Below are 288,358 nucleotides of genomic sequence, written 5' to 3' on the forward strand. Positions count from 1 at the left end.
CCAGGCCTTTGCGGCCTGGTTGCGGTATACTTTATAAGACTGATTTTTCTACACATTTCACCCTGACAAAGTGAGCCGTCTCAGTCCAGCCTCTGTCATACATTTCTCCAACAAATATTGAGTACCTGCTACATATCAGGTGCAGCTGGGAATGTAGCAGCGAGCGTGGCAGACGAGCCTTCTCGCCCTCTGGAGTTTATACTCCAGTAGGCCAGTGGGTCTTTCTCATTAGACACTCAGAGTCCTTACTCTGGAGCTAGAGCCCTATGGCATTGTGTTGGGAAATCTGTCACAGCCTCCGCCATCGCCTCTGGGTATGGGGAGAATGAGGATGAAACTATGGATTAGGAACACTTTTTAAAGGAATATTTTCACTGTAGAATAAAAAGAACAGAAAAATAAGTCAAACGAATGTATAATTTAGGGAGTTATAATAACACCCACCAGATCAAGGAATAGAATGTCACCAATGGCCCCAGAAGTCCCCCATGTGCTTCCTCTCCATCTCAGTGGCCTTCCTCCCTGCAGAACAGACCCTCCTCCTGGCTTTGATACTCATCTATTCTTGTTACAGAAACAGAGGAGTCCAAAAATCCCTGGAGTTTGAGGCTGGGGGATGGGGAGAAGGAAGCAGCTTTCAGAATGCCTCCACATGCCTGAGGCTGATGGCTGGTGTCTTTCATTATGTAAAATTGCTTGGATGCTTCCAAGGCCTCAGGTGGATGGGAGGAGTCTTGAACCAGGTGATGGTATGGAAAGCACACAGAGCCTACGTGGGGTTCTGTGAATGGTCAGAACTATTGGCAACACCCACTGCGTCAGAGGACGCAGTCAGGGATATATAGGCAGCTGAGAACACTTTAGTGGGGGCACGCTCTGGGGCTGTCTCCCTCGCTGGTGGGTGTTCGCAGAAGTGCTCTGAAAAAGGAGAGGAGATCCACGCGGTTTACAAAAAGAAGACAGTTTGCAAGGAGGCTGAGAATCCAGGCGGTCCTGCATTGAGAGCTGGAGGGCACCACAGCACAGAAAGGACCTCCCGAATCAGATTGAGTGATTGGCAGCTCCTGGTAAAGCTGAACTGTGCCTAGGAAGTAGGGAAATGGTGTTTCTGACCTCCCTAAAACTGGCTAGGTTTGGTAGGGGGGAGGCAAGGATATGTGTAACTGTTAAATAAACAATTTTCTTTTCACTCAACTATAATATTCAGAGTTGTAATTCTGGCGGCGGGCAATCGGACCCCTAACTAAAGAGCCTGTGGGTTTGTTTTCAAGTGGAACAGCCCAGGGATTCTGTAACAATTTGGCGACTCCGCCAGGACTCCGTAACATTCTCTTTCTTTGTATTTTTATCATCTGCATGTGCCTTCCTAGACATTTGTTGTAGTCTTACCATTTTAAAAAATCTTAATTATTTTTTGAATCTCTTTTAATCTATAGATTTTTCCCCTCCATCCCTTTCTTTTCTTCACAACATATCTGTTAAAGGAGCGAAGCCTTTGGCCTATGATTTCCCACTGTCTGGATTCTGCTGATTGATACTCTTGGTGCAGTTCAAGATGTTTCTCTGAATTTCCTGTAAATTGGCAGCTGGATCCAGAGGCTGGATCAGACTCAGGTTCAGTTCTTTTGGCAAGACTCTAGGCAGTGTTGTGTTCTTTCCCCAGGAGGCACATGATGTCTGTTTGCCTCCCATTTTGTGAGGTTAACAGCTGTTGCTGCTCAATACCTAACTGTTCATTCACTGGTGGTTTCAAAATGGTGATATTCTAATTCTATCCTTTCTTTTTCATATATTAACCTGAGTATTTCTACAAAGAGGTGCTTCCACTCATCTGCCACTTGGCTACCCAGTGGTGCAGTTCACATATTAAAGGCAGGGTGAATGTTGGATTCTCTCCCTTTACTTACCAGTTTTTGAGAGAATGAATTTGTTTCTTATCCTCTGAAGGTGGCAATATTTTAAGTAGTTTTATGAATTAAAGTTTTAAATGTATTTGATGAGTTTTAATCCATTGTAATTATAATCTTTATTGAAGCTCAAATGGTTCCATATTTGGCCACCGGGAGCCTGTGCAGATCGTTCAGATGTCCTATTGACACAATCTTTTAGTCTCTGCTGGCCTCCTTGCTATCTACGGATAGATAGGGGAATCTATGTATCTCTCTATCTACCTATCTTTATAAAAAATATAATACATCAAGGAAATGAGAAAACAAACCATACTGGTTGAAAATATTATAAAATACATATCTGATACAGGACTGTTATCCAAAATATTCAAAGAAATAAAAAGAATGAACTTTTAAGCCACAAAAAAGGCATGAAAGGAACTTAAATACATACTGCTAAGTGAAGGAAGCCAACTTAAAAAGCCTACGTACTGTATAATTCTGACTATAGGACATTCTGAACAAGGCAGAACTATGGAGATAGTGAAGAAGATCAGTGGTTGCTAAGGGTTGGGGAAGAGGGAGAGGAAGGGAGGGATGAATAGGTAGAGTACAGGGCATTTTTAGGGCAGCAGAACTATTCTGTATGGTACTATGATAGTAGTACATGTTATTATACATTTGTCACATCCATAGACTTTATAAGGAAAAGACTGAACTCTAATGCAAACAATGAACTTTGATTAATTTTAGTCAATGTTGGTACATTGATTGTTACTGATGCAGCATACTGACGCTGGATGTTGATGGTAGAGAAGGTTGTGTGTTTGTGGCTGGGGAAGGGAGTATAGAGGAACTCTCTGCTTCCCACTCATTTATGCTATGAACCTAAAACAGCTCTAAACATTAATTGCCAATTTAAAAAGATAAAATGCCTCAAGAATCTATACTGATTTTTCTAATTCAGAATTATTAGGCATTTACTTAAACTCTTGTTTCTTATACCTGAATTTCTTTTTCTCATCTGAGAATCCTGAGGCAGAGGAGACGATAGCGTTAGAATACCCAACAATTGCTCATTTACTGTATCCCATATTTCACACACAATGGTCTCAGTGGACACCTGAGAGGTTACCTTAGTTAACCTCTTTACTGAAAACAGTTTAAATTTTTCCATATGCTTTCCTCATTCTCTTATCCTTCCCATTTATAAATAGCTGTACTATATCTATATTGTCAGAGCACATAGCCATTATGTACTATACTCTTTCATTTTAATCCCCATTTATTCTTAATTCTATAAACAACCAAATAGTTAATGTTAACCTCCTCAAATTGATGTCCCTCTAATCACTTTGGTTCTCTGAAGCATGTTCTCTAGTAGATTCCTCAGGAAGGACTCATGGGAACAATATTTTCTGAATTTCTGCATGTTGGTAAGAGTTTGTACCCTTTATCCTTGAAGTCCAGTTTCCCTAGATCCTTGGTTCTTATTTCATTTTCTTGAGCACCTGAAGTATGGTATTCTATTTTCTTGTGGCACAAGTGTTGCAGTCAAAAAGTTGACAATGATCCAATTTTCTATTCCTTACAAATCATGAGCTATCTTTGCTTACTCAAAGGATTTTTCTTTTTCTTTAAAGTCTCACTGCTTTCCAAAAATTAAGCCCCGATGTTGGCTGTTCTGGGTCAATAGTCTCGGGAATGTGGTGTGACCTTTAATATGTAGTTTCAACCTTTTCTTTTATCTGAAAGGCTTTCTTGAATTATTAATATCTGTTCTGTTTCCTGCTTTCATTTTTTTTCCCTTGGGGATGCCTATTCTCTGTATGTTGGATCTCTCTACCTAGCTTCAAGATTTGTCACTTTCCTTTGGATCTTTGGATCGTGTTCATTTCTCTCTGATTTCTAAAAATGTCTATTTTTTCCATCTTCTGTTTCTTCTAAAGCATTATCTTTTGTACTCTTTTTAGTTTAGTTTTAATTTCTAATTTTTTTCTTTTAAACCCAATTATTTTCTGAGTTTGCCATTTCATTTCTGAACGTTTCTACTTCTGACTTATAATGTTTGTACATATCAGGTATATTCTTCATTTCTTTTAGTTTAGTTTTGTTTTTTAGAAATAGGTTATAGCTTTTTTCTTTTTCTTCTTTTTTTTGGTGGACATGTCTCTCTGGTGTGCTTTTCATTGTCGAGATGGTATTCTACTCATTTCCTTTTTCTTACTTTGTGTGGGTTATGACTTGATCCTTTTCTGTTGCACATTTTTGTAAAAACAGAATTCATTTTTCTTAACTTTTAGAAAGAGGTTGACTTCAAGATTGCTTTTCTAACTTCATAAAGCTCCCAGCTTCACTTCATATACTTAAAAGATATGGCAGTTTGTTTTCCAATATTTTGGGTCTTATAAACATTTCCTATTTGTATCTAGATCTTCTGTTTACTTCTCCTCTAATGTTCCTGCTCTGTCCAATTTTGATTCTTCTCTCAGCAGCATCTCCTCAGGGTGGGGCCCTATCCTGGAAGAAAAATCTGGCTGGTCAGTTTCAAGTGTTCACCGGGGCCAGGCAGCTCCAGTCCCTTTAAATCTCCTCACTGGATGCCCTTTGCACTTCTACACTACTGGAGTGAAGCTAATGCCTCCCAGCTTGAGATACTCTTCTAAACCGGATCTCTGTGCTTTCCAGTAAATAGCTATTGGCTATTTTGGGGTGCTCCTGTTCACAGTCATGACAAGCACTTCGTTTCTTCCATTTGTTAGTATTTTGATGTCAGGGGGATACATTGCCCACTAGTTTAATTGTGAATATTTCCCGTAAGTTTTCAGTCTTGCTATCCAGTTGGTCTGTTTTTATTAGGGGATTCGAAGACATTCAAAAATTATACCTCTACCACTGCTGCCATCATCTCAAAAACACCCCAGGGAGAACTTCTAACATTGAAACTTTAACTCCACCAGAGAATGCTTTATCACAACTAAATCAGAGGAGAGAAACTATGTAAACAGTCATTTGTGTAGAGTGTCTTATGCTGATTATGACATGGTGGCAGACCCTATGGATCCCCTCATCCCATCTGAGTTCAATCCAAAGACATTTCATGCATCTCTCTCCTCTCTCTAGAGCTTTCTCTGGTAGCATCCGAGCATGTTGGCTTGCCTTGTGCTTCCTGAGATCACTCTCAAATAAAGCACCCAAACCCAGAGGGCTGTCTTGAGTTAAGTTTAATATTTTTAATAGCTTTTGGTGAGATATTTTTTGATTATACACAAATAAAATGCTTGGCTTTCTTCGTCTATACCCTCCTTATTCCTCAAAAGACCCTGGTTGATTACCTGTTTTCCCTAGACACTGTTTTTCCCAAAGCTAGGCCTGTTTATCAGAATTCAACAAGCCTGCCTTATAATTACAGAGTCGATCCTTTTCCTGGTCATGGAAATGAGTCCTTTATCTGTACATGTCAGTGTAACAAAATATGTATTGAATTATTGTCCCCTTGGTTCTTTGTGACTGCGAGTCTTATGAGTAAGAACAGGCCAGGTGAGATTAGGTAAAATCAAATGCCACCTCCTCCATTAAGCCCTCCCTCATCTCTTGGGAAGATACCTTAGTCATCTCTCTTATGGCTGCATTATAACATGACTTGCATTCTAGTCTGTCTGTCTGTCTGTCTTCCTCTTTGACTGAGAGCTGCTTTCCCCTTTGCCTACCCCCATCCTGTCTCTAGCAGTCCCTCAACAAAGGTTTGCCTGAGTCGTCTGTGTAAAGGCAGGTGACTCAGACACTTGTAAAAGGGCCTGGGCTTTACACCCTTGAGCCCGCACCAGCCTGTGCATCATGTCAGCACCCCTCTAACGGGGACTAAGCAGCGCATCTTCTCCACACTCCTGAATCTTGGACAAGGTACTGAGGCTGGAACAGGCACAAAGGGTGGACTCATTTGAGCTCAAGACATCATTGCTGAGAGCAAGCAGACCAGAAGCTCTGTTTGAGGGTAGGGATGGGAGACAGAGTGTGACAGGCTCCTTGCTGGGAACTGCAGGGCTGCCTTAATACCACAGAGCCCTCTGCATAGTGTCAAAAGAGGAGATTTGGGTTGTCTTGTTTTTTTTGTTGTTGTTGTTGTTTTTTTTAAGCTAACTTTAAACACTACTGACAGCAAGATGTCTCTGGCATGAAAGCTGAAAGCCAACAGGGAGGCAAGGACTCACTGTTTCCATAGCTACCGACAGGACGCCACTGGGCAGTGCTGTGAACTCCAGAGCATCTCAGACTCTGCCTGCAGGATCAAGTTCCTGGGCTCTGGGAGAACTCAGCAACGAAGTGACAGTCGCTTATCTTAGTTTCTGCCAAAACTGCCTTCTATCTTCAGAGACTGTGTTAGATTTCTCTCGGTGTTCAAGGGTTTCCCTGTAGAATGCTCCTGCACCAAGGAATCAGTCCTGTGAAGCTGAAGATGTCCCTGCTCCCTAACTTCTGCAGATCGTGACATCTCCTTCCAAAGACTATGACTTTGGTGCCTTCTCAGCACTGAAGGATGGTTTAGCAAGGCCGTGGAGTGGGAGGGATTTCCTGGGCAGCCGGTTGGCTCTCAGGACATCCTGGCTGTGGATGGGAGGGGCTGACAGTAAACTTGAACATTATCTACTTCCAACTTGGGAAACCTTTGGAAGGTCTGAGAAAGCAAACCCTCTCAGGCATTTCCAGTTTCTCCTTCACAGGGAATCTGTGGGACAAGGTTTCTCTCTAAGGCTAACCTGGGTGTGTCCTGTGAGTGGGCCTCCTCACTCCCACTGAGGTCGTGGGTCAGGGAGGGGCCTGGTGTGGGTGCTGGACTGGGGCAGGCCTTCTTCATCTGCTCCTTGGATGTTCCCTCTGACCGGAAAGCCACTGGATGGATGGGCTCCTCGTGATCTTGGCTTCCTTGTTTTCAGTGCTGGTAGAGAGAGATTCAGACTGCCAGGGTTGTGTGGGCTCCCAGCACAATGTGAAAATACCACTTGCTCAGGACCGCTTGAGAAGTGCAGTACCCGCCACTGTTTTTCCACCTCCCCTATGGCCACCCACGTGGTTCATGGCCCAACTTGCCTTGCTAAAAGGGTCTGAGAAAACTTTGGGACTAACCAGCCACATTTGGTGGACTTTTAGTCTGTCCTTGGCAAGCAACAATTGCCACTGAGCTCAGTGACCCCTGGCTATGAAATTGCCACATGTGTGTCCTCTATGTCATGTTTCTAAGCCCATCTGATTATAAACCTCCCAATTCAGGGACATCTCAGGGTGCACATCCTTACCCAATGGCATATTTCATTGTTACCTGATACATGTTTCTGGAGTGTTCCTGTAGAAATATTTTATTCAGTTTAAAGCAACACTTTACTTCCTTTCAAAATCTCCAAAACTGATTCTTACTACTAAGCATTAAATTTAGAATAGCATTCAACTTTGCATTTAAAAAATGCTTTTAGCTATCTCAGGAAGTCGGAAGATACTTACGCCCCACTTTTCTACCACATGATGGAAAGCAATGAACTGATTTAGAACCCTTGGGAAAGGTGGAGGCGTTCTGAAAATGCACTCTGGGCTGATGGTGCCAGAGAAATTCCTCTCTCAGGGAGTCCACTGTTTGTCTCAGGCTCCACAGAGTCCTTGCTGACGCTGACAAACCTATGGTCATTGCTCTGGGGAGCCACCAACCGACTGTCAGGCATAGGAAAGGAAGCTAAGTCATGTTAATCGGGGCTAAGCCAGAGAATCAGCAAGCTCTCCCAGTTATGGAAGATTTTTAACAAGAAGTGCCATTTATTTGTGTCATACAGTAATTTCCTCATCTTAATAGTCACCTCAGTTAATGACTAACAACATATAGTCAAAAAAGACGGTCAGCCAAGCAAATCTGATGAACTAGAGAGAACCATTATTAATGAGCTCCCTTGTATCTGGTTGCAGATAGATGCCCCCAAACAGCACAGTGGCAAGAGGAGTCAACATCCACTTACTCTCCCAGGCAGGGAGACAGAACCCTACAACCTGTTTCCCACTACCTTTGCCTGACAGTGAAAGAATAAACTTTAGTCTGGCCTGGCAGTACATGAATGCTGAGTTAGCTTGGTCCAGATTAAACAACCTTCATTCAACTGTGACATATAAATATTCTAGAATTTGAAACTCTTTAGTCCAAAGTTAAAAGTAAAATGTCTATTGTTTCTGCTCAGGGTCCCCTGTGTGGGAGGATGATCAGGCTTGAGAATTTGTGGAAACTGACTGAAGGAATGGGCAGCAGCCAACCAGCCTAGAGTGATTTTTTTTTTTTTTTTTTTTTTTTTTCAATTAAGAAGCACCAAAATGGCCCCGGCTGGTGTGGCTGAGTAGATTGAGTGCTGGCCTGAAGACCAAAGGGTTGCAGGTTTGATCCCACTCAGGGCACATGCCTGGGTTGCAGGCCAGGTCCCCAGTTGGGGGCGCATGAGAGGCAACCACACATTGAGGTTTCTCTCCCTCTCTTTCTCTCTCCCTTCCCTTCTCTCTAAAAATAAATAAAATATTTTAAGTATATTTTATTGATTATGTTGTTACAGTAGTTCCATTTTTTCTCTTTGTGCCCCTCTGCCCAGTACCCCACTTCCCTCCAGCAATTCCACCCCCCTTAGTTCATGTCCATGAGTCATACATATAAGTTCTTTGGTTTCACCCTTTCCCATATTATTTTGAACTTCCCCCTGTCTATTTTGTACCAACCGATTATGCTTCTTAATCCCCACACCATTACCCCATTTCTCCCCCTTCCCCCTCCCAGGTGATAACCCTCCGAATGATCCCCATATCTGTGATTCTGTTCTTATTCTGATTTGCTTAGTTGGACTTTGTTTTTATTTTTTAGAGTCAGTTGTTGATAGCTGTGAGATTGTTGTCATTTTAATGTTCATAATTTTGACCTTTTTCTTAAGTAAGTCCCTTTGACATTTCATATAATAATGGCTTGGTGATGATGAACTCCTTTAGTTTTACCTTGTCTGGGAAGCATTTTATCTGCCCTTCCATTTTAAATGATAGCTTTGCTGGATAGAGTAATCTTGGCTATAAGTCCTTACTTTCATCATCTTGAATACTTCTTCCCAGTTCTTTCTTGCCTGCAAAGTTACTTTTGAGAAATCAGTTGACAGTCTTATAGGCACCCCTTTATAGGTAACTCTCTGCTTTTCTCTTGCTGCTTTTAAGATCCTCTCCCTATCTTGAACCTTTGGCATTTTAATTATGATGGGTCTTGGTGTGATCCTTTTTGGGTCTAGCTTTTTTTGGAATCTCTGTGCTTCCTGAACTTGTATGTCTCTTTCCTTTGCCAAATTTGGAGAGTTTTCCTTCATTATTTTCTCACATAAGTTTTCAACTTCTTGCTCATCCTCTTCTCCTTCTGGCACCCCTATGGTTCGGATGTTGGCACGTTTAAAGTTGTCCCAGAGGTTCGTAAGCCTCTCCTCATTTTTTTTCAATTCTTGTTTCTTCATTCTGTACTGGCTGACTGTTTTTTTCTTCCTTGTGTTCCAAATCATTGATTTGAACCTTGGTTTCCTTCCCTTTACCATTAGTTTTGTGTGGATTTTCCTTTGTTTCATTTAGCATTACCTTCACTTCTTCCCTATGCATTTGCTGTACTTAAGCATATCTGTCAAACCTGTGAGAATCTTTATCACCAGTGTTTTGAACTCGGCATCTGTTAGGTTGGCTACCTCTTTGTTTGTTAGGTTGGCTATCTCCTCATTGCTTAGTTCTCCCACCGGAACCTTGATCTGTTACCTCTTTTGGGCCATACTTTTTTGTCTCATCTTGACAGGTTCCTGTGTTTGTTTGCCTCTGTGTCTTAGGTAGAGCTGTCACGCCTGTTACATTGTAAGGGACGGAATCTTAGGTATTCGTCAGTAGAGGGAGCCCCTTTTCACTATGTTGTGGTGCTGTATGTGGGGAAGGGGTCTGAGAGGGAACAATGCCACGTGTTCAGGACTTGCCCCTTTTCCAGGCACCTCTCCCACTTTTGTATGGGACTGGTGCCCCTCTAGCTGTTGCCCTGGCTGCCGTTCCCAGAGTGGGTGGGTCTGCAGACCTTCTAGGACCATGGGGGCCCTTTAAACAAGCGGACTCTGCTGAAACACTGGCAGTTTTTTCCTCTGTCCCAACCCCCACTGGTTTGCCCAGTCAAGAGCAATGGGGCTCTATTTTCCCCGGTGCTGGGACCATGAGCTGCGCGGTCTGGTCTGGTGCTGGGAGTGCTCCCCAGGTGTCCCTCCTGACTTTTAAAAATGTGTGACTCTGCTTTCCATCGGCCTGCCACTGCCACTGCTGCTGCCATACCACGTCCTCTCTGTCCTGGCTCCACCCCTCCTACCTGTCTGGATGAGTATTCTTTATATCTTTCTTTGTTGGACTTCCATGCAGTTTGATTTTCTGGAATTTCTGGTTGTCTCTAGTTTTGAGGTAGTTGTATTCCTTCTTAGTTTTGGAGGGAGACGCACTGTGTCTAGGTCTCCATCTTGGCCAGATCTTAAAAATAAATAAATAAAAAAGCACCAAAATGAACTTGAGCTTGGCAAGACCTCAACAGAGAAACCAGGCTGGCTCTGAGCCTAATTTACATGGATGGGCTGGACTGGGACTTGGGCCTGGCTCCTTCTTGGACTCTCAGATCAACAAAGGCCCCTTTGCAGACCTGCTCATCTTAAGTTAGGGGAGAAGGTGTCCCTCCTGGAGATCCCAAGGGTCCTCTGTCCTCCTGAATGCTCAGCTCTCCCTCTGCTCTGAGAGATCCCCCAGTGTCTTTTCAAGAAGTCTTTCCCTTTTTGCTCAAGTTAGCCACTGTCAGTTTCTATTGTATGTTACCCAGAAAACCGAATATGTTCCTCAGCCCTCGTCTGTGCTGAGGATGGACCCTGGCGTCACCTTAGCCTGCCTTGAGACCTGCTTTTTAAAGAGGAGCTCTTCTCATGCCCTGAGGGATGATGATGGAATTTCAGAAATTACAACAAGTGTATGTGATGTGGAGGTGCCTGGACCCTTCCAGCAGCATGGCTAATATAGGGGACTCTCACATGGGCATGCTGACATCAGGAAATTTCAGGCAACTCAACACAGAAAAAAAATAAAGCGACCCATTTTCTACAGCTTCTTGGAAACCCAAGTGGTGAGAAAAAGGGAGAAGGGTCATGAGGAGAGTAGGCAAAGGACAGGGAAGGGATATTCATTCAATAAGTTCCCAGTGACCAAGGGAAGCCTTAGGGCCTCCTTCCCAGGTGAGGAATTTTTAGGAATCATGGAATCACAGTCCAGGCCTGGAGGGAGCCTAAGAGCCTGGGCTGCACTTCCCTCACTGTTCAAATGGGGGGAGGGTGTCTCAGCCACCCTCCCACACTTGGGCCTCAGCAGAGGCAGCTGGATAAGGCAGCTTTATCCCCAAGGAAGAGTCTCCCATCTGGACAGGGCTCTGTCAGCATGTCACAGTGTGTTGAACTGACTTGGAAAACCTTGGGGTCATAATAGTTTAGAGCCAGTGCAGGGCCAGGTGTTTGATGTCCATGCTCTTAGGTGGCTGATCTATAACTCAGGAGGTGGGGACCTCACTTTCCAAACTCCTTTCACAACCTTCACATTATCTGAGTGTCCCTACTGTCATAAGCAGGCAGGGTCTATTGTCCTCATTTTACAAATAAGAAAATAGTTGGGAAGGGCAAGGAGACGTATTCCAGACCACCCATCTAGCACCTTGAAGAGCTGAAATACACCCTCTGGTCCATCCCATTATTCTCTTCTTTTTCCCATGGAATACAGGAAGACAGATGTTTCCAGATCTGCCATTCCAGGAAGCTCCCGTTTCCTCCCAAGAACAGTGCTCTGGTTCTTCTCTTGGCAACAGAATAGAAGGTTTGGGACGCAGGCCTCAGTCCTGCTCCTGGTTTACCTCACCATCAAACAGAAGGTGCTTCCCCACTGGGCTGCCATCAGCTCCCTGCTCAACAATGGGTGAAAGTCTTTGCTCCAAGAAATGCCCAGGGCTCAGGGCCAGAGGAGGAGGTGGTTTGTCTGCTGCCCACCTCCAAACCTAGTCAAACCCCCTTTTCCTAGCCCACCCCTTTGGCAGCAGAGTGCCTTCTGAGCATCTCTGTTACCTCTTCTGGGGCTTAGGCTATGGACTGAAGGGATCATCCAATGAAAATATCTTTTCACTTTAGTTGGGATGCAAAGGGACAAGTTTGCCACATATCAAAAACTGCAAGCGGGCACAGGGGCTTCTTGACCGAGATTTGCAGCATTTCTCCACCTCCCTTGCTGCAGAGGCTGAGCCCAATTTTCAAAAAAAGTGTGTGGAACCATGGGCAGATCCCCAGTTGGAAAATTTGGTGCACAGTGGTGTCACCGGCTTTAGGCCCTGTTTGGGGGATGCCCCAAGGACCTATCAAAACAAGAAGCAGTCTGAGTGAAAAATGAAAAATATAGCAGATGTTGAAGGAATGTAGCATTGTTAATTCCTTGAGGCATCTGCCTGAATATTAGATGCAAATAAGTGCTAATAAGTACAGTTGGAAAAGCTAATGGAATAACCATCCTTCCCAGGAGTATCACTGCATGCAGATGCGAGGGGCAGCTGAGACGGCCTGAGCAGCCCCACTCGCTGCTAGGTGGTCTAGGTGAAGCCTGTGTAGACTCATCCTGTGGAAGCAATTATGGGGAAGAGTCTCCTCCAGGATGCAGGGTTGGTTCCAGGGAATGGCACCTCTTCTCATTCTCTCCCCACACACTGCCTAGTGAGAGAGTGTGTGCATGTGTGTATGGGCCCAAGGGAGTGTGCATGGTACTGAAGAGCTTCCCAGATAACCAGTGGTCCTGACCCCAGGTGCTGAGAAGGCTGCAGGTGTGGGGACAAAAGGGCACAGTGGCAGGCACAGTGTCAATGCACTCAGCGAATAGCTTTCTGTTCACTCTACTGCCACCCCACCATTGTTCACCTTCTTCTTTCCTCCCACTCTGTTTTAACAGATTTTGGATGCAAGTTGGATAAGGATTCTACTGTCTTGTCCTTCCTGACACTTGAGTCCTTGTACCTTACGTTCCTTACAATCTGCACCTGACTGAGATGGAATAGAATGATTTCAGCCATATACATGCCCCCCCCCCCCCACACACACACACAAGTAATACTCAGCCAGTGGAGTGTGGCTGGGGCAGTGCCCTGGGGCAGCAATAGCCTCTGAGCTCAGGGTCTGGGATAGCAAACCCCAGCACTGAACTTATGCCAGTTTGGAATCAGCAGCCCAAACCTCACTCTGCATTTCATACCCGGCTTTCCTCATCTGTAAACCAGTAATGTTACAGTAATGTCTACTTCCTTGCTGCAGAAATTAAGGAAGATCCATGATAACATTGGAGGCCATCTCACCTTTCCTGCTCTGTCTACGAGTGCTCTGAGCTTACCTGGGCATGCATATGGTCTCAGGGCTGCCAGGGGCAGAGTCTGGGTGCCACCCAGGCCTACCTGAGCCCTCCATTCTGGGGGTGCCCAAGTCTTCCTCAGGAGAGGCTCTACTCTCTGAGCTAGGGCTGCCCCAGTCCTACCTTCTCTGGTCCTTCAAGGGCCATGAATCCACCCCAGTCTCCAACTTCATCCTGCACTCCAGGTCAGCTGGATGGAGTCATCAGGCCAATCAAGCAGCAGATAAAATAAGAGGAATATCCTTTGTCTTATTTTATTAAAGGTTTCTCTGCAGGTAAAAAGAAAACAAAAACTGGATGGCCCTTCAAGGTGTTCCTGTGAGAAGCCTCCTCAGCCTCCTTCCTAGCACCTGCGCTTGTCCCCTGCATGGGGGTGGGGGGCTGGTGGGGCTACCTTTTCTCAAGGAGAACAAGAACTGGAATCAGAGACCCACACCCGCTTCACATCCCTGTTCTGCGCTGATGCTGTGTGCCTGTGGATCTGGCACATCCCTACTCTGTGGTGGGTGTGGGTGTGTGGGAGGGGTCGTTTGCCCCAGGTTGACCTCCCTCACGACCCTTCCCAGCTCTCAGGCCCGTGACCAAACAAGGACTTCAAGGAGGTAGCCCTCAAGGGTGAGCCTGGGTCATGAGGCACTTCATGAACAGCGGGCGAGGCCGGCCAATACCTTGACTGGGTTTCTCACAATCTTCCTCGGGATCAATCCTCTGTGTTTCGCCACCATCGCGCTCCCAAAGCGTGGGGTCCTGGGCGCGCACCCCTGCCCAGCTGTGGTCATGGCCCACTCTGATGACGCCCTGTTCTTTTCCCGAGCCGGTGTGTCGTGCGACCCACCGAGGCAGTGGCAGCACTCTGGCAGCCGTCCGGAGATAAGTGAGTGACAGCCGGGAGTCCAGCTCTCAGGGAACCCCGGAGACTTGCAAGGCCCGTGACACGACTTCCCCCACCCCCGCCCGGCCGCGCCCAGAGGCAGCTCCTTCCCATCGCTCAGCCAGTGGGCCCGCGGGAGCCGCAGAGTGTGCGTGGGTGCGGCGCTGGTGAGCTCCCGGGAGCAGCCAGCAGATAGATCCCAGGAGCGATCCCCTCCGTGCTGGGCCACCACTGTAACCTGCACCGCCGCTGGGCGGGGCCCAGGCCGGGGGCGGGGCGCCGGGCGGGCGCGGTGCTATTTCCAGCCTTGCGGAAGGGTTCGCTAACAGTTCGCTGGGAGCCTACCGGGCGTGCGAGCAGGATCCCTCAGCGCTGTTGGGAGGAGAGCAGAAGGTGGCAGCGGGAGACGGGAGGTGGGGGACTGACCGGGACCCAGGCCAGAGGAGGAGCACGCCACCGCGTCCTCTCCCTCTCCTGTGCGCTTCGGCCGCCCGCCCCACGCCGCTCGCTTCACCCATTGCTGGGAGCTGGAGCAGGCACCCGGCCCTAACGTAGCTGGGGCGGAGGTCCTCCTTGCTTCCCCGGAGCCCCAGAGCCGAGGATTCACCGTGGAGGACCCCGCCGGGGCTGGAGGCGCCCACGGCCCTGCGAGTGTCGGCTGCTCCAGGTAAGTGCGCTGAGCTCCCCGCGCCACCCCTGTCCCCGCCCTGTGCAGGTTCCTGGCCAGAAGGGGCGCCCTGAAGCGTCCTGAGAGGGCCCAGACCTGCACTGCGCCCCATCCCTGCGAATCAACGCCAACAGGAGTCCGAAGCAGCGGATGGAGATGGGGTGCGCAGAGTTCTAGTCTGGCAGCACTTTGGGAACCCGCTCCTGTAGTGGGAACCCGCTCCTGTAGCGGGAACTTTAATTAGACTTTTGCTCCTAGGATTTCACTTGCTGCGTGTTGGTGAGCTGCCGCCCCTCGGGCTCCCAAGTCCCTACGGATCCTCTATTCCTCTTCCCAGCTCTGGGTGCTGGGCGCCGGTAGGCAGCATCGGACTTGGAGAGGACCGGGCTAGAGACCCCAGCACTTTCCGGAGCGCACTCGGGACTGGGACTCAGGGGCGAGTTGTGGCGAGCAGGGACAAGGGAGGATTTAGAGTCTGCCTCGGCTTCCTACCAAGAGGCAGAAGGTGCCCCTGCGCTCCGTCGCGCGTCCCCACCCCGCGACCCTCCAGGACACCGACCTGTTTTGTACTCGAGGCCAGTGTGTGCGCGCGACAGTGATTGGTGAAGGTGTGTTCGTGCGTGTGTGCAGGAGTGCAGGAGTCGGAGTCTCGGGCGGCTGGTGTGGGCGGTGAAAAAATCCGCTTTGCTGCAGGACTCAGTGGAGCTCTGACGGGGCTGCAACCCCAGCTGCTGGCTTCTAGCTGTGCACACTAGCTCCGGCCACACTGGAGGCCGGCCCAGCCCGCCCGGCGAAGGCGCCTCTGCGAGTTTTGGCAGTGCCAGTGCTGGCGCTTGGTTCGGGGGTGAGCCTTCTCCCTTCTCCGGCGCTGTACTGCCCTCGCCCCAACTTTCAGAGTGCAGCTGGTATCCAGGCCCAGCGACCCCCACGCGGAGCTGATGCGGCAGCCGCACAGCGTTCTCCGCTGTGGACACTGGTTGTCTGACATAACCGAGAAGTGGAGGCCCATCCTGCGATTGACTGTCCCGCAGCAAGTCTCTGGTTTCAAGGTGGGCCCCCGCTCCTTGGGTTGCCTCCCTGAGCCGTGACTGCTTATACTAAGGAGAACGGGCGCCGGGGCCAAGCAGAGCGGGAGGGAGATGCGGTGGAATAAAAGGGACCACAGTCCCTCTAGAGCGAACAGTGGGAGGGGCAGTGGTAGAGGGGTACGGAGAAGACTAGCCCCTTCTGAATCTCGGGGGTGCTTACAAGCTGCACTCCCAAGTCCCCTTTCTTTCGGTAACCTGTCACCTCGACCCTTGCCCATGGGGTGGGAAACTTTTCCTAAGTACTGCCCTCCAACAGCAGGGGTGCCAGAGTCCTTTTAAAATATCCCAACAGTCATGGCCTCTCCTGCTCGCCCTCAATCCCTGTCCCAAAGGCAAGGTAGACAGGCTGCAGGAAGGGGTGACACTCTGGTCCCTGCAGGTACCCTCTTTTAATCCACACAGCCCACTATATACGGCAGGGACAGGGTCTGGGAAGCCCTGGCTAAGGGGAGTGGAAGCACATTCTAGAGCCTTCAACAGACTTGCCTCTGAGAAATGACCCACAGGAGAGATAAAATTCAGACCTGAAGGGATGGAGCCTCATAGGATGATCAATGATTCAGTATCATTTGAACACAGAAAACCTCAAAGTCTAACCCCATCCCATCTCCTGGCCCGCTCATCCTGGGACATACGGATGGCACAGCTTATTGATTTTATTTACCTGAATTCAGAGTCCACAAGAGTGAATTATGTTCCCCAGATATTGATTTCTAAAAAGACCCCAAATTAAAAAGTCAAGGCTTTCTTAAAGCAAGGTCAAGGATTAATTATTTATAGAGAGACATCAATCAGCCAGTGTTGTGGGCTCATTTATAAATTGCCTGCATGGGCAAAAGGAGCATCTTCTGACTCTGGCTCCAGCTGGGAGAGGGGCAGGCCTGTCTGACCTCCTGGGTTTGGCAGAGCTCCCCTGGACTGTGACCGGAGGAGGTTGCTTTGTAACTCAGCCCGCTGTCAGAGATGCCTTTTTAATCTTGTAGCCAGAATACCACTTGGGAAATTTCAGGCATATTTGCTGTGTTTCCGTAATGAACATTTACTGATTACAGAGTATCAAGGGAATTTCATTTTTTAAACATTTATTCAAAGCTCTGTTTATGTAAGCTAATAAGTCTGGGAAAGTTCGGCAAATGCTTTTTTTTTTTTTTTTTTTTTTTTTTTTTTTTTTTTTTTTTTTGCCGGATGGCTTTTGGGAAAGTATGCCTGGTGGGCTCATCTCAGAATTTACTTTCAATTTGAAAGGAGGAAAGTCAGCTTCTCCTGATTGAAAACGTCATGCTCTTTATGCCAAGTCTGTGCCAGCGCAGGACTGATAGGCTTTTTGTGGTTTTTCAGATTTGCAGAAATGGTCACTTAGAGCTTTTATCATTGTTTGCTGATGCATCTGTGTGAAGGCGCCTGAGGTGAGCTCTGGAGTCTCCGGGGACTGGCAGGGGAAGGGATGGTGCCCCATCTCCTGCCTGGCCTGGCGTCTGAGACACCCCACTTCACTGCCCCCGCTGCACTTCCCAGATTTACCAGTGTGTGGCAGCCCCATTGGAGACATGTGGAGCAAGGAAGGAACCGATGCACAGGAAAGTGGACTCAAGTTTATGGCATCTCTTTATTGAACGGCCTTGGCAATTAGAGTCAGTATAGATGCACTGTGGGAAACAAGTGCCTAGCCTTTAGGCTTATCAGAAGATAATGAATTATAAACAGGAGATTTATGAAGTGTTGTCCCAAGGAGATCCCTATGGCCCTGCCATGGGACAGCAAGAAATTAAAAAAAACAAAACAAAAACTGAGGATGGTTCTCTGGGTGTGGTGTCCTGGAGCCCCAGGAGTTCACTGGGGGATGGCAGCCTGCATGGTGACAGTGTGGTCATGATAGGCTCCCTGGCATTGTGCTTGGAGTGATAGCCAGGATTGCCTGACTCCAGAGCAGCTGTGTTCCCTCCCTCCTGGGAAAAGGCTGCCCAAAGGCCAAGGAAACCCCTGGGCTCAGACAGGCAAGGGCCAGAGCTGCATTAGCTCAGGTGGCAGAGGACACAGGAGACGCCATCTTGTTCCCTCCTGGTTGGAGGCTGTGTGACCCCGCCCTCAGTAAATCACAGTGGCAGAAGATGAGACTTCCAAATTAGTCGTGGGCAATGTTGTGACTTTCACCTCATACAAAACTACCTGTCATTTGTGATCTGGAGCTCTAGCCTGCACCTGCTGGCCATAAATGCAGCCTTAGTCACTGACAGCATGGGGAGGCCTGTGTTCAGGTAAGTTCACACCTACAGGCAACCCTGATGCCATCTCAGAAGCCACCTTTCAGGAAGTCAGTGTCTGTATGTAGGCAAGGTGCTGGGGATGGCAGAAACAGCTGCCCTCCCAGACCAGCGACCTGAGTCTCAGCATTCCCACTTCCCACCTTGAATGCCATGCATTGTTGGGAGCTCAGTGCTTCTTGCTGCCTATGACTGAGGGCAAGGCATCCTGTCTCTGCCAAGCTATGGCCAGAGCTGGCCCTGGTGAGTGACATTTATTTGCACTAAATGAGAGTTGTCAACATTGAAACCTGAAACCAAATGACCCTACATCCCATGCTGTCAGTGTCAGGCCTGCTGTCTGTCTTCTTTATTCTGCCATCAGTGGACATTTACTGAGCATGTATTAGGTGTCTGTTATTGTGCCAGGCTCTGGGGACACAAGATGAGAGAAACTAAGAGTGGTCCTTGCCCTTATGGGTTTTGTAGTTCTGTGGGGCAGAAAGTTCCTCATCATTCATTCATCATTCACTAATTCAGGCTCTGCCAGCAACAGTACATGGGTGATTCTAGGCTATGACAAACATATGAAGGACATGGCTGGGCAAGAGTATGAGACATAATAGTGATCTGGCCTATGCTGAAGGGTCAGGAGGACCTCCCTGAGGAGGGGACTCTCAGCTGAGATCTGAAGGAGCTGGAACTAAGCAGGAAGGGGTGGGAAGAAGGGACAGAGAGAGCTTGCCTGGCACAGAGTGTGACTGAACAAGAGGGAGCATGGAGCACCGTTGAGGAGCTGTGGGAAGGCCTATGTGGCTGGCAGAATGAAGGAGGGCAGATGTGGTTGGAGATAGGTGGACCTCTGGCCCTACGGGGCTTTGAAGGTTGGCTGGGGGGTAGGGTTGGGGACGACAACATGGAACTTGACTTTACCAGCTCCTGAGGAGGGAGCTGTAGTAATCCCCGAGGAAGGTGACCATGGTCCTAAAGGAGAGTGGGTGGACATGAATCCACCAGGGCTCGATGCTGGATTAGGTGGGGGAGGAGATGGTAAGGGCAGTTGGGACTGTGGCTTCTAGATCAAGACTGGGAGCTGCTAGTGCTCTAGGCAGGGTCCCCTGGACCAAGCGCCCATCCACTCTTGTTGAGTTATGTCCTTCAGGCCTGGAGGGGGTCTGGCAGCTGCTTGTGTGACCCTGCCTCTGTGCCCCTGGCCACCTGTTCCACCTTCCAGCTTTCCTCTAAGCCCTTGAGCCTTCTGCTGCCTTCCCCCATGTGGCTACCACTTAGCCCTGGCTCATTGTGGGTCCTCAGTAGGTGACAGCCCCATGCCCTGTGCCCAGTGATCTCTCATGAGGACAAGCTGCTCTGATGCCCCCCTTTCTCTTGGCCTGTGTGCCATCCACTTAGCTCCCTGGTACCCTGGTAACTCCTTTACCTGCCACCCACTTGTATCTGACCTGGCAGCTTGCTGGCAGCTTGCTGGCATGCTGGCACCTGCCCAAAAAGAACTTTCCTGTGCCCTTCCCTCGTTGCCAGCCCTCTCCCTTTTCCTCCAACCTGTGGGAGTCAGTCTGCACCTGCTCCCACCTTCTTCAAGGGGCTCTGCCTGAGGCTCAGAGCTCCCAAACACCCTCCAATGTTAGTGTGCCCCTCTGTGGCTGTCTGTTGCTCGGCTCAGGCCCCAGCATTCCTGCAGACATCACAGGGTCCACGCAGCTCTGTTTTTCTTACCTGGGATGGGACATCAGGCCTGTGAGTCACCCCACTTCCTGTTGGGCCCATGCTGCTGGCTGCAGGCCCTGATCTTAGTGGCTGCTGAACTGCAGGCAACAACCCAGGTCACTGTCACCTTGTCCTCACTATGCGTGGGCCTGAGCCAGCTCCTCCCTGGCTGGGTCAGACTTGGGGACAAGAGGGATGAGAGCCAAAAAGAGGATTCTAGGAGGTACAGGTCTACTCCTTGGACCCCTGGCCTCTCTGGGGTTCATTCCTCCTACCCTTGGGATCTTCACCTGGAGAATGGACTCATCAGACTGGTCTTCCTTCCTCTCCTGGCCCCTGCTATCACCACCGTACTTGTGGACGTACCCAGGTGCTCATCGGTGGGAAGGCGACACAGGAGAGCCCCACGGCCAGCAGCCCCTAGCCCAGCACAGGTTGACTCATCCTTGGCAGCCAAGCCCTCCCCACCTTCAAAGCTGCCTCTTTGTGGGGGCTGACTCATCTCCTGGGACAAGACCCATCTGCCTGAGCCTGTGAACACTGAGACTGTCCTTCATCCCTGAGATGCGGGGACTTGGCTTCCTGTGCTCCTGAGGGGAGCACCCAGGCACCCAGCAAATACTGACAGGGGTCCTTCTGTGTGCAGAGCCTCCGGCCAGGCCCAGAGGAGGCCGAGCAAACACAGGCATATCACCATGCTGGTGCAAACAGTACTCTCTCCGGCTGTCTTTGCCTTGATAAACTCGGCACAGAGAAGGTTCTTGGTGATTGCTGCTGGCAGGCAGAGTGAGCTAAACTGTGCAGTCTGTCTACCCTGGGCGAGCCAGTGTGTAATGCAGTGTAATGTCCACACTAGTTGAGCCTAGGGTGTGAGCACCTTCCATTTAGTCAGTGCCTGCCCCATTCCCTGCTGGAGTCTTTGCACAAGGTTTAGAGCGCTCAAGCTCTCTGGCTTGGTGAATTTCCCCATGTCTGAGCTTAGCCTAGACCCTGGCCTCTGGTCAGTCAGTGGCCCTCGCCATCCATTGGGTTCTGTCTCTCAGAGCTGAGGGTGCAGTCCGTCTACACTGGTCGAGCCACTGCACAAAGCAGGCACTTTCTACACTGCTTGAGCCCAGTTCTTGCTGTGGGCTGTCTACACTGGCTGAGCTCAGCACATGATTCAGGCAGTCTGTGTACATTGGTCAAGTCATGCATTATACAAGCCATCTGTCTAACCTGTTTGAGCTAGTGGTCAAAGCAGGCACTCTGTCTACTGGTTGAGCCAGTGGGTGATGCATCCAGCCTGTGGCTGGCTGGGGCCCGTGTTCTGGGCTCCTTCTTCTACCCTCACCAAGAATACTTTTTTCTACCCTTCCATGTACACATCTGAGTTCAATTTAAGTCTTACTTCCAAGGAGTTTTTCTTGGTGTCACCTCAGCTTTCCCATGTCTCACCCCAGTCTCTTCGGCAGAGGGTGGCTCAGAGCCGGGAGTGGTGTGGATGTGGGGCATGATGGGGCATTATGATCTCACCTGGGTGCCCCTCCCCCACTGTGCTCGGAGGGCTGAGTCTGCTGCCCCCAAGGGGTACAGAGAATGCCTGCTGTTGATGGTCATGGCACCTCGCCATCCTTCATCACAACCACTCACATGCCTTTTTCTCAAGAAACTCATCTAGGCATGGTTCTCTGCCTCCGTGCACATGGTCAGCTGCACTGGTCTCCAGACCGCATCCATATTGCCGTCTCCTGCTTAGCTTTTGGGCCTCCAGCTCCATTGCTGTTATTTCACCTTCTGAGGGTTGACCTTATCTGCAAATTCAGTTTCGTGACCATTCATCCCTGTGAAAGCATAATCTATGCCTATTATTAAATTTTTCTCAGTTCCCTCTACCATGAGTTGAAGTGTCAACCAACAATCATGGCAACTAGATCCACCTCATGCAGCCACCTAGGGGTTGTGAGTGAAGCCAGTCCCTGGAGTCAGACTGCCTGAGTTCAAATCTCAGCTTCACCACTTGCTCACTATGTGGTCTAGGGACTCAGTTTCCTCCTCTATAAAATGAGGGTGACAAAAGAAGCCACCGAAGAACTGTTGTGCCTAGTAGCCAGTCAGCCTACAATCAAAGGCCGCTGCTGGTATTATTATTATTATTATTATTATTATCATTATTGTTATTTTTATTATTTTCTGTATTTGGTCTCTCAGTTGAAGCTCAGTACCTTTTCATCTCAGGTGCAAGGAAGCATGTTGATCAGTGGCCTTACCTGGTGATGTGGTTTTAGGGGTCATGTGAATTCCACTGGCTAGTGTCCCCTCAAGCCCCACCCTTTCTAAGCAGTTTCCTATCAATGCCTTTTGCCTGCTCTGCATTTAGTACATTAAAAATTTTTTTATTCCAAATATGCACACTAAAAAATGCATGGGTTGTATGTACAATGCAGTGAACATCTGCAAACAAAACAGGCCTGTGTGCCAGCACCAGAGCAAGAATCAGAACATGTCCAGAATCCCAGAGGCCCTCATGACTCCTTCCAGGCCCCTTCTCTCCCCCACAGTAATTGTTCTCCTTACCGGTAATGGCATTGCTTGGTTTTCCTTGTTTTTATTTCTTATCTCTTTTTTAAGTATATTTTATTGATTATGCTATTACAGTTGTCCCAGTTTTTTCCCCTTTGCCCCCCTCTGCCTGGTACCTTCCTTCCTTCCAACAATCCCTGCCCTCCCTTAGTTCATGTCCATGGGTCATACATATAGGTTCTTTGGCTTCTCCACTTACTTTACTATTCTTAACGTCTCTCTGTCTATTTTGCACCTACCAGTTATGCTTCTTGATTCCTGTACCTTTCCCCCCATTCTCCCCTTTACCCCTCCCCATCGATGAACCTTCATATGATCTCCATATCTATGGTTCTGTTCCTATTCTATTTGTTTTCTTAGTTTGTTTTTGCTTTTCTTTTTTTAAGATTCATTTGTCGATAGTCGTGAGTTTTGTTGTCATTTTACTGTTCATAGTTTTGATCTTCTTTTTCTTAAATGTGTCCCTTTAACATTTCATATAAGGGCTCGGTGATGATGAACTCCTTTAGCTTTACCTTGTCTGGGAAGCACTTTACCTTCCCTTCCATTCTAAATGATAGCTTTGCTGGATAGAGTAATCTTGGTTGTAGATCCTTGCTTTTCATCACATTGAATACTTCTTGCCTGCAAAGTTTCTTTTGAGAAATCAGAGACAGTCTTATGGGAACTCCTTTGTAAGTAACTCTGTTCTTTTCTCTTGCTGCTTTTAAGGTTCTCTCTTTATCTTTAACCTTTGACATTTTAATTATGATGTGTCTTGGTGTTGTCCTCTTTGGGTCTAGCTTGTTTGGGACTCCCTGTGCTTCTTAGATTTGTATTTCTATTTCCTTCACCAAATTTGGGAAGATTTCATTCATTATTTTTTCAACTAAGTTTTCAATTTCTTGGTCTTCATCTTCTCCTTCTGGCACCCCTATGATTAAGATATTCATACATTTAAGTTGTCCTAGAGGTTCCTGATCCTTTCCTCGTTTTTTTCAATTCTTGTTTCTTCATTCTGTACTGGTTGACTGTTTATTTCTTTCTTATGTTCCAAATCATTGATTTGAACTCTAGTTTCCTTCTATTCACCATTGGTTTCATGTAGATTTTTCTTCATTTCACTTAGTATAGTCTTCACTTCTTCTCTTATGCCTTTGCTGTACTCAGTCATTTATGTGAGCATCATTATCACCAATGTTTTGAACTCTGTGTCTGTTAAGTTGGCTATCTCCTCATTGCTTAATTCTCCCTCTGGAGTCTTGACCTCGTCCCTCTTTTGGGCCATACTTCTCTGTCTCCTCAACTTGACAGCCTCCTGTGTTTGGCTCTGTGTATTAGGTAGAGCTGTTACACCCATTACGTTGTAAGGGGCGGAGCCTTAGGTATTTGTTAGTGCTGGGCAACCTGTTTCACCACCTTGTGGCGCTATATGTGGGGGAGGGATCAGAGAGGGAACAATACTGCTTGCTCGGTACTCACCCCTTTTCCAGTCAGTTCACCCACTTCCCATATGTGATTGGTGCCCCTCTAGCTGTTGCCCTGGTGATGGTTACCAGAGTGGGTGGGTTTGCGTACTCTCTAAGACTGGGCACTCTAAGTCCTCTAAACAGACTCTCCTGAGAGACTGGCAGTTTCTTCTGCTGTCCCAACCCTCACTGGTTTTCACAGCCAGAAGCAATGAGGCTTTATTTTCCTGGTGCTTGAACCATGAGCTGTGCGGTCTGGCTTCAGGGTGGGATCACTCCCCAGGTGTCCCTCCTGGCATTTAAAATGTGCAACTGCTCTTTTTACTGGTGGGCCACAGCCACTGCCTTGCTGCCACCACAACGGGTCCTCTCCACCCTGGTTTCCTGCCTTTGCCCCTCCTATCCATCTGGATGAATATTACTTCTTTATATCTTTGTTTGTTAGACTTCCATGTGGTTCAGTTTTCTGGTAGTTCTGATTGTTTTTTCTTTTCAGGTAGACGTAATCCTTCTTATGGTTGTGGAAGGAGGCAAAGCATCTTATTTTTAAACTTGATATAAGTGGGATCATAAATTGTACACTTTTGTATCTGGCTTACCATCATTTGTAAGATTCATCCACATTGCTGTGAATAGTTGTAGTTGTTCATTCTTATTACTGTCTAAAATTCCATTGTGTGAATATACCCAATTTATTTATCCATTCTCCTCTTGATTGACATTTGGATTGTTCAGAGTTTTGGGCTATTATGAACAGTGCTGCTGTGGAAATTCTTGCATGTGTCCCGTGGGCACATACACACATTTTAATAAGTAAGCACCTAGAAGGGAGGTGCTGGGTCTCAGATGCACATGTTCATCTTTTGCTGGTGTTGTCAAACAGTTTCCGCTAAAGTGATTGTACTAATCCCCACCTCCCAATATATGAGAGTTCAAGTTGCATCCTTTCCAAGACTTTGTGCTGTCAGTCTTTTACATTTTAACCATCCTGTGAATATGTAGAGATATCTCACTGTGGTTTTAATTTTATTTTTAAAATGACTAATACAGTTTATTTTTCTGCCGAGGATGTGTTGAACTTGAAAACATAATTCAACAAATTTCAAAATTCACTTCTATCTCCAAATTGTAGGTGTCTTAGATGTTGGAGGTGCTGGTGATTTCCTCTGCTGGGCAGGTTTGAATGTGGAAGGCAGTGGGTGAAGGAGGCAGTGTTTCTCTGGATGAGGTTGGAAACCCCACTTCCTGCCCCAGAATCACCTGGGGAGCTTGTCAGAGCTGCTGACACCTGGCCCTACCCCAGCCCCCAGTCACCACATAGACCCCCATGATGTACCAGTCTCTCTGGGGCTTGTCTTTTCTTTCCCTTCACAGATTCTGTGAGCATTGAGACCACCTTGTCTGTTCTGCTCACTGTGTTGTCCCAGTGCCTAGAACAGTGCCAGCACAGAGTGGGGTGCCATAAGTAGCCACTGAATGAAGGATGAAAGGACAAATTGCTACCTGTGGGCATCTGCTCTCTCCCACCCCAACTGACTTGACCGGCATTTGTTGGTGACCTGGGCTGCTATGAGGAGGGTTCTGGCAGTTGAGCTCTTGTACCCTAGAAGGGTGTCCTGTCCTGGGGCTCTGTTCCTGTAAATGACCTCTCCCTTCTCCAAAGCCAGCTTCTGACTGAGGCCTGCCGTTTCAGGCCCCAGGCTCTGTGCTGGCACCCCCAGAGCCATGCTCACCTCCTGAGCTCTGGGCACTGGCTGTTGAAGAGCATCCCCTGCGTGACCTTTTTCCTGAAGGGCTTATCTGTTATTGGGTCCCTCTGGAGAAGCCCGAAAGCCCACCCCCAGCGAAAGCAGCATTCCATCCCTGGTCCATTTAGCCTTCTCGGCTTTTCCTTCTTTCTTTCTTTCTTTCTTTCTTTCTTTCTTTCTTTCTTTCTTTCTTTCTAGATTTTATTTATTTTCAAAGAGAGAGGGAGGGAGGGAGAGAGAGATGGGGAGGGAGGGAGAAAGAGAGAGAGAGACATATTGCTTGCCTCTTGCGCGCCTGCAACTGGGGGCCTGGCCCACAACCCAGGCACGTGCCCTGACCAGGAATTGAACAGGGGGCCTTTAGGTTCCCAGGCCAGTGCTCAACCCACTGAGACCTCCTCATCTTTTCAACACAACCTTTCCATGGCTGGCATTCCCTCTGGTCAAGTGAAGGCCGAAGGGCTGTGTGTGTGACCACCTCATCACTCCTGCTGTGTCACATTTTGATGTGGACCATGATGCAGACTCCTTTCTTTGGTTTTTGGTTTTGGCTTGTTCCCTTTCTCCTCAAGTCTGACATAGTTATTTGGAAAGCAGTATGGCCTGGGGGATGAGAGTTCTGGGTCAGAACCCTCAGGTTCAAATCGAGGTCCTATTCTTGTTTTGTTTCGAGACCAAGTCATTGCCCCTAGGGGAGAGAGGCAGATTCACAGTCAATTCTGATGCAACTAGTGGGGGTGACTGGGGTGGCTGAGACCTCTGAGACTGGGCAGTGAGGGCAAAGGATTATGGCCAGGGCATCTGCTGGGGGCTTCACAGGGGAGGGAGGCCTGGGCTGGTCCTTAGAGATGGGGAGGGGGGAGAAGACATCTCGTGGACCACTCAGTGTGGGCCTCCTTCCCCACAGCATCAGCAGCGTGAAGTCCTCATGGAACGAGGTGCACTGAGCCCCCAGGAGACTGTGGTCTAGTGACCCGACATATGAGGGCATAGGGCAATGATCAGGGTTCATCAGTGAGTTTGGAAGGTTTCCGGGAGGAGACAAGCTTGGGACTCCGTGTCCAGGGCTGGGGGTGAGAGCTTTATCCTGGTGCCACTAGAAACTCTCCAGACTGCCAGATCACGGAGCACCGACAATGTGAGCCAAATACCAGTCACTCTAAAATAGGGCAACAAAGAACGCACGGCACACATTGTTTATGCGATGTGGAGGCGGGGTGCAAAGATGGAAGAGCTAAAAGCAGATGAGGAAAAACAACACCTTTTTTTGTGGAAAGACAGATTAGAAAGGTTTATGCTCTTCTGTGATAACTAATATGAAAGGTTTATCAAAGTTTTTTTAAAAACCTTGACACTTTCTCCAAAATTGATTTGAAGACTTGGCAGATTTGAGGAATCATTCAGTAACGTTTTACGGGTCGATGCTAATTTGATGCAGCAGACCCGTGCGTCGCGCCAATTTACTGCCAAAGCAACATTAAGCACCGACCTTTCGTGCAAGGTTTATAGGCGGATAGCTCATAAAGATGCATGCTTGACAAGTATTCTGCTTCTCTTAGGATGTGCAATATGAAGTGTTTATGAAAAAGTGACTAAATTGCCCCTGCCTTTTACTGGTAAACAGCCTCTGGGGACGTCAGGTTTGGACCCCATGCAATATTTCACCCCTCTGGGTCCTGGTACGTGGGGACCCTTTGTCTTCAAAGTCTCAGTAGAGAGAGTAAAAGGAACCCTTTGGAAATAACTTGTAACCCAGGGCATGGGAAGGCCAGTGACACCCTTCCTAAAAGAAATCAAAGGTTGTACCTAAACCAGAACCGTTTCTCCAAGCAAATCCATTTCCTGGTCTCAGTACCGCCCCCCCTCACCAACCCCCCCGCCCCCCGCTGTGTGATGGATCAACACAGCTTGTCTCTTTTTTTCCAAATCCGAGCTGTCAGAGCCCCTTCAGTGAGCAGATCATCAAGCTTTGTTTTGCATGTCAGAAAGGGGTTAACAATAAAAATTGTCAGAACTCCTGTCTTTCACCACTGAAAGCCACTGCTCATATTTTCCACCAAGGACAAGTGGACTTCCATGGTATTCGCCACCTCTGCACCGCTCCAGCCCCACCCCGGTGTTAATTGCTGGGCTTAATGAAGAAGGTGGCTGGAGGGGCAGAGTGTGCAGACCGCTGTCAGCACAGAGCCTCCTGGGTTTTCACTAGGGGAAATTTGATCTTGGGCAAATGTCAGGGCGTTTTTGAAATCTGTGTTATGATAGCAGCTCTTTGCCAGTGTAGGGCTTCATCTGGATTTCATAAATATTGTATGGGGCTCTCTTATAGCCATGTCGGCCAGCTGGAGAACACAACAGCCATACACACACACACACACACACACACACACACACACACACACACACAGAGGCACCCCACTGCAATTGCAATCTATTGCAGAGTTGTCATGAAAAGCCAATTGGTGATATTTCAATCACAATGTTCTTGTAACAAATTCCATTCAAATTCCCTTGGAAAGGGAGTTAAGGTTTCCTCCTGCTGCTTGGAGAATAATATGCTAAATGTAGCTTCCTGGGGCCCTGGCAGCCATCCAGGGCTTTGTAATTTATAGTTCTCCTTTGTGGTTTTCCCAGTGACCTTGGAACCTCCAACCTGGTGGATTCCTTAGGTTCACACATTGCCCTTGAAGTCTTGTGAGAATCGTCCCCCAGAGTGGGCTCCAAGCACCCATCAGGCCGGAGCTTGAGAGAAAGGATGTGAGCAGGGGTCTCCAGGGAGCATGTGGCAGGTGACTAGAAGACTGCTTTCTGCTGCTGACCTGTCCTCTGAAGTGTGTCAGCCGCCAAACAGACCACTATTGTATCTAAGGTGGCCCACAGGTGACGGGGGCCTCCCCAGCCCCAGCACACATCCGGTAATCCTGGAAAAGAAGGGGAGGGACAATCTGCAATTACATCCATCCGCTATTTTGGGTTAGGGAATAAACAAAATGGCCCAAACTGCTGCTGTTACAGATTCTAGCAGAGGAGTGGCATGTAGGAAAGATTAATGTACACTTAAAACCTGTGTATGGCTAAATTACAGGATGACAGCTATCTAATGCAAACACCGCAGCCATGTAATTAAGAGGAGTTACGGGCTCTTGAGAATGGATTCGCTGAGGAAAGTGCTAGGAGCTGTCTGAGGAGCGGGAAGGACTGGGGCAGGTGATGGGACAGTGTAGGGGCATGCAGGTGGCGAGGAGGAGCTGCCAGTGGTGCCTGGGGCGGCCTGGGGTGTGATGGGAGCCCCAGCTCCGTCAGGTGGCACAACCTGCCTCTCCAGCTTGCAGCCCGTTCTGCAGCCACCCTGCTCTCCCCTCTCACCTTGGGCTCTGTGGCCATGCACGCCCATGGACGTCTTCTTTTACGTTCTTAATTTCTCCTGCTTTGTCAGCTTTTTAAGGAATATGTTACATTATGTGGAAATTGGATGCTAACAAGATTTGTATGAATAAATTAGACTCTTAACTTTTTATGTTATTACAAAATTGAAATGGACTCTAATGACAGTCAGAATTAATGTTCTGTTTCAAATAAATGCGGGGATGTGACTGAATTTTCAGTGCATTCTCCTCGGTTAGCCTTTCCTATGGGCCTTGCCCGAGAGGGGCGTCTCTCTCACAGATGGTGGGACCTTCCAGTGAGGCAGCCCTCTGTCACTTGCCTGGCACCATCCCCAGGACGCTTCCCTGATGGCCTTGGGGTGCTCTACCTGCACCTTCCATGAGGGCTGTTGAGAAAATCAGCTGCTGATGCTCCCAGCAGCACCCCCAATAAGAACTGTCCTCAGCTTCAGGGGGAGGGTGCTCCTTGCCTAAGGCTACACCCCATCCTGCTTCCAGTGACTGATGGGACTCTCCCAGACCCAGAGCTCCCTGTCCTCAGTTGCAAGGCATTGTCACTTCTCCCTCAGCTCATCCCTGCCCTTGGCCAAAGCTCTCCCCAATGAGCCCAACTTGCAGGGAACTCAGCCCACGGCAGCAACTTCTGGGGATTTGGATTTTCCTAAACCAACTGCCAGGCGAGTGTCACCTGCTGGAATCAGAGGTCCCAAGGACCAGGATTATTTTTTCTGCTCTGTCCCCTTTCTGAGCCCAGAGCCGGGGTGAGGCGCTGACCAGGTCTTGGCCTTGGTCCAGATCCCCTGAGCAGGGTGGGAACAGCAGCAGAGCCAAAGGGAAGCTCTGGATCCCAGGGGCCACACCATGGGCTCTGGGTGGGAATGGACTTGGAGCGATTTTCTGCAACAAAAACCCTAATGTCCCAAAGGGGAGGAAAGAACAGGGACAGGGGCACTGGGGTGTGGGCACTTGTTTTTACAGCTGACAGTGGGAGGGAAGAGGGGCCTGGTAAAGTGGGGAGAGAGCATGAGGCAGCCCAGGTGGAAAATTCAGTCCCCGGTGCTGCTGGGCAAGGAATCGATGCGGTCCAGGGGTGCCTGGGGACACTAACCTCTTTGAAGGGGGCAGTGGAACTCAGCCAGCTGTCATCGCAGGAAGGGTGGGAGTTCAGCATGACTGGATGGTTGATTTTATATGAAATATCTTCCCTTCTAAAGTCTGGAGACAAATTCAAAATTTAAAATCAAAGACCTGCACTGACCAAACAATATGCCTGTGAACTGCATTTGGCTTCTGGCCTGGAGGAATTTGGAACCCAGGGCTTCACTGGCAAAGTGGACACTTCCCCACCTGCAAAGTGAGGGCCAGAGCCCTGGGAAGGGACAGAGAGTGCTGAGACTGCAGGCCGTGGCTGCAGCACTGCTTGGCTGTAGGCAACTGAGGCTGACCAGTTGTGGCCTCTGTCTTGGAACCGCCCCCCTACCATCTGCTGAAAGGGGGTTTTCACCCCTGGGACTGGGAATCTGAGCAGCTGGTTGGGCCCCGAGTGTGGCTGGGTCCTGACAAGCCCATCTCTGGTCACTTGGGCCACTTGGTTTGGGGCTCAGTGGATGAGTGGGTAGCAGAGGGGCCTATGCAGACCCCACCCCACATCTGAGGGACTTCACCTCAGGATTCCGGCCTCCACCTTCAGGAAAGCAGCAACAAGAGCAAAATGAGGAAAACTGAAGTCTCACCACCCAGCCCCTCTCTGGACCTGGGGTTCCCACTTCTTGTCACAGAGAATAAGTGTCTTATGTTTAAGTCACTTTACTAAACTCAGAAGTCATATTCATTTTATAGAAATGCAGTAATTTTTCTACCTAATTCACATAACCTGTTTAATCACCGTGTACCACGGATACCTCTCCATGGTCATGGACCTATTTCCATCCTACATTTGACACCTGCATGGCATTCCTTTGGATGAACTTATCATCATTTATGTAAACAGTCCCTTCCTTGGACATTTTGTTGGTTCATTTTTGTTTTTCAATTTTAAAGAATATCAGAGAGAACATTCTTGCTGTATTCCTTTATGTCATTTTAGAATAAATTCCTAGCAATGGAATTGTTGGCTCAAAGGATATGCACAGTCTTAAGACTTTGAATACTTCCCAACAAATCACCTTCCAATAAGACCCAGCGGTGCATGAGTGCACCTTTTTGCATACCAGCAAATCTTTGTTCTTTAGATCTTTGTCAATGTGGTAGGTTAAAGAGGGGTATGCTTAATGCTTTAAAAAAATAACTATACTTATATGTAGTTTAAAAAGCATAGCTAATAAAAGGTTTATAGTAAACCCAGCAGTCCTCTGCCCCATTCCTCACTGCCTCTCCCAGGCCAGCTCCCCCAGAGGCAACCACCTAAAACCCTATGAGCTGTTTCCCGGGCATGGATTACTATTTCTACATAACAAGCGTACACTGCAGGCATAAAATAGCCAGCTATGGTCTCAGCATCATCTATTGAGCACTTGTTCTTTGCTTACTTGTTTAAAATTCCAGCTTCGTCATTTGCTTAACTCTTACATTTATGGGGGCTGCTTGGGGACTCTTTGGATTCATTCTGTTTATTCTCATACCAGAACCCACTATTTTAATGATTATAGCTTACAAACACATTTTTCCTATCTTAGAGGGTAAGTCTCCTCTCGTTATTCTTGTGTGACGTCACATTTTTATTCTTTTATGTACACTCTAGAAATATGGGGTCAAGTTTCAAATAATATTCAATAGAAAAATGTATTGGGATTGTGTTTTATTTTATCGATAAATTTAAGATTAATTTTTAGATAAATTGGTATTTTTATTATGTTTTACTGCATTGCATCTTCTGATTTATTTATTCAACAAACATTTATTGAGAACTAGCTAAGTGGCAGGCACTGGGGGATATAGCAAGAAACAAAGCAGAGGACTATCCCAGCCCCCATGAAGCCAACATGATAGTTGCTTTGAAAAGCCAAACAGGGTAAGGGGGGATTAAAATTGTGCGCTGTTGAGAGGGTGGCCCTCATTGAGGAGACATGAGAAAGGATGATACCTCAGGGGAATGAGGGCATGGGTCACACAGATGATCTAAATCAGTGGTTATCAACCTGGGCAGTTGTGCCCCCAGGGGAATCTGGCAGCATCTGGGGGTGCTACAGGCCTAGGATGCTGCTAAACATCCTACAATGCATAGGACAGTCCTCGCAACAAAGAATTATCTGGCCCCAAACGTTGATAGTGCTGAGGCTGAGAAACCCTGAACTAGGCAAAGATTTTTCAGGCAGAGGGGACTCTTAGTGAAAAGTCCTCAGGCAGGAGTGAGACATGGCAGAGGTGGAGAGCTGTGTGTGGGGGGCGGCAGCTGGAAGGAAGCCAGGGAGCTGAGGGTGGCAGGAGAGGGCACGAGAGTTTGGCCCTGTCAGGCAGGATAAGAAATCTGACTTGACCCCCGTGACGGAGGGAGTGACTGCAGGGTTTTGAACAAAAGAGTGCATGATTGAATTATGTGTTGAGAGAATCCCTCTTGCTGCCCTGATGAGGAACAAAGAGAGCTGGCAGGCCGTCGCTGGAAGAGATGATGGTCTGGGCCAAATTGGTGGCATTGATGTGGAGAGAATGGGTCCGATTTTAGATGTTTTGAAGGCGGAGCCAACAGGATTTCCTTATGGATTAGATGGGGTGTGAGGATGGAGTTACCCACAACTGTGATGGGAAAGGCAGTGAGTGGGAAAAACTGGTATTGGAACAGGTTCAGTTAACCACATGCTGCATTTAAGCTGTCCAACACAACCAGCCACAGATGTTGAAAATTGGTTGGATGCACCAGTACCTCATTACAGAGAGAGGTTAGAGCTGGAGATAGAAATTTGGGAGTTGTCAACACATGATTGACAACTCCCAAATTTGATTGAGGTCAGTAAAGAAGTGAGTGCAGCTGTGTCAAATTCTGGTGGCAGGCCAGGTAAGATAAGGACCAAGGATTGCCCTAGCAAGAGCAGCCTCGGCGGAGTGGGAGGAAACACCATTTTGATTTCAGTGGGTCTGTGGGAGGATGGGGAGAGATGAGATTGTGAATCTGAGTAAGTCACATTTTGCTGCAAAGGAGAGCAAAGAAAAGGAAAGGCAGCTGCTGAGGGAAGAGGGGTTGAGGGTTTTTATTTTTGTTTTTGTTTATAAGATGGGGGAAATAACAGCATGTTTTTTATTTGATGGAAATGATTCAATAGAATGTGCAAAACCCCATAGGTAGGACAGGAGGGAACTGCTGGAGCCACGTTGCTAAGAAGGTAAAAGAGCATTGGAGCCGGTAGCAAGGCAGGGTTGGCTCTAGGAGCACAGACGTTTACCTGCTGGTCAGACCGCAGAGGCAGAAGAGTAGGTGCAGATATGGTCACTGAAGTCTGAAACCTCTTTTTCTCTCTCTCTCTCTCTCACACACACATCCCTTTCTTGAGATATAATCACATGCAATTTTATTCACCCATTTAAAGTGTACAGTTCAATGGTTTTCGATGTATTCACAGAGTTGTGAACCATCAAACAGTCAATTTCAGAACATTTTCATCACCTCCCCAAAACCCCTGCACGTGCAGCAGTCCCTTCCCGTGAACACCTTCCTAGTCCTAGGCAACCACTAATCTACTTTCTGTCTAGAAAATTGCTTATTCTTGACACCATATCAATGGAATCATACAATATATGGTCTTTTTTGGCTTTTTTCACTTAGCATAATGGTTTCTCTGTTGAGCTATATCGTGGTACTTCATTCCTTTTTGTGTCTAAATAATATTCCATCATAATGTATTTACCCCATTTGTTATTTTATTCTTTGATCAGTTGACAGGCATTTCCATCTTCTGGTTATTATTAATGAAGCTGCTGTGTACACATTCATGTACAAGTTTTGTTGTGAACATGTTTTTCTTCCTTTTGGGAGTAGAAATCCTGGATCATATGGTAACTCTAGGCTTATTCTTTTGAGGAACCACCATACTGTTTTCCGGAACGGCTGCACCACTTCACATTCCCACCCCCAGGCCATGAGGGTTCTGATTTCTCCACCTCCTTGCCAGTACTTACTATTGTCTGACCTTTTGATTATAGCCGTCCTAGAGGGTGTACAGTAGTGTTTGATTTGTATTTAATATTTGATCTCATTGTGGTTTTGAATTGCATTTCCCTAATGATTAAAGATGTTCAGCATCTTTTCATGTGCTTATGGGTCATTTGTACATCTTTGGAAAATGTCTATTCAGATCCTTTGCCCATAAATTAATTTTTTAAATAATCAAGTCATAAGAGTTCTCTTTTTTGTATTTATATTTTAAGTATATTTCATTGATTATGCTATTACAGTTGTCCCAATTTTTCTCCCTTTGCCCCCTCTGCCCGGTACCCCTCTTCCCTCCAGCAATCCCATGCCCTTAGTTCCTGTCCATGGGTTGTGCATGTAAGTTCCTAGGCTTCTCCATTTCCTATAGTATTCTTAACTTCCACCTGTCTATTTTGTTCCTATCAATTGTGCTTCTTAATCCCTGCACCCCATTTTCCTCCTTTGCCCTCCCAGCTGATATCCCTCCAAATAATCTTTATATCTATGATTCTATTTCTGTTCTGCTGGTTTGCTTTTTTTTTTTTTTTTTTTGATAGTTGTGAATTTGTTGCCTTTTTAATGTTCATAGTTTTGATCTTCTTTTTCTTAAGTAAGTCCCTTTAACATTTCCTGTAATAATGGCTTGGTGATGATGAACTCTTTTAGCTTTACCTTGTGTGAGAAGCACTTCGTCTGCCCTTACATTCTAAATGATAGCTTTGCTGGATAGAGTAATCTTGGTTTTAGGTAGGTCCTTGCTTTTCATTATTTTGAATACTTTTTGCCAGTCTCTTGTTGCCTGCAGTTTCTTTTGAGAAATCTGCTGATAGTCTTATGAGATCTCTTTTGTAGGTAACTCTGCTTTTCTCTTGCTGCTTTTGAGGTTCTCTCTTTATCTTTAACCTTTGGCATTTTAATTGATGTGTCTTGACTTGTATGTCTTTTTCCTTTGTCATAATTAGGGAAGTTTTTTTGTTTTTTCATTGTTTTTTCAAGTAAGTTTTCAATTTTTTGCTCTTCCTCTTCTTCTGGCATCCTTATGATTCAGATGTTGGCATATTTGAAGATGTCCCAGAGGCTCCTTATTCTATTCTCGCTTTTTAAAAATTCTTGTTTCTTCTTTTTGTTCTGGTTGAATGTTTATCTCTTCCTTATGCTTCAAATCATTAGTTTGAATCCCGGCTTCTTTCCCTTCTCTATTGGTTTCCTGTGGATTATTCTTTATTTCACTTAGTTAACCTTCATTTCTTTCTTTATCTTTTTGCCATACTCAAGGAGTTCTCTGAGCATCCTTATAACCAGTGTTTTGAACTCTGCATCTGATAAGTTGACTACCTTTTTCTGTGGTTTTGTTCTGTTCCTTGATTTGGGCCATATTTCTTTGTCTCCTCAATTTAGCAGTTTCCCTGTGTTTGTTTCTGTGTATTAAGTAGAGCTGCCTTCACTCCCTGTCTTAGTAGGCTGGCCTATGTAGAAAAGGCCACTGTAAATTGTGTGGGGCGGAGCCATAGGTAATTGCCAGGGTGGGACAACCTACTTCACCTCTTTGTGGCTTTGTGGCAAGGGCTTGGAGAGAGGACAGTGCTGCTGCTTGGCTTCTGGCAGTTTGCCCAGCACTTGCCCCATTTCTAGTCACTTCACCCCGTTTCCGTGTGTGTTGGTGTCCTTCCAGCTCTCTCCTGGTAGTAAATCTCAGAGTGGGTGGGTTTGCGTATGTTCTAAGACTGTGCTGGCCCTTTAAGTGGTGAAAATCCAGCAGTTTCTTCCACTGCCCCAACCCCCACTGGTTTTTATAGCTAGAGGTAACAAGGGGTCTATGTTCCTGGTGCTGGAACCCTGGGCTGTGCAGTCTGGCCTGGGGCTGGGATTGCTCACTCCTAAGGTGTCCTTCCTGTCCATTCCACCAATGCTGCTGCCGACACCTTTCTGCGCCATGCTGCCTCTCCACCCATCTCTGCGGCTCCGCCCCTCCTACCTGTCTGGATGAATGTGTCTTCTTTAAATCCTTGGTTATCAGACTTCCAAACAGCTTGATTTTCTGATGGTTCTGGGTGTTAATAGTTTTGAGATCTGGTTGTGTGGTTCTTTCTCTAGTTGCATGAGGAGGTAAAGCATGTCTGCCTACGCCTCCATCTTGACCAGAAGTCTGTAAGAGTTCTTTGTATATTCTGGATACAAGTTTCTTATCAGATATATGATTTGCAAGTATTTTATCCAATTCTGTGGTTGTTACTTTTTTAATAGTGTCCTTTGCAGCACAAGTTTTTAATTTTTATGAAGTCCAGTTTCCTGCTTTTTTCTTTTGTTGCTTGTGCTTTGGTGTTGTGTCTAAAAATGTCTTACCTACCCAAGTTATGAAGATTTACTCCTGTCTGCTTTTATTTATTTGTGCTATTCATTTAATTTTTCTTTTTTTTCTCTTAAATTTATTGGGGTGACATTGGTTAATAAGATCATATAGGTTTCAGGTGTACATTTCTGTGACACATGATCTGTATATTGCACTGTGTGCCCACCACCCGACGTCAAATCGTCTTCTGTCACCACAGAAGTGACCCCTTTAACCCTTTACTACTTCCCACCCCCTTCCCTCCATACTATTGTCTGTCTGTGTCTGTGAGTTTCAGTTTTATATCCTACATATGAGTGAAATCATATGGTTCTTAGCTTTTTCTGACTGAGTTATTTCGCTTAGCATGATATTCTCAATATCCATCCATGTTGTTGCAGTTGGCAGTATTTCATCTTTTCTTATGGCTGAGTAGTGTGTGTATATATATGTACCACATATTCTTTATTCACTCTTCTATCAAAGGACACTTTGGTTGTCTCCATGCCTTGGCTACTGTGAATAGGGCTGCAATGAACATAGGGTGCATATATCTTTGTGAATAAATGTTTTCGAGTTTTCTTGGTAGTTACCCAGAAAAGGTATCGCTGAGTCCTATGGTAATTCTATTCTTAATTTTTGAGGAACCACCATACAGTTTTTCACAGTGGCTGTACCAGTCTACATTCCCACCAGCAGTGAATGAAGGTTCCTTTTTCTGTATAACCTCTCCAACACTTGTTTTTACTGGTCTTGTTGATAGTAGCCATCCTAACAGGTGTAAGGTGGTACCTCATTGTAGTTTTGATTGCATTTATCCTAATAGTGAAGTTGAATGTCTTTTCTTGTATCTGTTGGCCATTTGTATGTCTTCTTGGGAGAAGTGCCTGTGCAGGTCCATTGCCCATTTTTAAATTGGATTGTTTGTTCATGTTGAGTTGTATGAGTTCTTTGTATATTTTTGAATGTTAACCCCTTGTTGGAGCTGTGGGTTGCAAATAACATCTCCCATTTGGTTGGTTGCCTTTTTATTTGTCAGTTTCTTTAGGGGCACAGAGCTTTTTTAGTTTGACTCTGCATCGTGTTTTAGAAGTGTCTCATGGTTATTGGTATATTTATATTTTTTCTGTTTTATTTTGTGTTTTCTACTTTCCTTGTTTTTTATTATTTTTTTTTTAAAGTCTTCCATTTTCTAAAGGGTTGATTGTATTTTCTGTTTAACTTCTTAGCTCCCTCTACCAATTTGGAAGTTATATATTCTATTTTTTATTCTTTCAGTGATGACCTTTACATTTTTAATGTGTATGCTTGGCTTAACACAGTCAGAATTAAATAAAAATGTCTACCTTCATCCAAAACAACTAATTGATGGTAGAACACTTTAATTCTGATCATATTCCCATCTCATGTATTTTGTCTAATTTTAGTACCATATTGTTAAGAAACTGCCCCATTTAAAAAAATCATTCTAATTATTATTTACAATTAATGATTATTTAGATTTACAGCTGCTTACCAACATATTTGCTCACTTTTGCTGATTGTCTGATTGTCACTCCTTGTCTCTGGGTTCCATTTCCAGCTGCCTCACACAGCCTTCCAGTAGTTCTTTTGGGGAGGACCTGTGTGAACCCTCATTTAAATGCAATTTTGCCCTTAATGGTTGAGCTGGGTTTAGAATTCCAGTATAATAGTCATTTTCCTGTAGCCCTTTGAAGACCTCTTCCATTGTGTTCCTGTCTCCTCTGTTCCTCAGAGAAGCCTGGAGTTAGTCAGTCCTCTGTGGATGTCTTTTCCTTCAGTTTTTCTTTCTCTTTGTTTTGATGTTCCTCAGCTTCACTCACATGCATCTGGCATATTAATTTTATTTTTCTTGCTTGGATGTTGAAGCACTTATTTATTCAATCTTATGGCTTTCTTCAGTTCTGAAAAGCTTTCAGACATTGTCTCTTCAAATAGTTCCTTTCCTTTATTCTCAACATTAGCCTTTAAATTGCCAGGCACACGTGTGAGGGACAGTGTACACGGTGGTTAAGAATAGGAACTCTGCAGATAGCTACATGGATTTGACTTTACCTCCATGCTTAAATTAATAGCTGAGGAAAATTACTTAAACTCTCTGTTTCTCAGTTTTCTCACTCATACATTGGGCATAATAATATTACCATACACTTAGGTTGTTGTGATAATTAAATGAATTAATATATGTGAAGTGCTTAAAATAGTTCCTGGCACACGGTCATCTCTATGTGAGTCCTAGTTATTAGCGTTCCCTAGAATGCTCCAGAGACCTACACTGACACTGACGTGTTTGCCTCAAGATCATTATTACAGTTTACTAGAAGGATCTGACTTTGTTTTAGTCCCTAGGGGTGCATTTCTGCCAGTGTCTCCATGATTGTTAGTACTATTTCAGACCTTTTCATTCTATTCTCTTCCTTGTAACCTCCATCTCCTATTTTTCATGTATATATTCTGAGTGATAGGTTAGATTTATCTCCTGGATCCCTACATCTCCTGGTTTACTAATTAACCTGTTATTAAACTCTTGAGTTTCTTATTTCAATCATTATGCTTTTTATTTGTAGAAATTCTATGGCCATCTTTCAAGTCTGCATACTTGTTTTTGTAGTTTCCTATTCTTTCATTAATTGTAGTCTTTCTTAACTCACTTAATAATCCAAAACACAATTATATTGTCTTTTCAGGTTTTTTCCTTATTGCAGGTTCATGGAGTACTGGTTCTTCTGTTTGCTTATGGGCTGATTTTCCCTCACTGTGAACCATTTCCTTGAGTGGATTGTAATTTCTATATGATATTCTAGGGCAGCAAAAATGATCCAAACTAATTTAAGATCAGCAATAAAAAAAAAAAAAAAAATAAGTAGCCCTGTGCTTCCTGGGTTGTAAAAGTATTGGGATTTTCATACCACCACATAGGTAGTGTAAATTTGGGCTCCACAGCCGTGGTGCAGGCTTGGGATTTCTGTTCTTTCTGGAAACCCTCCCTCCCACCGCCCAAGATTAATTTGTATTTCCCCAGACGGGTTGAGTTTCCCAGCCCCCACTTCCAACGAGGAGGGGTCCCTGGTAGAGCCTGAGCTTTGTGCAGGAGCTTAGTCCACTCCTTGTCTTAGGGGGAGCCCAGGCTGCATCTCCTGCCCCTCGTGGGCACCAGCACCCGGTACTGGCCTCTGCAGTCCGCCAGCTGTTGTTTAGCGTCTCTGGGGCACAAACTGACAGTTTATCGCTATAGCACTCACACCTCTTCACTTTTGGCAGCTAAGGATTTCCTTTTCTTTCTTTCTAGATCAATTATGTATTTAATTATTTTATATTGTATTTTATCCAGCACTTCCATGCATTCGGAGCTAGGGGTGGTGGCAGCAGGGGCTGTGTGTGCCTGCCTCAATCTTTTATTTAGGATTTTTACATCTGAAGTGACAAGCAAGATTAGTCTGTGATTTTATTTTTGTTTTATCTTTGGCAGATTTGGTACCAGGGTTATGTGTTATTCATAAAATTAATTAGAAAGTTTTTCTCCTTTCTTTGTCCTCTGGAACATTTTAAGTAGCATAGAAATTTTCTGTACCTTGAAGGTTTGAAATTTCCCAGGGAAATGTGCCTGAGGACAATGCCTCTGGGGGAGAATGATTGTTTTACTCTTTTCTCTATTCAGGTTTTCTACTTCTTAAATCAGTTTGTATAACTTCTGCTTCCCTAGGCTATCATGTTTCAATCAAGATTTTTAAATTTATTGGCATAGAATTCCACGCAGTAGTCTTATATTTTAATAATTTGCATCTCTGGTTCTTCTCTTTCTCAATGTTGCTTCTGTCTCTCTCTCCCTTTTTTCATTGTTAGACTTTACGAGACAGTTGTATATTTTATTGGCTTTTTCTAAGATACTGCTGTTGAATTAATTTATTCATCCTACTATTAAACTCTTAAAAATCTGTACTTCTTCCTTCCATCTTTAATCCCTTTTTAAGGTTTATTGTCTTGCTCTTTTTCTAATGTTTAAGTTGAATGTGCAAGTCATTTATTATCTTTTTTTTTTCTTAAGAACAAAACACTTAAAGCAATAAAATTTCCTCTGAGTACAGTTCTGGCCACATTCCATAAGTTTTGGTGTGCATAAGTTGTCATTATCATAATTTTTCATACTGTAAAATTGCTATTTTTATTTCCTTTTTGATATAAGAGAGGTGTTCAGGGGAGTATTTTAAAGCTTTTTATTTTTTTTCTTTTGTTATTAATTTCTAGTCAGATAGTATTTTATCCCATACATTTTTTAAAGCTCCCATATTTTCATGAAACCTAAAATGATGCTGATTGTAATGCACACTTTTTTTTATACCACTAAGAAAAGGGGAAAAAAACACTACTAGTTAAATTCTAACATTCCTTCAATTACAAGATGTATCTTGGTTTCAGAGATGATGAGGAAAAGTGCATCTTAGAATGTATGAAATATGGAATTTATCATTCATTTAAAATTTAAGTACATTCTTGGGAGAGGATGTGACCTGTATTATGTTAGTTCCCTGCAATAGATTATAACCTGGTGCGTGGTCAGTCTTTGTAAGCGTTTTACAAGTACTTGAACATAATGTATCTTCTCTATTTGCTGGTTATGGAAATATACATTCACACCCACACATAGTTCTGCATATTCTATATATGCACACACTTACATGCATATATAAAACTAGTTTTGAAACTGCCTTTCAAATTTTCTATATGCTTGTTAATTTTTTATCAGCTTGATCTTTCCATTTCTCAGTGAGCCCTGTTAAAAATCTTCCACTTTAACGGTGGATTGGTGAATTATTCTTGTGATTGCCCCTTTTTGCTTTATACTCTGAGGTTTTGTTGTTAGGAGTGTACCAGTTCCTAATTGTTATAAATTTTTTTGTATTGTTCTTTTTCTCATCATGTTGTACCACCCCTTACCCTTGTTAATTTCTTAATCCTTTGAATTCAATATTATCATGCCAGCTTTCCTTTGGTTAATACTTACTGGCAGTCTACTTTCCATTCCCTTATTTCCAGCCTTTCTGTGTTGCTTTTAAAATAATTTTTTTTCCTCTGAGTTTGATAGTCTTCATCTGGCAAGCACTAGGCTCTCTATGTGTGTAAGTACCTGCTTGTGAAGGTGGCAGAGAATGGGCTGGAGAACCTGCATGCTTGGTCTGAAACCCAGCTCTCCTCTCTACCAACTGTTTTCACTGCACACATTTCTTAACCTTCTCGGTCCTCAGCTTCCCATCTATAAAATGGGATAGTAACCGTACCTACTTTGTGTCCCTGTTGTGAGGATTAAATAAGCCAATACATGTAAAATGCTTAAACCATGGCCTGGCACATAGCCAACATCACTACATGTTAGGTGAGCTCAATCCCTTATTATCTATTGTCCCCACTAATATTTTAGATTTATGTCTATCACCTTACTTATGGCTTCTGTTTACTTGTCTTTATTGTGCTCAATCTAATCAATACATTTTTTCCTCTACTGATTTGAAAACTACATATTTTTCCCTATCATTTAATTGAGTATCCTTAAAATGTTAACATACATATTTAACTATAAGATTTTTAGCAAGTCTAAAGTTATCTCTGTCATCCTTCGAAATAATCAAGGAATCTTTGCACATGGTTCTTCACGCCACACACCCTCTCCCTCCATCTTCCCGCTTGTTATACTGTTAGTCAAGGATTTTTTTCTATCTTAACACAAAAAATGCATTATTAATTTGTAGAGTCAGTAGTTAATTGAATTTGCTAACAAATTTCACCATTGTTCATGTTTTTAAAACCCTGCTGTTCTCTGTGTTCATTTTTCTTGCAGAACTGTATCCTTTAGTAATTCTTTCATTTTAGGTGGCAAATGCCTTTGTTTTGCTCACATTCTTGAATAGCCGAATAGCAGGCCCTTTATTTTCCTGCACTACGTATCAAAAAATGATGTTCCTCCATTGCCTTCTGGGCACCTCTTAAAGCTAAGATGTCTGCTGTTGGTCTCACTGTTAGTAGGTAATATCTTTTCTTTCTGGTAAAATTTAAGGTTATTTTCTTTTTCTTTTTCTTTTGGTATTCTAGAGTTTTACCAAGATGGGTGAATTAAAAAATTTTTTTACCCTGCTTAGCACTGTGTGTACGTTTTCAGTGGAAGAAATCATATGTTTCTTCAATTCTAGAGCATTCTTAGCCATAGCCCCTCAATGTATTGCTTTTTCTACCAGTGCCTCATTATTTTTCTTCTGAAACTCTGTATTAGATGATTGAGATGATTCCTTTTAACAATTGCATAAGATCCTAGAGTTTTCATGGACCAAAAATTAATTAAACATTCTAATAAAGGGAATTTATGTTTTTCCATCTTTCTTTTATTAAAAGCAATGCTTTAGCCAACATTTTAATCTCTCTCTCTCTTTTTTTTGTTGTTAGATTCTATTTTTATAGCATTATGGTTAGGTAATGACTTCTACTGAGATTTTTTTTCTATAGTCTAATATAAGCGTATTTTTCTGAATGGTCTATGAGAGATTGAGAGAACTGTATTCTCTTTGCTGGCACAAAGGTGTGAGAGGGAGTGTCAGATTTTTATTACTGAAATCTTAGCTTATTTTCTTTGTATAATTTGTTCACTTAAAATGTATTAACACCTTTATGACTAGGGGTTTGTCCAGTCTCCTTTTTGCCCTAATTGTTTGCTACGTTGAGACATATTAGTGCCTGTCTTAGAGGTCCCTCCGGAGGGCTGACCCCTGGCATCCCCTCGAAGCCTTCGTGGACCTCCTTTGCAGGCCCTTGGGCTCTACCCAGTGCCCTGATCTTTGAGTGGCTGCCCAGTCACCTACCCTGTGCCCTCTGCACTGGGCTTGCAGGAATCCTGCCAGTGCCTGGTTTGCTGCCACACCCTGAGCAGTTTTCCTCCATGGATACAAGCTCCACCCCACTCCATTTTTACATTTGTTCAATTCTTTTGATGGAAATGGGAAGGGAGAGAAATTAGACAAATGGTGCTTATTGCCATTCTTAACACAGAAGTCCCTTTCCTTCTGACAAATGCTTTTCCAAGCATGGAAGTTCTTTCTCTTACTGAGCTTGACCCCATTACTTAGCTCCAGCCTCCCCATGTGCATGAGTCCATGGCAGGAAGAACCGTTTCTAGCACCTCTTCCCCTTCCTGGGGACACAGAAGCCTTGTGGGCTAGTGGCCTGGGCTCAAGTCCAGGATGGGGGCTCCTCTGCTTCCTGCTGGTCAGCAAGGCCCAGGAACTCCCTCTGCTGACAGTGCATGTCTGCCAAACACCTGCAATGAGCCCAGCACCAGATCGGGTGCATTACTCTGTGATCTCATCAAGTTCTCACAATTAAGCCCTACTAATGAGGAGAAACCTGAGGTTAAGCACCATGTGCCTGGCCCAATGGGATTTTTAACCAGGTCCTCTATTCCTGGCCAACTCATGAATTTCAGCTGGAGCAGAGCTCAGCAACCCTGGAGCCCCTCTCTCTTTCCCCAAGGGAGGGTCTGTGGGGCTCTTTGCACCATGGACAGTCTGACTTTGCAGGAGAAAGGCAATGCCCACTGCCCAGCCACATTCTTCCCTGCAGCCTGCCCCAGCCCTGCCCCAGCCCTGCCCCAGCCCTAGCCTCCTGTGGGATCCCTGCGCCTTGGGCCAGATGCTTATCCAGCACTACTTTGGCTGCCTCTGGGTGGGCGGAACAGCTGCTTCCCACAGATCTGTACTCCACCAGGAGCCCGAATTGGTCTTTTTTTTTTTTTTTTTTTTTTTTTTTTTTTTTTTTTTTATCCTCACCCGAGGGCTTTTTTTTTCATTGCTTTTAGAGAGAGGAAGGGAGAGAGAGAAGCCTCAATCGATTGCTTCCTGTATGCCCCTAGACTGGGGATCAGGGATTCAGGATCAAACCTGCAACCTTTTGATTATGAGACAATGCTCCAATCAACTGAGCCACACTGACCAGGGCCAGAAAGGGTCATCTTACTTTTTATTGTATTTTTAAAAATATTTTATTGTTTATGCTGTTACAGTTGTCCCAATTTTCCTCCACTTTGTCCCTCACGGACTAGGTGGAGAGGGGGCAGAATGGGTCACTTTAAACAGAAAATTGCCCTGGCTAGAGAGGCTCAGTGGATGGAGTGCTGGCCTGCGAACTGAAACGTTGCCGGTTTGATTCTGAGTCAGGGCACATGCCTGGGTTTCAAGCCAGGTCCCCAGGTGGGGGCGTGCAAGAGGCAACCAATCAATGTTTCTCTCACACATTGATGTTTCTCTCCCTTTCTTTTTCCCTCCCTTTCCCTCTCTCTAAAAAGAAATAAGAATAAAATCTTTAAAAAATAACAAAACAAACAAACAAACAGAAAATTGCCTAGCTCTTGGAGGGAGAGGTTCATGCCTGTCCCACCAGATCTTTGCCTGGAGTGTGCTCCGCCTCTCCCGTCCCTTACCTGTCCCGCCCCACCTTCTGCCCCTGTCTCCTCTCCCAGGCACAGGGCCTTCCTTTGTTCAGACCAGGCCACATACCACAGCCCATTGCTGAGGGGCTGTCTGCCTCACTGGGAACTCTGTGAGGGTGGTATATACGAGCTGGCACATAGTAGGTGCAGTGCTCAGCGAGGCTTTGTGGAACGAAGGGATGGGGTGAAGGTGGGAGGAGGAGGTGGAGGCCAGGAAAAAGGAGGCGATGAAGAGGCAGGGGTGCTCCTGAGCCCAGCTCCAGGCTCTGCGGTTCTAATGCCGCCTTTGCTGCACTGTTCCCAGCGGGTGCCAGCCCTGAATGCCTGTTTAAGTCACTCCACGAAGCTCAGCTTCTCAATCTGTTTTGTATTTGCAAGGGCCAGATTCATCTTCCTTTTTTAAAAGTCAGGCTTCTGAGACAGTCATTTAAATTCACAATGATTCTTCTCTCAAATAGCTTCTCTGAATGGGGTGTTTGGAGCTGTGGATCTTAGGGACTCTGCCAGGAGACCCTGAGGGTCATGCAAAGACTCCTGGACAGGGTGCTTGTTGTCAAGGACAAGGGGCTCCCGGGGGCGGGGGGCTAGCTTCAAATAAATGGGGTGTGTGTCGGCAGTCTGCAGTCCATCTGCTGGAAGGTCACTTCCTGAGGTGACCAGTGGATATTGGATCCTCTTTCCTGGGAAGGAGAGTGGGCTCAGCGGCCATTCCAGATGTTTGTCTGCACTGAGATTAGACATTGCAACATCCACACCTTGGAATATTCTGGACAGTTAAAAAGCATAAGGTAGATCCGTATGTACTGCCTGGGAAACAAGCCAAAACCTACTGTTGAGTGAAAAAGCAAACTGCAAACGATATGTACATATATACCATTTGTGGCTAAAAATCACATACATACAAAAAAAAAAAAAAAAAAGCCACAGCTATATATATTCATTATTTACATAGTTGTAAATACATATCTAGAAAGAGGTCTGGACTGGATTGGGGTGGCTTTCAAAGGGATCTGTGATTGTATTGTTTGAAGTTTTTCCCTGTGAGACTGTATTCCTATGTACGTGTGTAATTTAAAGAGACATATGAATTTAGGGCTGGGAATCTACATGACTTACTCTGAGCTTCTGGGATTTTCATTTTTCTTTCTTTGAGTTGTAAGGTTGAATGGCTTACCCAGCATTTATTGGACATGTCAAAAGTTTTGATTGGTATTTCATAAGTAAATTATATTTGTAGTTTAGGTCAGAGGTAGCAAACTTCTCTTTAAAAAACCAGATGGTAAATATTTTAGGTTCTGTGGCCCAAAAGGTCTCTGCTGAAACTGCCTATCTCTGGCATTATAATGTGAAGCAGCTATAGATAATATGAAAATAAACCAGTAGGCTTTGGCCTGTGGGCTGTAGTTGGCTGACCCTTAGGGGTTTAATTGACCCTTAAGGCACAGACAGATATAAAATGGAGAGAAATAGCAAATGGAACTATCTCAGGAATTTAATCAGAACTGTCATGTTGAAAGGATTGTTTGAGGACCTGCAAAATTGGGGGGAGGGGGCAGAAGCATTGCTTTTCTCAAGCACTGTTCCATAGCCTCTTCCATCTGGACCCAGGGAGGCTGAGGCTGTCAGACCTGGGGGAGAGACTCCATGAGGGCCAGGTGGGTCCTCTGCAGCTCTTGGGAGCAGGCCCTCCAGAAGGTGCTCTGGTGGCTCCCTGCTCCTGCAGAAGTCTGTGAGCAGCCTGAGCCTGTACAAGATTGGCTGTGTGGCCAGCCCAGCCCTGGGAGACAGTGGACAGGGTCAGACTTAGGGCAGATGAGCAACATGCTTGGGTTTGGGGAGAGACTAGGGGCATCCTTGTAGCTGATGCTGAGAGCCAGGCTTCTCCCAGGGCCAGCCTCAGCCCTCCTGGGGGTAGTGTCAGAACCACCCTGCCTGACCCCCGTGTCTCAGGGCCCGGGACTGAGGTTAAACACTGTGGGCTGCAGGACGAGCAGGACCCATAGCACGAGCTGTATGATCCATGTTAGTTAGACACGTGGTTGCAGATGGAACACTTACGTCTGGGACTGGGCACCTCCTGCGCCACGTTACCAGGAGGGTCAGGGAGCCCTAGGGTGTGTGCGTTTTCTCTCCTCCACGCCCCTGACAGCAGCTGCGCTCCAGGCTGACCGAGCAAGGGCTGTGTGTTGCAGGGAAACAGTCACTAACAAAGGAGGACACGAGTCCTTCCTCCTGGCCTCCGGGGGAAGATTCTGTCTGCCCAGTGATTTCCGATTCCCCGCCTCTGTGTGGTCAGGGCAGTGAGACAAGAAAGGCAGCTCCAGTTCTGGAGGGAGGAGGGGACCTGGCTACCCAGCAAAGAGCAAAGTTATCACAGCTGAAGAAAGAACTGAGTGGAAGCTGAGAGAGGCCTGTAGGCCAAGCCCTGAGGCTGGCTGCGAGGGGAGAAGAGACTGGGGGAGGGTGGAGGGGGTTCTAACGGGCAGCTGGGTGTGACTGGTGGGATTCTGTTGTCCTAGTGAGTTTCAAGAATAGATCTAAGTGGGTATTTTTCTGAAAGGAACTTCAGGGATACCAAAGCCACCTTGGGCTGGGCCCTGTGCGCTCACAGGTGTGTGTGTGTGTGTGTGTGTGTGTGTGTGTGTGTGTGTGTGTGTGTGTACGTGTGTACATTGCACGCATCTAGGTTTGGACATACCAAGGCTAGCCCCAGTGGGTGTCGCCAGCATCATTTCACCTTGAAGAATGGGTTCATAGGAGGGTGAAGGGTGTATTCATTTTTTCTATGTCCTGGCAGACAATGGCCAACCCCATGTGGATGTCACCCAGAGACCCTTTTCCTGGGTCTGGGCCTGGCTGTGGGCAGGGCAGTGGGAGAAACAACGTAAGAGAAAGCTTCAATGCGGCGCCCACAAGGAATGTGCTCCCTGGCTGGCAGTCAGCGCCAATTCGCACCTTGGCGCAGCCCGGAGGCTGGCACTGCCTGTTTGGTAACATCCCAGCAATCGGCTGCCTTGTCTGTATTTTGGTTCTGGCCACTGCCGCTGCTTTCTGCACCTTTCAAGAAGTGCTCCTTCCTTCTGGAAGGCTGGGGTGCCAGCTCCCCCAGCTCCTTCCTATTTTGGTAAATTAAGGAACAAATGGTGCCAAATTGTTCTCATCTCTTTCATGAGATTATTCGTCACCAGCTTATTTTCTTTTCCTCTATTGAATGAGTGCATTAAAACTGAAATTCAATCATCGCCCAAAGCACAGACGATGCTCCCCTTCATAATTACATCCTCTTAATTGGCAACTGAGGGCCCAGCTCATTTTAATGCTTGTTGGAAAATGTCTCAGGCACATTTGATATATTTTTTTTTAGGTTGAAAGGTCAACAAGAATACCTTACCTTAATTTGACAAGTGTGCAAGAAATAATGCAAGATGGGTTTATGTTCAGGTAATGCACAAAGAAATCTATAAATCAAGCTAGGGGAATATGAGATGATGTCATATCGGAACCATCTGCCTTCATTCTCAGAAGAATCGATACCGCAAAGAAAGTGCCGAAGATGTAGTGATTTATGCTCTTGTGTCAGTGGAGAAATATTGGCCATTTTTAGAGTCACTTCATATCATCCTAAAACAACAGGGCCTGAGGGAGAGAATGAGAGTGGCCATAACCCTGCATGTGTCAGAGCAAATTTGACACTTGGTTTTTTACTGTCTCTGCTCAGAATCGAGGATTTTGAGGTCCCTTCCTGCCCACGCTGCTGCCCCTCCTGCTATTGTATACAGAGCATTGAATGCTGAGATGGTGTGGAAGGGAGTTAGCTGGACTGCCTCTGAGTGGTTGTTGCTGGGGTGGAGGCTTACAGCTCAGGGACCCTGGGTTTTCCATGCCAAGCCTGCTGCTTAAAATCCTGCCTTCCTTTCAAGAGCCTTCACTGGCCTTCTTCACCTCTGGGCTGGGAAAACACCAGGCCCGGGGGAACTCCATCCTCCGCCATACTGGGTGGCGGGGCTTTCAGACGGAGAAGTCTGAAGTGGGAGGAGATGCTGCGGCCTTGTGAGGAGGGAAGGAAAGTGTCTGGGCAATTAGGTTTTGGAAAAACAAGTGGCATCATTTTACTTCCTTTCCCAGAGGTGGTGGCTGACAGCTGTGCTTCTCCAGGGAGCTGGGAGGAGGCACAACCAGAGGAACCTCAAGCAGGTGTGCTAATCTCTGGGGAGGGAGAGAAAGCTTTATAAGTCTTGAGAAAGGATATTTTGTAATTGGAGAGGCTTATTGGGAGGGCGGTTCAAAGTATAAAATTATATTTTCATAAGCTGTAGAGAGTAAAGCTTTTTACAATTTTCCTGGTCAGGAAATTTGAATACAAGATATTCTGAGATTTCGCTTTGTGACATTTGTATTAGGTACACTGTGGACTGTCATGTGTCTGTGTTGTCATGTGTACTGCAGTTCCCATTATGTGCCATACATATAAGTGTTTTCTGTTTTTAGGTGAGGATGTGCTTTGAGGAAAAATTTGATTTTTGTATTTACTACAGACTAGAACAAAAAAGGGACTGGGAGCCTTTTACAGCTTCAGTTTTATCATTTCTGAGAGCTGAAGTTGGTCCTCACACTACAAGCTGGAAATCAAAACAGGATCATTTCCATCACCACTGGCGCAGTATATTGGGCTCATGACTTTTTATGCTAAGCAGACCCACCGTCACATTCCTGCTTCCTAGAGCGTGGGCATGGATGGATGCCTGGCATGCCAACCATTCTGGCTGCCGGCCATGGGGGTCACACTGCCACCGGCAAGCCAAATTGGAGCCTTGGGACTTTTGGTTTTGCTTCCTTTGATCCTTTTAGGGGAGCTGATGATGATGCACGTGGTTCCTATCAAAGGTTGATGTATGTCTTTTGCAATGATCGGGTGCACCTTTCTTGAGGTGCCGGCAAAGTCTGCACAGTGATGCCCAGCCACCTTTATACCTTACATCGTGTTAGATCCAGATCACATGAAATTCGTTCTAAAACTGGTTCTTGCAAATCGTCTTTCTCTGCCTTGCATGAAAGAAACTAGCAGCGGCACACATCATCAGGATTGTCACCCATCTGTACAAAACCTTGTGGTCCTAAAGGATACAGAGCCTTCCTTGCCTATTGGAAACTCCCATGAAACTGGTGTTGAGGGCATCAGACCTTGCCTTGGTGAAGAAACTGAGAACAGAGCCTAGGGGAATATATTGTGAAGGCCAAACTAACGACTTATCGAGGTTGGCAAGCTAAAGTTTGCCAAAGGTCAAATCTATTATTTAGCTGTTAGTTGTGATGAACGGATGATAAAGGAAACCATGCACAACTAGCTCGGTATGTGTGGCACACGGCTGACGAGATGATTAGAAAGGAAAGACTTTTCCTGAGCTTTGGAGGCCACCAGTAGAATTGATTATATCCTTGAACTGGAGTCAAATTTCTTTGAAATAAATGAACTGAATTGGAAAATAATATTAGATTTGCATTATGGGTGTTCTTGCAATGCCAAATTCAAGACAAGGGCTGTGTACGTCTGTGTCTGTGTGTGTGAATACAGGGAAAAACCTCACAAATATTTTCAGAATATGCTCCATCATTCCCTGCCAGGCTTTAGCTTCTAACACTTTGCCAATTTTTTAGGAGACTTCAACCTTGCTAACAACGTAATTAATTGTGTAAAAATAAAAAATAAAAATAAAAATCCAACCAACCCCAAACACCCCAAAGCCAATGCATTGTATGCTGTGCTGTTTTCCTAGCTCAATGAAGAACTGAATGCCAGTGAAATTAAATTTCATGCAGGGTTCTTTTGATCAAAACTGAAATTGTCAAAGGGGCTTGGTGGGTAAATGGGCAGAAGGTAGATGTTACCATATTTTTAATCATCAGGGAAAAAACCAACTGCATTAAATTTTCAAAATCTATCATTCTGATGTGTTTGGCATACTCAGCAGGCATGATGGAAATAGTTTTGCAAACACAGAACTTGAGAATAAATGCCAACCCCATTGCTCGATGCGCCAGCCCAAGCAGCCCAAGTCCCGAGCTGGCTGCAGGGGCATAGTGCCCAGGACAGCTGGTAGCTTTCCCTTCTCGATGAAGGAAGTGCTTGAGGGCCAGTTTCACGGGAGCCCTTTCCAGAGGTGTCACATCTCTCTGTGGGTCTGCCTGTATCCTGAGCTCCTGAGACATTTCCTGGAGATCCCGTAGGAAGCTTTACAGCTCCTATTTCTTGCTGGCATTCAGGTTTTGCTAGATGATAGATAGTCAGCAGAAGGGTGTTTCTCCAGCTCCAGGCTGATGGACTGACCTGAGAGAGAAGCACTTTGGGGAGCTCTGTTCATCCAAAGCAGCTGTTGGCATGACCGAGCACTCCCTGTGTACCAGGTATTCCTCCAAAAGGTGCACCCTCGTTGCCCGTTAGTCCTTATTACAGTCCTGTGAGGCAGCCGTTGTTATACCCATTTTGCAGGTGAGAAAACTAAGGCATAGGGAGCTGAGGTGGCTTACCCAGGGTGACATAGTTGGTAAACGATGGAGCCAGAACATGACCCCAGGCAGCCTGGCAGTGCTAGGGTCCTCCTCCCAGCCATCACTGCATCTCGTCCCGCTTGTATTGCATTCACATCCACTAAGCAGCTGAGTTTCCTGCACTTCTCCAGATGAAAACAAACAGGGAGGGCCAGACTTAACATGAAGAGTAACATAGTTGGTTTTTTTTTTTTTTTAAGATTTTATTTATTTATTTTTAGAGAGGGAAAGAAAGAGAGAAAGAGAGGGAGAGGGTGAGGAACATCCATGTAAGATAGAAGCATCAATCGGTTGCCTGTGTAATGTGCCCACACCTGCAACCCAGGCATGTGCCCTGCCCAGGAATTGAACCAGTAACCTTTTGCTTTGTGGGATGACACCCAACCATCTGAGCTACACCAGTTAGGGTGAGAGTAATATAGTTTTTCAAGATCCAGAATATTCACACCAGAAAAGCTTATGGCCAACAAGTGACCTAAGAAATAATGTTATCAGAGCATAAACACAAAAGCATACAATTTTTTAACATCAAAGTAGAGTGTCCTCTAAAAGTGTCAATTCTCATGCAAATGGAAGACATGAATTTTCATGTCATGGCTGAAATTTCTCATCGGGACTATTAAGGTATCCTCTCCCTTGGTCTCCCTGCTTCTGCCCTTGCCTACCTATGTGGCCAGAGGGATCCTGCTGAAATCCAGGTCACCTATTGTCCTTCCCCTGCCCCATCCCACTCAAAGTAAAGCCAGCATCCTTCGAATGGCCCACGTGACTGGTCCCCTTGTTGCTTCTCTGACCTTAACTCCTTTCACTCTTCTTTATGTTTGTTTCTCTCCAGACACACAGGGTGTCAGGGATGCCTCCACCCCAAGTCTGTGCCCAGGTGGTTTCCTAGACACCCACGCGGTTCAGAGGTCACCTTCTCAGTCAGGCCCTGTCCCACATGCTTAGGTCTGGAGACCTGCCTCCAGCCTCCTGCCCTCCCAATCCCCCTTCCTCTGCTCTGTTTTTCTTTTCTCCATGGCATTTATCGCCCTCTAATGTTATTTATGTTTTTCTAATTTATTACGTTTCTAGAACTGTCTGTCTTCTCCTGGTTGCAATGTAATTTGATAAGGGCAGGATCTTCATTTTGTTCACCAATGGATCCCCGTTGCCTAGAACAGTGCTAGGCACATAGTAGGTACTCATGAAATATTTACTACATGTGTGGTTTCCTCTAGAGGGGAGGGAGAGGGGAGCAGGAGGGAGGAGTACAAAGAAAGACTCCAAATATTGGCCATTGTTTTATCCTTTAAGCTGAGGGTAAATGCATGAAATATTTTATAATGAGCCTTTAAGAATCAAACAGGGTCCCAACGTAAAATGTATAGATGGTTTGTATCAGCAGGGTAGTCCCCGCTCTCCCCACCCAAGTGCCTTGCCTCGTCTTTGTGTATCATCCTACATCAGTGGCTGCAAGGGCAGGTCCTTGGGCAGCTGTGTTTGTAACAGGCGAGATGTGGACAGATAGAAAAGAAATGCTAGGCCAGGGGCTCAGGGCAGCTGGGCTTGGAGGGGCAACAGAAGGAAGGGAGCCGAGCTGACGTGCAGGCTGACTGTCAACGCATGTTGGGGACAGCTGAGCTGAGAAACAAGACGGAGAGTCAGCCAGACGCACGATGGCCCAGGGTTGGCTCCTGAGAGCAGGATGCCTGGGGGTGGGTGTCTGATGACCTTGCCAGGAGGGCTTGTGTCCCTTCTCTTTGTCAGAGGAGAGGTGGAAAGAAACGTTTTCTGCGCCACCTGAAAGAGCTGAGTCAGGGACCCGGGCCAATACATTAGAGGGTTGACCTGAGCAGGTCTGTGACTTCCTGCACCGTGTAAGATCCCCAAGTGCTTGAAAGAAGAGCCATTTTCTGGATTTGTTTTAGTTACGATCAGTTTATGTCCATGACCCTGACAGAGTGAGTCCTGGCAGTGTGGAAACTCTGGCCCAGCCAGGGCAGTGGTGTGCGGGCAAGGTGAGCTGGTCAGTGTCCCAGCCTCGTGGCTGGGAGGACAGTCTTCCCTGCATGCACCAGGCAGCTTCCGGAATGTCGATCAATGCCCCTGGTGAGCACGAGTCCTTCAGAGGAGCACCATTGATCAGGCTAGATGAAAAACAAGTGGCAGTGATTGGGTCGAGTGAATATTCATTTGGAAATGTCAGTGAGCAAGTGGGATTGTGCCTCCGGGGACTTGCCTGGCAGGATCGATTCTGGATGTGAGGTGACCCCATGTTTACAGAGGCTGAGGGCTCAGGCCAGGGACCCTGGATAGAGAATGTCTGGAACAGTGAGAGCTGACATTTCCCCACCATCCCACCCCTCCTTGAGGTGCTGATTAAAGCTGGGGCTGACAGTGTGCTTGCAGGGTGTAGGTGGGCATCCTGGCTGGGGCCTTTGTGTTCAGGTGGGTCACTCTGCACAGTGGCTGCCAGGCCTGGGGACATCTATGTGCCTGAAAGAGACGGAAGGATCTCAGGACGCACAGTTTCTGGTCTCCTGAGCCTGCTTTGCTCTGAGGTTCCCATCTCCCTCCTGCACACTGGGGGAGGGTCTTCAAGGTTGTCCAGCTGCAGTAGTCTTTAGTCTTTAGCTGAGACCCTTCTTCCCACTTTCATCCCAGCTCTGCTCAGATGGGGCTGGGGCTGGGGCTAGTGGAGGCCCTGAGCTTTGGGACCAGGGTCCTGTATTGTGGTGTGTGCCTCCTCACCCTGGGAGGGAGAAAGGGAGGGAGGGAGGGATGGTTGGATAGGTGGGTGGGTGGGTAGCTGGATGGGTGGATGTTGGGTTTACCTACTTCACCCTGGGAGCCCTGTTCCCTGACTAGAAGCTTCCTAGATGGGGGTGAGAGGTCATCACTGCTGGCCCAGGAGGCCAGGGACCCTGCCAGCTCATTGCCAGGTGCACAGTCACCAAGGTGCAGCCAACCTCTCCCCCCAGGCCCAATTAACCATCTGCAAGAGCCGCCATTGGCATGGGGAGGGACTTGTTCCGCTTCTCCATGCAGACTGCTCAGCTAACAAGGGGGTTTGTGAAATTTTTAATTATGGCTTCCATGCCTGGCTTAATTATTTGCATATGGCTTTTGCAAGTGAGAAGAGGACGCCTGCACACAACGCTTCTCCTCAGCCCCACATTTGACTTTAATTAAAGGCAGAACCTGAGGTCTTTCCATCACTAATGATCATGGAAAATTAGCTTCCAATTCCCAGGGGTTTGCCAGAGCGATGCACCCTGAGGCGGAGAGAGGATGGAGCGGAAAGTGGAGCGGAGGCACAGATGGCAGATGGCCCCCCTGGTGGCCACTCCTGAGCCCCCTCCACCCCATCCAACCCCTGTCTTCCCTCCAGGCCGTGGTGGAAAGGGAGGCCTTGCTCGCCTCTGCCAGGAAGGAGGCCTGACCCCGGGCAGTGGCTGTGGGGGAGCACCATCAAGCTGGGGGTGAGGCTGCTTATGATCATTCTCTGGGCTGTGGCTGGACTCCTTTCACTGGGCAGAGGAATGAGAAGTTCTGAAACAGCCACACTTGGGTGCATACATGTCCACTCACACAGGTGCTCACCCAGGCACAGAATACACGGACCTCCACCACTCATCCCCAGGACAGAGTCATAGAGACACGTCTGCATGTTCACACATGTGTGTGCACACACAAAGTCACAGAAACATTTACACATGAGCTGAAGGTTGTCTCGGGGTCTCCCTCGCTCTCACTGCCCCTCAAGCTCTCACTGAGACCCAGGTTTGCTTGGGAGTCAGTGGGCTGGTGCAGCAGGCAGGATGTGGTTCAGCTGGGAGGGCTGCTGAGAGCGGCAGAGTGGCCCTGACCCCCTCCCTGCTGACTGACACAGGTTCTGGTAACCCAGGGCTGCTCCCCTCAGAGCACGGTACTCCCCCAACCCCTGGCATGGGGGCAGGGAGGTGCCTTTGGCTCTGGGTCCAGGAGTTCTGTTCCGTGGTTGCAGACGGGGCTCCCTCTCCCCTGCTGGATGTAACAAGGATGCCTGTAGGCTGGACTGCAGCTACAAGCATCATGCAGTCCCAAAGGAGCCATATGAGGACAAGAGCTGCCCCAAGGGCCAAAGAGCAGAGCCCCAGGAAGGGCTTGGGTCTCCGGTGACACCATGGTGCTGTGAGACTCCTATCTGGTTGTCACAGGGTTCATGTCAAATGCTCAGGCTGACCCTGTCTGCACACAGTTGATGGCAGCCACAGAACGAGGCGAGCACTCGTCTCCTGGCAACACCCCAGTCCCCTTCTGAGGTCACTGCCCTGCAGGCCAGGGCTGAGCCTTCTGCCACAGGGGCTGTATTAGGTACTGGGGCTGCTGTGACAAAGATCGCAGGCTGGGGGCTTCAACAACCATTATTTATTATCCCACAGCTCTGGATACTGGAGGTCTGAGACTGAGGCGTGAGCAGGGCTGGTTCCTTCAGAGGCTGGTGAGGGAGCATCTGCCCAGGCCTCGCCCCTAGCTTCTGGGGGTCTGCTGGCCCTCTTTGTGTCCCTTGGCTGGTAGACCTCTGCTGTTATCCTCACGTAGCAGTCTTTCTGTGTACATGTCTGTGTCCCGATTTCCCCTTTTTATGAGAACATTGGTCGTATTAAGTTAGGGGACCACTCTATTTCAGCATGACATCTTAACTAATTACCTCTTTGATGACCCCATCTTCAAGTAAGGTCATATTCTGAAGTACTGGGGTTAGGGCTTCAACATATGAAGGTTTTTTTGTGAGAGCAGGGGGACATATAACAGGTGCATATGAATGTGAGAGTGTGTGTGTACACGTGTGTTCCACTGCTGGATGGGGCTCCCGTGCCGCTCTTCCCTTGTCCCGCCACAGTGACTGTTCTCCAAGCAGAGGCAGGTGCCCTGTGCTGGACCCCCACATGTCTGCATGGGGGCCACACAGCTCTGGAGCTGTAGGGAGCGGCTTCTGCCTGGGAAGGCCTCTGCAGCCTCTCTCCACACCTGCTGGCCCACAGGCCTTTTCTCTCCTCAGATGATTTTGCACAAAATTCCTTGAACTGTTAGCATCATTTTAATCCAGAGGTCAGGTGCCTTTCCCCAAGCCAGACTATGCTATTTGTGGCAGGGGTAGTGGCAGGTGGACTCCAGGCCAAATTGAGCTTGGACTTGAGTTTTGATTCACTCAGGTAGGTTTTTAAAATGACCATTGCTTGCCAATTGAAGAATCAGGAAATTTCAAGTTAAAATCCAGGTTTCCAAATTGGAAGTTCTGACTAAAAGTCTGGTCATTAGATATGTCATTTTAAAAACAATTTTCATTATGAAAGTGTCATATGGTTATTATAGGAAATGGGCTGCTTCAAACAAGTGTTCCCTGAAGACCAATAATTGGCCACTCTGGGTCTCATCATAAAAACGTGTGTTTCCACCTCTGTCGTTCTCTTTTCATCAACCATGTAAGAAGTCAGGGCTCAAGTGACCCTTTGGATGACAGAGTGGCACAAGGGCACAGCAGTGGGCCCAGGTGGATGCCAGCTGCTTTCAGGTGCTCCTAGTCAGCTTCATCCTGCCTGCATCCTTGGCCCATCAGTCCAGCCCAGCAGACATGCCACTGAGTGCCATGTCCAGGGATCATAAAGTTTTAGCACCTTTTCTGTGTCCTTGAAGAGAGAGATGAGGACATCTGGGACTCAGGACAGCAGAAAGAGCTGCAGGCTCAGAGATGGAAAAACCAGACCCCTTCTCAATTGTTCAAGATAAGCAAAGAAGTCGGCAGAGCCGTTTGGCAAGACGGGCAAGACTGACCATATAGGAGCACGTGCCCTGCCAGGAGAGGACTGGGACCCAGCATCCCACCCCCTGTCCTGAGCCTATTCCCCTCCACGCTGGAACAGCATTTCACCACACTAAGAATCTCCACAAACAGTCCTGTGGTATCAGTTTACCAGGGACTGACTTACTGGTTGGAAACACTGAAGCTCAGAGATGTAAAATGATGATACCCAGAGTCTCCCAGTGAGAAAATTTAGTGCTGAGAAGCAGGTGCTCTAAGCCCAGTGCTCTTTTCTCTGCATGAGCCTGTTAGCTGTGTAGGAGGAAAGCCCAGGGTCTGTGGGGACACACACAGGGCACCTCACCTGGCCTGAGGGTTGTCAGGGTGTGGTGAGACATGAGACTGGAGGTGGGAGGTCGGAGAGACTGGGCCTTGTGGGACACTCTGAGACTTTAAACTTGGACCATTGGGCAACTGGAGGCCCTCAGACAGTTTTGAACAAGAGAGTGACAGACTACTGTGGATGCAGGGAGCTGTCCAGGCCCCCGGTGCTGAATCAGCCTCACTGGGGCTGGAGAAGGGAGACAAGACAAATATGCAGGAGGTGGAGTCTACAGTTGGATGTGGGTGAACAGGAGAGGGTGGATTAGGGTGGGCCTACATTTATGGCTTTTAAGCACCCTGTGGTGGAAGGAAGGGAAGGCATTGGGGTCAGAGTGGCGGAGGAGACCTGAAGCACAGGATGTCAGCTGGAGACATGAGGCAGAGACTCACAGAAGACTGGCTGCTGTCTCATGCATAACTACTCATTAGAACTTCCAGGTCATGCCATCACCATAGCCCCATCCTGGTAGCCTTCAAGCGACCCAATTATCCACAGAGCAACCAGGATAAGGCCAACAGACTTGATTGTTCTGCCACATTCTTAGTCTTTGAGCCCCCAGAGTGGAAGAAATGAACTTGTTTTGAGGAGCACTACAGGGAGAATCATGCCGAACTATTAGGGATCAAGTGTATGATGGTCAGTCTTAGAGCGAGCTTAGAGAGGCCAGCCTGCTCCCAAAGAGGACGGCTGTGCATGTGCATTGTGCAGACACGCAGGGCACACCTGCTGGACTCCACGTGACCTCAGTTCAGAGGACCCAGCTGGCCCTAGTGTGCATGCATCCCTTACCTTCCTCTCTTCTCTTACTAGCTCTCTTTGCTCCCCCCACATTGCCCAAGTACCTACTCTGTGTCAGGCGCTATTGGAAGCAGGGTGCACAAAGGCAAGTCCTCTGGGGCATCCTGTGCCAGCCATAGGGAGAGGGATTCCCTGGAAGAAAGCCAAGCCTCCTTGCCATTCTCTCCTCCTCCTCTGGTGTCTTTGGATTGCTGTTAGCAGCTTGAAGGCAATTGCACCCTTTCAGGGGCCAGGACATTCTGGGTTTACTCATACACTCCTTTCTGTTCATATTATACTCCAACTTTCAATTTTGAGAAGTAAATATACAATTTTTTTCCTTTCCTGTAATTTTCCCTGCTATGGCGGTGAATGTCAGAGCAGCTGGAAAATGTGAATAGCTCAGTGCTTTCTAAAAGTGAGAGGAGGCTGCACGGCATTGCACCGTGTCTGCTGCTCTTGGCCAGGTCCGGAGGCTCTGCTGGGGGACACCCGCTTCGGGCTGAACTGTCAGGGGAACTTTAACCCAAACAATGCGTGTCTCTGCCTTCCACCGGCAATGAGGTAATTGCCAAGGAGTCAACGCGTGTGTGCACTTGCATGTTAGAAGAGGTGAAGTGAGGCCATCTGTGTACACAGTCAAACTTTCTGCATTTTCCTCTGGAGACTTTCGAAGGTCAGGACACTCTGGTATATGCTTTTGTCTGGGAGAAATGAGTCAGACAGATCTGGGTGGCTTAGTTACTGTGTAACCTTGGCCATGTTTAGAGTCTCTGGGTCTTAATCCCGTCATCTGTAAAACAGAGCAACAAGCTTGGACATATGCCGCCCAGGTCCCCTTTCTGGAAGGACTCACTGATCACCCACAGGATATGTGGTCAGCAACCAGCCCCCAGCTGTCAGCTCATTCAGGGTCTGCCTCAGCAACAGACAGCCTCATCCAAGGTCATGCCCTTCCCTGAGCAGCTCACATCCAGCCACTGAGTCAGGGGAGGCTGGAAGGTGCAGCCGTTTCTGCCCCCTAAAGGACCTGCGACAGGCTACACCTGCTCCAGAGCTCCCTGTCCAGGCTTAGCCGGACCTGAGTCCCTGCTCAACTTCTGCCCACTTCAGCATCCTCCCTTTTCCCTGCACAGGTGTGGATCCTTAATAAACACCTTGCACCCTGAGCCGTGTCTCAGCATCTCCTTAAAGAGAACCAAACCTATGAAAAATAAGGATAATGATTTTCACTTCAAGAGATCACTGTGTGAAAGCTACATGGGATGTTTATATGTGTCTAGTGTAGTGCCTGGAATGTTAACAAAGCATGATAAATATCTATCTTTTTCCCTTTTTTTCCATAAGAATAGTGTCACTAAATCCCTTTCCAGGCCTTGAGCAGGTGTTCATTATCTGTGCCCTGTCATACAAAACCCAGAGAGGAGAGTGGCCCTGAAGGCCTAGCCAAGGACTCTGGAGCAAGTCTCGTGCCTGTGAAGTTCATTATTCCTGGATCATATCGGCCTTCTTCAGGGTTCCTCACTGAAAAGAAATAGAGCATGCAAATGCTCTTTTATCATAATCACCATGTATCCACAAAGTAATTCATAAAAGTGCTGGAAATATATTGGAATTCAATATTGTTTTAGTCCAAATCAATATTAATAATTGTTTGCATTTTTAAAGTGCGCTTCACAATTGAAGAATGCACAAAGATCAACCAGTAGTTGCTAACACATCAAATTTTCCTATTAAAGGCATAGTCCCTAAACTTTAAAATGTTTCTTGTACAACAGCGGATGGCACTGATCCATGAAAATGGTTATTTATTATTTACGTGCACAACATTAGAATTTGCTTCTGCTGTGCATGAGTTGAAAGGCCAGTAACTTTTATTTTAAGTTCTTGATTTTTTAAAAATTAAACATTTTATTTTGAGATAATTTTAGATTCCCATACAGTTGTAAGAAATAATACAGATAAATCCTGTGTACCCTTGATCCACCCTCCCCCCCCGCGCCCCCGCATAGTAACATGTTACACGACTATAGTACTGTACCACAGTGAGGATATTGGCATTGATATAGTCAGGATAGAGGCCATTTTCATCATCATAGGGATTCCTCATGTTGCCCTTTTTAATTCTTTAAAAATTAATGCTTTTTAAATGACAAAGGTAACTATAAACACAGTGGGATCCTCCTCATTAGCCCTTGTTAGATTTTTGCCTGGAAATGGTTTCTTTCCTAAGTGAGGCACCACCCCAGTGGGGCTCCGTGTATGGGCTCAAACAGAGCAGTGGTCACCTCAGTAGGGGACAGGACTCCCCTCAGCCAGGCAGGCCTCAGGAGTACATGGTTTTGTGGATCAGAAAGAACCTGAGAATGCAATTTCCAGTTTGACACTTGCGTCAGGGGCCTTTGCTCCCTCCACAAGGACAGAATTGTCTCAAAGGGAGGCAGCTTGGCAGCTCTGGTGCACAGGGCCCAGCAGTGACCCAGATTTGTGGCTAGGGTGTGGCTAGGGGATGTTGTCATCAGAGGGCCCCCAGCTCTGCCTGCAAGTGGCCTCATGCCAATGAAATTGACAAGGTGCCTTTCTGTTCTCCAAGATATTTGTCTCACACCAGGGTTATAAGGAACTTGGGAACTCATCTACAATGGATATTTTGGATGCAGCTGATTCTAAGATTAGGAAAATCAAATCTTGAGGGTCACCCAGGTGATGGGAGGGGCAGCCTGAGCTCCCCACTCTTAGCCTGTATCCATCCCATGACACCGTGCTGCTTGATTGGACTTCCTGGGCCCACAAACTCAGCTCCCCGTGTCCTGGTCATGTTTCACCCAGTCATGACCTTTACTGCTCTGGTCCTCCTTAGCTCCTGGGCCTACACCCAGTCGCCTGTGGAATGAGTGAAACTAGCAGGTAGAGAGTGATTTCTGCTCAGTATCAGCCTTCTGTTTGCTTTCATTAATGTTTTTCTTATTGTGGTAAATATATATATGTAAAATTTTTCACTTTAACCATTTTTAAGTCCAGAGGCATTAAATAATTCTTATTTTTGTTATGCATGCAGCCATCAGCGCCATCTATCTCCAGATCTTTTTTTGTCTTCGCCAGCTGAACCTCTATACGCATTAATTAATAATTCCCCTCCCCCAGCCTTTGGTAACCACTGTTCTACTTGCTGTCTCTGAATTTGACTACATGGAATCACACAGTATTTGTCCCACTGAGTGGCTTGCATGTGCTACTCTCATTGACTTTTGATTGACATATTCAGACTGTAAATTTGTTTGGGGATTTCCTAACATAATACTACATATTTGGGGATAATCCATTTTATGACATTTAAATGTCTTGTATATTCACACATATATTACATGTGTTAATGTACATGTATATAGAGAGGGTCGACATTTACCTCTACAAGAATATTAATTAGACTTCAAGCCCCATGAGTTGACATCTGTCCTACCCACGAGGGTTTGAAAGTGCTGCCCTCGCAGGAAGTGTGCTGTCTGTCAGTCCGTGGGAGCTTCCTTGCATCTTCTTCTCTCAGAAGTTTGGGCTACAGTTTGGGTCTGATTCTAATGTAGACCTGATCAAAACAAACCCACTGCTCCCCAAAATATAAATGACCTTTTTAAACTTCCAGGTCCATGGAGTACCGCTCTCCACATGGCCCCAACACCTCCATCCATTAACTCATGCTCGTTCAACATGCAGCAGAGGTCACCGATCGACATCCTGTGCCAGGCGCGGTGCAACAGCACTGGGAATCCGAAAGTGAGGGAGGCCCCGACACTGCTCCCAAGGCTCCCTGAATGCTCTTCACGCTATGGGGGAAGGGCTATAATTGAGGGACACACACTTACAAGATTTGGGGCACTGAATCCCCATTCCAGACTCTGCCAGAGTGGGATTGGAGAGTGGCTTGATCTCTCTACTTGCCGCATCAGCATAAAATGCCCTGAAAATGGAAGAAGTCCCAGAAGAGGTGTTATTTATAGTGTGGTTCTACCCCTCACAGCTGTCGAGGGCCTTGCAACCTGTGGCACCTGGGGCAGGCTCTCAGGACCTTCTCACCACAGCTGTGTGTCTGCAGGCTTCCCCTCAGTCTCTTATATAAGCAACTGTGGAAGCTGGGCCATGGCGTTCCTAGTGGAGCCATGGGGACAAGGCTTTGGGGCTGTCTGGGCCTGATTTACACCTCAGCCTCTGCCTTAGTGCTCCTCTCCCCTCTCAGGGAGCGTGGGGGATTAAAGGGAACCCTGCTTTGGAACAGGGAGTGGATGGCAGAGAATTTTCTGCCCCAAGAGTGTGGTGCAGCCTTGAGGGCCTGGGCACGCCGGGGCTGGGCCCTGGGCATTTCAGGACCCAGGTCAGTGCTCCCGGGTGTCAGCGTGGGGCAGGCGGTGTTCCAAGCCTGCAGCCCCGCCCTACAGTCCCAACCCTGGTGGCAGCTGTCTGTCGTCCGTCTTCTTCGCAGAGCATTGCAACCTTATGCCTGGGCATAAAAACTGGAGGGACTCATCCAAGAGTTCGCTGCTGCCACTGCCGCCATTAGTGAGGTTTTAATTAGCTGCAGGATTTTAATGATCTGAAATCAAGAAGATCCCCATCTCAGAAGGAAAGCAGGAGACACACACACACAGAACTTGTCTGACAAAACAGATGGAGGTGGTGTTCTCAGGGGACTGGGCTGTGTGCTCCGTCTTAGTGAGGAGCAAATGAGTTTCTGAGGCCAGGAGGCTGAGGAGGGAAGCGGAGGTCAGCCCATGCATTGTCCCAGAGGGGACAGAGCCCAGGTTGGCCCCTCTGCCGCCAGGGCTGATGCTCGGTGCCGGATTCAAGGTGACGGCAGTGCCTGGCTCCATGCTCCTCAAGTTGCCATAGCAGCCTCTCTCTCTCAATGAGCGGCTTCTCCTGGAGCCCTCAGCCAGGGAGGGAGGGGCGTCATTGTTTGCTCCTGCCCGTGTGAGGGGAGACTGACTGGACAGAGAACTTTCCCAGCCCGGGGTCCACGCACCAAGTGGGTGCCCCTGTGAGCATGTGCCCGGAAGCCTCCTGCTGCCTCCACGGGGCTGTGGGTGGGTCCCCACAGCCAGAGGGGGCCCTCTGGGTGACTGGGGGGAGCGTCCAGGCCTCGGAGCAGCCGCAGCCAAGCGCGTCCTTGGAGCCGTCCGCTCACCCGCCTGCCGGCCCGTCGCCACTGCAGGTGCGTGTCATTTGGCTGAATTCCCAAGTCCTTGCTTGTGCCCTGAAGTGAATTTTCCGAAGAGACAAATTTTAAAATCAGATCAATAAGGAAATGTGAGGAATCCTTGGCCCTGCCCTGTGTCCCAGGAGGTGTTTACAAGATTAATTGGATTTTTTTTTTCTTACAGTAAAAATTGGTGACGCCATTCAGCTCTCAGGGGGAGAAGCCACTGGGAGGGCTAGGAATTGCGACGAGGGCAGGATCTTCTAGAAACTCAGTGGGCTGTTTGTTTTTCTTGCCGTGTCCCTCCCCACTCCACCTCAGTTATTTGTGTTTTCTTGTCTGTCGGTCTTGGAAGGGAGGCAGGGAGGCAGAGAAGGCTGTTCCCTTTGTCACTGGAATCGAGGGTGCTGCAGTGTGCGAGGACGGTGCAACGGTTACAGGTGGGAGCAGGGGCCTGTGAATGTGTTTATGGGGACCTGGGTGGCCTGGCCGTGCCTGTGACCGTTCCCAGTGTCCACAACCCAGGCTGCAGCTCAACTCCCAGGAGGAGACAAACAGCCGTTGGACCAGCATCTCCCTATTGCCTTGAAAATAACTTGTGACTTTGAAGACAAAGACCCTCATGGAAACAGTTGATCGGTTGTGCACTCTCTGGAGTGTCTGCTGGTGTGTTGGTGACCTCCCATCTACCCCCCTCCTCTCCTTTAAAGAAAGGAGATTCTTACAGATGCTATGCTGTTGGCCCCCTCCTGGGGCATTGAGACCCAGCCAGGCTGTGAACCAGTTAACCAGAAGGGGAGGCATGCTAACCTTTTGATTCCTGTTTGCACAGAGCAGGGAGTTAGCTGGGTAGGTGGCCTCCAGTGAGAGCAAACACTGACAGGAGGGTCCGATGCTTCGGGGCTGGGCAGGGGAAGCCACGCATGGCTCTAGCTCCCACTTCCCGGGCACACAGAAGGTGCTTGTATTCTCTCGGGGACCAACAAAGGAAAAGGCCTCTGAAAAGGGAACTTGAATGGTTGATGCTCTTGCCACAGTGAAGGTGCAGGTCCTGAGGCGGCGTCCTCTTCTGCCCCAGGTTTGAGGGCTGAACATGGTCCTCATCCTTGCACCCAGGCACATAGGCTGCCAGAGCCTATGTGGTGGGTTGGTTTGGGCAAGTTCAGAAATGCGCGAAGGCGGGTTATGACTGCCAGACAGGGGAAGTTGAATGGTGATAATGTGACAGACTGAGGAGAAGAGGGGATTGACCAGCTCTTCTGTAGTCATTTCTGCAGTGCCAGCTGCTACATGAGAGTAATGATCACATGAGCATCTGCCTTTTTTCATCAAACAGGGTTTGGACTGAGGCTGGGAGATGCTTTATCAGCTGTTTAACCAGGCTCTTTTAGCCGTAAAACTTGCCATCCTTTTTCCCCTTTTCTCTCTCTTTCCCTCTCTCCTTCCTTATGAAATGTCCTGATGTCAGAGGTCATCCTAGGTTAGATTGGCTCTTGACTGCGTGTCAGACTCAGGAGGCCTGTGTAGCTGCGGACTGTGAGCCAACACCATGGCCAGCGTGACTGGGGTTCCGTGGCAGTTCCCTTATAGCTGGGGTCTTGCTGGGGACCGGCAGTGGTGTAGTGTGCAGGTGCTTGCCAGTGTGCACCCAGGCATATGTGTGTGTATATACATGTCAGTGCATGTGTCCTGTCCCCACTGCATCAGTGTATGTAATGTCATTCCCCTCCTTCAACTCTGGGAATCCCAAGGGGTTAAACCAACTGCTGGTGGGGGGTGGGGTGGGGTGGGGGGTGCAGAGTGAGGGTGGGAGGGAATAGCTCCACCTCTCCCATCAGCGGCTTACACTTCCCTTGGAATCTGGGGCTGGCCCTGGCAGGCCCTGCATGCAGCTCCTGGGAGACCGCACAGCATTGAGCTTGCTGTGGGCAGCACTGAGGGTGACCTTGTCCTTCAGCACAGCCTGGGGCCTGCACTGGCCCCCAGGAAAGTCCCATCTAGGGCAGCCATGGAAGGGGAGGCCATGGCCCCACATGAAGGGCTTCAGGGTCTGAGCCACTGGGGACGGGGACATGTGGCTGCCCATTTTCACCCACTGCACACCCGGTGACGGCAGGAAGCAGCAGTTTTTCTCAGAGGTGGGAGCCATTGCAGTGAGGTTGGGGCCAGCCTGAAACCCCAGAGCGAGCTCCAGAACAAAGCTGAGCCTGGCTCAGCACTGCCCCCCAAACATAAAAGCTGGGAGGTCGTGGGAACCACCTGCTTGGCACAGCCCAGAGAGCCTGGCGTTCAGGCGTGTTCCTCATGCGTAGAGGCCTGGGGCAGGTTAATTAAAGTTAACTGAGTGAAAAAATAATTACAGAGACTGCAGAGGGGAGAAACCCAAACCTGCAATTTAGTGCTCTTCAGTGCAGAGCTTTCCTGGAACCATGGAGTCCTTGGGATTTTGGGCTGGGCAGGGGAGGGGGGCTTCTCTTAAGATCACTTCCTGCCTCGTGCCTCACAGGCTGGACTCAGAAGTACAATAGCTGGCCTTCCTGCCCCAGTGCCTGGGTGCCAGGTCAGGAACTGGTTTTCTGCACTTGAGACTCCAAGCAGAGACGCATCCTTGTGATGAGCAGCACATCTGGTCTGGGGCCCAACCAGTCACCCACCTGTGGTCCACTTGCCTCAGCCTCCCTCGGGCACTGCCCTGTTCCAGGATGGGTGAAGCCAGGGCTCCTTGGGTGGAAAGAGGGTGGGGTGTGCCCTGACTGGTGTGGCTCAGTGTGTTGGGTGTCATACTATAAATCAAAGTGTCACTGGTTTGATTCCTGTTCGGGACACATGCCTGAGTTTCAGGCCGGGTTCCTGGTTGGGGGTGTGTGGGAGCAACTGATCAATGTTTCTCTCACACATCGATGTTTCTGTCCTTTTCTTTCCCCCTCCCTTCCCCTCTTTCTAAAACTAAATGAATAAAATCTTAAAAAAATAAAATAAAATAGAGAGTGTGGTGTCCCTGGACCCGGGCTGGTAAGAACTGGAGAAAATCAAGGGACAGAGTAACTTTTTTAAAGGGGTGGGAGGCCCCAGCCCACCTGGCGTAGCCTCCTGTGAGGATTCGTCCTCAGCACCCATGCCTCCCCACTGTAGGAGCTGACATCCTTTCTTCAGGCAAATGGCCTTTGGGTTGCCCCAATTTTGACCTACAGCCTGGCTCAGCTGGGGTCACAGGTTGATACTGGGGTATTTTGGATTCCTTCCCCTCCAGGAGGAACCAAGGTAAGGGGCAGGTTGCCTGCAAGCTCTTGGTCTGCCGTGGCCCATCTGTAGAAAGATGAGGACTGTTGGTGCCAGCCTCTGAGCCTGGGATCAGACTCAGGTCTGGCTACACTGCCCTAGCCCCAGCATGAGGAACTCAAGATCGGGGACAACCATGATCTGACCAGAGCTTCAGTTTCTGCTAGTGTGGCTATCCATAATCCCACCAGCCCATCCATCCATCTGTCAGGCAGGGACAGCTCTGCTGGTGTCGGGGAATGGCTGGGCAGGGGAGTCAGTCTTTCCCTGACATCCTCTGGGCCTGGGAGGCTCCATCTCAAAGCCTCCTACTCTGTGGACACCCTCGTCCCAAGCATCTCATAGGGTCGGGCCAGGGCAGAGGAAGATCCGAGGACTTCTCTGTCTGCTGGGCCAGCCGTAAGGGACAAGAACACGGATTTCTGCCCATACCTAGACCCCCACCTGGGGTGCATGCATGTTTGTTTAGAGCAGTGGTTCTCAACCTGTGGGTCGCGACCCCTTTGGGGGTCGAACGACCCTTTCACAGGGGTCACCTAAGACCATTGGAAAACACATATATAATTACATATTGTTTTTGTGATTAATCACTATGCTTTAGTTATGGTTGGGGGTCACCCCAACATGAGGAACTGTATTAAAGGGTCATGGCATTAGGAAGGTTGAGAACCACTGGTTTAGAATCTCAGAGTCTGGTCAGTGCAGGATGGTGGCCACTGTCCCTGGCTCTGGGCTTCCTCAGGCAGAGGCTGGGGCTGCAGATACAGGAGACCCTGAAGGAAAGCTGGTGTCCTGGCCACAGGTGTGGCTGGACTTCCCTCAGCCTCCTTGAGCTTGAAAAGGTGGGAGGGACAGACCTGAGTGAGTTCCAAAGGGCTGAGGGCTCCAGGGATTACACCTGGTCACATGCAGTAACTGGGTCCTCCGCCTGCCCGGGAGACTCTGTGCCTCGGTGATGGACCATCTCTCTCCCTCTGCCCTATAGACCGTGGCCTGATGGACACCTGGTGTAGACAATGAGGGACAGACTCGCTTCCCACACCCAGGAGGTGACCCCGGAGCACGGCTCAGACGACGCTGCGTGCTGGAACCATGCAGCTGGCCTGCCTGTTTTCATCCATCCTGCTATTTGGAGCAGCAGGCCTCCTGCTCTTCATCAGCCTGCAGGACCCCACGGAGCTCACCCCTCGGCTGGTGCCAGGTGAGTCCTTGCATTCGGCCCTGCCACCCTGTTGCCCTCCAAGTCTGCCCTGGTGCCAATCTGTGCCGAGACCCATGGCAGGCAAAGGAGGGGTTCTGGCCTCCTCCTGGCAGGCATCAGCCTGAATGTGGGAATACTGTGTCTGATGTCAGATTATAGCCTTAGGGCTATGGCCTCTGACCTCTGATCTCTGGCCTCCTGGCCTCTAGCCTGTGCACTCCCTTTGGGAATGATGGCCAGGCTGCCCATCTCTCAGCTGGTTGTTGCCTTTGGTGAAACTGAGATTTAAAGAGGATTCTGCCACCTCTTGGGGCCTGTTCTACATGATCTGGGACATCAGAAGGTGAAGGATTTCTCCTTGAACCCATATGCCCAGCCATGGAGACCCCTTAAATCCAGCCCCTTAGACCTGTGCAGAGGGGTCAGGGGTACCTCCTGGCTTTTTGAGGATGAGACTGCTCCTGCTGGTGCCCCACCTGCTGTCCCCTGTCCCACCTGTCCCTGGTGACCTCCTGGAGGGGCAAACCCTCCCTGACTGGCAAGGTCTGCTGGGGACAGGGGGATGGCAGTGAGGGGAGAGCAGGACAGATGGCTCTGGATCCTTTGATGTGGGGAGGTAGCTCCGGCAAGGTGCCTGCAGGCGGGAGACACCTCTTGCCTCAGGGAACACAGCAGTGTTGGAGGGCAGCAGGCACAGGGCTGAGGCCAGGGGTTGCTCTGCTTTGGAGTGAGAGGAAAGTGCCATTGTCAGGCCCAGAGCACCCACATCTCTCAGCAGTGGTCCCTGGGGCCTTGTTAGGAGAGGATCCATGAAGACACCCATGTGCTCTGTACTCTAGACATGAACAATATGAAGGAGGAGTGGAGACTGGGGGCTCCAGCAGAGGGTTTCTGCACAATCTTGGCCAGAAGCTCATAGCACAGGAGGGCAGAGCATGGCCTGGGGGCACCTGGCCCTCAGGGGCGGGGGACACAGGGTCCTCAGGCTGGCAGCCTCCCCCCAGCTCCCCTCCATGCTGTCTGGTGCTCACTCTCAGGGCAGAGTGTGGGCCTGTAGTTAGTTAATACGTGGAAAGGCAGGAGCATGAGACCAGAGTTAGGCCTCCAGCTTGGCAGCTGCTACCAGAGGCCCAGGCAGGGGAGGCCTCTGATTTGATCCTTTCATCATAGAGAGTCAGTGACAGGCAGCCAAGGCCATGTGTCCCAGGAGACAGCCGCGAGTCATTGGTGCTGACTCACCTGGGCTGGACCCTCACAGATGGTGGCTGTCACAAGTGGGTCTGGCTGCTCCCCAGCAAAGACATGTGACCAAGCTGGCTCCTCTGTGGGGACTTTGCAGTCTCCTGTGAGGCTAACAACTCTGTGCCAGCAGAATCACGCCCCACAAGGCAGCACCGTCAGGACCGACGAAGGGTTGGCCCTGCAGTTGTGTATTATCTGTGAGGAATCCAGCTCCTGAAAAGGGGACCTCACACATGACTTGGGGTGAATGGCACCACACACCTTTGGTGCATGTCTTTGTGTGTGTGTGTGTGTGTGTGTGTGTGTGTGTGGCTGGTGCACACATGGGCAGAGGGTCCTCATGGCGAATGTCCATGCTCTGTGGGACGAGCCTGGGAGAGAAGGCATGAGTGTCTGTAGTGTCCAGCTGAGACAGGGGATGCGCACCCATGCACCCATTCATGGTACACTCCAGGGGCAGAGGCTCTATTTCTGAGTGGGGTTGGATCTGGTGGCTGGGATTTCCAGGGTGAAGTGGTGAGCAGGCGTGGGGGCAGGATGGATCTCAGAGGCTTGGGCTGGCAGAGTTTGAAGGATGGGAGGAAGCTGAAGCCAGTGTCCCCTGAAGCCATGGACTGCGTGGGCCTGGCAGATGCAGGCAAGGAGCACACTGGGGGCCTGAGCCGTGTTCTTCAGGCTGCATAGGGAGCTCAGCCACCCTCGCCACGTGCCGGGTGATGGGCAACCTTGACACTCTACGTAAATCACATCAAACACAGCCATAAAACTTTAAATAATGCTTACATTACTTTCCCTGAGCAAAGTGTTCCTGACACAGGCTGTTTGTGTTGATTTGTTACTATTCATTTATTCTTTCCCTGTACTTCTCACAGCAGCCTAATTGTGATTCGGTACCAAGAAAGCAATATCAAAGTAATTTTCCACAACATTAGTTACAATTTTCTTCTGATCTTTCAAGTGAAACAATCCCATCCTGTTGGCTTCTCTGAGCATATAAACCTTGATTACATTTATCTGTTGGAAACCAGTGCTTACAAAGTGTATGTATCCAGTTGCAGAGGTGGGTGGCCCCAAGGGCCCTGGACCAGCTTCTGGGTGAATTTCTACTCGTGGGAAATGCAGATGCAGGAGGCTGCCAGCGCCATCCGGCTCAGGCAAGGTGTGTGGAGGGTGGGGGTCGGTGAGTGGGCATCTACAGAGGAAACTCCACACAAGCTGCTCTGTCTGTCTTTCACAGTGGCAGACAATTCCCTGGGGAACCAAGTCACTGGGATCTGCTGTTGGTGGTACTGACCAAGGTGGGAGGGAGAGGGTGAACAGGTGCAGATATGGAAACAAGCTTGAGAAGGTGGCTGGGAGCTCTTAGCTACCTGTGGTCCCTTGGGGCTGGAGCGTCATAGGAATTTTTCCCTTGCTGCTACCAGGTGTTAACAGCAGCTGAATTTCTCAGGCACCAGTCAGCAAACCTCACCTAGGTCATGCATTAGACACAGTCTCATAGGGTTGCCAACTCTTATAAATCTAGCTATATTTTCAAAACATTTGCTGTATCTAAATCAAGTCTTTTGAAATGTGAGTCATTGCCGGTTAACCTACCTTTGTTCTAAGATTAGATTTTCTTGTGTATCAGAGAACTCACCCATCCAGCTTTTTATTCTTCAATACTGCCAGGCCCTGAGGCTGCAGGAACCTCACTTCTTGACCCAAGAAACCAAACTTGCCCCTTCCCTAAGTGGAAGACTTGTAGAGCATTCCAGAGCCGGGACTAACACATCCTGGCACGAGGGGCCTGGGAGGCAGAAGACAGGCTCCACACTTGTGGCTGGGCAGCCTAAATCTTCATGAGCTGGCTTTCTTTAGGAATGTTCATTCTGGAGAGCTGGGAGAATACAGAAGTAGATTAGAACAGGGCAGTGAACCCCGTGCACCTAGCGCTCCCCATGTCGTCAGGCGGGTCCCACCCATGCCCCTGTCCGCTTCCCACCTTCCATATGATAGTGAGGCATATACCAGATGGAATATCAATTCAGCCATAAATGTTTCAAAATATTTCTCCATTTAAAAGATAAGAACTCTTTTTTTAATATTCAGCCATCTCTTGATATCATCAAATATCCAGCCAGCATTCACATATCTTTTTGCCTCACCAATATTATGAATACCTTTATTTCCAGTTTGTTGTATTCAGCACCCAGATCCGGCCCACATATTGCAGTTGGTGGGTGAGTCTTTAAATTTCTTCCATCTGTAAGATTCCATCTTTATTTCTCTCTTGCTGTTTATTGGAGGAAACTAACTGGGTCACAAGCCCTGCAGTTTCCCACAGTTGGAATTTTTGCTGATTGTGTCCACTTAGTATATAGTTCAATATTGTCTTCTGTTCTTTGTATTCACTATAAGTTAAGTAAATTAGCAGTTGGATCGGATACAGGCTTAGTTTTTCCCTCTTTCTTTGGCCAGAAATCACATGGAATTCTGGAAGCTCACATCTGCCCATCTCTCTTTTGGGATGTCAGTTGCCTAAATCTATCCTTCCTTGGGGCTGCACAATGCGCTGTTTAGTTTTATCATTCCTTTTTCATTCTTTTAAGTGGGATGGATTTTGTTTTAATGGGGTCAAGCAAGTCATTGTTAGTGATCCATGAAGCTGAAGTGACTGGTGGATCGATTGGTTTATTCATTGACACATTTTTAAAAATTGACTTTATGATACCAATTCTGTTGCTAGCACACTATAAATAGTGTGTTTGTTTTTTAAATTAAATGTTTGGTTTTGGCAGAGTGAGTTTTCTGAAAGCTTGCCTGAAACCGTGGATAGTGGTGCTGGGGACGGGCTGGTGCTGGGGTGCGGAGGCGGGAAGGCAGCCATGGGGACAGCAGAGGTCCCCACTCAGGGGCCCGGAGGGCAGACCAAGAGGCTGGACAGCTCAAATGATGTCTTGGTCCACAGCCTGCCCCAGGGCATTCCTTCCAGGGTGCAAGGGCATCCAAGGATAATAATAATAACAAACAACCATCAGGCATGTACTGCATGCCAGGTCTTGTGCTAAGCACTTTACATGTTTTAATGCATATAATTCTTATGAGCAATGGTGATTCTTCTTTTCAGACAAGGAGCCAAGCACTCCTGGAGTGGACACACCAGCCACAACACTGATCTTAGAGATTCTTCTTGTGACAGGCACTGTCACAAGCACTCTACATGTATCTGGCATTCATTTAATGCTTTCAAAACCCCACGAGTTCAGTACCGTTATACCATTTGACAGATGATTCTGTTGGGGGAAGAGAGGTTAAGAGCTGCATCCAAGGCCATGCACTTTGGGCTTCAGAGCCACCTTCAGAGCTGGTTGCTGCCCACTACACCTGCTGCCTTCCCAACACCTGTGATGCTTGTACTGCCGGGTCTGGGCCCAGCGCAGAGCCTGGGCAGAGAGAAGAGTGCGGATCAAGGTTTGGAGGCATGAGAGAACGTGGCATGGCAAGAACTCCCAGTGGGTTTGGGGCTCGGAGTGTGACCTGTGGATCTAGACGCGTGGCTGAAGACACAGCCAGGCTGGGGCCCAGGGAGCCCTGGAGCATTTCAGGAGAGCCAGCCTTGACTGCAGGCCATGGGAGCTCGGGGGTTCTGAGGCGGGAAGTGGCTGCGTGTTGTGGTGCTATAGGCAGAAGCAGGGGACTGGCCTGGAGGAGCTGAGTGAGGCTGGAAGAGATGGCAAGGCCATGGCAAGGCTCGGCAGAGGGCGGGCAGGTGGTGTATTTAGGGGTTAAGTTCATGGTTGGCCCACATGGGTGGAAGAATGAGAAGGGTAAGGAAGCAACCATCTCAGTTCAGGGTGACTTCAGCTCAGGGTTTCTGGCTCTGGCAGATGGGGTCAGGGTGCCTCTAACTGAGGCAGACACAGGATGGGGAGTGGTCTAGGGGAGGGGCTGGAGACCGTGCATTGTGCTTTAAGCAGATGGCATCTGAGATACTTGGCAGGGTGTGTGGAGCTGCCCTCCAACCCCTCCACCTGGGGCTCCGGCCCCACGGACCTCAGAACCAGGTGGGAGAAGCAGGAAGTGCCCACCTGCCCCACCTTGCCTCCACCTGCATCTTCATTCTCAGGTCAGAGTCCTGACTGGAGGGGTCAGGAGGGCGTCTTGGAACAGGGGAGGTGTGAGTTTCTTGCTTGCCTTCTCTACCTCACAAGAGCTGACCAGGTGCTGACCTCCAGCAGAAGCACAGAAGTGGGCTTGGACGAGATGCTGGTCTGCGGTGTCTCCGCCAGCACACACTGCGAGTGTCTTGCCCAGCAGCTCACAGCTAGAAACCAACAGAGCCATAGTGGCAGCACCCACAGGCCTGACCTCCCCTGGGGTCCTGCTCTGGGCCCCCGGAGGAAGTGTGGCCCTCACTCTCAGTGCCATGGTTACCAGAGACACAGCCCTGACTGTGATGAGAACTACAATGAATGCCATGTCAGAGGGTTTGTCTTGCTCCTACAACAGCCTTTTTTTCCAGGGGTACCCCTAGGTGCTCTGAGAGCACACCACCAGCCCAAAAGCCCTGGGGGTGGGAGGGCGGGCGCAGGGCCACAGGCGTAACTGCTGCGAGGCTGTAACAGCTCTAACATCCCCTGTGTGAGGGTGATGGAGAAAATGGAAGTGTGATGGCCATCCCTCCTTGGCCCTGTCCAGGGAGGGGCGGGCTGCTGGGCCACGGGGTCCAAGCCCATGCTCCTCCGGGCCAGGGGAGCCAATCCCTCCAGTGTCCGTGGGGCCGTCTGCTTTCCCTGGACAGGTAGGTTTTATTGGAATCCTCTCGAGTCTGTTTCCTGAAACCATTCTCTAACGGCATGTGGAACATCATATATATTTCCTACAAACCTTGTGAGGCTGACACATCCTTGTTGTGACTGTGAATATCAGATGTGACATGTAATTGCAGTGATCCATCCTGTTAAGTAGCTGGCAATCTATCATTGCAAAATCAGCAGGGCTGGGATTCTCGGAACCCAGTGTTTCTGAACAATGCACCTGCAGCCTGTCCAAGCTCTTACCAGGTGCCGCAGGGCTCACGAGGGCCGCTCTGCCTTCCCTCCACTCACCTGTCTGCGGCCACTGCAAAGGAAAGTGTCCCTTAGGAAAAACCACCCACTGACTTGCATTCCCTAGAGTGCCCTGTCCTTGTCACAGCGTGCGCCAGGCTCTCAAAATCATGTTATGATGCTTGTAACAGTGGCCCTTTGGCCTCCTGCCCCACCCCCTCTTCCTTGTAAACGCCATAATAGCTTCATGGGGATTCTTTCTGGGGCCAGGGAGTGGTCAGTGTACTGGACCCCTGGTGGGCTCTGTGTGGACAATGTGGTGGCTGGAGGTGGAGAGGGTACTGGGGCTGGCCCGAGCCCAGGAGCACAGATGGCTGAGCCAGCCTCCACGGGGTGGGTGCGCTGAGGCAGGGCCTGCACATTTGGGGGCACCACTCGCACTGTGTTCTGTGCTGATTCCAAGGGGTTGCTGACTTACACTGCACTGTGAAGGGTGCCCCCTGGAGTTGTGCAGAGGGCAATACTGATGCAGGGGCTGACATGGGGCCCCCACATGTCAATTGGCCAGTGAATACCAAAAAGGGGGGGTGATGTCAGATATACAACCTCACATACGGGCCCCCGGAGCTCAGTGAGTTTGGGGAGCCCTGGGGATGCTGGCTTTGGGGCTTTCTCTGATTGTGATTTTGGGGACAGGGCTTCATGAAGGATCCTCCCTACTGCCCTCCCTGGGAGGCCCTGACCTCAGGGCAGCTACCGTGGGCCCTGTCTCTGCAGTGGGAGTTGATCCGCCACAACCCTCTCTCACCCAACACTGGGTTGTTCCAAGTGGCAGCGCCTACTCTCAGCTCCCAGCATCTGCTTTCCGGATGTTGTCTCAATTTCCTGGGTCCCTCCACCCTCCTGCAGGTGGGGGGGGGCACTTCCCTTCTGCCTGCAGAAGACACCCTGGGGTCTCCAGCCAGAGCCTCTCTTTCCTTTGGTGCATTAAAATACGCTAAATGAAAAATAATAAGCATGTAGGAACTAATAACAGGAATCACCTAATTAAATTAGGAAACAGACATCATATTGCTGTAATCTGAAAATTCATATTAATAGAAAATGGTCCCAAAATTGTTATGCTAAAGGTTCCTAGGGGTGGGGAAATTAAAAAAGGGAGCAGAACGGAATATTGGGACAATCATATGCAATAAGAGCAAGACTTATGTTTTAAAGGAACTAAAGTAAAATGCTAAAAATAGAAGACAGGATCATTGTGTAGTTCTAATGAAGTCATGGACAAAAACGGCTTTGAAAGCCACTGAGCTCCCTACACATGCGTGATGATAATTTTGAAAATGAGAAATATAATTAACTTCAGTGTGCTTGAGACATAGTACCAGTTGTTGTTTGCCTGGCACTGTCCCCGTGCCTGCATTTCCTCGGCCTTCGCCCTGTGAGGGAGGCATCGTTGCTCTCAACTTAGACTCTGAGAGGTAAGTCTGATGCCCAAGGTCCTGCAGCCAGAGTGGCCCAACACAGAATTCGAACCCAGATCTGCCTGATTGCAAAGCCTTTGCTTGGCTCACCCTGCCCTCGCCTGTTGCTGCTAGTTAATGTCAAGATCTGCATTTCTTGTATTTTTTGTTTTTCTGCCCTTTCCTCAAAGGACATTTCTTGCCGACACCCAGCAGATTTTGGCAGCAGCCCACCTCCCTGACCCCACCTCAAGACTCCTCTGGTGTCTTGGTTAATAAAGGCCACACAAAGACACCTTCTGAAATTACAGTCCAACTGGAAAACTGGGTCTCCCATTGTGTCTGGGCCTGAGCGGAGGCCAAGGAGAGCTGGCGGTTCCGATGCTTGCACCAGCCCCCGGAAGACCCGGTTTCAGGTGGTGTCTCCACAGCAGTTAATGATTCCCCCAGGCCCTCTATTCAAGGGGTGAATTGGGCTCTGTTCATCTGCGGCATGAGTCATGACTGAGAGCCCAGAGCAGGGCTCATGTGTAGGCTGACCCCTTTCCCACTCACCAGGCCCAGAATAAATTGGAGGGACCCAGAGAGGAGGAGGAGGGGGTCAAGATCTCTGTGGGAGATGCCCCAGAATTACACCTGGCCTGGGATGCTGTGGCTGCAGCTATGCTGGCATTGAGCCCAGTGCTGGGGTGCTGCTGGGGAGGCATTCCAGACAGGGCTGAACTTTCTCTTCCTCCACTTGTGCCCCGCGCCTCCCCCACCTCTCTCCCCATTCACCGCAGAGGCATCTTCAGTGGGAGTCACCTGCCATCGGAACCAAGCCCCCACTCAGCCCAGGAGACCTGCCAGGAAGAGCAGGAGGGCAGGACAAATGGCCGTCCCAGAGTGGCACAGAGTTCGGAGGATTGGCCCCTTCTGCCTGACTTGCCTCCCTGCTCAGTCCTACTTGGCCTGTAGTCTCAGGGCTGCGGGAGGGGGAGCGGGAGGGGTGAGCTCAGGACACACAGTGAATCAGAAGACTGCGCTCACTGCCAGTGTGGGGAAGGGTCTAGGGGAGCCCTAACACACTTCTAGGCCCCACCGACCTTCCTGACGTCCTAAGTTGCTAACATGGGCGGTGGAGAAATGGTTCTATGTCAGAACAGGGTCCGAGGACAGGGCTGCTGCTATAGTTGCTGTCCTACTCCATGGCCACTGTTTTTTAAACCATGACAGGGTCAAGGTTGGTCATTATGAGAATGGAGGCACTGAAGGGCTGGCTCTGGAGGCTCATATGGGTGTGGGCTGAGAGCTACAGGCCTCAACTGCCAGCCTCTCCTGTTTGTGGTGACACCTTTCCTGTGGCTTTAGGGTCAGTGTGGATATTCTCCTTCCCAAAATATTTGCAGGAAGTTGGGAGCTCAGGCAGATCTCACCTAAGCCAGATGCTCACAGTTACGTATCTGCTGATGTTTTCATTATAAATCTTTTTTTAAATTATTTATTTATTTGTTTGTTTGTTTACTTATTTATTTTCAGAGAGAGGGGAAAGGAGAAAGGGAGGGAAACATCACTGTGTGGTTGCCTTTCACTCGTGCCCCCAACTGGGGACCTGATGTGCAACCTAGTCATGTGCCCTGACTGGGAATTGAACCAGTGACACTTGGTTCTCAGGCCGACGCCCAATCCACTGAGCCACAGCAGCCAGGGCCTCATTATAAATCTTATTTCCCCAGATTCGTGGCTCTGAAGAATTAATTTGAATCATGGTGGAACTCAGTGGACAATCCTTTCATTCACAATTTTTACTTATGTGGGAAAAATAGCAGAACTTAAATGGGTCCCATTGCACCCAACAGCTGCTGCTTGGGGGGCCCTACACAGCTAGCTGGCTTCTGAAGGTAGGGAGCAGCTGGGGGTCTTCCCATTCTCCTAGTCTGTGATCCAGGCAAGAAGTTGTGGTATGCCTCTCACTGAGCCCTGAGGCCTGGCCCCCAGAAGTCCCGAAGAGCACCTATAGAGTAGACTTGTCCCCATCCAATCTCCCCCTTCTCCCCAGCTTGGCTTGTCCCCAAAGCAGGTCAAGGGTCTAGTCTCTGGCCAGTGGACTCAGGGGGTCCAGTTCCTGTCCAGTGGTCCTCAGCCCATTTGGTTCATACCATTTTGGTTGTGTATTTCAATATGCTTTATCCTGTGAAAGGCAGCCAGAAAGGAGTCTGGGACTCCCACCCCCCCCATCCCCAAAAGCTACCATTTGTGAATGCTTTCAACCTGCACCCTAAGAGTCTGGACCAGCCCTGGAGGGAGGATGCTAGGGAAAAGGAAGGGATGATGGTGGGATATGTCAGTGAAAACAGTGTGGGGTCTCCAGTCCATCAGAAAATGTATGCTAGGAGAGTGGGAGAGAGGAAGTGGAGAGACAGCTCCCACCAAGAGTTCTGCGTGGGTTGCAGGCCCAAGGTGGCCAGATCCTCCTTTTTATTTTTTTCAAAGAAGGTAGGAATCTATAGCATATGTCTATGTGAATTCTTTAGATTTTTAAGTGTCAGTTCAAACTTTAGAAGGCATTTTCAGAATCCAACAATAAATCATCTTGGCACCTGGTGTTGGTCGGCTGGAAGGAGAGAGTCTGTCCAGTATCCCAACTTCCCTCAGGCTGAGACCTGCCCCTCCTGCTTGCCCTGTGCATTTCTCCCCTTCATCCCAGAGAGGTGGTGGGTCCCCATGTTGGGGAGGGGACTCACATCAAGCCAGACCCTAAGGGGTCATGGACAGAGCTTCTCCAGTTGCCTGCTGACCAACATGGCCTCCTGGGGCCCCCGGGGGCCTCTGCAAGGCTAGAGGGTCAGGAGCCCTGCCAGGCTCCTGTTCACCATTTAGGCATGGGACCTGGGGCGTAGAAGGTGACTGGTCAGCAGAGGTGTGGGGTGGGCCAGGGCCAGGTGGGGGCCTGGGTCGGGCATAGTAATGGAAACTTCCTTTCATTGCACACAGTTTCTAGTATGCAAATATTTGCACCCATGAGCAAGCTTTTGTTTCTGTGAATAAAGGACAAATCATTTCTGGACAAACCTTCCTACAAAGGTGGGCCCTTCATCGGAGTGGGCTGTGGAGTGTGCTTGGGTTTAAGTGGAAGATGACTTCCTGTTTCCCACAGTGATGGAATATGGCAGGGACAGCTACACTGGCCTTCTCTCTTCCCCACCCAGGATACTGTCTGTGGCAGCCAGACCATCAAGGCTCTCCTGGGGGGGGGGGGGCTGGCCTGGCAAGGGACACTTGGCAGATCATTCCTTCCCTGCTGCCTCTGCTCAGCCAGGGCTCAGACCACGGGGATGGGAGTGAAACCAGAGTCCCAACAGCATCTGGGAGGTGGTCCCTGGGGGTGCAGTCTGACTCTGATGATGCAGTGAGTGCTGAGTGCCTACTGTGTACCAGGCACTGCACTTTACATGCCTCACACATGTTCTCCCACTCAAGCCTCACAGTACCCTGTCTCCATTTCACTGATGGGGAAACTGAGGCACAGAGATGTGCAGTCACTTGCCAAAGATTACACAGCCAGGAAGTGTCAGTGCCTACTAGAACCCCAGTCTTCAGATCCCAGACACACAGGGTCTTACCAGTGACTCTGACAGTCACTCAGAGCTGTAAAGGCCACACTGTGAGACACATGGTATTGCAGGGCCAGCCTGGGGCCTGCACGGCACCGCCACACCCATGTCTGGCCTGTGCTTCATTCCTGTGCATTGCAGAAGTGTTCTTATCTGTGCACACATGTGTGCTGGTGGAGGGATGGGGATCTCGGCATGTGTGTGCATATCTGGCTCTTATGCACAATCGTGTACAAGAGTGTATGTGCACAACCATGAGGTATGTGCATGCCCCAGGCTCACAGCTCACATGGAAACACTTGCCACCATTGTTTGGGGCTGGCTGCTCTGGGTGCAAACTGACGTTTTAACCTGCCACAGGTAGGCATGGAACACAGTCGTGGCCCAGGCTGGCTCTGGTAACTTTGACACCACAGGGGCACAGGAGTGCGTGAGGAATCACCGTGAAGTTGGCAAAGCCAGTTATTGTAAGCCCCTGCCTGAGACCTGAGCAGACCAAATAACAAGACAATATTCATAATATTTCAGGTCAAGTGATTGCTGCTCAAATTAGTTCCTTCCCAGAACCCAGCCAGAAGTGGCAGCAGTAATTAAAGGATTTTCTGGGCTTAAACCAAGTCTGCTTGCCAAGCAGGTACAATATACAAGGGCTTGCAAAATGTGTGTGGGCCTTGTCCCTTCCTGGGGAATGGGAGGGACAGTCAGTGAGGGCTGGAAGGCCAAGCCGGGAGGAGATAGGAAACCTGTGGCACTTTCCTACTTGCACTCATTTATTGCAGAGAATAGGACCACAAGGCCCCCGTTCAAACAGCGCTCACAGTGACCAGGGGCATGGGGGATTCCTGATGTCTGCCCTCACTCCTGTCCAAGCAGGCATTTCAGCCCTGTTCCCAGCTCTTGATGTCTGGAGCTGCCTCTTCCTTCCATTCGGTGGCTGCAAATCAGGGTCTGAGGTTGAGGACATGCTGGGACTTCCCACTGATCAGAGAACAAGAAAGGAAGGGCATCGACATGGCCAAACCATTCCTGTGTCCTAGAGAGAGTGAGGCAGCCAGGCCGAAGAGCAGGAGTCACAGCCAAGCGGGGCCCTCCCTCCACCAAGCCTGGTCGTCCTTTCTTCCTCTCTTCTTAGAGAACAGAAAATACCAGAATCTCATGAAAGCAAATACCAACAGTGGGACCAGCCACAGCAGTGTGGGCTGACTGAGCTGATGTGCCCACCTGCCCTGGGTAAAATGGAACCTAAGACTTTTTATTTTTTTATTATTATTATACACACACACACACATATAGTTTTTTTATTACACTTGTCCCACTTTTTTCCCCATTGCTTCCCCCCACCCTGCCCACCCTTCTCCCACAGTCAGTCCCCACCCTGTTGTCCATGTCCATGGGTCATTTATATATGTTCCTTAACTAGAGCCGTCCCCTTCTTACCCCCTTCTCCTCTCCCACCCACCTGCCTCCTCGTCACTGTTAGTCTACTCCTTGTTTACATGCCTCTGGTTCAGTTTTGCTCATTTGTTTGTGTTGTTTATTAGTTTCCTGTAATAGGTGATATATGGTATTTGTCTTTCATTGCCTGGCTTATTTCACTAAGCATAATTCTCTCTTGTTCCATCCATGTTGCAAATGGTAGAAGTTCCTTCTTTCTTTCTGCTGCATAGTATTCCACTGTGCAAATGTACCACAGTTTTTTGATCCACTCATCTACAGATGGGCACTTAGGTTGTTCCCAGCACTTGGCTATTGTAAGTAGTGCTGCTATGAACATAAGGGTGCATAGGTTCTTCTGAATTGGTGTTTCAGGATTCTTCAGGGATAAATCTAGCAATGGAATCGCTGGATCAAAAGACAGTTCCATTTTTAGTTATTTGAGGAAATTCCATACTGTTCTCCATAGTGGCTGCACCAGTCTGCATTCCATTCCCACCAACAGGGCAGTAGGGTTCCCGTTTCTCCACATCCTCGCCAGCACTTGTTGTTTGTTGATTTGTTGATTATGGCCATTCTGACAGGTGTAAAGTGCTATCTCATTGTGGTTTTTATTTTCATCTCTCTGATGGCTAGTGTTGTTGAACATTCTTTCGTGTGTCTATAGACCCTCTGTAGGTCACCTTTGGAGAAGTGTTTGTTTGGGTTCTTTGCCCACTTTTTAATTGGGTTTGTCTGTCTTCTTGGTGTTGAGTCATATAAGTTCTTTATATATTTTGGAGATCAATCCCCTGTCTGAGGTATCACTGGCAAATATGTTTTCCCATACAGTTGGTTCCCTTTTCATCCTGCTGATGTTTTCTTTTGCTGAGCAGAAACTCTTTCGTTTGAGGTATTACCATTAGTTTATTCTTTCCTTTACTTCCCTTGCCTTACGAGATATATTGGTGAAAATATTGCTATGTGGGATATCTAACATTTTCCTGCCTATTTTTTCCTCTAGGGCTTTTATGATGTCAGGGCTTACATTTAAGTCTTTGATCCATCTTGAGTTTATTCTGGTGTGTGGTGTATGTTGGTGGTCTAGTTTCATTTTTTTGCACATCCCTGTCCAGTTCTCCCAGCACCATTTGTTGAAGAGGCTCTTCTCATTCCATTTTATGTTCCTTCCCCCTTTGTCTAATATTAATTGACCATATAGACCTGGGTTTGTTTCTGGGCTCTCTATTCTGTTCCATTGATCTATATGTCTGTTCTTATGCCAGTACCAGACTGTTTTGATTACAATGGCCTTGTAGTATAGTTTGATGTCAGGTATGGTGATTCCTCCTACTGTATTCTTTCTCAAGATTGCTTTGGCTATTCGGGGTCTTTTCTGGTTCCACATAAAATTCTGAAGTTTTTGTTCTAGGTCTGTGAAATATGTCATTGGTATTTTAATAGGGATTGCATTGAATCTATAAATTGCTTTGGGTAGTATGGACATTTTAATGATGTTGATTATTCCCATCTATAAGCGTGGTATATGCTTCCATTTATTTGTATTTTCCTTAATTTCTTTCTTCAGTGTTATGTAGTTTTCTGAGTACAGGTCTTTTACCTCCTTGGTTAAGTTTATTCCTAGGTACTTTATTTTTCTTGTTGCTATAGTAAATGGGATTTTTTTCTAGTTTCTATCTCTGATATTTTATTGTTGGTGTACAGAAATGCCTTTGACTTCTGAATATTGACTTTGTACCCTGCTGTTTTGCCAAATTCACTTATTAGTTTGGGTAGTATTTTCATGGAGTCTATAGGGTTTTCTATGTACACTATCATGTCATCTGCAAATAATGACAGTTTTACTCCATCTTTTCCAATTTGGATGCCTTTTATTTCTTTTTCTTGTCTGATTGCTCTGGTTAGAACTTCACAAGACTATGTTGAATAGAAGTGGAGAGAGTGGACATCCTTGTCTTGTTCCTGACCTCAGGCAGAATGCTCTCAGTTTTTGCTCATTGAGAATAATGTTGGCTGCAGGTTTCTTGTATATGGCCTTTATTATGTTGAGGTGTGCTCCCTCTATTCCCATTTTGCTGAGTGTTTTCATTATAAATGGGTGTTGTACTTTATCAAATGCTTTTTCAGCATCTACTGATATGATCATGTGATCTTTGTCTTTCATTTTGTTTATGTGGTGTATTGATTTGCAAATATTAAACCATCCTTGCATCCCTGGGATGAATCCCACTTGATTGTGGTGTATGGTCTCTTTAATGTGTTGCTGGATCCAATTCACCAATATTTTGTTGAGGATTTTAGTATCTATGTTCATCAGCAATATTGGGCTGCCATTTTCTTTCTTTGTTGTGTCTTCACCTGGTTTTGGAATTAGGATAATACTCGCTTCACAGAAAGAGTTTGGGAGTCTTCCCTCTTCTTGGATTTTTTGGAATAGTTTGAGAAGGATAGGAGTTAGTTCTTTCCTAGATGTTTTGTAAGATTTGCTTGTGAATGCATCCAGTCTGGGGCTTTTGTGTGCTGAGAGTTTTTTGATTACTAATTCAGTTTCACTAGTTGTTATTGGTCTATTCAGGCTTTCTGCTTCTCCTTGATTTCGTTTTGGAAGATTATATGTTTCCAGAAATTTTTCCATTTCATCTAGGTTGTCAAATTTCTTGTGGTATAGTTGTTTGTAGTAATTTCTCACAATCTTTTGTATTTCTGTGGTATCGGCTGTGATTTCTCCTCTTTCATTTCTGATTTTGTTTATTTGGGTTCTCTCTCTTTTTTCTTGATGAGCCTGGTTAAAGGCTTGTTGATTTTGTTTATCTTTTCAAAGAACCACCTCCTGGTTTTATTGACCTTTTGAATTGTTTGTTTAGTCTCTAAGTCATTTAATTCTGCTCAGATCTTGATGCTTCCCTTCCCTCTACTTGCTCTGGGCTTTGTTTGTTGTTGTTCCTCTAGTTCTTGTAGCTGTAGGGTTAGATTTTTTATTTCAGATTATTTTTAGGTAGGCCTGTATTGCTATGAACTTTCCTCTCAAGACTGCTTTCACTGTATCCCATAGGTTTTGGGTCATTGTATGTTCATTATCATTTGTTTCCAGAAACTTTTTGATTTCTTCCTTGATGTCATTGTTAACTCATTCATTACTTAATAGCATGTTATTCATTCTCCATGAGTTTGAATGTTTTTGAGTTTTTTCCTTGAAGTTGATTTTTACTTTCAAGCCATTGTGGATCTGAGAAGATGCTTGATATAATTTCAATTTTCTTGAATTTGTTGAGGCTTGTTTTGTGTCTTTTGTATCTTTGAAAATGTTCCATGTGCACTTGAAAAGTATGTTTATTTTGCTTCTTTGGGGTGAAGAGTTCTATACATGTCAACTAAGTCCATTTGATCTAGAGTGTAGTTCAGTGCCTCAATATCTTTGGTGTTTCTTTGCTTCGAAAATCTGTCCATTGTTGACAATGGGGTGTTAAAGTCCGCTACTATGAGTGTGTTGCTGTCAACATCCTTCTTAAAGTTCTTCAAGACTTTCCTTATGTATTTGGGTACGCATCTGTTGGGTGCATATATGTTTACAAGGGTTATGTCTTCTTTTTTTTTTTTTTTCAGATTTAATGTGTTTTATTGATTAAAATATTACATTTGTGCCAATTTCCCTTCCCTCTACTCCCCTCCACCCGGTGGCCCCCCTCCCTCCAGTTGTCCCCCCCTTTTAGATTATGTCCATTAGTTGTGCATACAGTTCCTCCCAACCTCTCTCCGTCTATTCCATTCCCTCCTACCTTGATCCCCAATTCCTATATCATCTCCCTCCCTTTCCCCATTCCCCCTCCCTGTTGACCTCCCCCCAATATGCTTCCCGTACCCACAGTTCCTTTTCCACTCTCGTTGCCTATTTAGTTTGCCTTTGTTTCATCTCCCTAGCTTCTGTTTTTTTAAACCAGTCCCTTTAACATCTCATATAACAGTGGTTTGGATCTAATGAACTCTTTCAGTTTTATTTTGTCCTGGAAACACTTTCTCTGTCCTTCTATTCTGAATGACAATTTCGCTGGATAGAGTATTCGTGGTTGTAGGTTTTGGATTTTCATTACTTTGAATATTTCTTGCCAGTCCCTTCTTGCCTGTAGGGTCTCCCTTGAGAAGTCAGCTGATAGTCTAATTGGGACCCCTTTGTACATAATTCTTTTCTTCTCTCTTGCTGCTTTTAAGATTCTCTCTTTATCTTTAATTTTTGACATTTTGATTATAATGTGTCTTGGAGTGGTTCTCCCTGGGTCCAGTCTCTTGGGAACTCTCCTTGCTTCCTGGACCTGCAAGTCTATTCCCTTCCCCAAGTCTGGGAAGTTCTCCTTTATTATATTTTCACTCAATTTTTCAAGTTCTAGTTCATCTTCCTCATTCTCTGGCAAACCAATGATTCTTATGTTGGGCCTTTTATAGCTGTCCCAGAGGTTTCTGATCCTCTCATTGTTGCTTCCCATTTCCTCTCGCTGCATTGGTTGACTGCTTGTTCCTTCTCCATATTCCAGTTTGTTGAAATGAACTCTGGATTTTTTCTCACCTTCTATCTCGTATGCGGTTTTGTTCCTTTCGTTATGAAATTTTTTCGCTTCTTTCTTATCTTTTTCCTGCTCTTTTGTGAATTCTGTAAGCCACCTGATAACAATGGCCCAGAACTGAGCCTCTGACAGGTTTCTTATCTGTTCATCTGTCAGGTTCTCTATCTGCTGTCTGGTGAGTTGTGTCACCGGTATTTCTATAGTTGTCTGCCTCATTTTGACAGATGCGTTTTGTTTTCTTGGGCCGGCTGTCGGGGGCAGTGCCTGTGTACTCGTAATGACCCAGCAACCGGCGGGCGCCGTTTGGCGTCACAAATCAGCGACCGGCGTCTGCCTGTCCGCGACCTATTTCGCAGCCCTGTGATGCTTTCTTTGGGGGCAGGGGTCCAAGATGGATTCACACAGTTATTCAGCTAGGAGACCAGGATCCGTCCTCCCGTCCCCCTGGGCCTCACTGTTCAAGGCGATGCGGCGGCCGCTCTCCCCAGCGCCGGAGTCGCGCACCGCCAGGGGCTTGCGTAGCCGGGACTCCTCGCCAGGGTCGCGCACCACCAGGGGCTTGCGCAGCCGGGATTCCTTACTGCCCGCCGCTCCGGGTGCAACCGCAAACAGCACTGCCCTCTTTAACTCTTACCTGCCCAAATGGCACCGCTGGTTTATAACTTCATATGTTGGACTTCCGTGTAGTTTTATTTTCTGGAATTTCTAGTTATCCTTTGTTTTGAAGTAGTTGTATTCCTCTCTAGTTGTAGAGGGAGACCTAGCGTGTCCGTCTAAGCCTCCATCTTGGCCGGAAGTCCCCTAGGGTTATGTCTTCTTGATGGATTTTTCCCTTAAGTATTATGAAATGTCCTTCTTTGTCTCTTTTTATGGCCTTTGCTGTGAAATCTGTTTTGTCTGATATAAGTATTGCTACTCCAGCTTTTTTTCATGTCCATTTGCTTGAAATATTTTTTTTCCACCTCTTCACTTTCAGTCTGTATAGATCTTTTGTTCCGAGGTGTGTCTCTTGTAGATAGCATACATGTGGATCATGCTTTCTAATCCATTCAGCTACCCTATGCTTTTGATTGGTGCATTTAATCCATTTACATTTATGATTATTATTGATAGGTACTTATTCATTGTCATTTTCCCCTTTGTACTTGTGTTTCTCTCTGTCTCTCCCTGTTTCTTCATCTTCTTAAAACAGACCCTTTAGCATCTTTTGCAGTGATGGTTTGTTGGAGATGTATTCTTTTAGCCTTCTTTTGTCTGGAAAACTCCTTATTTCACCTTCTATTTTGAATGAGAGCTTTGCTGGGTAGAGTAGTCTTGGTTGTAGGCCTTTGTTTTTTTATTGCTTAGAATATATTTTGCCATTCTCTTCTGGCTTGTAGTGTTTCTGTTGAGAAATCTGATGATAGCCTTATCGGAGCTCCCTTGTATGTTATTAGTTGTTTCTCTCTTGCTGCTTTTAGGATTCTCTCTTGTCTTTGAGTTTTTCCATGTTAGTTATGATGTGTCTTGGAATGGGCCTGTTGGGGTTCATCTTCATTGGGACCCTCTGTGCATCCTGAACTTGCATGACTTTTTCTCTCATCAAGTTAGGAACATTTTCTGTCATTACTTTTTCAAACAGGTTTTCTATCCCTTACTCCTCTTCTTCTCCTTCTGGTATCCCTATGATATGAATGTTACTATGTTTCATGTTGTTCTGCAGCTCTCTTAAAACTTCTTCATTGTTTTTCAGTCTTTTTTTGTTTTGTTGCCCTATCTGGGAATATTTTTCTACATTGTCCTCCAGCTCGTTAATCTGATCTTCTGCTTCCTCTAGCCTGCTTTTAATTCCTTCTACTGTGTTCTTCAATTCAAAAATTGTATTCTTCATTTCCTCCTGACTCTTATTGATAGCTTCTATGTCCTTTTTAGTACTGATGTAATTCTCAGAAGTTCCTTGTACTTTCCCTGAAGTTCTTTGTAGTTTTCTTTGAGCTCACTGAGCCCATTGAGCTTCCCTATAATCCATGTTTTGAATTCCATGTCTGATAGTTTGTTTTCCTCTATTTCATTTAGCACTCTTTCTGAGGATTCATCCTTTCCTTTCGATGGGGGGGTTGTTTCTCTGTCTCCCCATTTTTTAGTGACTCTTATTGTTTGTTTCTTCTTCTTAGATTGATCTGCACTTCCTGGATCTGCCGCTGGTGGTGTCAGATCATGTACCAGTCTGGGCCTAGGCAGCTTGTTGGAGACTACCAGAGATCTATTGTAACCTAAAACTTTTTTAAAACTCAGAAAGGAGAAATCTCAGGAGCCAAGAAAAAGAGAGGGGAGAATAGAGGGAAGCAGTGAACTCCAGGGAATAACTGCCATGGGGTTCGTGGCTAGGGCCTTTTTAAAAAGGCTTTATTTAGGCAAAACTTACATGCCATACATTCATCTATTTTATGTGTACACTTCAATGATTTTTAATAAGTTTACAGGGGTGTGCAGCTATCACCACCATCCAATATTAGGATATTTCCATGCCCTCCCCATCTCCCATGCCCATTTTAGTCTCTCTTAGGCAGCCACTACCTACTTTCTGTCTCTATTGATTTGTTTTTTTCTGAAAATTTCACATAAATGTAACCATATAATATGTAGTCTTTTACAACTGGCTTCTTTAGCTTAGCCTAATGCTTTGAAATTTGTCATGTTGTAGCTTTTATTAGTAGTTTACTCCTCCTTATTGCTGAGTAGTATTCCATTATGTGGAATTTTGGTTTATTCATTCATTAGTTGATGGTCATGTGGATTGTTTGTACTTTTTTGGCTGTTATGCTAATACTGCTATAAACACTCACATGCAAGCCCCTGTGTGAACATATGTTCTATTTCTCTTGGGTAGACATTTATGTTGTATAGTAAATTTATGTTGAATTTTTAAAGAAACTGCTAAATTGTTGCCAAAATGACTGCACCATCAACAATCCCACCAATAATGTATGAGGTTTCCAATGTCTCCATATTCTCATCAACACTTGTTATTATCTGTCTTTTTAATTATAGCCATTCTAGTGGGTGTGAAATGGTATCTCATTGTGGCTTTAATTTGCATTTCTCTAATGACTGATGATATTGAACATATTTTCATGTGCTTATTAGCCATTCAAATATCTTCTTTAATGAAATATTCTATTCAACTCTTTTGTTCATCTTTTAAATTGTTACTTGTCTTTTTATTGAGTTGTTATTCTTTATTTTCTAGATACAAGTACTTATTACATTTGCAAATAATTTCTCCCATCTGTGGGTTTTTTTTTTTTTCATTTTATTATTGGTGTCCTCAAAGTGCAAAACTTTTTAAATTTGGAGAAGTACAGTTCATTAATTGTTTTTTTCTTTTATGGATCATGCTCTTGGTGTTGTATTTAAGAAATTTTTGCCTAACTTAAGGTATAAAGATTTTCTCCTATGTTCTCCTCAAAGTTTTTATAGTTTTAGCTCTTACATCTATGTCTGTGATCTATTTTGAGTTAATGTTTGTGCTTTGTATAAGATAATGGTCCACATTAATCTTTTTGAGTGTGGATATCCAATTGTCCTGGCACCACGTATTGAAGACCATCTTTCCCCCCATTGAATTGCTTTGGCACTTTGGTCAAAAATAAATTGATCATAAATATAAGGATTTTACTTTGGTGTCTCAATTCTGTTCCATTGATCTATATGTCGATCCTTACTCCAATAGTACAATGTCTTAATTACTATAAGTTTGTAAAAAGGATCATACACCATGAGATCAGAAATTATAAGTTCTCCAGCTTTTTCCTTCTTTTTCAAGATCATTTGGCTATCTAGACCTTTGTAAAACTGTGTAAATTTCCATGTGAATTTTAGGATTATTTGATTTTTGCCAACAAAAAGCCTGCTTGGACTTTGATAGGCATTGCACTGAATCCAGCAATCAATTTGGGAAGAATTATTCTCTTAACAATATTGAGTCTTCCAATCCATGATCATGGAATGCTTCTTGATTTATTTAGATCTCCTTTAGTTTCTCTTAGCAATGTTTTGTAGCTGTCAGTATACAACTCTTACCCTTCTTTTGTTAAACTTATTCCTAAGTATTTTATTCTTTTTGATGCTTGTAAACTTTATTTCTTTATTTCTGCATTGTTCATTGGTAATATAGAGAAATGCAATTGATTTTTCTTTATTTTAAAAAAGATTTTATGTATCTATAGAGAGAGGGGAAGAGAGGGAGAATGAGCAGAAGAGAAACACCAATGTGAGAGAGACATCGATTGGTTGCCTCTCCTACCAAACCCACAGCCCCAGCATGTACCCTGACTGGAATCAAGCCAGCAACGTTTTGCATGATGCCCAACCAAGAGAGCCACACCATTCAGGTTGCAATTGATTTTTCTTTATTGATTTGGTACCCTTCAACTTACTGGTTAATTCTAGTAGTTCTTTTGTGAATTCCCTAGAATTTTTTTTAATACAGGGTCATGTTGTCTGCAAGGTAAGAAAGTTTTATGCCCTGACTGCTGTTGCTCATGTTGTCCCACAAAGCAAAGATCACCAGTTCGATTCCTGGTCGGGGCACGTGCCTGCATTGCAGGCCAGGTCCCAGTTGGGGCACATGGGAGAGGCAGCCAATCAATGTTTTTCTTCACACATCATTTCTCTCCCTCTTTTTCTCCCTCCCCTCCCCTCTGTCTAAAATTAAATAAATACAATCTTTTAAAAGGGAAAGGGATTTTTACTTCCTTTCCAATCTCCAATGCCTTTTTTCCTTACCTGATTGCACTTTTTTTCTTTCCTGATTGCATTGGCTAGTACAATATGAAATACATGTGGTGAATTTTGACCTTAGTAGGGAGAGCATTCACTCTCTCGGCAGTAACGGTAGCTGTGGGAAGGCAAAGGAGGACCTGTATTAGTCTGAGGGAATTTCCTTCTAGTGCTACTTTGTTGAAAAAAAAATTTTTTTAACCATGTATGGGTGGTGGATTTTGTCAAATGCTTGTTCTACATATACTGAGATATGTAGGTGATTTCATCCTTTGTTCTGTAAATATGGTATATAACATTAATACATCAATCTTGCATACTTGAGATAAACCCTGCTTGGTCTTGGTGTATGATCCTTTTTATATGTTGTGGATTCAGTTTGCTAGGATTGCACTATGGGGTATTTTGAGAGATAGCTGTCTGTAGTTTTCTATTCTTGAGATGTGTTTGTCTGGCTTTGGTATCTTAGAATGAGTTGGAAAGTGTTTCCTCCTCCTCCTATCTATTTCTGGAATGGCTTGTGAAGGACTGGCGTGATTTCTTCTTTAACTGTTTGGTAGAATTCTCCAGTGAAGATATCTGGAGCTGGATTCTTAAATTTTTTATTATTTATTTATTTATCTGTGGAAAGATTTTTTAAATCACTAATTCAATTTCTTTATGATTCAGATTTTCTATTTCTTCTTCAGTCAGCTTCAGTAATTTATGTCTTAGTAGGGCTTTGTTCATTTCATTTAAATTGTCTCATTTGTTAGTGTAAAAATGTTGATAATATTCTCTTATACTACTTAGTGATTTTCCCTTTTTCATTCCTGCTTCTAGTAATTGTGTATTTTATTTCTTTGTTAAGTCTAGCTAAAAGTTTGTCAAATTTGTTGATCTTTTTAAATAATTAACTTTTTGTTTTCATTGCTTTTGTCTTTTATTTTTTCTAGTCCATTGATTTCTACTCTAATATTTACTATTTCCTTCTTTTTGCTTGCTTTGAGTTTATTCTTTTTTTTTAAGTTTCTTAAAGTAGAAGCTTAGGTTATTAATTTGAGGCCCTTCTTTTCTAATAAAGACATTACAACTATGAATTTCCCTTCCAAACACTGCTGTATCTGTTGTCCACTTTAGTTATCTCATTTCCCAGATGTTCTCCCTTTAAATTTCTGTCTGATCTGTTGGTCTATTGCTTCCCCTAATCAGTATCACAAACTTGGGCTAGCTGAGATTTCAGAATTATGATTTTCAACAACACTCCTGGGTGTGGCCTGCTCTACCTTATTAGAACATCACCCATCATAGACCTCGATGGGAATCATGGGATCAGCCCCAGGCTGAAATGCTACAGGCATATATGGTTCTTTCTAAGGTTCAGTAGATTTCCTTGAAAAAAGTTGCTTCTTTTTTTATTTTTATTTTTGAATAATTTATTTGTTTGTTCACTTATTTTATTTTATTTTATTTAGAGAGAGGGGAAAGGAGAAAGAGAGGGAGAGAAACATCACTGTGTGGTTGCCTTTCACTCACGCCCCCAACTGGGGACCTGACGTGCAACCTAGTCATGTGCCCTGACTGGGAATCGAACCAGTGACACTTGGCTCACAGGCCAACGCTCAATCCACTGAGCCACAGCAGCCAGGGGAAAAAAAGTTGCTTCTTAATATGTTCTATACCATCGGTCAATTTCCAGAGCTCTTCAGTTGCTTGTTTTTTATTTTTTATTTTTCCTGTTCTGTCATTTCTTTGGGGGAAGGAATTTGCCAGGTCCTCACCCAGCCATTCCAGAGGCCCTCCCTGTAGGACGGGAGTCCTGTGTCTACACAAACAGGACATGAGGTCTCTGGCCTGACCCAGGTGCTGTGAATATTGCCCTCAGAAGCCATCAAACCTCTGCCCATTGGCCCAGTTTGCCTGGGACAGTCCCAGTTTACCCTGTGGCCTGGTGTAAGTGTTATCAGTAGTCCCCTCACTCTCAGAAGTGGCTTTATTTTTATGACAAATCATTGTATAGATGGACTTCTGTAAGAAGAAAAATTCAACCAGAAAGAACAGAGTGGATGTGGAGACGGTCCATCAGTATGGGCCCTCGCCCCGTGGGTAACAGCCAGGCTTCAGTGACGAGGTCCTGAGCTCACACTGGGGCTGCTGGCACTTGTACCCCGGCCTGCACAAGAAGCCGCAGCCTCACCTGGCACATGCCAACAACTGATGTAGTTCAGGGGGTGGGTGAAGTGAGGCTCCCTTGCCACTTGAGGCTTCTTCTGGCTCACAGGAGTCTCTTTGAGGTGCTCCATCTCCCAGCATCCGCTCTCCCAGCAGGGGAAAGAGGACTGGTCACCCCTGGGCACTGTTGCTTGGCCCACTAGGTCCACAGCCGCAGTGTGGCAGGCTCCCTCCCCGGTGGAATTTGATGCACAGGCAGTGTGTTGGTGAGGCAGCTGCGCCCCTCTCTTCCCTCCATGGGGTCTCTATTCCTCAAGGCCTGTAGCGACCAGGCAAAGCCAGGCATTCTGAGTTGTTGCTGGAGAGGCTGGGACTAGGGTTTTGAACATACAGCCTGGCTGAGGAGTGCAGGGCTGGGCGAAAGCAGCCAGAGAAGCACAAGTGCAATGCCAGGGCTTCCATCTGCGTGGCACCAGGAGGAGCAGCTGCTACTTAGAACAATAGTTCTCTGTGGGCTGCTGTTAGAATCACCTGCATAGGTATGAAAAACCTGATATCCCAGCTGCATCCCAGACCAATCAAATCAACATCTTTAGGGGAGCAGTTTTCAAAGCTCCCCAGGGGACTCCACTGTGTGAACAATGTTGAAAGCCATTGGTTCAGAATAGCGCTTCTCAGACTTGAACATAACCAGTCCTTGGACCAGCAGTTAAATGCAGATAATGATCCAGTAGGCCTGGGTGTGGCCCAAAGTTCTGCATTTCTAACAGCAAGGGTGTATATTTAGAATCATGCTACTTAAGAGTGTGACTGTGGACCACTAGCACCAGCAACATGTGGGAGCTCCCTAAAAATACAGGCTCAGGGCAGACCCCAGATCGAGAATCTGCATTTAACACAATTCCCAGGTGGTGTGAATGTGATGAAAGGTTGGGAAGTGCTGGTTTAGGAGACTTCAGTGGCCCAGCATGACTGAGAGATGGAGGGTGCTTTCAGGCCTCATCTGGGGTCCCAGGCAGATATTTCTTTGTCATCAGAATGGCAGAGCGCAGGCTTGGGTTCTTCCAGCTCCATAGCTCTTCTACCCTCTCTCCCCTCCTGGCCAGTGTCTACTCTGGGAGGTGACTCAGCTGGGCGTCACTCTCTCTTTGCCCTCCCCAAGCCCCTGCTTCAGCTCCCTCCTTCCCCATTCTCTCCTGGCTAGGGATCCTGACTCCAGGCCCGCCCTACCAGGCCCCAAGCCTCTGAAGTCAGCTCAGGCTACGGCCTGCTGACAACAGTGCTCTCTCCACCGCAGCATCTGTACTCCACCCCTTGCTGACTGACTTAGCCAGCTCTTGCCCTCACTGGCCCCACCCTAGTACCAAGGTGTGTCACCTCCGACCAACTCACGGCTCCCCAGCAGACCCTTCCGGGGCGCTTGCCCTGCTCTGCTTTCATGTTTCCCCTCTGGCCCTCCGAGCTGCCCTACTTCTCCAGCCAGTGAAGAGGGCCAGCCCTGCCCTTGCACAGGTCACTCCCTCACACCTGCACCTGCCCTCCCCTTCCCCACTCACCAGGGGCTGTGTTTGGTCAAGGCCATGGGTATGCTGTGACTGGCCTGAAGCTCCCAATCTATTGTCTGGCTGTGTCACCTCCTGCCTTGTCTCTGGTGTGATCTGAGCCTTGCAGGAGCTCGGACCCAGGCCGCCAGGCCCAGGGGTGGGTACTATGGGCGTCTTGGCTGGGCTGCGCGGCTTCTCCTGGCAGCAGGGGTCAGGGAGGGAAAGGAGACATAGAGGAACAGTTTCTCAACCAACAGTGACAGGCCTTGAGGGAGCACTGATAGGACTGTGACTCAGGAAATGGAAGGCAGGACTTCCCTGGGACTGTCGGCTCTGCATCCCATCACACTTCTGGTTGCCTTGGCAACTCAACAGGTTCAGCTTCTTTTCTGGGCATCTGTGTCTGTTCGGGCAGGAAGCGACAGGGCCCATGGAAGTGTTCAGATCTTCAGGGGACAGACACTCAGTGGCCTCCGGATGACTTTTACCTTCTTGCTGGGTTAGCTGCCCTTGGTTGTCATCTAGCTCCCTGCATGATCATGTAATCATGTGCAGCCACCCCCCCCCATCCTCCGTTCATCGGTCCATCTGTCCATCCGTCCATCCATTTATCTTTTTATCCAATAGGCAGTCATTGAACACCCGCTGTGTGCCTCACCTCAGGCTAGCTTCCTCAGACAGGTATGAGTTGCTGGCCTTCCACATCAAACAGGAATGCCTCTGTGGGTCTTAAGGTATCTTAAGGCATCTTAAGGCAAGCAGAGAGGTCAGAAAGTCCATGGCAATTTTTTTGTTTTACCCAGCACATGTGTGGGCCCCTTTAGAAGATATTCTCAACACATCCTCACTGCAAGCCTGCCTACCACCTTCCACCAAACCCTTTTTATCTACCTGAAATTTGCATAAACGCAATCATCCGCCTCATACCATCATCTGTTTTCTTTTACCTAATGCTCCATGGTAGACTTCTTTTCACATAGATACACGCAGAGTATAAAAGGGGTGAGCTCCTTTTAGCAGCTGTATGGTATTCATGTAAAGATGTACCATTGGATCATTTAAATGGCTTCCAACTGATTTTATGTTTAAGCTGTTTGCAGTTTTTGTCTAGTTCATAGATTATTTTTGTTTCTCCTGGATCACCTTTTTCTACTTTGTTTGGTCTTTCTCGTATTGAAGGCTGTCCCCACATCCCTGGTTACCTTTAGTTATCCATTCATAGTTGAGAGTGGGACAGCAAACACCTGACTGATGATATAAATGGGAGACGACAGGACTTCACTCACAGTGTGTGACGAGGAGTCAGTGTCTTGCTGGAGCGGTCCAAGGAAGAGTGTATTGGTTTGCTAGGGCTGCCACACACCAGCACAGACTCGGGGCTTAAACAATGCAAAGACAGTCTCTCGAAGTCCTGGAAGCTGGAAGTCCAAGACTGAGGCATTAGCAGGACTGGTGTCTTCCGAGGCCTCTCTCCCTGACGTAGAGATGGCCTTCACTCTGTGACTCCCCGTGGCCTCCTTCGGTGTCTGTCTGACCTTCCTCTCTGTGTCAGTACACTAGTCATGTTAAATTACGGCCCACCGTAACGGCCCACTTTTACTTAATTACCTCTTTAAAGGCTCTATCTTAAGTCACATTCTGAAGTCCTAGGGGTTAGAACTTCAACATAGAAACCTAGGGAGGATACAACTCAGCCCATAACTGAGACTTTCAATCTCCGGCCTGGCAGGGTGAGGGGAAGGGGGACCCCTGGTATGTGCAGGTGGGCAGGAAGCCTGGGGTGCTGGCATCTGCCCCTCTGAAGTCTGCCAGTTAATCCTCTTATTTCGGTGCCACCCTGCTCTCTTTCCAGCCTGAGTGCCTTGTCCTTGCTGTTCCAGCGGAGGGTCATCTCCCACCTCCTGGGGCAGGTGGCGGGGAGGGCACTTCAACCTCCAGATTCTGTGAGGTGGGTCGGCCCCCCACGCACACCCCTTCACCCGGGGGATCTGTTACCCCTGTTCAACTACTTCCTGACATCCAAAAACTTGGAATCTATCACCTGCTGCTGTCCCCACTCCAGGTTTCTTTGTTCGTGTGGGACTCAGTTTTGTTCCCTGCTGTCATTACATTGGGATGTTGAGAAGAAGATGAGATCAGCGTACATGTTCAGTCCACTGTGCCCTGTAAGGAAGGAACTAGTACGCAGCAAGAGCACTCAGGCCCGGTGGGTCGGTGCGAGGGGCTACAGCCACCTGGGCTTGGGAGGGCTGAGACTGAGGCTGCCGCTGGGGCCTTTGGGTCTGCCCTTTGAATCTCAAATCCCTGTTGCTACTCAGAGAGGAAGGGAGGCTCCCTGGGGTGGGTGGGGCTGGCTCTGGACCTCAGGCTCCCGTTTCCAGGGCCTGAAACCTGCCTTGCCTGCCAGCCCCCTCTCCCCTTGGTGATGCCATCGATGTGACTCTCTAGAGCCAGAGACAAGGTGGGTGTCTGACACCTCCAAAATAATACGTGTTTTCCAAACTGTTGCTGAAGCTGCTAAAGTTTCTCTTTTAACCATTTGCACCGCCCTTGATACAAGGCAAACGCCTTCTGGCGCTGGGTGCCGGGCATGGATCAGGTGGAGGAAGCTGGGGTTGAAGAAGCAGGGTCACAGCATCTCTGGGTTTTGGTTCCCCACCACCAACGTCCCCCCCGCCAGCCCCGGTCCCAGGCCTGTAGGGAGACTGGGCCTAGAAGGAGGCCTTGTGTCTCTACACATTCACTACACCCACACACGGACCACACACCTGCACCATACTCTACACACACACACTCTACCCATACCACACACACATTGCACTTACCACATATACATAAACCACACTCACCACACATACCACACACTCACCCCATACACATACACACACCATACTCCATCCTATTGGCTGCTGTTCACCAGCCAAAGTCACGGTCGGCTGAAGCTCCTCTGCCAACCTGAGATCTACTCACTGCAGAGGGGGCAGCACTTTTCCCTGCTTTGACTCTCTGGGACTCCCACAGTGACGTTGGCACCTCATGGTGATGAGAAGTAGGTGACTTCACTCCAAAGCCATAAGGACACAGGCGGCAGGGAGCTGGTGTACAGTGCAGGAGCTTCCAGAAGCAGGACTCTGCTTGCCTATCCTAAATGCTGCCCCTTGGCTTCTTTCTTCCTGCGGGGGTGAGCTTTGCCTGGGAGCTGGGGCCAGGAGTTGGGGAGTCCCCATCAAGGATGGCCGTGCCCATCTTGCTGAAAGCAGCAGCAGCCAGCACTGTGCTCTGGCCCAACCTAGACTCAGAGTGGAATGGTGGTCAGACATGGCCTGAGCCAGGGTGGCCAACGCTTGGTCTGACCAAAGATGCTCTGGCTGTCCTTGGCCTGCCCCCATCACCATGCCCAGGCTCAAGGCCCTTTGTCCCAGATATGCCTGGTAGCAACAGGAAACCCAGAGTCCACATATCCATGAATGAAGCCTTTGTAGGAGGTGATAGGGCCCAACAGGAAGGCTGATGGTCTCTGGGGACCCTTTCTTGGAGCCCCATGGCCACCTGCGGAAGCCCAATTCCAAGGTCTCTGAGCCGGTGTTGGCTTTAGAGGTGTGCATTTGCTTTGCTAGCAGCAGAGGGCGCCCTGAGCCAGCTCATGGGGTACTAATCTGCCCTCAGTCATCTGTCCGGGTCTTCTGAGACTGGGCACCCCCCAGTACAGGGCCCAGATCTGTTCCTGTCTCTGTTTACCTCCAGCCACCTTCCCACTTCCCATAAGCACAAATGGATGCCAGGATCAAGTGCTGCTAGGTGCTTAATAAATGTCTGTTGAGTGGAAGGGAGGGAGGGAGGGAAGGATGGGTAGATGGATGGATGGGATAGATAGACAGATGGGTGGGTGGGTAGACCAATGGGTGGGTGGGTGGATGGATGGGTGGGTGGATGGATGACAGATGAATGGATGGATGGACGGACAGACAACAGATGGATAGGCAGATATACTATACGAAGGAAGTGAGAGGGAGATCAGTAAAGGTTTATTGGTAGACTAAAACTGTAGCCCCTGCTGTGGACTAAATTCTCTCAGGCAACAGAGAGAAAGCTTAACAACATCTCCAAGAAAAGAGCCCAAATGCTCTTTTCCCTTTTTAGCGCTCATAAACGGCGTTTCTGTGGTCTTGGCCTTAGTTTACCCTCTGTCCTCCCTGTTCCCTGGCCATACCCCTCCCCCTTTCCAGCCTGGCCTGGGCATTGATGACTAGGAACAAAACCTGGAAGGGGCGTGGCTGCACAGGTGACGTTTCTGAGCAGAAACAGCTGTTTCTCCGCAGTACCCACCCCTCACCCTGACATGGCCCTTCCCTGCGCTGCTTCTTATGTTCTTTGGCTAGTCCTGGCTCGGGCTCTGGGGTGGCTGGTATGAGTGCACTAAGTGGATCAATGACGTGTCAGCCCTTTGCTGAGAGCGAACCACATCCATCAAGTGCTGAGTGACAGCTAATCATTTTCAGCTGGTGTTCAACCTTCCAAAGATCCTCAGGCTGTGCTCCAAGGCCTGCGGGACACCAGGAGGGAGTATCAGACTCTGCCCCCTCCCCTGCAGGCTGGGGGTACTCTCCCGGGCCATGTTTCCACTGCAGACACACGAGTATGTGGTTTGGTGGCAATGCCCTGGGCTCAGGAGAACATGTGTGCCTGTGAGCGTGAGGAGACCCGCACATGTGAGCATAGCTGGAGGATGAACGCTGCACCTCTGGGGCATGCCAGAGGGCTCATCAGCAGGTGTGTGTGTGTGACTGTATTTGTCTGAGAACGTGCATGTCTATCTGTGTGTGTGTGACTGCATGCATGTCTGTGCATATCTCTGAGCACCCATGTGAGTGTGAACACACAGGTGTATAGGAGTACATGTCTGTGAACGTGTGCTTGTGTGTGTCTACATGAAGGTGTGTGCTGGGTGCCTGTGTTTGTCATCAGGGTGTTGCCATACAAGCCAGAGGCCACAGGCCCCTCAGATACCCCTGAGTTCTCCCCAGGGCAGGGGTGCCTACAGGATGCCCTGTCCTGGACCGTCTCACTGTCTGTCACTCCCCTTGGCTAGTGCCTGGAAGGGAGGAGTGGTGGCTGGAGCCCTGTCTTTACCCATTGTCCCCTTTCTGACAGAGAGAGGGTCCTGGGTTGACAGGAACATTTCAATTGAAAGGGACAGCATCAGATGGGCTGCTCCCAGGAGCTGGCTCAGTGTTGTCATGACTCAGCTTCTCCGTCCCTCACCCTGCTTTCCCCGCCGGGCTTCACTCCCAGGCAGCCTTTCCTCTAGGAGTGGCCCTGGCATCTCCAGGCCTCCCTTATCAGCCTGGCTTTGTCACCTGACCCTCCATGAGCCCATTCCTATGGCTGAGCAATGGACCAGCTGAATCCTGTGCCTCTCCTGGTGCTTGTGGCATCATCTCGACCAAAGCATAGGGGCTGAGAGTGGGAGGGGAAAGCAGGCGCTGGTGGGAGGGGAATGGGGAGATAGCTGGGCAAAAGTAGTCTATTGCCGTTTGCTCTGTGGCATAGTCTCCTGTCCCAGGCACTAACAAGTACATCCTGAAGGGTGCTGGGCCTGCCTCCTCGGCGTCGTTAGCCTCACATGGGGCTCCCAGCAGTCACTATGCAGGCCCTGGGGCAGGCCAGCTGCTCTTGCTTGCTTCAGGCTTTCAATGACCCTGGCCATGTGCCCTTGACCAGATTCTACTAGTCACTAGCCAGCCAGGCCCCGAGCTGGTTCCTGCTTCTCAAACCCAAACTTGACCCCAGATTTCCTGGCCAGGTCTCATGGTCTCCTCCACTGCCAGATCTGACTGTACCCTGGCCGTGGGGCCCCCGGCCCTGTGAAGCCTCTCAGAAGGGGAAGATGTTGAGCCAGGCCCCACCCATGGCGTCAGGTACAATGGGGGCAGCTCGCCTTCCCCCATGGTCCTCCCGTCCTAGATGAGGACACAGGTGCCCCCTCTGGGGCCCAGCCAGAGGAGCCCTAAGCAGTTTTCTGCCAAGTGTGGCTGCAGGGTTGCTCTGGGCAGGCACTTGGCTCTTCCAAGTCCCCATGAATAATTGAAGACACCTTAAAATGTGTGCCTGCAGCTGGGAGGATGCCCCTCCCCCGCCGTGTGCAGGAGCAAGTCCAGACAATACCCCTGAGTAGGCCCCACCTGCCAGGGATGGCTCTGGAGGGGAGTGGGGGCCAGGCCCAGGCCTGCCCATCCTGAGCTTGTCCCCCTCCCTTCTCCTTGCCCCCGACTTGACCCTGTCTCTTTTCCCACCACCCTCGGAGCCCCCAGATGGCAGGCGCAGCAAGCTTTCCCGAGGGCTCCTGAGCCCCTCTGCAGAGTGGCTAGCTTTGGGTGAGGACAGTGGTTGAGGCTGGGGAGGACGGACTGAGGCCATCCCCAGCAGCTCTTCCTCTCTGCAGCCATTCCAGGAGGCCCAGGGGGGCAGATCACACCTCGTTAGACCCCAGCAAGGATCCAGGCTGGACCAGAGCCAGCCTGTAGCTGCTTTAAGACAGACTACTGGAGGAGGAACCCGGCAAGTATTGGGGAGACAGAGCAGGGAGTGATTGCCCAGAGTTGCAGGGAGACATTGAACTCAGCTGTGTGTGTACGCATGTGTGTTGGGGGGGGGGGCAGGTGTTGTCATGGGGGGCACAAGTGTGGGCGTGCAGGTATGTCACACTGTGGGTGCATTGTGGCCATGTATATGATTGAAGGAGCCCACTGGGTCCCCATGTCTGTGGCTGTGCATGCCACAGAGACCTGATTGAGGCAAGGAGGCTCTGGGCCTGGAAGGGCATCTCCTTTGGTTCCAGGCTGACCCCCACCCTGCACACAGCCCCCGGGTACCCCCAAGATGTCCTGTACCTGAGCTTGTCTGCCTGCTGCCATCCGGGCCCCTTCCAGACCCTCACTCTGAGAGCTGAGCCTCAAGTCCTAATCCTGCAAACCTGAAATTCCTGGTAATGAAATTTGCAAAAGGTGAAAATTAAAAACCAGCTGCCCCATTCTTTTGTCATGGTGCCAGGCTGGGCTCCCTGCTGGGCCCTGCAGGAGATCTTGGAGGCTGAACCAGCTCTTCTGATAATTCCACTCTCTCAGTCCCCTGAAGGAGCCTCGGTCTCCTCATTGGCACAAAAGGGTGATTCTTCCTCATCCATTCCAAAGGCCACAGGAGTGGGAGATAGGATTTCTCACTCTGCTCTCCTGCCCACCTGGGACTTGAGGGTCCTCAAGGGAGAGGCGTGAGGGGTGAAGGGGTTGGTGTGTGAGGGGAGCCGGGAGAGTCAGCCTGGAGCATTCAGCTCTGGCCTGGCATTCCCTGTCCCTTTGTGTCCCCTCATTCCGTCATGGTCTATGCTTTGGGAGGCGCAGGTCAGGGGGCTAGGCTCAGCTGTACTTGCTGACTTGGAACTCTGAGAATGGGGCCATTTATGGCAGGCCTGGGTTTGCTTCTTTCTCCAACTACCATGAAGGAGGGCGCTCAAAGGGGCGAGGGAGACGTGGGCCGAGGGCTGTGAGCAAAGAGAGCGGGAGGGAAATGCGGCAGCAGGCTTGGCGTTCAGGGCCCTCCCCTCTGCCTGGCCTCAGGGCTGCTGCTCCCACTGCCCACCAACACACACACACACACACACACACACACACACACACACACACACCCGCTGCCCCACCACAGTCCCTGACTGCTCCTGACCTGACAGGTCACCTCCCAACATAGGCAGGTGCCAGGACAATGTGCTTCATCCAGACTCACTCAGGAGTCATTGACAGCCCTGTGCCCAGCTCCCCGGATGGCCCCACCAGTCACCATTCCCTCACACTACCTCCCTTTCTTCAGAACCCTGTGTTTTCTTGCTCTAAGGCTGAGCCTGTGTTCCTGCTGGGAACAACCTGGTTCATGGGCATCCCCTCCTGGAAGTCCTCTGCCTGTAGAGCTAGGGATGGAAAGGCAGGGTTGAACCACAACCTCATGCTAACCCAGGAGGCTAGACCAGGCCCCATGGCAGTTGTCAGCACCGCCCAGGAGTCCCTGCCCAGTGGGGCTCAGGACAGGGGCATAGGCCTGAGCTTATGGATGCAGTGTGTGTGCCCAGGCTCCTGCAAACCTGTGGACATGTCCCTCCACACATATGAGTGTTTGTGCTCATGCGTGTTCCACGTAGTCCTGAGTGGGCCTTGGGGGAGCTGGGCGTCTGTGGCTGGCGGGCCCTCTGCTCCCAGCAGAGGAGCGGCGCCGGCAGTGCCAGGCTGGGGCTGCTCCTGGCTGTGCTGGCTTCTTTATTAATCCATTTTGTGAGCCGACTCGGGAGTTCATGTTGTGAATCTGGCCATTTGCTCCCATTTCCTCTGTGGCCCCCCAGAGGAGGAACACATGTTAAATATTTGTGGTTTTGCTGCGTTAGGTTTTAAAGTTCAGCAGTAATTACCGTGACCAGGTGCCAAGTGCAGCTGCTCCCAGGGGAAGCCTCCCTGCACAGCGGGCTGGTGGTGGCATTCCAGACCAGCGGGCGTGCGCTGTTTGCACAAACCCGTGTGCCTTCCCTTCCAGAGGGCCTCTGTCCTGGGCCCCCACTGCCTGGCTGAGCCAGGAACCCAGCCCAGCTGTGCCACCTGTGGAAGGGACATCAGGAAGACCCTGCAGGGAGCACTCTGCCCAGAGAGCCACAGGCAGGGCCGTCGTGGCAGCCAAGTGCCCACATGGGACTGCTGTAAGCAGAGACTGGGGGGCTCCAGCAGGCACCTTAGCCCCATGGCAGGTTCATAGCCCCACCTGTGGCAGTGCATGCAGATTCTGGCCTAACAGGCAGAACTATCTTTATTTCCAGGATAGATATTAATTGTTTCTTAGACCTCTGGCCTGCCTTGTGTCAGAATACTTCACTACTCTTTCAGGTAAATTCAGTCCAACACAGGATTTTCTGGACCAATTCAGGATCACCGACACATTCCCATGCAGTTCAGCATCCTCGGCATGCTCAGGCCTGGCCGAGGGCTGGCCCCTGTGTCCTCGACCCGCTTGCTCAGAGATGCTGCTTTGGGGGCACTCCTGTGGAAGGGTGGGTCCCTTTGGCTTTCTACAAAACAGCTGCTTCTCCCTTGGTCTTTCCCAGGACTGGCCGTCATATCCCTCAGCAAGGGATGTCCTTCAGAGTAGCTGCCAGGTCCAAAGAAGGGGCAGGGGAATGGCACCAGTCAAAGAAGGGGCACATTTGGGCTGAACCTAACATCACCACACCCCACGCCTCAGGCAGTCCTGGGAGAGAGCTTCTAGCATGTCCCCTGATACTTGGGTTTGGTTTGATGAGCATCCCGGCCTCTCCACTGACATCCCTGAGCTGGCTGTGGGCACCCAGATGTGCTCTGGGGCTCACAGCTCACCAGGAAGAGGGGCGTAGGGGAGCCCAGAGGGACCGAGGCAGACATCACCCCTTCCAGCTTTCTGGGAAACTGTGAATGAGGGTCAGGAAGACCTGGGCACCCTAGGAGAGAATGCACCATAAGTCCGTCTTGCCCGCTGAGGGAGCCTTGAGCCTCAGGATGGAGGCAAGCTCACACACCCATGGCATGACCTGCTCTAGTCCTGCCTCTGGCCCCACCCTCTGTGGACCACATCCGAGTCCTGCGGGAGGGGCTGGAGGCAGAGAAGAAGAGCATCTAACCAAACGTTGACAAAGCATTCTGGCGCAGGGAGGGGCTCGGCGGGCATCTAGCAGGGGCGGGATGGAGGGAAGGTGGGCCCACCCTTATGCTTTACCAGAAGGCCCTGCCCTTTGGGCATGCCAAGAGCTCCAGGCCTGCTTGCCAGTGGGACCGGAGGGAGCCCCAGCGGAGGCTCAGAGGCCACAGTCATCTGAGGAGGACAGAATGTTTCCAAGCTCAGCCAGGTGGCTGTTGGCAGGATTCATTCCTCTCAGGCTGTTGGCCAGAGAACTCCCTCTGTTCCTACTGCGTGGTCCTTTCCATAGCATGGCTCACACCTGGGAGCTGGCTTCCTTCAGAGCAAGTAAATGGGAGAGGGTGGACAAAACTGGAATCTCGGTGTCTTTGTGACTTACTCTCAGAAGTGACATCCCATCATGTTAGCTGTGTTCCTTGCGTGTAAAACAAGTCTCCAGTTTCAGTTCACACTCTGGGAGAGGGAATTAGAAGGGAAGGTTACCAGGCCATGGAGCCATTGGTGGACACACCTTGGGGGCTGCCTACCATGGGTGAGCTGTGTGTGAGGTGCTTTCATGGGGAAACTTACTATGTAAAAGCAACCCTCTGGCTGCTGTGGAGAAACAATGGGGGTAAGGCAAGGAGGGAGCAGGGAGACATTTTGGGAGAAACTTCACCGAGACTCATTAGGTGGGTGTAAAATTAAAGACAGAGGCTTCCTCAGAGGGCATCATGACATGAGCGTGACATGTGGACTGGGAAGGCATGTGGTCTTTTTCCTTTCAACACACCATTGCCCACCACACCCCACCTGACTCCCCAGGGTCTGGCATTTGCTGCCACCCCCTTTAGTTTATTGGATGTGTCTTTGTGTGTCCACACGTATGTGAACAATGGTTGGAGACAAAGTTCAAATTCTTCCTGTGGAGCTCGGGGCTGTGACGGGAGCGAGCAGCCCGATTCTCCGGTTTGCCCAAGAAGAGCCCAGGCAGAGGATGGGTGTGAGGGCGCGCTGCTCTCCTGTGGGCTGCCTGAGAGCCCGTTTCTACCCAAAGCAGCTCACAGCCTCAGGCAAACAGGAGAGCCATCTCAGCCCCTGGATCACATGGCAGAGATTGGGGTGCAGGGGTAGGGGCCTCTTATCCACACGCTGGGACAACTGGGCCTCCACTTCAACCCCACGAGGTGCCACCGCACTGAGCGCGGCTCTGAGTTCAGCTGAGAGCTGGATGTGCTCCATGGTGATGCTGCCTCTTTCTTTTGAGGGCCTGAAAAACAGGCCCCTGAGGCTCATGATTGCCCTTTAAGGATGAAGTCAAGCACAGGTCCTCTTGTCTAATCCTCAGGCCAAGATTCCTTGTTCTGCAGCGGCTGTTGGGAAGCTCACGCCTGATGTATGAGCCCACGTGCTGTTTCTGCCCAGGCTGGGCTGGAATATAATGCAGTTCTGACGCCAGTCCCCAGAGTTAGCAGTGGCGCCCACAGTGAAGGGCAGAGTCCTTCACAAGGCAGCTTACGGCAGACACCAGCTGCAAATGGGGTCCCACGGCCAGGCACATTGGGGACCGGCGCGCTACAAATGCAGGGGATTCCATAACCCCCTTAAGTTTGATACTTCACTAGAAAGACTCACAAAACCCAGGAAAGTGCTATATTTACAATTATGGTTTTATTACAAAGAAACACAGAGGTCAAGATCAGGAAGGGTTCTGAAAACAGAGCTTCCATGTCCTTCCCCATGGAGTCAGGGCATGTCACCCTACTGGCACGTCAGTGTGCTCAACCAGGAGCTCTGGTGTCCAGAGTTCCAATGGAGGTTTCCGTTTGGAGGCATGTTCAATTCATCATTGATAGAACTTAATCGCCAGCCCCTCTCCCCTCCTCTGTCACCTCCTGAAAGTTTCAACGCTCTGATCAGGTGGTTGGCTTTCTGGTGGCCAGCCCCAATCCTGAAGCTATCTTGGGGCCAACCACCAAGAGCCACCTCATTAGCATAACAAAGACACCAATCACTCAGGAGATTGCAAGGGTTTTGAAACTCTGTCCCAGGAACCTGAGGTCCAAGACCATATACACTTTATTATACCCCTGGCTGCCAGTTCCCACGTGAATCTGTCACTGTGAAGTTCACTTTCAGCCTTACTTCTGGATCCATCCGCATCTCCTTCCTTGTTTTCCCTTCTTCTGTCACTTAATCTATGCCATTACTTCCTGTACACCATCCTAAAGCCTCTGCATTAGATGGAATAGGATAGACAAATTATTGCTGGCTCTAGCTTCAGTGTCAAAAGAACATATAACTTAGGAGTGGAAACTTCCTATGTGTGTCACACCAACATCTAGGGGCCCTGTTTTCAAGGGACCCCGCTCCACATCTGCGGCAGAGGCCTCAGTGGCTGACCTTGTGGATTCTCCTAGTCAAGGTGTGTTTCTCTATGAGCAAACCGGGAGCCCCGTGCTGTGGCGCAGGTGGGTGGAGATGAAGGAATGCGGTGATGGCTAGTCAGGCCAGACCCCACATTTAACTTCCAGTAGTGCATCCTTCCATTGTCACTCCAATTGCAAGAGCTCAGCAAGGGGAGAGGAAGGAGGGGAGCACTCAGTGCCCAGGCAAAGAGGGACACCAGCAGCAGAGTCTGCTGGGACCCACCTTCCTGCTCCCGCTCCCAGAGCTGTCCCAAGCTTGGCCTCGCCTGCCCCTGCCACCATGCCCAGCACACCAAGCTGGGAGCTGTACTTACCGTCAGTACCTTCCCTGCCAGGACTTGGGGGGGGGGGGGTGGCCATGGTGGAGTGGACCAAGACCCTGCAGAGTGAGGTCCCATTGACAACCATGAATCCTTCGCAGGTGGTCCCCGAAACATCCCTGCCCCCCCATCAAGCTGAGCAGAGGGTGGGCGGGCTCTGTCTGAGGGTCCTCCATGCCATGGCCAAAGCAAGGTCAGAGGCTGTAGAAAATGTCAGGCAGGGAAGTCCCCAGCCCAGGGGAGGAGGAGGCAGCCTTTACAGACACATGCTTGCTGGCAGGCAGCAGTGCCAGGCCTGGCTTTTGATCAGAAAATTCCAGCTATGGGCAGAGACTGAGACAATTCCCAAAGCAGCCTGGCTGAGCAAAGATGGAAGAAAGGGTGGGGACAGCTCTGGCCCCTCCCAAACTGGCCTGCAGCCTCCCACCACTGTGGCCAGCCTTGCTTCTCAGCATGGAGCAGAGAGGCACATCCAGACTGGGTTCAGATGCCTCACACACTGAGCTGGAGAAGAGAAGTCACAAGTCACAGACTGATAGGGAGAAGCGGCAAATGTGTCCCTGACAGCATGAAGACCAGATGTGTGAGGGGACATGTCTGCCTCCGGCCAGGTGCTTCCCTCCTCCTGACTGACTACCCAGCCCATGGGCAGCAGCCAGAGGGTTTGTTCTAGTGCATTCTCTCTCTCTCTGCCTCTCTCTCTCTCTCTCTCTCTCTCTCTCTCTCTCTCTCTCTCTCTCTCTCTCTCTCCCCCCCATCCACCTCTCTCCCTCCCTCTCCTTTCCTCTCCCTCTCTCTCTCTCACACACATAGCTCTCTACAGCATTCATAGAAAATCATACTCTCTGCCTTCTTCTGAAAGGATTGCTCACACCTGTGAATGGAATAGCATGTCCCCATCACCTGTTCCTAGTTAAGAATATGTGTTTTCAAAGGTATCATCCTACCACCTATAAAGAGGACTATTCCCTGTTGAAGAGCCACAGTGACCTCAGCCCAATGAAGCCAAGAATTTGGTGACCAACATGGACACCAGGGGTGTCTGGGATTCCAGCCCCAGACCTCTCTGGCAAGGGTCTGCCTCTTGCCTCACTCCCGTCATGGACCCTCGGCGGAGGGACAGTCTCAGAGGTCCTCTGGGTGGAGGCAGCCTGTGGAATTCCTGCCAGAGCCTGTGTTCCGCTGTGTTTAGGGAGCTTATTAGCACCCTGCCTTGCTTTCTTGCCCCAATCAACGGTGCCCACTGACCTGGGAATTGGGCCCCAGGAGGGAAAGGCGGGAGGCTGGAGGGGCAACAAGAGAGCAAGCACTCCAAGTCCTGGTGCGCGTGGAAGTCAGGAGTGAAGAGCTGGCCGGGAGCTCTGTGCTGGCTTGGGCCCTGCCTGCCTTCCCCGTGCCTCCTGGATGCCATTCCCGGCCTTCCCTACTGCCCCCAGCGCCTGGGCCCCTGCCTTTCTTTGTCAGCTGTGAGCATGCTGGGGTGGGGTTGCTTCACCTAACCAGGTGCTCTCAGCCTTGGACACAGGTTAGAATCACACCGGGCTCTCCAGACCCTCCTAATCAGAATGGGGGCTTCCCAAGGTCATTAAGAAAGGCTCCACAGAAAGTTCTGATCTAGCACAGCCTGCTGCACCCCCACCCCAGCTACGATTTGTACCTGGCTCATGAGCCTTTAACCTGGCACCGCCTTCTGCAGAGAGCAGGACCTCACTTTTACACAGTAGGGATCCCTCTGTGGGCCCTTCCGCAGCACTCCGGGGAGTTTGCTTGCACAGTCCAGTGCCCACTGAGCCAGCCGGGGTGAACACTTGCCTGCAGATGAGTGGGGGGCAGCTTTGGGGGCCTGGGGCACTGCAGCGGGGTCACATGTCCTAGTGTCTGTGGAAAATGTCCCGCCCAGACTCCCTTCCTGTTCTAGAAGAGCCACACACTGGCCACCACCCTCAGCCCCCTGCCTCACACCGAAGAGGTCAGGGGACTGCAGCCATGTAGGCCAGAGCCCACAGCCCAGGCCCCAACATACACGGAAGAAAGGATGTAAGGTGTGTCATTGTCATTCCACACCCGAGTGCAGGGCCAGGGGGATGTGCACTCCGAGCTGCCCCCAGCCATGGCCGCAGGCTGCCTGGTGACCAGAAATAAGGGCTCACTGTGACTATGATTAGAGCTAGGACAAATGGGGAGATGGCTCACTCCCCAGGCTGTAATGTTCTAACAGCTAGCTTTTCAACATCCAGAAAAAGGCCCCAGGACAGAACTCCAAGAGGGAGATACCCCCAGGGAGCTCCTGGGCTTGCCACACTCCCCTCTGAAGGACAAGTGCGTCAGCCAGCTCTTCTCTTGGGCTCCCCCGGGCTTTCTCCAGCTTGTTCTCTGCCCAGCTAAGTCCTCTTGCCTAATCCTGGGCTTCTCGCTGGTCCCAATCACCTGGTATGTGGCCTCTGCATTTGATAGCCCCGCGCCTGGCCCCGAGGTTGTGACAGCGTTTATCTCCAAGTCCTGGAGAATTTTCTCCTGTCATCTTCTGCAACAAGTGGTTGCAGTTTTCATTATGAGACTTAAAAAACTGTAGCTGAGAAAAGAGATGTGTGCTTTCCACACTACACTGGGGACATCATGACATTTAAATCCAATTATCCTTTTCCCGGGCTTGATGAGGATATGACATGCAGCTAGAGAACATTCTGCTAGATAAGTACATCATCTTCTCTGACTGCTCAAAACTCCCCAGGGCTGATTGGAGGGTTCTGGGTCGGCCTGTGTGAGAAGATGGGGTCACGAACTGGCCACGTTAAAAGGCCCTGCAAATGTACATTTGAAAAATGTTTGCAGCATTTGATCCCTGCCCTTCCCCTAGTCATCAGTGGGAAAACAGAACAGCAGCAGAAGCAGGAAAACCCCTGTCAACCTTTGTAAAGAGTCTGTGGTCATTCCGAGCTCCCAGCACTGGGCTTTCAGCAAAATGCCACAAACCCGCTGGCTGTAGTCGAGCAGTATTAGTTCAGTATATTCCCTTATTACTTCAAAACTGCAGTCTCTCAGCAGCAAAGCGTGGTGGACTCCAAGTGAATCAGAACACTAGTGAGGAGCGCCTGGGCTATTATTCTGTGGTAAATATCAGTTCTCTTTGGCATCTGGAGGGATGAAGTGCAAATTCTTCAGCAAGGTGCACAGACTGTTCCCTGGCTGCAGAAGGAGACAGTGGAAGGAGAGGAAATTGCCAGGATTAATTAAGGCTGTGAGAATCCTGCTTCTGCCTTCTAGAAGGGCTTCCTGGCATGGCCAGTATCCAAGGAGACCAGCCCTAGCTCCCTACCCCAACTCTGCCCTTCTTTGGAAATCCCCTTCTTCAAGTTACAGGGTTTGTCTCAACTCTGCCTGCTTCATTTTCATCTGCAGAGAGAGAGCGAGGTCAAGGAAAATGTAAGTTCATGGAGATTCAGAGCCTCATTTTAACTTGGTTCCAATCACCTAATCTCTTCCAGCTCACTCCCAGGCATGACTGTTACCAGCCCCAGCTGACCCTTCACCCCACTCCCACAAGATGAAGTGCGAACAAGCAGGGAAAGGGTAACCCCACCCCAGGAGTCATGGAAGCAGAAGAGCTTTTGTCCCTCTCTTGCCATCAGCGCACTCCCACGGAGCATAGCCATGTGCTGGGTTTCCAGCCTTTCTGGATCTCTCCATCATGATCCCCTGTATGAGCCTCCAGGGTCTGCACGCAGTTCCACTACGCCTGCTTCATTTAGCCTGGGCTTCAGCCCTACCCACATTCCTAAGAGCCACCCTCGCAGCGTGTCCGGGTCATCATCTGGGGTCCTTGCCGTACTGTTCAGTCCTCTGTCCCAGGAGAATACGCCCTGTGGATTGTCCCCCTTATCCACCTCTGTGTTCTCCTTTCTTAGTCAACACCCTCAAGTCAAGCTCCATGTACACTCCTGGATCCTGCCAGTAGCTGCTTCTGGGTCACTGTCTCTCGGGGGACAGCCCCTCCCCTTCACATGTGCCAATCCAGATGTCCCCACCCCATTTTCTAGGACCCTGTTCCTTCTCAGTCATTGCTGAGAATGAACCACTTGCCGCTGGGAGTGGTGCCTTGCCCTGTATTTCTCAGCCTTTTGAGACTCACTTGTACACACTGGAACATTTTCTTCCACTGCTGTGCCATCCCAGTTCACCACCAGGAAAAATGTCAACAGTTGCAGTACCGTCTCTTGCCCGGGGTAATCTGTGCTCCTCCTATACCAATTCTGGGGTTCCTGCTGCTGGCTGGTCACCAGATGACTCAACCCTAACATTTCAGCTCAGCATCTGCTTTCTCGGACCACTGGCACCAACTGTCAGATTCTTGGGAAGGGGAGTCTAAGACAGTGTGGGGACCGTATGAGGGGAGGAAAAAGAGCAAGATGGGCGGGAGAGCCATTGGGCTTGATGTAGTCAGCTGGCCACACATCGAGCAGACCCTGCGGAGTGGTCCAGGACTGATGGAGGGCGCCCGAACCTTTATACTCCACATCACTCTGCTGCTGGGTGTAGGCAGCCCCTGGGAGCAAGATGTGACCTTGGGTGAGGCGACTTTCTGCAGCTGAGAGTGGTGTCTAGAGGGAAACTCGGCTGTGAGCGGTGTCCCTGTGCTCCCACAGTGGCCGCTGCACCCTGCCACCCCCACAATTCCACCTGACCCCAGCCTTGCTGCGGCCTGCGCCTCGGGCTCCCGGCCCTTCCTCCCTCACCTGGCAAAGAGCGTCTAAGGCTTATTTTGTGAGGGGGACAGTTTTTCCAAAGCTTTGCTTACTCAAGGACCATTGAAAATGGACTGTAGCTGATGCTATTGAATCCCCCCCCACTTTTTCTGTCAGTTTTATGAAAGCCTTTCCTTCCAGGTATTGCCATTTCGTTTCTGAGAAACAAGTAAGATCTTGGCAAAACTGAAATAGCATTTTTTTAACATGGCACTTTAGAGTTCTAGAATATGTTCATACAACTTTTTATCAATTTAATTAAGGTATAATTTATATGCAGGAAAACACATTCATTGTGAGTTTGGACAAATGTATACCATCACCCTGATCTAGATACACAATATTTCTCACACCCAGAACATTCCCTGTGTCCCGGCTCACTCAAACCCCCTCCACCACAGCCCCTCGGGCAAGCACAGAACTTACTCCATGGCCAGAGATTAGTTTTGCTTGTAGAACTTATATACGTGAGATCCCACAGGAAGCACAGTATGGCTTATTTCGCTCAGCCTAATGTTTGTGAACTCCGCCCCTGTTGTCGTGTATATTGGTCGTTTGTCTCTTTATGGCAGCAGCACCCATTGTGTGGGTGTGCTACAGTTTGTTTATCCACTCACCTGCTGATGGGCCTGTCTTTGGAGCTTGTCATGGCATATTCGCACACAGGCCCCGTGGGCCTTAGTGGCATTCAGGCAGGAGGTGTGACCTGTCCACAGCTGTGCAGCCGCAGCGCTGGAAGGGGCTCCATGAGTCAGGAGCCTGGGCTCATTTCAGTATCACTTAACAAAAGAGCCCTAAAAACAGCAATCTGGCCAAGTCACCGGTGCATTTTGTAATTCCTTCCAAGGCATGAATTTTTTCCAGAAGATGCTCTAGGCATTTTCTTCAGATGCTACTTAAGTTAGCATCCTGCCAAGCAAAATCAACTCTCCTTTCCTAAGTTGGGGTAACAGTAATGGAGGGGCAGGCTTGCAGAGCACTCTAGGCACATGCATGTGACACAGACTATATATCATGACATCAGACATTCTGAGGAAATTGCTTTTCCTCCCTGAATGCCAAGTCATAAATAATTTCAGTCTGGGAAGAGCTCTGGTAAGTATGTGCTGGACTTCGGAGAGTGGTCTGTAAATACTGGGAGCCACAGGACAAACAAATGGGGGGACAGATTTATGGGGTCACTTCTAGTCTGGACCTTGCTCTAAGTCTCTGAAGTAGATGCTGTGGGTGCCCCCCAGATCTGCTTTCCCGGTGGATGCACCCGTCCCCAGCCTCTTGTGAATGTGGGCTGTTCCCCTCTCAGCCTCACCCTTAATCAGAGATCTGACCTCTCCTTCTGCAGGTGTGCTGGTGAACGTGCTTTGGGGCAAGAGACAGACCACCAAAACCCTGGTTTGTAACACTTGCCAGTTTCTGTGGTGTAAATATTCCCACTGTGGCCCATTCCAAGCTACCTTGCAAAAAAGTAAATAAGTTGTTTATAGGTATAAGTGCATACGCACACACAAAAACAAACAAACAAAACAAACATTAAAAAAAATTAAGAATGATAAACACAGAATTCAGTGTAGTGGTCAGCCCTGGCCACGCGGGATGGGATGTGTGGAGCAGAGGGAGCTTCAATGACACCAAAAAAACTCTGGTTCTTAAACTGGGTGGTGACTACCAGGGTGTGTGTGTTCTTATTCTTTATACTGTATATGTTGCTGTATATTTTCTTTAAAAAAATAATTTATTTATTTATTTTTAGAGAGAGGGGAAAGGAGAAAGAGAGGGAGAGAAACATCACTGTGCGGTTGCCTCTCACTTGTGCGCCCAACTGGGGACCTGACATGCAACTTAGTCATGTGCCCTGACTGGGAATCAAACCAGGGACACATGGCTCACAGGTGTATATTTTCTTTTACGTGCATGAGAATTTCACAATAAAAGCAATTCTAAGGAAACCTTTGAAGCTTCGAATTTGCTTTCACCTGCACGTGCAGGGCATGGCTTTTGGTGAAGATGGAATGAGCTGCTGGAAGGCTGGTCTAAGTCTCCACCCTTTGGGTGTGTCTGTGGAGTTCACATTCCTAATGAGCTCTGTGTAGGAGAACTGTGGCCCCGTGGATGGGGACTGCCCATTTCCCCCAGAATGGGCAGCAGGAGGACCCGAGCGAGGGTGATGGACAGAACTGCCCTGTCCAGCGCCCCCTCCCATGAGGACCAAGGGGAGTGCCACCCCCCCCACTCACCCAAGGCAGTTCTCCTTGGGACTGGTGGGCTGTTAGACCCAAGCCACAGCCTGATACTTAGCATTTGGACCTTGAGTATCTAAATATGCCTAAGGCACTTACCAACTGCGGGATTCCACCTCCCGCACATGAGCTTGGGTAGTGCTCTCCACAGTCCCCGCTGTGCTCCCCACCTTCTATGTGAGGAGGTGCAGGACCGAGCAGCTCTGGAACTAGCCAAGGCCCCACAGCTGGCGGGCGGTGGAGCCACAACGTCCCCAGGATAGATTGCTCCTGCAGCCACTTGACGCGCCCTGCAGTCCGGGGCCAGTGCCACTGCGTAGTTGCGGCACTGTTCCCCCAGCAACCCAGGTTCCTCTTCTCCAGAGCCTTCCTTCTCCGAGCTTCTGCTTCTGTATGCAGCCCAGCCTGGGGTCCCAGACGGAAGAGGGGAGAGAGGGCTGGCCCTGACCTGGGCACCAGGGGCTCTTGCTGTCTGAACATGACAGGGGGTCTTTCACGCTGCCTCACCTTCGGGCACAAAGCCACTGATTTCCCTTTAAAGAGGTGACGATACTGAGGCTGCAGGCAGGTGAACTGCTGGCCATGGGCCCCACGGGGTCTCACAGCTCAGGCCCTTGGTGCTCAGGTCACCTTCCCTAACCTGGAAGCCGGTGCAGCGAGGGAGGAGGGACCCACAGCTTGGGAAGGCAGCCAGGACTGAAGGCAGCAAGCCAGGGAGAGACTAAAGGAGGAAATGAGACTGGGAAGCAGATGACCCACAGGTACACTCGCACCTGAGGTCATCAGAGAAGTTCCAGAAGCTGTTTCCGATAAGTCCTGGGCTGAAACTGGAGGGGGGCAGTCTCCCTCCTGAGTGGACCCCAGAGAGGCCCCATGGGACGGTGGGGTGGTTCAGTGCTGAGGAGTGGAGGCAGGGACGGCTCAGTCCCACACGTAGTGGGCCCCTGCAGGACCCCACTTGCAGCCACAAGCAAAACTTCACGAAAAGGCAGCAGGTAGAGAGGAGAACAGACCCTGGGGCCAAGAGCAACCAGGTTCAAGTCCCAGGTCCATCACTTGCCCACTGTGCACCGCCGTGCAGCACAACATGTGGGCATCTTAGTTTCTTCATGTGTTAAGTTGGGTGGGTTTCTGGGAGGGTCCAGGGCTGCGAGGCTCTTCATAGCCAGTGGGAACCTGGAATCAGTAAATACCCTCACTGATGAGGACGGGGGTCCATACAAGAGTGGCGCCAGTGGGGCTCTGCCCTGGGTGGCCCCTGCAGGTGGTCCCTGAGCCCCCAGGCTGCTGAGGTGAGAGACCTAGCCTTGCAGGCCAGGATAAGACTCTGGGAGAGGGAGGCAGGAGCCCTGGCAGAGGAAGGCGCTGGACCAGCAGGCCCACAGAGTACGGGTTTGTGGAAGGAGCAGGGTCAGTGGATGCATCAGGAAAGGAGCCACTGGCAGGTGCACCAGGTCTCCGGGTGGTTCTTGCCCTCTGTCTGTCCCCACCCTGATTTCAGTGGGTCCTCAGGGCTCGAGGGCCTCTGTGAAGCCTGGCACCTGGACTAGGGGTGGTCCCCGGCAGCTGACAGGAGAGCACCCAGAGATAGACCAGGGGGTTGGGGTGGGGGGAGGACCCAGACCCTGCTTCAGAGTGCTTTGCACCACAGCTGCCTGGGACGTGGGGACCCCCCTGGGGGAGGACAGGCAAGGCAACTGGGAACCTGAGAGAGAATGGGGCCTGAGAATGGGCATGGTGACAGCACGGGGTCACTTAGGAGACCCTGATGGGGTCCGTGAGTGGGGTTTTAGGCGTCACCAGGGGTGTGACTAGAGGAGGGCTACCAAGAGGGGTCAGTGAGGGTCAAAAGGTGCGTTCTTGAGCCTGTCGCATGTCGGCAGAGAGTCACAGCTGAATTCAGTTTTTTCAGTTGCGTGTAAAACTAGATGCCCTGGTTGGTGGCTCTGGTCACCAACAAGGACATGCAGAGGGACAGATCTTTCTCCCAGAGTCTCTTGCTTGTTCCTCTCTGGGGCTACCTGGGCCTGCAGTCCTGTCCCTGAGGAAAAGCCACAGAGTTAGTGCCTCCTTGCGCCACTGCTCTCTTTATGCCACAAACTTCAGCCTTGGGCCAGGCCACCCAGTTGGCAGAGGCTGCCAGAAGAGAGAGCCACACACCTAATCCGCCAGCAGCCAGGCTCCTGGGGCTTCCCCCTTCTCAACCTCCCTGACCCTAACAACTCTAGAACTATCAATTGGCTCTTAATTGGTTGCCCATAGGTGACCAAAGAAAAAAATAGGCAAAGCAAAATAAAACATTCTTTTTAGTTTTCCACAAAGTCCTGTGGTTCTCACATGAGACCCTGGACACCAGACCCTCGGGCCATCGGACCAGGCCTCCCCTCCAGGATAGCACCTGTGTCCCCCAGCAGCAGGTGATGCAGCCCGCCAGCTCCTCGTGTGTCCTGCCAGGCCAAGGACGGCCTGAGGGCTTCATTATGAGCTCAGATTTTTATCAAGTACAAGCGGGAGTGAAGGGGACATGATAAGCTCTCCTTTTAATAATGAAACCCATTTCCTCTTGCGGTTGGTTTTCTTGCAACAGATGCTGTTGCAGAAAATGGAACAAAATGGAAAAGATAAAAAGGCGAGTAATTAACTCGGCCCAAAAGCCTTCCTAGCAGATGTCAGGGATGGTGGGGCAGGGTGCCCAAGGCCCGCCCACCATACTCGCCTGGCACGTCTGCCTGCTGCTCTGGTGGGGACACATATGTTTGCATGATTCTCGGCCCTCCTGCTGTTTAGTAACTGATGACCATTTTTCCCCAATTAAACTGAAATTGAAGGATCTTCAGACATAGACACCCAAGTAAAATAATTAGTGCTTCAAACATTAATTGTGCTCAGATGTGCCTTTGCCTGTGGAGATTGCCCGCAAGGGAGCACGTAGGAAGGTAATCATCTGTGGAGAGGACTCTGCCTCTGCGCTCCCCATTCCCCCAACCCCCGCCACCATCCAGCAGGTTGGCCTCCCCATCAGCCCCAGTGTGGACAGCCCCAGGCCAAGACCATGCGAGATCACAGTGATGGCTGTATGAGAGCTGCACAGCCAGCCCTCTGGCCCCAGACACCAATAGGCAGTGTGCATAATGGTTAGAACAAGGGCGTGGAATCAAGTGGGTTGGCCTAGACCCCAGCTCTGACACACCCTGGGTAGCCTTGTGGACCAGGGCAAGATGCGTCACCTCGGAGACTCACTGCCCTCATGCAAAATACTGGTAGTAAAATCGGCCCTACTGAAGCACTTGAGAGCCTGCAGCATCGCTTTGTCCACCCTCGTGTCCTTGGAGCCCATGGGCCCTGGATGAGTAGTTAGAGAAGGGCAGACCCATTGTGCTCTCTCCTTGCGGGCAGTTAGGGCCGGGTTCTGTGCAGCCTGCCCGCCTGGGCCAGGCTCTGCGGCTGCCGCCTGTGCCCTGAGAGGAAGGGCACGGGGGCTCCCTGCTACCACCAACCTGCTCACAAACTGGGGAGCATCTCCCTGTCCCTGGAGAGGAATGTATTTCCTAAGGCGTGCACCCCAGCTCTGCTCTCTGCAGAGACAACAGACCTAAGAGGCTTAGGCTCCTTTATGCCAAGCATCCCAAGGAAATCCACTCAAATATTCCGTGTTCCCTGAGCTGCCACATAATAAGATTCCTTTATCTCTTGTTGTCATGGGAAGTGTATATTAACTGGTTAATATTAATGTGTTGCCGATTAATATTAATATCTGAACTGATTCATAGTTCACAAGGCAGCGGTGTTGACGAGCACCGCAGAGCCCAGACAGCTGTGGGGTCTTGGCAGCTCCCAGGGGGATGGCCGAGGCCACTGCTGACCCCAAGCGCGCCTCCTTACAGACCCACGTTCTCCAGCAGTGTCTGTCAGAGCTGGTGGGGAAGTGTGTTTGGACCCTGATTGTGGCAATTAAAATCTTCGCCATCCAAGACAGCATATTTTATCATTTAAACATTTAACATTCTCCTAACATTTTTTCCAAGTAACATTGCTAAATTAGGTGATAAAGGTTGAAATACATTTCCCTTATTCCTTATCTGCCTAGAATTAGAAAGGTCTCAGTATTACAGATTCTAAAGGTTTCATTATCAAAATTTGCCAGACTTTATAAAACAAACATTTTTCCCCCTTATTTTAATCAAAGATGGACAGAAGCTTTGTCTTCTGATATGGGGGGTTGCTTTCAGCACTGGTGGAAGGGGAAACACCCTCAGGTCTCAAGGGGATCAGTGGGGCCCTTGCTTACCTTTGATTTGGAGATGCCACCACCACTGTCACCTGTGCTGCCTCCTGAGCATCAGGGAAGCCAAAAAGTCAGGATGCCCCAGCTTCCTGTCCCTCTCACCCACAGGGTGCACCTGCGGCTAATGGAGCTGGACTGGAGCCTGCCTATGGCTGTGCAGCATCCCGGTGCCTCAGTCTCCCCTCTAGCTACCACCAGTCTAGCCCCGGACCCTGCCTGGCCCCCATCTCAAATCCTTTCCTCTCAACCTCGAACCACCCACTCGCCACCGTTGTACGGACCTCTCTGTGCACCATTCATGCAACATTCCAGCTGCGGTCCGTGTGCCACCCTCATGCCGTCTCCCCATCACCTGTGCTCCATCACTTCTGTCGTGGAAGACATCCCTTGTGCAACGCATGAACCTCTCCCCAGCCTGACTCCCCTACCCATGCCTCCCAGTTAAATGTGCCATGAGCAGTGGCTGGGGCCACATACCCGGTAATGAGTTGCCTTCCCCCAGTGCCCAGCACCCCTGAGTCACCCTGTGTCATGACCCCTTATGTTGCATTTTACGCCACGGGGCTCTTCTGAGAACACACCTCTGCCTCAGGAAGAGAGCCCCTGGGTCAGACTGTGTTCCCCTGAAATTTGACCCCAGCCTCACTTCCTCCCCTCCTCCATTCCTCTATTTGGTTGCCAGGGGCAGGAGTAATTTTACCAGTGAGGATGCTCCTGCTCTCACAGACCTCTGGACAGAACAGAGCTTTAGCTGGGCTAGTGGGAGCGGTCTAGGTTGCTCTGTGGCAGCTCCCCAAGTGTTCGCCTACCCTTCCTGCTATCCCCCACCTGTGCCCTGCCTCATGAGGACACCCAGTCTCAGAGGTTGGGGCCATGGGTGACAGCATCTCTGACAGAAGACCTCAGCCAAGGACAAAGAAGCGGGGCTGCCAGTTTCTTCCTGAGCCCAGGCTGGGTCTTACCTAAATCTGTTGTGGAGGTGAACCTGGATGTTGACTTCAGTTCCTCTGAGCTCTTTTCTGTAGGGTGAGGTCTCAGTGGAGAGAGTCGCCAGCTCAGGGGCACCTGTCTGCCGCCCAGTTGGTCCTCATTCTTTCAAGGAGCTCAGCGCTGCAGAGCCATCCTAGCCGGGCCCCATCCAGGTCTCTCCCCACCCAAGACAGAGCTGCAGACTGGAAAATGGCCCCAGCGTATTCCAGAAGCTGTCCTGAGCACACAGGAGGAGTGTAACCCTCAGGAGGCACGTGTGAGTCCTGGGGCCCTGACCTCAGCTGGCTCATGTCTTCAATCGGGGACACAGCAGAGCAGACAGGAGTAGAGAGCTGCAAATGACATTCCCAGGATGTCCACCACCCATGTGCCGCCCCCAGCACCCAAGTTAGCGCCTTCCTGTGGATTTCCAGCTCTTCTGAAAGCCCTGCCATCTCCAAGCACAAATCTCACCGAAGCCTCAGGCATTCAAAGCCTGATGCCCCTTGTCCAAGCTCCCAGCACCTGAGCCCGTGTGCGTCCTGTGCCCTCCCTGCCCATGTGTGTGTTACACAGCAGCCCCTCATTTTGCCATCCCCTCCCTACAAACAGAGAACATGCTGATCGCCATCGTAGGCATCCCCCGTGTGATTTATTGCCATCATCACAACATTTTGTTTAGAGCTGTAAACCTCCAGACATAAATCAAGTCATTAGAAGGAGTGACGTGTAATCCTGCAGAAGATGCCTCAGTGGGCCGAGCAGCTCTCACCTAGCTATGGATTCATTAATTTTGGAGAGGATGGCCCTGTACACACCTCCACCGGCAGCTCCTCATCTCTGCCACACACAACGTGGAAGGCCAAAGGCGCAAGCCAGGCAGCTTTGTGTCTCAGAATAGCACATTCACGACTGAAAAGAGGTGCCCAAAACACATGCATGGTAATCGAGACTGGAGTCTTCATTCCTCAGGGAAGCACACAGCTGGGAGGGGCCGCCTCTGCGCTCGCTCGTGATGGCTCTCGTCCTGAGAGCTGCCGCTGGCCAGACTTCAAAGGCAGCAAGAAAACAGCTCAGAACATCTTCCCCTCTCCTCTCACAGTGACCCCGCCAACCTTCAAGCAGCCATTATGCAGGGACCATATTCTATTTGTAAAGCCACAGGTCTAATTCCCAGGCTTTGCTGCCATTGTGCAGGCCACGGCTGAGCCTGGAGGGAGTTCAGGGACCTCCGACAGTGCCTCCTGGGAACCCAGCAGCCATCACCCCCACCCCCATCCCTGGACAAACACTGACATTGCACGCGGTTCTCTGAAACTGGGGCCCCTCAGCGATCAGGAGACATCCCCATCATGCTGGAGAGGGGAGGGGACGGGAGGGGGCGTCTCAGCTGAGGGATTGCCTTAAAGTCTTTGGCAATTCTAAGTCCACATGACAATTATGAAAATCCTGGATGACATTTCCAGTGTTTAGTCGTACCTCTCTTGTGCTCAGAGTTAATGAGGGTGTTGTTTTGCAATGTGAGTCAGGATATTGGAAGTCACAGGGCTGGGCTGCGTGGTTTGTCTCTGGACACTGTTTTTCCCCACACTCTGCACTGCTTTCAGCTGTAAGCTTCGACCTGCAGGTCCGTGTCTGGGTGCAGTATGGCCAAACCCAGCATGGGGGCTTCTCCCCACCAGCTCCTCCCCCTCCAGGCCTCCCTTAGACAACATGTAGGGTGGGGGGCAGATATTTCCTTACCTCACCCCTTGGACCTCTGACTCCTGAAGCACTCCGGCCCTGCACGAGGTTGTTCTCCAGCATCTGTCCTCCTCCTCACCTCCCTGCCTGGCCTGAGTTCAGCTCCACCATCCTCACCTACCTTAGGATGTAAGAACCCCAATCTGTTTCCCCTTTCTGTAGGCCTTCATCTTCCCCAGGCCATTCCCCAATCACCTCCAAAAAGACATTCGAGTGTGCAGCCTGCAGGCCCCTCCCCGTCCACCCTCATTTCAGCTGCATAGTTGGTACCCCAGGACCGGTCACCATTCATGAGCCAGGGGCTGGGTGCACGGGGCCTGGAAGAGGAAGTGAGTCTTGGCCAGATGTCCGGGGAAGATGGTGCCCCCCCACCCCCAACCAGCCAATACAAAGGCCTTAGCCCTCAGAGAAGCCAGCCAAATCCTCAGGCCAGAGGCTTTCTGAGCTGCTGGTGGCCAAGTTCTTGGCTGGGCCCAACTCCAGGTCCAAGGCCTTGCTTTCAGAGCATGACCTCTCTTAGATGTGCATTGCAGCTACCCAGACCCGCAGCACAGAGCTGGACTGACTGCCAGGGCTCCCAGGTGCTGCAGGCATTTCCAGCCTTGCCCTTCCCATCTGTGAGTTGTCGCAGGCCCTGTTGTGCTTGGGGGCACACAGGAGGATCCCTGACATGCAGTTGTCTTTCTGTGGTCTCTGTGGTGCTTGAGGAGACAGGAGGGCCACAGAGTAGCGGCTGGGGTGGGGAGGGAGGGTCTGCTGCCCAGAACTAGGATACAATCAATGGACAGCAGTGACCACTAGTGCACAGCCATTTGGGGCTCTCTTATGAGGAATAGGACATCCATCCCTGAGCCCCTAGACAGCCTTTGACAGGAGCCTGGCTCCCCCAATAGCCTGGAGTGCCCTCCTCAGGAGAGAGGGGCCCCCGCAGCAGGTTGGGGGTGAGGGCCCTTCAAGGAAGTATCAGCTAGGATGGATTTGCTTTTGTCACTCTTCAGGGTATCTCAGGCAACAGCTGCGACTGCTCTGACAGCCACAGGCCAGCTCAGTAATTGACGCTGCAGCCGGAACAACGCATCCCGAAGCCGGCTAGAGCTGGACTGATCATTATCTTGTGGCCGGGGCACCTCAGTAATGAGGCTGCCCTGCTGGCAGTCTCCAATGGCCTGATTCTGTTCCAGAAAAGAAGTGCCTGTCACAGGGCCAGGCAGTCAATGTTGCTGGCACTTTTCCTGAAAACAGGCAGCCCTTCGTTAGGGCCACGGCTGCCTCAAGGACCAGCATGACTCACTCTTTTTCTTAGTAACCCCCATTGGAAATGCACCAATATTTAAGCCAAATTAGACCCCTTCCTGCAGAGCTGGCTGGAGAGCGGTCACTAGGTGCCTCGACAGCCAAACAGGAGGAGCCATGGTGTCTGTCCCATTTGACTGGCCTTAGCTGCTCAGAGCTGCCGCTAGGGCTTCCTGTGGGTTCTGGAGAGAGGAAGGACTCACGCCAAGTCTGCTATCGCGGCTTCCAGTAACTGGCTGTCTCAGTTCTGCATTCTCTTCTGTGAGCAATGCAGGTCCCACACTCTCACCAGGCCCTGTAGAGCCACAGGCAATGGCACCTGTTCCAATGCACGGATGTTTGTCTCCATCCTCCATGTGCCCTCAGGACATCTATATTTGGGAGGCCCACAGTCACCTGCGCTGCTCTGCAGGAAATGGCACTGGTAGCCACCCATTGTTCAAGTCAGAAACCAGAACCTCCCTCACCCAGCTTGCAGGCAGTCCCAGGTCCTGCTCATGCAATGGCAGGTAGGAGCTGACTCCCACCAGCCCACAAGGGCCCAACTGTACATTCACAAGAGCAGCTTGAAATCTGCCACGAAGGGAGCATACACCACAGAAATCAGCGCACGCCCATCACCCAGGAAGCCAGGTGTTACACGTTTTCCAGCACATCCCCCTGCTAACTGTTCCTCCTGAAATGTGCTTCCTACCTTCCTCCACTTTCTGCCATCAGCAGCTGGGTCCAGACCCTGGACAGCTCTCGCCGGACAATGGCAGCATTCGCTGACCAGCCACTCTGCTTCCATCTTCAGCTCTTCATCTCAGAATGGTGCTTAAATTCAAAATAACTTTCAGCTGAAAGTCCCTGTCGGCTCCCCTTGGACTTTAGGAGACAGGATCCAGGGCCTTTGCCTGGACCATAGGGCTCTTTGCATGCTGGCCCCTGCCATGGTCCTGTCATTTCTTGACACCTTTCAGCCTCTGTCCGCCTTTGTCCCAGGAGCCCTGCTCTCACAGTGCAAGGCTGCCAAGTCACTACCTGAGGGAACCTGCACCTGCTGCCCTGGGCTTGCTGACATTCCCCCATCACACACTGCCTGCCGTGTCCTCTTTGCTGCCACCACACTTAGAGTTGCCATTCAGTGCCTCACTTGGGTAGACTGTAAACTCCATGAAGACAGGGACCATGACTGTCTCGCTGGTGGCCAAGACACTGTCACCTGTGCCTAAGACACTGCCTGGCACCTACGTGTGCTCAGAAGTGAATGGGCAAATGGTGTTGGACAGTATGACTTCTGCCACCTGATATCCTTGCTGCCCGTGGACTGAGGGAGGCAGAGATGGGGCTGCCAGGGGAACGGTGGCCTTGCTGGTGGGTTCTTTCTCATCTGCAGTGACCTTCACTAGCTCCTGCTTATGCTTCCAGGCCTGTGTGTATTGAAAGAACGCACAAAGGAAAGAAAAGGCATGTACTTTCAGGAACCATACAGACATGAACACACACATTCCCCATCCAGCACATGCCACAGCAGGAAGCACGCACACGTGCAGCACAGAGATGTGGTGTGACACCTCCCTTCGGCATGCGTGGTGTAACGTAGAATAAGACGTTACTGGGTCCTGTGCCATGCAGCGTGCACGTGTGGGTGTGCAGTATGGGCACAGCACATGTGTGCTGGGGCCACACACACACCGACCATGGTGGGAGTCCCCAGGCTCTCACCCAACAGCTTCAAAGCAGGAGCTGAGGACCCTTCCCTTGTGGTCAGGTGGGCACATGGAGGGTGGTGCTCAAGGACACCCCCGCACCCACCTAGTGATGGGCTGGTGAGTGAGTGGGGAGCGGCAGGGCAGCTGCTGGGCTGGAAGACCGGCTAACTGGCTGGCTGGTTGACTGACAGGCAGCTCCAGTGCTCCACTCTGACAGCTCCAAGGGAATTCACAGCCAAGGCTGAGCTGACAGGGAACTACCCGGTTGAATCGTGAATCCTAATCACAGAGGTGAGGGAATAGAATCGCTAAACAAAACAAGTAGCGGTCAGAGCTGTCAGGTGCCTGTCACCCTGAGACGGAAGATTCCCGCATCTCTCCCATGCAGACAGGTCCTAGAGTCTCTGTGCTGGTGCTGGAGGTGGGGAAACTCAGCTGCTGCAAAGGTGGTCAGGTGTTAGGAGCACCAGGAACCAGTAGCTTCCATCCCATGGGCTCTCCATGGCCAACACTGTGCAGCATTTCATTTGCACATTTGCAGACCTGCAAGATGGGTATTTTTAATCCAATTTTACAAATGAGGAAACTAAGTTCAGTGAAGTCAAGGATTTGTCCATGGTTTCTCTCTCTCCCCTTTTTCCCTTTCTTTAAAAATATATTGGCCTCTTGTTAAAAGCTATGACTCAGAGTGGGGTCTCCAGGTGAAGGGGTCAAGGGTCACTATGTGACCCCACTTTGGGCTTGGCTTTCTCAGAGCGACTGGAAGAAGCCCACCCACAGGGGCTGAAGCAAGAGGAAGGGGCCTGGCAGGGCCACCTGCTTCCCTCCCCAGGAGCACAGCTGGCCTGAACCCCACCTTTCCCTGAGGTCTACAGGGCCACCTTTGGTTCTAGGAGCAGCCAGCACCTTTGTCCAGGGCAGCCCCACTGCCTGGAACCCCATTGCCCGGACCTGAACCCTGGGGGAGCAGAGATGGACTTGGCTGTGACTGAGGCTGGTCTCCAGGGTGTGACTGAGGCCCTAACAAGGACTTTAATGAGTTGGACTTTCCTGTGAACACAAGTGAGAATTTAAGGCCCTTTGGTAAGGCTCCTTCCATTTGCATTTTGTGCCTTGAGTCCAGGCTGCCCTCTAATTGCTGAGTGTGTTTAAACTTTAGTTTTGCATCTAATCTGCATAAATTAACAATCTGCCCAGAAGAAGGGAGCAGCTCGCACTGAGGCAGTTGGAGGCCAATGCTGGGAAGTGCCCCTCCAAGGGGCGCAGCCTGAACTGCTGAGAGAGGAGCCGGAAGAGTGTGGCCACCACGAGGCTCCAGGCCCCAGGAGCAGGCTCTGGCCTGTGCCCCACAGATGGCAAGGGAGGCAGCCAGCTGGGTGTGTCATAGTGCTGACCACACAGCTGGGGTGCGGTGGACAGACCTTCAGCCAGGGCAGCTCCTGTCTGCATCCAGCCACCTGGCTAGCAGCTGCCACCCAGATATGTGACCCTTCCCAGGCTGCCAGGCTGAGCTAGAGGAGTCCCTGCCTGGGGTTGGTGGACTCCAGCCAAAACCTTGGGCCTCGCTTCTACAGGGAGAAGCCCAATGCCCACCCTCACCACCGGGGCCAGCTCTCAGTGTTGGCAGCATCAGTTTTTCCACAAGCATTTATTGAGCCCCTGCTGTGTGCCAGGCCGGGTGCCAGATTCTGTCTGAGACAGGTGGGCTGACACGGTCCCTCCCCCAGGAACATGAGGACTAACACAATCTTTCGCTACTGGTGAGATAAAGCAACCCAGCAGGGGAAATGTTTTCTCACTTTCTCCAAGCTGTTACAGCTCTGCCTCCAGAGTGTTCCCAGAGCCCCCTGAAGCCACATTACCCCCTGTTATGAGTTGAATTGTGTGTCCCCAAATATATTGAAGTCCCAACCCCGGTGCCTGTGAATATGACCTTATAGGGTTTTTGCAGATGTAATCAAGTTAAGATGAGGTCACCAGGGAAGTCAACTGTGTGAAGACAGAGGCAGAAATTGGACTTAAATTGCCACAAACCAGGGAACATCTGGGGCTGCAGAATCTAAAAGAGGCATTGGAGGGAGATGGCCCTGGTGACCTCTAGACTTTGGACAATGAGCTTCCAGGGAGAATACATTTTTGCCCTTTTAAGCCACCAGGTTTGTGGTAGTTTGTCACAGCAGTCCTAGGAAGCTAATACACCTCCGTGATTCTTAATTTTATGCATTAACTAGGCCATGGTGCCCAGATGTTTAGTCAAACACCAGCATAAATGGTACTGAGGAGGTATTTTTTAGATATGATTGGCATTTAAATCAATACATTTTGAGTAAAGCAGATGACCTCCTATAATGTGGGTGGGCCTCATCCGATCAGTTGGGAAAAAAGACTGAGGTCATCTGAGGAAAGGAATTTTGCTCCCAGACTCAGGCTGTAACATCAGCTCTTCTCTGAGTCTCCAGCCTTGGCCTGCCCCACAGATTTTGAACTTGCCAACACCCACCCCACGCCCCAATTGCATGAACCAATTCCTGAAAATAAATCCCTCCCCCACTATTACATGTATGTATCCTATTGGTTGTTTCTCTGGAGGACCCTGACTGATACAGTCTCATTCAGAAACCTTCCATACTCCTATGGAGTAGTGCCTGGCAATTCCCTTAGGGCTTTCTCCCTTGACCCCTGAGGGCAGCACATCCGCCCTGCTGTGCTTTCTCCTGCCAGCACCCGTGCGTCACTACCTGTGGCTCATCACCACTGTGTGAGTCCCACCACTGCACAGGGCACTCTGTGGCACACAGGGTAGGTGCAGGAGCTGCTTCTTTCTAACTGGGATGTGGAAGGCGCAGAGCAGGACAACAGTTTTTGTCCCACTGACTGCCAGGGACTCAGCTGGGACTGAAGCTCAGACTCAGGCTTTTGCACCTGGAGGAGCCAAGATGCAGTGGGCACCTCACCTGGCTCAGGTCAGCCTGAAACCCCTGGATGTTTCCTGGCCTGACAGGCAGCCTAAGTGGACACATGGGTGGATGATACAGGTGGATGTGGCCACACAGGCTCAAACACAAGAAGATGTAGGATATGGAAACAGAACCAAGGAAAGGCAGCTTGGTTCCGGAAGATCCAGGGATCCAAGAACCACGAGGCTAAAAGTCTACATGGGGCAGGGACTTCAGACTTACACCCATGCTGGGGGCATCTCCAGGCCCCTTCAGTTCTCTCCCATTTCTGTTCCTCTTTGTGGGTCTAACTCCTTCAGGATGGCCTTGTCTTCCCTAAGCCACAGTGTTCTGAGTGGCAGGACCCTCCCCCCACTGCTACTAGGGCCTGGGGCTAGGATTTGAGAAACCGGAATAGAGTCATTCACCTTAAACATGATCAGCCAAGGGCTTGGGAGGACTTCCATCCCTTCCTGGGCACTTGGGTCCTCGTTTGACCCATGTCAGTGTCACCTGTCTATACAGAGTGACTAAAAGACTGATGATCCTCAGCCCCCATCCCCAGTGGGTCCTGGGCATCAAGGGTTTGGGGATTTTGCGTTGAACCCAGCAAGCCTCCTTCCTGTGACTCGAATAGGAGTGGACCAGGGACCCTCCTCTGCAACAGCTCACATTGCCAGTGAAGCCCTCTCCCCAGCTCTGCTTCAGACCCAGGCTGCACAATCTAATTCTAAGAACTGGCTTTACACACCCTCACCAGCCTTTGCCTCCCTGTGGCAGATAACCAGGAAGCTTTTCACCCAAACATTCAGAAGAAACTCATGAAGAGTTCACAATGCGGAACACAGTTGGCAGTCCCAATAACTCACACCGTTCATTCTCACCAATGCTCACTCTTAGAGTATTGTGTGTATCCCAGCCACTCTCTGAATGTCCTCACTCCAGAAAGGGAAAGCGGTTTTTGTTTGTTTGTTTGTTTGTTTTTTTACCAAAGTGCAAGGGGAGGGAGCTCCCTTACACATTGTTAAAATGTTGAAAGGAGGGAACAGCTCTGGCCAGGTAGCTCAGTCAGTTGGAGCATCATCCTGTACACCAAAAGGTTGCAGATTCAGTCCTTAGGGCACACACTTAGGTTGCAGGTTTTATCCCCAGTTGGGACACATATGGGAGGCAACCAATCAATGGTTTCTCTCTCATGTCAATGTTTCTCTCTCCAAAATCAATAAAAAAATATCCTCAGGTGAGGATATAAAAGGAAGGAGGGAGGGGAGGAAGGAAGAAAGGAAGGGAGGGAGGGACAGGTAATTCAGACACTGAAAGTGGCATGTACATGACTGCCTTGGGATTCTCCTGTCCCAGGGTGGGGGTGGGAGAGACAGGGACATGTGTGGCAGCATTAGTGGCATTGGATGGATGAAGAGGCTAAGGGTTGTGGCTTGTGTTGCTCAGAAAGCCCACTGTTTTTATCTAGATCGTATGTTCATTTGGGGTCTTTGGAGGAGCTGGTTGTGGTTATATTGAGGTGAAGCAGTTCCTTCCATAAGTCCCCTATGGCCCAATTCTGGTGGCTTTTGGTGACAACACCTTCCTTGTGGGTGCAGCACAGGCAGGGCCCTTAGCTGCCTTCCCTGGGCTCTTTGAGGGGCTGTCCGTGGTCCTGAAGTGCAGCCCACTGGTGATGCTTAAACCTCAGCCTCAAGACACTCAAGGCTCCTGGCCTTCCCTTGCTCGGGACTGGGGTGGTCTTTGCTTCAGCCTTTATGCAAGCAGTGTGTGGAAGAGCAGCATTCTCCATGGAAAAAGTAGGAACACTGGTCCTCTGGAAGGGGGAGAGCCCGTTATATTTCCTTTGTTAAAATTCTGTTTTTATTCCAAAGTGGCCATGTGGGTGGGACAGGGCAGTCTTTTCCCAACAGGTTACCATAAGTTTAAGGGCCAGGAACACACAGCTTGTGGCAAATTCAGTCTCCCCATAAGACTATTTTTCTTAGCAATGAAGGGAATTTCAGCCAGGTTGGCTTTGTTAAACAGAAATGGCCAAAAGGTCAAGAGATTTACCCAATGCTGGGCTCTATCCAGCTAGAACTTTTTCTCTAGCCCATGCCCAGGGCTCTGGGCCTACCAGCCTTTGAGTGGGCCAGTCTTGGAAACTCCTGTCCAGTCTTCACAGCTCAATGGTTCAAGCTCCACAGCCCACCACCCTCCAAGGCTATGGGGACAGTGCAGGTGGGAGATCACAACCATAGGGGCTGTGACCTCAATAAATACATCATCATCCAACTGCACCAGCTGGCAGGATGCCTTTTGTAAGTGGATCCTCGTCCCCACTCTTGGCCAAGTCTGGTATTACTCATTTGCTCTAGAAAAGGAATATAAATAAGCACCATCGCACCTTGACAAGTTGACAAGATTGACAAGCAGAGTAAATTCCTGTGTCTGAATTTCTGAAGAGGAGAGGTGATTTAGCAGAGCCAGCTGCCATCACCAGAAGAAAATAATTAAGGAAACCCAGCAGTGTGGAGGAATGTTGAGTGTGTGGCATGTCCCTTCTGGAAAAGGGATCTGTGATCATTGTCTGTGGACGAAGCTGCACATGCCATACAGAATTAGCTTGGGAAGCTCATGCTGGGGTGGCTGCCATGAAGAGGGGGGGTTGTGGCTGGCTGGATGGAAACAGGCTTTTGGGCTGAGAAGGGGACCCTGGCAGAGGGCTTAATTCTAAAAGCCTCCTGCCTCACGGTGAGGCTCACCCTGCTTGCGTCCCATGCCCTCAGGGTGCATCCAGGTCTACGTGGGGCTTCTGCTCAGCCTCCATGGAAGAGCCTAGAAGGCCTGTTTCCAAGCTCGCCCACCACACACGTATATGCACATAACCTTGGGAATGCTCAGAAGGGTGTGGACATTCTGCCTAGGGAAGGGCTTGCCCCTGTTTCAAGCCCAAATGATCAAGTAATAATACTGCAGCAGTAGCAAGCAGCGCGCCCAAGTTCTGCCTTCATTTCCACCTCTCTTGGGACTGAAGAAAGGCCCCAGTAGGCTCAGCGTCTTTACGCTTTTCAGTCCAGGGTGACCTTAGGTACCCCCCTTGTCAATTGCTGATGAATGAAGGAGGTGTGTGGGCACATCTTCAGATAGACCAGGATGAGGTCAAGGCCATAGGAATGGCTGAACCTGTAAAACTGAACCTCACGGAGAAATCACTGGAGTTCATGGGTCAGGGGCAAAGGACCTGGACATCCCCTCGCCAGCTGGACTCCAGCCACTGGATCTTTGCCAAGTACACAGAGACAGCAGGGGAAGTCTGGGCCCCCAGAACACCCAACCCTAGGCAGCCACCAGAACTTGGTCAGATGCGGTCAGACACCATGCCCCATGTGTCAGCTGGGGCTTCTAGTTCTCCACTTGTTTCAAGTGTAGCTGGTTCTTATTGTGACTGGCTTTTGGTAAAGCCTCAGAGCTGACAGCCACTCACATGGCACAGGACTATGCCTCAATGGCCTATGCCTCTAATGCCTCAATGGCCAGGCAGGGATGAGGGAAGGGGACCCAGACTCCTGAATAAGTTTCCCCAGAAGGAATCCTCTTGTTCTCCCAGGACATTCCCCCAAAAAAGACCAGACCAGGTATGGAGCAGAATCATCTCCTCTGGCCAGAGGTTCTTGGTGCTTGTTATCCTGGGTGAGCCCAGCCCCAGCCCAGGAAAAGGACCTCCTTGGTGGGCAGAGGAGACATACTGGAATGTGATGCATGGATCTCTCCCCATCTTTCCCCCGTCACCACCAAGTGTTTTCTGAACACTCTGCCTGGGCTCTGCTCAGCCCTTTGGAGGAGAGAAGGATGTGGTCAGCTCACCCCCAGAGCCCCAGGGCCAGATGAGAGGCCAAAATCACAAAGTGGATGGCTAAGTTAAGGAACTTCATGGAGTAAGTGAGAAGTTTCCAGTTCAAGGGGAACGAGTGTGTTCCAATTCCAAGCCTCGTGTGTGCAAAGGTGTGGGTGCAAGTGTGTCTTTTTCCAAGTGCAGAAAGTCCACACTGACTGCAGCCAGGGCAGGGCCGACAGGGCATAAAGAGTATGGATGAAACTTTCTGAAGTGTCCTTTCCCCTGTGATTTAATGAGACTGTGAGGTGGAGAGTGGGCTGTGATGTTCCTGGCTGCTCCACTGGACAGGTGTGTGGGCACACTTGGGCAGGGCACCTTTCCAGACTTTCCAGGTCACATCAGAAGCTGAGACGCCAGGAAATGAGCATCAGTGGGCAGCCAGGGGACAAGGCTTCTTGCACCACCATCTTCTATGTGGATAGGCACTCAGAGTGGGCTGTGCCTCTCCTCCCGCAAACCCCTCAACTGCCTTTTTACAGAGCCTACCCCAAGTACCCTCCCTACAGAGCGCCCACAATCATGAGGCCATAAGAGGTTCCTGGGAACCACGCGGTACTTCCCCCACTAATGCTGTCCTCTCTGTTTTCTTTCCAGGAGTAAAGTTCAACATCAGGCTGCAGCAGCCCCACAATGTGAGTTCTGAGAGTCAGATACATCTCCTCATGGGCAACCTGGGGAAAGTTGGTGAGGACAGGGAAGAAAATTTGGAGTTCACATTAAACTCATTCTTGGAAAGAAAAATGTGTCCGGTCCTTCCCAGGAGCCTTGGGAACAAAACCCAGGGCGCTGGACCCACGAATTTCCCTTTCCCGTTGGATGGCAGCTTTGGAGTGTGCTAATTGACTCGGTACATCTGAGCCAGCCTCCTGCAAGCCACCAGCTACCCACCCCACCTCCCTCCTGCCCAGCGGAGGTTCCTGGGAGGCTTGCGCCATCTTGTGGCAAAAATGACGTTTGCACCTCAGACCATGGCCGGCTGGTGGGGAGCGGGCGGTGGGGTGGGGGGAGGACTGCAAAGGCTGGGCCGGGGCCCTGACCAGAGAGGTCACATCCTGCAGGGTCAGCCTGTCTCCTTCTCCTTCGCCTTGGGAAAACTCGGGCCACAGATGGGGCAGGGACCTCGGCGACAGTGAGGGCCTGGCCTGTGTGACCCTCAGGACGCAAAGGTTTTGTCCACTATGGTAACCATTTCTCTTCTTGTCCCAGGACTTCCCACCAGGCAGTTCCCAGAACAGTGACTTTAAGGGACCCACAGAGAGGGTCACCCGAGACTTGTTCAGCCGAGCACCGAGGGGCTTCGACCTGCTGGTGCCTGAACAAGCTCAAGCGCACCTGGGGGCCCGTCTGCGACCCCGGCAGCGCCGCCGGCGGCTGCTTATCAAGAAAATGCCAGCTGCAGCGGCCGTCCCGACCAACAGCTCGGCTGGCACCTTTGTCCGTCCAGCACCTCGCGCCCTGGACGGCCATTGGCTCAGCCTGCACCAGAGGCAGCAGGAGCGCAAGCGGGTGATGTGGGAGGCGTGCGCCAAGTACCGTGCGAGCAGCAGCCGCAGGGCGGTCACCCCGCACCACGTGTCCCGCATCTTCGTGGAGGACCGCCACCGCGTGCTGTACTGCGAGGTTCCCAAAGCCGGCTGCTCCAACTGGAAGCGGGTGCTCATGGTACTGGCTGGGCTGGCCTCGTCCACCGCCGACATCCAGCACAACACTGTCCACTACGGCAGCGCCCTGAAGCGGCTGGACACCTTCGACCGCCAGGGCATCCTGCACCGCCTCAGCACCTACACCAAGATGCTCTTTGTCCGCGAGCCCTTCGAGAGGCTGGTCTCCGCCTTCCGCGACAAGTTCGAGCACCCCAATAGCTACTATCACCCTGTCTTTGGCAAGGCCATCTTAGCCCGGTACCGGGCCAACGCCTCTCGGGAGGCCCTGCGGACAGGCTCCGGCGTGCGCTTCCCCGAGTTCGTCCAGTACCTGCTGGATGTGCACCGGCCGGTGGGCATGGACATCCACTGGGACCACGTCAGCAGGCTCTGCAGCCCCTGTCTCATCGACTATGACTTTGTGGGCAAGTTCGAGAGCATGGAGGATGATGCCAACTTCTTCCTGAGCCTCGTTCATGCGCCGCGGAACCTGACCTTCCCCCGATTCAAGGACCGGCACTCGCAGGAGGCGCGGACTACAGCGAGGATCACCCACCAGTACTTCGCGCAGCTCTCGGCCCCGCAGCGGCAGCGCGCCTACGACTTCTACTACATGGACTACCTGATGTTCAACTACTCCAAGCCCTTCGCAGACCTGTACTGAGGGCTGACGACTGGGCGTGGGCGCCCTGCCCACCCACTCACCTGTCCACAGGGCATGGTTCCTCAGATGTACCCAGAGCAACTGGGCTCTGAGCCGGTGAGGAGGAGCTGTGGCTGCTGCAGGTCCTTGGTGGGGGACAGAGTCTCAGGCCTTTGCTGGGGACCCTGGCCCGAATTTCATAGCTAATTCCTTGCTCCTTGGCTGAGGAAGTCACCAAGGAGGTGTGTGAGCTGGAAACCCCAGGAGTCCCAGCTGCCTACACACAGCTCAGCCAAGAGTCAGGATGGCCAGGGAACTCTGAGGCCCAGAGGAGGAGGGCCCAGCAGTTAGGGATTTTCTGCAGTCCCTTAGCCATTGCCTTGTACCAAACCAAATGGTTTGCAGCTTTTCTATGACCCAGGAGGAGGTTCTCTGGAAATAAGGTTCCAAATAAAGCACATGGTTTCCAGAGCAGCAGTAGCTACACTCTGTGTTGGTGTGGGAACACCCAACTTCTTCTGGTGCCGGTGCCGTTTAGGGCTCTCCCTCCCCAAGGCAGCCAGAGCCAGATACCTGCCTGTTGGGCTGCACAGAAGTCCAGGGCAGGAGTGGCCAGTGTGTGACAGGAGCAGGGGACCCAGTGGCTTCCATTCAGGGACTCTGAGGCCAGAACTCAGTTACCTGGGTCCTCCTGTCTTAGTACCAGTACTCTCATCCTGAAAAAATATAGGCCTGTCCCCATGGAGGCCCACCTGGGTCTCTTCCTGTCAGTGCGCTTTGTGCAGGCCCTCCGAGGACCGCCAGAGCAGTGGCGAGCTCTTTACCAAGCTGCCATTTGGGGATGCCATGGGCTCAATGTTCCATTGCATGTGGGTCTCAGTGGGTGTGGCATTGCCAGGCAGGGCATAATGCCATCCTTGGCTTTCTGAACCTCTGGGCTAAACAGGACTTTGGACCCAATCTGTCATCTGCAGATCCCCTGACCCTGTCCTTGATCCCCAGCTCCATTCACCTGCCAAAGCTACCTCAAAGTTGTCAGGATTGTCTGCCCCTGGGTGAACCAGCTCTGGAGCAGAAGGAGGAGATGTTGCAGAGGAAACTTCTCCAAAAGCCCGTGTGTCTCCTGAAAGGTCTTAGATAAAGTGTTTGTTGGAGCTTTGAATGTGGATGTGACTGTGGCTGTTTGGGGGTCTTGTTTATAATGGGAAGTGTTGCCTGGCCATTTCTAGGGATCTGTCTTTGTCTGCCTGCCTGCTTTTGGGTCTTGTTTCTCTGTTAGCCTGTGTCTTCCAGTAGTCGGCTGCATGCCCTTCTTGGTCCTCCTGTGGTCTCTCTGTGGTTCACTCCCAGGAGATTGCTCTCAATCTGTTCCCACTTGCTAGGGGAGATGCTCTTGGACCCTGAGAAGGAGATGCTGTGGTCTCCAAAGCAGGACATGCTGCTGGATCCTTCCCTGTATCCCAGCCAGGCTCACATTGGTGTGAGCAGCTCCATCTCCCTTTCTGCCTACACCATGGGCTCTGGAAACATGTAACTGTGGAACAAGGAGTTGAGACTGCCACCTCCCTTCTCAGGCCACATGCATCCAAGGACCCTGAGTAGGGTGAGCTGGAGTGGCCTGGGCCACCTGACAGAAGAAACCCTGAATGGCAGGGAGGAGTCTGTGATCAGGGCCTGAGGAACTCTCGGGTGCGGAAGGTGGGAAGGCAGATGTACAGAGGCTCAGAGAGCCAGGGCCAGGTCAGTGTGGCAGAGGGCAGGGAAGGCTACAGATGCAGCTGGCTCTGGGCTGTGTACTCACAAAGTGAGATGGAAGTCACAGTGCAGAAACAGTGTCTCTGGTCACAGATGCATTTGGCCATGCCTGAGGCAGTGTCGCTGGTTCTCTGCTCAGCAAGGGGGACACCTGAAAGCTCAGTTGGGGCAGCCTGCAGCTGGGAGACAATTAAGATTGCCCTGGGACCATCCTCCCACAGTGTAGCATGTATGTGAGTGTGTGTGTGTGTGTGTGTGTGTGTGTGTGTTGGGGATAGGAAAAGACATCATGTATCATCTCTCAGAGACAATCAGACCTGAGATGAGCAGGTATGCATCCACAACATATCCATCAAAGGGCGGGTTTTTCTTCTGGGTGGTGATGACAGGGGACATAGTTCAGGCAATGACCATGACCACCCACTTGATGACCCCAGCATGACCTCCGGAGGCCTAGTCCTGAGACCTCACCCTGTCTGAATCCACCGAGGTCATTTTGGACCCAGCTCCAGCCCCAACCCCAGCCTCCAGCCTTATATGGCCCTAGGGCTTGGGGACAGGGGCCTGACTGCCAACACAGGAAAGTGTGTGTGTGGGGGGGGGGGGGGTGTTTCTGGGCTGCTGGAGGGGGATGGTAAGCATGTGAGTCTAGGTAAATATTTGTGTCTCTGTGTATGTGTGTCTTTGTTTCTGTGTGGATGCCTGGGTGTTGGGGTGAGCATGTGAGTCTTTCTCTGTGTATGTATGTGTGAGCCTGTATAATGTGTCAGGGTTGAGGGGTACTATGGAAAGTTCTCCTCTTTTCTGGGATAATCTTAGGCTGCTTGTCCTGGCCCCATTTCATCTGTTCCACTTTGTGGGTATAGTCTGGAGGGAGGGGCCATCTGGGTCAAAGGCCCAAGAAGGGACCACAGGCTCCTCCTAGAGGTCAAACAGGCCTACCAAGTTGGGGAAATAACCACTAAACCCCAAGCACCCTTCCCCAGCTTGGTCTTCCAAATGGGGGACTCTCTGGGGCAGCCCATAGTGAAGTCCCTGTTAGGCCTGTGCCCTCAGAGCAGCTCAGACCTCCCCAGACATGAGCCCTATTCTCCAAGTGGTGGAGAGAATAGACGTAGGGTCCTCCTGGAGGCCCGTGAGCCCCAGAAACCTGGAGTCCTCTGGAGATATGAGTTTTGAGGTTCAGCCAGGTGGTCAGATGTGAGATTCAGGCACCTCTGGCCTCCAAGACACAGCCAAACCCTCCTACTCCCCACTGTCCCCACTGATTGACCCAGGACAGGGGTGGGGAGGCAGTGGATGGGGGAACAGTCCTCCAGCACCCTCACCCCTCCCATTTTCCCATTTCAACCTCCCCATTGCTCCCCCTCTGTGGGGGGTGGGGCACAGGAGCCTCAGGAGAGCCCTGGGTCTGGCAGGTGGTCTCCCCTTACTCTCCCCATCTCCTCTGAGTTCACACTCTCTGGGGAACACTCATATCTCATTAAGGGAATTTCCTCCTGGTGTCTCCTCCCCACTCCACCCAAGTGCAGCAGGACCCAGAGCTGGGCGAAGGGTGGGAGGGATCAGGCCTCCACCGGCGGAGACATCCCTTGGCCACCAGGGGATGTGAAGTCTTCGCTCTTGAGCAGCGGCCTGGTTATCCCCGGCCAGGCCACGAGGTGGCAGCAACACCCCAACTGTGTGCGGCTCAAAGCTGGGCGGAGCATCCCCAGACCCAGGGACACCGCGTCCCAGCCTCCCAGTTGGCCGTCTTCTACTTTCCCTCTCAGGCATGGGTTCACCAGGGCCCTGCCTCTTCAGCTCTCTCCAGGCAGACCCTGGAGATCATTCGGAAACCTACCAAAGGACCCACCTGCTCTAACAGCAAGCCCTGAAATATTCCCAGCAGCCCTCACCCCTCACGTGAGCCCAGTAAGAGCTAGAATATCCCAGGAATGCCTGGCAAGCACAGATTGGTTAGTAGGGAGGACACAGTGCATGGAAGGGCCAAGTGTCACCAGGGTGTGTAGGGAGCTGCCACACCTGTGTTGTCTTCCTAGACTGGGGATGCCTCCACCTGTGCACTGCTTCTTCTGTCTTCACTCCCCTGGCAAACCCCAACTGGGTCAAACCCCACCACCACCACCACCGCCAGCCCACTTCCCACGCTGCAGGAGGCAAGGGTCCACTGGGCTTTCCTTACCCTCACATCACAAACTTCACAGAGCCATCAATAGCCTGCAGTGTTTGTCCTCCACTCTCCATGAGGGTGACATCTGTGACCTTAACCACAACTCACACACACTGGATACACACTGACACAGGCACAGACACACAAGACATGCCCGCACACACAGACACACACAAAAGCCATGCCCATAGATGCACACATACCCATCCTCACAAACACACAACCAGACCCAGAGACACATCCACAGATACACAGATGCAAACATACATGCAGACACATACACACACTTGTGACACACACATGCACACAGCCCTAGATGCACATGGACACAGACAGACTCACATCCACACACTCACACAGATGTCCCAGAAAGATGCACAGCCAATGGTGTATTTCAGACTGCAGTGAAGTAAAAGGGAAGGGCCAGAAAGCCCCTCATCAGAATTATACTCCTTCTGCCTATACTGCCCCCTGTTCCCCATCTGTCCCTTGTTCCCCATGTCTCCCCAATGCCCTTCCAGGGGTCAGCCCTCCACTTCCTCTTGGATCTCCAGCCCTGTGTCTCCTCCTCAAGAACATCACTCACATGCTGCTGGGTCATCAACTTTCCCATCAGAGCCCCATCTTCAAACAAGAAAAGCTTTAGCCCCACATCCTCTCCATCTCCTGCCCCATCCTTGAACATGTCATTCTCTCTGCCCCCTAAGTGAATCCTTTTCTTCCTCTCCAGTGCCTGTGTCTTTCTTTTAAAGATTTTATTTACTTATTTTTAGAGAGAGGGAACGGGAAAGAGAAAGAGGGAGAGAAATATTGATGTGAGAGAGAAACATCAATCAGTTGCCTCTTGCATGCCCCCATCTGGGGGACTGAACCCAGGCATGTGCCCTGACCAGGAATCGAACCAGGTACCTTTCGGTCTGCGGAACGATGCCCAACCCACTGAGCCACACTAGTCAGGGCACCGGGTCCTACATCTTAATCCAAGCCATTTTGTCTCCTGCCTAGGCTCCTAAAGCAATAAGAATTATGGTATTTGCTGGTTTACCAGGTACTGTTCAAAGCATTTCATGTATATTATCTTATTCAATTCTCATCACAACCCTGTAAGATAGACATAATTATATCCTCCCCATTTTGTACAGAGGAGAAAACTAAGACACAGAGAGATGAAGTGATTTGCCCAAATTCACAGTTATTATGAGGATGTTCTAAGATTCAAACCCTGGCAGTTTGGCCCTGGTGTCTCCAACGTGCCCTCCTGCTTCTCCAGCAGCCCAGGAAGGTCAGAGCTGGGCTCCTCCTAGACGTGTGTGGTACAAGGAAAGAGGGACAGGAAAATGGTGGCCCATGGGATCTAGGCTGGACAAGGAGGGGCATGAGCACAAGAAGGACTAATGGGTAGAGGGAAGTGGGAATTGGGAATCTGGAACCTTGGACAGGGTGTGGCTTCCTGTGGTGACAAGAGCAGACTGTAATGGGGGTGGTGGTGGCCAGGATGGACAGAAGGAAAGGTCACTGGAAATAGATGACCTCCGTTCCAGACCTTATAGACAAGTCATGTCCTATAGACACATTCTTTTAAGACTCCTCTTGGATCTGAAGACACCATCATCTTACACCTGTGTCTGCTCCCAACTCCATCAGATCATGCCTGTTTCCCACCCACTGACCAGCTCTGGACCAGGAACAGCCTGACTGTGCTCTGTGACCATATCTGCCTGTGTCTGGGCCAGCCTGTCAGCCTGGGTAGGTAGTGGTAGCCAGGGCTACAAGCCAGGCCTCTCCTTGGGGTGCAGAGGCTGGAACAGGAGGGTGGGGTGGCGCCCAGGACTACTGAGGCCTGGAACCTGCTCCTGGGGAGAGCCAGGTGCACAAAGGGCAATCCCTACAGCCTGGGGAAGAGAACCCAGCTGGGCAGGATGGGACAGGATGGAAGAACGCAGGCCAGGAGCGAAGACTGCATTCTGACTCTCTAAGCCGATGTGCTGAATTTTACTTTTACTTTTATTTATTTCTTCTTCTTAAATCCTGTGTCTCTCCCTGAGGCATCTAATCTATTATTTAACATTGGATTGTGCGATTGAAACTCCCAGGCAAATTGAAAATTATTTGTGTTTGAGGTTTCAGGCATGAGGTCGAGGCAACCAGTTCTGGGAGATCCAGGGAACCCGGGCAAAGGCGCAGAACCCGCAGCCCTGCTCCTTGAAGGGGCTGCGCAGAGCAGGTGGGGGAGTGGGGGCGCTCAGGCCCTGCAGGCCCAGCCTGGCTTTGCTCAGGCCTTTTGCACCCAGAGCTCCTAGCTCAGGGGTCATTAATCTCCACACAGCTTTCCACTAGGGAAGTGCCGTCCAAGCCTCCCACTGGCCGAAGTGCTCTCAGGCAGAGCAGGTACAATCAGTCACCCTGGCCCTGTGTCCACCCTGGGGGAAAGGCCTCAGTCACAGGAGAATTAATGACATGGGACAAGGGCCCACCATCATTTTTCAGGTGTCAGGCCCTCCACAAAATTGCAGTCAGGGTTGCTGCCTAAGAGGGTCTTAACCTGACCAAGGAGGATGGTAACTGAGGAGGGACACAGGATGAGGCTGAGGGTCCTAGCCTGAGTGGCACAGACCCAAACTGGGTACTGAGGGTCCAAGGGCCCGAGGGCGTGTGTCCTTGTAGAGCTGGCTCCAAGGACACGACTCAGGACCACCCCTGAGCTGGACCCGCCTAGAGCCCAGGGCAATGTGCACAGACACACTGTGAACCCCTGCCACACGTATGTGCAGGGTGCAGGGACGACAGATACCTGGGCCTCATAGGCAATGAGGAGGAGGTTTGACCTGGTGCTGAAAATAACAGGAGCCATTGAAAGGGAGGAGGGATCATACTTCCATATCAAAAAATGTCCAAACCCTGGCTGCTATGGCTCAGTGAATTGAGCGTCGGCCTACGAACCAAGTGTTGCTGGTTCGATTCCCAGTCAGGGCACATGACAAGGTTGCACGTCAGGTCCCTAGTTGGGGGTGTGAGTGAGAGGCAACCACACAGTGATGTTTCTCTCCTTCTCTTTCTCCTTTCCCCTCTCTCTAAAAATAAATAAATAAATAAACAAACTAACGAACAAATAAGTAAATAAATTATTTTTTAAAAAAGAAGTCCATAAGGAGGCAGAGAGGCCAGAGCTTGCATCCCTTTCACTTTTTCTGAGTGGCCATAGGTGTCAGGCGCTATGCTAAGGCACTCAGGACATGTGATGGCACATGTGTGCTCTCAGCCTGCAACCAAGGCTCAGTGTCCAGGAGGACAATGTGGTTGAGGGAAGAGCATGTGCAAATGTCCTGGGGTAAAAGAAATTGTGGCCAGGCAAGGGTGGAAGAAGGTTGCTGGGCTGGAGCAGAGTGAATGTGGTGGGTGCAATGATACCATCCAGATCTCCTTCAGGAATGAAGGACTTCTGGTCACTGACTGGCCGAGCATTCTCTGCTGCCAGTGCTCTTAAGGGACTTCCCATGTTGCTCACTCAGGGTCACACCACACCCTGGGACTAATCAACATGGAAGCAGAAAAGCCCAGTGTCCTCTCCCAACCATCCTGAAGGGCCATGTAACTTTGAAGCTACACATTGTGGAAAGAAAAACAGCCACCTGAAGATGCCCACACCTTAATCCCCAGAATTTGTGAATACATTAGTTGACATGTCAAAATGGAATTTTCTGATATGATTAAGGATCATTAGGTGGGGAGATCACCTTGGATTGTCCAGCTGGGCACAATGTAATCACAAGCGTCCTTATAAAAGAAGGACGGAGGGTCAGAATCAGAGAGAATATGGACCAAAGGAAGCAGAAGCCAGAGTGAAGGAAGAAATGAGTCATGGACCAAGGAAAGAGGAACCCTCTAGAAACTTGAAAAGGTAAGGAAACATGTTCTTCCTAGAGCCTCCAGAGGGAACACAGCCCATTTTAGACTTCTGAACTCCAGAAGTGCAAGATAATAAATCTGTGCTGTTTTAAGGCACTGAGCTTTGTGGTAATGTGCTATATCAGCAGCAGAAAGCTAATACAGCATCAAAGCCCAGCTTCTTCCTCTGCCTAATCCTGCTTTCTTCTCCTCCATTCCACAAGTGTGGGTCCTGGGAGCACCCCTAACAACCACTTGCAGGCTGAGTTCCCCCCAGGGAGCCCACACATGGCAGTGCGTGGGCAGTGAGTGCCCAGGAGGCAGAGGCAGGGGCAGGACTGTGAAGCAGGTTCACCCACCTCGTCTGCCCAGTCACAGTTGTAGGTGTGGCACAGGCAGCATTGATGGCGAATTGTTCAAACTTCCACCTTTGGCGAATTGGGATGGTTTGCCTGTGCAAGGAAATGCAGTGCTGAGGGCAATGTATTCGGGCACTGGAGAAATATGAGGGAAGGGCAAAGCAGCAGAATTTGGTGGCCACTGTTAAAATTGACCAACACTTTGAGAAAAGATACAAAAGGCTAAGAGCCGGGGAGGGTTAAGTGTGAAAGCCAGAAGGCCTGAGGTGGCATGTAAGGAGGTCCTCGGGTGCTATGGAAGGAAAGGGGACAAAACTGAGGACCTGGGAGCAACCAAGTTCCAAAGAAGTTTAAACTCGGCCTAAGCAGGTGTGCTGTGCCAAGGTCATGCTCCGGTTGGCAAAGAATGACACCGTGACATTTCCGGTGGGACCCCAGGTTATAAATCCCTACATTGCCTTGAACCCTCTGAGCCTGCAGAGGTGGCCCCCTCATCTCACCTTCTGGCCACTAGATCTATGATGAGGGGTCAAGCCACATCATAACTGGGCCAACGAAGTGCTGCACCTGATAGGAAAGGGGAGGAACTATATAGCCCAAAGGAGCTATAGCATCTCTAGCCTGCAGATACTGGCAGCGGCCAGGAGAGCACAGGCGGGACTGGATTCTGAAGGTGTTTGGTCGGAAGCCAGGCTAGGTTGGGCTGGGTAGGCACATGAGGTTAAAATGGCTTGGTGAGGTTATTGATATGAGAGCATTTTCCTGGGATATAGGATTCAGTATCCTAGCAAGGGCTACAGGAGATGGTGCAAGAGCACTGCTAGGATGGGCCCTAGGAGCATGGGGAAAGTAAGGGCTTGTGTCTTTAGAAATGCCAGAGTGTTTGTGTTAGGTGGTGGTAAAAGGCTCTGCAAAGAGGGCGTGCCACACGGAATGTGGTATATAAGGCCAGAAAAAAAAAAAAAATGGAAGAGGATGTGTTCATTGGGAGGGCCCAGCAGATATACCACCTGCCAAAGCAACACCACTTACCAGCCCAGCGTCAGTCACAAAGAGGGCAGCGCCACCCTGTGTCCGTAGCTCAGGACTAAGGTAGAAGAGGCTCTCATGGCATGTGGATCACTGACAGCCATGAGGGCAAGAGAACCCCCAAACCATAAAGGTCTAGTGGGGACATTCACCCATCAGAAGCGAGGCAGATACAATTACCACAATGAGTGGTCCAGTCAGAGTGCGACCTGGCTGCAGCGAGTCATAAAGCCAGTAATAGCACAAGGTTCTCCTGGGGGCAAAAATAGATGGTAACCAATGAATGTGCTACTCTATCTGTGCAAAGAAGTCTAGAATGGATAATCAGGAGCCTGAGGGCCATCCTCCCAATTAAAAAAAGGAAAATATGATTCCTTGCCCAGTTTCTGGACGTGAGCCAGTTTTCAGACCAGGAACCAGTGACTGGAGGAGAGGTAAGCCCCCAGGATGAGCCTGTAACACCAAAGCACATATATCCAGTAACTACACCCTCAGTCACTCTCCAAAAGGTGCCCTGGGGAAAGAGGCTACCCAAACAAATGTAGGACCACTGGACAGGATCTGACTTGAGATTGGTATGCTGAGATCTAATGTATCATTCTGGTCCCCCATTAGAGTGGGGATATGTAGGACCAGCTAATATGTGGAATGCTGACTCAGGTCTGGCTTACAGTGGATCCACAAGATGCTTTGACTCCCCACTCCCCTAAAGGGTAATTCAAATAGGCTTACTTAGTAATTATCACAAGTCCCACATAGACTCCTTAGCCTGTAGGGTAAGAGCTTTTGCAGTGGGACCGGCAAAAAAACCCCTCTGATACAGCCCTCTGTCCCCTTCCAAAATAGTAAATAAAAAAACAATATAACATCCTGAGGTTGGGGGTTGTGTGAAGGGTGGTGGCAGACATTGGAGCTACCTCTTAAAACCTAAAGGTCCCAAGGGTAGTGGTCCTCATTATAGCTCCACTGAATTGACAGTTTAGCTCCTGTAAGAACAAGATATCCTGGAGGCTGACAGTGAAGCGCTGTAAACCCAGCCAAGTAGTAATCAAAACTACAGCTGCTGTGCCAAATGTGGTGCCCTTGACAGTGCAAAGTACCATGACCTCAGTGCATGGTATTTGTCGACTGATCTGGCAAATGTATTACTTTGCATCTCTATCAAAAAGATGATCAAAAATGGTTTGCAGCCCTGGCTGCATAGCTCAGTTGGTTAGAGCATCATCCTAATACATCAAGGTGGCAGGTTTGATGCCCAGTCAAGGCACATTCAAGAATCAACCAATAAAGGCATAAATAATTGAACAACAAATTGATGTTTCTCTCTCTCCCTTCCTCGCTATCTCTAAAAATAATCAATCAGGACTTCCGGCCAAGATGGAGGCTTAGACTGACACGCTCGGTCTCCCTCTACAACTAAATAGGAATACAATTACCTCAAAACAAAAGATAACCAGAAATTCCAGAAAATAAAACTACATGGAAGCCCAACGTATGAAGTTATAAACCAGCAGTGCTCATCCGGACGGGTAGGAGGGGCAAGAAAACGCGGTCCTGTCCGTGGTAGCAGTGGGCATAGCAGTGGGACTGCGAGAAGCACCAGGGGAGCAATCCCAGCTGCAATTGAGACCCCGCAGCTCACGATTCCAATGCTGAAAAGGGCAGCCCCCCACCACTGCCTTGGACGGTGAGGCCCAGAGGGCAGGAGGATGGATCTCGGTCTCTCAGCGGAGAATAACGGCAGGAATCCATCTTGGACTCCTGCCCCCACACAAAGCGCCACAGTGCGGCGAAAAATGTCACCGGGCAGTGACGAGTGCATGGGGCTCCGCCCCCTATAGCCTGCCCAGGAAGCAAAGCTAAACACAAGTCTGTCAGAATGAAGCAGACAACGATTGAAATCCTGGTGATGCAGCTCACCAGGCAGCAGATGAGAGACCTGACAGACGAACAAATAAAAAACCTTTCTGAGGCTCAGTTCAGAGCTATAGTGATAAGGTGGCTTACAGAACTAACAAAAGATTCGAAAGAACACAGGGAAGGAAAGAAAGCTACTCATACTGAAATGAATGAAAACACATACGAGACAAGTGGTGAGGAAATAAAATACAGAGATCAAATCAACAAACCGGAACATAGGGAAGGAACAAACAGTCATCCAGTGCAGAAAGAGGAAACAAAAAGTAAGGAAAGTGAGGAGAGGATCAGAAACCACTGGGACAGCTATGAGAGAATGAACATTCAGATTATAAGATTGCCAGAGGGCAAAGAAGAACTAGAAATTGAAAAATTATGTGAAAAAATAATGAAGCAGAACTTCCCTAATCTAGGGAAGGAAATGGAATTACAGGTCCAGGAAGCACAGAGAGTTCCAAAACAACTGGACCCAGAGAAAACCACTCTAAGACACATTATAATCAAATTGTCAAACATTAAAGATAAAGAGAGAATCTTAAAAGCAGCAAGAGAGAAGAAAAGAATCATGTACAAAGGGGTCCCAATTAGACTATCGGCTGATTTCTCAAAGGAAACCCTACAGGCAAGAAGGGACTGGCAAGAAATATTCAAAGTAATGAAAATCAAAAACCTACAGCCACGAATACTCTATTCAGCGAAACCATCATTCAGAATAGAAGGGCAGAGAAAGTGTTTCCAGGACAAAGTAAAACTGAAGGAGTTCATTAGATCCAAATCACTATTATATGAGATGTTAAAGGGACTGATTTAGAAGAAGGAGGATCAAAATTATGAACATTAAAATGAAAATTGCATCACAAGAAACAACAACAGAAGCTATGGAATCGAAGCAAAGGCAAACTAAGTAGGCAATGAGAGTGGAAAAAGAACTATAGGTATGGGGAACATTATGGGGGGAGGTCAGCAGGGAGGGGGAAGGGGGAAAGGGGGAGATGGTACAGGAATTAAGAAGCATAGTAGGAGGGAGTGGAGTAGACAGGAAGAGGTTGAGAAGAACTATATGCACAACCAATGGACATGGACTAGAAGGGGGGGACAACTGGAAGGAGGGGGCCCACCGGCTGGAGGGGAGCAGAGGCAAAAGAAATTGGGACAACTGTAACAGCATAATCAATAAAACATATTTTTTAAAAAGAATGCAAAAATAATAATAATTAATCAATAAATGTGAAAACATTTTTTAAAACCCAGTTTGCATTCAGTTGGAATGGAATGCAATTTGCATTCAGAATTGAATGTAAATGTATACAGTTATATAGTCATGCCCCCGAAATACGTTAACTCTCCAGTGCTCTGTCCAATTCTAGACCAAGAAGACCTGGATTGGCTGGCTCTCTGTGGAATATCATATTGGTCATATATCAATAACCTCACACTAATCAAGAATGAATGAGCAAGAAGTGGCCAGTCTACTGCAGGCCTTTGGAAGACCCATGCACTGCAGAGGGTGGGAGGGTAAGCCCAGCGAAGTTTTGGAGGCCTATTGCATCAGAGAAACTTTTAGGAGCTGCAGGGGTTTGGAGTATGCCAGGACCTAAAGTAATCAACAACTCATGGCATCTTGCAGCTCCCACCTCAAAGAAGGAGGCACTGTTTGTAGGCCTCTTTGGGTTCTGGAGGCATAGGCCTCATGTAGGAATACTCCAAACCACTTACCAGGAGACAGGAACAGCTTTCAGTCTTGAGTCAGTCCAGAGATGAAGAGGACTTCGCAGCAGGTCCAGGCTGTGGTGCAAGAAGTGCTGACGTGGGCTGTGTGACCCAGAGGCCCCTATGGTATTGGAGGTATCAGTATTGGGAAAAGACACCATGTCGAGTTTTTGGCCAACCCCCCAAAGGGAATTACAATGCATATTTTAAGGTTCTGTCACAAGGCCATATCATGTGGAAAACTCTAAATCTTTTGAAAGGCAGTTCCTGGCATGCTGTGAGCTGGGCAGAGGTGGAGTGCTTGACCATGACCTTGGGACCAAATGAAAATGAAGACATAACTGCCTGTCTTAGTCCATTCTGGCTGCTATGACAAAATACCTTAAATGAGTAGTTTATTAACAACAAATATTTATTTCTCACAGTTTTTGATGCTGGAAAGTCCAAGAACATGGCACCAGCACAGTTGAGTGAATGCTCTCTTTCTGGTTCACAGCTGATGCGTTCTTGCTGTGTCCTCACAGGATGGAAGGAGCTAGAGATCTCTTTGGGGCCCCTATTTTAAAGCACTAACCCCGTTTATAAGGGTTTCACTCTTATGATCTAAGCACCTCTCAAAAGCCCTACTTCCCAATACCATTATCTTTGGGGTTTAGGATTTCAATGGATAAATTGGTGGGGGTAGGGGGGGATACACATTCAGATCATTGAAGTGCCCATCTGAGCTGAGTTCTGTCAGACCCACCACATCAGAGTGTTCAGTGGACCCAGAAGCATCCACAGGACAGAATGGTACATCCAGGACCAGGTGTGAGCAGGATGACAAACAAGCTGTGTGAACAGGTAGCCTACTCTCCCTTGTTACCCACCACTGCTGCACCAAGTTCTCTCCCTTGACTCCTGGGGACCCATGGTGCGAGGATTGACCAGCTGACAAAAGAGGAAAAAGCCAGAGCTTGGATGGCAGGAGTGTTGCTTTGCACATGGGAGCGAGTAAAACTTGATGGTGTCTGCCCTGCTGCCCACTCAGGGTGACCTTGAGAGATGGTGGTAAAACAGAACCCTCCCTGCCTTTACTGGTGTTGCTCAGTTGGTTGGGCACCGTCCTGCAAAACAAAAACCACCATTTTGATTCCTGGTCAGGGCACATTCCTGCATTGCGGGTTCAATCCTTGGTTGGGGCACTTGCAAGAGGCAACCAATTGATGTTTTTCTCCCTCCCTTACCCTCTCTAAAAATAAATAAATAAATCTTTTAAAAAACAATCCTCCCAAGGGCTAAAGTTCTAGCTAATATACCTGGTCATCCATTTTGGTGGAAAGAAAAGTGGTCAAGGGCCTAGAAGGAGACTGATTAGAAGATAGGACAAGGCTGTCAGGGAAGCCTGTGGATGGGTCTTAGTACAAGTATGAAGCTTACTGTCTCACACATTAGCACTCATTGGAGAATGTCCATTATGGAAGACACATTAAACAACCAGGTCAACAGGATGACTTGATCAAGTGACATCAATCAGCTCCTACCATTGATCTCTTCACTGCTGTCACAAGGAGTACATGAAACATCCTGACCATTGTGGCTCAGTTGCTTAGGCATCCTTCCACAAAGCCAAAGACCACCAGTGTGATTCCCGGTCAGGGCACATGTCTGGGTTGTGGATTCAGTCCCCAGTTGAGGCAACTAATCAATGTTTGTCTCTCACATTGGTGTTTTACTCCCTCAATTTCTCCCTCCCTTCCCTCTCTCTAAAAATAAATATATGAAAAAAAGAGTACATGAAAAGAGTAGCCATGGGGGCAGGGATGGAGGTTATGAAGAGATCTAACAACATGGATTCGCACTCACCAATGCTCATCTAGCTGCTACTGCTGCTGCTGATTGTCCAATCTTCTGGCAACAGAGCTGAATGCTAAGTTCCAGACACAACACCATTCCTTGAGGACACCAACTAGTTACCACACTGGACCCCTTTCATCCTGGAAGGAGCAGTGATTGGTTTTGTCAGGAATAAACATGTATTCTGAGTACAGGTTTGCTTTTCCTGCCCATAGAGCCTGAGCCAGACCATTGTCCAAGGACTTAACATAGTATTTGTTGCTCCAGGACCACATAACATTGTATCAGATAAAGGGAGTCACTTTGCAGCGAAGGAGGTGGGAGGGTGGCACATGACCATTGATGCACTGGTCACATCACTTACTGTTTCACCCCGAATCTGCCAAGCTGATAAATCAATGGAAGGGCCTGATAGAAGCACGACTAAAATGCCAGCTCAGAGATGGTATTTTGCAAAGATGGGGTACCATTCTCCTAAACAAAATGTACACTTTGGATCAACAGTAAGTTGACATAGGTCTATCCATGTGCAGTAAGCAAAATAAAGACCCTTTCTCCCTAAAATGTCCTAATTGTAAGAATGTGTGAAACTTCCGGCCAAGATGGAGGCATAGGTAGATACGTTTTCCCTCCTTCCACAACCGTAAGAAAGACTGTAATTACCTCAAGACAAAAAACAACCAGAACTACCAGAAAATTGAACTGCATGGATGTCCAACAAACAAAGATATAAAGAAGAAATACTCATCCAGATAGGTAGAAGGTTTGAAGCCGGCATGGAGAGGGCACGGTGTGGAGGCTGTGGTGGTGGCGGCGGTGGCAGCAAGAGAGTGGCTGGCCATCATAAAGAGCAGTCACACATTATAAAAGCCAGGACAGACACCTGGGGAGTGATCTCAGCCCCAGGGCAGACAGCACAGCTCACGGTTCCAGGACCGGGAAAATAAAGCCACATTGCTTATGGCTTTGAAAACCAGTGGGAGCTCAGGGGACAGAAGAAGCTGCCCATCTCTCATGAGAGTCTGTTTAGTGGCCCCTCGGTCCTAGAACATCTACAGACCCACCCACTCTGGGAACCATCACCAGGGCAACAGCTAGAGAGGCACCAGGCACATATGGTGAACAGGTGAAGTGATGGGAAAAGGGACGAGTGCTGAGCAAGCAACATTGTTCCCTCTCTGACCCGTCTCCCACATACAGCGCTACAACGTGGTGAAATGGGTTACCCCACACTGACGAATACCTAAGGCTCTGCCCCTTACAATGCAACAGGTATGACAGCTCTACCTAAGACACAGAGGCAAACACAGGAGGCTGTCAAGTTCAGGAGATAGAGAAGTATGGCCCAAAAGAGGGAGCCGATCAAGGTTCCAGTGGTAGAACTAAGTGACGAGGAGATAGCCAACCTAACAGATACAGAGTTCAAAACACTGGTGATAATGATGCTCATAGACTTGACAGACATAATTGAGTACGGTAAATGCATAAGGGAAGAAATGAAGGCTATATTAAGTGAAATGAAGAAAAAGTCACATGAAACCAATGGTAAAGAGAAGAAAGCCAGGGTTCTAATGAACAATTTGGAACATAAGAAAGGAATAAGCAGTCAATCAGTACAGAATGAGAAAACAAGAATTGAAAAAGACAAGGAGAAACTTAGGAACGTCTGGGACAACTTTAAATATACCAACATTTGAATCATAGGGGTACCAGAAGGAGAAGAGGAAGAGCAAGAAATTCAAAACTTATTAGAAAAGATAATGTAAGTACACTTCTCTAATTGGGTGAAGTAAATAGACATACAAGTCCAGGAATCACAGAGAGTCCCACAGAAGCTAGATCCAAAGAGGACTACACACACTTACTTAAAATGCTAAAGGTTAAAGATAAAGGGAGAATCTTAAAAGCAGCAAGAGAAAAGAAGACAGTTACCTACAAAGGAGTTCCCATAAGACTAACAGCTGATTTCTCAAAAGAAACTTTGCAGGCAAGAGGAGACTAGTAAGAAGTATTCAACGTGATGAAAAGCAAGGGCCTACAACCTAGATTACTATATGCAGCAAAGACATCATTTAGAACAGAAAGGCAGATAAAGTACTTCCCAGACAAGGTAAAGCTAAAGGAGTTCATCACCACCAAGCCCTTATTATATAAAACGTTAAAGGGACACATTTAAGAAAAAGAAGATAAAAACTATGAACAATAAAATGACAACAAACTCATAACTATCAACAAATGAATCTTAAACAAACAAACTAAGCAAACAACTAGAACAAGAACAGAACCATAGGTAAGAGGATCATATGGAAGGTTGTCAGTGGGGAGGCAGAAGGGGGAGAAAGGGGGAAAAGGTGCAGGGATCAAGAGGCATAAGTGATGGGTACAAAATGAGCGGGCTGACATTAAGAATAGTATAGGAAATGGAGGGGCCAGGGAACTTATAGGCACAACCCATGGACGTGAATGAAGGGGGAATTGCTGGAGGGAAGGGAAGTACCAGGCAGAGGAAGGCAAAGGGAAAAATTGGGACAACTGTAATTGCATAATGAATAAAATATACTTTAAAAAAAGAACCTGTGAATATACTCCCTTACATTGTAAAGGGGATTTTGCAGATGTGTTTAAATTAAGGATCCTGAGATGGAGAAATTACCCTGGATTATCGAGGGGTTGGGGGGGCAACATAAGTGAAAGCATGAGGTGGGAGAGTGTCAGGGTGATTGATGCATGTGAGAAAGTCTCAAGCAGTCATTGCGGGCCTTGAAGATGGAAGGGAGCCGGGAGACAAGGAGTGGGGCCAGCCCCCAAGAGCCGGAAAGGTGAGGAAAGGGATTGTCCCATGGAGCTTCTAGGACAGTGGTTCTCAGCCTTTCTAATGCCACGACACTTTCATACAGTTCCTCATGTTGTGGTGACCCTCAGCCATAAAATTATTTTCGTTGCTTCTTTGTAACTGTAATTTTGCTACTGTTATGAATCGTAATGTAAATACCTGATATGCAGGATGTATTTTCATTGTTACAAATTGAACATAATTAAAGCATAGTGATTATTCACACAAACAATATGTAATTATATTGTGTTTTCTGATGGTCTTAGGCGACCCCTGTGAAAGGGTCATTCGACCCCCAAATGGGTCACGACCCACAGGTTGAGAACCGCTGCTCTAGAAGGAGCCCAGCACTGCCTACACCTTGATTTTAGCCCAGTGAGACCCACTTTGGACCTCTGACCTCCTGAACTATAAGATAGTAAATTTATATTGTACTAACTCACCAAGTTGGTGGTAATTTTTTACAGCAGCGATAAGAAATCAAAACATGATGTTGTAGGTAAACTGGGTCTGGTAACCAAAGGGTGAGCACCTGCTTACTGCAACTCCTAGTCACCCACTTGGGGAAACTGTGCTTCTCTGAGCACTAAGGGTTTAGAGATTCCAATGAGGAGTGCTTCTGCCAAGGAACATGGCAGGGCTTTCATGAACTGCATGCGAGGATGCTGCCTGGGCACTTTACTCTCATCATGCTGAGGGACCAGCAAGCAAGACAGCCACTATCTTGGCAGACATAATGGAGTCTGGTCATCAGGAAGAAGTAACATTTTTGTTATAGAATGGGGACAGGGCAAAATACATTTGATGCCTGGTTATTCTACTTGGGTGCTTCTTGGTACCCCTTACCCAATTTTTAAAATATGTTTATTGACTTGATTTTAGAGAGAGAGAAAGGAGAGAGAGAGAGAGAGAGAGAGAGAGAGAGAGAGAGAGAGAGAGAGAGAGAGAGAGAGAGAGAGAGAGAAACATCTATTGGTTGCCTCGCTTATGCACCCCAACCAGGGATCAAACCTGCAGCCTAGGTATGTGCCCTGACTGGGAATTGAACCAGCAATTTTCTGGTGAACAGGATGATGTGAGCCACCAGGCCAAGGCCCCCCTTCCCCAATTCTGACAGTAATGGACAAGTGTGACAATTCTGGCCTGAGAAGGCCATGTCAGCCAGAGTCTCAGAAGCCTCAGGGATAAGAGTATTGTTACTCCCCCAGGTAAGCTACTAAGGCCAGGACATTGTTAGCTGAGGGTGTGGGAAATTCAGAATAGACAACCAAGTAAGAGAAGATGAACATAAGTTGTAACCTCAAGACCAACTGTAGCAGTGTAACCTTTCTCTCCTGTGTTCCCCCATGGCACACCAGAATCCCGAGGAGCTGCTCTCTGGACATATGTGAAGACATGGATCCTGGCCAAGCAAAGGACAATGCTCCGCCTAGATCCCCTTTCAGTAGTGGAGGATGTGTTCCTCCAGCTTCTAGAAGGGCTCTCTGCAGAAAACCTTCAGCCATTACCTCTTTTCAGAGAATGCCTCAGGTGAAGAGTGATATCTCGCCCAAGGTCACACCCCACATCCAATGACACATCCAGCCATCAATATGGCCACACAGAGACCCCTCATGTGTGCCTAAAATGGGGGACAACTCTGTGCCCCTCGGTCAGTGACGCCTCTGTTGAGACTGCATGAGAGCTCAGCTTCTCCCTCTGCCCACACCTCCCTTCTGCAAAGGCTGATGCAAAGAAGCACTCCTTAACGAGAACTCATGCAATAACCTCCACCTTGGAGTCAGCTTCCCAGGGAGCCTGACCTGCAACAGAGAATGAGGGCCGTGTGAAGTGGGGTAGGGAAAAGGTGGGCCAGTATATGGGATGGTGTTATTTTACTGGAGAGCAAGGGAAGCCTTGGCAAGGCTTTAAGCAAACAGTTTCATAATCTTTTGAAAAGATCCCTCTGGCTGCCATGCGGAAAATAGATTGTAAAGGTGAGATTGACAGCAGTGAGGCCCGAAGGACAGCTGCTGCGGCTGTTCGGGTGAGAGATCGCGGTGGCTGGACTGAGCGACGGTGGTGTTGGAGAAGTGAGGGCGGGCCTGAGGAGTCATGTGACAGATCTCGGTGATGGACTGGAGAAGGGAAAGGTAGAAGAGGGTCAGGAAGGAGGCGGTTCCAAGATGCCTCCCAGGTTCCAGCTTGCACAACTGAGTGGTGGGGTGAGACGGGGACACTGGGAGGAGGCCAGGTTTGGAGGGGGCAAGATCATGAGTCTGAGTCAGGACATGTTGAGTCTGAAGAACCTCTGAGACATCCCAGGGAAGGCATCAAGTGGGAGGGGGAAGGAGGTGTAAATCTGAGTCATGGACACTGCAGAGCTGCAGGAGCTTATGTTGGAGAAAGCGTGAGAAGAGAAGAGAAGAGAAGAGAAGAGAAGAGAAGAGAAGAGAAGAGAAGAGAAAAGAAGGAAGCCTGGGGATGGTTAGATAGGGGGGGATGAGACAGCCAACAAAGCCCCAAAGCAGTGAGCTGAGTAGGAGGGGAAAGAAATGGGTGTGAGGTCTGCTCTGGAGATGGCAAGCACAGCAGCCAGGGCAGGCGAGGTTGTGCTGCAGAAACTAATATCCCTAAAATACCAAAGTCCTAAAAAGATGACAGTTAACGTCTCCCTCACTGCATAGGTCCAGCACAGGTCTCTGCCCACCATGGTCCCTCAGGAACCTGGTTGATGGAGGCTCCGTCTCAAAACCAGCTACTACAACTGCTCACGCTGGGTAGGGGTGTGGGAACGGCACTTTGGCCTCTCAAATTTCTGTCTCACATTGTACATGACCTTGCCTAACATCAAAGGACACAGGGAAGGACAATGCTGCCGTGGCGCCCACAGAGGAAGAGAGCTGGGAGCTCAGGGCAGCACCAGCCTCCAACGCACTGAGGAAAGATGAGAGCCCAGCTGAGCCAGGTGTTGCTGAGCGGCCCAGTAACCTGAGGACTGAGAAGTGGCTCTGAATGAGGTGGTATGGGTCCTTACTGACCTGAGAAGTGGGTGTTTGGGGATCTTGAGGGACTAAAGGCTGGAAGGTGGCGGGAATTGGTTAGGGAGGAACAGAAGGCAAGGAAGAAATGAGAAGTGTAGACCACTCTTTCCATTGTGTCAGCTAGGACAGGAAAAGGGGCTGGAAGGGCATATCCAGAACAGTGGGAGTTCTGTTTGTGCTTTTAGTGGGAGATAACATGAATGTGCATGAAGACCAATGGGAAGGACCCACTGAGTGGGAGAGGTTAACTATGCAAGAGGAAGCCAGGATAAGCCATAGAGGACATACAGGTCTACCTGTCCTGATGCACCTGGGGCCCTGGAATCTCCTGTCTGAACAGCCCTAAGCTTACAACCAGGGCCTGCATGGACCTCTTCCTCTAGTCCATTGTCCAGAGGGTGGATGGCATCCACCAGTGTATGTACCCCAATGTCTGATGGGTAAGCAAGGGGCAGCCACTTGTGGGGTGTGTGGCTAGAGCCTGGCAGTGCAGGCTAGGGTGTGCACACAGTACTCACAAAGCCCCCACCCCACTGTTGGGGATGGAACCAGGAAGGTTAGTGAAGGGGGCTCTTCCCACACCACCAGATCCAGCCATTCACTCCAAGGAACCTGAGAATTCCAACTGAACCTGGCCTTGCAGGCCATTATGAAGGTACATCTGCCAAGTTTGGAGGAAAAAATGTATTTTATGGGACAGTTGTTAGCTTAATTTATACCTTTTAAATATTTAGACATATGATATGTGGATCTCCATTTTTCCTCTTGTTCTGAGCTGTTCAAATGCGAGGGGTGGGCCGAGGTGTGTAACAAATAAAAAAACACACAGAATTTATATAACATTTACATTTATGTAATGATGAAGTCATAAAATAAAATGTTTCACATAATTCCAATCTAATGTGTGTGGGAAGTATACACACAGACACAAGAATGCAGTTTTTATCAGTCAGCTTTTGCTGTGTAATGAGCACAAAGTTTCAGTGGCTTAAACAATAGGCATTTACTTCTCTTACATCTGTGGTGGCTGGTGCAGCCCCACCCATGTGTCTCATTCTGCAGCTCAGCTTGTTTTCTTCCTGCTGGAATGACCGGAGTTCATGAGGCAAGCTCAGCCACCAGGGAGTACTTCAAGTCTGCTTGTGCCACACCTACTCACTTCCCCTCCACAAAGGCCAGAATCAGGGAGAAGAGAAGTACATTCTGCCAAGCACAAAGCCATAGCAAGGGCATAGGGTAGGGAAAAATTGGAATTAATAATAATAATCACATATCAAACTGAGTTTCCCTAAGAGGATGAATGTGAGGTTGCCAGTGTGTTTGTGTGTGTTGGGGGGGGGGGTGATTTGTAATTAATTCTAATTACTAAAAGAATAGATGTTTTAATCTTTATAACTTACATGTATTCCCATACTTCTTCTGTAATAAAGCAAAAATAAGAAGACCTCAATCAAATTTCTAATATAAAATTCTAATATAAAATTTTACTAGTTGATTCACCTCGAAGACTGGCTAACCATCTTTAAAAAGAAAAAAATATATATCTTTTTTAGATCTTGATCTCAAACCATAAACAAAACTTAATTCTAAAAGGATAAGAAACCTACATGTAAAAATAGAACCATAAAAAACAGTAGGCAGACAGTATTTTGAAATACATCAAAATATCTTTCCTTTTTGTACTTCCTTGGGTGACCTTCCAGTTCTTCAGCCAGAGGCTTGCATTGCCTGGAGCTGGAGGGGGATGGAGGGAGGGAAAGGAGGAGGGAGGGAAGAAGAGAAGGGAGGGGGGAGAGGGAAGAAAGAAAGGAGGTGGGGAGGAGGGGAAGGAGGAAGGGGACTTGTGAGGAGGCAGGAAGAGGGAGCAAGAGGAAGGGAGCAGGGGAAGGGTGGCCAGCACCCACCCAAACACCTGCCAAGCAATGCCCTCTTCCCAAAGCAGCCGGGTGGGAGTGGGAGGTGGGAGGTGGGAGGTGGAGCCTTTCCTTCCCTGGGACACCACCATGGTCAGAAACCACTGTTTTCAGTAAATGCAGCAAAGGCCCAATTCCACCATAAGAGGCCCTTTGGGGCCTTTGGCCTGTAATACACAGAAGAGCTGGCTGGGAGAGGGGGCCAGGGCAGGAGGGAGAGGCCTAATGTGGATCAAAAGAGTGACAAGGGAGGGCACCAGCAGCATCCAGTGATGTGAGAGAGCAAGTGGTAAAAACAAAAGGCAAGAGGATACATGCATTGGATACTATTCCTGTAAAAGTTTAAAACGTACACAGATGTTATAATTGTTTATAAATACATTCATATGTTGCAAAAAGGATAAAAATGTGCTCAGGAATGTTGCAATTTCTGGGTAGCAATTACAGGGGGGAAGAAGGAAGGGGTTTAAAATGATATGTATAATTTCATTTGATTTTTAAAGAGAGATCTGAAGCAAATATTCAAAATGTTAATATTTGGTATATCCTTGGTGGTGGGTAGATTTTTCTATATTTTGAAATACATGGTTTGTTGGGGAAGACAGCCTGTGGAACAGTATGAATAATTTGATGTGATAGTTTAAAAACTATGTGCACATGTGCATGTTTACATATCTGTGCTCGGGTATGTGTCCACATGTATCTTTGTGCTGTGTGACTCTGTGATGGTGTCTGTGCATGTACCTTTGTTCCTGCCACTTGTGTGAGGGCCTGTGTGCACCTGTATAGAGTGCATGCATTTGTGCAACTGTATGTGTATCTGTGGCTGTATGTGTCTGCGCCATTGTACCCGAGGTGGTGTTTGTGAGTCTTTGAGTGTGTATATGTGTGTACATACCTGTGTCTTTATGCAGTTGTGTGAATGTGTGTGTCCGTGCTTGCCTGTGTACCCTTGTGTTCATGAATGGGAAGAAGATGGGTTGGACAAACACCAAAATCATTAAGCCATTTCTCTCCGGGAAGGGGAGACAGGATTTTTGTTTCACCTTCTTACATTCCACTGTGTGTGTGTTTAACAATGATCATGTATTCTTTATTAAAAATTTAAAACATTTTTCAAAACAAAGAATTTCACAGTTCAAAAAAAAAAAAATGAAAAGAATTTACCAGCATACCCTCGATGCTCTCCGGGGCTCCTCCTCTTTGCCCTAGGGCCCAGACTTGTGATTCCACCCACCCCCAAGTGCCCCAAGGACAGAGGAGCTTGAGGACATTTTCTAGCCCCAAGCCCGGTGCATTGACCAGAGCAAGCATGTAATTTTTCTGAAGTCTTGTGTTTTAACTTTAGAGGTTAGGCAACTTTTACATTCTCCTCTGTATATGTTTATCTTGACTTTAAGTCCCAAATCTTGGAGTCAAGGGGCCTCTCAAGAGGACTCCCTCTCATTCACTTCCCCAGCTCCTGTTTGCCTCCTGGGGTGGGGGTGCTGGGCCAACCGTGCCTGGAATAGGAGTGACTGTTTAACTACAGCCCCACTGGAGGATCTTAGAAGGAGCACTTACACTGGGCTGGGCCAAGTTCTTTGCATATGCTGTCACATTGATTCTCCCAGCAGCCCCCTCAGCTTGGCACTAGTATTACTGTTCTCACACCTCAGAGAAGATACTGAAGCGTGGAGAGATTAAGCCCAAGGTCACCCAGTTGGACTCAGACGTCCGGGTTCATGCTGTCCACAGACTGTCTCCCTACGGTCTAGGCCCAAGGAGAAGGAATTGTCTGTGACAAGGAGGAGGGTCAGCAAACTGAGTCTTGGTCCCAGAAAGGAACCTTGGGCCATTTCTGATAGACCAAAGCCTGCTTTCCTTTTTGTCTCAGCTTTTTCCCCTCAGACCTGTGAAAATGCATCTGTTGGGCCCCCAGTCCTGTGACACCAGAGCCACTAAGATGGTCACTTGGAGCCAGAGTGGTAGCCACACAAAGTCATTTAGGGGTGGGACTTGATGCTCAGGGCTGTTTGCCCAAGGAACCAGAGGAGGCTTGTACTGACTGAGACCACGTGGACCTCACTGTCCCCCAGCAACAGCAACAGCTTTATCTTTCTGGAAATCTTTTCCATGTGTTGTAGCAGGAGCAGTCCAGGGATGGCTTTTGTGCTTCTTCCTCAGGTGGGGCACCCGGATCCCACGTGCTGTTGACAGGGAACAGCCTGTCCTCATGCCTTGAGGGGCTGCTGGTAGCACTGCAGCTGGAGAGAAGAACGAGGCCTGAGAGGAACCCACAGGAGAGGGGGTCAGAGGCCCAGGGCCAGCAGCCAGGCTCCATGGTCTGGAATCAGCCATGCTCTGTCAGGCCACGTTTGGGTCTCAAGTCTCCTGGCACCCTAGAAGGACCTGCAGCAGTGTGACTGACTGTCTCAACCTTCCTTGGAAGGTGTCCTTTTGGGTTTGGGGTCTTTCTTCACTGCTTAACTTCTACCTTCCTTCCAGCTTAGAGTTCTGGCCAACAGCCCTTCACCTTTGGGGGACAATTGTGCCCAACACAAAGTCCATCCTTTCCTTCCCCCAGGCAGAGCCTGACTGTGCCTGGGGCTCCAGGCAGAGCCTGACTGTGCCTGGGGCTCACCTTCTAACTCAGGGATCAGGGCAGCAAGTCCAGCCCTGTGCAGGCCAGGGCAAAACTTGATTGGTCCAGGCTAAGCCCTTCCAGGGGTTGGCTTGCAAGTTGGTCAGTGGGATGTGACAAAGAGGGCTGGGGGACAAGGAAGGAATCATTTCCATGCTTGTCCAGGGAGGCGTGAAGCTTTGAGCTACATTCATCTGGGATCAGCGAAGAGCAGGTTGAGGCCAGGCCAATGTGAACAGGATGACAGAGGAAAGTGGAGAAAGCCTTGAATGTTCCCACTTGCCATTATGTGAGAACAAACTTTCATCTCGAAGCCATTCAAGGTAGGTTTTTTCTACTCGCACCCAAATTCACACAGACTCTTTGAGAATCTGGTCAAAATACTGAGTTCTCTTGGGGAAAAGGCTCAAATACAGAGAGTAGTGAGCAATTTGCAGGGGGTGGGGCGGTTCCTGGTCTCTCAGGAGCCACCCCCAGGCCACAACACATTGGGATTTCTGGTCAGATCTCTGTCTCATCACTGTCACTGAGATCCTGGCTCCTGGAAGGACAGGTTGGTTTGGTTCTGAGCAGCATACCCAGCTGCAGGCAAAAGGTGGGAAGCAGGGTCTGTAGCACCTGGAGACAGCCCCTGCTTTCTCTCCACCAGAAAGCAGAAAATGCCCACTGAGCATAGTGGGGAGACTGCGCAGCGCTCAGTGAGAGCTGACTGGTCTTGTTTCATTTTCTTCAAGGGTAGGCGTGGGCAATCTGCTCCCACCCTCATCCCTCAGGCAGGTTCAGATCACTGTTCTTCAGGGAGTGGGTCTGCTGGATGACAGACAAAGAGGTCCAGTTTAGGGGATGGGGTGGGGTCCCATGCTTATCACTCCCTTTAGTCTCCAGCTTCTTCGGGGTCCTAAGCAGGCAAGAAGATTGAGGGGATTCCTGGGGTGAAGGCAGAGGCCAAGTGGATGTCAGACTGTGATCGCTGGGCCAGGCTGGCTCCATTCTAGCCTGGTCAGAGGCCATCTCTGAGGCTTGAAGTGGGCACATACCTAGAAAGGTCTGGCCATCACCCCAGGTGGCCTGGGGATTGGGAAGGAGACAGTCCTGCCTTAAAACCTCAGCCCCCAATTCCTACCTTCAGTGAGTACCAACTGTGCCTCAGCCTGTTCATCTGCTGCCTGGTCACAGCCTTCCTCAGAAGGTTGAGTTCAGCAGACCCTGGGATCTTTTGGGGCTCATTTTAGTTTTATTAAGGCCCTCATTTTTAAACATAGTCTGCAAGTAGCAACAACAACAAAGTGCAAAGTCACTCTGGAAGCCACTTGGAAACCTATGGAGGCGGAGGCCTTGTCTGCAGCACCTGGGTGCAGGGCTTGACCTGCATGTGCTTCACACAAGCACTGAAAGAGGCGCCTCAAAGCAAGGCAGGTTTGACCCCGCTTTGTAAACTATGAACTGTAATGGCTTAAGTGCTAGTCAAATCTACTGGTAAAGCAAGTTACATTCTGATTAGACTCACATCAAATTTTATCTCTTGGACAAAGATGTAGTTCACAAGATGTTTCCATGTTTTCAGTCCTAATGATACATCTTCAATAAAAATAAAAGTCTCACCATTGCATTATATACCACAGATCATTAAGTGCCTATCACAATCCATGTTGAAGGCTCAAGTGTAAAAGATGGTTGACATTTAGCCAGGAACCTTTAAAACCCTGAGACTAAATTATGACCCAAACTTACTCTTATTAATGACATGTATAAAGTTCAACTCTTTAATAAAAGGATTCAAGAATATAAAAAGAAAAGTTCCCAGCAATAGTAAGGAAATAAGGTCCTTCAGAATGATCAGTTTTTGTTTTGATTAAATTGTGCATTTTTAATATAGTTGGTATAAAGTGAACCTCTTAAAAAACATCTAGGAATTTTAAAATAAAATGGAACATCCTATTTTCAGGGTCACCAGTATCACAGTGAGATTTGTCTCTTAAACAATGATACTTAGTATCTGTGTAGTTCCATGAATACTTTTGAAGTGTCATATTAAAACCAATCTTGTGGCCTTGAGGCAAAGAGAAGCAATTAGTCTTGGAATTGTGAATAAATAAAAATCCATTTATACAGCCGTCCTTGACATGTACCTTGCAATTCTTAGAAACTTCATCTAGTGGGAAAAGAAATGTTAAATCATGAATACCAATACTAATCACACTGCCATGTGGCTTCCTAAAATACTTTAGTTCATACCAATGTTTTAAGTATGAATTTATATGTATATATTCATCTATATTGAACACAAAACAAGAAGCCCTAGCAGGCACCTAGAAGAGAGGGAGAGAGGAGTGAGGAGCGTTGAGGGCCAGCCACAAGGGCCACCACTAGCAGGTTTTCAATGGGTCTGTGCTTCTCAAACATAAGCGTGGTGCATTTTTCCAAATGTTCCTTCCTTCCCCCTCAAGCACTCAAAGGCCTGGGAAGGGTTAAGGTTCTGTCCCTAAAGAAGGGCCCTCCTCCATTTGTGATCCCAGCCACCATTTAAGGGAGGACTCAGGAGGTCAAAATATTTGGTTAACTTGCTTCACTTCTTATTTGGTTCCATTCCTTCAATGTCGGATGGGGTATGTATAAATGGGGGCTTTGCTGTCCCTTGGCCTTGTGCAGCCCTGAAGAGATTGGGGCTGTTAGCCACGGAGCAGAGCAGAGCTGACCTCCTGGGCCTGGCAGGGGTGCAGAGAGCAGAAGGGTGCTATGGTGGGCAGGGGCTGAAAGCTCAAAGCCCAGTGGCGCCAGGACAAGGCAAGCAGTATGCAGTCCGGCTGGACCCGCTGCAGAGATCCCTGACCTACTTCCACGGCCCCTTTTGGTTCTAGGAGCAGCTAAAAATCCATAAATTAAGGATATTAACTGATGGAGCCTGCGGCACCCTTATAAGCTATTTAAATCTATAAATTTACAACATCTTCTGCATATATCAAGTAATTGAACTAACTGCAGGGATGTAACTTTAATGAGAAAATTTCCCCCTTCTCCTGTAGTTCAAGCTCTAAAATAAATAAATAAACAAATAAATAAATAGCATCTTTCCCTAGGAGGAAAGTTTCTGCTTATTCCCACGTGGAGAAGTCACAGAAGCGCGGTCCCGGAGCTCTTTCCACACGCAAGGTCCCCTAGTCAAGGGAAGCAGGTCCCCTACTTCGTCCACCTCCTACCATACTAGAGTCCCCCCCCCCCCCCCCCCCCCGCCCATGGCCGACCCCAGTGCCCCCAGCGACTGAGACCGCTAGAGGGCGCCCAGGTCCGGCTGGAGCTCCGGATGGGGGCCCCGCCGGGGCTCCCAGCCGGAGTGCACCCGCCCTCCATCGCCAGCCTGGCTCTGGCCTGGGTGTCGCTGGAGCCGGACGGAGGACGCAGTGCAGGCCGTGCGCACTGGCGTCTCTGAGCTCCGTTTCCTAGGAGCCGGGAAATAGTCCCGGGGTGTGGGGACGGGCAAGGCTCCAGGGAAAGCGGAGAAAGGGGAGGAGGAGGAAGGGGCAGCCGACTTGGGGACCTGGGAGGGAAACCCGGGGAGCTGGCCTTGGCGCCGTTGGGAGTCTTGGCCACAAAAGTCTCCAACGCGCGGCGCGCAGTGGGGAAATGGCGCGTCTGGCCCGGGGCGGACTGCCGGGCACCCCCTCCCCCGCGGTGGCCGACCGCGTGTCCGCAGACGTCACGAGCGGCGCTGCTCAACGGGAGAGGGGCAGTCGGGGCAGAGACCTGGGGAGGGGGAGGGGCGGGCTTGGCCCCCGGCTCCGCTCAAGCCTGGCAGACTGGCAGCCCAGTTTCTTCCCAAGTCCCGCCCCTGGCCTCGGGCGCCGCGGCGGCGGCTGCTCTCCTCTTTGTAACCGAGGAGTCAAGAAATGTGAGAAACGTGCCCTGTGTTACTTATTTGGGAGCCGAAAATTTATGCCCAGCTGAAAGTGCCCGGGGAAATATTACATCAGATGAAATGACAATGATTAAAATCAGCTTTCCCCCCGCCCCCTTATGAGCCTGGAGGAGGCCCGGGCGCCGCGTGGCCGGCCGGCGGGGGGCTGGGCGTCGGAAGGCACGGGGGCCTGGGCGCACCGTTCCCGGGAGCGTCCTGACGGAGGCCCTGGCGGGAAGGCGCGGGCTCCGAGAGAGGCGAGTGGGAATCACCCGAAGAAAGGAGGGAAAATAGTGCATTTCGGTCGCCTAGCGCGGTAGGCGCGGGCGCGCGGAGCTAATTGCGACTCTAATCTTCTGCCCCGCGGCGCAGCCGAGCCCCGAGCCAGAAGTCGCCGCGCGCTCCCGCTCGCGCTCGCCGCGCTGGGAGATTTGGAGCCGAACCGTTGCCCTTTGCGTCCGGGCTCGGCCACCACTAGACGCGGGCCACGGGCTAGGGCGTGGGGCTGGTTTCCTCGCCAGCAATCGGGGAAGGCCGCTGGAGAGAGGAGAGGGAGGAGAGGAGGTGGGAGCTGCGGGAGGGCAGCTGGAGAGCGGCGCGAAGAGGAGGAGGAGGCGGCGGCGGCCGCCGCGAAGAGGGGAGGAGGCGAGGGGAGGGCGGGGAAGGGAGGCCCCGGCGCGCCGCGCCGCGCCACGAGGGGCCGCGCGAAGCGGGGGCCGGGGCGGGAGGGGTGGGTGGGGGGAGGGCTGGGGGCGAGAGAGAAAGTAACTCCAGGACGAGACCGGAGCGACCCGCGCAGCGAGCACAGGCGGCTAGGCTGCGCCAGGCGCCCGAGACCGGCGGCTGCGGGGGGCGGGGGCTGTGCCCGAGCCCGATCCCCCGCTCCGGCTCCGAGGTAAGCCCCGCGCGGGCGGCTACCCCTTACCGCCGCGCACTCCTATCCCTAAAGTGGCTGCGGTACCGAGAAAGTCACCCGGCCGTGGTTCGGACCTGGGCGGGGGCTGCTGCTTTGTCCGGGTGCTGGGCGGTGGGGGCATCCAGCACAAAGGCCTGGCGCGGGATGGGGAATTGCCCACGTGGGCTGGTCCTGACCTGGGGTAGACCCTCCCCACGCGGGCGGGTTCGGCGCTTCCTGCCGCGCGGGGCGGAGGGGGGGGGGGCGGGTTCAGGCCCCAGCACTGGAGCCGTAAGTGCAGGGCCGGCGAGTTTCCGGGGTCAGAGCTGGGCTCACGCAGCTCGGGCTTTCGGGGCGGATGGGGCCCGGCTCGGGGCTCAAATCAGGGAGAGAGAAAGTCTCTAACGGGACAGATGTGCGTGCTCTTGACGCCCACCCTGCGTGTGCGAAACGGGACGGGAGGGGTTGGCAAGCTCCTGGTCGTCCCAGGTGCGCAAGGTCTGGGGCTCCGGGGCCGGCTGCGCGGATACGCGGTCGCTGCCGGTCGGTACTCATTGCCTGGACGCGTGCATTGGACACACAGTCCAAAACATCTCTCCTTTTGTAGCCGAAGCGCCTTTAAGTCTTCTCTCGCCCCCGACCCCGACTGCTGAAAGATAAGCTTCAAGTTTTCACTCCGTCTCTCAAACCTACATGAAGGAATTTAACTGAATCGAATAACAGCATTAGTTTCAGTTGTTTTTTTAAATCCCGCCAACAATAAACTTCGAGAACAAAAGCGCTTTTACGTCCTTAATTAGGCAAGCTTCCCATCTGTGGTCTCTTGCCTGCTTCTTGATTTAACTTTGTCCTCCGCCCCCACAGCACACCCCTCCCCACCCTGTCAGGCTCTTCGGGTTCCTCGGCCACCCGGGCCCCACGGCGCCGCCGGCCTCAGCCCAGCCGGCTCGAGGCGCCCTGAAGTTCTCTCACACTGGCCGGTGGGCTTCACCGCGGGGGCTGGCGCGCACCAGGTGGCCCGCGGACCTAGCTCCCAGCCTAACCCCAGGGCAATTCTGCAGACCCCTGGCAATTTCGCCCTGGGCTGGCACCCAAGGCGCAGAACTGAAGAGAGCTCGAGAGGCGCCTTCTGTTTACCTTTTATGGTTAAAATAACATCTTAGCAAAGAAGCGACTTCACGAAGAAGCGATTTAGTGAAATCGTCTCAAGCTGCCGCCGCTCAGCCAGCTTAATCACCCCCAGAGAGCTGAACAACTGCGAGCACAATGGGACACAGAATCATTTTGTGTGTAAATGAGCGTGGCATTCTGCTCGCTTCCCTCTGCTCGGGCGGGCGCGGGTCCCGGGGCTTCCGCGGCAGCTCTGAGAAGCGGGTCAATACCCTGTCAGTTTGGAAACCCACGGGCCCTGCAACAGGCTGTTCACTGCCGATACTCGGGTGGGCCGTGGTGGTGTTGGGACTGGGTCATGGGTTTGATGCCGGTGTTGGCGGAATGAAGTTGTGTCTCTTACTGCACCCACTTTTCTGACCTCAGCAGTGGTTTCCGGGAAAAGGGTCGTCCAGCACAGAAGCGTTGGTCGGAGGAAGCACTGGAGGTTCTGGTCAAGGCGTAAAGCCTGGGGCTTCCAATGGTGAGTTTCTGGTTTGCCATGAACATCAGGTTGTGCTTGCAAAGGAAAAGCGCCTGGATGAGAATGGGATTGAGCAGCTTTTGTGATGGGTACTTGGTGTTAAATGCCACTTTTGAGTAGTGTCGTGTGCAGTTTGCTTTGATAAAATTTCCATCAGAATTCCTTCCAGCAGTTTGTCCTCAGTGTGGCTTTCCTTCTGACTCCGCACCCAGCAGAGCCTCCCACGACAGGGCAACCCATTCTTGAGATCTGTTTTGGTTTCTCAGAACTTCTTGAGATAGGTGATGTGCTTTTTAAAAAAGCTAACTGGAACTCAAGAATGTCAAAAGCAGCAGGCTCTGAGCAGCCCCTAATGAGGATGTAATTAAACATCTCTTCTAATAGAACCCCCACCCCTACCCAGTTTCATGTCAGGGAACTTTCCAGGACACTGAGGACAGAACAAATCTTAGGAAAGTAATATTACTTAAATTTACACAATCTGATGCTCATTGGACTTTGGTCCGTGTTTCACAACTGGATGTTAACTTTCAAGGCGCAAAATCAACCCTTAAGGGAGATTGCTCCCTCAAGATTTAAACCTGTGAGAGACAAGTCCAGGTTAGCCCTGTGCAAGCCAGTGGAAGGGTGATATTCACTGTGCATGCCCCTCCCCCCTCTTGCACAGGGCCTATACAGTGCTCTGGGGTGGCTTCTGAAGACTGAGGAACAGTCTTTTTTTCAGGTGGCTATGGAGTAGAGAAAAGGTGCTAAGTGACTCTGAGGAGGAGCAGGAGATAGGGTCATTTGCTGTGCTGCTGTGGGTTTCCTTCTGGTCAGCTCTCTGATGCCTCAGGGGTGTAATTCCAAGGGGGCTGGGGTACACGAGGCACAGACAAGACCATTATGGGGGTTGGAGACGTCCTAGGCTCCCCAGCCCATGGAGGGTGGGGAAGGATGCCCTCCCTGCACGGTGGTCCACGGGGTTCTCTGTTGATGCAAGAGGAGACACGCTTGGTAACATGTCTCTAAACCAAAATACCAGGAAAATCAGATTTGTTCTGAAACATTTTGGGCAATTAATGGTGAGCATATGTTTCAGTATTGTCATTAGCTGAATTAGCAGACATGGAGCTGCCCAGAAAACGAGTGTGTGTGTGTGTGTGAGAAAGTGTGTATGTAAGTAATTTGCTATGTCCCAAATGCATGTTTTGGGGGAAGGGGACAGAATAGTGGTGGGTAGAATCTGGAGACTGCTTTGTAGTAGGCTTGGGGGCCAAAAGAGCATGTGTGAAAAGGACAATTTTAAGTGTCTTTGACTCCATGGGAGACATAGTGCCCATGACTACTGAGTAATAAGCCCTCTGGTTTGTCGGTGCTTCCCACAGATACTCTGGGCAGCGATGGAAGCCTAGATGCCTCACCGCAAGGAGCGGCCGAGCGGGTCCTCGCTTCACGCCCAAGGCAGCGCAGGCACTGAGGTGAGAGCCCGAGGGCAGGCTGGTCGGAGCCGTGGCCGCCTCTTTGCCCTCTTTCTGAATGCCTGCTCAGCGGCTGCCCTTCCTCGCAGCTGCGGCATTCAAGAGATGGCTGTTGACTTACTGTATGATTATGTATTTTTTGAAACAAAAATGCTCTTAATTTGATGTGAAATTTACTACATGTATAAAACTCAACGCCTTAGGTGCTGAAGAAGTCACTAATTTAGAGGTGTCTCGTTACCGAGACAAACTTGCAAAAACCCCTGAATCCCAATTCACAAATTGGCAATTCGTTTGTCAGGGGATATTTCACATCTAACACATAAGCCTGCGACCTTTAATTAGAATTTTGCAGTTTGTTTTATGCCCCTGGAGGTTGACACCTTGAGTTTTTTTTTCTTGATTTCTTATTGCTAATAAGCATCTTTCTTTTTCCCTCTGGTACTTTGAAGAGGACGATGCAAATACACTTAATTACAATGGTGACCATAATTTGTCAGCTGAATATGTGATCAGGCACAGGCACAAGTGATCTGATTAGATCTGTGATCACATTGGCAGTAAAGGGAGTACATAGCACTGTTGTGAACTCTTGTTTCTGCTTTGTTTCCATCTCCAGGAGGGAGGAAGCATGTCCCGGTTGTCTCTCACCCGGTCACCCGTGTCTCCCCTGGCTGCCCAGGGGATCCCACTGCCAGCCCAGCTTACTAAGTCGAATGCACCTGTGCATATCGATGTGGGTGGCCACATGTATACCAGCAGCTTGGCCACGCTCACCAAGTACCCCGACTCCAGGTAAGAGCTGAGTCCCTTGTAGTACCAGGCGTGAGGTGGTGACTGGCAGCATCTGCATTCTGTTACCTGTGGGGCCTGTCTCCTCTGCCAGCGAGCATGCAGGCTCTGCAGGCCCAGCTGGGGAACTAGGTAGGGTTTGGGAGGCTGAGTCTTCCTGTTGAAGGCTGCTTTGTACAGGGACTTGTGATCCTGGCTGCAATGGTAGTGCTAGGTGGATCTTCTGACCCACCGGCAGAAGCCACTTATTCAGAGCCAGACCCACCTGAAGCTGACCAGCAGCTGACTGGGGAATCTGACATGCCTTCAGGTTCCTCTTTAGTGGGACTCAGGCCTGGCCTTTTCAAGGGATCATTTGTGAGCAATGCTGTATACTTCAAGGGCTCATGTTCCGATTCTAACCCTTGGGAAATCACTTAAGGAGAGGGAGGAGGGGAAGCTTCAGTATGCCGTCTTTATCAGTTGGGGTGGCTACAGCTGGACCTTGAGGGCTAGCAGCAGGCTCAGGGGGGTGGGGGTGGGGGATGCAGTGACTGCTCTGGAGAAGCAGAAGCCTCCTACCTCATTAGCACATAATATGTCTGACCAGGACCCTCCCAACCTCGCACCTCACACTCTGCAGAGCTCCCTGGCCCTCCTGCTTTGGGGGCCTATCTGTAGGAGGTGCCAGATGCTGCGGACTCCTACTCTTGCCTCTTGGGTGTTTCCCTCCCAGAGGCAGACCTGGATTCCCACTGGCAAGCAGCAGGACTGACCCAACTGGGGTAGGTCTCTGTGAGCCTGCCCGGAGGTGACGCGCATGCTGCTTACTGAGCCTGAAACTTCTTGCTCCTGGCACAGCAAGGCGGCCACTGCTGAGGGCTGAGCAGCGGGAGGGCCATTGCTGTGGGCATCGCCCTTGTTTTATACATTTAAAGTAGCAAGAGGAGTTAATTAGTCCTCCCAACACTGAGGGATCATCTCTGGGAAGCTTTCTTGTCAGGCTGCCTTGTCATCAGTGTGGTTGCTCAGAGCACAAAGGATTCCTAGTGTGCGGACGTGGCTGTTTGCGTAATGGGGGGCCAGGGTGGAGCCCTCCATGGAGCTGCAGTGTTCCCTCGAGGAGGGACCTTGAGATAGATGCAGTCTCCAGTTCCGATTCTGGGGGGCAGATGGCAGCTGAGGCTTCATTTTCTTGGCCCCACAGACGCTAGGTCTGGGGCACTTGTGAACCTGGGGCCTTGGGGGTGGAGGGGAAGCAGCAGCAGTGCTGGCCGGAGTGCTAGCTTGCAGAGAGCCCTGTCTAGGACAGGAGATGGATTCAGCGTATTTAATTTCAACTTTTCCCTCTGTGGCAATCCCGAATCTTGAGATAGATCACCCTTTAATCCATTGACGACGGTTGTGTGTGAAATTTATAAAACCCGTGTGCACAGCCTCTCTGAAGAGAGTTTCCTGAAATCAGACACTTGCCCTTCTGGAATAATCACAGCCCAGGCCCACAGGGAATGGCCTCCTCATTCTTGTGTCTAGGCTGCTGCCTGGGAGCAGTGAGGGCAGGGGTGGCCCTCCCTGAGGCCGACAGTGCAGCTTGTCCTCACCTGCCGGAGGGCCTGCTCTGTGGTGGGGCAGGCCTACTGATAGGGAGCTGAGGCCCCTGTGGCTGCTAAGCTGCAGGATATGCCCAGAGGGGGTGGCAGTTTGCATTCTTTCCTGAGGCTTGGGCTCCAGATGAATCTGCTGTTCTGCATGGATGGCTTCTGGCTCACAGAGGACCTGCTGCTTTGGCCTGGAGCTTTGGCCTGGAGGCCAGAGGGTGGTATGACCTGTAGGACAGCCAGGGAACAGTGGGTCAAGTCAGGCCTGAAAAGTGGGTTGGGCAGCTGTGCTGGCAAAGGCCCTTCAGATCTCTCTTCTCTCTCCCTGAGTGAGTCATTAAAATAAAAAATAAAAAACAAAAAAACTATTTTTCACCAATTCTGGAAACCAAGAGCAATCCTTTACACGGTTTCACTTTGTGAGTCACCTGGAAATGGGGAATTAAAAGTGCTAAGGTCCCCTGGGGGGCAGGGGGGCGGGGCGTGTTTTCTGTTTAAAAGTCCTATCCTAGACATTGCTGAGAGACCAGGGCCTCGTGTCCCCAGACTCTTGGGTCCCTGTGCCCACAGAACTATGCCTGGGCTTCTGGTTCTTGGCTGGTGGGGGCAGCTCTGACACCAGGAACAGTTGCCACCCCTGGTTGGCCCAGGAACAGCTGTCAGTCATTGCCTAGAGACAGCAAAACGCAGCTGCCCAGGGCTAGGAGTAGACTCCCTGGGGCTGACGTGTAGCTGCCCTCACCGTCACCTTCACCATCGCTTCACTCTCACATCCCTCTGACTGTGAGAGGCAACCCTTTGGGATGTCCAGAAGCTTTAGAACTAATAAAACCTTCCACTGAAACATGAAGGAAATTGGAACCAATGCTTAAACAAAGAGAAAGGAAAGAAGATCCCTGTCAGCTGTGGTCAGAACTGGTCAGCCTATACCTTGGAGGTCTTCTGAGCTTGGCACCCAAGCACTGAGGCCTCCCTCAGAGGGTGGCCCAGGGCAGGAGCTGACTAAGACCCTGTGCGCATCTGGTGCTCCTTTGTGGTGACTGACCTAACCTTCCTTCAACCTGCTCTTGTTCTTGGTAGCCTCAGACCCCAAGGGCATGAAAAGCCTTAGTCCCCTGAAGAGGCATTGAGTCATGGAAAGATCTAGAACCAGCTAGTCCTGAAATGAGGCAGACTGAGCACCTTCTGGTCTTGGACCAATAAACTACCTAGAAGCCCATCGTCCCCAGAGTGTGGGTGGATCAGGAGCCCTATAGACTCCCAGTCTGACATCAGAGGGACGTGCTGTGCAGCTAGAAGGTTGCTGGCTGTGCGGAGTGTTTGCGCTCAGCCAGGAAGGGTGGAGAAAGTTCCACAGGGAGGTTTTGGCTTAGGCCTGGCTGGCTCCCCTGTGGATGTGACTTTTACTTCTGTCTGCCGATGCCATGTGGGGACCCTTAGCTGTCTGATGGTGACTGCCAATGGTACCTGGCAGCCTTGCTCAGTCCCATCTCTCTCCAGGGATGCTGGGTGGCCTTCAGTCTGCTGAGGCCAGGTCTTGGGGGCTTTGACAGTTGGAACAAGCCGTGGAGCCAGCAAGACTTTATTGTAGGGCTGTATACCCCAGTGCTATTGTCACCAGGCATGGGGGAGAGGGTTGATAGGGCTCGATGGCCTCGGAGCGCTGAGACGAGGTGTATCTGGGTGACCATAGCACTGGTTTCACAGCCTCAGGCCTCTCCACACCTGCGTATGTCCGTCCATGAGGCAGCCTTGCCTTTTATACAGCCGCACTGGGACAGGGGCTGGGCCATGTCCCCAGACTGAGAACAGGTCACTACGTGGCTACTCTGCACCTGGGAAGAACCTCATGGCTGGTACCTGAGTGTGCCAGGCCACCAGAGTGGAGGACTGTGTACACAGGAGGCCCTGAAAGAGGCTCTGGTGCTCTAACCCCTCAGCTTCTGCCCAGCTCATGTGCCCTGGTGCACAGTAGCAGGGCAGGGCCTCTGGCATGGAGACCTGGAATGGACAGAGGGCCGGGCTACTGGGGGAGGCGCGCACGTGCCTGGAAGATCCCTGCCAGTCAGAGAATGAGGGGGTCATGGGACCAGCTCGTGCAGGCTGGACTGGAAGGCCTGGGTCTCAGGTCAGGGCCACCCTGTTCCCAGCCTGTGCAGACAAGCTGCAGCCTTGGGAGCATCTAGCTGTGGACAAGTGTGTGGCCCTGCCTGCTGAAGGATGTCTGGAGGTGCTAACTAAGAAGACCCTGCCAACCTCCCTCCCATTTGTGAGCCAAGCGCTTGGCTGTCACTACTCCTTTTTGTGGCTCCTAATTGTCCACAGTTGGACCTGGGGTCTGCAGGGGAAATGAGCCAAGCCAAAGCCCACTGCCCTGGGCATTAGGAAGGCCAAAGCCTTGGTTCTGAAGCCTGCTTCCTCCTCCCTGGAGCGGACGGGAATAGGCCTCAGGTGCTCCCCGAGACCTGAGTTTCTGTCAGAACCACTGCCCTTCAGAGGGCAGGGTGCCAGGTCCCTTCTCCCTTCCCTGGCCCCTCCCAGGTGTGCACATCTTCATGCACTGTGGTGTATGTGCCTGCACTACTTCTGTGTACGTGTACACTGGTGTGTGCTTACACAGGGGTGTGTCTGTACATGTGTGTACCATGGTACATGTGCCTGTGGCATGCATACATGTGTGCAGAAATGCCTGCCTGCCTCAGATCTCCCTTAGGGCTCCCTGAGTGAGTGGCTGTTGATGGCTTATCTGTGAGTTTGTCACATGTACATAGCTTGTGGTGACTGTTGTGGCCTTTGCCTGGATGTGTCTGGGTCTGCCTGTGATTTCTGTGTTGCCAGGGAGGGGACCATGTGACCCTGTGCCTGTTGCTCAGGTGTGTCACATCTGATGCTTGTTCCTGTGAGTTGGTGAAGTGGATGTGTGGGACCCAAGACTGTCTCGGCTGGTTTACATGTGTTCACTGGGTATGTGGCTGTGGGCTGGGGTGTCTGATGGTTGAGAGTTTCTTGGGTGGGACTCTCTGGCAAAGGCTTGTGTGTGAGGGGCAAGGAGGCTGTGTCTGTGTCTTGCTGTTGATTTCCAGGCCTATAATGTGTGTCAGCAGGCAGGTGTGTGTAGCTGGGTGTGTCTCCCTCTGGCTGTGGCTTGTGAGTGTAGGCAGAGTGCGTGGCGTGTGATGCTTCTGTGCCAGTGTCCTGTCTGACTGTGGCCTGGCTGCCTCTGGTGTCTGTAGACATCCATCAATCCAAATCACCCATGTAAGGCCCTTCGTCACTCCAGCAGGTTGGGCTCCAAGGAGTTTGGCCTGGGGTAGGTGGACTGGCCCTTCCATTAGATGCCCCACCCTCCATCTCTTCCAGAATAAGCCGCCTCTTCAACGGCACTGAGCCCATCGTCCTGGACAGTTTGAAGCAACACTATTTCATTGACCGGGATGGAGAGATTTTTCGCTATGTCTTGAGCTTCCTGCGGACGTCAAAACTGCTGCTCCCGGATGACTTCAAGGTAAGTCTGTGGCCCATGGCTACCCTGCACTGCCTGTGCAGTGGCATTACACAGGGGACTCTGTGACTTCATAAGTGGACCCACGGTTGTCATGGCAACCATAAAAAGTTAAGCGATGAAGCCAAGGGCTAAATTAGTTTTTTTAAACTAATTTTTCCTCACATGTTTAGCTTATTTATCAGGGTGTAACAATAATTAAGCAGTGGCAGTCACACTTAACTGATTCCGTGTTTGTCATGTTGAAGGACTGTTATGTGCTGGAGTTATAGGAGTTAGAGGTTCCTAGATTTGTTCCTTGTTGGCCATTTATTTGCAGGGGGGATCCTGGGTCCAATCCAAATACCCTTTAAACAAAAGGTGACCCGCAGGTCTTGGAGCAAGCCTGTCCAGTTCCCGAGAGTCCTGTCTTATGCTGGGTCCCTTCATGGCCCCAGGAATCCCAGAGGATGGAAATTTAGGCCTGGGCCACTGTGGCTCACAGCAGCAAGTGTCCTTCCTTCCTTCCTTCCTTCCTTCCTTCCTTCCTTCCTTCTGGCACCCAGAGGACCAGTGGCCCTGGGCTGTTTTGTTATTGGGTCCCAACAACTGAACTCAGTCTGAAAATACAGTAGTCCCTCTATATCACAGTTCACTTATTGCAGCCTTACTGTATTGCGGAATTTTATTAAATTATTTATCACGGATTTTTCAGTATATCGCGGGATTTTGCGGTACTGTGTACGTGTGTTATTAAAGTTACGTAGGTTTAAGAGTGTAGAATTTGTTTAAGAACATAAGTAGTGTTTATAAAAGTGTGGAAAGGTTAATAAGGGACTGGGGAAGGTTAATAAGGGCCTGGGAACGGTTTATAAGTGTGTGGGAAGGGTTTATAAAGCCTTAAAGTATATATAAATACTAAAGTAAATGTAAGGTTCCTACTTCGCAGATTTTCACTTATCACGGGGCGGGGGGGGTGGTGGTGGTTAAGAACGTAATACCCGCGATAAGTGAGGGAACACTGTACAGTGAAACAAGACAGACGTGGGTCCTGTTCCCACCCCGTGGTCTGGTGGGAAGATCGGAGTTGAACAAAAGAGACTTGAATTCCGTAGGGGCAAACACTTCAGAGAAGGGGTCGGGGAAGGATGTTTCTCTGGGAGGTGAAGGAGAAAGGAAGGCAGACAGGTTAAGGGCCTTGGTGAGGAGGCAAGGTGGCAGTGCCTTCTTGACTTGGTGACAAGGTTTAACCTGGGGCTGTATGAATGGGGGGGGCAGGAAGGGAGGCTGCTGGCTGATGTCTGATCCTTGGTAGCTGGCTCAGCATTTGACATTTTACCCTGAATTAAGGACTGATGATCAGATTTGCAAACGGATTGCTGGAGCTATTGTGTGGAGAAGGATGTGGGGAGGGTGGTGTTGGGGTCAGGAGGCCAGGAGAGGTTTTTTTGAAGGCTTTGGACCAGGGTGGAGGCAGGAAGCGAAGAGGGAGCAAAGCGGCAGGTTAGACGTACAGTTACAAAAAGGACACAAAAGGCCATGGGTGGGGGTTGGTGGTGGTCCAAGGGCTCTCGAGGGTACCTGCCAGCCTGTGGCTTCTGTCTGAGTGGATTCTTGGAAGCCCAGGGGTGGAACCTACTGCGGAGGGTGGGGAGTGTAGTAACCAATTCCTGCATGGAATTGATGGTTGGGATGTGGGGTGCAGACGTTTTGGGCTATGAGGAAAGATGTGGGGTGTTTGGTATGTTAAGTGCAGATATCACTTAAGGAGTGGATGGGAGCAGAATCTCAGGATGGATCCCCGAGGACCCCCTGTGGAAGGACAGAATGGGTCCTTGACAGGACTCCCTTGGGGTGGTTCCAAAGTCTGGGGCCAGCAGGCTAGAGGGTAGGCCCTGCTTTGGAGTCTAGCTTCCTTGACTGTCCTCCAGGGATCCTCAGGTTCACCTGCTGACCTTGAGCTGAGCCCCATGGAGTGGCATGAGTCATGGGTACTTGGCTGTGCAGGGCTGGGGCAGGTGTGGGTAAGTATGTGTTTGAGGGACAGCTGGTGTGAGCCCGTCCATCCCAGGACGGGGCTGCCCACCTGGTGAGAGATGGGCTCCCATCCCAGAACCCTCCTCACACAGCCAGCAGATCTTGTCCATTAAAATCCTCACCCCTTCTCTGAGCTGGGTGTCTACATCCATTTTATAGAAGAGAAAACAGGCTCAGAGAAGCTCAGAGGCTTCAAAGCTGGCAGATGAAGAGCCGAAAATCCAGCCTAGGCAGGTCTGTTTTGCCTTCCTGCTGGGCTGTGTGCTTTTTTAGGGTAGGAGAGCTTCTCCTCCCTGGGATCTAAGAAGGCAAGCAGGTCCCCGGGCATAGACAGTGCTTTAGGCTTCTAGCCTCCTGGTCTTTCCGGGGGTTTCCCTATACTTCAGGGATGAAGCCTCCCTGAGTGCTTGGGGCCAGATGGAAACGGCTCAGGGGACCTGGCACAGATGCATGCCAGCTGATGCCCTTGGGTCAAGGCTGGACTTCTTGTGCTTGCGCACATTTGCTTGAGCCTCGTTTTCTCCACTTATACAATGGGCACAACCATCCCAGTTCACAGAGTGCCCTGGGGCAGGGTGAGGGTTCACAGTTCCATAGAATGGTGAGAGTAGGTCCCCCCTGGAGTTGGAAAGGGCAGCCCCCCACCTTCCCCTCCCTGTTATGCGTGTTCCTGCAGGACTTTAGCCTGTTGTACGAGGAGGCGCGCTACTACCAGCTGCAGCCCATGGTGCGCGAGCTGGAGCGCTGGCAGCAGGAGCAGGAGCAGCGGCGCCGCAGCAGGGCCTGTGACTGCCTGGTGGTGCGGGTCACGCCGGACCTGGGTGAGCGGATCGCGCTCAGTGGCGAGAAGGCCCTCATCGAGGAGGTCTTCCCGGAGACCGGGGATGTCATGTGCAACTCAGTCAACGCTGGCTGGAACCAGGACCCTACGCATGTCATCCGCTTCCCGCTCAACGGCTACTGCCGACTCAACTCGGTGCAGGTGAGAGCTGTGTCTGCCCCACCTGCCTCACCTCTGCCTCCCCAAAGCCCTCTGGCAGCTGAGAGATGGAGGCAGGCACAGTCCCTGAAATGGTGAAGCCCTCTGTGCCATCTCCCAGGAAAGGCAACAATGTGTGGATGCATAATTTATGTCCTGCTCATAATTAAATGATGATGCCTGGGGGATGGACTTAAAAAAATTGATCTGTACTCTTTGTTTTTTCCAAAAGGATGTTCTATAAAAATTGTCCAGAGTACTTTCAACAAAGTGTGCGTCATTTGACAACCAGAGTCTGAGCTTGGATTCAAATTAAATCCAGGCACCAGGAGTTACGGGTCAGAGGCTGAGCGTGAAGGGGCCTGGAGCCCCTTTCTTACCCTGCGGGCCCAGGCTGCGGCACCCAGGCCACTGCGCAGAGCGTTTCTGGACTGGCTTTCCCTGGATGGCGCTAAGAGTTGGGAAGCCCGGATGGAGCGGGCCCTATTATTATTCACCAACTCTTCCAGACCCAGAGCACACCCCTGTTTCAGGATTGGGGCAGAGTAGACTTGGTGGGGAAAGTCCCCCGCATGCACACATCCCACAGGCTGTTGCAGGACAGGTGTCAAACACAGTGACTAGACCAAACCCTCACAGAGGCACAAACCCACATGGACATGGAAGTCTGCAGAGACTCAGACACAGAGAGGGCACCTCCTCCTCTTCACCCCCAGCTCCCTTGAGCTGATGAGCCTGCAGGCCTCAAACATCTGGGACTCGAAGCCCAGGGAAGCAGGTGACTGCCCAGAGGCCAGGGGTGGGGTCTTTCTATTATTGGGACAGGTCCCAGTGAGGAGAGGAGAGATGGGCTGGTTGCACTCTGGAAAAGAGACAAGGCATCCAGAGGTTCTTTCTCCCACTCTGAGTCAAGGCTGTGGATTCCCAAGGGCAGCAGCGCAGGGAGCCCACTTGAGTTTGGTCACTCAAGTGGCCCCAGGGCCTGGCTGCTTCTGCCCTGCCTATGTTTGCCCAGCTGGTGGTTCTGCAGGGACCTCTGTCGGGAGACTTGAGTTATTAACAGAAGGTAGCTTGCTCAGGCTAGGGCCCACCTACCTACCAGTCTGACTTGCAGCTGAGCATTGCTGACCTTTATTTCTTCCCTGGCAGGTCCTGGAGAGGCTGTTTCAGAGGGGTTTCAGCGTGGCTGCATCCTGCGGGGGTGGCGTGGACTCCTCCCAGTTCAGCGAGTATGTGCTTTGCCGGGAGGAGCGGCGACTGCAGCCCACCCCCACCGCTGTCCGGATAAAGCAGGAGCCCCTGGACTAGGCCCGGCCTCGGTACCCACCTGAGGCCCCTTGGCTCTGGGGACAGCCCAGTGACCTGGAAAAAATGTCAAGGGTTCCGTCTGTACCTGCTTAGCAGTCTTTGTGAGACTGAGGGTGGGGCTGCAGGGTCCGAGGCCAGCCAGGGAGCCCCGGGGCTCCAGGTGTCATGCAGCGGAATGTGGGGTGCTGGGCATGCTTACTGAAGGATTACTGATGTGACCCAAAGATGTGTAAGTGGGAACTTCGCCACCAGTGTCCCGGTGCCCAGCGCAGCGTCCTCCAAGACCCTGGGTCCCGCTGTGGTGGAGTCAGCACAGCGCCCCCCCAACCCACTGCAAAGGAGCCCTTCATCCTTCTCCATGCCTGGCAGACTCCAGTGGATCTCCTTGCATCAGAGATGGCTTATTTTTCTACAGTATTTAAAGCAGAAGTAACTGTAACTGCATGACCCAGAGAGGCCAACAAGGACCAACACTTCTTTATCTGGTGCTCCATTCTCAGTCAGACTGCAGCATGCCCACCCACACGGTGGAGGAGCTGCTGGGCTCTCCGGCCCAGGTGCCCATGGAGTGGGGCCGGGAGAGCTCTGGTCCCTGCTCTAGGGACATGAAGGGATGGAGGACAGTGCTGTAGGAACTGAAGCAAGGCCCCCATGGAGCTGGGCTGCTGGGAGGAGGGTTGTTTGGGTGTGGGGGACAGATGGCTGTGGAACCACCTTCTAAGACCCTCACCTTTGCTGCTACTGGGGTGGAGGCCACACTCGGTGGGTCACCTGACCTACCAGTGCCCAGGAGCTTCCAGTCTGGTTTGTGTGTCCTCACACCTGGGCTTCTGGAGGAGTCCCCCCACCATCCAAACCAGCCACAGGGCCACATGGCATCCTTACCTCAGGAATGGGTCCCACGGTGAAGGGGCCCACCTGTCAGCAGCATCCTCTGGGTCCCCTCCTCAGGAAGCTGCCCCCAGCTGTGATTTTTCCACACTAATATACACACTGAATTTTAATGAAATTTGTAATACTAGCCTGCCGGTAAGGCCTGGACGTAGGCATGCCTGGGACTCTTGCCCCAGATTCCAACAAGGACTGGCCCCGAGGGGTCCTCGCAGACCTGCTGCGTCTTAGACGACAGGCCCAAAGAGGAACACCCAAGCTTTGTCACCCTTGACTGAGCTGGCTCTTCCCAGGTGGGGAAACCGCAGACAACTGCTTGGTGGATGAGGTGCACAGCCGGCACCATCCTGCGTATGATGCCTATAGACTTGTATATGACTCCTTTTAATATCGTAAAGATGCTGATGTACAGTTGCTGTGTTTGTGTAAACACATTACATTCCGAGTTCATGTCATAAACTGCTATAAAGCAAAAGACAGGCTGTCCTGTGCAGAAGCAGCATTGGATTCCCAAATTGGATGTTGTGCCGGGGGTGGGGTTGAGGGTAGGAGTCGTCCTTCTGTTCCCTCAGATCAAGGATGAAGAAGCAGCGCTCACTGGGGGAGGGGCAGTGTCCCAACCTGGCTGTTATTTATTGGATTTGGGTGTTTCCTCACCGTTGTGCCCTGTTCCCCTTGGGCAGGACAGATTCTGAATTCTTATTCACAGCTCCTAACTGGATGCAATGGAGAGGCAGACAGAAGGTGTCCCTGAGCTTTTGAGTCTTAAGTGTTTGAGACCCTCTCTGGCTTTTGGTTGGGGTTGACATCCTCTCTGGAGCCCCACAGAGCAGTAGTAGGTGACAGTCCACAGCTCAGACTGGCCAGGGGACGTGCAGCCCTGGGCATGAGAAGGGTAGATTACCCGAGCACAGCATGAGACCACAGCCTTTCGTTTCCCGGGAGAAGGAGTTCGAAGGTATTGACAGAGACCTCCAATTTAAGTGAGCCTTTTTGTGTTTTTCCTCAAAGCCCTTATGTTCTAACCCATGAGGACCCTTTTACATGCCCAGTAAAGGCCACCAGCCTCGACCTGCCTGGACGAGGAGAGCACAGCTGCTTCCTGCCTGGGGTTGCAAAGCAGACGCCAGTCCACTGCACAATCTAATTTGCTGGACAAACTTGCTAGCCTTCTCCTTTGCTTAGCAACACGCCTCCAGCTGGCACATCTGCATTTTGGCGTCTGAGGTTCACAGATGAGAGGAGGAGAAAGTGTTGTGTTTATTAGAAAGGAAGTTTGTGAAAACAGCTCATTGCAGTGTTACATTTATGGATTTTTCTGGTATGACAGCCAGCATGGTCACTAATTGGTGGAGATGCCCTCACATTTAAAGCAAACTAGATTTTTGAGTAAACCATAGTGCTCAAAAAAAAAAAAAAAGTACTGAATGTTACTCAATTTATTTCTTTAGTAAGTAAAATCAGGAAGTACAATTTTACATAAACGGGAATTTCTGAATTTGTAGAGAAACACTGCTCCCATAGTGATGCTAAAATTCTAATATGCATAATCCCCTAAACAATAAGTATCAAGGATTAATTCCTTTGAAACATTCATACTTTGTATATGATACCTTCTGGAATGAATATATCCTAAATAATCTTTAGATCAAATACCAGCAGTATAAATGTTCAATTCTGCTCTCAGTAAACCTCAAAATAATTAGTTTTGGTCATAAGCAACTGGACAGAGGGCTGTTCCAACGCCTCCAATTCCCACCGAACCTCTGCCAGTGCAGGAGAAGTCTCGGTGTGATGGCAACAGATAGCTTCTGCCACTCCAGTTTACGTGGGGCTCAAAGCCAGGTCACAGCACTAATAATATCTTTTAAAGTGTTTTTCAAAATCAGCCACTTGACTGTGTTCCTTAGAATAAATAAAGGATATTTTATAAATTATGCACGGAGATCTAGCGCCTTGTTTCAGACCCACAGAGGCAGCCACAAGAAGGCACTGCAGCGTGGGTGACCTGGGAGCCACCACTCCTCACACCTGGAACTTGGCTGGGCCACCGAAGAGGACCCTGAGTAGCTCAGGCCCCCAATACTGAGCCTTCCTGACCCGAGGAGCTGCTGTGAAGGGCTGGACTCCAAGCAGCTGCATGGTCCCAGGGACCTAGCATGCACCCTGCTGGAAGTGGGGGCGGTGCAGGCACAGGCCTCCAGACTACCATCATCTCCCCTGAACCCTCAACCTGGATTCCTGCGTTTAGGGTGTGTTGGTCCTTTTGCATTAGATTGACTGTGTGTGTGTGTGTGTGAACCAAACCGCTAGTACATTTGAAAAAGGGGCAAAGACACATGAATGTGAGAAATGGGGATACAATTTCCACAGAGCCCCTGACCCAGGAAAGATTCATCTGGTTGGGCCCAGCAGAGCCTAAATGAACACGGGATTAGGGGCTACTTCCTTCCCATCGGGAGGAAGACCTGCTGAGGTGGCCCCATCCCACCAGACCCAGTTCTCTCTCCTGATTCTCCAGAGACAGAAAAACAACTGCAGTGGCCCTGGACACACAAGATTGGAGTTTCTCTGAAGTAGATGACAAGGTAAAACATTAAAAAATAAAAAATAAAATAAAAAGCAGGGAGCTTGATTCAACCCAACGGGGGCCTCTAGACAGAATTGGAGGGACAAGAGTCGGCCAGAGAAGGCAACTGCTGGCCTTGAGCCTGACACCTAGGCTGATGTGGGGTATTGCAGGAATTGTGATGTCACAGTTCGATGGCGATAGGGACCCATAAGATAGCCCTTTGTGGATCAAGAGAAAGAAAAAGGTGTAGGTGACAGCTAAGGGCATCTTCCTTCCAGGAGCAAGACTAGCTAGCAGTGATGTTCTCTTAGAAGCCTCCGAGTTTTCTAAAGTGACCTAAATGGAACAAAACTGCAGTGAGGGTTGAGGGTCAGAAAGAAGGGCTGACAGGGGCCTCTCCCTGGACTCACAGCCTCTGCTTCAGCCCCTGCCCTCCCATGTCGGTAAGTCCAGGGGCGTTTCTCCATGAGCTTTCAGTGGAAGGGAGAGCACACACAGCCTTGGGGCGCCCCTCCCCCTCGCCCCCCACTGATCTTGTCTGGGACACTAGGTGGCAGCTCTCTTCTCCCTAGGGCCAGAGCTGGACAGACAGGGCACCTGCCTCTAAACCTTAGAGCCACAGGCTGAACGGGGGCTCTGTTGGGGTCAGGGGCCCCTCCTGTGGATGCGTATCCAGGCATTGCTGCCTGTTGGGTGCTGTTTATCTACAGGGAAAGGCTCTGTTTCTAGTGCTCCCTCCTACTCTCAAGGGAAGGATGTCTTGAACAGAAAGTGTGTGGTTCTAGGGTCATATGATTTTCACCTATGTGGCCGTGGAGCTTTCGGTCATCCATTATCAAGAGTGTCCATGCTTACTGCAAAGACCCTTGTCTTCCCAACCACCTACTGAGTGCCACAGATTGATGGCAGCACGTGCCAGGTGTGTGGGTGACAAGACAGCCCAGGAGGCTAAGAGGAGACATGTTTATCTGCAAGGATTGTTTACTTGAGGCTCTATAGTTACCTGGAAGAGAAATTTCCAGTTTGTCATGACATCACACATGGATTACTCCCAAATTCCTTGACTTGCACATGGGCTAACAACATCTGAGGTCTCAGTGTTGGCATCTCCACAGTGAGATCTTCTCTGAAAATCTAATGAGAGACCCAAGGAAAGAGGCAGGCACAGCCCGGGGGAAGCACAAACGTGAGGGCTGGAGGTCAGCTGTATTTGGATTTTTGCCTTTATTGCCATTACACAGAACAGCCAGTTCTGACAGCCATCTCTCAGCCTGTCCCCGGCGCTGGACAATGCTCTTCCTTGACCCAGGACCATGGCTCCAGAATGGTAGCAGGTGGAGGACCTCCTCACACAGACATCACAAACCAGGACAAAGTGTTAAAAAGCAAGGGCAGAGCTGGGTTGGGGCCAGGACGCCCTAGCCACGCCCCTTGAGGATGCCGGCCTTGCCTCCAGGAGCACGCAGACCCCCACATCCCCGGCAGAGTGGGAGGTGCACCATCTGCCCATGGCTTGAGCTATTCCTGGCCAAGCCTGCTCCTCGAAACCCGTGTCTAGCATGTCACCAGAACTTCCTTCTCTGTGTCCTGGACCCGGCCCAGGACTCCCCGGGGAAGCTGCGGTTTGGGGCGCAGAGTCTGCAACTGCAGGGTGGGGCGGCAACTCCCGCTCCGGACGCGGGCCACGCCCTCTTGGACGCGAACACACACCCCTTTCCCGGGGTCCACAGAGACACGCCTCCCCCTGCAGCCAAACAGCAGGAAGGCAGAATTGTACGAGTGTGTACAAGGTCCTGGAATTCTCGACTGGTTGCCACACAGTATTCGGAGCATAATTGGGGGAGGTTGTGCAACTGCCCTGCCGAGAAGCTGGGCGTGCTGCGAGAGCTCTCCAAGTTCTCAGCACTGGCGTCATGGGGCCTTGGGACAGAGCCAGGCGCCAGCCTTGCCACCTTCGGGTGGCACTGATGGCCTCCCCCTGAGAGGGCTGCAGTGTGGCTCTGCTGAGAGTGGGGAGCCCAGGTCCCTGTTGGGCCAAAGGGAGTGAGTGCTGGGCAGCAGCAGTGGCAACAGCCCCACCTGGCAGTGCCCTGGGAGCCCAGGGCCGCCCCAAGGCCCCCAGGCTAGGCGCACACCAGCACCTGAGGGAGGGGAATGGGGGCAGCACTGGAGGAAGCCCCACCCAACTCAGGCAGGAAACTGACAGCCCCTTCCCCACCCCATGGGGTGTGTGCTTGGGCAGCTGGCTGCACTCTCAGTCCCCCTGAGCCCCCATGGGTGGGTCCCTCCCAGGGCCTCAGTGAGTCACTTCCCCAGGCCCTAAGGCCTTAGTCGAAGGTGCCTCCCTCTCCAGCAAAAGCCTCCTTTGTTCTACTGGTTCACTTCACAACCCTTTCCTCCCTTGGTGCTGCACACTCAGGTCCTGAGGGGTTTGGGGGCACCAGCTGTGAGCAGCGCAGAGGTGGGCTAGTGGGTGCTGCTTGGACGGTGGTCTGGCACCGCAGAAGGCTCGAGCTTGCGTTCTTGCTTCCTGTGTCCCCTGCCCTCTCAGGGCTCAGAGCCTCCCACTTCCCCACACCACTGGGGAAACCCTCACTTCCTTGCACAGGTAGTGGGTGTGTGCAGTCCCAGAAGCATTGATCCTGGACCAGGAGGAAGGGTGGTCTGGATGTGCACCCTGGCAGGCACCACCGTAGCAGCTGAACTGGCCCTTGACCCTTCTCCTGACTCAGGGAGAGGCTCTCTTGCCTCAGATGACTGCTTTACCCAACTTTCTCTCTCTCTCTCTCTCTCTCTCTCTCTCTCTCTCTCTCTCTCTCTCTCTCTCTCTCTCTTTCTCTCTCTCTGCTCCCTCTCCTTGACCTCCCCCAGTTCCCAAGCGCGGGTGGAGGAGCCCTGTGGAAGCCCAGCCTAAGAAGGTAATTCATCAGAGCAACTTCGATTACAGCCTCTAGTCTGCTTTCTGCCCCTCCCCACCTTCCATGGGGGGGGGGGGGGGCTCACTGTCCTGGGAGTTGCCCGGCTGCAGGTGAGCTGAGCTACCCTGTGCTGTGAGGTGTCTCATGTGTAGTGAACATCAGCCTTGTAGCCAGCTGGGGCTCTCATTTTGAAGAAGTAGAGACTAATTTCCAAAACAGGTGTATTCATGAAGAGATTCTCAAATTTTATTGACAAGAGTAAATTCAGAAAATGATGAGGTGGGGTGCGGGCGGGAGGCAGTGTCCTAAAAACAGAAGAAAGATGAAGTCTATTATGGAACATCATTTGATGAAATATACTTATCCTTCCACAAATGTGTATTGTTACAGTCTGCCATGCATTTGTAGAGCCCACTAGACAGTAGAGGGGTTCTGGGAGGCCAGGATCTTAGCCATGTGCATTACATACATCAGCTTACTGAATCCATAAATCACACCTGTGATGAAGGAGCAATTTGTAGTCTTACAGAAAAGGAAAGGTGTAAGGTTCCTCACCTTCGAGGGCCAGGAGAACAGCTCCAGCTGGCTCCAAAGCCTGTGCTCCTGCCATTAAAACAAAGGCTAGTGTATTAATTTCCTATTTCTGCTATGACACATTATCACTAATTTAATGGCTTAAAACCATAAATTTATCATCATACTATTCTAGAGCTCAGAAGTCTGAAATGGGTTTCTTTTTTTTTCCCATTACCATTTAGTCCCCTTATATCCCCCTGTCCCCCAGCAATGACCACACTGTTGTCCTGTCCATGAGTCCTTTTTCCTTTTTGTTCAATCCCTACATTGCCTAACACGTCCCGCCCACCCACCCAGCTGTCATCCTGTTTTCTATCTATGAGCCTGTCCCCATTTTCCTTGTTATTTCGGTTTGTTCATTACATACCACATATGAGTGAAATCATATGGTATTTGTCTTTCTCTCACTGGCTTATTTCACTTAGCATAATGTTCTCCAGGTCCATCCATACTGTCACAGAAGGTAAACTTTTCTTCTTTTTTATGGCTAAGTAGTATTTCATTGTATAAATGTCCCATAGTTGTTTTATCCACTCATCTACTGATGGGCCCTTGCACTGCTTCCACATCTTGGTGATTGTAAATAATGCTGCAGTGAACATAGGGGTGCTTATGTTCTTCTGAATTGGTGTTTTGGATTCCTTTGGATATAGTCCCAGAAATGGGATAACTAGGTCAAAAGGCAGATCCACTTTTAATTTTTTTTGAGATATCTCCATACTGCTTTCCACAGTGGCTGCATGGATCTGTATTTCTCCCAATAGTACAAAACAGTCCCCCTTTCTCCACATTGAAATGGGTTTCACCAGGCTTAACTCAAGGTGTCAGCAGAAATTGTATTCCTTTTCTGGTAGCTCTAGGGAAGAATTTGCTTCCTTCCTTTTCCAGCTTCTGGAGGCTGCTCATATTCTTGGGCTTGTGGGCCTTCTTCCATTTTCAAAGTTAGCAGTGTAGCATCTTTAAATCTCTCTGACTTACTCTCCTGGACTCAATTACATTGGGCCAACCCACATAATCCAGGATAATCTCCCCATTTTAATGCCAACTGATTAAAGTTAATTATATTGACAATCTTACTTTCCCTTTGCCATGTCATTAACATGGTTTAGGATGTGGGCTTATTTTGGGAGGGGGGCATTATTCTATCTTCCACACCCACGTAACAACTTTATCCACTCAAAAACTATTTATTGAACACACCTGCTAAATGCCAGGCACTAGGTCATGTGCTGCTGGGGACAGAGCAATGAATGAAGAAAACAAAAATCTATGACCTTGTGCAATTTACACTCCAGTGGAGGGAAATAGGCAATGAAAAAAATACATAAGCAAAGTGTATCACAGGTTGGATGGTGCTAAGCAATAAGAGAGAAACTAAAGCAGTGAAGGAGATAGGCAGTGTGTGTGTATTGCTATTTTGATCAGTGTGCTGGACATCTACCAGTTGCCTTGTCTCCATGCCCTGTGTCTGGTGGCTAACATTTGTGAACAGCATCCAGGGGCTCCCCTGCTGTCTGCCTCCCTGTTGGACATGGCTCATAGGAAACACCTTCAGGAGACTTGAAGGCAGAATGCAAGTGAGGTCAGCATCTCTCATCCCTCCTCCAAAGCCTCAGCCCCTTCCAGGAGATTTTTCCTACACAGTCCACTCAACTCCCAAAACACATTTTTTCCCTCAGGCCTATGCATGGTAATTATTGCTGCATTTACTAGCCCTGTGGGGACTCACTGCCCCTTCTGGTTTCCCTATACCTGTTCACACTTTTGTAAGTAGTACTTTATTAGACTCTCCTCAGATTGTCCTAAATGGAGGGCGCTGTCTGTTTTCCAAGGAAGGACTTGTTGAGCTGGTGACATTTAGATAAAACCCCAAAGAAGGTAAGGTAGAGACAGGTAGAAACCTGGTAGACAAGTCTTTTGGGCAAGGTGGCTACAAGTGCAAAGGCTCTGTTGTACGCATGTATAATACATTTGAGGAATAGCAAGAAGGAAGTTTGTGTGGCTGGGGTGATTGAGAGTGGGGTATAGTGGGAGGCGAGTCACAGGGATACCTGGGGTGGCATGGAAGTCAGGTCATGTAGGGCCTTTGAAGAAGGCGCTGCCAGTGCCTTGCCTATATCCCCTCCGCAATGTCCACATTGCCTCTGGATGCACATAGAGCCTATCACTTCTTTCTGCCCCTGCAGCTCACTGCCTGAAGGCCTGTGCTGGCCACAGGAGTGCTGCAGACCCCCTTGCATATGGCAGGCCAGAGAGTTAATGCCCCTGGGACTAGCCTCAGCCAATGTGGAGTTGGGCAACCAATACCCAGGTGTCTTGCCTCTCGCATTTGACAATTGTGAGGCCTGCCATAAGCACTCTCCCAGAGGTCCCCAGGAGGTTGAGCTCTGGTTCTACACACAGGTAATTAACACACTGTATATTGGGTTCCTTCCTCTCCTTACCTCACTTCCCTGTTTCTCTCCCCTTGCTGCCAAGAATCACCTTCCAGATGAATGACTGGTACCCAAGCTCTGTCTCAGCATCAGTTTCTGAAGCATCCCAATCTGAGATACCCCACTGGCCACTATTAGGACTTGGGCATTTATGAGAGTGAGACGAGCAGCCACTGCAGAGCGGTGAGCAGAAGAATGACAAGGACTGAAGGGGACAGAGGGAAAGCAAGGGCACCAGCTTGATGCTACTGTCATAGTTCAGAGGAGAGATGAAGGTGGCTTGGAGCAGGGGAGAAGAAGTGGAAGTGGACAGAGGTGGTTGGATTCTGGATAACCTTTGAAGGGAGGGCCGTTGTGATATGCTGCCTGTTCAGATGTGGGATATAGAGACAGTAAGGTGTCTAGGGTGATTTCAAAGTTTTTGGCCTGAGGAAAGAACAGATAAAATTGTCTTTTACTGTGATGAGGAAGATTGTTGTGGGGAGAGCAAGATAGAAAAACTCAGATTTGGACATGTTTAATTGAGATGCCTGGTAGACATATGAATGAAAATGTTGAGCAGGTACAGAGTGGGAACTCAAGAAAAGAGTGCAGACTGTAGGTAGGAGTTGGAGGGTCATCAGAAATAGATGGTATTTAAAGCCAAGACTGGATGAGGTCTCCAAGGGAGTGAGTGTAGAAATAAATGGGAAGAATCCGAGGTGCCCAGGAGTGAACCCCAGGCACCTGATGTGTAGAACTCAGGGGAGAGGAGAAGGTACCAGCAGAGGAGTTCCAGAAGGAGCAGCCAGTGATGTGGAATGAGGCCCTGGAGGCTACCCAGTGGGAGGAAGGGGTCAACCTGCCAGATGCTGTTGAGAAGGCAAGTACGATGTGGCCTGGGGCTTGACCGCCAGGAGCTCATAGGGGACTTTAATACCAGCCTCATCAAGTGGAATGAGGAGGCAGGAACCTACATGAAGAATATTCAAGAGAGGACGGGAAAACATTGGAAACAAATATGGACAAGTCTTGAGGGGAAATTGCTCAAATGTTTTAAATTTTGTTTCATTTGGAAACAATACAAAATTTACATAAATGATGTAAATACCATGCAAAACTTTTTTTTTTTTTTTTAAGGGAGAGGCTTTTTAAGATTTTACTTATTACTTTTAGAGAGAGGGGAAGGCAGGTAGAGAAACCTCAATGTGAGAGAGAGACACATCGCTTGGTTGCCTTTCTCATGCCCCCAACAGGAGACCTGACCCGCAACCCAGGCATGTGCCCTGACCGGGAATCAAACTGGTGAACTTCTAGTGCACAGGCTGGCATTCAATCCACTGAGCCACACCAGTCAAGGCACCAACATTTTTTTTTATGAACCATTTTACAGTAACTTGTTGACATGATACTCCATTCCTTCCAAATACTTTTTAGCATGTGTTTTCTATAAACAAGGACATTCTCCTATTTAACCATGATACAGTCACCAGCATCAGGAAAGTACATTGATACATTATCAACACCTCTTCCTCTATTCAGGTATCACCAAGGCATCTGGTCCAGGATCTCGTGCTGCATTTAGCAGTCATGTTTCTTAAGTTCCTCTACCTGGAAAGGTTGCTCAGTCTTTCCCAAACTTCCGTAACCTTAACATTCTTGACAATTATAAACCAGTTATTTTATAGGAAGTCCTTCAATTCAAGCTTGTCTGATATTTTCTCATGATAAGATCAGGTTATGTGACCCAGCAATTGCACTCTTATATACCCAAAGGAATTGAAAACAGGTGACTAAACAAATACTTGTACACAAATGTTCATAGCAGCAGTATTCACATTAGCCAACAGGTGGAAACAGCCCAAATGTCCACCAATGGATGACTAGATAAACATAAGGTGGTATAATCATACAGTGAAATACCGTTTAGCCATAAAAAGGAATGATACATGCTGCACCCTGAATGAACTTCAAAAGCATTACGTAAACTGAAAGAAGCCAGACACAAAAGATCACATATTGCTCTATATAAAATATCTAGAGTAGGTGGATCCATAGAGACAGAAAACATATTCATGATTGCCAGGATGCTGGGGGCAAAGGGGTCAGGGGAGGCAACTGCTTAATGAGCAGAAGGTTTTATTTTGGAGTAATGAAAATGTTTTGGAACTATGTAGAGATGGTAGTCACATAACATTGTGGATGTACCATTAAATAAACTGTGTTTATGTTATGTGAATTTCACCTCAATTTAACAAAAGATTCTGCTTATGTTTCTGGCAGGAATATCTCAGAAGGGTATTCCTGTTCTTCTCTCTGCATCCTATCAGGTAGCATATGATTTCTATTTGTTCTGTTACAGATGATGTTTTGATCAGTAGATTGAGTTACTCCTTTCCTCTTTGTAATTAATAAGTACTTTGTGGGTAGTTACTTTGAAACTGTAATACCTTGTTCCTCATTAAATTTTTCATCTATTCATTTATTTGTTGACATCAGGGACTTCCTATTCATTCATTTCTATTATATTCAATGGGTTCTAATCTGTTGCTTTCATTACTCATTTTGGTGCCCTAATGGGTGGCCCATTATGCTGGCTTTAATGTTCTTTTGACATGTCACCGTCATTGTTTGCATAATGCCTTGCTTCCTGGCACAACAAGGTAGTTCAAGCTCATCTTGTACTTTCCCTTCTCCAGCCCCAAAGTCAGTTCTTCCTGCAAGAAATTCTGGTTTCTTTTAATGGATAATAATATTTAGAAACCAAGATTTGGGGGTCACCTCTCCCAGATCTTCTTGGTGGACAATGTCAATGAATATGCATACATGTATTCGTGCTTTTATACATATTATTTCTATGTTTCTATAAATAGAGAAAATCATGAATTCTCACCAACACTTCCAATTCAAGTTTTTTTCTTTTTCACATTTTAACTCTTTCTTCTGACAGTGAAAAGCATGACCCATAGCTTTAAAATATCCAATCACTGCTCTCCCCCAGACTCTCAGCTGCCTTCTTTATGCTTCTTAGGTTCTGAGACCCATGCCTGGTCACCATCCCCCCTCCCCTGCCACACAGATGCTCCCCTCACCTGCCAGGGGTTCAGACACGTCCACCCTGAACTGCTCTCCTGTGCAGGTGTCCTCCTCATGTCTCAGGGTGAAAATTCTCAGGTTTAGCCCCACCTCATGCATTTTTGTCTGAATTGTTCAGGAAAGGAAGAGAGGAAGAACTGAGATGAAATATCAAATGTGAAAAGCAGATACTTACAATTCTAAATATTATGTGGGAAAAACTGTATAAATTATCTAAAATTATAGTTGACATACCCTGGCTGGTTTGGCTCAGTGGACTGAGCGTCGGCCTGCGAGCTAAGTGTCGCTGGTTCGATCTTCCAGTCAGGGCACATCAGAGAAGGAAAACTCTGATTCTAAAAAACCTCCGCTGCCTTGCGGCATACCTCTTCAGGGGAAAGGCTAAGGGAGTAAACCTCGACAGAAAATCCGGAGCCGGAGTCCCTAAGGCGGTTTGAAGTTGTAGTCAACACCGGCAACTCCTGCGGCGCACCTGAAGCCAGGCTGTATTGACTCCGTCTTTCCCTTGGATCCTTCAGCTGCGAAGAGAGGGGGGGTCTGCTGCATGGGCAACAGCAGACCCTCGATATCACCCTGCCCAGGCTCTGTAGCTTCAGCTTCACTGGAGAGGACACTCCAGCGTCATCGCAAGATGTCGATTCAACACGGGAGGAGACAGATACCGTGTCACTCCCGAGTCGGACTGCACAGCCATTCTCGGCGGTGCAGATAGACTCTTAAGAAGCTACACCATCGTCTCTCGAGGCTCTGTAGCTTCAGCTTCACTGGAGAGGACACTCCAACGTCATCGCAAGATATTGATTCAACACGGGAAGAGACAGATACCGTGTCACTCCCGAGTCGGACTGCACAACCATTCTCGGCGGTGCTGATAGACTCTTAAGAAGCTACACCATCGTCTCTCGAGACGGACGGCTGCCGACGACGACGATAGTTGACATGGTTATGGGTTAAATTATGAAGATTTTTTATATTTCCCAAATTATCTGTAATATGGTTATATTCTTTTTCAATTAAAATGGTTCAAGAAAAATGTAATTTAAATTGCACTTTCTAAATCATTTCAAGCCATACACAGCATGCTCCAGACTTGCTGGGTTCAAGAAAAGGCCCACAATTTTAACAGAAGATCTGGAGAAGAGCAGCTTGTATTGTGGATCATAATACAAAGTTCTCTTTAAAATAAAACTCGAGTTCCAGTTCTAGAGAAACGTGATACTTTTCCCTGCTTCTCTCTGTGTATCACATGCTGCCTTAACATGTGGTAAAACCAAGAGAGAATCCTCCTACTCTGCTCCCACAGATAAGGTCCCCCTTCCAACAACCCTCCTTATCAAAGGGCCTGGCAGGCACAGTTCCTGTTTATCCCTGAGTATCGGGTTTCAGTGTCCTACCAGTCCTTGCAATTATTCACACCAGCTGATCTCATCCTCCTTCGGAATCAGGCAGCACCCCACCCTCTTGATATTGATACTACCAGCCTGCCTCCCACAGCCTGTTTGTTCACTCTGTTGCCTAGCGTAACCTTCATGTGACCCTGTGTGGCATGTGGTCCTCCTCTGGGCTCTGAGTATATGCGACTATTAAAACGCTTTTTTGTCCAGTCTTGGTGGTTGTGTACTCGACCATCCCAACAACCCTAAGGCAGAAAGCTCTTCCTCACCAATGGGCTGAAGATGAGGTGATTAAAGCCTGCCCTCTACAATGGAAATTGACAGACCATGACTAAAAGGTTCTTATAGCTGGAAAGAAGAAAGTGGATTAGCTTGGAACCTTAGGACTTGAGGGATACCAAGGTAGTGAGTTCCTCAAGTTTTCTTTTTTATCTCTCATTTACTGGGACAAGGTGCTGAAGATTCTTACAACCCAGAATTGCCACGGGCATTTTTTTTAAAAAGACAAAGAAATCCTGCTTTTTCTGGACAAAGGATAAGAAAAGGAAAAACCCAAAAGAGAGTCAGTGGGGAGCCCCAGTGCTCCCTCCATGACAGAGGCACTGGCAGGCAGTCTAGCTGCAGCAGTTGTACAAGAGTGTGGCTGGTGGCCTGGTCCACCTGCAGGTGCAATGCCAGCTGAGCCCTGTGTCTGCCTGTCCTCCATCTATGGTATCAAAAGACCCAGGCCCAGCAGCTTCTGTTCCCCATCTCCAACCATTCAGCTACAGAGGATGGTCCAGCAACACCAGGTGGCCCTGGCAATGACACCAAAAGGTGACACGAATAGACACTGAGCAGTAGCCCCAGCAGAGGGAGCAGAATGAAGCTAGAAGATAAGAATCACAGTGAAAGGGCTCTGATAACCAAACCGTCACAAGATTAATGCCTATGAATGTGTTACAGAAACAGGGGAGTCCAAAAACAAACCCCAGAGTTTGCGGCTGGGAGATAGGGAGCAGAAAGCAGCTTTCAGGATGCCCTTGCATGCCTGGAGCTAGTGGCTGGAAACATTGTTGCAAAGATCCGCTTTACTTCTAAGACTCAGGAAGATGGGAGGGATCTTGGACTGTGGGCTGGTAGGAAGAAGCAGACAGAGTCTAGGTAGGGTTCTGTGAATGGTCAGAACTGTTTGCAACACCGACTGCGTGAGAGGACGCAGGGGGAGAGAGGAGGCAGGGAGGGAGAGGGAAGGAGTTGCGGACATATTTTGGGCTGGCTCTGGCTCTAGGAGGCTCTCTCTCTCAGGCTCTCTCTGGCCCTCACGCCCTCACTCTCTGGCTCTTGTGGGCTCCCTCCATCTGGCTTGGAGAAGGGATCTCCAAGCTGCTTTAAGAAGAGGCTCTTGCCAGGCTGCTTTGAGAAGGAGAGGAGATCCATGCAATTTGCAGGAAGAAGGCAGTTTACAAGGAGGCTGAGAATCCAGGCGTTCCTGCATTGAGGGCTGGAGGGCACCACAGCACAGAAAGGACCTCCCCAATCAGCACTGAGTGATTGGCAGCCGCTGGTAAAGCTGAACTGTGCCTAGGAAGTAGGGAAATGGTGTTTCTGACTTTCCTAAGACTGGCCAGGTCTGGGAGGGGGAGGCAGGACTTTGTGTAAATAATTCTTTTTCTTTTCACCAAACTCTGGTATTCAGAGTTATGATTCTGGCAGCGGGCAGTCGGGCCCCTAACTAAACAGCCCATGGGTTCTGTTTCAATTGGAGCAGCCCAGGGGTTCTGTTACAAATGTACATCAGAACCTACATACTAAACATAAACAGAGCAATTGCCTACTAATACAGACACAAACAGGCTATGAGTGTCATCATATAATAACCAAAATGTCCAGGATACAACTGAAAATTACTTACTGTTCCAAAGAACCACAGTTTGAATGAGAAAAGACAACTGACTCCAATATCTAGATAAATCAGATGTTGGAATCACCTGACAAGAATTTTAAAGCAGTACCATAAAAATGCTTCAACACACAAATTCTCTTAAAACAAATGGAAAAAATTAGCAGAAAGTAAAATAGTAATAAAAGCAAATCAAATGGAAATCACAAAACTGAAGAATATAACTAAAAATACTTGCTAGACTCAATAGTAGAATGGAGATGACAGAGGATATAAACAATGAACTTTAACACAGATTAATAGAATTTACTCAATCTGAACAACAGACAGAAACTAGACTGAGAAAAATGACGTCCTCAGAGTTGTGCGGGACAATAACAAAAGACGTAACATTCATATAATCAGAATCCAAAAGGAGAGGAGAAAGAGTGAAGACTAAAACAACATTTTAAGAAATGTTAAAAGTAATCCATAACAAAATATATCATAATCAAACTTCCAAAAATTAAATACAAAGAAAAACATCTTAAAAACAGTCAGAGAGAAACAACATTATCTGAGAAGAAATATCAATTTAAATGACAATGAATTTTTCATCTTAAACCATGGAGGCCAGAAGAAAGTGACATGACATTTTTCTTTCTTTTTAAAAAAATTTTCTTAATTTTAATTTTTTAAGTATATTTTATTGGTTATGCTGGTATAGTTGTCCCATTTTTTTTCCCTTTGCTCCCCTCCACCCACTAACCCCCTTCCCTCCAGAAATTCCACCTCCCTTAGTTCTTACCATGGGTCGTGCATGTAAGTTCTTTGGCTTCACTCTTTCCTATATTATTCTTAATATAACCCTGTCTATTTTGTACCTACTAGTTATGCTTCTTAATCTCTGCACCATTTCCCCATTTCTCCCCCATCCCCTTCCCAGCTGATAATCCTCCAAATGATCCCCATACCTGATTTTGTTCCTATTCTGGTTCTTTGCTTAATTTGTTGTTGTTTTTATTTTTTTAGATTCTGTTGTTGATAGCTGTTTGTTGTCATTTTAAAGTTCACAATTTTTATATTTTTTTTCTTAAATAAGTGCCTTTAACATTTTATATAATAAGAGCTTGGTGATGATTAACTCTTTTAGCTTTACCTTGTCTGGGAAACACATGATCAGCCCTTCCATTCTAAATGATAGCTTTGCTGCATAGAGTAATCTTGGTTGTAGGCCTTTGCTTTTCATCACTTTGAATACTCCTTGCCAGTCTCTTCTTGCCTGCAAAGTTTCTTTTGAGAAATCAGCTGATAGTTTAATAGGGATCCCTTTGTAGGTAACTCTCTTCTTTTCCCTTGCTGCTTTTAAGATTCTCTCTTTATTTTTTATCTTTGGCATTTTAATTATGATGGGTCTTGGTATGGTCCTCATTGGGTCTAGCTTGTTTGGGACTCTGTGCTTCCTGAACTTGTATGTCTATTTCCTTCACCTAATTTGGGAAGTTTTCCTTCATTATTTTTCACATAAGCTTTCAATTTCTTGCTCTTCCTCTTCTCCTTCTGGCACCCCTATGATTCTGATGTTGGTACATTTAAAGTTGTCCCAGACGTTCCTAAGCCTCTCCTCATTTTTTTCAATTCTTGTTTCTTCACTCTGTATTGGCTGTCTGTTTATTTCTTCCTTATGTCCCAAATCATTTATTTGAACCCTAGCTTCCTTCCCTTAACCATTGGTTTCATGTGGGTTTTCCTTCATTTCACTTAGTATAGTCTTCACTTCTTCCCTTATGTGTTTGCCATACTAAAGCATTTCTGTCAAGTTTGTGAGCATCGTTATCACCAGTGTTTTGAACTCTACATCTATTAGGTTGGCTATCTCCTCGTCGCTTAGTTCTCCCACAGGAACCTTGATCTGCCCTGTCTTTGGGGCCATACTTCTCTGCCTCCTCAACTTGACAGCCTCCTGTGTTTGCCTCTGTGTCCTAGGTAGAGCTGTCGCACCTGTTACATTGTAAGGGGCTGAGCCTTAAGTATTCATCAGTGAAGACTGACCCATTTCGCCACATTGTGGCGCTATTTGTGGGAAAGGGGTCTGAGGAAACAATGTCACTTGCTTGGCACTTACCCCTTTTCCAGGCACTTCTCCCACTTCCCATATGGGACTGGTGCCCCTCTAGCTGTTGCCCTGGTCGTGGTTCCCAGAGAGGACGTTCTAGGATTGTGGGGGCCTCTAAACAAATGGACTCTGCTCAGAAACCAGTAGTTCCTTCCACCTCCCCAATCCCCACTGGTTTTCACAGTAAGAAGCAATGAGGCTTTATTCTCCCCGGTGCTGGAAACCATGAGCTGTGCAGTCTGGTCTGAGGCTGGGATTACTCCCCAGGTGTCCCTTCCAACTTTTATAATGTGTGACTGAGCTTTCCACCAAGCTGGCCACAGCCATTGCCTTGCTGCTGCTTCCACTGCCGCCACTGCCACCTCACTGTGTCCTCTCTGCCCTGGCTCCACCCCTCCTAACTGTCTGAATGAGTGTTACTTCTTTATATCTTTGTTTGCTGGACTTCCATGCAGTTCATTTTTCTGGTAGTTCTGGTTGTTTTTAGTTTTGAGGTAGTTGTATTCCTTCTTATGGTTGTGGAGTGAGGCAAAACGTGCCTACCTATGTCTCCATGTTGGCCGGAAGTCATGACATTTTTCAAATACTGAGAGAAAAGAATTGTCAACTGCAAATCCTTTATCCTGTGAAACTATACTTGAGGAACAATGAGAAAATAGTTATCCTTGGACAAAGGAAAACTAAGAAAAATTTTGCTTGCATATCTATCCTTAGAGTAAGTGCTCCAAACAGAAAGAAAAGAACAGAATTAGACTGGGACATTCAGAAAGGAAAGAAAAAAATTGAATGGTGAAAATAGAAATAAATACAATAGACTATTCTTTACCTCATGAATTTCTTTAATCATATGTTATGAATAAAGCAGAATTTATAATACCAGCTGATATGGCATTCAACATATACAGTAGTCCCTCTCTATATCGCAGTTCACTTATCGTGGCTTCCCTGTATTGAGGGATTTTTAAAAACATTATATTTAATTATTTATCACAAATTTTTTGCTGTGTCACGGGATTTTGGGGTACTGTATACATGTGTTATTAAAGTTACATAGGTTTAAGAGTGTAGAATATGTTTAAGGACATAAGTAGTGTTTATAAAAGTATGGAAAAGGTTAATAAGGGAGTGGGAAAGGTTAATAAGGGACTGGGAATGGTTTATAAGTGTGTGGGAAGGGTTTATAAAGCCTTAAAATATATATAAATACTGAAATAAATGTATGGTTCCTACTTCACGGATTTTTATCTATCATGGGGTTGTCTAGAATGTTATACCCATGATAAGTGAGGGAATACTGTATAGAGAAAAAAACTTAAGATGATTATGTTTTTAAATTTATTTTTCAATTATAGTGACATACAATAATATATTAGTTTCAGGTATACAACATAATGATTAGACTTTTATATACCTTATAAACTGACTACCTTGATAAGTCTAGTATCCATCTGACACCACCCACAGTTATTACAATATTATTGACTACATTCCTGTGCTGTACTTTACAACGCCATCACTATATTTATAACTGGATATTTGTACTTCTTAATCCCTTTCACCATTTTTACCCATCTCTACAACCCACCTCTCATCTGGTGACCATCAGTTTGTTCTCTCTACTTATAAGTTGGTTTACATTTTGTTTATTTTGTGTTTTAGATTCCACATATAAGTGAAATCATTTGGCATTAAGACAATTATGTTTAAAAAGTGGGGTTAGGAAAAAGACCTAAATGGAAGTACAGTTTCTACATTTCACTTGCAGTGGTCAAATATTGATACCTGTATATTGTGATTTTATGTATGTATGTGGTCATACCCAGGACAACCATGAAAAACTATACAAAGCAATATACAAAATAAAATTATTGGAAATAAAAACCTAACTCTAAAATTGATCAGATTTCCCATAGAAAGTCAAAAGTAACATGAGAATGAGAATCAGAAGTTGTAGAGAACAAATAATAAAATGAAAGACTTAAACTCTAAATATCAATCAGTATTTAAAAAATAAATGCTCTGCCCTAGCTGGTGTGGCTCAGTGGGTTGAGTGTCACTCTGTGAATCAAAGGGTCACCGGTTTGATTCTGAGTCAGGGCAAATGCCTGGGTTGCAGGGCAGGTCTGCAGTTGTGGACATGCAAGAGGCAACCACACATTGTTGTTTCTCTCCTTCTCTTTCTCCTTCCCTTCCCCTCTGTCTAAAAATAAATAAATAAAGTCTTTAAAAAAAATAAATGGGCAGATCCAGGAAGTGCAGATCATTCTAGGAAGCACCAACAAACAATAGGAGTCACAAAAATGGGGAGACAGAGAAACAACCCCCCATCGAAAGGAAAGGTAGAGTCCCCAGAAAGAGTGCTAATTGAAATAGAGGGGAGCCAACTATCAGATATGGAATTGAAAGCATGGATTATGGAGAAGCTCAATGAGCTCAGCGGAAACTACAAAGAACTCCAGAAAAACTACAGTGAACTCCAGAAGAACTATAAGGAACTTACTGAGAATTATACCAGCATCAAAAAGGACATGGAAGCTATCAATAAGAGCCAGGAGGAAATGAAGAATACGATCTCTGAATTGAAGAACACAGTAGAAGGAATTAAAAACAGGCTAGAGGAAGCAGAAGATCGGATCAGTGAGCTGGAGGACAATGTAGACAAAAACTCACAGACAGTGCAACGAAACAAAAAAAGACTGAACAAGACTGAAGAGGCTCTAAGACAGCTGCAGGACAACATGAAACGTAATAATATCCGTATCATAGGAATTCCAGAAGGAGAAGAAGAAGAGCAAGGGATAGAAAACCTCTTTGAAAAACTAATGACAGAAAACTTCCCTAACATGAGGAGAGAAAGAATCATGCAAGTCCAGGAAGCACAGAGGGTCCCAATGAAGATGAACCCCAACAGGCCCACTTCAAGACACATCATAATTAAAATGCCAACATTCAAAGACAAAGAGAGAATCCTAAAAGCAGCAAGAGAGAACCAACTAATAACATACAAGGGAGCTCCAATAAGGCTATCATCAGATTTCTCAGCAGAAACACTACAAGCCAGAAGGGAATGGCAAAATATATTCCAAGTAATGAAAAACAAAGGCCTACAACCAAGAATACTCTACCCAGCAAGGCTCTCATTCAAAATGGAAGGTGAAATAAGGAGTTTCCAAGACAAAAGAAGGCTAAAAGAATACATCTCCACCAAACCAGCATTGCAAGAGATGCTAAAGGGTCTGCTTTAAGAAGATGAAGAAACAGAGAGAGACAGAGAGGAACACGAGTACAAAGGGGGAAAATGACAATGAATAAGTACTGAAAGAAAGAAGGAACTTCTACCATTTGCAACAACATGATTGGAACTAGAGAGAATTATGCTTAGTGAAATAAACCAGGCGACAAAAGAAAATTACCTTATACTATCACCTGTTACAGGAAACTAATGAACAACACAAACAAATGAGCAAAATTGAACCAGAGGTATGTAAACAAGGAATAAACTAACAGTAACAAAGGGGGAGATGGGAGGGAGAGAAGGGGTAAGAAGGGGAAGGGTCTAGTCAAAGAACATGTATAAATGACCCATGGACATGGACAACTGGGTGGAGACTGAATGTGGAAGAAGGGGGGGTGCAGGGTGCAGGGAAGCAAGAGGGGGAAAAAAGTGAGACAACTGTAATGGAAAAACAAACAAACAGAAAATTTCTTAGGGAGGGAAAAAATAAAAATATAAAGAATAGAAACGCAAGTTCAGTGAATATTAGAAGGACAAGGATTTTCCTTCACACTGTATATTTCTCTCCCTATCTGATCCCTCCAGAATTTGGCATTCTAAAGAAGTAAGTAATGACCTAACTTTCTTTGCATAAAACTAATAAGACCAGTTGTTAATAGAGGTTTTTTTTTTTTTTCTTTTTTAACTAAGACTTTGAATGGAATGTCATGCCTAAAGGAGACATGCTTGGGCTTTGGTTGTTACTAAAAATCCCTGAGCAACTGGGACTGACTTTCAAAGGTAATAAAAGTCCACGAGATAGAAAGCCTGGTACCTTGGATGGATGAGCGGTCCATAGCAATCTTTCCAGGGAAGGAATGAAGGTTGTTTTCCTGAAAGATGGCTAGAAGGGATCTTAAGGCACAATGGAAAACCAGGAGGACCTGGAAAAGACAGGTGTTTACAGGCAAGGCTGAATGCCAGGTATGTGGATCTGCTTCTGTGCTCTGAAGGGCAGACTGAGGGTCACCCTAAATGTTCCTTGCGTAAGTTCCAGCAAAGCAGAACTAAAGATCACAAGGGATCATTTGCTGCTCTTGTTGTGTTTATGCAAATGAACAGGATAAATTAAAAATGAACTTAATGCAGTCCCTTTAATGACAAGGAGGGTAATCTTAGGGAGAAAAATCACGATTCAAAGAAGATCACAATGCCCAGTGGTAGACTATAAAGTAGTGCAACTAACCGTCTTTAAAGTTTCTTTTCATTTAAAATTTGTTTTCATTTGAAAGTGAAACTATGTCTGTGGCATTATCAAAGATGTTTAATTTACAGGCAAGAAGAAGGTCAAATGCCTTGCAACTGGATGCCTTTCTGATAAGACAGTCCTACAGATTTAGAGACTTGTATGTGGGTTATGTTACATAAATTAACATGTGTTTTCTGTTTTCAAAGGGCATAAGCCTATGATCTCATTACCTGAGTGATTGTCTGTACGTATAGGCCTCACTTAATCCTGTCTGCATTGCTGCCTCCTGAGACTCAACGGTTTGGCTGAACTAAGTGGCTGGGTTGGTGAAGAACGGGGTGGTCTGTGGGCTTCACTTTAAAACTGGTTTCTCTTTTCGATCCTAATGACTTGGACAGAAAGAGCCCAGAAGCCTGAGAGGGGGGAAACCTAAAATATTTCCCTCAGTCCAAACTAAGTATAATGGGCAAAAGGGTTTTGGACAGGTGAGATGTACCTGGCATACCTTCCTCCAAAGAAGCCCTTCTTTTCCCTAATGTGGGACATTGAAAAATTAATACCTGTCTTTTATCATCTAATGGTTACGGATTGAATGATGTCCTTTAATCCTGTTGCCCCCAGAATACAACAAGGAGGCCAGCCTGTTAAACCAAGCATGCCGTTGTCCAGAGACAGCCAACCAACCTGGAGTCTGCACGATCCTTCCCCTTGTGGGAAGGCCACCCTCCCCTCCACACCCCCACTCTTATTAGGGATTTCTTGACCCACGGGTAGGTAGGACGACGACCATGTCCAGCTTGAAGCAGCTAGAGGAGCTCGAGACCTTCATCCATTGTCCTTTATAAGATTGTAAAAGGTCTTAAGTCTGAGAGGGAGGGATTGTTATTTTTTATTGTTAAAATATTTAACTAATTAATTAATTATTTTTAAAAAAGAAGAAGAAGAATATATGAAAGGGTGAGGCAGGAGAGCTTGTATGTACGACTCATGGGCATGGACTTGGAGACGGGATTGTTGGGGAAGGGGGGTGCTGGGCGGAGGGGAGCAAAGGGGAAAAAATTGGAACTATTGTAACAATATAATCAATAAAATATACTTAAAAAATTATGCAGTCACGAAAAAGAAGAAAATCTTGCCATTTTGAAAATATTGGTGGACCTTGAGGGCATTATGCTAAGTGAAATAAGTCAGACAGAAAAAGACAAATACCATGTGATCTCACTTCATGTGGAATCTAAAAACAAACAAATACACAAAACTCATAAATGCAGGGAATAGATTGTGGTTGCCAGAGGCAGGATGTAGAGGTAGGTAAAATTGGTGAAGGTGATCAAAATGTACAAATGCCAGTTAAAAGTCCAGGGATGTAATGTATAGGAGGGTGACTATTATTAATAATACTGTACTGTATATTTGAAAATTGCTAAGAGTTCTCATCACAAGGAAAAAATTGTAACTATATGTGGTGATGAATGTTAACAAGACTTACTGTGATGATCATTTTGCAATATGTATAAATATTGAATCATTATACTGTTCCCCTAAAAATAATATAATGTTAAATGTCAGTTATATCTCAATAAAATAAATAAAAGAATGGAAAATATATTTCATGCAAACACTTTTTAACTAGATAGGAATGGCTATATTAATATCAGATAAGGTGGACTCCAGATCAAAGAAAATTACTAGGCACAAAGAGGGACACACTTAATGATGAAAGGATCAATTCACCAAGATGACCTAGCTATCCTTAATGTGTGTGGACCAAACAACAGAATTTCAAAATACAAGAAGCAAAAGCTAATAGAGGTGAAAGGAGCAACAGAAAAGTCATAATTATATCTGGAGACTTCCACAGCTCACTCTCAGAAATTGATTGACATACTAGACAGAAAATCAGCAAAATTATAGAAAAACTAAACAAAGCTATCAACAAGCAGTTTCTAATTGACACTTATAGAATATTCCACCGAACAGTAGCAGAACATTATTTTTATTTTATTTTGCAGTTAATCAACACATATTTATTTTTTAAATATATGTTATATAATTTTATTTTATGTTGTTCATTAATAATTGTCCACAGACATTATTTTTAAGTGCCCATGAAACATACATCAATATAGACTATACCTTGGATAATAAAACATACCGTACCAAATTTTTAAAAATATTGAAATCATACAGAGTATGTTTTTGACCACAATGGAATCAAACTAGGAAACAATAGCAGAAAGGTTACAGGAAAATCTCCAAACACTTTGAAATTAAGCAACATGCTTCTAAATAATCCATAGCTTAAAGAGGAAGTCTCAAAAGAAATTAAAAAACCATATCATTGTATGAAATGAAAACATAACATGTTAAAATTTGTAGATGCAGCTAAAGAAGTGATGAGAGGGAAATGTATAGCATTAAATGCTTACATTAGAAGAAAAAATGGAAAAGTCCCAAATCAATCATTTAATCTCCCATCTCAGGAACCTAAAAAAATAAACACAAAATAAATCCTAAGCAAGCAGATGGAAGCAAATAACATAAGAGCAGAAATCAACAAAATTGAACACAGGAAAACAATAGAAAAAGTAATAACAACCTGCCTCTTCAGAAAGATTCTTAAAAATTGATAAAAATCTATCAAGATTAACAGAGATTAAAAGAGAGAAGACACACATCACTAATACTAGAATGAAACAGGGTTTTACAATAGACCCTGCAGCCATTAAATAGACAATAATGAAATACTGTGATAACTTTACACTCATAAATTCAACAACTTAGAAAAAAATTAGAAAATTACTTGGAAGCTATAAAACTTAGCCAAAATTTAATAGATATTCTGAATATGTCTGTAACTATTAAAGAAATTAAATTAAAGCACCCAAAGAACTATATAGGCCCTGATGGTTCCACTAGAGAATTTTATCAAACATTCAAAAAAGAATGTTTCAAAACATCCATAAACACCAATTCTACATTCTCTCAGAAAATGAAATAGGAGAGAAACCTCTCAACTCATTTTATTCAGGTCAGTATTGCCTTAGTACCAAGTCCTGACAAAAATAGCACAAAAAAGAAAACTACAGACCAATATCTCTCAGGAAATTAGACCCAATAACCGTCAATGAAATTGTAGCAAACTGAATTCAGCAGTGTATAATAAGAATAATACACAGTGACCAAGTGGGATTTATTCCAGGTATGCAAGATTGGTCCACTATGTAAAAATCAATCAATGTAATTCATCTCAACAGACTAAAAGAGAAAAATCATATGGTATCATTGAACACAAATCAAACATTTGGCAAAATTCAACATCCATTTATGATGACCACTCATGGTACAGTAGGAATTTAGAGGAATTCTTCAATCTTATAAAGAACATTTACAAAAAACCTATAGCTTATATTATACTGAATAGTAAAAAACAAAATGCTTTCCCTCCAAGGTCACAAACAAGGTAAGAATTTCCATTTTTAACATTCTAATTCAACATAGCACTGGAAGTTCTAGCTACCACAATAAATCAGGGAAAAGAAATAAAAAGCATAGAAACTGGAATGGAAGAATTAAATGCTCTCTATTGGTAGATGATATATCATATATGAGAAAAATCCCAGGGTATTAAAAAAAAAAAAAAAAACTAGAATAAGTGAGTTCAGTAAGTTTGCAAGATACAAGATCAACAGGCAAAAATCAGTTGCACCTATATGTACAAACAATAAACAAATGGAAACAAAAATAAAAAATGACATGCCATTTAAAAGTGCTGCAAAAATTACTTAGGTATAAGTCTAACAAAACGTGTATAAGATATATATGATGAAAATTACAAAATGCTGTTATATGTCAATTATATCCCAATTAAAAATATCTAAACATGAAAAAAAAATCCAAATGCTGATGACAGAAATTGAAGACTTAAGAACTTGAAGGGACATACTATAATATGTTCATTGATTGGAAGACTCTACATAGTAAAGGTGCCAAGTCTCCTTCAAATCACCTATAGGTTTCATGCAGTTCCTACCAAATTCTCAGTAAGGTTTTTGTAGACATAGACGAGCTTGTTCTAAAATTTACACAGAAAGACACTGGTCCTAGCTAAGTCAAAACAATTTTGGGAAGAAAAAAAAAAGATACAGTTGGAGGTTCATTGCATAGCTATGGTAATTAAGACAACGTGGGTACCTGCAGAGGGATAGACAAAGAGAAGAGCAGAATGGAGAACACAAAAATAGATCCACACAAATATATCCAATTAATATTTGACAGAGGAGCAAAAGCAATTCAATGAAGGAGTGACAGCTTTTTAATAAATGATACTGAAGCAATTGGACATGCATTGGCAAAAAATGATCCTTGACCTAAGCTACATATCTTATACAAAAATTAATTAAAAATGGATCATAAACTTAAATGTAAAATGTAAACTTATATAATGTAGGAAAAAACATAGGAAGAGGCCTGGCTGGTGTGGCTCAGTGGATTGAGTGCTGGCCTGCGAACTGAAAGGTCACTGGTCTATTCCCCGTCAGGGCACGTGCCTGGGTTGTGGGTCAGGTCCCCATGTTGTGATGTGCGAGAGACAACCTATTGATGTATCTCTCTGACATCAATGTTTCTCTCTCCCTGTTTCACCCTCCCTTTTCAAAAAATAAATAAATAAAATCTTAAAAAACAAAACGTAGGAAGAAATATTCAGAATCTAGAACTAAGCAAAGAGTTCTGAGACTGAAATTGTAAGCATGATCCATAAAAGGAAAACTTTATAAGCTAGACCTCACCGAAATTAAAATAAAAACATTTGCCCATAAGACTCAGGATGAAAGGGCAAAAATACAGACTAAGTGAAAGCCACATTTCTGGCAAAGAACTTAAAGGACCCTCAAAACTCAACAGTTAAAAAAAAAAAAAAAAAAAAGACCTCAAACAGTCTAATAAGAAAATGGGCAAAAACCTGCACAGACATTTCTTTTCTTTTTTTTTTTTTTCAGACATTTCATTGAAGAGGATATACAGATAACAAATAAACACATGAAAAGATGTTCCACATCATTAGTTGTTGGAGAAATGCAAATCAAAACTACATATGAGATATTATTATACACCCAAATGTACACATGGTTAAAATAAAAATGCTGGTGAAGATGTGGAGATACTGGATCACTGATCATTGCCTGGTGGGAAATGGTAAAATGGTCAGCCACTCTGAAAAGGAGTTTGGCGGTTCCTCCTAAAACTAGAAGTGCACTGACTTACCATATAACTGAGCAATTGCACTTTGGGGCATTTATCTCAGAGAAATAAAAACTTATTTTCACATAGAGACTTGTACATAAATAAATGTTCATAAAAACTTTATTCAGAATAGATGCAACCTGGAAACTTCCCAAATGCCCTTCAATGGGTAAATAGTTAAATGAACTTTGTACATCCATCCCGTGGAATACTACTCAGCAATAAAAAGGCATGGTGTATCATTAATGTACGCAAAAGCTTGGAGGAATCTGTAGGAAATTGTTTTTGTTAAAGCCAATTTTAAAAGGATAATATTGCATGATTCCATTTATATAACATTTAAAAAAAATCCTCACCCAAGGACACGCTTATTGAGAGAGGAAGGGAGGGAGAGAGAGAAGGAGAGAAATATTGGTGTGAGAGAGAAACGTCAGTTGGTTGCCTTTCCATTGCCTCTTGTACTCACGCCCAAACGAGGACCAAACCTGAAACCTAGATATGAGTCCTAACCAGGGCTTATGAGATGATGATCCCACTAACTGAGCCATATAGGTCAGGCCTATATAACATTTTTGAAATAATGTAATTAAAGAGATTGAGAATAGATTCATGGTTGCAACGAGACACGAGAGAGGAAGGCGAAGAAAGGTAGGAATGTCCATGAAGGGGTAGTTGGAGGGAGTCTGGTGATGATGGCACAGTTAAGTGTCTTAATAAGGTGATGGTTACATAAAGCTACATGTGTGATAAAATTGCATAGAACCCACCCCCCTACCCCGAGTACAAATATGTACATGTATACCTGGCGAAGTGCAAATAATCTCTGCATTGTACCAATGTCAGTTTCCTAGTGTGGATAGTGTAGTAGTTATGTAAGATGTCACCCTTGGAGGAAACTGGGGGAAACATACATAGTTTCCTCTATGTTTCTGTGCAACTTCCTGAATCTATAATTATTTCAAAATAAACATTTTCTTAAAAGAAGAAAGAAAACCTGTGACTTTAAGCCCAGGGCGGACAGTGTGGGGGGTTCTCCTAAGATTCTGAGAGGCCTATTCTGCTTTGTTTCTTGCTCTGGAGAGGGCTCTCCATTGTATCTTATCCCCTGCACTCCCACACAGTGCCTCACACCAGTGAGGTGCTCAGTAAATAGGACACTGGGGCTCCTGAGGTGGGGGGCGGGGACCAGGATGCCCAGTCCCTACCCCATGCTGGGAGCTGCTGTGGCCTCAGTGCTCTGCCACTTCTCAGTGTAAGTAAGGGGTGGTAGAGACCTTGCAGGACTCCCACAGTATAAACATGAGAACATCACCAAACAGGAGTCTGTGCCTTTAGCAGTTTGGGTTAAGGCAGGCAGGTGACAAGAGCACAGAGCTGCGGTGCTGCGAACACAGAGGGTCTGTTACCTGTTTTCCTAGAGGGCATGGCTGTTGTTGGAGCCCAAAGATTCAGAAATGCCTTGGTGGCCAAAGAGGGTATCTGGGGAGGAGCCAGGAAGGTGCCCTGGGTCTGTCACCTTGCGGCTGTGAGGGAAGCTGGAGCTCTGACACGAACATGTCTCAAGGTTCAGGCTGTGGACACCGTGTCCCGGGAAGGCAGCCTCTGGCTTCCAGTCCCCATCCCTGAAACCTAGGGGCTTACACTCAGTCTGTGGGCTGGCAGGGGCAGCCATATTTCCCCCTGCATTCTCTCCATCCTCTCTCTTTCTCATCATGGCACACACTTCCTTCTTTCTCTTCTCCCAGTTAAAAACAAAAGCTAGAGTACATAGCAACAGATGTAAGCCAGTATTCAGCAGGTGGGAGCAGAGCGTCTGAGTGTGCATTTCACATGGGTCCAGCATACAGTATCTCCTCAATTGTAAACAGACCTGCTCTGGGCAGACCCTCTGCCCTCATCTTAGTTCCTGGACCTATCTCTGTGGACCTGTCTCTGGCCAGGGGCAGTGACTCAGAGCACGTCACCATCCTTCACCCACAGTGACTGTTTCAGAGATGGAGATGCTGTCCAGTGGCTCCAGAACGGATTCCCATAGGAGCTCCTGCTTCTGCTGGAGATGCTGGCTACTCCTTGCCTCCGAACAAGCCTGAGAAGGAAACAGATGGCCAGAAGAGAGAGACCTGATGGGGACAGAAATGTTCTTGGAGATTAAAAAGCTGATTGCTGAATTTTAAAGTGCAAGCGAGGCAGTGAACAGCAGATTAGGTAATGAAAAAAGAAAATTGAATTAGTGAATTAGAACATAGGCTCAAGAAATCCTCCCAGGGAAATTCCAAGACAGACAGAAGACAATACAATACATATAAAGTTAGACTCAAGACTACACTCAGCTAGAGAAAGTAGAATGGCTGTAAGACGAGCCATCATCAAAGAAATAATAGTCTTCAGTCCCAGCCACATAGTGATGGAGGCAACAGAACCTCCTGCCCACTAGACAAATGAGAAAAATGACAAAATATAACACCAGTAACTATTAATAGTAATTAATAAAGCATTTGAAATACATGGTGGAACATGAAAGTTTAAAAGGAGAAATCCCTGAGTACAAGAAATGGAGTAAAATCTCAAGGCCAGAACAGGGAAAAAGCAGAAGCTACAGCAGCCTTGAACCCATCCAACTAGATGCAGAGCTGGGCCCAGATCTGGGGGCAAAACTGGGATAAAGGACATGGCCTTGGGCAGCTCAAGGTTGGGAGCTGGAACCAAGACCCCTCCACAAAGCTGGGATCCTGGAAAGGCTGTCCCTGAAAGTGAAAGGGAACTAAAAAGCTTCCACTGGCTCAGGGAAAAAACAAGGAAGTTTGTCTTTGCCTGGATCTCTTGATGGTAAAACAAACAAATCAAACAACAAAACAATTTTCCATGAGAAAATAAAAACTAAGGATACATGTGCGCGTGTGTGTGCGCGCACACACACACACACACAAATATGGAAGATCCAAAGTTACCCACCTCACATGATACAAGCCTTAAGGTGAGGAAATACAAAAATTGGTCCAGATCACTGAGACCTCTCTGGGCTTTGGCATTAAAAAACACAGTCCTGTGGTGACAATTCTGTAGCTCATACTACACAGAACACACTTCCACAGAAAAGAATAATCTCTACTGAAGGTGAGCTCACAACTTTAAAAAGTGTCTGTATGAAGAAATAATTCATTGTGAAGGAGTCAGCTGACAGAATGCACAGGAGGAGTATCAGCCCAAGTATTCAAGATAAAAGAACAAATTGAGCCCTGGCTGACATGACTCAGTGGATTGAGTGCTGGCCTGCAAACCAAAGGGTCACTGGTTCAATTCCCAATCAGGAGGGCACATACCTGGCTTGTGGGCCAGGTCCCCAGCTGGGGGAATGCTAGAAGCAACTACATCTTGAGATTCTCTCCCTCTCTTTCTCCCTCCCTTCCCATCTCTAAAAATAAATAAATAAAATCTTTTCTTTTTTAAAGAACAAATTGAAAAAGACTATAAACATTTTCAAAGGATTTAAAGGATGTAATGTGATCAAAGATAAAAGAAAAACTGAAAATTATAATAAATTAATTAAAATGTATGAGAAAAAACAGGTAAGTTTGAAAAAGAACATAATTATAGGCCAGTCGCACTCATGAATATGCACACACAAATACTAAATAAAATGTTACAAACCAAATAAAGCAATGTAAAGCTCATCATGACCAAGTAGGGGTTAACCCAATAATATATAGATGGTTTAATAGTAAAAAAATATATTAATGTAGTTAACTAAAATAGATTAAAGGAAAAACACATGATCCTCTCAATAGATGTAAAAAAGCATTTAATAATATTCTCTATGCACTCATCACAAAAATTAGGACAAAAGAATTACAGCAAAACCTACAGCAAACATTATTTCTAATAGTAAAATCCCCCAACTTTTCTTTTAAATTCAGAAACAAGGAGCTGAATGCTTATTATTATTTCTTCTATTTAATCTTATATTGGCAGTTCTTGCCAGCTCAATAAGGGAAAAAAGAAAAGAAGTAAAAGGATTAGAGACTTTGTAATAATCTAAATAGGAAAAAAAAAAAGCTGGAAACAAGCAGTTAAAACTAATGAGAGAGCTTAGCAAACTTGCAGTACATCTAATCAGTATACAAAATGAACATATCTTAATACTAGCAACAAACTATTAGAAAAAATAATTTCAAACAATTAAGAAAAAAAACTCACATAGACACAGATAACAGTATGGTGATAATCAAAGGAAAGGTGGATGGGAGGAGGTAGAAGAGGGTTAAGGGGGGATAAGTGATGGTGGAAGGAGACTTGACTTGGGTTGGTGAATACACAATACAATATTCAGATGATGTATTATAGGGTTGTACGACAAAACCTATGTAATTTTATTACCCAATGTCACCCCAAAAAATTTAATTAAAAATCATGGGATGTGCTCTTTTTCAGAGAGAGAACTATGTATTCTAGGTTCCAAAGGCCTGAAGGAAGTTTTATAGGCTCTTTCTCCCTTCTGATTTGTGTTCCTTGTAGGATGCTTTACATACATTTGTAGCATTTAAAAAATCCCATCAGATCTGATCCTTGCCTACAGATGTCACAGTGTGTGGCACAGATTGTTAAAAGGAAATATTTGATATTCATGCAGGGTGCTTCCTGAAGACCCCAGAAAGCCCACAATCTCGAAGTTCACCATCACTCAGCAAAAAGTTAAAACAAAGAAAAAAGAAAAAAAATTAAAATACTTTTCACAACCACAACAAAATCTTCAAAGGGATAAATTTAACCAAACACATGCAAAATATTATGGAGAAAGACTTGACAGAAGGACATACCAAAACAAATAAATGAAAAAATACACAATGTTCATTGATGGAAAAATGAAGTCATGCATAGATTGACTTTTCCCATATAAACATAAATACAGTGCATTTTCAATTTTGCATATGAAATTTGAAACATTGGTCTTACAAGTGACATGGAAAAGTAAAATGTTACAGATAGACAATAAAATTACAAAGAAAAATAAAGAAGTAGGACTTGGTCTACCAGAAATCAAGCTATGATAATTAAACTAGTGAGGTACTAATGCTGGGTAGATAAGAAGAACCAAATGAACACAATAGTATGAACTGAGGAATGCAAATATAGAAACTTGACATAGCAAATGACTTTAAAATGAATGGGTAAAATATAAACTATTCACTAAGTGTTGAAACTAATAGCTACACATATTAAAAAAATAACTTCCCCTCAACATTTTTCACTATACATAAAAATTAGTTCCAGAAGGAATAAAGTCCTAAGTGTAAAAACCTTAAAAAGATAATGTAGGTGAATTTCTGTTCCTGGACAAAATTAGAAAACTGAACAAAATACATGAATGAATTACTTTCTGCCATGGAACAACAGGTAATGCAGGACTGTGATGTCAGAGAATGGAAACAAATGAAGGGACTCTTACAATTACTTTGGCTTCCTGCTTGGAGGCATCTTTTAGACTGTGTCAGAGGGGGAATAATTCAAACAGAGCATGACAATTCTATTCAACTGAGAAGACAGAGATAGAGTTCAGAGAAGCCAAGGGGACTGAAATTAGCAGGACAGGACAGAAGAGGAAAAGGAATTGTGCTAAGAAGGATTTCCAGAAATATGCATAGGTATCCCCTTGATTCTTTAGTTGTGACTAAGCTGTGCATGTATAGGATGAGACTCCAAGAGACTGGATAGGAAACAACTACCAGGAAAAGGACAACTGTCAAGGATCAGTAAGTGGAACAATCCTCAGAGCTCATACAGAGCTGAGAGATGTTAGAATTTTAGTAAGCAGAATGCAGAAAATTCATTGAACACTGAGATCATTCAGCAGATACACCAGAAAACACACAGATTAGAGTTAGAGCTATACTAGCTACAGCATAAAGACTACTCTAGCCCCACTTAACAAATCTCAAAAACATGCTTCAAATGACCCACAGGTAACTCAGTTGGCTGCCAAAACAAAACTTAACTCTCTTTAAAGGAAGACAACAAAATCCAGCCATTAGACAATGTCTAGCAATTAATAAAAAATTACTAGACATGTAAAAATGTTTATAACCATGAGAAAAATGAGTAAAAACATATACCAGAATTAAAAGAGATGATAGAATTATGAGACAAAGAAACTTTAAACATATACAATGTATTTTTTTTAATTCAAGGATTTAAAGAAAATACAATGAGACTAATGGAAGAGAAGAGCCTAATCCCTTCCCTTACTTATCCCCCTTCGTATAAAAGACTCATGGACATGGACAACGGGGAGGGATATGATTGCGGGAGAGGGGGTGGGTTGGGTGGGGGAGAGAAATTAGGGGAAAAGGGGACAACTGTAATTGAAAAACCAAAATAAAAAAAAATTAAAAAAAAAAAGAGCCTAATACAACTAATGCAGATAAAAATTACACCACTGAAGTAAAAATATTACTAAATGAGATTGATATAAGGATAGAAGCTGAAGAAGATAATCATCAGCAAACATGAAGACGTAGGATTTAAAGGCATAGAATAGAAGCAAATTGAAACAGAAAGAAAAAGGACTTTAAAATTTGAACAGTCTCAGTGACCTGTGGGAAAATATCAAGCAGTCTAACACACCCATGAAAGGAGACAAAGAAATGGAGGGGGAAATTTTTTTTAGGAAATAAAGATTCAAAACATCTCAGATTTTATGGAAAAAGCCCATCTACAGATAGAAGTATCGCAAAACCCTAAATAGGATAATCACAAGGAAATAATACTTAAATGGCTAAAAATAGATGTACTTAAAATCACATTATATATATGATTACAAAGATAATAGTTAATGCTGGGTGACTTCTTGTCAGAAACAATACAACCAAAAGAAGAAAACTGAACATCTTTAAGTACTAAAAGAATAAAAGAGAGTCAGTTTGTAATTCTACCTCCAGGAAAGGTAATCTTCAAAAATGTTGTCTGAAAATATTTTTATTTTACTTTAATGTTGAAGGTTACCTTTGCTGAATATAGAATTACAGGTTGGCCTTTTTTTCCCCCCCAGCATTCCAGAGGATATGTTACTAGTAGATCTTTATCTAAGAAATGATAAAGGAAGTTTTTCAGGCTGAAGAAATATGACCCTCATGGAAACTCAAATCAACACAAAAGAGGAAAGAAAAATGGACATGGTAAATAGGTTGGTAAATGCAAGCCCTTTCTTTCTCTTAAAAAAAAATCTGTTAAAAGATATTAGATTATTCAAAGAAAAATAGTAACAATACATTTTGAGGTTTATAACATAATATAGAAATAAACTATATCATACCAACTTTACAGGAGAAATGAGGTAAAAGAAAGTATACTGTTGTACAGTTCTTACATTGTACACAAAATAGTATAATATTACTTGGAGGCAGACCATGATAAGTTAAAGGTGCACAAAGAAAATACTAGAGCCATGACTAAAAATAAAGAAGTATAGCTATTCATCCAACACAGAGGTGGAATAATAAAAAATAACTTAATCTAAAGAAGGCAGGAATGAGGAACAAAAGAGCATTGAAGATGGAAAAAAAGAAAACAAATGGCAAGATGGTAGATTTGAACTCAACCATATTAATAGTTACTTTAAATGTAAATGGTCTCAACACTAAGAATTAGAAATTGTTGGTCTGAATAAAAAAGCAAGATGAATTATATTCTGTTTAAGAAACACTTTAAATATAAAAATACAAGTTGGCTAAAAGTAAACAGAAACATACTATACAAGTACTATAAGAAACATGAGGTAGCTATATTAATATCGTACAACATAGACATCAGGAAGAACATTATTGGAAATGAACAAGAACATTACATAATGATGAAAGGATCAATGCATCAAGAAGACATTTTTTAAAAACCTTAAAATTGTATATACTTAATAACAGAGTTTCAAAACTGACATGACTAAAAGGTGTAATAAATAAAATCACAACCACAATTGGAGATATCCTCATTTCTCTTTAAGTAACTGCTAAAATAAGTAGACAGAACACAGTAAGAATATAAAAGTCTTGAAAAATATTATCAACCAACTCAAAATAACTGATATTTATACAACATTAATTATACTTAATAATGGTAGAATACACATTCTTTTCAAATGCATGTGGATTAGTCACTAAAATAGACTATTTGTTGTTATATAACATAAGTCTCAACACATTAAAAAAAACTGAAATTATAGAATACATTTTCCAATCACAAAATGTTAAATAAAAAGTTAATAGAGCTACCATATGACCCAGCAATCCCTTTTCTCCATATCTACCTGAAAAATTTGAAAACATTTATTTGTAAAGATGTATGTATCTTCATGTTCACTGCAGCATTATTCACAGTGACCAAACATGGAAAAACAACCGAAGTGTCTTTTAATAGATGATTGGATAAAAAAGATGTGGCACATATATACAAGGGAATACTGCTCAGCCATCAGAAAACATAAAACACTGCCATTTGTGACATGGATGGAACTTGAGAATATCATGCTAAGTGAAATAAGTCAGATGTAAAAAGTCAAGAACAACTTGACTTCACTCATATGTGGGATATAAAACTGAAAGCAACAAATAAGACAAACAAGCAAATACTCATAGATACACACAGACAACAGTATGGTGATTATCAAAGGGGAAGAGGGCAAGAAGGAGGTAGTAAACAGTATGTGGCAACAGAAAGAGACTTAACTTTGAGTGGCGAACACAATGCAATATACAGATGATGTGTTATGGAATCCTGTACTTGAAACTATGTAATTTCATTAATAATGTCTCTCCAATAAATTTAATAAAAATTTACTAAATAAATAAAATAAAACCAATAACAATAAGATATATATTAACTACCCTAATTTTTGGGAATTAAATAATACAGTTTTAAGTAATCCATGAAAATGCAACACACTAACTTATTGGCACACAGCTAATGTGGAGTTGAGTGCGTCTGAACAGTGCTTTAAAAAAAACTTAGAGCTTTCAATACATATACTTAGAAAAGAAGAAAAGTGTAAAGTTAATGATGTAAGATCCTACCTTAAAAAGCTAAAAAAAGAAAAGCAAATTAAATCTAAAAAAGGTAGAAGGAAGAAAATAAGAGTGGAAATCAATGAAATTAAAAATAGACAAATACTAGAAAAAGAAATAAAATAAAAACCTGATTCTTAAAAAAAAATCAATAATATCTATAAAATTTTAATTAAGTGATCATTAAAAAAAGAGTGAAGATACAAATTACCAACATGAGGTATGAGGAGTCATCACTAAATATCCTACAGACATTAAGTGAATAAGAAAATATTATAAACAACATTATGCCAATAAATTTAACAATGTAGATGAGCTGAACAAGCTCCTTGAAAGATGCAAAGTACCATAATTGACTCAGAAAGAAATAGAAAGTCTAAATAGTCCCCCACCTGTTTATGAAATTTTAATTAATTAATAATTTTTAAAATTTCCAACAAAGAAAATTGCAGGCCAAGGTGGCTTCACTGGGTACTTTTATCAAACACGTAAGAAGAAATCATTTATAAGAATACATAAACTTTTAGAGTATAGCAAAGGGAGAAACACTTTCAACTCATTTTATGAGGTCTGTATCGATCTGATAATGAAATCAGACAAAGACCTGAAAAAACTCCAGACTAAAATACCTCATTTACATAGTTATGTAAATCTTCAACAAAATATTAGTAAATTAATTTCAACAATATATGACCAAATCAGGTATACTCAAGGAATGCAAAATCGGTTTACTATTTCAAAATCAATTGATATAATTCACTATATTAACAGAATAAAATAAAAATCCATATGATCATCTTGATAGATGCAAAAAGAAGTATTTGAAAAAAATTATCACTCATTCATGAAAAATAAAATGCTCAGCAAAGTAAGACTAGGAAGGAATTTCTTAAGGCCAATAATGGGCATTTATGAAGAAGCTACAGTTAACCACATGACTTACATAAAAATTAATCTGAAATAGATTAATAGGCTTAAATGTAAACTATAGAATTATATAACTTCCAGAAGTAAATAAGGGAGAAAATCTTTGAAAACTTGGTGTAGGCAAAGATGTCTTAGATAAGACATATATTTTCTTTTAATAGAGGAAAACGATGATAAATTGTACTTTATCAAAATGAAAAAAAGAACAACTCTCTGAAAGACAGTGTTAAGAAAATAAAAATTCTAAATACAAACTGAGAAAATATTCTCTTTTAAAGTATATTTTATTGATTATGCTGTTACAGATGTCCCAATTTTTCCTCCTTACCCCCGCTCCACCTGGTACCCTCCTTCCCTTTCTTAATTCCCCCCTTAGTTAATGTCCATGGTTCATGCATGTAAGTTCTTTCGTTTCTCCATTTCCTTTACTATTTTTAACATCCCCCTGTCTATTTTATACCTACCAATTATGTTTCTTAATCCCTGTGCCTTTTCCCCCATTTCTCCCCCTTCCCCCTCCCCACTGATAACCCTCCAAATGATCTCCATATCTGTGATCCTGTTTTTTGTTCTAGTTGTTTGCTTATTTTGTTTTTGTTTTTTTAGATTCAGCTGTTGATAGTTGTGTTTGTTGTCATTTTACTGCATATAGTGTTGATCTTCTTTTTCTTAAATAAGTCCCCTTAACATTTCATATAATAATGGCTTGTTGGTGATAAACTCCTTTAGCTTCACCTTGTCTGGGAAGCACTTGATCTGCCCTTCCATTCTAAATGATATCTTTGCTGGATAAAGTAATCTTGGTTGTAGGTCCCTGCTTTTCATCACTTTGAATACTTCTTGCCAGTCTCTTCTTGCCTGCAAAGTTTCTCTTGAGAGATCAGCTGATAGTCTTACTGGAATTCCTTTGTAGGTAACTCTGCTTTTCTCTTGCTGGTTTTAAGATTCTCTCTTTATATTTAGCCTTTGTCATTTTCATTATGATGTGTATTGGTGTGGTCCTCTTTGGGTCCAACTTGTTTAGGACTCTCTGTGCTTTCTGGACTTACGTATATGTCTATTTCCTTCACCAAATTAGGGAAGTTTTCTTTCATTATTTTTTTCTAATAAGTTTTCAGGTTCTTGCTCTTCCTCTTCTCCTTCTGGCATCCCTATGATTAGGATGTTGGTACTTTTGGAGATGTCCAGTGTCTTCCTGTTTTCTTTCTTTCTTTCTTTTTTAAAAATTCTTTCTTCATTCTGTTCTTGTTGACTGTTTATTCCTTCCTTATGTTCCAAATTATTTATTTGAACCTCAGCTTCCTTCTCTTCACTGTTGGTTCCCTGTGTGGATTTTTCTTTTTTTCACTTAGTGTAGCCTTCATTTCTTCCCTTATGCTTTTGCCATACTCAGTGAGTTCTCTGAGCATCTTTATAACTTTGAACTTTGCATCTGATAGATTGCTTATCTCTATTTTGTTTCTCTTTTTCTGGGGTTTTGTTCTGTTCTTTCATTTGGGCCATATTTCTTTGTCTTCTTACTTTGGCAGCCTCCCTGAGTTTGTTTCTGTGTATTAGGTAGAGCTGCTTTGACTCCTGTCTTGGTGCACCTTTTACGTTTGGGGAGGAGCCTTAGGTAATCACCATGGTGGAACAACCTGCTTTACCTCTTTGTGGCTCTGTGTATGCGGGAGAGGTCAGAGAGGGGACAATGCCACTGCCTGGCTGCTGGAGGCTTACTTGGCACTTGCCTCATTTCCAATCACTTTTAACCCACTCCTGACTAGCACCCCCTTCTAGCTGTTGCCTGGTGGTGGTTCCCAGAGTGGGTGGGTTTGTCTATGTTCTTGGACACTGTGGGCCCTTTAAAAGGACTCTATTGTGAGACTGGCAATTTATTCCACTGACCCAATCCCTACCAGTTTTTACAGCCAGAAGTTATGAGAATTTATTCTCCCGGCTCTGGAACCCTGGGCTGTGCAGTCTGGCCCAGGGATGGGATCGCTCAATCCACCACATGTGAATGTGGGGCTGCCACAGCCTCACCACTGCCTTGCCACATCCCTTCCATCCTGGTTCCCCGTCTCTGTCTCTGCTACCCGTCTGGATGACTATGGCTTCTTTAAATCCTTGGTTGTTGGACTTCCATACAGTTTGATTTTCTGGTAGTTCTGGGTGTTTTTTGTTTAGAGGTTAGTTGTGATCCTTCTTATGGTTGTGCAAGGAGGTAAAGCATGTCTACCTACGCCTCTACCTTGATTGGAAATCCCTGAGAAAATATTCTTGATGCACGTATTTTTCAAAGGACTTATATAATATTTTACAATGAGAAAAAGATATTAATAGATATTTCACAGGCTAACAAGCACATGAAGAGGTGCTCAACGTTATTAGTCACTAGAAAAATATAAAATAAAACCACAATAAGATACCACTAATCAACCACAAAAAATGGGCTAAAATGAAAAGGACTGATAATACCTAGTTTTGGAGGAGCAGCTAGAACTCTCCTATGTTTTAAAAGTGTAAAATGGTTTAATTACTTTGGAAACAGTTTAGCAACTTGTATTTATTTTTAAATTTATTGATTTGAGAGAGAGAGAGAGAGAGAGAGAGCAAGAACTTATTTGTTGTGCTACTTATTTATGCATTGGTTAATTTTTGTATGTGCCCTGGCCAGGGATTGAACCCACAACATTGGCATATCCCGATGATGTTCTAACCAACTGAGCTACCTAGCTAAGGCTAGTTTAGTAATTTTTGTAATGTTAGACATACACTTGCCATGTGACCCAGAGATCCCACACCTAGATATATACCCAAAAGAAAGGAAAATGCATAACCACAACCAAGACTTGTACACAAATGTCTATAGTCCCAAACTGTAAATAACCCAAATGTCTAACAACAGAAAAATGAAAAATTATATTGTTGTATATCTGTACAACAGGACACTATTCAGCAATAAAAAAATTCAACTCCCACGCATGTGATAACATGGTTAAAGCTCAAAAGCATTATGCTGGGCAAAAGAAGGCAGAAGAGTATATGCTGTATGATTCCACATACATTATATTTAGAAAAGGCAAAGCTCATCTATAGTGACATAAAGCAGATTAGTCATTGGCTGGGGTCAGGTTTGGAAGACAGATCGCCTAGGAAGGGGTGTAGGAAAATTCTTGTGGAGTAGGGATGAAAATGTCCTATATTTTCAGGGGTCATTTGGGAGGCTTGGGGTGGGCATAGTAACATGGTTACATATATTTGTCAAATGGTTATATTTGTCAAATACATCAGATTTTCCACTTAAAATGGGTGCATTTTACTATATGTAAATTATGTCTCAATTAATTTTAATTTAGAAAAAACGTAATATTTTTTATGTCATTGGGGATAGAGAATGATTTTTTAGATAAGATAGAAAAATTATAAATCACAAAGGAGAATTCTTCTACATTAAAATTCAAAACTTCTGCATATTAAAAAATACCCCATCAATGTTAATGTTGGGTCACCCAAACAGTTTGTTTGTTTGTTTTCCATAAGATGGCTCTAGTAAGCACTTAGTTGTCTTTAACTTCATTCGAAACAATTTTGTTAGATCGTATTGTGACAGCTGTCATATCGGCATGCATTTAAAAAAAAAACATCAAAATTGGTGGATTTTCATGTAGCCATTTTAATATTGAAAATGGAAGAAAATAAATATGCATTTTCAGTATATTATGCTTATTAAGAAAAGTAAAAATGCAACTGAAATGCAAAAAAAAGATTTGTGCAGTGTATGGAGAAGGTGCTATTATTGAGTGAATGTGTCAAAAGTGATTTGTGAGGTTTCATGCTGGAGGTTTTTTACTAGACAATACTCCATAGTTGGGTAGATCAGTTGAAGTTGATAGCTATCAAATTGAAATATTAATTGAGAACAATCAACATTTTACCATGCAGGAGATAGCTGACATTCTCAAAATATCCAAATCAATAAGGTTATTGGTAAAAATAAAAAATGTGTCTTTTATTTTACAAAAAAAACCTAAACGGACCTTTTGGGCAGCCTAATACAAACAGTCCACAGGCTGGGAGAGGATATTTACAACTCATAACCTGAAAATAAAGTTTAGTATCTAGAATAGTTAACAAACTACTATAAATCAATAAGAAAAATACAAGTCATCTAATAGAAAAGTGGTCAGGTTAACATCAGGCAAATAAATCATAAGTAAGAAAAACTAGGTAGTCCATAAACATGTGAAGAGATATCCAAGTTCACTAATAAACAGGGTAATATAAATAAGAACAGTAAATTGTGATCATCTGATAACACCAACTATCACCAAGCATGCAGGGAGAAGGAAATAGTTTTGTGTTGCCAGCAGAAGTGTACCTTCGTCGAACAATTTGGAGATGAATTTGGCAATATCTAGGAAGGTTGAAGATGGACTTCCCTATCACCTGACTGTTTGTCATTTAGCGATATACGCCAAGTCCTCAAGGCTAGGTGCACAGGAGATGCAAGGAGACATTAAAATGTGTTCAGCACAGCATTGCCTATAGCCAGCCCCAAAGTGGGAATATCCTAAATTTCTATTAACTAAGCAATGAATTAAAAACGTGTAATATAGTCATATAATGCAATATACTCAATAATTAGAACGAATAACCTAAATCTATTCCTATCAACATGACAAGATCTAAAAAATTATATTTATATTAAATATATTAAATTTATATTAATTTAAATATATATACGAGTACTCTCTCTCTCACACACACACACAGCTACAAAAAGACACATACTGTCCAAAAAGGGAGGTGCTTAGCAGGACCCTGAGGAGTAGCCCCCACTTTGTGGATATAGAAGGGGGCAGTGTTGGGTGAACAGCTGAAAACTGTCTATGGAAAAGGCATCTCCGAGACCCTAATACTTTGCAACAGAGACACCCTCCACTCTCTGTCAGCGACGCAGGTATTTTGAACGTGAAGGATGCTGCTGCTGCCCGCCCGACGGCCCTCCCATCCTCCGGTCCGCCTCCTAAGATAGGAGCAAGCGCAGAAAGCGCTGTCATCCGCGCCGCCTGAGCGCTGCAGAGTTCGAGAGGAGGGAGCGCACAGGGCCTCCTGCGCTGCCCACATCACAGCCTCGCCTTCGTTTTTCTTCTCCCCTACCATACCACTTACTTGGGCTCCAAGGACTTGCTTTGTGGTTTGGCACTTTCACATGTTTAATATAAACCCAGACTCTTAAGACATTAGCACCAAATCCTTTAAATAAATAAATAAATAAATAAATAAATAAATAAATATCTACTTCCTATTTTCTTCCTGCCCCTCATCTCCATAAAGGATATGCATATAAGAGTAGCCCATAGGTTGTAACTTTTTTCCTAAAAGAGAAAAGAGCAATCTGATTTCTCCTTCCCTTGCACTCTAACCTCATGATCCCAAACCAGCTCTGGGGATGGAGCCCTGCCTGCTGTGACTTCTGAGTCCCTGTTGGGGATGGGGTGTAGAAACCTGGGAGGTTTGGCTCTAACCACGACCCTCCGTGAATCTGTCTTCGTTTGTCTTCTATGGGGAATTTAAAAAGCATCAGCATCGGCGCTGGAGAGGATCAGCAAAGTGCATGGAGGCCCTTTTTGTACCTGTCAGAGCACACTACTGAGGGTGGGAACCACTTCCCTGCCAAATGTGTTCCTTTTGCCCAGGCAGATCCCTGTCCCCCGGCTCTCTGCCCTCCAGGCAGGCCCATGTCAACCGCCTTAATGGGCACCTTCGCCTCTGGCTTCAGTTGGGTCCAGCCCCTGCGACTCTCCCACTCAAGACTGGAATGAGAGAGAAGGAAAGAGGTCATTAGTCCTTAAGGGGCACTCTCATGGAAGGTCACTGCCCAGGACTATCACATGCTCTTGTTTTCTTTTACATGCACAACCAGATCCTAAAAATGAAATAACCCTGCCCTGTCATTTTCTCAGCAATTTCCATCACTCTGTATGAGAAAAAACAAACAAATGACAACAACAACCCCAGTCCTTCCTCCTGTGTCTTTCCCTTTTAGTTTCACACACAACACTTCACTCTTGGTCACCAGATGTGTGGGGTGTTTTCTCACACCAAGCAATTCTGCAGCACCACCTGGGTGCCCTGTCAGTGAACTGATTCTGACACTGTCTACCTGAAGATGGCACTAGGTCCCATGGGGTCAGGGCTCAGTCCCACAAGGCTGCCCCCAGCCCACTTCAGATGCCAGTCACAAGTCCAGGTCACCACCTGTGCTTCTGACCCATCAGCTATAAATCAGAGGTTCCCATCACTCTCTCCTCAGGTTTAATGAATGATAACCTAAAAATAAAAGCCAAAGTGAGAGGCAACAAGTAATGATTTGAGATTAAAAAAAGAGTAGCTATTCAAGAAGTACTGATTCAGACAGAAACCCAAATAGTGTTCTGATTAGGAGAAAAAGGCAATGGTTATTTATGAGAAAGAAAAGAGGAACAATTACCTCAATAGAAGAAAGGCATTCCTATTGATGTAGATAACTAACAAAGTGATGCTAATTATAATGAATGTTTTTAATTTTCTGTCCAGTAGCCACCAGTCTAGTATAATAGTCATAATATCTGCTGTTTTGTTTTCTTTGCAAGCAGTTCTCTGGGTCACAATGTTATTTTAAGCCCAGTCCAGAGTTTACTTTGCCCTGTGTTAACATTCCGAAGGTTTGGGAAGTAAGACTCGCAAGGCAGTTGCTCTGGGATGGCAGCTCCATCTCCATTTTAGACTGGTTCCCTTTATATTATTTGTTTACATTAATTTGCCAGAGTGGCTCACAGAATTCAGGAAAACAGTTACATTTACCAGTTTATTAAAGGATATGATACAGGCTACAGATGAACAGCCAGACAAACAGAACATAGGGTGAGGCCTGGGAGGGTGCAGGGACTTCTGCCCCATGGAGTTGAGGTGTGTCATCCTTCTGGTACATGGCTATGTTTACCAACCTGGAAGCTCCCCGAACCCCATACTTTGGGATTTCATGCAGGAGTGATCAATCATAAACTCCATTTTCAGTGCTTCTCCCTTTTTAAGAGAATAGAGGGTAAAGCTGAAAATTCCAAGCCTCTAATCATGGCCTGGCCTTTCGAGGGACCAGCCCCCTAGGAGCCATCCAGAGTTGCCCTATTAGAACAGAAGACACTCCCATCTCCCAGGCAACCGCAAGGGTTTCAGGGGCCCTGTGCCAGGAACCAGGGACAGAGAACAATATATATTGTCTATTATCTCATACTCGGTCTGTTTCCTTCTACTTTTTCAGTCACAACATCCACTTATGCAGCACCTACTCCGTTTGGATATTGGGAGGATGACAATGAAGGGTGGAACCTAGTCTTTGCCTCCGAGGAGAATGTGGTGTGTCCCAAAGAGGTACAGATCCAGAGCTGTGAGGACCATGAGGAGAGGATGCCCACCTGAAAGGCATCCTCTCAGTCTGTCCCTGTCACAAGGTAAAGATGAAATGAGAAGAGTGACGGACAATCACTCGGCTTTCCTGAGTAACCTCTGTCACTCAAGATTTACTGAATACTCGTCTCACATGAAATGTGTGTCAAATGCCTCAGCATTAGGAGCAGGTGACAAATTTGGGGACAACCCCTTCCTTGCTCTTTTGAAGAATCCACTCTGCTGGGGGATGTCAGGTGAGTGGGGCTGTCTGAGAGGAAGGATTTCTGAGGCAGGTTGGTGAGGAAGCGGCCGGTGGGCACTGGGGAGAACGAGGAAGGCCATGAAGCAGGAGGGATTCCACCAACACTCTTCACGTACAAGTCCATAAAAGTGTTTACAAAATGGAGTGGTTTAAAAAAACACAATACACCACTGCTGGACTCTTGAGTCACCCAGTGACTAATGATCCCTGTTTCCCAGGGTGCCTTGGAAGCAGCTCCCTACGAGGCCCTGTGAGCAAGCCTGGGAGTGATGGAGACAGGTTGCCTTTATGGGAGAGTCTGGGCAACGCTTCCCTCTCTTACAACAAAACCCACAATCACAAATCAATTTACCAATAAGTGTTACCTAAATACCTGCCACCTTTGCCCCTGCTGCTACCCTGTCAAACACCCACCCTGATGGCTCCTGGCCTGAAGCCAGCACAAAACAGCAGTCGGGGGTGCAGAGAAAATCTAGAGGTGATCCCTACCATGGGAGGTGGTCAACTTGGAGGTGACAGAAATGGGCAGTGAGAGCGGGTGCAGTTTGGGGAGGTGGCAGGTGGTAACAATAATGATACCTACCACCTGACAAGTGCTCCCTGTGTCCCAGGCGCTGTGTGTGCTAAGGGTGTCACATGAGTTCTACTTAGTGCTCCCTGATCCCTGTGAGGTAGTCTTTGTTCTCCCCTTACAGGAGAGGAAACTGAAGGTGAAACAAGTTAGTGACCTGCCCCAGGTGACAGAGGGCACAGCATGGATAGAGGGGTGGGACAGTGCAGAGTGGTGAGGGGAGGGGCAGGACGCCAGTCCAGCTGGAGCAGATACCTGATGAGGGTGTGGAGTGGCAGGAGGAGTCCTGTGGTGAGGGCTTCTGGGGCCTGGCTGAGGGGTCAGGGCTGGCTGGAGGGGGAGGTGGGGGCAGGAAAAAGCCAGGAGGGCAGTGCTGTGGTGCTTCAGGGAGAGGTGCCGCACCACCATCAGCCCCTTTTCATTCACATAAAGCTGGGTTTGTTTCCATTTATCAGCTTGACTTTTTAGCCAAGATGCTCTTAGAAAAACATATTGCTCTAATTTAATCCACATGTGCATCCCCAAAACAGAGTCTAAAAGGAAACTTCAAGTCCTGAGTCCCAGACCCAAAGCCTAGGCCCTGTGGCTCTGGCAGGGAAAGGCTGTGGCCTCGGGACGAACCCTGATCCACTTTTCAGGGCCTTTCCTGAAACGAGTCCCTACCCCACCTGTGTCCCAGGGTGGCAGGAGGGCATGTCGTAGGGAAGGAGACTTGCAGCCTGGTTTCCAATGTCTGCTCCCTGCATCTGCCAGCAGCTGCAGGGATGTAAGAGGAGGCCAGTGGGCACTGGATGGGATGGGGCTGGTGCCTGAGGGCTTTGACTCCCTGCAGCTCCTTCTTCTCCCTTTCCCAGGACCAAGGCCTCAAAACTCTGGGGCAAGCAGGGGTGACAAGAGGTGGCGGGGAAGATGTTGTCACAGATAATCCAGGGTGGGGGCTCTTCACTGTGGCACAAGACCACATAAGATCTGGCCGAGGTGTGTGGCTGCGCACGAGGTGCAGTTTAAGAAATTTGTCTCACGGCCCCGTCTTGCTGGCAAAAGCCAGCATGGAACAAAGCCAGTGTGCTCATTTCAATACTCTCTTCCAGTTCTGTTCCTGTCACATAGCTTATTTTGAGTACACTTTTATTAGTTGGAGTAACTGATTGCCAAAAATTTGAAAACCGATCTCACACAGATGTTTATTCACATAAGACAGAGCCAAAATGTCTGATTTTGATTCAAGGTCTAGGACACTTTGGGTGGCTTATGAGTCAAGATCTTGGCAAATTGATCCACACGGAAATGATGGTCCTCCTTCCCCAAGCTTGCCACCTCCAGAGTGTCCCCCTGTACTCCAAAACTCACTGCCCACTCGGTCTGTCCTTGATTTCTAAACAAAGGCACACTTAAATGCCCGCGCATGAGGAAATTAATGTCTGAGACAGCGCTGGAGTATCCACACAATCAGCTTACATCTGGGACTCTCAGGGACCCCTCTCACCTTTACAGACCCCTCAGGTGGGAAGCCAGGATCAACCCTCAGAGCCCCTCTCGTGGCGTCTCAAAGGGTGCTACTGGAAAGAAGGGCAGATCATAATCTAATCTTTTGAATTGCACTAAAACGTATTTATATCAGAAAGAGCAAAGGAAATGAAAATAGTATCTGAGAATGTCAGTCCATTTCTGTTCACACTTCTCTGGGTCCCGTCTGCCAAAGGTGGAGCAAGGCTCCCTGGGGGCTTATATTAAAGCTTTGGAATCTGCCAGGCTCCCAGGACTCCCCTCAACCTGGACAAGGGTTCAGCTGTGCAGCCAGCATGCAGCTATCAGGAGCTCCCTCCTGAGGCATGGTAGCACCCTTTCAGTGCCATTTCCAGGTGGGCAAGTGTAGGGAGACCATTCTGGATTTTGCGAGGACTGCTGTCCAGGCCAGGCTGGAGCTGTTCTGGTTCTATGGGGGTGGTTCAGCTTAGCTGTTGGCAAATCCTTTGATGAACCTTATGCAAAGAAGCTAGCAGGAAGTCACAGAGGAGGCACTTAGCAAGAACGCAGGGCCATGAGCAGGTAGAGAAGACAGAAATCCATAATGCTAGTTCTGCATACGTTCAGCCCTGAGCCAACACATGGGTCCCAAAGTGAAGGTCTAGGACCCTGCAGCTTTGAGCTCACCTCACAGAAGGTGAAGGTAAGGAGGTCCCCAAATGCAATCCCAGGCCCAGTACCAGAAACCAGCTGCTACTCATGAGCTCCAGGAAGGAAATCCAGCCCACATGAACCTGAGACAGCAGGATGTGCCCATTGCTTTCCCTCCTTAGCTGGGGCTGGGCTTAAATTTTGGCTTGGTAAATTGGTCTTTCCAGGTCCCAGTGACCAATTAAGATGAAATCACCTTCCACCATCAATGAAGTTGATAACAGCAACACACACGTACACCAGATCCCTGGCTCATAGGCATCGAGGCCGCCCATGTTCCTCTGATGGAAACTTTTTTATGGTTTGACAAGAATTTAATGTGATTCTTTTTTCCATGAAGGGCTGGGCCTCTAGACACAACGCTGTACAGTTACCCTCTAATCTTGGAGCTTAATCAAAACATAGTCCAACAGCCTCGTCTGGTGCTACAAACGAATGTTTATTTTAAACCAATTTGCTATGGCTTTTATTTTTTTAAGGGAGAAAGAAGAGAATTTCTTGGAGCTAGATTTCTCCCTGCCCCTAAGCAGTTCTCTCCACTCCAAAGACTGTCATTTGCTCAGGTCATAATTAACCACAGAGCTGTTTGGGAGAAAGGGACAACAAGAGGGCATTTGACAAAGAGTTAACAGATGTCATTTCAAGGCTGGCCCACTGCTGCTGGGTCATTTGTTGGATGGAAGCTGATTTTGCTGCTGTTGGAAACAGAGTAGCAATGATTACATGCGCACTGCATTAGGCACAACAGATTGGGTGTATAATATTCTGTTCAAGACCAGCTCATACCCAGTTTCTCTAGAAATACAATGGAGGCGACCCCTAGTTCCTAGCTTTGAGAGGCATCTCTAAGGATTCTCATATACTTTTTCAATGGAGAAATAGGTCATGCCATTTCCTGGCCGATCGTGCCGTGGTCTGGGGCTGGCAAAGATCTGCTCCAGACCGAGCAGAGGCGCACTTCAGTGAGCCAGCCTCACCGCACCACAGAGCTGCCTTTTTCCATTTGAAAAATGAAAGAATTAAATTCAAAACAAACAACTTCAATTTAACACCAAACTACAGGATAACCAATCTTAAAAATGTCACAGCATAATGGATCTTAATACCCATAGAAAACACAAAAACAGCACCATTGTTCCCCAGCAATGCAGAGCAACCTCACAGAATTTCAGTGAAGGAGAAAGAAGGGAAAAACACCTTATTACTTCCAACCCCTGCGAGCCATTTTGGTCTCCAAAGGTTTTAGGCTGCCTGAGGCCGTGTGTCTGCAGTGTTTCGGGAAATGACTTGCCTTTGCACAAACGCTGCTCTGTTCTGCAGCGAGGCTGCCTGCCCTGGAGCGGTGCCGCTCCATTTCTGGTTAACTCTTCCTTCCCAGGCCTGCCACTCGCAGGAGTAGTGAAGCCAAGGCTGGCAGGGCAGGGCCCAGGGACCCCAAGGCCCTACACCTGGCCTCCTGCAGGGTGGCCAGGACCCACCCAACTAGGAGTAGCTTCTTGCTCTAGCAGAAAGGCTGGCTACCCCATAGTTCTTCGGAGAATCAAATCTCAAACTAACTGACATAAAACACAATACGCTGAAGCCAGGGGACAGCAGTGGGGTCCTGTGGATCAACACTGACCAATCCAGCTTCTCAGAGTTCCCCATAGGGACAGCTTAAGTCTCTGCAACAAGCTGAAGAGGAAACAGTCTCCTGGTTAGCATGGTTCGAGAAGGGTCCAGGATGCTACTGGGGCAGGACCTGGGCCTGAGGATACTTAGTCCTGTCCCCGCACCTAAACCCCACCCCCAGATAGTGAATGAGACACTGACTGGACCCCACTTTTGCACAGTGACAGAAACATGTTTGAGGTGCACATCTGAGCTGGGAGATGACAGAAAACCACTTAGCACTTAAGAGGTTAATACAATTCCTAAGCGTTCGGCAATCAGTGCAATTTAGTGCCATTTCGATTATTACACAATAAACGGACCATGTTGTCTGGAAGCAAATTTTTATGAGTATAGCTGAAGGGGCTGCAACTTATTTAGCTGCTGAAACTCGAAAGGGGAAGAGCATTTCCAAATGCTAACACCACGGATCAGAAGTGCAGGTAGCAGAGAAAGGTTATTCTTAGGTCACTGCTCCTGCCACTCAACACCAGGACCTTTCAAATGACTATGTCGTTAAAAGGAAATAAAGTTTACAAAGTGTTCTTTAAACAGAGTCATTTTAATAACAACAGTGTTGAGATTCAGAGGGAAAGATTTGAGAATTTTCAGAAACCTGTTATGTTCTGTAAAGAACATGTTAACATGGCTTGGGAATATGTAAACTGTTTTTGCCTACCTCAAATACACATTAAGCACACACACATGCACACACATACACACATACACAGCCACATGCACATGCACAACAAAAACAGCCCGTTCATAGGCACTGGCTACCACTGCATTTCAGAGGGACTTGGGTGCAATGATCACAAACCACAGCAAATTCCTAATATAACAAGAGACTCGAACATTTAAACTGGTGGATGGGAATGTGGGGGAGTACTGCAGCTCTCAGAGCCTGTGCAAAATTTCACTGCCCTCTCACCTCGAAGAGCCACTTTTCCCCCCAAGGCACACAGGGTTCAGGTCTGGGGAGAAGCAATAGATGAAGGAAATCGTCCCAGATGTACCTCAGGATTTGAGGTTAGAATGTGCACACGCACACAGAGACTTTGCGTATTTAAATCTTGCAAAGGGCTCTCACATTCATGAGGTGTCTAGAACAACCAAGCAGCCCTTTTGGGGCAAGGAAGGTGTTATTTTTAATCCCCATTTTACAGAAGATGTAATTGAGGCTCCATCTATGAACAAACAGCTTTGTTGGCTCACACTGACAGCTGCTATATTTTAGGAACCTCTCTCAGAGGGGATGAATCCCAGGAGAAAGAAGATCTAGACTCCCTTTTTTGGAGGATTGGTCAAGCTTGTGTCTAACCCTGATGCATGATCCACAGTCCAGAAGAGCTGGGGCCTCTCATCACACAAGGTCCCTGGGACCCTAGGAGCTTGATGCAGGAAGCATGGGGGACAGCGCAAAGCTACAAATGTCCACCCTGATCCTCAACCCTGGGCCTGAGGAGTAAGCTTGCTGATGAGAGAGATGGGTGGAGTCTGTGGGGGTGTAACCCCTGTCCAGAACTCTGGACTGGATCCTATGGCTACCTTGGTCCCACCAACAGCAGGTGGTGCAGAAAGATTTCAGCTGCTGAGACCAGGCATGCATTTCCACTCCACCTCCAGCAGATCAACATCCTGACTCTTGAAGTCCTACCACTAGAAAAGCAGAGGTTCTCAAACACAGAAGAGCCTACTGAAAAGACACATTTCTGATTGAGTAGGTCTGGAGTGGGGCCCAGGGGCCTGCATGAACAGGATTCTCAAGTGAGTTTCTTAACAAGTGGTCAGAGGCCCACACCTTGAGAAACCCTGATTTTTGGTCACATTTCTTTATGTGTAGCATCCTTCTTAGGTCTTTAAAAAAAATGCCAGTGTTCCTTGGAGATGCAGTATATTCAGTTCCTAACATGTGTTAATGAGATATGTCAACCATCTTCCAGCTGTCTATCCAGTCATCCAACCATGCATCCATCCTTCTCTTCAACAGACCCTTCCCAGACACCTATTTTGTGTCAAGCGATGTTCTAGGTTCTGGAATGATAAGAGAGGTCTTAGCATGCATTTGAAGGAACAGATCTTGAAAGGGGCTGGAGGCTCAGAGAGAGAACACCACTACGGGAGACCCAGAGGTGGGTGAGCCCAACCTGGCTGTATACTTTGCTGGCTCTGGGCTCAGGGTCCCACAAGCAGGCCCTGTATGGCTTGGACCATTATGAGAGAGGACTCACAGCAAGGTCTGGGCTTCTAGGGCACTAATCATCTCTTCAAGAAGTCAAGTCCTAACCCTCTCAGAGAGGAAAATGCAATTCATGATCACTGCACGTTGACAGAAAAGCGGAGACTGAGCATAAAGGAAAAATGGGAATAGGAGGAGAATGGCAATGGGAGCCACAATGAAAATTCTGCATCTGAGGCCCCTTTAGAGACCCAGGCAGGCCTGTTAGGAGCCCAGAAGCTACCAGGCTTCTCCTCATGCTCCAACTCTATTTTAAATTCTCTTTGAAATATTACACGTAATTGGCCATTCAAAAAAACTGCAGTGCTTATAAAGCCATCACCCATGTGGTCCAGTGTCAGGGCAGTGTCTCAGACAAAGAGATACACAATCAACCAATTGAAATGTAATTTCAAAGTAAACCAAGTTCAATCCTGATATTTCTCCAACAGTCTGAAGAAGATACATAGATCACAGCGCTGCTTCTGAAAACTGTCCTTTTTCTCGGCTTCTCCCCTGGCATGCTGCAGTTGCCACACCTTTTCCATCCTCCTCAACACTCACCAGGCCTACTTCTTGACTCTGAACTTCTCTCCCTCTCCCTTTTTTTCTGATTCTGCTATACAGACATCTCAAAGGACTGGCCTGGCTGGCCAGAGAAGGAAGTTGCTGGCCCCTTAGACCCCTTTTATAAAGAGAGGGAATAATACCATGAATCCATGGGTTTGTGTTAAGAATCAAATAAAATAATATAAGTAAAGCATTTAATAAAGGAACTGGTACATGGTAGACAATTAATGAATAACTTTTCTCATATGAAACCTAAATGTAAGGAGAAAATAACTTCAGATTTTATTTCAGAAAAATTTATTTAACATAAAATGATTCTGTATATTATAAAAATAAATTTATAAAGTTTGGGTAATGTTTTCATAGTTTATGACAAGGAGAATTGGAGAATAATGTTGCCATTATGCAACATTTGTCCCCAAATAATTCCCATATTAACATTCTAATGAAAATGGTTCCCCAAATTCTGCATTTTCATTATGTGTGTCTTTGCTAGCATTTATGTTATATTTTGAATTAACAAATATCAAACGCTAAAAATTATATGTGCATAAAAATGGGGAAAAGGAATATGCATCTTATGTAAATCTCAGTGGAACATACTCAAACCTCTAGCCCTACTAGATACTCCCAGCTCAAATCACATGATAATTTTGGAATAGGGGAGCATTAATGACTACAAAACTGTAAGGAGGCAATTTGGGCATGTGATTTAAAAAATATTTTAAAACCAGGCTGTCCTTATCATTGGATGCCTGCTAATGAATATCATTCTCAATAAAGCACCTTCTGGCTCACTCATGTTCTTTCTATTTGTTAAAATGGCATTCAAATCTTTTTCTATAACACAAAGTTAATGCAAACCCAAAACAAAATAAAAAGGAAAGAATGTCAAAAGAACAAACTTTTATATTCTGCACTTTTTATTATTAGATGTTATTCCTAACTTGTTAAAATTGATCAAATAGAAAGCTGTGAAAAGAGAAAAAATTAAGCCAACTAGAAAAGTGTGACTTGGATTTAATATTTTATAATTGCCAAGGGACATACTGAGATCAATGAATTTTTGCCTGAGATGAACGTCAGAAAGAGATGTACTTCAGTCTTTTAGGGAACATTGGTCTATTTAATTCTTGTGTCTGATGCATGTGAAATAGGCCTGCCTCGGCCTCCGTTCTCTGCCAGGGGCTTTGCCCTCAGCGGACATTACCACTTTTAATAGGCCGCTGTCTGAGGAGTGGCAAGGGATCTGATAACCCATCGACTCTAATGGATCTGCCTGTTTATTCACTTTCACCTTTTTTCCCAGCTAATTTTAGTTTTGCATGCTGAGTTGTTTCACTTTGAATTAAATGAATAGAAACAAAGGAAAAAGGCTGTGCCGCTAATAAACCATGACTGTGTTCATGGCCCCTCGCGACAGGCTTCTTCACATACCAGGTATACTGCTTGAGAACATATTCGCTGTGGCACTTTCACCACTTGTTGACAAAGTTAACATTTTATACATGCTCAAATTTAGAGGAAAAATTAGATTATTCAAATTACTTTACAGCTATTATGCTGTTGTTTGTAGTAGACCTAAGTGCCCAGTTTCAGGCCCCAGACGTCCTCAGGTTTCAGACACCGGTCAGTGACTTTCCTGCCTGGAGTCACCCCAGAGTTCTCTGCAGGTCATAGAAACAGGACAAATGCCACATGTTTTGCTTTGTCTAATGAAAAACCAGAGAAACACAAGGACAGTATGTCTGAGTGCCCTTCAAAGGAAAAAACAGAAGTCAGTATTTAAAAACATCCCCCCTCCCACACTCCCTCCTTATGCCCAGAGAGCTTAAAGAAGGTTCTTGAAACCTTTCAGGCCAATAACTACCAAGGGGTATGAGAGGGACAATATAAGAGGCAGGGGAGAGATAGCTTCCCCACATTTTCTGAAAAAGAGCCACTTTCCATTGTGGGGCTTTGCCACAAAGATTCTGACTGCAGAACAGGTGGGCAGAGCCTGTCCCTGCCCCTGGAGGATTCCCCCTGATTCCTCGAAGTCCCAGCCGGTTCAAGGGGCGGCTACCTCCCCACCACCGGTAGTCAGCCTAGGTTGGAGGGCGGTGGCCTGAACTCCAGCAAGGGCTTCCTCCACCATGGGGTGGGATAAGATTCACCTCTAAACAGCCCACGCCCCCAAGGTAACTGCCTGGATGATGGCACCTCACTGTGTGGCTGAAATGTCTCCTGGCAGAAAATGAATATTGTTGTCCAATCAGACCCCAAGATGATTTACAAAATAATCTGAAAAATCTTGAGAGAATTTAGACTGGCCAAGAGAAATAGAATGTGATCTGTCATAGAATGGAATAAAAGTAGGGCCCTCGGAGTGTTAAATAATGTCAACAACTATCTCAATGAAATCCATTTTAGAGGAATCGATAACCCAATACCTACTTTGGCCCCCATGCAATTAAAATGGGGTAATTTTTAGCTAGTTTCTCTCAGCTATAATCAGTCACTGTAAGAAGAAAGCCCCAGATGTATCTAGTTTCACACAATGGCTTTTCTTCTCCCAACCAATTCTCAGATTCCTCAGCACTGCCATTCTTAGACTCAAATTCCTTAGCCACACTTCCTTCCCTCCAAGCACCAAGTTACCCAAATAGTCTCTCCTTCAATCAATGGCAGGCATTTCTTCAGAAAACAAGCATCTCCTTTCACCATATGCAAAGCACTGAACTGGGTGCTCAGTTGTTGGCATGCAGCTGAATGAGGTGAGCTTCTATTTGCTAGAGAGACGGAGAAATGCAGTGTGTAGGGTCCCTGGCTCACCCCCCTTTACAGTGTCATTCAATCCTGCTGTTCACCCCACAGTCTAATGGGCTCTATCTTATCGACAAGTAAAATCATGCATTGATCCACAATACCTGCAACATTACCACAAGCACATCTTCAACATGCAAAAACTAGCCAGTCACCAAATAATTATATTCCCCCTCAGTTCATGTGTAATCCTCACTCTCAGACCTAGTGTGCAGAGCAGACAGGAACAACAGACTCAAGTTGGAAGTGATTTACTTCATTAGCTGGGATTACAAGTTTAACTTACAAACCAGAGGTCAAAATTTCTCATTAACAAGGGGGCCGTGAATAGCTGCAGGCTTTGGTTCAAGAGGAGACCACTCTTATTACTAACTACACATTTCAATCTGTCTTTGATGTTCTCCTTCTTCCCTCCTCCCTTTTATTTTTTGGCAGAGGAGCTGATTTTAATTGTGGCACTACAACAAGGCTCCCTCCGAGCCGGGGAGCAGCCTCCTGTCTGCTGCCATCGAGTGAGCCCAGCTGCAGGATTGGGTGCAGCCCATCGCTCAGGGCACATTTTAATGGCTCCCCTTTCCTACAAGGCTTGGATTGTTTTCCACGTGATTCTGGTTAATTTCGCTGCCGGGAAAGGGCATCATTTTTCCTTGTGAGCTTCTGATCCCTTTGCCTCAGAGAGGTGAAATATATTAAAACAAAGAAGAAGGTGTCCTTCTAACTTTCTGAATGCAAAGACCAGACCCAGCACATTCTTCAGCTTCCAAAATAGAGAAAGGACTTTGACAGGCACAAATATGCTATAAAAAGTGCTGTTTTGGTAAATCAGCTTTGGTTGTTTACAAAATACTCAGACTGTCTCTATGTGCCTCTTCTCCTCAAAACCACTACTGAGGGTTAAAAAAAGCAACTCGAATGAGATAGAACCTTTGCAGAAGATACAATACTTGGAGCTCAAACCCAGCACCACAGGCTCCTTCTCCAAATAAGAACACCGGGAAAATACAGCACCAGCTTGTGGGTGTGCAGCGCAAAAAGTAGATACTTCACATGCACTATTTCTTTTCTTTTTTATTGAATTTATTGGGGTGGCATTGGTCATAAAATTATGTAGGTTTCAGGTATGCGATTCTACAATACATCATCTGCATATTATATTGTATTGTGTTCACCACCCCAAGTCAAGTCTCCTTCCATCACCATTTATTCCCTCTTTACCCTCTTTTACTTCCCCCGTCCCTCTTTTACTCTAGTAATCGTGCTGGTATCTGTGTTCATGAATCTATCTTGTTTTCTTAATCCCTTCCCTCTCCTCGGCCAGCCCCCAGTGCACTTTCTGTTTCTAAAGACCAAGACGCATATTCAGGCCACGGTGGCGCAGTGACCATTTGAACTAAAACAGGACTTTGAATGGAGTCACTGATGGAAATGATTACAATATCTAATTATTTAGTAACATAGCAGTTATCAAAAAGAACTAAATTGTTATTCTGGTCTGGCCTAGTAAGAAGGTCACATTCCAACCACATAAGCTCTAAGTACTCCTCAGGTACTATTAATGTGCGGGGATGTGGCTGTTAATGTTTGTTGTCCCTGAAAAATGTTTTCTTAGTTGCCCCATGAAGACTCCGCAGGTGCCACCGAGGCCATGAATGAGTGCCCAGCGCCCAGCAGAGAGGCAGTGTGCTGCCATCTATTCAGAGGGCAGAGTCTGCTCCCCAAGCCTGGACTGGCCCACTTGGCTGCCCCTGATTCAGCCATGTTCCGGGCAAGGCAGTTTGCTATGGAAGCCACGGTGCATGGGGAACAGAGCTCTGTGTACAATGAGCAAGACAAGCAGGGGTTATGGGGCTCTGCTGGGGACTGCCCGGTTCCCATTCTGTGCTCCTGTGGTCTTTCTTTGCTAATGTTCAAGTTTTAGTCCCTTTATGTCTCTATTTCCCTTTAACAAAAATACTGGTTAGAACTCAAGGAATCTGACCTAGAGGTGAAGAATGTTTTTCAGCTGGGAACAATAAGCAGATCGGACCTGGGAAGCCACAGTGCTCCAGGTAGCCTGGCCACTGGGCAAGGGACCACTTCCTACTGCCAGGCAGCACCCCTGTCCAGGCGAGGCAGTCACCTTGACCAGGCTGCTGGAGCATCTCACCCACACCGCACCCCCTCTGGCAGCCTTTCAGTTTCAATAGGGGGCTATCTTAACAATGAGACATCTCAGAAAGGTCATTATTGCTAGTCTAATTTAAAACAGGCACCACAATGAAGGGCTATCTTTGTGTGGGATTAATTTTAAAACCTCAGGATTTGATGTCAGTGGGAAAGAACCAGCGTGGGACTCATACTGCTGCCTTCTCGTGCTTCTGGCCAGCGCCGGGGGCGCGTTTCTTAAGAGATGAAAACTCTGACAAGCCCTTCAGTCAAGCTGAAAGCAGGCAGCGGTCCAACAACACCCACAGGCCTCCCGGGCATCCTGTGACCCCTCCGAAAAGTCACATTCACTTTGCTCTTGAGAAAGGAAAAATAATGCTGGCGGCACTTTATTTTAAACCATGTGAAATAAGGAAATATGAAGATGCGAAAATGAAGTGGAAAAAAAGTTAGAATTCATTTCCGTCCTTTGCAGTGGCTTAGAAGCCAAACTGGTTCATTTTGAAAGAGTGTAAAAATCTGATTCATTCACCACTATGCAGAGACTACAAAATGCTTAAGGTAAAATATGTAAATATGTAAAATTATCTGTTGAAAACCATCTTCTTTTGTGCTTGAAAGAATCTTTTTAAGCATCTTTATTTCTATTCTGCATTAATATACTGTTGGAAAGTTATTTTCTGGAAAAACAACAAAAAACACAGTACTGAAAATACTGATTCTAAAATGAAGTCCACACATAAAGGGAAGGACAGAAAGGATTCTACCTTAATGTTCACTTGTGTGGCACTTTTAGTAATAACTTAAGGAATATTGTTAATGTAAGAAATTATAGAATCCAGTTTTCAAAAGCTGTGTTTGTCTGAAAACTCGAAACAAAATCCACCTGCCAGATGCCACTAAGGTTTCTTTTGGAAGAGGGTTCTTATCCTCCTGGATTTTTTCCACCTGCCCTGGACCCAGCCCCCCCACGGCCCTCCTTGATAGAACTGGGGCCCCTCAGCAGTGCCTTTAGACACACACCACAAATAACTGGCCACAAACAGCTTACCTTGTTTCTAAATATTCTCAGATCAATTTTTTAAAAACATATGTAGAATGGCAGAATAAATGCCTATGGTCATATTACCATTCATTTAGTTTGATTTTAGTATATTTTATTGCAACAAAATGGTTTTAGTCACATGATTTCCAATTTCCACAAAGTTTTGTTTTATATTCCCCGCCCCCGCCCACCCCATTCCATTTCTTTTAGAAGGGTGTTCAACCAACTAATGGATTGTCTCATCAAATCAACATCTTCTAGTCATTTTCCCTTCTCTTCCTCGGTGGAAGTATCCTCCCTGACTGGGTGTCCAGCCCCATCATCCAGGAATGGAGGGACTGAGGTGGGTGTGCCTGAGACCAAATCAGCTGAGCTTTCAAGCCAGGTCCATGGAATGCTCAGGTCCTACATGGGCAGACGTGATGCACACCTGAACCTGTGTTTATGACAGCGTATTGTTAGGGGAAAGTGAAGGCACTTAAAACTGAAAAATTGTCCTTGGTTTTGCAAACCCTTGGGTATTTTCTGAAAGAGCAGACAATAGAAAGTGGAAGGCTTTCTCAAAACAGTTTTCAAATCTGCTTTTCTACTTTAAACTCTCGTGTTCCTATCCCTTGTTTTCATGTTTTGTTTAAATTTCTTATTTTCTCAACAAATTGCCAAAAAATAAAAGTTAAAAAAAAAAAGCATATACAAACTCAAAAAAAAAGATTTGTGTGGAAAGGTTTTCTAACTCCTCTCTGTGCTGATGGAAGGCAAGTGCACAGGGCCCACCTCCTGGCTTCCTTCCCTCAGACCTGGGCAGACCAACACCTGCCCAAGAAAGCCCGGGAAGGGGCACGCCAGGGCCTGAGAGCTGCTGACGGGGTCAGTAAGATGGGACTGGAAGCAAGGGTGTAAAGTGGTGATGGTTTCTGCATTAATTTTTATTTTTTAAAAAATATATCATTAAAATATTATTCATCTTGATTACTAAGTTTTTTTGGCTCCTCCTTTAATCTTGCCCTCAAGTGAGTGCCTCACTCACCTCTTGGTGGTCCTGGACTTCGGTGGGGAACACACACCTCACTAGCTAAGCGGGCTCCTGCCTGGGTCAGAGAAGCAGTCCTTCTCCCAGCCCCCTCTCCTGTAGAGGGCTGGAAGCAATTTCTTCACTGACACTTCGCAATTCAGGCTCATTGGAATGAATTTCTCTTCTTAAATTTCATCCCTTTGTAAAGACTTCTGAAACAATAAAACTCCAACTTTAAGAAACCCAAGATGGGAAGGAGTTACTGAATTAAAATACAGTAGAGCTTTTTTGTACATCACATGAGAATAAATTATTCAAAGTACCATCAGAAACCACATTTATAGTAAGTAAAGCTTTGCTGTTTCTGATAAGGTCTTGAAAAGACAGGTGGAGATGTATAATTAGCATCATTATTATCAACCACCACCATCACTCGCTGAATGCTGTTCATGCAGCGGAGGGGTATGTACATTTTATTACAGTTTGCTTAGTTCCCAGCAACCTTGATGGCAAATCTGAAGTTGCACCAGCCATTGTGCTGAACTGGATATGAAGTCAGATTGGACTCCATAGCCTGACTGCCATAGAGCCATGGAGATAGGTGCGGTTTTACTCTTTTTTGCACATTTGACTGCCCTAGCTCTATACAGCGACACTGAACCCAGGGCTGAAGGTTGGTCCAGTGACTGCATTTGTAACTTCCCACCACTATCACCACTACCACCAGCCTGAGGACCTGTAACTGAGGGCCCCTGAGTGTGACCCAGCAGAGGCAGGTTCCCCATTTACATGGCCATGAGAAGAGGCAGTCCTCCTTCCTTGCTGGGAAGTCTGGGAAAGCAAAGGTGTGCTCAGGACTAGAGTCCACTTCTTCTGGATGATGCCTTCAGAGGGCTTGGCAGCAGGAGCACTGATTTTGAATTCTGGGTCCCTTACGCAAAGATCAAGACTTCCTGACCAAACAGCAAGATAAACAAATCTACAGCTTTAAAAAAGGAAAGGGGGGTTGTGGGAAAGAATCTTAGTTGTCACAGCCAGAAATTTAAGCATCAGGAAAAGCGTCTCTGTGTGTCATAGTCTCAGCCAGGTCAAGGACAAGGCAATTGCCAGCACTGTCTCTTCACCTTCCCTCCCTGCTGGTCCCTTCTGTGTATCCAGGCTCCATGGCTTTCTCTCTCTCCTCCCCTTCTCTCCCCTTGGCAAACCCCATGGGGTATTTCCTCAAAGTGGCTCACCTCCATTCCTTCTAAGCCATTGTCTCAGTTTTTCACTTTGTATGTGGGAGACCCTAGATGCACTGGTTCCCCAGCCAAACCTTAAAAAAAAAATTAACCTCTATAGTAGGGTACATGAACCTCTAATGGGGTATGTTAAGCCTTTTGCTTCCCCAAAACCTTTAGCATTATAGAGAAATCTCAAGTCCCCCTGGACTCCTGGAATCCATGGCTGCTCTTCAAACTTCCTGAAGGTGACAACGGAATCTGTATATACCCTTTCTGACTTTGCTCTCTGCTTTTGCAACATGCATGGGACTCTATTAAATAAACTATTTTATATTAGTTGTTATTGAAGTTTTGTTAGTTTTAAAACTATAAAGTATACATATATTGTTCTAGATTGTTTTTTTTAACTCAACAATACACCTTAAAGATCTATTTACATACATGTAAGTCCAACACAGTCTTTAAAAGTTGCTGTAGAAAGCTCCATGCTGTCAGATGCCTCGATCTATTCAGGCATTCCAGTATTGATGGGCAATTAGGTTTCTGCTACCTCCCAGGCTGCTATGATGGTTCTCCGTGCACACAGATGTTTCTCAAGGGTCAGTAAAGCAGAAGGGAAATTGCTGCATTGTAGGGTATGCCCATTTCTAGTGCTAAAGGACACCACCAGGCCCTTTAAAGCAGTTGCACCAATACATGGTCCAACTGCATCTGTGAGCACTGTCTTCATTGTCTCATTAGTACCTGCTACTATCAGACTTGTAAACTGTTGCCCGTTTATTTGAGAGGTGACAAATGATACCTCATTTAATTTGCATTTCTCTTAAGAGGCCAGAGGGTTGAGCATCTTTTTAAGATCTGTAATAAAATGACAGTCCATTTTCCTGGCCTCCTTTGTGGATTGCTTGTTCATGTTTTTGCCCATTAAAAAAAAATAAGCAGTTTATATTTTCACATCATCATTTGCCTTCCTGCCTGAGCACACAGCAGGAGCAGTGGCACGTGGGCTCACCAGCCACCCATTCGTTTTGCAGGTGGACACAGCAGCTTTGTGCTCTGACATATTCCTTTAAAAGGAGTCTAGTTTCACTTCTGCTGTGAAGCCTTCTCAGTATCCCCACGGCCTTGGGGATCGCTTATTCTGAAACTGGCAGTGACAGGAGCTGGCATCCACCCGGCTCCCCTTGAAGTCAGGGGACCCCAGCACATGCTGCATCTCAGGCCCCACAGGCCTGCCCTAACAGGCTTTTCACAACCAGCTGGGGGTTCCCCCACCAGAGCTGTGCAGCACTGTGAGCTGTTTCCAGCCCCAGCCTCAGCTCAGGGCTAGGCGTCCTGTGGGCCCCACCTGCAGGAGCCTTCCTCAGCTGGGTGCCTGCTGTGCGCAAGTCCTAAGCAAAGCAGCCCACATCATACCTTGTTTAACCGCACTATCCGACAGATGGCAACACCGAGTTCCACACTTGCTCCAAACCTCCCGGGGGGCCCTAGGAAGACTGAGTGGGATTTAAGGCCACCTGTCTGCTGACCACCCTGGCTGCACTCCGAGGCTGGCTGCTTCTGGAAGCTAAGGAGAGTGCAGCCAGTAAATTCAGGACCCAGCCACAGAGCCCAGCACCCCCACCCAACGGCCCTGGTCCATAACTGGGAGAGCACGTGTTACAGGGCAGTTTTGCAAGACCTTGTTTCTAGGCCACAACAGAGCATTCCATACCCCACAGCTCTGCCCTACCCGATCTGCCCTCCCTGGAGGCTTCCCTGGCCTCCTCACAAGCCACCTGGCAGGTGTGGTCACAAGAGCACCTCCAAAGGGCGGGGACAGAGGATGCCACCACTAGAGGCAGAGTCCTGGGGAGCCCAATTTCTCAGTGGGGGGAACCCTCGCTTTCCGCCCTCCACAGCCCCACCTTAGAGGATGCGGAGTAATAGCTACACAGAGGGAGAGCCATCCTGAGCTGAGAAAGCCTCGGTGGAGGGCCAGAGGCAGCCAGAGGGTCACCCACTCCAGGTGACCCTGCTCCAGAAGCCCCTTGGGGGCAGAGGGGAAGAGACAGCCCCTGAATGTCAACAGACCACATTTTAGTCAAATTCTTATAAATCTTCCACTTAATATTAATACTAACATTTAATACTGAAAAATCCTAACAGTGACTTGATTGCCTCCTTTGAATCCCAGCCCTCTCAGATAGCTTCCCTCTCTCAGTGACAAGTCTGTGGCACCTAAATTCATTACTGCTTGACTAATTATGCTGCCTTTGCACAGGGAACCAGAGACTTCAATAAGCCCTGGCCACCATCCCCCGGGCCTCTGCCTTGTGGGGCTGGCTGCTGTCAGAGAGCCTGGCCCCGCGCCTGATGTGGGGGCATCCGGGAAGCTGGGTGTGGTGGCTGGTTAGATGTGGCTGCCTGAAGTCAAAAGGCCTGGGATTTGGGGCCATTTCTGCAAAGGAAAAAAGGGGGGGGCATTTGAGTAGTCAAGGAAGGGAGGGGTGAGTCAGGTCCAGAGGCTACAGAGTGGAGATTTCTATTCTGTCCCAGGAGGGGCCAAACCAGGAGGCCTTCCTACAGATTCTCTGAAACTGGATGTTGTCCCTTCAGAATGGGGCACTGAGTCTCAGAAGGTGCTATTTAGAGTAAGTGTTTCCTGTGGGATACATGGTCACTTTGGTGAAGGCGACGGTTTCCTTGCCAGTTAACCAGGACCGTGTGTGGCACAGCCGTATTGGGCATCAAAGCAGCGTCTCATCATCTGGGGGTGGGGGATCAGGGCAGCTCCAGGCTTTGAGGCAGGGTGAAGTCACCTCTGTACCCAACATGCTGGTTTGTTAGCCTGGCAGAGCACTCCCGCTGTGGCCCTTCATCCTGTGCCCTCTGCATTAGTCAAGGTCTACAACATTGGAAACACAGTCACACTTAGAGTTGTAGAATGATATATTTTTTCAAAGAAGAAAGGACTAGATATCTTTGTCAGTTCCTACCCCTACCCTGAGCCTGCACAGTGTGGAGAAATAGAAGGGGCACATGCCAGCCTGAATGCCCCAAGTGTCCTGGCCTTAGCTGGTCTGGTGTTGAATTCTACCCTGTCATGAATGTGCTGTGTGACCATGGCCAAGTTACCTAGCCTCTTTGAGCCTCAGTTTTCAGAGACAGCAAGCTGTGCCTCAAAAGGTGGTTGTGAGAGTTAAACAGTAGAGCACACACGAAGTCCTTGTTTTCTGTCCCAGAGTACCTCCTGACACGGAGCAGCTTGAGCGATGTGCTCTGGTGCTGCTTTGTTAAAGCTGAACAGTCAGAACTGGAAGTGCTGGTTTTCATTTCTAAGCTATGTGTGAATCTATCATCCCATCTCAAACCTTCAGAGACTGGGAGGGTATGAGTTACAGGGCAGCTTTGTAAAACCTTGTTTCTAAGCCACAACAGAGCACTCCACACACCACAGCTCTGCTCTACCTGATCTCCAGCCTCCTCAAAAGCCACCTGGCAGGTGTGGTCACAAGAGCACCTCTGCAGGGTAGGGATGGAGGATGCAGGTCCCAAGAAGACAGAGGCAGTTCCTCTGGCCTGGGGAGTGGGAGGTGTGTGCAGAGGTGTAGCCTGGGAAGCAGGCAGTGGATCAGGGGCACAGCAAATGAGGGTGGTGGCTTCACCAATCGGAAGCCAGGACTGGAGTTCAGTCAAGGGAGAAGTCTGGGCCCAAGCTGGTCAGAAGCAGTCACAGGTTAGGCACTAGGAATTCTCAGTCTGTTAAAAGTGCTGAGGCTTGGATGCCTCACGTAGACCAGAGGTATAAACCCAGTGCCTGAGGAGGTCAGAATAGAGCCTCTGAGCCTCTACTTTGAGCCCTGTCTCTGCCTAGAGCATACAGGGTGGGGCTCACCAGCGAATGGGTGACTGGGTCCCAGAAAGAAAGATCGAGTGCATCTGAGGTCTCCTGAGGGTGGGAGGGACTGGAGCTGGGGCAGGGAGACTGAGATAAATCCACCCAAGGGAAAATGGGGCAACAGCCTCTATAGCATCTCAGTTTTAGCAGTTGAACCTACAACGTTCAAACTTTGGAGGTTTTAAAAGAAGCTAATTTGGAAAGATAGAAAACATAGGAGAACCACTTAATCAATGCTTGGCCTTCAGGCAAGAGCAGCAGCCACCTTGCTTAGGTTTCCAGGTGTCCAGACTCATGCTCAATACCACCTGGGATTTTCTGATAATCACCACCCCCTACACACACACACACACACTCACTCAGAGAAACAGCAGGCAGCCTGCTCGAGGCCATGTTTCTCAGTAGGGGAGACTGGTCCCTCCTGCTCTGTGGCTGTGAACTTGCCAAAGGGCCTCTGAGAAGACATGGGGGAAAGAGCAGACAGGGGGCAGGGAATCACATGTTCAATACAGTAGTAAGAAATTAAGCGATTTGCTTGAAGGCAAAAAACCAACCACTATGGGCTAAACCATGATCCCCCGACCACCACCTGAGCCACTAATATGATGGTATTTGGAGAGGGGGTCTTTAGGATTAGATGTAGTGAAGAAGGTGGTGTTCTCATAATGGGATTAATGCCCTTATCTGAGAAGACATCAGAGAACTTGTTTTCTCTTCTGCGTGAAGACAGAGTAAGAAGGTGGCCCTCTGCAAACCAGGATAAAAGCTTTCACCAGAACCTACCTGTGCTGGCACCCAGGACCCAGAACTTTGAGAAAATAGATTTCTGTTGTTGAAGCCCTTCAGTCTATTGTATGTTCTTATGGCAGCCTGAGCTAAGACAACGACAAATGGGCTTCTCTTCTTTTCTCCTGTCTGGTTCTAAAGCCACACTGTCGACCAAAGTGACAGTGACTAAGTGAGCACCTTGCACCAGAGTCATCTCAGATATCAATTTTTAACGAATATGGCACCTCCTAGAAACTGTAGAGGAAATGCAAGGACCCTGAGACCAGAGGATCACCCCCAAGGACCAAGGCCTTCACCCACATTTCCATGCGCAATCTTGTCATCTGCCAGTGCTGGTGCCAAGTCCCAAAGATACAGAGACCAAGGGGGTGAGCAAGGAGTGGAGGAGGCACCAGCCTCCAACCTCACCTGGAACATCTGGGCATTTCAACTCACCATTATAACAGACACATTCCATGTGAAATGTGTTCCCCTGGTCCCCTCACATTACTTCACAAATGCCACCCCCAAGTCCAGGGACTCAATGAGTATGGAAAAAGTATCTCTGGGAGACCTACTTCACAGCTACCTGAAATGCCAGGAAGAACACTTGATCAAGAGCCAAAAGACTTGGCATCTATAGATCAGCTCCTCAATTTGTAAGCTGGGGCCTCAGGCCAAGTTACTTAATGTGTTGGAACCATAATTTTCTTTGTTCTTTTTTTAAAAAACCATTTTATTTTATTTATTTTTAGAGAGAAGGAAAGGGAGGGAGAAAGAGGGGGAAACATCAATGCATGAGAAAAACATTGAATGGTTGCCTCTTGCAAAACCCCAACTGGGGGCCTGGCCCACAACCGAAGTATTTACCCTGATGGAGAATTGAACTGAAACCTTTTGGTTAGCAGGCTGGCACTCAATCCACTGAGACACCATCCAGGGCTCTGTGCCTTAATTTTCAATTTTTAAAGTGTATCAACACCTCCTATGTTAGGTTATTATGTGGATCAATGAGATAACATTGGTATCCTTTCTTTGTTTTCCTACGTTGGCCTCTGTAGCTGCCCGTATGTTCTTAACTTTGTAGGTATTTCACAAGTTCACTGATCAAGGAGAAAAACCTTCCTCATTTTATTTCTTTCTCTCTCTCTTTTTAAAAGATATCAGAGTAATTTGGAAAGAATGTTGGTCTTAGGTCAGAAGTAAACCTGATGTTGAGTAGTCTGTCACATAGTACATGCTCAATAAATATTTGAGGAAGGGAGAAAGGCAGGAATAAGGGAATTGTCCAGGAAGAGCAGGTCACTCTCTTATCAGACTCCTGTACCTTTGGTATAGTGTACACTCAGAGATTTGGGGTCCTCCCTGTGCAGGTCTATCTCTCCCTGGAGTTGTGAGCTCCACTAGGACAAGCACTGCCCAACACTGAGCTTGATTCTGGCAAAGCTCAGCAAAGATGGTTGAATGGAAAGAATATTTCTAGTGCCTAGAGTTTCCTTCCTACATTCAGATTGCTACACTCAATAGCCTGATTTTCTAGGCTGGAAGGAAGGTCTCTATACCTGACCATTTGAGTATGGATGGCATAATGGATAAGACAGCATGTGACTCTGCTTTAAGAAAATGATTGGCCTCAAAAGCATGTAGTAACAGCTATTTGAAACAATAAAAGGCAGAAAAACACATTTTTCTATTAGTTGTTATTGATAATGGCAAATTCGTATGGTCACTTAAAAAATATTTATCTTTTTGTCTCCAAATATATCTCTAGTTGTTTCAATGGTATATCTTTTTCCATTTTTGTACTTTCTACCTTTCTTATCCTTATGTCTAAGGTGTGTCTCAAATGTAGACAAATTTTGGTTATTTATCCTGTCTGACAATTTTTGTAGTTTGATGGTAGTGTTTAGTTCATTTACATTTAATTTAATTACTTATATATTTGGGTTTAAATATACAATGCTTCTATTTCTTTTTCTGTTTCACCTCTGCTTTCTTTGGAACAATTATTTTCACATTACTGCCCTCTATTATTAGCTGGTTAGTTATATATTTTTACCATTCCTTTAGTGGCTATATCCCAGAAATTCTGTTACGGATTGAATTGTGTCCCCCCATTAAATTCAAATGTTTGAAGCCCTGTCCCTGTAATGTGACTGTATTTGGAGAGAGGACCTTTATAAAAGTAATTAAAGTTAAATGAAGTCAACAGGATTAGTTTCCTTGTAAAAAGAGACACCAGAGAGCTCTCTCTCCCTCCCTCCCTCTCCCGCCACTCTCTCGCTGACATCTGAGGACACAATAAGAAGATGACCATCTGAAGGCCAGGAACAGAGCCCTCACTAGAACCCAACTGTGCTGAGACTCTGACCTCAAACTTCTAGCCTCCAGAACTATGAGAAAACACATTTCTGTTGTTTAAGCAACACAGTCTATGGTATTTTGTTATGGCAGCCCAAGTAGACTAACACAGAGTATGACATACATCTTTAACTTATTAAAATCTAAAATGAGTAATTTTACTAGTTCTAGAACAAGGCAAGGACCTTAACATAGCTTAACTCTATTAATTCCCTCCCACTTTTTATTCTATTGCATACGTTTTAATTCTTACATATTTTTAAAAAATAGTTTCTATATGTATTTTAAACCCTACTCTGACTCCAAAAAACCTCCGCTGCCTTGCGGCATACCTCTTCAGGGGAAAGGCTAAGGGAGTAAACCCCGACAGAAAATCCGGAGCCGGAGTCCCTAAGGCGGTTTGACGTTGTAGTCAACACCGGCAACTCCTGCGGCGCACCTGAAGCCAAGCTGTATTGACTCCGTCTTTCCCTTGGACCCTTCAGCTGCGAAGAGAGGGGGGGTCTGCTGCATGGGCAACAGCAGACCCTCCATATCACCCTGCCCAGGCTCTGTAGCTTCAGCGTCATCGCAAGATGTCGATTCAACACGGGAGGAGACAGATACCATGTCACTCCAGAGTCGGACTGCACAGCCATTCTCGGCGGTGCAGATAGACTCTTAAGAAGCTACACCATCGTCTCTCGAGACGGACGGCTGCCGACGATTATTTTTGTCAATATTCATTAAGATTTACCCATTTACTTACCCTCCTGCTATTTCTACATTCATTTTTTTCTGCATTTCTAAAGTTCCATCTGTGATAATTTTCTTTCTGACCAAAAGAATTTCCTTTAATTTTTCTTTTAGTGCATATTTGCTTCTGACAAATGCTCTCGTTTTTTATATATTTAAAATATCCTTATTTAACCTTCATTATTGGTGAGTATTTTTACTGATTATAGAACTCTTGAGTAGCTTTTCAATGCTGTAAAGATGTTATTTCACTTCTGGCTTCCATAGTTTTAGATGAAGAATTAGACATAAGTCCTATGGTAGCTCAAGTGAAGGTAATCTGTCATTTTACTTGGCTACTTTAAAGATTATTTTTTACTCTGGTTTTCAGTAGTTTTACTATGACGTGTTTTGGTGTGACTCTCTTTGTGTTTATATTTAGGGTTCCACAGGGCTTCTTGAATTTGTGAATTTATGTCTTTCACCAATTTTGGAAAATTCCTGGCCATTATCTATTCAAATATTGCTCTGTTTCATTCCCCTCCACCTCACGCCTCTCCTGGGACGCCATTTACAATTATGCTGAACTTTTCCTATGACCAAAATATGACATACTCTTTCTTTCTTTTCCATTCTTTTGTCCCTTTATGCTTCAGGCCAGATATTTTCTTATGATGCATCCTCCAGTTCACTAATCCTCTCTTCATCTGTGTCTTGTACTTTGAACTCATACAATATGTTCTTAATTTTAATTGTGTTTTTCTGTTATAAAATCGCCATTGGTTTTTTATATATTTCTATTTTTTGTTAAATTTTTCATTTTGTCTTTTATCTCCTTGAGTGTATCAATCAGAGGTTATTCTAAAGTCCAAGTCTGATAACTTCAATAACTAGGTTTCCAGCAGGTCAATTTCTATGATCTATTTCTTTCTCTCTCTCTCTTTTTTTTTTTAAGAATAAAAAAAACATTTATTTGAACAAAAAGGAGCTGCAGCCTTAGAGACACAGATTCAAGTTCCATTGAGACAAAACCACCTTTTACAATGAAAGTTTCCACCTGAGATTTCAATTAGGTTTGTTTTATGTAAATGAGGTATACAAGTTGTGCAGATCTGATTGGAAAGGGCAGGTCTCAGTCCTGTGACAGAAAGATGAAACCAGCGTTTCCCTGCAGTACTTAACTCAGATGACATAAATAAACAGGGCATAGTATGGAAAGCTGAGAGTAGTTTGAGGTTCTTCCCAGTATACAGAGTATATGAGAAGCCCAACAGCAAATGACTACTAGGACTTTATTATTTGTAACATTTTGGCCCTTGGTTAACCACAGGGAGTCCATCTCAGAAGATAAGCTCCTTCTTGAGGTGTACATCAAATAACTGTTTCTTCTTGGGGTTTACAATATGAAGACATGGATTTAAATAATTTCAGCCCTAATTTGGACAAGGTAGAAGGTTAGGCTTTCTAACCTTCTTTATAAAAAAAGTATATATAAAAAAATTCTTATTGATTATGCTAGCTATAAGAGAGTTCCCAATTTTCCCCCTTGCCTCCTCCACCCAGTACTGCCATTCCTTCCAGCAATCCCCCCGACCTTAGTCCATGTCCATGGGTCACGCATATGCATTCTTTGGCTTCTCCATTTTCTATAATATTCTTAACATCACCCTCTCTATTTTGTACCTACCAATTTATGCTTCTTAATCCCTGCACCTTTTCCTCCATTCTCCCCCATCTTCCCCTTCCCCCCTTCCAGCTGTTAACCCTCCAAGTGATCTCCATATCTATGATTCTGTTCCTGTTCTGGTTGTTTGCTTGGTTTGTTTCTTAGATTCAGTTGTTGATACTTGTGAATTTGTTGCCATTTTAATTTTCATAGTTTTGACCTTCTTTTTCTTAAATGTGTCCCTTTAACATTTTATATAATAAGAGATTGGTGATGATGAACTCTTTTAGCTTTACCTTGTCTGGGAAGCACTTTATCTGCCCTTCTGTTCTAAATGATATCTTTGCTGCATAGAGTAATCTAGGTTGTAGGTCCTTGCTTTTCATCACTTTGAATATTTCTTATTAGTCTCTTCTTGCCTGCAAAGTTTCTTTTGAGAAATCAGCTGTTAGTCTTATGGGAACTCCTTTGTAGGTAACTATCTTCTTTTCTCTCATTGCTTTTAAGATTCTCTCTTTATCTTTAACTTTTGGCATTTTAATTATGATGTGTCTTGGTGTGTTCCTCTTTGGGTCCAACTTGTTTGGGACTCTGTGCTTCCTGGATTTGTATGTCTATTTCCTCAACAAATTAGGGAAGTTTTCTTTCATTATTTTTTTCAAATAAGTTTTCAAGTTTTTGCTCTTCTTCTTATCCTTCTGGCATCTCTATGATTCAGATGTTGGTATGTTTGGTGATGTCCCAGAGGCTCCTTACGCTATCCTCATTTTTTTGAATTCCTTTTTCTTCTTGCTGTTCTGACTGAATGCTTTTTTCTTCCTTAGGTTGCAAATCATTGATTTGATACTCAGTTTCATTCCCTCCACTATTGGTTCCCTGTAGATTTTCCTTTATTTCACTTAATGTAACTTTCATTTCTGCCTTGGTCTTTTGTGTGCTGTGGCCATACTCAATGAATTCTTTGAGCATCCTGATAACTGGTGTTTTAGACTCTGCATCTGAAAGGTTGGTTGTTTCCATTTTGTTTAATTCTTTTTCTGGAGTTTTGTTCTATTTTTTTGTTTTTGTTTTTCAATTGGGCCGTATTTCTTTGTCTCCTTGATTTGATAGTCTCCCTGTGTTTGTTTCTGCATATTAGGTAGAGCTGCTTTGACTCCTTATCTTAGTAGTGTGGCCTATTGTAGAAGAGTGGACCTGTAACTTGTGTGGGGTGGAGCCTCAGGTGATCATGGGGGTGGAGAGCAACCTGTTTCATTACTTTGTGGCTCTGTGTAGGGGGAGGGCTCAGAGAGGAGACAATATTGCTGCCTGTCTTATGGAATTTTGCTTGGGAGGAAGCTGTCTCCCAACACCTTCCCTGTTTCCAGTCACTTCACTTTCTCAACATATGGCACTTGTGCCCTTCTAGCTGTTGCCCTATTGCTGAATCCCAGAGGAGATGGGCCTGCATAAGTCCTAAGTCCATGCAGATGCTTTAAGAGGCATCTCCTGAGAATCTGACAGTTTCTTCTGCCACCCCAACCCCCACTTGTTTTTACAGCTGAGAGTTATGGGGATTTATCTTCCTGGCATTGGCACCTTGGGCTGCTGTGTGGTCTGGTTTGGGGCTGGGATGCCTCACTCTCCAGGTATCCCTCCTGATTTTTATCCACCACATTGAATGTGGGACCACCCATTCTGCCACCTCTCTGAGCCACTCCTGTGGGTCCAAGCCACTCCCATGGCTCCTTGCCTCTCCTGCAGTTCTGTACTTCTCCATGCCTCTCAACCTCTCTCCATGTCTCCACCCCTCCTACCCATTTGGATGAATGTGGCTTCTTTAAATCCTTGGTTGTTGGACTTCCATACAGCTTGATTTTCTGGTGGTTCTGGGTGATATTTTTTATAGTTGTAATTTTTTCTGTAGTTGTATGAGGAAGCAAAGCATGTTTATCTATGCCTCTATCTCTAGCTTTCTGACTGGGCTATTTATTTCTTCTCTTGGTTTTGGGTCATTTGGTTTTGTCTTCTGTTATGCCTGGTGAGTTTTATTAAATGCTATGTGTTGTATATAAAAAATTGTGGAACCAATATGATGCTGTGGATAAGGTTATCTTTCTGCAGAGATTGTCTTTTGCTTTTGTAAAACAATTAGTATAGGGGCAGACTATCTTAATCTGGTTTGAGTCAAAGTGGTATCTTGGTGACAGTTGACCTTGTTTGGTTTGCCCTTACTGCTAGTATGACCTTTCAGAGGTCCTGACAAAAAACCTAGGATATTACAAAGGTCTCTCTAAGATTGCCAAAACTTTGCTCAGGCTTTTTACCTTTAAGTCACTGTTCTTATAAGTAAATGTTCTGAGTAAAATAATAGTGTTGTTATGGATGAAATGTTTGTGTTCCCCAAATATACATGTATTTGAAGCTTTAACCCCCAATATAATGGTAGAAAGGAGTAAAGCCTTTGGGAGGCAATTAGGTTTATATGGGGTCTTGAAAGTGGAGCCTCCATGATGGTATTAGTGCTCTTACAAGAAGAGGAAGTCATACCAAAGTTTCCTCTCTCTGCCATGTAAGAACACAGAGAAAAGGCGGCCATCTGTCAGCCAAGAAGAGGGCTCTCACCAAGAACCAACTCTGCCAAAACCTTGATCTCTGACTTCCAGCTTCCATAACTGTGAGAAATATATGTCGGCTGTTTAAGCCTCCCAGTCTACATATTTTGTTATAGCAACCCAAGCTAACTAAGGGAAGTGTCAACTGTCAGGCTCCTCTATGTATTCCTTCTCTCCAGGACCTTGTCCTCTTAAGTTCTCATTGCCTGGATAGATCTATGATATTTTCAGACATATTTTAAAAGTTATCCAGCTGTTTTAGTTGTCTGAGATAGGAGTTTTGATTTGATCCAGACTGGTTTTCCAGAGCCAGAAATAGAGGTTTCAACTATTCCTTTAGCATAATTCCTCAGCTATAATGATGGTTAGCACAAACGTGAAGGTTTGGGGTATTGGATTTGAAGTAATAAATTCCATCTGGTGGGAAAAAACAAAGCACAAATTGGTTCAACTAATTGGAAGAAGTAGAAATTATAATTTTTTATTAAGGTAAATCATTCTAATTAAATTAGTATCAGAATTTTTTTAGTGGTCACTAGAACCATAGAATATATCACGGCTAACCTCCTAATACTTTTTCCTACAGTAAAGTATATTTGGTTTATAGCAGCAAGAATTAGAAGAGCTCCTAGCATTCCCAGCCCCCTTCCAGGCTCTGGATAACACTGCAAGATGTTGGCCAGGTCCCTAAGAAAATAACATGTTTGATTCTGCATCACAGAACAGGCAAATTCATTCAGCAAACATATAGCAACCAAGTTTAAAGATTCTTATCTTCTCCAAAAGTTTCAAAATTTGTTCTTTTAAAGTGCAAACATCAATAAAAATTTAGATGAAAGAATAAACAAAAAAAATTTTTCCACAACAGAGCAGAAACATGGTACAGACAACTACCTGCCAAAGTATCATTGCTGTTTACAGCTTTGCCCTAACAGGTGGTTCATGTCACATGGGAGAAAGGGCCAGAAAGCACACATTTCAACCTGTTATAGTAGAGTATCAGGATAAACTGGTTAACCCAAAGGCCAGGCTGCATGCTGTATCTTGAACTGCATGTCCTATAGAAAGAGAGGGAAGACATGAGCAGCTGGAAGGCTGAGAGTATTGACTGCAGGCACTCACATTTTGATGAGAAAATGGGCTTTATTATGAAGGCTGGATGTAACTACCAGCAAATGTATAGCTAAGGCTACAAAGTGAAATGCCTTGGGAACTAGATGGATGGAAATAAATCTGCAAGCCCAAGAGACAATTCCCTAAGAAGTGCATAGACTGGCTAATGTGATCATGCTTTGGCCTCCAAACACAATTGGGAGATTCAGGACCAATTGCTCAAGTTGGATTGTTTCAGGTAACAAAATAAGAGATGATGGCAGCAAGGCCATGGGGGGTCTCCCAGGTCCCTGGTGGGACACACACAGAAGAAAAAAATGGCTCCAGGCAGGCTATAATCATAGACTCTATTAGGACTGAACAGGTCCTCCTTGTAGATCTAGTCTAAACATCTTACCTTATAGAAGACGAACTGACACCACCCAAGGAACTTCTTTTTATCGGTGAGAATTAATAAACATTAATTCTTCGGCAAAGTCTTCCATCCTTCTACTTGGCAGCTTTCTTCTTTGTCATTTTCTAATCTAGAGCATGAGCACCATAATTTCAGAGGCTCAAGCTGACAGAATATTCTTAATAACTTTTCTTGAATGGACAAGTGAGAATCGATGTGTGCAAACTCACAGAGCAAGACATGGGCCAGTTGTCCTGAGCTCCTGCCCAGATAGTTCAGTCAGGCTTCGGTTTTGGTTCCTAAGTTTGAGAAAACCCTGCAAAAGTAAATGATAAAAATAATCCCAGAGACTAAGGTGACAACAACTAAGTGCAATATGTGACCTACATAAAATCTTAGGCCATCAATAGGACATTTTGGTAACAATTAAGTGAATCTGCATACGTCTGTAGATTAGTTAACAGTACTGTATCAATATTAATCTCCTGGTTTTGATTACTATCCTGTGTTTATATAAGATATTAACATTTGGAAAAGCTGGGTGAAGGGTACACAAAAAGCAGAGACAGACTCATAGATGGAGAGCAGGATGACAGATAGTGGGTGGGGAGTTAGGGGCTGGAGGGATGGAGTAAAATGGAAAAAGCACTTACAGACATGGACAACAGTGTGGTGATTGCGGGGGGCAGGCAGGTATAAGGGGGCTAAATGGCAATGGGAAAAAATACAATAAAGATTAAATTTTAAAAATCCCAATATAGTAATAGAGAAAATAATATAATGAACCACTGTATACACATTACTAATGTTTAATCTTATTTCCAGCTATACATTCACCCACTTTCCTTACAGCTACATAAAACTTTAGAAATAGCCCTGACCAGTGTAGCTCAGTTGGTTGGGCATCAACCCACAAAGCAAAAGGTCACCAGTTTGATTCCCGGTCAGGGAACATGCCTGGGAACATGTCTTAGCTAGAACTGATTGACATTTCTCTCCCTCTCTTTCTCTCTCCCTTCCCCTCTCTCAATGAATAAATAAGGTCTTTAAAAAGACTTTAGAAAAAAAATTCCAGATATCATTTCATCTGTAAATACATTAGCATATATTTCAAAAGTTAAACATATATTGAAATACTTGAATAATGCTTAAATATATAATCATAATATTTTAATTTTAAAGAACATAATACTTTTAAAGAATCAAATATCCCATCAGTGTTCATATTTATAAGTGTCCTATGAATGTCACCTTTTTAAAAATTATTTAAGATCTAAATTTAATTATTTTCTTTGCAATTAATTATTGAATAACTGGATCCTTTGTCCTATAGTTTCACAAGTCTGAATAGTTTTTTATGATGTCCCCATAGTGTTTTTTAATATGTTCTCTTGCACTTTGTATTTCCTGGAAGGTGGGGATTAATGTCGATAAGGCTTGATCAGATCCAGGTTTGACTTGTGTGTGTGAAGAGCGTCAAGACTACTTCATAATTGGTGCTGAGTTTTTCCATTAGAAGGCACTGTGTGTCAGGTTCCCTTTTCATGGTGTTAGTAGCCATTGCTGATCGTGCCTAGACCCATCAATTCATTAGGAATGCAAAATGATGATATTTTATCTATCACTCTTCATTTATTAGCAGGGAATACCTTTATAAAGAGAAATGTCCACTCATCTACCATGCAAAACCTTTTAACCAAGACCAGGCTTTCCCTCAAATTAGGAATCTCTGCAGGATGATGAACAAGTTTATGCAAACCTTCATTTATCTTTATTTTCTTGCCAAGAATTAACTGGGAAACGGTGGGCCTGAAGGCTGCAGAGAAGACCTTGCGTGGCTCTTTCCCCACCAGTCCACCAAGAACCTGCCTGCCCTGAGATTTCCTTAAGAAGTGTTGTTGCAGGGCTTTGCTCTAAAGGTCTACCCTTTCTCTTTGAAAACATTTTCTCCCGTAATTAAGGGAGTTTCTAATTTGGGGAATGGATGAAAACTCATCAAAATCATATTTTTAAACAGCCATAATCCAGAAGCTGCAAAGACCTGGCTCCAGGGAAACTCGGAATTGAGGAAGGGTGCTAATCAGGGCAGAATTTAAGACAATAGTTTATAATCTTTCATGCTCAGCACCGAGAATATCCCAAAGAAATGCCAAGTAAAAAAGTAAAATCAGTGATTGATTTTGCATTTTGAGAAAATGACCAAGTTTCTTGATCAAGTACTGATTGCTAGTCTGACTCAAGGTTGAATAGGTAAAAAGAATCCTCCAGGGAGGGCATCCCTCCTTTGGGTCTTAGCATGCTGCGATTTTGAAAAACCAGACCCTGGCCACTCGTTCCCCCGCTGAGACTTCACCCCCAATTCCTGGCCCCTGTTAACATGCCCTTGGGTGCATGTTAGCGACAGGCTGGGAGAGAGCGGTCCCTGTCATACTGGATGCAGAGGTTAAATGGAATTTCTTCTCTTCGACTGAGGGAAGAAAGCCTTCTTCCTCATTAATTTCCTGAGTCCCGCGCCCCTCTCGGCTACCCCAGACTCCCAGAACTCAGGCCCCGCGAAAATCCTGGCTTCCTTCGTTAGCTCCTCCTAGGCTCCCACTAGGCATCCTGGTGGTTTGCTAACTCCTGGCGCAGCCTTGGGGCTGACTGTTTATACCTGTTTCCCCAGCTATAAAGTAATAAAGTTGGACTAGAGCCTAGATTTGCAGAATCATCCAGGAAGCTCTCCCAAAGAGGGTGGGGAGCGGGAGACTGAGGGGCATAAAAAGGCCCCGGAGGCTCGCAGTCCCAGGAGAACCCGGGACTTGCGCTGTCCTGCCTCTCCAGCGGTTCCACCCTTGGGCCGGGCCTGGGAGCTTCCCTGCGGCCTGGGCGAGGTGGTGCACGTCTCCGGCCGGTTCTGGGAGGCTGGGTGAGGTGGACCGGCTGGGTGACCCCACGAGAAAAGCTCGTTTCAGCAGAACTGGCGGAGGCCGAGTGGAAACAGACCTGTCGCCCCTCTTGGGGCCTTCCGGTCCCCCGCCCCCACTCCGGTGCAGCCCCACCCGGGTCGGGGAAACGCCCTCCAGCAGCTGCGGCAGCCGCGGGTCATCGTCCTCCCACGGGGGCCCACTCCAGGCCACACCCGGACTTCGCCTGGGGTCCCAAGGCTCTGACGCCGCAGAGCCTCAGTTGGAGAGGGAAGGACTCGTCCTGAACAGGGCATCCGACTCCAGGAGCCCCGCCGCAGGGCAGCTGCCTCCTGCCCCTTGCCCCTTCATGGTCCAGAAAAGCTTCCAGGAGCTGCAGCGCTCAGGCGACCCCAGGCGGAGACCAGCACGTGGGACGGCGGCTCTGCTGGTGAGAGCCCGCGGGCAAAGCCAGCCGGCCACCCCCACCCGCGCCCGCCCCGCCCCGCGTGGGCTGGGAGCGCCTCGCCTCTGGGCCCCAGGCTGGGATTGGGTCACAGCCCAGTCACCCCATCGCCGTGGGCCGCAGTCTTCAAACGCGGTGCTGGTGCTGGGGTGCGGGGCCGGCCCGAAGCTGTAAGGACAGCCAGATTCAGCCAACTCAGGCCCGGCGTGTGTCTGCGCGCGCCTGAAGGCTGCAAGAGCCCGCCCGAGTCTCTGAGGCTTGGGCTCAGGCCTTCTAGTCAGCCGGCTCTGGCAGCACTTCCATCCAGCTCTGCCCTGGTAGGTGTCGGGGCATGCGGGAGGCCGGCCTCTGCCCAGCCAAGGCTGCTGCCCTGCTGACTGGAAGACAAGCTATCGCCTCCTCTCCTGGCCTCCTCTCCGCAGAATAGGGGGTCTTTCCTGCTGGGGGAGATGGGCACTGCCAGGTCTCTGCCCTTCCCTAGGGCCACAGTGAAGGACTGGATGGGACTTACAGGCCTTCTGTGAAAACAGAAACCTGGATGAAAACAGGCCTTTTTGTGAAGGCTTGCAGGTTGCCAAGAGCGCATGTCCACAGCTGGCTTAAATCTCTGCTCATCTGCTCAAAAACTCCAAGATTGTGCCAGGCGAGAAATGCTGATCAGGAAGCAAGACTGTATGGAAGGTACCCACAGAAACCACAGGCATCTGAGAGCAAGTGCGGCTTCATTGTCAGGCCTGGTTTAGAAGGAAACCAGCCTGAAGACCAGATAGGAGTGGGCATCAGGAGTGTGAATTTGAGTATTGAGTACATCCTTTAAACCTGCATGACCTTGGTCAGTTAAAGTCTCTGAATCTCCTAAGGTCTCATTCATGAAAAGAGCTAGCCCTATCTTCAGAGAACAGGGAGAACAAAAGGAAACAGGAGAACTTGTGGCCACCTTTGGAGCCCCATACATGAGGCAAGTTTTCTTAGCACCTAGTAAAGAGTAATTGCCAAGATTCCTAGGAAGGAGACAATCCCACCCCCAAAGGAACAGAAGTTAAATAAGAACTTTATGTTTCATTCGATAGAAATGCAACCCAACACTGGCAAAGTGTAAAAGTTAAGGAGTTGTTAGAAGCCATTCATTGGGTTTTAACTTTCTCTTTCTATCAAAGAAATGGATGAGGATGGGCAGGAATGCTGGGGACTCTAGACCTGAGGGAAATTTGATTATGAAATCACAATACCATACCTGAATTAGAGTCCTGCCTCTACTATTTAAAGCATTGTTACCTTAGATAAGTGGCTTAGCGTCTCTGAGCCTCAGTTCTCTCATCTGCAAAATGAAGAAAATAATAGCACCAACTATGGGGCTGTTGAGAAGGTTATATGAAATAATGAATATAAAGTGCTTGGCATGGGGCCCAATACATTGTAATACAGAATAAGTGCTGTCCAATGCTTTTCTATTATTCATGATGGTTCCTATCTTTCCTCCCTTACCAATGTCCTATTGTAAAAGTTTTTAAATATACAGAAAAATGGAAAGAATTGTACAGTGAACACCGGGGCATGTTCCACCCATATTCTACAGCTAACATTTTACTACACTTGCTTCATCACATATCTATTCATCCACCCATCTAGCAATCCATCTGTTCTGGTTACTATAGTATAACAACACTCCCGAAACTTAGTGACTTAACGCAACAGCCATTTTGTTCTGCCTATGTATTGTGTGAGTTAGGAATTCAGACAGGGCATAGTAGGGTTGGCTTGTAATTGCTGTATGATGTCTGGGGCCTCAGCTGGGAAGACCTGATGGCTGGGATTTGGAATCGCAGGATGGTAGACTCAAGGTAATCAAACCTCTTACATGGCAGCTCAGGCCTCCAAGTGTGAGTTCTGGCCAACAGGAAGAAGCTGCATTGCCTCTATAACCCAGCTTTGAAAGTTACATAGCATCACTTCCTATTGGTGGAAGAAGTCATAGATTTAAATAAAGGAGAATTAGAGTCTACTTCTTGATGGTGAAATGGCAAGATCATTTTGTAGATGATCACATGGGACAGGAGCTCTTGTTGTGGCCATCTTTGGAGCTGACCATATTTGCTTCTTTGGCATAACAATTATTATGCAAAATATCCACCCTAAGAGTTCCCCAAAGTTTCTCTTCATTAAAACATCAGGCTCAAGCTCAATGTTCAAGATTTCTTCATGTGAATCAGGTCTAGGTGTAACTAAGGTACCTCAGGTATGGTTTCTTAGGTATTCTATTTGAAAACCTGTGAACTAAAGGGACATGTTATCTACCTGCTCCCTCATCCTCTTACATAAAAGGACAGGGCAGGAATAAGATAACCATAACAGATACTACTATGAGGAAAGGGAGAAAATGAACCATAACAATTCCTTGAGGGTTGTTTTCCATGGCTCTTACTTCTGCCCTCTGGGATCTTGACCCTGCCCTCTAAGTCGTCCTTCTTTTTCCATAAGAAATGACCTTCATTTGCAAGTAAGTAGCCTTCTGAACCTGCTTACTGCTCATAGAAGTGTGGGAAGTCAAAGGCCTCTTTTGATTTTGAATTGTCTTTTTCACTTTCAATCCAATCTAATTCAGTTCCTTTAAAACTTTTGTGTATTTCTCCTGTATCTGTTTGTAATCCCCTCTATTAAACAGAAGCCACACTCACAAATCTTTTCAAAATAAGCCTTCTTTTACTTTGGGCTCTCCATGAGGTTACGGTGGAACAACTCTTTAAAAATTGTTAGAAATTCTATTGTTTAACACAGAGGGTCTGCAAGACATGCTATCAATATCCTTCAAAGGACTTCTGTTTGGTTGAAAGGGTCTACAAGCCACCACCTATAAATTTCCAGATGTCTTAATGAAGAGTTTTAAGGTTAGGCTCTTGCCTTCACCTTTCCCCTGAGATGTTTTCCTGTCTGCCTTGAATTTGATCTTTGCCCTGGAGCTCTTTCTAACTTGGAGAATCTTCTCCTGGAAAGAATTTGGAATGAGAAATTGTTTTTGAATCCAGCTACCCCTAACTTCTAAATTCTTCTAAATTTAATTCTTGAAACTGATTATTTTCCTTCTTTAGTTCATCTCTCTCTATCATACCTTATGATTCACAGCTAAAATAAATCAGGCGATACTTTCAATGTTCTGTTTGGAAATCTCCTTAGGCTGGGGGGGTGACTTGATGTCTAAGTGCTGGAAATAGCTGGCGGCCCTTTCACTTGCATGTCTTGGCATCTGGACTAGGATGACTTGAAGACTGATACAATTACATGAAGTGACTGCATGTGGCCTCTCAACTGAGTTGGTTTCCTTACAGCATGGTGGCCTCAGGATGTTGAACTTCTTACTGATGGCTCAGGGCTCTAAGCAGCAATGTTCCTGTGAACAAAATGAAAGTGTCATGAACTTTGCTGACGGAGTCCGGTAACTCATACAATACCATTTACACTGAATGCTATTGATTGAAGCAGTTACCAGCTCACCAGATTTAAGCAGGGGAATTGGACTCTATGTCTAGAAAGGGGAGTGGCACAATTGTCCTCTGTTGCTATGGCTGTGCAAGAGCAGGTGGGAAAGGAAATGTTGCTGGAAAATACAATCTGCCTCATTATCTATATTTTGATGCATTTCCAAATAAGTTACAAACGTTATTGTATTCCTCCACCAACAATGTGTGAGATTGCCCCACATCCACCAACATTTGGAACTGTCCATCTTTTACATTTTAATCATTCTGGTTTGTATGTAGTGGTATTGCATTGTGGTATTAATTTCCATTTCTAACTAATGATGTTGCCTACTTTTTCATGTGCTTATTGACCATATCTTCCTTTGTGAAGTGTCTTTTCAAATCTTTTGCTCATGTTTTAGACTTTTTATTATGGAGTTAGTAAGGATTATATGTTTTATGACTGTTTCCCCCAGTCTTTGGCTTATTGTTTTATTTTTCACTGGCATTTTTTGATGAGCAGAGGATTTTAATTTTGATAACTTTACCTTATCAGTTTTTTTCCTCCATGGTATCTGCCTACTCATGCTTCAGAAGATATTCTCCTATGTTTTCATTTAGAAGCTTTGTAGTTTTAGCATTTATATTTGTGCCTATGAGCCATGTTTAATTAATTTTTTAGTGCGGTATGAGGCAAAGGTTGGGGAATCTTTTTCCTGTGTCAGCTCAGCTAAACTGGAACTATATTATCCTTCCCTGTATGGTTCTAGGTTAGGGGTGAACACAAGAGAAATTTGTGCCATACTTGGAAGGTAGTAGTGAAAAAAGGTCCATCTTTAAGCTCTAATAATCCATATGGGGCCAGACACATTGTCACTCAGCCTCTTGATCACCTACATAGCAGCAGACAGGCACCCAGCTCCTCCAGCTCCACCACATTGCCTCCTTCCACGTCTTTCTGTCCTGTGTGCGGGAGTGCCACTCCATGGTGAAGGGCACCAGCTTATTCTGTAAGATGCCCATATCATTAAAGTTGGTGGTGGTGAGTGATGTAGGTTCCGGTTTGTCCTTGCTGTCCTTCTCCTCATAAATATCTTTCCTTCCTGTCTACCAGTCCCGCTTATTTGAGGCCCACCACTTAAGCAAAAGCAACAGGTTGACATAGACAGTTTAACCAGCTCTCATAATTGGTAGTAATAAAACATATAATCAATAACAAATTCCTATTATAAAACCCTTTTCTGTATCTCTTACAGTGGCTCTGCTTCTCTGATCAAACCCTGACTGCTGCAGGGGTTGAAGTTCATCTTTTTTCTCTCCCAATATAATATCCAGTTGTCACAGAACTCTTTGTTAAAAGACTTTCCTTTCCCCCATCAGGTTGCTTTAGTATCTTTGTCAAAAACCAAATTACTGTATCCATGAGTATCTGCTTCTGGGTTATCTATTTTCTTTCTTTCTTTCTTTCTTTCTTTCTTTCTTTCTTTCTTTCTTTCTTTCTTTCTTTCTTTCTTTCTTTTTTAAAGATTTTACTTATTTATTTTTAGAGAGGGGAAGGAAGGGAGAAAGAGAGGGAGAGAAACATCAATGTGTGGTTGCCTCTTGCGCATCCCCAACTGGGGACCTGGTCAGCAACCCAGGCATGTGCCCTCACTGGGACTTGAACTAGCAACCCTTTGGTTTGCAGGCTGGTATTAAATCCACTGAGCCACACCAGCCAGGGCTATTTTTTTCATTGATCTATTTTTCATCCTTTTGCCAGTACTACACTGTCTTCTTGATTACTATAATCTTATAGTAAATCATTTATTTTTGAGTAAGAAGATTTCTTTTTAATACCCAAAGTATTGCTGATCTCCAATATAGCTGCTGTGTTTGTAGTGTGTGGTGATTTAACAACTACAAAATAGTGAAAGATTTTGTGAACACCTTAAAATTGCCTGAGTCTTACTAATCAGAATGACAACTATAGGTATCTGAAAGACAGTCACCTGTGCATGGACGGACATCACATGGGAATTCCAGGGCCTTCTAATGACATGTGATGGCCATGCATCCCTCAGCAGGAGAAGGAGATGTTGGCTCCTAATGTATTTTTATGCTACTGGCACTACTTGTAGCCATGAATGCAGGTGAAATTTCCACAGGAATGGATTTCTTTTTACCAGGAAGATTATCAATCTGAATTTTCTGATTTATTCAGAATGAGGTTTCTTCTGGAACTGAACAAAATATACAGGGGTGGGAATTGTATAATCTGGAACGTAGTCTTTCCTGAGACATTAGATTGGATGTCCTACGAAGATTGTTATGGGTTGAATTGTGTCCCCACACCCCTAAAATTCATGTGTTAGTCCAAACCCCAGGATCTCAGAAGCTGACCTTGTTTAGAAATAGGATCATTGCAGATGTAATTAGGTAAGTTAAGATGAGGTACTACTAAACTACTGTGGGCCCTAATCTGAGTGTCCTTATAAAAAGGGGAAATAGGGTCCCAGTGACAGACATAAATAGAGGGAAGATGACATGATGATACAAGGAGGACACCATGTACAAGCAAGCAAAGGAATGCCTCAGGCTGTAAGAAGCTAGCAGAGAGGCCTGGGTCACATACTTCCCTCATAGCTCTTGGAAGGGACCAGCCCTGCCAACACCTTGATCTCAGCCTTACAGGCTTCAGAGTTGTGAGACGATACATTGTTGCTGATGAAGGCACCCAGTTTGTGGTACTTTGTTATTATGAAGGAAACTTACACAAGGACCAAAACCTTTAACCCTCAGCTGCTTGTGGCCTGTCCTTTAGTGGACAACAGGCCCCACTTTTCCTTTGGGAATCTGCCCTTTTCCTATTTCAGGTGCTCAAGTGAAAAGTCAATTTCAGTACCATCTTCCCGGCCAAGGGTTGGCCCAACACACACATCCACCAGGAATCTGAGTTTTGAATGGAGAGACCTGGGAGGAAAATGGTTTGTGCTGAGCTATTTTGATGGCAGTACTCCCAATCCTTCCTACATCCCATAAATCCTCAGACCACCTTGGTCCCTACTTGCCCATGGCTGACTATCAAGCTTGTATTTAATTCTTTGGTGATGTCCCATGTTTTTTCAATTATGCTAATTATTATTTTTGCTTATATTAGCCAGTTGGTTTCTATAACATGCAACAGAGTCCCAGTTGATTCAGTCTTGTGCTTGGCCTGGGACCTGGAAGGACCCACTGTCCACTGAGAGTCAGTTCTTCCTTCTCTGCATCAGAGAGCCACTAGGTGGGGCCAAGCACAATTGGCATCTGCTGTAGGATGCGGGTGGGCAGTGCAGGCAGCCTAGCATGGAGCACTGAAGCCGGGAGGGGTAAAGGGGCATTTGTGAAGCCTAGTGTGGTGTATTGGAGCCCCAGTGAGATGAGGAGAATGCACTGGGGGTGGAGGGTGCTGTGGGGAGGGTAGCAGTAGTAGTAGCTCAGCACAGGGAGCTGGAATGAAAGCCAGCCAAGGAGGGTGCCCAACATGAGGAATGAGAGTTGGATGATGCAGATGATTACATGGAGTGGGGGTGAAATGCTGCACTGTGGACTCTTTGACCCCAAGGGGGATAAGGAGAACATCTGTGTGGGCAGAGGCAGTAGCAGTAAGAGTGGTATATGCAGAAGGCACCAATCTAATTCATAAATATATGGACCTAATGGAAGCCAGGTTCTCATTGTTAGAATAGGAAGTTTCAAATATGGAAAGGGAGAAAAAAACTAGAATAAACTTTTTATATGCTGAGGTGTGTTCCCTGTCAACTCATTTGTTGGAGCCCTAACCCTGAGTACCTCAGAATGTGGCTATATTTGATTAAGGTAAACAGGCGATTAAGGTAAAATGAGGCTATTAGAATGGGGCCTCAACAAATCTGACAGGTGCCTTATAAGAAGAGGTGATTAGGACACCCAGAGAGACATCAGGGATACATGTGCACAGAAAGATGCTTATGTGAAGAGGTCGCAAGAGAGTGGCCATCTGCAAGCCAAGGAGAGATGCCTTGGAGGAAACCAACCCTGCCAGCGCCTCTAGAACTGTGATAAATTAAATTTCTCTTGTTTAAATACTCACAGTCTGTAGAATTTTGTTATGGCAGCCTTAGAAAAATGATATAGAAACCTTTAGGATTAGATGAAAATTAGTTATCAGTGCAAATTCATGGTTTTCAACATACATAAAGATAGATATAATAATAAATGTAGATGTAAATGTGTGCATATCTTTGCCTTAGGTATATGCATTTGTGTATTTCCTGTCTCTATTCACTGAGAATCCCTGGGAGCAGTGACACTCCAAAAGCCATAAGCTTCCCTAATGTCCAGACCTTGCTTTCTAAATATCATTCTGGGGAGGCTGAGCAGGGAAAGTATGAGATGAATCTGGAACATCACCTTGTGCCAGAAAATAAAGAAGTGCTCAAAGAATAATGGGAACATGTAAAAAAAGACACAGAGGAGCTACCAGTGGCCAAATCTGGGGCAATTATAATCCATTGAATTAAACAGAAATCCACGAGTCTGTTCTGATATAAAGAAAATGATGGGAAGAGCAGCCAATTGCTTCCCTATAGTAGAATGCCAAGTGCATAAGGCATTAGAGTGACAAAATCATCTCACAGCCACGACAGTAATTGATTCATTCAATAATCACCAGCAAATGCTAGAACTAGTGGATGGAGGTTTGGTGAGGAACAAGAAATTTATTTAGTTTCAAAGCATCTGCCCACAAATTGTTTATTAATTATGAAGGTAAAAAGAGTACTTTTGTAGTAAAGAAGCTTGGCAAATACACTTTAATCAAATTAACTCATTGATAATGGGACAAATTGAAATCAGGGGCCAACTGATAAAACGCAACTAGGAAAGCACAGTACCGCCTCTGTGATATTCCTGCCAAAAATACAAAGTCTAAATTTAAACATTCAAACCAAATCAAGGTGGAGTCTACAAAATAACTGGCCTGTAATCTTCAAAAGTATCAAGGTTATGAAAGTCAAGGAAAGACTGAGAAACAACTCCAGATTGAAGATTTAGAGACTTGGCAATTAAATGCATCACATGATTCTAACTCAATCCTGTTGCTATAAAGGATCTTATTGAAACAACTAGTGAAACTTGAATGTTTGAGAGCAGATGTTAGTAAAGTGTCCACGTCAATTTCCCAATTTTAGCTATGCATTGTGGTAATTTAGGAGAATGCACTTGTTTGTAAGAAATATATATTCAGGTTCTATAGAGTAACAGGGTATCAAGACAGCAACTTATTCTCATACTGCTTAAGAATAATGAAGTTCTTGGTACTATACGTGCCACTTTTCTGTAGGTTCAGCATTATTTAAAAATAAAAATGTATCTTTAGAAGATCCACAGGTGGAAAATAACCAAATGAAAAGATGTTGAGTATCATTTGTCACTAGAGAAGTGCAAATTAGAATAATAATACCATATCAGCACACACATATTAGAATGGCTAAAGCCCCAAAACTGACTGTACCAATTGCCAGTGAGGATATGGAACAACAGGAACTATGGAGAAACAGAAACTCATATTACTGGTGGGAATGCAAAATGGCCCAGCCACTTTGGAAGGCAATTTCTTACAAAGCTAAACATGGTCTTAACATACAACCCAGCAATAACACTCCTAACTGATTTGGATACTTATGTTCCCACAAAAATCTGTACATGAATATTTATAGTATTTATTTATAACCACCAAAAACTAGAAGCAACCAAAATGTTCTTCAATAAGTGAAAGGATAATCAGTGGTAGATTCATTCAAAGGAATACTATTTAATGATAAAAAAGAAATCAGTCATGCAAAAACATGGATGGGTATTATTTTTAAAGATCTTATTTATTTATTTTTAGAGAGAGGGGAAGGGAGGGAGAAAGAGAGGGAGAGAAACATCGGTGTGTGGTTGCCTCTTGCGTGCCCCCAACTGGGGGCCCAGCCCACAACCCAGGCATGTGCCCTGATTGGGAATCAAACCAGAGACCTCTGTTTCTCGGGCCAGCACTCAATCCACTGAGCCACACAGCTAGGGCTGGGTGAATGCATATTGCTAAGTGAAAGAAGCCAGTAGACAGACATGCTGCATCTCCCTCCACATCTAAGAAGGAATACAACTACCTCAAAACTAGAAACAACCAGAAGTTCCAGAAAATCAAACTGCATGGAAGTCCAGCAAACAAAGATATAAAAATGAAATACTCATCTAGACAGGTAAGAGGGACAGAGCCAGGGTGGAGAGGATGCGGTGTGGAGGTGGCAGCGGCAGACCAGCGGAAAGTGCAGTCACATGGTTTAAAAAATCAGGAGAGACACCTGGGGAGTATTTCCAGCTCCTCACCAGACCTCGCAGCTCACCATCCCAGCACCGGGGAAAATCAAGCCTCATTGCTTCTGACTGTGCAGACCAGTGGAGGTTGGGGTAGAGGCAGAAACTGTCAGTCTATCAGTAGAGTCCGCTTGTTTAAAGGGCCCCCTCGGTCCTAGAACGTCCGCAGACCCACCCACCCTAGGAACGACAGCCAGGGCAGCAGCTAGAGGGGTGCCAGTCCAGTGCAGAAGTGGGAGAGGTGCCTGGAAAAGGGACAAGTGCTGAGCAGGCCACATTGTTCCCTCTCGGACCCCTCCCCCACATACAGCGCCACAGGTGGTGAAACGGGTCGTCCTGTACTGATGAATCCCTAAGGCTCCGCCCCTTACAATGTAACTGGAGCGACAGTTCTACCTGGGATGCAGAGGCAAACAAACACAGGAGTCTGTCAAGATGAGGAGACAGAGAAGTATGACCCAAAAGGGGGAATGGATCAAGGTTCCAGTGGGAGAACTAAGCGGTGAGGAGATAGCTAACCTTATAGATGAGGAGATAGACAACCTAACAGATCCAGAATTCAAAACACTGGTCATAAAGATGCTCACAGGCTTGACAGATATGCTTGAGTATGGCAAATGCATAAAGGAAGAAGTGAAGGCTATGCTAAGTGAAACGAAGGAAAATCCACACAAAACCAATGGTGAAGGGAAGGAAACTGGGGTTCAGATCAATGATTTGGAACATAAGGAAGAAAAATACAGTCAACCAGTGCAGAATGAGGAAGCAAGAATTGAAAAAAATGAGGAAAAGTTCCCAAATTTTGCAAAGGAGTTGGACATACAGGTCCAAGAGGCACAGAGGGTCCTGGGCGAGCTGGATCAGAGGGGACCACACCAAGATGCATCATGACTGAGATGCCAAAGGTGAAAGATAAAGAGAGAGTCCTAGGGGCAGCAAGAGAGAAGCAGAGAGTTGCCTACAGGGGGGTACCTATAGGACTATCAGCTGATTCTCAGAGGACACTTTGTGGGCAGGAAGGGACTGGCAAGCATTATTCAATGTGATGAAAGGCAACCTGCAACCAGGACTACTCTATCCAGCAAGGCTATCATTTAGAATGGAAGGGCAGATGAAGCGCTTCCCAGACGAGGTAAAGCTAAAGGAGTTCATCATCACCAAGCTATTATTATATGAAATGTCAAAGGGACTTACTTAAAAAATAGAAGATCAAAACTATGAACACTAAAATGACAACAAACTCACACCTATCAACAACTGAATCTAAAAAATAAAAACAAAATCCAACTAAGCAAACCAGAATAGGAACAGAATCATAGGTAAGGGGATCATTTGGAGGGTTATCAGCTGGGAGGAGGGAGGAAGAAAAATGGGGAAATGGTGCAGGGACCAAGAAGCATAATCAGTTGGTACAAAACAGACAGGGGGAAGTTAAGAATAATATAGGAAAGGGTGAAGCCAAAGAACTTATATGCACAACCCATGGACATGAACTAAGGGGGGTGAGATTGCTGGAGGGAAGGGGAGTACTGGGTGGAGGGGAGCAAAGGGTGAAAAAACTGGAACTACTGTAACAATATAATCAATAAAATATACTTCAAAAAATAAAAAAAAGAAGCCAGTCTGAAAAGGCTTCATACCGTTATATTATTCCATTTGTATGACATTTTACAAAAGTCAAAACTACAAAGACAATAAACAACTTAGCAGTTGCCAGGGGTTTGGGGAAGGAGGAGACTTAAATAGGCAAAGCACAGGTAATATATATATATATATATATATATATATATATATATATATATATATATTTTTTTTTTTTTTTTTTTTTTTTTTTTTTTTACAGGTAATATTTTTAGGGCAGTGAAACTGTTACTTAACAGAAATGGGGTTCAGATGCCTACCATCACCAAAAGGCAAACTTTAGAAGCAGAGGCAGGTGAAAAGGAAAGAGGTTTTTATTCAGATGCTGAACAATCTGGAAGAATGGGGGACTCCCTGTCTCAAAGCTCATTAGGTTTATGCACGGAAGAAGGGAGGAGTCAGGTGGATCAGTTCAAAGCCTTTATTGAAGGATGTTCAAGCAGGTGGCTGAGTCTGAGCAGATTGCAGTACCAAGGGAAGAGATAGGGATTTTTAAGTGTGGAGCAAACCCTCAGGGGGATGGGTCACCCTGCTGGTTGGCTCGAGTCCAGGGTATAGGTGCTTGTGAAAGAACAATGTCCCTTGATTAGGGATGACTGTCAGGAGACTTATGGTGCTTGTTTCTGGGAAATGATTAAGAGAGAAGGGGAAGGGCAATGGAGGTGTAATTAGTTCTCAGCAGGATGCCAGCAGCTATGCCTGAGTTGCCTCTCTCAATGGGGAACCTTGTGATCGCGTGCATGGCCAGTGATGAAGACCCTCTTTGTTTCAGCACAGGTGGTGACTCAGGTCCTGTGTGACTACAGGCCACAGTTTCAGAGAATACAATGACCACTGGCCATAGCCTATTTTGCAAGGTCTGACTCAGGTGGCAGGTTATGGGGCAGGCAACATGGGGTCTCTGGCCCTTACAGTCTCCTCCAGAAAACCATGACAAAACCCAGCCATCCTTAGCAAGACCAAAACAAAGGACAGTACCCAGAATTTATACTCCATTTTAAACAATGCTTTGGAGCCTAAGGCAGCTGCTGAGCAGGTGGTTTAGCTTATCCCCAGCAGCTCTCTGGCTTCAGGCTCCCTCCCGGAGGCTATGTGTGGAGCCAGTGTCGGCCATTGGCCATGTGACTTCTGGGGCCACAAGATCCCATGCTCCTGGGCTGGAGAGCATGCAAACACATCAGCAAATGCTCCACTAGGTCAGAGAGAGAGAAAGCGGCTCCTCCTGGAGGCCTTGGGCCACGCAACTGGTAAGGGTACATGACCCATGGAGAGGACAGGCCAGTCCAACGTCCAAGTGTAGGTCTCACGCAGCAAACAATGAGCAAGAGAAGAGTTTCTTTCTTCCTCTGGGTTTGTATGAGTTTTGGGTGTGGGATGGACCAGGTGCTTTCTCTGAATGACCAATTAACTTCCTAAGTTTTCATATGCTTTTGGTGGGTCCACTCCCAATCAATTCCTACTTTTCCCCGGGCTAGACTGACAGGCTTCTTTGCTCCAGCACCAGCCCCGTCTGCCATTTTGACTTCTAATGCGCTCGTGCCAGGCTTCCCCTGGTCCCACCCCTAATCCGGTACTGGAAGGGCATAGGAGGGCTTTATCCCATTATCCAGTTATCTTGCTAGCCTTGCATGTTCAGTGTAAGAACTTCCTCCTGCTGCCATCTTGCCTGGGGTGAGGGAGACTCCTGTGCTGCCTCATCAGCTCAGCCCATGCCCTAGCCCCCATATGAAGCAAGTAGCCCACACTCGGGGTCCACCAGCAGAGAGTGACTGGACCAAAAACCTAAGTGAAGAGACCCCACGCAGCCTCTCCAGCAGCGCCAACCTCTCAGTCAGCACTGAGGGCAGCTTCAGCAGGAGGGGCAGGATGTCTGCAGCCAGGAGCAGGACCTCTGCACCAGGGGCAGAGTGCAAGTCACGACCTCAGTTAAACATGGCCTCACAGTGCTCCGGAAGTGCTGCAAAACTCAGTGTCCTTGCCATGGCCCTGGGCAGTTCGTGGAGGTATTGTATGGTTTCACGCCATACCCTCAGTGCCCCTAGGAGCATGGCTCATAGCTTGTGGCTCCATGCAGAAGTCTCCCAGATTCCGTGGTCTAGCTCCATCTCCCCTAGAGGACCCTCCTATTTCCCCATCCTTAGCCCACTCCCAGAGGCCTGGTCAGGCATCTATTGGTATCAAAACTGTTCCTTGTGATGTTGTAATGGTGGGTACATGACACTGAATTTATCAAACTGAAAGAACTTTATGGCACAAAGAATGAATCTTAATTTGTGTACATTTTGAAAATTATTTAGGAGGTTGGAGAATCCCAGGATGGTATGCAGATGCTGACTGTTAGGTTTGGCAGAGTGAGAGGAGAAACAACAGGAGAATAGGCAATGAGTTTGTTACAGAACCCCTGGGCTGCTCCAGTTGAAAACAAACCCACAGGCTCTTTAGTTAGGGGCCCGATTGCCCGCCGCCAAAATTATAACTCTCAATACCAGAGTTTGGTGAAAAGAAAAAGAATTGTTTATTTAACAGTTATATAGATTTAGTTATTTGCAGATTTCTGTTGTTAAGTCTTATGCTCTTTAAAATACCCACAAACACATATCCTTGCCTCCCCCCTTCCAAACCAGGCTAGTTTTAGGAAAGTCAGAGAAACCGTTTCCCTACTTTCCAAACACAGTTCAGCTTTACCAGCAGCTGCCAATCATTCAATCTGATTGGGGAGGTCCTTTCTGTGCTGTGGTACCCTCCAGCTCTCAATGCAGAACCACCTGGATTCTCAGCCTCCTTGCAAACTGCCTTCTTCCTGCAAACCGTGTGGATCTTCTCTCCTCAAAACTGCATGGCAAGAGCCTCTTAAAGCAGCCTGGAGACCGCTTCTCCAAGCCACATGGAGAAGGCCCCTTCACCAAGCCACGTGGAGGGAGCACACGAGAGAGCGAGAGCGAGAGAGCCCGAGAGCTAGAGTGAGAGCCCGAGTCAGAGCGCCAGAGCGAGAGCGCGAGCCAGAGAGCGAGAGTCCCAGAGTGAGAGCACGAGCGAGAGCCAGAGAGAGTCAGAGCGCCAGAGCCAGAGCGCCAGTGAGAACCAGAGCCCGAACGAGAGCTTGAGAGAGTCTGAGCTAAAATGTCTGCAGCTGCTTATATATCCCTGACTGAGTCCTCTGACGCAGTGGGCATTGCAAACAGTTCTGACCATTCACAGACCCTTACGTAGGCTCTGTGTGGTTTCCATACCGTCCCCTGGTTCAAGACTCCTCCCATCTGCCTGAGGCTTTGGCTGCATTAAAGCCATTTTGCATAAGAAAGACAGTAGCCACCAGCCTCAGGCATGTGGAAGCATTTGAAAAGCTGCTTACTTCTCCCCATCCCCCAGCAGCAAACTCTGGGGATTTTTGGACTCCCCTGTTTCTGTAACAAGTTTATAAGATTTATTTGGCCAGCTGCAAACAGGCAGGCTGAGACCAAAGGTTGTCAGCCCCCAGTAGCAGCAAAGTAAGGATTTTTAAAGGGTGGGGGAGTTGGTGGGACTTTCAAAAGTCCAGATGGGGCTAGTGATAGGAAAGTGGGCTCTAAGAACAGGAAAGTTGCTAAAATCTCGTCAGCAGAAAAAGATAGCTTTGCTAAACAGGATAACCGCAGGACAGAGGCAGTTACTGACATCGGCAGTTACTGGGGGCAGCAGATTTATTGGGGGCTTGCTGAAATTAGACCTGAATTCTGGGAACCCAGGTCTGATGCCTAAGAAGTACTTTGAAGGTGATTGAAGTGTAAACATATAAGAATAATAGACAGTATTTTAAAATAAATTTAGTTTCTTGTTTTTTTGGCTGGTGGATATTGGAGCCAGGTTTCTCACTGTTGGTGGTGGTTTACAGATAAGCAAGGGGATGAGACTAGAATAACCTATGTGGTAAGAAATTAGACTTGGACACATCAGTATGAACTCATGCGTAGCTTAATATAGATAAATCTGGCTACATACAGAAATATTTATAGAAATGTGTATATTCCCATGTTGGTATACACACTGTTTTCTTGTTCTGTCACTTGAGAGGGCCTAGAAGCAATAGAACGCTAGTAGCTATGAATGCATCTGTTGTCCAGATCTTGGTTTCTAAAATCATTTTCCAATAAAAAGAAGCCAGGTTCCTTGGAGAAATGGCTGATTCTAGGACAGGTATGCCAGATGAGCCCGGAGTGTCTGGTGGTAGGAAGTAAGGGAGTGCCCCACAAAGGCACAGTTTTTGGAGGTATGTCAAAGCGGCACCGGAACCAACCAAAGAAGCTCCCAGTGGCAAAGCTGGAACAATTTAATCAACAAAATACATAATATAATATAGGATTATATCTCAAAGTATGATATAAATATCCATGAGTCCAGACTGATATAAGAAAATTATTTGTTAAATAACTAGATGGGGTAGAAGAGACAAACCTCCCATGCAGAATTCCAAATAATTTATGTCCACATTCTGCCCTAATGAGGTGGTGCATTGCTGTCCACTCCTTAAGCATCTTGACTTCCTTCCAAAAAGTACAGTATGAAAAGAGAGGTTTAACCTTACCCTGAAAAAAGCTGACAAACACCACCTCAGCCAGGTGACCAAGGTCAGAGGAAGAGCATGTACCTTTCATAGGATGCAACGGAAGGGCACTTCACCTCTGCGGTCTCCCTCTCTGAAACCCACAATCCAAGTCTCACTATGAGAAAAACATCAGAAAAATTCCAACTGAGGGACACACTACAAAATACCTGACCTCAGGTCTGTTAAGGTCATTGGAAACAAGGGAAATCCAAGAAACTGTCACAGGCAGGTGGAGCTGAAGGAGACACAATAACTAAATGTAGTGTGGTGTCTGGAATGGGATCTTAGGACAGAAAAAATAGGAAATCTGAAAAAAGCATACTTAATAATGTCTCAATATTGATTCATTAATTGTGACAAGTGTACCATAATGATATAAGATGTAACTAATAGGAGAAATGGGGTGTGGGGACATGGGAACTCTCTGCATTATCTTCACAACTGTTTTGAGTCTAAAACTATTTGAAAATGAAATCTATTAAAAAGTATCTTTAGAATTTAAGCATTTGGTATTATGTTAGAGGATGAATCATCGTTCAGGCATGTTATCTTCCACAGTCACTCTGTGGCAGGGCTGGAGCACTAATGGTGGCTCCTAGACAGAGGCTGCAAGAAGGAGCGACATTCATGTGCACGGACCTCCGCTGGTCAGGGTGGTGCTGCGCCTGCTGAAGCCAGCACGCAGCTGTGCTTCCTCCCCCACAGTACTGTTCCCCAGTCCCCAGATGTGGAGATGCAGCCATTGCTAAGAGGCAGTCCCTCAAGCTCTGTGCAATGCCTGTGAACATACTTTCTGAATGCTTCACAAGTAGACTTTAAGAAAGCTGCCCTCACTTAACATATTTTCCAATACTTGTGCATATGCTTGCTGCTTTACACAATAACCTTGAAAAAGTCCTCTAAACCTTGGATCTACAAATTAGGACGATGGAGCAATGTCACTGACTTTCAAAGTATTAAAGTAATCTCTGAATTATTTTTTTGTAATGCAGTAAGCAGCCAATTTATATTTTCCTTGATGAAATCCAGAGCACGGCAGAAACCACAACATTCAGCCCTGCCTCAGGCCTGAGTTCCCTCCTAGTCCCAGCATGGCTTAGGTACCTACAGATTGTCGCTGGAGAAAGCTTCAGGTCAAAACAACATAAGAAAAAGAAATGGCTCCTGTCCTCTGGCCTTTTCAGAAGGCTGGTAATCTAATGGAGAGGAACTAAACAAACCAAAAGCTCCATGGCGCAGCCGGTTAGAGAAGTGGAAGGTTACCTCTTAGCTTTAGTGGGAAGTTTGCAGTGGTTTCAGGTTCACTCAGAAAAGTCATTTTACTCTCACAGCGAATACTCCTGGGAGTTGGTCATGGCTGACATCGCTCTCTCATTACAGAAGAGCAGGCTGAGTGCAGGAGAGCAGACAATGTCTCCACTGTCGGACAAGCAGAAGCTCTGCACTCGACATCTCTGGGACAGGCACAGCCTGCCTGACTCCGCATTAGCTTGGGGCATGAGGGGATATCTATCAAGGCTTCCAAAGACACCCATGCCTTAAGAGCATTGCTGCCTGAGGTCAGGGACAGGATGAGAGCTGCATCCACCCTGGGCATCAGGTTCAACCCTACAGACAGCATTCGGGACAGGTGACTCTCCAGGCAGATGGAATGATAGAAAATTTATACTTTTTGATCACTAAAGTTGTTTTGGCAAGCATCCCAGAACCCATAATACACTCTTGTTTTTGGTTGATGCTAGGAGTCCATTTGAATTGTTCCCAAATTATCTTCCTTGGATCTCAACTACAGCAAGGAAAACTCTGGGAGGCCCTTGGACCTTAAGAAACTTTCATTTTTAATTAACCAATTTCATTTTTTAGAGTGATTTATGGTTTATAGGAAAATTGAGTAAAAAAGTACAGAGTTCTCATAATACTCTTTACTCCCACTCATTTCCCCTATTGTTAATATCTTGCATTACTGTGGTACATTTGTTATAACTTATGAACTAATATTGATACATTATTAACTAATAGTTACATAGGTTACATTAGGGTTTACTCTCTGTACTATACATTATAGGTGTTTTTACATGAATCCATCATTACAGTATAATATAGAAGTTCCACTGCCCTAAAAACTATTCATCCCTCTCCCAATGAACCCCTGACAATCACTAATCTTTTTACTCTCTCCAAAGTTTTGTCTTTTTCAAAACATCATACAACTGGAATCATACAATATGTAACCATTTTAGATTATTTTCTTTCACTTAGAAATATGAATTTAAGATTCCTTCATGTATTTTAATTACTCAGTAGCTCATTTCTTTTTAGTGTTGAGTAACATTCCATTGTCTAGCTGTACAACAGTTTATCCATTCACCTACTAAGGTACGGGTTGGTTGCTCCCAAGTCTTGGCAATTACAAATAAAGCTGCTATAAACATTTGTATGTAAGTTATTATGTAGACATAAATTTTCAACTCATTTGGATAAATACCAAGGAGCATAATTGCTTCATATGGTATATAGAAGTCTATTTAATTTTGTACAAAACTGCCAAATTGTCTTCCAGAGTGAATGTACTCTTTTGCATTCCCACCAGAGTTCCTGTTGCTCTACATTCTTGCCAGCATTTGGTATTGTTAATGTTTTAGATTTTAGCCATTCTAATAGGTGTGTAGTGGTAGCTTATTGTTGGTTTAATTTGCATTTCCCTGGTGAGCATCTTTCATTCTTCATTATTTTTTGGTGATATATTTGTTAAGCTCTTTTATCCATTTTTAAAATGGGTTGTTTTCTTACTGTTGATTAAAAATAGTTCTTTATAAAATTCCTGCAATACAGTGAGGCTGCGATAAGTGAACCGTGATATAAAGAGGGACTACTGTAATGTAATTTAGATCAGTCCACATCACTCCTCTGCTCAGAACTCTCTAATGGCTCCCTGTCTACTCAGAGGAAAAGCCAAAGCCTTTGTAGTTGTCCAGAAGGCCCTATACAGTCATTTTCCCTGTTACTTCTGTGTCCTCATATAGCCTCTTATCCCTCACTCATCCTTCTCAAGTTTCATTACCCTCCTTGCTTTCCTAACTACCATTTAATATTTCACCTCAGGGCCTTTGCACATGCTTTTCTCACTGCCTGCTGTGCTCTTCCCAGATAAAACCTGTGTGCTCACTATCTTCAGGTCTTTTAATTTTTATTCTGTTTAATTTTTACTCCTAAGCAAGGCCTTTCATAACCACCATGTTTAAAATTGTACCAACTTTGCCTTGACCAGTGTGGCTCCATTGGTCGTCAGGGCACATGCCTGGGCTGTGGGCTAGTCTCCTGTCAGGGCACATATGAGAGGCAGCCAACCAATGTTTGCCTCTCACATCGATGTTGCTCTCCCTCTCTTTCTCCCTTTCTTCCCCTCCATCTAAGAATAAATAAATAAATAAAATCTTTAAAAATTTTTAAATATATAAAACTGTAAAAAAAGAAAAAGAGTTCTTTATATCATTTGGATACTCCTAAGGATATGCTGTGTCTCTGATTCCTTTTCAGCCATAAGGGGGTTGGTCTCATAAAGAAGAGAGCAGGGGCAGAAATATTCCTGCTTGAGAGCTGAGGATCACTTCTGTCCTCATCCTCAGTGTCATCCCCACCCCCTAGGAAAGGCAGGAGAAGAGAAGAGAAATCCACTCTGCTGCTCAGCTTATGAGGAGCTGAGGGAAACAGAAGGGGTGAGCAAGAATCTGGAAGTATGACTTTTTGTTTTTGTTTTTTTCTGCTGCACTATTGTTTCTTTGCACCTGATTCCAAGCAAAGGACAGACTCCAAGGAGGGTCCATGTACAGGTTACAGTTCTGTATCACTGCATAACTGCTTTGCTCAGAGGAGGCGGCCAGGAAGGCGATGCTGCTGAGTCTGGCACTAGAGGCTGCAGCTTTGCAAGGAAAGTACGGAAGCCTTGAACAAAGACCTCCTGGGCTGGGACTGTGACCTCTGATTTCTGCATCGCCCCAAACCTACTCAGGAAAAAAATACCCTCCACTTGGAATATACTGAGAAGTAGGACTGAAAAGGCCAGTGAGTGACTGGGGAAAGGATGAATGCAGGAGGAGTCAGGGGGATGGCAGGGCTCCTGGATCAGGTGGCCCTATTCAATGAGGAGAATCTCAAGGTCTCTGTTGAAATGTGCTAAGTCTATAGTACCTTTGGGACACGTGGAAAGTAATATATTTCTTACAAGGACCCACTAAATGAGAACAAGGTCTTTCTGTTTCCTGCCCAGGGTTCTAGCTGGTAAGGGGTATGCATGGAGCTAAGTGGCCCAGAAAAGACCCTTCTCCTTTTCCAACCTTAGGATTATAATTCCTTTGATAGTTTAGTGGGCTTTGGGCCAAAGGCAGGAAAGAATTCATGAAACATCACTCAAAGAACTGAAAATAACTCAACTTATATTTCAGCGAGAACACTTTTTTGCTCAAGTCTTAGAAAAGGCAGGGAAAAAAACTTCAGAACAGAAATCCATGGCAACAAGCAAATTCTGTTTATGGAAGCATCCTGGGGAAATTAGGTGTCTGGCTGCTAGAAAGTGGAAGTGATCATAAAGCCATAGATATCCATTTATGTTCCCCTGATTGAGCACATAGAAAATTCATATCTGTTTTATCTATTCATAAGAAATAAATCTTGTTTTTTTGTTTGATAAGATAGCTGCCATATTGTTTCAGGATTTTGAGTCAAGATTATAACATGTCACTATGATTGCTGATATGGACTGCAATCTGGCTTCTGGTAGCATGGGTTACTGAGAAGAAGGGAGGCAGAGTGAAAGGGGTGGGTGTTGGTAGGTATATGTTCTAATTTCTAATTAAAATTCCTGTCACTTTTTCATTTAATCTGCTGACTGTCCTTCTTCTTTGATTCTCTTTTTAAATTTTCTAATTGGTTTCAAACAGACATAAAAGTAAAGTGACCCATACATACTCAGTTATCTCCAAATATTTCAAACACTCGTATTTTAGAATCTCTTTCAGGTTGTTCTGTTATTTCCATTTCTGGGATTGTCAATTGTTCTGTTTGTTCTGCAGATTCTCTTTCATGATGGTTTGCAATTTACTATTGTGAACTCAACCTCAGCAGGGGTCCTTTGCCTGGGAGTCTCAAGTCCTTGAGGTACAAAAGCAATGTCACTGAAGCCTCTGCTAGTGCTGGGATACTGCCACCCAAGACCGCAAAGCCCAGCTCTCGTTTCTGACTAGGGCCATTCTCAGGATCTGTCAAAGGTACCATTTACAGACACACCTGCCTCCGCAAGTCCACAGAGAAAGAACGAACACCACGGGTGACCCCTTCGCTAATGACTGGCAGACATATGCTCCTTTCCATGAATGTGGACATTCACATTTCACACCTTCTGCTTCCTCCTGCCAGCGCTCAACACTTCCACCCATCAACACCCTCACAAGCTAAGGAGATGCTTCCCCTCTTCTTCATGGATCTGTGGCACTGTCCAGGTTCCTGCTTTACAGCCTGGCAGTTGTAAACATTTAGAAAACCATGCTTCTAATGAGTGTGACTAGATGAAACTCTTACGATGCTGATTTATCATCCCTTCCATAGACTCACAGAATCATCTGACTTTAGCTATAATGTGTCACAACTTCTCTGGCGTGTGGAAGTCAGCCAAGCAAGGCTAAAGACACAGATGACAGAGAGATGGGTAATGAAAGAGCCAGCTTAGGAAAGAGCCTTGGAACTTGGCATGGGAGGCAAGAAACAAGGAGAATGAGCAGGACTGTCCATCCTTGATAGTAAATGGCCCGTCGGAAGTCTGGAAGAGGAAAGCATCAGGGGGCCAGAGGGCAGGACAGAGGACAGGAAGGCAGAGAATGGGGAGGGGTTCTGGGCAGGTGTGCAGGTGGGAGGATGGGGTGGAGCCCCAGAGGCAGGCATTGTCCTCTGGATGAGAGTGGATGCTGACCTCTGACGAGGCCATGGTCACAGCTTTGGCCAAGAGGTTGCCATCATTTTAGTCACCCATATAGTGGGGAATCCTAGGGCTCCCACACTACTGTTGTCACCCCCCTCCTGGCACAGTGCACCAGCTGAAGGGGGGCATCTGTCTGGAAGACGTTTCCAGGCTCAGGGATACAGAAGCTCAGAAAAGCTGGTGGCTCACGGTTGAGGAAAAGCAGCCACTCCAGGTTCTCTAGCCTGCTCTGCTTAACCAGCACTTCCTCTCAAGGACACTTATGTCCCTAAACTCTGAGAGCTCATACCTACAGGGGTGGGGCCAGACGAGAGGGGGGAGCAAAATTTCAGAGATAGGAGCAGTAGTGGGGTGACACAGGGCCTTGTGAGGCCTGTCACCTAGAAAGGACTCTGCAGCACAAACATCAGGATAGGGCCTCTGCAGTTAGGAGCAGGGAACTGGAGGGACACCTGACACCTGCACCCACACCTGGGATACCCAGGTTACGGGATACTCAGGTGAGGCAAGACTTTCAGAATGCTTTCCAGCTCTGAGCCCTCTGATTCTAATCAACATCCAAATACTGAGCTCATTTAGTGGTGAGGTTTTCACCTGGGTCAGGGGCTGCTTGTGGTTTAAGCACACAACACATATCAATGAGTGGGCTGACCTGAGGTCACCAGGATCCAACAAACACGTGCCTGCTGATCACAATGTTATTAAACCAGTATTTGTAAAGAGTCTTCCAAGTCACAGCGTCAGTGAGACAAACCAGGCCCCTGATTGGTCCTCCTGAGAGTCACATACAGGCAAGAAGAGATAATAAAGTAATAATAATAATAATAATAATAATAATAATAATAATAATAATAAAATATAATTTCAGAGAACAATGAATGCTATAAAGAAAATAAAAATATTAATGGTATGCAAAGTGACAGGAGAGTTGGGGGGGATAGAGTTGGTGATCAAGAAAAGCACCTCTCACAAGACAGTTTGTTTTTTTAGTGTATTTTATTATGTTGTTACAGTAGTCCCAATTTTTTCCCCATTGCTCCCCTCTGCCCAGTACCCCCTTTCCTCCAGAAATCCAACCCCCTTAGTTCATGTCCATGGGTCATGCACATAAGTTCTTTGGCTTCACCCTTTCCTATATTGTTCTTAACTTCACCCTGTCTATTTTGTACCAACCAATTATGCTTCTTAATTCCTGCACCATTTCCCCATTTCTCCCCCTTCCCCATCCCAGCTGATAACCCTCCAAATCATTTTCATACCTAGGATTCTGTTCCTATTCTGGTTTGCTTAGTTGGATTTTCTTTTTATTTTTTAGATTCAGTTGTTGATAGTTGTGAGTTTGTTGTCGTTTTAATGTTTATAATTTTAATCTTCTTTTTCTTAAGTAAGTCCCTTTGACATTTCATATAATAATGGCTTGCTGATGATGAACTCCTTTAACTTTATCTTGTCTGGGAAGCACTTGATCTGCCCTTCCATTCTAAATGATAGCTTTGCTGGATAGAGTAATCTTGGTTGTAGGTCCTTGCTTTTCATCACCTTGAATACTTCTTGCCAGTCCCTTCATGCTTGCAAAGTTTCTTTTGAGAAATCAGCTGATAGTCTTATAAGCACCCCTTTGTAGGTCACTCCACTTTTCTTTTGCTGCTTTTAAGATTCTCACTTATCTTTAACCTTTGGCATTTTAATTACGAAGTGTCTTGGTGTGGTCCTCCTTGGGTCTAGCTTCTTTGGGACTCTCTGTGCTTCCTGGACTTGTATGATATCTCTATTTCCTTCGCCAAGTTTGGGGAGTTTTCCTTCATTATTTTTTCACATAAGTTTTCAATTTCTTGCTCTTCCTCTTCTCCTTCTGGCACCCCTATGATTCAGATGTTGGCATGTTTAAAGTTGTCACAGAGGTTCCTAAACCTCTCTTCATTATTTTCCAATTCTTGTTTCCTCATTCTGTACTTATTGACTGTTTTTTTCTTCCTTATGTTTCAAATCATTGATCTGAACTCCGGTTTCCTTCCCTTCACCATTGGTTTTATGTGGATTTTCCTTTGTTTCATTTAGCATAGTCTTCACTTCTTCTCTTACGCATTTGCCATACTTAAGTATATCTGTAAGCCTGTGAGCAACTCTATCACCAGTGTTTTGAACTCTCTGTCTGTTAGGTTGGCTATCTCCTCATCACTTAGTTCTCCCATGGGAACCTTGATCTGTTCCCTCTTTTGGGCCATACTTCTCTGTCTCCTCATCTTGACAGGCTCCTGTGATTATTTGCCTCTGTGTCATAGGTAGAGCTAGCTGTCACACATCTTACGTTGTAAGGAGTGGAGCCTTAGGTATTCATCAGTAACAGGCGACCTGTTTTACCACTTTGTGGCACTGTCTGTGGGGTATGGGTCTGAGAGGGAACAATGCTGCTTGCTCAGCACTCACCCCTTTTCCAGGCACTTCTCCCACTTCTGTATGGGACTGGTGCCTCTCTAGCTGTTGCCTTGGCCATCATTCCCAGAGTGGGTATGTCTGTGGATGTTCTAGGACCATGGGGGCCCTTTAAACAAAAAGACTCTACTGAGAAACTGGCAGTTTCTTCCTCTGCCCCAACCCTCACTGGTTTGCACAGTCAGAAGCAAGGAGACTATTTTCCCCAGCGCTGGGACCATGAGATGTGTGTTCTGGTCTTGTGCTGGGGGCGCTCTCCAGGTGTCCCTCCCTACTTATTTTAATGTGTTACTGCATTTTCTGCTGGCTCACCACTGTCACTGCCTCCACCGCCACTGGTGCCACACTCTTTCATCTCCACCCTTGCTCCACCCCTCCTACCTGTCTGGATGAGTATGTCTTCTTTATATCTTTGTTTGTTGGACTTCCGTGCAGCTCTGTTTTCTGGAACTTCTGATTGTCTCTAGTTTTGAGGTAGTTGTATTCCTTCTTAGTTGTGGAAGGAGACGCAGCATGTCTGTCTAGGCCTCCATCTTGGCTGGAAGTCTAAAATCCTTTTCCACAAGATGGTTTTGATTAATGATCTAATTGAAAAGGAGAAGAGAGATGTGAACATCAGAGGGAAGAAGTTTCCAGGCAGAAAAACATCCAGTGCAAAAGCCCTGAGGCACAAAAGAGCTTGAGAAGTTCCAAAGACAGGAAGAGGCCAAAGTGGCTGAAGCCTTGGGGAAGGAGAAGAGTGGGGCAGGGGAGGTGGAGCAGAGAGGAAGGGCAGGGCGGGCAGGCCTTGGGCCACGATTACAGCTGACATCTATCCTGAGTGCAACAGGAAAGCAGCACAGGGTTTTAAGTTGGGGAGTGACTTGCCAAATTATCTTCTTAAAAGTTCCCTCTGGCTGTGTGGAGAATGAGTTCTGGAGGACAAAAGAAAGACAGGGCACCAGTGAAACACATTGTATTTGTCCAGGTGAGTGGGGATGTAGGGCGAGCTAGGATGGCAGTGAGAGATCACAGGTCTCTCTTAGAGATACACAGTGCAAGCCGTGCAAGTTTAGAACCTGTTTCACATCATTCCACCCCGCACTTCCCAAACTTACTTGACAATGGCACCCTTTTACCCTGGAGCTCCCTTCCACCTATTCCTGCTGCATGGATGTTTCATGGAACATGTGTTGGGAAGCTGTTTGCTTAACCCCTTTCAGCTAAACTCTTTCAGAGAAGCCATCTCCTTTGCTCGTTTTGTGCATGCTACTTGGTCTAGGCATGAAATTATACTGCACAGTAAATCCTTACTTAATGTTATCAATTGGTTCTTGGAAACAGACTTCAAGCAAAATGACGTTAACTGATATAAACAAGAGTTAAGTTTCTGTGGCTTATTTCTGGTCTCAGAGGCATCATCAAACTTCTAAATAAAAACTCCGAACACTTCTAATATTAAATATTGAAATAAATGTGAGCTATACATACATTTAAGAGAGATGAATAAAAACAAGTACGAGAATTCTTTGTCAACCCACTTACTTCAGTTCAGGGTCTCAGGTGACCAGGCCTCTCCTGGCAGCTCAGGGTGCAAAGCAAAACCCACCTTGGATAGGATGCCTGTCCATTGCAGGGCACACTCACACCCACACCCATACCCACAGCCACACCCACTCACACTGGGGACAATTCAGACAGGCCAGATCACCTCACGTGCACATTTTGGGGATGTGGGGGAAATCCAGAGTGCCCAGAGAAAACCCATGCAGACATGGGGAGAACAGGCAAACTCCACGCAGACAGTGGCCCCAGCTGGGAATTGATTTTTTTTTTCTCATTGTTGTAATGAAATGACATTATTTGAAGACCTGCTATATTTACTTGACTACACAAAGTCAATTGTTTCAGAATCTTGGGGCACTCAGGCACTGCTTTTCCTTTCTTTAACATAAGGATTCAGAAAAAAATTGGTTAGAAAATGAACTAACCCCCCAATGAAACATTCATCATTTGCAGACACAGAATCCTGCGTTGCGGAGGGTGTGAGAAGTGGGGCTAACACTCTGCCCACAAGCAGCCTCCTGCTTCCTCACTTAAGTCCTCTGGATGTCTGTAGAATCAGCAGAACCCTACAAAAGTGGCATTACCACAGAGGTTAAACAATGACTTTAAGTGCAAATTATATACTTTAAACACGCAGGTCATTATTCTAATCAGAATAATTACTAATCCTATATGTGCCAAGACAAAGGTGAAAGTCAAGAGAGTTACAGTCTGCCTGTGGCAGGATCAATGATCACACTGCCCTGATGCTCTTCCTTCATGATCAGGAGCGATGGATTCTGCACTGAAGATTCTCACCTAAATTTTACCGTTACACATCATCTGTAAAACATGACACTAATGTAAGCATCTCTGAAAACACTTCCATGTACACATGCTAATAGTGGGAAGATAAACTAAACGGAAATCAGCAAAGTCGCTGCTCTACAGGGAGTGAACAAAAGGCAACTGCAAACACAGCTGCAGAGGCATCTTCAGCAGTCAGGACGGTTTACCATCCCAAATGGGGCTGGGACTAATGCCTGGTGATGTCAGGGGCTCCGGGATGGCAGTTCCACAGATTCTGGCTCCGGGCTGGATCTGCTGCTGAGCCCACGGACACGTTTTAGAGCCTATCCTGACAGCACACAAAACACATCTCACACTTCCAGGTTGACACAGTATTTGGGAATTAAACCAATTGCTTCAAGCTATAATCCTTGAATGTACCACAACAGGAATATCTTGAAATGTGCTCTGTGCTCACATTACTAGGGCCTGCTAGAATTTGTATGTTAAAACCCAATTATGATGACTGGAAAGGCCCACCAACTTCAGCCGCCCACCTGTGAGACTATTCTCTCTTATACTATAAATAAAAGGAGAGGTGGCTCTTGGTTTTTGCTGCATTTCAAAGGCTGTACCAGAAATTTTGCATATGTGCACCTCTCCACCTAGACAAAGAAGCTCAGGGGAGTGGAGCTCCTGGTTTTGCAAGGGCTGGAGGCTGCCGATACCTTTGCCTCAGCTGAGCAAGCTCTGGGTCCTGCATCTGTGGCAAAGAGAGTAAGTTGTCCTCCACATTCTCTAAGATATTGTATGATTCTCAACACACATGTTCTCACAACCCCCGGGAGGCATAGCCTCAGCCCCCACCTTCCAGACTTTCACAGCAGGCCAAGAAGTGCTTTGCTGGAGACTCCATGTGCGATTTTAGATCTTGAACTCTTGATGATGGCTTTCATTTCTGGGCAACACTGATGCTTTCACAAGAATTGTCTCAGCAGTTGCATCAGAAACCCTGACAGGCCAACCATGCGATCAAGGCTGATTTGTTTAAATATCTCAACTTTTCCCCTCCCCAGGTTTCTTCCCCTATTTCTGGTACCCCAGGTTCCTAGGCGACAAAGAAGTCCCCTGAGTTGGTGGGGAGACAAGCTCTCCTTGGGGAGTAGTGCAACAAGGGGCCATGGTGCTCGGGGTGGGGACAGGGGTAATTGCTGTTGGGGTCCTGAGCAGGTCCCCAGAGCACTCAGGGTGCAGAAGTGGGGCTGGACAGAGGTGAGCAAGGGGAGTGTGGCGTGATGATGGGGTGCTCTGGGGCATGCCATGCATAGCAAAGTAGGCTTAGTCCCAGTGAGATGGGCCTGGCGGGAGGGGGAGGGGAGGGTATAGAGGGAACTAGTGGGCACCAAGCTTGGCCTCCGGGATTCTCGAAGAAACCCCGGACAGTATTAATAGTGGACAGCCAAAGACCATGGCCCAGAAGGAAACATGTTGCTGTTGCATATATGACTCTGGAAAGGCAAGGCTGACAAAGTGTATTTCAGTGACACATTCAACACCCCGACCACAGACAAAGGCAGCAAAGTCATTCCTAAAAGCCACAGCCAGACACAGGATGCTCTCTTGCCTCCTGAGACCCTTTGTAGCCATCAAGGAAAGTGGGTGGGAAACAGCCTACCCCGTGCCTCACCCCTGGAATGCTGGAGGCCTGTGTTCGGGGAGCTCTGCAGCCGGGCTTCAGTTGTCTGCCCTCCAGCAGCACCAAGGCCCCCGAGGTGCTGAGCACACTGCCGCTGGCTCTGGCTCAGTCAGAAGCCAGCTCTGAGGACCAGGTGGGCGTTCAATGGGAGCTGGAGGCAAGACCTGGCCCCGCTTCCTCACTAAGAACTCTTCACCTTGCAGCTTTCTCAGGCTTCACTATCCAAAGCTTAGCATTTCAGATCAAATTCAGTAATTATAAAGAAAAAGAAAGAAACTTATTTTTGGCCAAAATTTTTTTTTTATCTCTAGGTCTAAAACTTCCAGAGATGTTCTGAATTCAGCCAAGAAGGGTACTGAGGACAGCTCTGTCAACAGGCTCCAAAGCAAAGTGACAGCCACGCACAGAAGCCAGGACTTAGACAAAGGAAAGGGGATGTCATGGGCACACAAGAAGTGTCCAGGGTGGAGAAAAACTCCACAAGTTCCTTCTCTACAGGCAGGTCATGGCCGTTTTCCACCTGGAATATCTTTGGCCCATGTCCAGATTAAATGCCAGTTAGAAAGCTCTGCCCACTCGCTCTTTCTGGGCAGACAGCAACGATGGTAAGCTCTAATCATTTTTAAAGGTCACAATTGGGAGCGAGCCCTGGAGCGGTCATTTAAAATTCTATTGATCCCTATTTGTAGTCAGGGAAAGAAAATGGGCACTTGGACTGTATTGTAATTATGAGGCTTCCAGGCAACCGTAAATAGATGAGCAATCTCGATACTGGCAAATACCTGGAAGAAGAAATTATTACTCTGGTATGGCACGTTGCTAGGAAAGGTTGAAGATAAAATTGCACATAAAAAAAAATCAATCATTTCTTAGCTAATTTGTCCTGCTCACCACCCATCGGGGTTATCACAATTATCAGAAGTCTGCTGAATATATTAAGAGGGGGGGGGGTCTACTTGCTAAAAATTATCACCAAGAAAGCAATATCTTCACAAGCAGTGGTGACTCTGAGGAGCTGACATTTTGGAGGTGGGTGGGTTCTAGGGTCCACAAAAGATGAGCCTCTTGCTGAGGGACAGGGAAGTGGGGGAAACCAGAGCCATCAAGAGCACCAGCACCCATGGCTGAGGTGCCTTCCATGGACACTGCCAACACCACCTTGAGGCCCACCCTGCTGGTGTTTGGGAGAGGCAGTCTGGGAGGAAGACAGTCTGCTTCTGTCACACAGGGCTGGGCCTGGCACTTTGATATCTATAACTTTAACCCTCACCACAAGCATCGGAAATAAGTATTATTAGCCTCTTCCATTACCAGTGGGGAAATGGAGACACAGTGAGGTTCACACATGTGACTGAGGTCCCACAGAGGTAAGTAGCAGAACAGGGCCCAGAGCTCGCTGGAGGTGGAGACGCGGGTGTCGGTGTCGCAGCCTGCGCCCAGGGCTGGCCCTGCCACTGCCCAGCTCTGCCTCGCCTCTCTGCCACACCTTGACAAATCCCTCTCTCCCTTTGCTTCCTTAGGAGCCTACAAGGCAGGAGGCAAAAATGAGACTTGCCTGATGGCAGATGTTCTCCACCGGAGGGCCTTCTGCCTTCTTCTGGGCTGAGGTTATCTGATGAGAGTCAAGGCTGCAACAGGCCTGAGGGCTCAGCACAGCCCTGCTTGAGGTGGTCTCTCGCATCTGCTCCACCTCATCTGCTAATCCCAGCTTCTCAGATGGATATGGGCAGTGACTCAGCATCCCAGGAACTCCACAACAGCCACCAGTAGAATTGGCAGTATTTCTCTCAAGACTGATGCACATTAGTCCTGATCAGTGTGGCTCAGTTGGTCAGGCATTATCCCACAAAGCGAAAGTTTGATGGTTCAACTCTCAGTTGGTACACATGCCTGAGCTGCAGGTTCAATCCCTGGTCAGGGTGCAAACAAGAGGCAACAAATCGATGTTTCTCTCTCGCATCGACTTTTCTCTCCCTCTCTTTCTCCTTCTTCCTCCCTCTCTCTAAAAATAAATATATATATTTTTTAAAATAGTGATCCACATTAAATCAAGATTCCCTTTACTGGGTAGAGGACCTGAATAGACACTTCTCCAAGGAGGACATACAGAGGTCCCATAGAGATATGAAAAGATGCTCGACATCACTAGCTATCAGACAGATGCAAATTAAAACCACAATGAGACATTCCCTCACTGCTGTCAGAATGACCATCATTAATAAATCAACAAACAAGCGTTGGTGAGGATGTGGAGAAAAGAAAACCCTAGTGCACTGTTGGTGGGAATGCAGACTGGTGCAGCCACTGTGGAAAACAGTATGGAATTTCCTCAAAAAATTAAAAATAGAACTGCCTTATGACCCAGTGATTCCACTGCTGGAAATATACCCTAAGAATCCTGAAACACCAATTCAGAAGAACTTGTGCACCTCCATGATCATAGCAGCGCTATTTATAATAGTTGAGTGTTGGAAACAGCCCAGTGCCCATCAGTAGATGAATGGATCAAAAAACTATGGAATACTACTCAGCAGAAAGAAAGAAGGAAGTCCTACCTTTTGCGACAGGATGAATGGAACCAGAGAGTATTATGCTAAGTGAAATAAGCCAGGCAGCAAAAGACAAAAACCATATGATCTCACCAATAACAGGAATCTCGGTCGGCAGCCGTCCGTCTCGAGAGACGATGGTGTAGCTTCTTAAGAGTCTATCTGCACCGCCGAGAATGGCTGTGCAGTCCGACTCAGGAGTGACACGGTATCTGTCTCCTCCCGTGTTGAATCGACATCTTGCGATGACGCTGGAGTGTCCTCTCCAGTGAAGCTGAAGCTACAGAGCCTGGGCAGGGTGATATGGAGGGTCTGCTGTTGCCCATGCAGCAGACCCCCCCTCTCTTCGCAGCTGAAGGGTCCAAGGGAAAGACGGAGTCAATACAGCTTGGCTTCAGGTGCGCCGCAGGAGTTGCCAGTGTTGACTACAACGTCAAACCGCCTTAGGGACTCCGGCTCCGGATTTTCTGTCGGGGTTTACTCCCTTAGCCTTTCCCCTGAAGAGGTATGCCGCAAGGCAGCGGAGGTTTTTTGGAATCAGAGTTTTCCTTCTCTGATGTGCCCTGACTGGAAGATCGAACCAGCGACACTTAGCTCGCAGGCCGATGCTCAATCCACTGAGCCAAACCAGCCAGGCTAACAGGAATCTAACGAACAAAATAAACAAGAAAAACAGAACCAGAGACAAGGAAACATGGAACAGACTGATAGCTACAGGGTGGGGAGGAGGGAGGGTGGGAATGGTGAAAGGAAGGGGAAGGAACTAGTCAAGGAACATGTATGAATGATGCATGAACATGGACAGTGGAGAGGGGACTGACTGCGGGCTAGGGTGGGGGGCTGGGTGGAGGGGGCAAGTGGTAAAAAAAAAATTGGGACAACTGTAATAGAATAAACAATATAAAAGGGGGGACGATACCCTTTTCTCTGTGTGTAATCAGCACTGCTGGGTGCTGAGGGCAGGGCACATCCGTCAGCCAGACAATGGTGTCACAGGTGTGGTCATGGGGCAACTCTCTCACAGGGATCAAGTATGCTACTTCTAAAAATACACCCCAGGGGAAAAATAAGGGTGTAGATAGAGGATGATGCACAAAGATGTTGATTATAGTGTTGTTTATAATGTGAAAATTGTGAAGAACTTAAATACCCAACAGTTGGGATTGGTCAACAATGGCATTGTTTAGAATATTAATGACCATTACAGTGTTTTATATAGTTTCTAGTGATATAGAGATTTTTATGAAAAAATCTAAACAACCACCACAACAAAAACTAAGGTATAAAATTATGAGACCTTATAAAAATACATATATTACTATGAGGATTACAGGTACTGCAGTTCATCTTTCAGGTAGTTTAGCTCTTTGCAAATTTGTCTACAGTTAGTTATCATCCTCCCTTCTTGTCTCTTGTGACTTTAAAGTGGTGACAGAGTCCAAGCCTGAGCAGGAGCAGCCATGCCTTCAGCAGCCTCAGTTTATCAGAAGGTGCTATTCTTTTTTTCTTTAAATTGTGGTAAAATATGCATAATATAAGATGGACCATTTTAACTACTTTTAAATGTACAGTTCAGTGGCATTAAACACATTCACATTGTTGTACAAACATTGCTACTATTCACTTCCAGAACTTTTTTTATCACCCCCAACCAAAAACTCTGTACCCATTAAACAATAATTCTCCATTTCTCCCTCCCCCACCCCCGAGTAATACTTTACTTTGTGTCTCCATGGGTTTGCCTATTCTAGGTACCTCATAGAAGTGGAATCATACTATATTTGTCCTTTTGCATCTGGCTTATTTCATTTAGTATAATGTCTTCAAGGTTCATCCAAGCTGGCAAAGCCACCCTGCCTTACCTTTATTTAGTCCTCATTGAACTCAGGATGGGTGAGGTTTTTCCTATTCAACAGTTGAAAAAACAGAGACCATGAGGTAGGCCGGAGACTCTTCCTGGGTTTGACTCTGAGTCCATCACCCACTGCAGTCAGCAGAAGATCTGCTGAAAGTGGTCCAGAATCAGGTGAGGAGTTGTGGTCTGCCCTCTTCACACCTATGCAGGCACCCCCGCCCCCAAATCCAGAAAATAAATGGTGCATTCCCCCAAAAAACTTTCCCACAGTTGCTGGGTCTTGCATAAAACTCTCACCCTTTCTGGGCAGCTGGCCTCAGCCTGCCCCTTCCCAAAGCTCTGTTCTGGCTCCTTGGCCCAATAGCCTTCTTCCCACCCATGGGCATAAGGTGTGCATGCTCCCTTGCCCACCCATTGGCCCACTACCCTCCCTGCATTCTGCCCTCTCCCTGCAGCACGCGAAGGCAGACAGCCTCAGTGCAACCCATGGGAGTCAGCTTACCTTGTCCCTTCATCTCTGGAGGGACTTGGTGAGGTTGGAGCAGCAGCACTAACAGGTCTCTCACGTTGAAAGCTCCATTCCTGCCACAGGTGGATTTGTGAAAACTCTGCCTCTATTAAAGGTACAGTTTCCACCACCCAATCACAGCAGTTCATTAATTGATGGAGTCCTCTGTGTGTGTGTGTGTGTGTGTGTGTGTGTGGTGTGGTGTTTGAAGTTTTTTCTTTTAATTTATTTTTATTGTTTTTCTTTTTTTTAAGTATATTTTATTAGTTATGTTGTTACAGTAATCTCATTTTTTCCCCCTTTGCTCTCCCCTCTGCTCAGCAATCCTACCCCTCTTAATTCATGTTCATGGATCGTGCATTTAAGTTCTTTGGCTTCACCCTTTCCTATATTATTCTTAACTTCCCCTGTCTATTTTGTACCAGCCAATTATGCTTCTTAATCCCTGCACCATTTCCCCATTTCTCTCCCTTCCCGCTCTCAGCTGATAACCCTCCAAATGATCCCCATACCAATGATTCTGTTCCTATTCTGATTTGCTTAGTTGGGTTTCGTTTTTTAAATTCAGTTGCTGATAGGTGTGAGTTTGTTGTCATTTTAATGTTCATAATTCTGATCTTCTTTTTCTTAAGTAAGTCCCTCTGACATTTCATATAATAATGGCTTGGTGATGATGAACTCCTTTAGCTTTACCTTGTCTGGGAAGCACTTTACCTGTCCTTCGATTCTAAATGATAGCTTTGCTGGATAGAGTAATCTTTGTTGTAAGTTCTTGCTTTTCATCACATTGAATACTTCTTGCCAGCCCATTCTTGCCTGAAAAGTTTCTTTTCAGAAATCAGCTGATAGTCTTATAGGCACCCCATTGTAGGTAACTCTCTGCTTTTCTCTTGTGCTTTTAATCTTCTCTCTTTATCTTGAACCTTTAGCATTTTATTGATTGATTGATTGATTATGCTGTTACAGTTGTCCCAATTTCTTTCTCCCCTGCTCCCCCCTCCCTCCAGTTGTCCCCCCCACTTAGTCCATGCCCATTGGTTGTGCATATAGTTCTCAACATCTTCCTGTCTACTCCACTCCCTCCTACCATGCTTCTTAATTCCTGCATTATCTTCCTCCTTTTTCCCCCTTCCCCCTCCCCGCTGACCTCCCCCCAATATGTTCCCCGTACCTGTAATTCTTTTTCGCCTCTCCTTGCCTACTTAGTTTGCCTTTGTTTCCGTTCCCCAGCTTCTGTTGTTGGTTGTTGTGATACAGTTTTCATTTGAATGTTCATAATTTTGATCCTCCTTCTTCTAAACTAGTCTCTTTAACATCTCATATAACAGTGGTTTGGGTCTAATAAACTCCTTCAGTTTTACTTTGTCCTGAAAACACTTTCTCTGCCCTTCTATCTTGAATGATAGCTTCGCTGGATAGAGTAATCGTGGTTGTAGGTTTTTGATTTTCATTACTTTGAATATTTCTTGCCAGTCCCTTCTTGCCTGCAGGGTCTCCTTTGAGAAATCAGCTGATAGTCTAATTGAAACCTCTTTATACATAATACTTCTCTCTTGCTGCTTTTAAGATTCTCTTTTTATCTTTAATTTTTGACATTTTTATGATAATGTGTCTTGGTGTGGTCCTTCCTGGGTCCAGCCTAACCGGAACTCTCTGTGCTTCCTGGACCTATAAGTTCATTTCCTTCCCCAAGTTAGGGAAGTTCTGCTTCATTATTTTTTCACATAATTTTTCAATTTCTAGTTCTTCTTCTTCGCCCTCTGGCAATCCTATAATTCGAATATTCATTCGCTTATAGCTGTCCGAGAGGTTTCTGAGCCTCTCCTCATGTTTCTCACTTTTTGTTTCCTTTTTCTGCACTGGTTGACTGTTCCCTCCCTATGATCTGATTTGTTGATTTGATCCATGGCTTTCCCTTCCTCACCACTTATCTTGTATGTATTTTTGTTCATTTCAGCAGGACTAGCCTTCATTTCTTCCCTG

The 288,358-nt window shown here is 47.1% G+C and overlaps 2 protein-coding genes and 1 long non-coding RNA gene across 3 annotated transcripts; 2 read left to right on the forward strand and 1 right to left on the reverse strand.

The window, feature by feature from the left end:
• Positions 1-14,547: 14,547 nt before the first annotated feature.
• On the forward strand, positions 14,548-132,913 carry CHST8 (carbohydrate sulfotransferase 8). Its single transcript, XM_090259851.1, has 4 exons — positions 14,548-14,902; positions 67,963-68,178; positions 130,753-130,790; positions 131,365-132,913. Exons 2-4 carry the CDS (start codon positions 68,070-68,072, stop codon positions 132,463-132,465), a joined length of 1,248 nt encoding a protein of 415 aa, XP_090115977.1. The 5' UTR covers positions 14,548-14,902; positions 67,963-68,069; the 3' UTR covers positions 132,466-132,913.
• Positions 132,914-162,144: 29,231 nt separating this feature from the next.
• On the forward strand, positions 162,145-176,920 carry KCTD15 (potassium channel tetramerization domain containing 15). Its single transcript, XM_090259867.1, has 7 exons — positions 162,145-162,287; positions 163,824-163,920; positions 165,288-165,380; positions 166,000-166,175; positions 171,110-171,254; positions 173,944-174,249; positions 175,396-176,920. The coding sequence occupies exons 3-7, from the start codon at positions 165,315-165,317 to the stop codon at positions 175,552-175,554; spliced, it is 852 nt and encodes a 283-aa protein (XP_090115993.1). The 5' UTR covers positions 162,145-162,287; positions 163,824-163,920; positions 165,288-165,314; the 3' UTR covers positions 175,555-176,920.
• Positions 176,921-248,996: 72,076 nt separating this feature from the next.
• Positions 248,997-250,727, reverse strand: LOC149994456 (uncharacterized). The gene is made up of 4 exons (XR_016507785.1): positions 250,312-250,727; positions 249,889-249,974; positions 249,662-249,788; positions 248,997-249,209 (listed from the first exon to the last, which is right to left on the reverse strand). It is a non-coding gene; the product is annotated as an uncharacterized LOC149994456 (long non-coding RNA).
• Between the last annotated feature and the right edge of the window lie 37,631 nt (positions 250,728-288,358).

Source organism: Furipterus horrens, unplaced genomic scaffold, assembly GCF_987537825.1.
Source record: "Furipterus horrens unplaced genomic scaffold, mFurHor1.1.pri manual_scaffold_13, whole genome shotgun sequence".
NCBI lineage: Eukaryota > Metazoa > Chordata > Mammalia > Chiroptera > Furipteridae > Furipterus > Furipterus horrens.

Excerpts from the sequence above, each read along its gene's own strand:
- CHST8 (XM_090259851.1), top strand. The coding sequence starts at position 68,070 with ATGCAGCTGGCCTGCCTGTTTTCATCCATCCTGCTATTTGGAGCAGCA. Across the intron at positions 68,179-130,752 it reads CACCCCTCGGCTGGTGCCAG|GAGTAAAGTTCAACATCAGG; the intron begins GTGAGTCCTTGC and ends TTTTCTTTCCAG. Across the intron at positions 130,791-131,364 it reads GGCTGCAGCAGCCCCACAAT|GACTTCCCACCAGGCAGTTC; the intron begins GTGAGTTCTGAG and ends TTCTTGTCCCAG.
- KCTD15 (XM_090259867.1), top strand. The coding sequence starts at position 165,315 with ATGCCTCACCGCAAGGAGCGGCCGAGCGGGTCCTCGCTTCACGCCCAA. Across the intron at positions 171,255-173,943 it reads TGCTCCCGGATGACTTCAAG|GACTTTAGCCTGTTGTACGA; the intron begins GTAAGTCTGTGG and ends GTGTTCCTGCAG. Across the intron at positions 174,250-175,395 it reads GCCGACTCAACTCGGTGCAG|GTCCTGGAGAGGCTGTTTCA; the intron begins GTGAGAGCTGTG and ends CTTCCCTGGCAG.